Source organism: Mytilus galloprovincialis, chromosome 10 (assembly GCF_965363235.1).
Source record: "Mytilus galloprovincialis chromosome 10, xbMytGall1.hap1.1, whole genome shotgun sequence".
In the NCBI taxonomy this organism is placed as follows: domain Eukaryota; kingdom Metazoa; phylum Mollusca; class Bivalvia; order Mytilida; family Mytilidae; genus Mytilus; species Mytilus galloprovincialis.
In genome coordinates this window covers 33,374,205-33,662,562 of record NC_134847.1, presented here as the reverse complement: position 1 = coordinate 33,662,562, position 288,358 = coordinate 33,374,205, and the positions used below count along the sequence as shown (strand labels likewise).

At 32.0% G+C, this 288,358-nt stretch overlaps 3 protein-coding genes and 1 long non-coding RNA gene across 18 annotated transcripts; 2 read left to right on the top strand and 2 right to left on the bottom strand.

Moving 5' to 3' along the window:
- Nucleotides 1–21,243: 21,243 nt before the first annotated feature.
- On the bottom strand, nucleotides 21,244–57,983 carry LOC143047427 (G-protein coupled receptor 22-like). 4 transcript variants are annotated; one of them, XM_076220486.1, is made up of 3 exons: nucleotides 57,840–57,983; nucleotides 50,055–50,163; nucleotides 21,244–23,176 (listed from the first exon to the last, which is right to left on the bottom strand). In XM_076220486.1, the coding sequence occupies exon 3, from the start codon at nucleotides 22,994–22,996 to the stop codon at nucleotides 21,842–21,844; it is 1,155 nt and encodes a 384-aa protein (XP_076076601.1). In that variant the 5' UTR covers nucleotides 22,997–23,176; nucleotides 50,055–50,163; nucleotides 57,840–57,983; the 3' UTR covers nucleotides 21,244–21,841. The 4 variants fall into 4 exon arrangements, with proteins under 4 accessions (XP_076076601.1, XP_076076600.1, XP_076076602.1 ...); XM_076220485.1 differs by lacking the exons at nucleotides 50,055–50,163; nucleotides 57,840–57,983 and adding an exon at nucleotides 39,325–39,449; XM_076220487.1 differs by lacking the exons at nucleotides 50,055–50,163; nucleotides 57,840–57,983 and adding an exon at nucleotides 34,773–34,866.
- A 58,786-nt stretch (nucleotides 57,984–116,769) lies between these two features.
- On the top strand, nucleotides 116,770–146,972 carry LOC143047421 (uncharacterized). Of its 7 annotated transcripts, none has more exons than XM_076220467.1 (15): nucleotides 116,770–116,888; nucleotides 120,733–121,875; nucleotides 122,930–123,203; nucleotides 123,706–123,918; nucleotides 127,974–128,180; nucleotides 132,189–132,286; nucleotides 133,899–134,065; nucleotides 134,559–134,876; nucleotides 136,281–136,394; nucleotides 137,476–137,598; nucleotides 141,839–141,940; nucleotides 143,225–143,372; nucleotides 144,186–144,260; nucleotides 144,613–144,728; nucleotides 145,425–146,972. In XM_076220467.1, exons 2-15 carry the CDS (start codon nucleotides 120,768–120,770, stop codon nucleotides 145,542–145,544), a joined length of 3,183 nt encoding a protein of 1,060 aa, XP_076076582.1. In that variant the 5' UTR covers nucleotides 116,770–116,888; nucleotides 120,733–120,767; the 3' UTR covers nucleotides 145,545–146,972. The 7 variants fall into 7 exon arrangements, with proteins under 7 accessions (XP_076076582.1, XP_076076581.1, XP_076076583.1 ...); XM_076220466.1 differs by having other exon boundaries at nucleotides 116,770–116,896; XM_076220468.1 differs by lacking the exon at nucleotides 141,839–141,940 and having other exon boundaries at nucleotides 116,770–116,896.
- Nucleotides 146,973–154,006: 7,034 nt separating this feature from the next.
- LOC143047425 (dynein axonemal heavy chain 1-like) lies at nucleotides 154,007–279,129 on the top strand. Of its 6 annotated transcripts, none has more exons than XM_076220478.1 (77): nucleotides 154,007–154,085; nucleotides 156,631–156,801; nucleotides 157,485–157,557; nucleotides 161,063–161,148; nucleotides 161,565–161,653; nucleotides 162,078–162,361; nucleotides 163,118–163,279; nucleotides 163,897–164,149; nucleotides 167,123–167,280; nucleotides 167,716–167,930; nucleotides 169,324–169,491; nucleotides 170,411–170,541; nucleotides 171,092–171,242; nucleotides 171,818–172,011; nucleotides 172,743–172,968; nucleotides 174,344–174,463; nucleotides 175,244–175,326; nucleotides 176,376–176,517; nucleotides 176,947–177,102; nucleotides 180,835–181,033; nucleotides 182,236–182,348; nucleotides 183,845–183,985; nucleotides 185,222–185,434; nucleotides 185,724–185,888; nucleotides 186,510–186,737; nucleotides 187,172–187,351; nucleotides 189,808–190,223; nucleotides 190,784–190,874; nucleotides 191,087–191,184; nucleotides 191,926–192,031; nucleotides 194,200–194,313; nucleotides 195,451–195,600; nucleotides 196,771–196,857; nucleotides 197,326–197,432; nucleotides 197,927–198,006; nucleotides 198,450–198,541; nucleotides 199,074–199,228; nucleotides 199,477–199,654; nucleotides 200,514–200,708; nucleotides 201,353–201,472; nucleotides 204,834–204,890; nucleotides 206,233–206,391; nucleotides 206,934–207,050; nucleotides 207,451–207,591; nucleotides 208,371–208,531; nucleotides 209,243–209,400; nucleotides 210,481–210,654; nucleotides 211,048–211,077; nucleotides 213,052–213,224; nucleotides 213,966–214,913; nucleotides 215,607–215,798; nucleotides 216,518–216,637; nucleotides 217,187–217,312; nucleotides 219,471–219,620; nucleotides 220,027–220,200; nucleotides 220,780–221,058; nucleotides 221,417–221,548; nucleotides 221,719–221,964; nucleotides 223,222–223,371; nucleotides 223,918–224,078; nucleotides 224,916–225,141; nucleotides 225,888–226,083; nucleotides 235,972–236,123; nucleotides 236,548–236,747; nucleotides 237,210–237,513; nucleotides 237,931–238,062; nucleotides 238,653–238,826; nucleotides 239,586–239,765; nucleotides 240,544–240,720; nucleotides 245,909–246,079; nucleotides 249,836–249,966; nucleotides 252,188–252,332; nucleotides 256,372–256,467; nucleotides 260,625–260,735; nucleotides 262,820–262,831; nucleotides 271,511–271,745; nucleotides 278,085–279,129. In XM_076220478.1, exons 2-77 carry the CDS (start codon nucleotides 156,637–156,639, stop codon nucleotides 278,204–278,206), a joined length of 12,696 nt encoding a protein of 4,231 aa, XP_076076593.1. In that variant the 5' UTR covers nucleotides 154,007–154,085; nucleotides 156,631–156,636; the 3' UTR covers nucleotides 278,207–279,129. The 6 variants fall into 6 exon arrangements, with proteins under 6 accessions (XP_076076593.1, XP_076076595.1, XP_076076594.1 ...); XM_076220480.1 differs by lacking the exon at nucleotides 204,834–204,890 and adding an exon at nucleotides 203,556–203,573; XM_076220479.1 differs by lacking the exon at nucleotides 204,834–204,890 and adding an exon at nucleotides 203,019–203,036.
- Nucleotides 231,583–234,639, bottom strand: LOC143047428 (uncharacterized). Its single transcript, XR_012969547.1, has 2 exons — nucleotides 233,791–234,639; nucleotides 231,583–232,151 (listed from the first exon to the last, which is right to left on the bottom strand). It is a non-coding gene; the product is annotated as an uncharacterized LOC143047428 (long non-coding RNA).
- Nucleotides 279,130–288,358: the final 9,229 nt, after the last annotated feature.

Here is a 288,358-nt window from a genome sequence, read left to right as displayed (position 1 = left end):
CACGGGGAAGAGAAGATATATTTGTCTGAAAACTTTTGTATATCACTAAATTCAAACTCTGGTAATACACGCATGTATACACAGGATGTTTAATGTCACCTGGTTGCTTTTGGTTTGCACGTCTACCTGACAATATATTGTTATGTAACATTACAACCCAAGTCAGAGTTCACCTGGTCGTCAAGTGATAGGATTTTGAAGGTATAGAATATTTATCTATTATAATTGTTTGGATTTTTTTCTGTCTGGGGACGTAATATTTTGTGGTTCTAAAAGGAAAGTATAAATATATTTCTGAAAAAAGATAAATTATACAGAAAACAGGAAAAACGTCTTTAAAAAAAAAGCAGAGAAAATTTTCTTGTTTACTATTTTCTGGTAACAGTATATATCTTGGATATCAGGCGGTCAAAATAAAATGTTCCCGTGTCACTCTTAAAATAATATTTTTTATCAAGAAATTTTGAAATCAATCATATCGAAATATCACCAAAGAAAATAACAGAAACATTAGAGATTCAACATAAAAAAAAATAATTTAATCAAGAAAGGTCGTACTATACAAATCCTTGATTTGATGCAACATTTCCATATACATCATCCGCCATTTTGAAAAATCCCGAAATATTCACTTTTTTAGATCAATTTTTGACCGAAATTGCCCAGAAATTAAACTGTTTCAAATAGCATTTTTCGCCAGATATATGTTTGAATATACTAAATAGATTTGCGAAGTTTTATTTTTATCAACGGAATTTCTTTATTTGTTGTACAAGTAGACATGGGTATCGGTAATTTAGCATTGAGTCAACGGAGAAATGACGAGAAAAAGTAATGTTTTTACGATTCTCATTTGACCGAATTTAATAAAAAAATTAAACTGTTAGGACCAACAATTTTTGATAGAAATATGTTTGAATATCAAGGATTGATTTGCAAAAGTTAGAAAACGGGTCAGGTTAATGAGAAAATTAAACTTTATTGAAGCACCTATGCATTTTGTATGGGGCAATATAATACAAAATGGCGGTTAGTATACGTCACAAAAGTCACGTGATGTCCGACTTAGTTGGATATGGTGATAGTGTAATTGGGGCATACGTGTACTATGGACATATTCTTGTTTATCATCCCTCTGTTATCTTTTGAAACGTATTTTTTTTTATGCATAAAGGACAGCTTTAATAAATAATTCTGATACAAAATTATATTACATATCTAAATATTTTTAATTTTATATATGCATATTTCGTTTTTCAATGTTGTCAGTTGCTTTGAATATTCTTTGAGCTTAATTTTCTTGGCGTAGGTCTTTGTGAATAAGTCTTTGCGAGACTGCTGTTTTGCAGAAATCGATTAGACAAACATAAAGGAATTAAAAGACACAGGAAATATGAAAACTGATGATGGATGTTTAGTAGCAGTTCCAGAGACAAAGTGACTGCTATTGTAAAAGTTATAGTTTTATGTGAAATTTTATCTTTCTATGGTTTAGCCATCTCTATTTTTCTTCATGTTACCATGGTATTTTTAGTCTTTCTTTGGATATAATTATATCACCATAGTTACATTTTAATCTTTTACTATTAAGTCTATAAAAGACTCATCAGTGACGCTCGAATCCAAGCATCATAAATGGTTAGAACAAAACATTTGTTGATTCGATAATGTAACGCAAATTTCCAACGTATTAGGTGTAACAAAATCTATATAAACTAGTTTACCGCGTGGTCTTGAACTGCAACAATGTCTATATAAGAGGGGCGAAAGATACCTAAGGGACATTCAAACTCAAAGATTGAAAATATAAAATGACAACACAATGGCTAAAAAATGAAAGACAAACAGATAAATACGATATTCCATAGAAAACTAAAGACTAAGCACACAACCCCCACTAAAAACTGGGGATGATCTCAAGTGATCCCGCATGATAAGCAGATCCTGCTCCATATGTAAAGTAAGATATAGGTTATATCTTGTACTATCATCATTTCCGGCTGACACAAACAACCTTTTTAGCAAGGTTATTCATCTACATGCACATTTTATCATAAACACTGTTATTTAAGTCTTAATTAATATTTGTTTACCAGGTAGTCCACGGCACCGAACAAATCCAGACTAAAGTATTACAATATCGCAAAAAATGTTTTCATATCTCGCTAAATATATGACAACAAAATTTCACAGGAAACTTGTTATTCTTATATTGTTAGGCTAAATATATATTAAAACGTGTACAGGTCAAACCATCTTGCCAACAATGTCAATACTGACCGATACTAAATGAAAAGTCGTTAAAGAAACATGTTTCTGTTAAATAACTTTGTGTTTGGAAAACAACTATATTACAGGCATATTACAGTAAAAATAAGTGACAAATATTACCAACTATTCACTTAGTGAACATCAGTCTACTAAAGTTCCAAGATAATGAAAAAAGTAATATCACAAAAATACTGAACTCAGAGGAAAATCAATTCGGAAAGTCCATAATCACATGGCAAAATCAAATAACAAAACGCATCAAAAACGAATGGACAAGAACTGTCATATTCCTGACTTGGTACAGGCATTTTCAAATGTAGAAAATGGTGGATTGAACCTGGTTTTATAGCTAGCTAAACCTCTCACTTGTATGACAGTCGCATCAAATTCCATTATATAGTCACCGATGCGTGAACAAAACAAACAGACATAATAGGTAAAAATGTCAAAAATAGGGGTACAGCAGTCAACATTGTGTTATCATCTTAATCACTATAAAAACAACAAATGTAACGAAGAAGCACAAAAAGGCATACATCAAATTAACATCCTCATTTTGATTATATTATACGATTATATTTGTCTATGTAAAATGCACCCATCAAGGAAGGAGGGTATGGGTACTGGTGTAAAATTGCGCGTTTGAAATTCGCACAGGTAGACATGAAATAATTTTGTCGTTCAAAGTATGACGGGATGCATAAATACAGTCACGCAAAATAGATATAACAAACATTGACTTAGCAGTTAAAGTAATAATAATAAATATAAAATAATAGTGTGGTTCAAAGTATGACGTGATACATAAGTACAGAGTCACGTAAAATGTATATCACAAAAAAAGTTGGTTAACAGTAAAAGTAATATTAATGAATAAAATAATTTTGTCATTCAAAGTATGACAAGATACATAGGTACAGATTCACATCATAAAATAATTTTGTCATTCAAAGTATGGCAAGATACATAGGTACAGAGTCACATCATAAAATAATTTTGTCGTTCAAAGTATGATGGGATACATAAGCACAGAGTTACGTCAAAAGGATATCTCAAAAAAACAGACAACAGTAAAAGTAATATTAATAAAGACAAAAAAAAGGAATAATATAACACGTAATTAAGATGATAAACAACGTCAGTACGCAAAATCTATACTTCAAGACCATCGTGTATTATTTGTGAAGTTGATACGGAATATATTTATCAACAAGTTCTGGGTACCTTCCGATGAACTTTTTTAGAAAAAGGACGAGACGTTCTTTGACATATCCCTGGTTCATCAACTTTCTGCTCAGACACTGGTGACGTTTTACAAAGTCTGAGTAGGAGCTGCAACGATTGATCAAATAGAAGTAAAGTTTGTTATGTTGTTTTTCATTTATAATGTTATATTTATACATATTTCATTTTTGAATTGATTATAATAAGACAAAAATTGGATAGTTCAAGATTTTCTTCCTATTCCCATGATTTCAGAGGTATGAATGAAAAGCACCGTCTTATTTTAATATGTATAACTCCCAAGACAAAGTTATCACTTTGAAATAGTAAGTAAAAAATATCATTATGTTTGATTTTTATAATGAGTGTCTATGGAGCCTTCAAAATTCTCATTAAGAGGGAAACAGGAAAAGTGGTACAAAACTTCAATTATAAACAAGCAGAACATAATAAAAAATGAAAACTCTTCATTTTGATTTAGTGAAGAAAAAGCACGAAAACACAAAATCCTTCAACAAATAATCACATATAAATAATAATTAGGTCTTTCAACCTTTCAGGTGAAAGACCTATAGGGTTTGTTCTGATTATTATTATTAGGTCTTTCAACCTTTCAGTTGAAAGACCTATAGGGTTTGTTCTGATTATTATTAGGTCTTTCAACCTTTCTGTTGAAAGACCTATTGTATTCGTTCTGATTATTAGGTCTTTCAACCTTTCAGTTGAAAGACCTATAGGGTTTGTTCTGATTATTATTATTATTATTATTATTAGGTCTTTCAACCTTTCAGTTGAAAGACCTATTGTTTTTGTTCTGATTATTATTTTTTTTTTTCTTCCGCCAAATTTTTTTTCCTTCACTGTTTTTTTGTTTCGCAAGATGTCGCTTAGATATATGGTATATGATATCGAACAGTTACTGCGCTTCTGAAACTGACACCGCGTAACAAAAACCTTTACCTTGTAAGAGTTATCTCCCCAAACACTGTTTTTCTTGTGGCCACTACTACTTCGCAACCGTATAAGAAACCGACAAATTTATTTTTCCAAATTGCTCGTTATATCCTTAGGATGTTCTGTTTCATTTCAACGGAAGCTATCCGGAGACTCCATATGAGAGTTATCCCCCCTTTTATATATGATATCAGTGATATGCATTTCTAACTGGTAAACTATAAGTGATAGAGACCTAGGGTCTTTTGATTTAAGAACCTTGGTCCAAAAAAATGAAAATTAGGTCAAGGTCAAAGGTCAAGGTCAAATTCTAAATTTTGATTTCGGCTTGTTTTTCACTTATTCTCATTAACTTTATAAGATTTCGACAAATTCTTTTTACAAAATTGTTAGTTGCGACATGTCGTAACTTAAAATTTTTGATTGGAAGTGTGCGACGACAATAAACGGGAGTTTTCGCCCCTCTTATATTAAGAATTATGCGTAAAGTGATATTACTCATGAACCATACATACTACTGACCTAGGGTCTTTTGATTTGGGATCCTTGGTTTATGACCTTGAAATTGGAGTCAAGGTCATAGGTTAATTGGACGTTCTAGATTTTGACCTTTGCTCGAAATTCATATTTTCATATCATAAAGCCATAGCAACTGACATTTTCAACTGAATCTTAATATTTTCATATCAAAATAGATCCTTATTGGTTGAAAGACCATCAATGGTTCTCTGAACAATTGGTTTTTAATTATTATTATTTTTTTTTTTTTTTCTTCCGCCAACTTTTTTTTCCTTCGCTGTTTTTTTGTTTCACAAGATGTCGCTTAGATATTTGGTATATGATATAGAACAGTTAATGCGCTTCTGAAACTGACACCGCGTAACAAAAACCTTTACCTTGTAAGAGTTATCTCCCCAAACACTGTTTTTCTTGTGGCCACTACTACTTCGCAACCGTATAAGAAACCGACAAATTTATTTTTCCAAATTGCTCCTTATATCCTTAGGATGTTCTGTTTCATTTCAACGGAAGCTATCCGGAGACTCCATATGAGAGTTATCCCCCCTTTTATATATGATATCAGTGATATGCATTTCTAACTGGTAAACTATAAGTGATAGAGACCTAGGGTCTTTTGATTTAAGATCCTTGGTCCAAAAAAATGAAAATTAGGTCAAGGTCAAAGGTCAAGGTCAAATTCTTAATTTTGATTTTGGCTTATTTTCACCTTTTTTCATTAACCTTATAAGATATCGACAATTTTTTTTTACTAAATTGTTAGTTGCGACATGTCGTAACTTATAAATTTTGGTTGCGAGGGTGCGTAAACAATAAAAGGGAGTTTTCGCCCCTCTTATATTAAGAATTATGCGTAAAGTGATTTTACTCATGAACCATACATATTAAGGAACTAGTGTCTTTTTATTTGAGATGTTTAGTCTATGACCTTGAAATTGAGGTCAAGGTCATAGGCTAATTGGACGTTCTAGATTTTGACCTTTGCTTAAAATTCATATTTATACATCATTAAGCCATAGGAACTGACATTTTCAACTGAATTTTAATATTTTCATATCTAAATAGATCCTTATTGGTTGAAAGACCTTCAATTGTTCTTTGAACAATTTGTTTTTAATTTTTATTTTTTTTCTTCCGCCAACTTTTTTTTCCTTCGCTGTTTTTTTGTTTCACAAGATGTCGCTTAGATATTTGGTATATTATATCGAACAGTTAATGCGCTTCTGAAACTGACACCGCGTAACAAAAACCTTTACCTTGTAAGAGTTATCTCCCCGAACACTGTTTTTCTTGTGGCCACTAAGGCTTTGCAACCGTATAAGAAACCGACAAATTTATTTTTCCAAATTGCTCGTTATATCCTCAGGATGTTCTGTTTCATTTTGACCGAAGCTATCCGGAGACTCCATATGAGAGTTATCCCCCCTTTTATATATGATATAAGTGATATGCATTTCTAACTGGTAAACCATAAGTGATAGAGACCTAGGGTCTTTTGATTTTAGATCCTTGGTCCAAAAAAATGAAAATTAGGTCAAGGTCAAAGGTCAAGGTCAAATTTTTGCTTATTTTCACTTATTTTCAATTACTTAGTAAGATTTCGACAAATTGTTTTTACGAAATTGTTAGTTGCGACATGTCGTTACTTATAAATTTTGGTTACAAGGGTGCGTAGACAATAAATGGGAGTTTTCGCCCCTCTTATATTTAGAATTATGCGTAAAGTGATATTACTCATGAACCATACATAATACAGACCTAGGGTCTTTTGATTTGGGATCCTATGTTTATGACCTTGAAATTGAGGTCAAGGTCATAGGTAAATTGGACGTTCTAGATTTTGACCTTTGGTCGAAATTCATTTTTATACATCATAAAGCCATAGGAACTGACATTTTCAACTGATTCTTTATATTTTCATATCAAAATACATCCTTATTGGTTGAAAGACCTTCAATTGTTCTTTGAACAATTGGTTTTTAATTATTATTATTATTATTATTAGGTCTTTCAACCTTTCTGTTGAAAGACCTATTGTATTTGTTCTGATTATTATTAGGTCTTTCAACCTTTCAGGTGAAAGACCTATAGGGTTTGTTCTGATTATTATTAGGTCTTTCAACCTTTCAGGTGAAAGACCTATAGGGTTTGTTCTGATTATTATTATTATTATTATTTTTTTTTTTTTTCTTCCGCCAACTTTTTTTTCCTTCGCTGTTTTTTTGTTTCACAAGATATCGCTTAGATATAAGGTAAATGATATCGAACAGTTAATACGCTTCTGAAACTGACACCGCGTAACAAAAAACTTTACCTTGTAAGAGTTATCTCCCCGAACACTGTTTTTCTTGTGGCCACTACTCCTTCGCGACCGTATAAGAAACCGACAAATTTATTTATCCAAATTGCTCGTTATATCCTTAGGATGTTCTGTTTCATTTCAACCGAAGCTATCCGGAGACTCCATATGAGAGTTCTCCCCCCTTTTATATATGATATCAGTGATATGCATTTCTAACTGGTAAACTATAAGTGATAGAGACCTAGGGTCTTTTGATTTAAGATCCTTGGTCCAAAAAAATAAAAATTAGGTCAAGGTCAAAGGTCAAGGTCAAATTCTAAATTTTGATTTTGGCTTATTTTCACTTATTCTCATTAACTTTATAAGATTTCGACAAATTCTTTTTACTAAATTGTTAGTTGCGACATGTCGTAACTTAAAATTTTTGATTGGAAGGGTGCGTAGACAATAAACGGGAGTTTTTGCCCCTCTTATATTTAGAATTATGCGTAAAGTGATATTACTCATGAACCATACAAACTACTGACCTAGGGTCTTTTGATTTGGGATCCTTGGTTTATGACCTTGAAATTGGGGTCAAGGTCATAGGTTAATTGGACGTTCTAGATTTTGACCTTTGCTCCAAATTCATATTTTCATATCATAAAGCCATAGCAACTGACATTTTCAACTGAATCTTAATATTTTCATATCAAAATAGATCCTTATTGGTTGAAAGACCTTCAATTGTTCTTTGAACAATTGGTTTTTAATTATTATTATTATTATTTTTTTTTTTTTTTTTTTCTTCCGCCAACTTTTTTTTCCTTCGCTGTTTTTTTGTTTCACAAGATGTCGCTTAGATATTTGGTATATGATATCGAACAGTTAATGCGCTTCTGAAACTGACACCGCGTAACAAAAACCTTTACCTTGTAAGAGTTATCTCCCCAAACACTGTTTTTCTTGTGGCCACTACTACTTCGCAACCGTATAAGAAACCGACAAATTTATTTTTCCAAATTGCTCGTTATATCTTTAGGATGTTCTGTTTCATTTCAACGGAAGCTATCCGGAGACTCCATATGAGAGTTATCCCCCCTTTTATATATGATATCAGTGATATGCATTTCTAACTGGTAAACTATAAGTGATAGAGACCTAGGGTCTTTTGATTTAAGATCCTTGGTCCAAAAAAATGAAAATTAGGTCAAGGTCAAAGGTCAAGGTCAAATTCTTAATTTTGATTTTGGCTTATTTTCACCTTTTTTCATTAACCTTATAAGATATCGACAATTTTTTTTTACTAAATTGTTAGTTGCGACATGTCGTAACTTATAAATTTTGGTTGCGAGGGTGCGTAAACAATAAAAGGGAGTTTTCGCCCCTCTTATATTAAGAATTATGCGTAAAGTGATTTTACTCATGAACCATACATATTAAGGAACTAGTGTCTTTTTATTTGAGATGTTTAGTCTATGACCTTGAAATTGAGGTCAAGGTCATAGGTTAATTGGACGTTCTAGATTTTGACCTTTGCTTAAAATTCATATTTATACATCATTAAGCCATAGGAACTGACATTTTCAACTGAATTTTAATATTTTCATATCTAAATAGATCCTTATTGGTTGAAAGACCTTCAATTGTTCTTTGAACAATTGGTATTTAATTTTTTTTTTTTTCTTCCGCCAACTTTTTTTTCCTTCACTGTTTTTTTGTTTCGCAAGATGTTGCTAAGATATATGGTATATGATATCGAACAGTCAATACGCTTCTGAAACTGACACCGCGTAACAAAAACCTTTACCTTGTAAGAGTTATCTCCCCGAACACTGTTTTTCTTGTGGCCACTAAGGCTTCGCAACGGTATAAGAAACCAACAAATTAATTTTTCCAAATTGCTCGTTATATCCTCAGGATGTTCTGTTTCATTTGGACCGAAGCTATCCGGAGACTCCATATGAGAGTTATCCCCCCTTTTATATATGATATAAGTGATTTGCATTTCTAACTGGTAAACCATAAGTGATAGAGACCTAGGGTCTTTTGATTTAAGATCCTTGGTCTAAAAAAATGAAAATTAGGTCAAGGTCAAAGGTCAAGGTCAAATTTTAAATTTTGATTTTGGCTTATTTTCACTTACTTCATTAACTTTATAAGATTTTGACAAATTATTTTTACTAAATTGTTAGTTGCGACATGTCGTAACTCATAAATTTTTATTGGAAGGGTGCGTAGACAATACATGGGAGTTTTTGCCTCTCTTATATTTAGAATTATGCGTAAAGTGATATTACTCATGAACCATACATATTAAGGAACTAGTGTCTTTTGATTCGAGATGTTTAGTCTATGACTTTGAAATTGAGGTCAAGGTCAAAGGTTAATTGGACGTTCTAGATTTTGACCTTTGCTTTAAATTCATATTTATACATCATAAAGCCATAGGAACTGACATTTTTAACTGAATTTTAATATTTTCATATCAAAATAGATCTTTATTAGTTGAAAGACCTTCAATTGTTCTTTGAACAATTGGTTTTTAATTATTATTATTATTATTATTATTTTTTTTTTTTTCTTCCGCCAACTTTTTTTTCCTTCGCTGTTTTTTTGTTTCACAAGATGTCGCTTAGATATTTGGTATATGATATCGAACAGTTAATGCGCTTCTGAAACTGACACCGCGTAACAAAAACCTTTACCTTGTAAGAGTTATCTCCCCAAACACTGTTTTTCTTGTGGCCACTACTACTTCGCAAACGTATAAGAAACCGACAAATTTATTTTTCCAAATTGCTCGTTATATCCTTAGGATGTTCTGTTTCATTCAACGGAAGCTATCCGGAGACTCCATATGAGAGTTATCCCCCCTTTTATATATAATATCAGTGATATGCATTTCTAACTGGTAAACTATAAGTGATAGAGACCTAGGGTCTTTTGATTTAAGATCCTTGGTCCAAAAAAATGAAAATTAGGTCAAGGTCAAAGGTCAAGGTCAAATTCTTAATTTTGATTTTGGCTTTTTTTCACCTTTTTTCATTAACCTTATAAGATATCGACAATTTTTTTTTACTAAAATGTTAGTTGCGACATGTCGTAACTTATAAATTTTGGTTGCGAGGGTGTGTAAACAATAAAAGGGAGTTTTCGCCCCTCTTATATTAAGAATTATGCGTAAAGTGATTTTACTCATGAACCATACATATTAAGGAACTAGTGTCTTTTTATTTGAGATGTTTAGTCTATGACCTTGAAATTGAGGTCAAGGTCATAGGTTAATTGGACGTTCTAGATTTTGACCTTTGCTTAAAATTCATATTTATACATCATTAAGCCATAGGAACTGACATTTTCAACTGAATTTTAATATTTTCATATCTAAATAGATCCTTATTGGTTGAAAGACCTTCAATTGTTCTCTGAACAATTGGTTTTTAATTCTTTTTCTTTTTTTTTCAAATTAAAAATAGTAGATAAAAAGGCTGTGAAATTTTCCATCAAAAACTGGATCATTTTATCTGACTCTTAAATATAGTATTATCGCTTTGTTCTTATCAATATTGTGGTACTCATTATTTTCTCACGCTCTTTTATTCAACATGAACAAAACATTGTCAAGATTTATAAGACTCGTTTGAACCAAATTGGAAGGCAAAATCAAAGTATGGAGCTTTAATCAGAATACAATGGACAGTTATCTGATATGATATACAGTTATTTCGTAGTACTTTCTTCAAAACAATAAATGGAAATTTAAAAAATTCCACCTGCGGTTTCTCAATAATAGTTTAAAAGTGTTGTGTACTACTTTTAGGACAAGTTATATCAAAATTATAGAAAACTTCATCAGCTCTAACTCATAATATGTACAGCTTTATGTTAAGGGGATCTTGAATTCTTTTGACAGCTTTCGATATGCTAATTTTTAACCTTTTTCAGCTGGACCAAATTACTACTTTACAATTAATGAACCAATTTTTTTCAGTGTAGTTTAACATACTGTATACACTTGGGACTATATTTGTTAAATCAAGGGACGATAACTGTGTTCTCGGATTATTTGTATTTCAATGTAGATAATTTATTACTACTCTAAGATATATTAATATACTCCATTGATTACTAGTAGTATGAATATAATTTTTTTCGTATTAACATCACATCTTTACTTTGACAACTGAAATTTTAAATTTATGTCGCTCCTAGACAGGATTCGAACTAAAAATTTTGATACGTAAACAACAGAGTAAAAACAAAAGCAATATGTCCATTTGCTAGGAAAACTCAGCAAACTATACTATGAATATGTAGCAATATCTCAAGTACATATCAATATCACAAACCTTTATCAGATAGAATAGCAAATATCGAATATTAAATATAAGTCTTATAAACACTCTTCGTTCATCTTTTGTTTAGTACTACATGAATCGTCTTTGTTAAATAGGCACCTACGTTTTAATATTGTATTTATATTGTGCCATATATCAAACTTATTTTTTCAGTGTGTGTTTATTTGTTTTTGTTTTAATGTTGTTTTTTTATCGAGCTTTGCTATTTTAATTGATATCTTGAACTGTTACACTACTGTCTCACGTTAGGGAAGGTTCGCGCTTATAAAAACGTGTAAACTTGCTTCATTTTGATGTACCTGTTAAGGTAGGAACCTGTTGTTCAGTAGTTGTTGGTTGGTGTGGTCAGTAGCTCGACAGTAGTGTAACAGTGTTTCTCGTTTCATGTATTTTATATAGAATATACCATTAATATTCCTACATTAATTGTTTTGCACTAGTCATTTTGGGCCCTTTTATAGCTTGTTTTTTGGTGTGAGCAACGGCTCCATGTTGAAGACCATACATTGACTATTTGTTTTTAAACGTTGTGACTTAGATGGAGAGTTGTCTCATTGGCTCTCATACAACATCTTCTCATTTAAATTCAATAGTTACCTATCAAATCGATTTTTCAAATTTTGTTTTAACTGCAAAAAATCGTTTTGTGTTAAGGCTCGCACGTTTTCATTTGAGTTCACCGGTTAATGTTTTCTATATGTAAGTATTAATTTACAAACAAATGATATTCACCTAAAGTACAACTGAGGAGATTGCCTTCAATATAATAAATGTTTTATAAACACACATTACACTGATCAAGAAAACCAACAAAGTCAATCTCTTTCAGAAAACGACAAAACGTATAACCGAGATAAACAATGTAAACTAACAGAAGAGAAACAAACATACTAGTAAACAAACACAACATATGCCAATGATCAGAGAAATGTCACCAGCTTAAATCTGAAAGAGCTGTCAAAAAGGATGAAAAGAAAAGGGAAACCGACTCCTTAAATGACAGACATCAAAACTTGGAGAAACGAAAATAGGTAGTTCGTGTATACAATCAGATTTTTTAATTTTTTTGAATCCTGAAAATAAAACAAATGCAGCTAAGGAAAGATCACCATCTACTCCCAAACGATAAGATGAGAACAAGTTGAGAACAAAAGTACTGAAAAACTAATTGTACTATTCATAGTACATCTAAAAATCAAGAAGTTTTATGAAAAAACAAAATATCAAATAAAAATAAAAACAGAAACTGAAAAACAAATTTATTTACAACATCAACCGAAAACCACTGAATTACAAGTTAGGGACTCGGGCCAGTCACATACTAAATTGATTGAACTAGTTTGTTGGCCCTGAACCCTTACTTGGAATTGTGGTGTAACAGTACAACATCAGAAGAAACTGTTTATTTAAGTTGAAAGGGGCTTAACTCATCAGATAAAAATAAACGAGATTCACTAGAATTTAATTTAAATGATCTTTTATTGATATACATCACGGAAAATTTGAAAACTGAAAATTTAAGCAATCAAAATATGTCGTTCAAAACTTTTGGGAAATCAAAAATAGAATTTTGTTTTAAATAAATTTTGATTTGAAAAAATCAGTTAAAAAGAAATTGTCATAGTCTAAAGAATAGCAGACAAACAGCAAGTTTTGTTTAATATGATTCTCACAATTATAGTATTTGCAATCTACAATGATCTATAAGTCAAATTAATCAACCTGCATAAATCATTTAAAATCACAATTTGGTGAATATATAAAATCATACCATTTAGACAAAAAAAAAGTTTTATTAAAGCAAGGTCTTGTGCCATTTCTTAGTATTTTCTGTGTTTAATACACACATTAGAACATATTAACTCCAAAAATGTAAGAAATATTATTTGAATAATACAGGTAACCCTTGTCAAGGGAAAATAATTGTTCTGTTTTGTGCACTTCTGCAGAATTACAATATTAAAAGTTCTATGTTAAAATTGAAACGTTGTCTGATCAGCGATTATTTAAAAAAAACAAGATCGATTTCAGTTGCAAAATTTTCATATATCATGCATCATTTCAGAAATGTTATATATATCTTAATATAACTTATAAAAACCATCTTGTCCCTTGTCTCCGCGGTGGTATAACGATTTAACGATTTGTTAGTAATGTTCTATTAATATTAAACATGCCGTGCTAGATCATTTTTTAGTACCATTAAAAGATGACGTGTAGAGTGACCCTTTTATGACATGGTACCAAAGTCTCCTAGTGCAATATAAATCATAAATGAATTGAGTGCATGGAATATAACCATTTACTCTATGACAGAGATATATCTTTGCGAATTTGATAGCGCTTAAAAGGGTTTTTATTTCTATAGAACAAAAAGATTGTACATATTTTATGGCTTCAAATGCGTAAAACAACGTTTTAGTGAGTTGAATATTACAAGATAATAATGAAATTCAGAGATAAATCCTTGTAGATATGACATCCGTTAATAGTACTTTTATTTTCAAAATTATCAATTGATGCTATGGGTTTTCGTTCACAAACTGACAATAACAATATCTAAATAAAATTAATAAAACTGAAGATTAATTTGTCACTTTGTCATATAAACAAACAACATCGTAATCAGAAATCAAGAAAATGGCAGGCCACTATGTAGCAAATGTTATAAAAAGTCATGTCACATAACGAACATATGTTGAGTTCCGTTTACTATCTTTCTGTCGTTTTATTCTTTTTTGCCATTGCATTGTCGGCAATTGCATTGCATTGCATTGTCCGTTCGTTTTTGACTTATGAGTTTGAATCCCTTTGGTTAATTTCGCCTCTTTCTTTGTCAAGTTAAATATCTAAATAACTGCTTTCAAATGTTTGATAATGTATTCTGACTAGTATTTTGTAGAGTTAATGCTGTTCTTGTCAGGTGAATAAAGTTCACCGTTGAAAAAGTACTAGCCAGAGAAGAATAAAAATACCAGCTGAAGAAAAACTAGCCGACCTAAAATTCATGATATTTTATCCAACATGTTGGTCATAAGGGAAGGCATATACCAAGTCGGGAATATCACAGTTGTTTTCCATTCGTTTGATGTGTTTGAGTTTTTTATTTGTTAAGAAAACTATTTGTGTCAAAAATATATATTCTCCCTTGATTTGGGCTTTTTCAGCTGACAAGTTTTGCAAACTGAAGCAATAAATGACAAACACATATACCATATTGCAGCCAACGACAATTTCTGATCCAGAAGTTACTAAAATCAGACAAACACATACACAAGGTGACGGGATTAAACACACGTTTGTGTAACGTCAGCCCTTTCCTTACCCAGCACAGTGGTTAAACATATCATATGAACAAACTGCTGAAATCAGTTGGAAAAGGATTGACTCGTCAAACTGTCACACAGCACATTATAAAACAGCGACCAAAAAGGTATTGATCATAAATTAATCAAAGTCATTAAAAACTGTTTGCCAGTGAGAAAAGTTGGAAGTAAAGATTTAGTTGCAGGCCTTGCTGTCCTCTGTTGTATAATTTTCTTTTAGTGAATGTCTTTAATTCAGATGAGGTTAAATACTGATCATTATTTAGTTTAGATGGTGTCCTAAACGTGCGATATAACCATGTTGTGTATGTTTTCTCGGTATCTGCGTAGATATACGCAATTCATTTAAATAGGTGGTAATTGTAATATATTTTCGTTAATTTCACTGCCTATATCATTAACTTGGATATGTTTTAAAACTCGACTCGAAGCTGATTTATAGTTACAAAATACGGTTTTGTGACTCTCTAATTAATTTGAAACTGACATGGTGTTTCTATTTGAGCGTGCTGCTTAGAATTGCCCCATGTGTTGATGATACCATCGGGAAATAACAGACTATCTGAAGCAGATTCTACCCAATGCTATAAAAACTATGCGTCTATAGTTCTTCTTTTTATTGAACCTTAATCAGGAAACCTCAAATCCAAATATATAAAAGCCATGGATTTATAAAGTACCGAAACACGTGCAGTGGTATCGGACCAAAAGAGACGTAAAAATAACCATATCAAACAAGAATGTTTTTATTTACAAATTCCAATTACAGAAACGTTTACGATATTTGAATTTTGTTATAGGTTAATGGGTGTTTTGTAGAACATAGCTTTTCTGCAGTATATGATTTTTTTGTTGCACAACTTTCTAAATCATAAACACTTTTATGAGATATGTTTGTGTTGAGTGTATCGAAGACTAATATGCAATAGCAAATAAACTCATCATAGATACCAGGATTAAATTTTGTATATACGCCAGACGCGCGTTTCGTCTACAAAGGACTCATCAGTGACACTCGAATCCAAAAAAGTTAAAAAGGCCAAATAAAGTACGAAGTTGAAGAGCATTGAGGACCAAAATTACTAAAAGTTTTGCCAAATACAGCTAAGGTAATCTATGCCTGAGGTAGAAAAGCCTTAGTATTTCAAAAAAATTTAAATTTTGTAGACAGGTAATTTATAAATATAACCATATCAATGATAATTCATGTCAGCACAAAAAAGTGCTGATTACTGGGCTGGTGATACCACCGGGGAAATAAATCTCCACCAGCAGTGGCATCGACCCAGTGGTTGTAAATAAACTTATCATAGATACCAGGACTAAATTTTGTATATACGCCAGACGCGAGTTTCGTCTACAAAATACTTATCAGTGACGCTTGAATCCAAAAAAGTTAAAAAGGCCAAATAAAGTACGAAGTTGAAGAGCATTTAGGACCAAAATTACTAAAAGTTTTGCCAAATACAGCTAAGGTTATCTATGCCTGAGGTAGAAAAGCCTTAGTATTTCAAAAATTTTTAAAAATTTGTAGACAGGTAATTTATAAATATAACCATATCAACGATAATTCATGTCAGCACAAAAAAGTGCTGACTACTGGGCTGGTGAAACATTCGGGGAAATAAATCTCCACCAGCAGTGGCATCCACCAAGTGGTTGTAAATAAACTCATCATAGATACCAGGAATAAATTTTGTATATACGCCAGTCGATGGTTAACTATCTGTAGGACATGCCACATGTGGAGCTGATACCACTCCTGGTTTTGGTTAGGTCTTGTTGCTCAGTTTTTGATTTTGTATATTGTGTTCTGTGTCCGATTGTTTATTTTACGCCCTAGTCTATTACCTTCCGATATGGTCACAGACAAAAAAACGTCAATAGCTGTTTCAAACCCAAAAAGGTAAGAAAAAAATGTAGCCAACTTATACACTGTGTTATGCTATACTAAAGATGAATTTTAATGTTGAAGTCTGCTATTTCTAGTGGAGAATGAAATTGTAAAAAAGAGACACTGAAAGATGCTGTTATTGGATATTCCAGGAAACCATAAGCCTTCATAAGATCACCGAAACGTTGTTAAGCTATTTGTTTAATTTTTAAAACATTTAAAGGGGCACTAGCTGTCAAATTCATGGTCACCGATTTGACTCAAATTCTCATAGTTGATTTATAACAATGTAAAACATTTATCCAAACTATCAGAAGTCTAAAATAAACAGTTTACAGAGCATGGGGTAGATAATATATGTGTATTTTAGTCCAGACGCCATCTAATTAACTATCGATTTGACCTCCGATGACCATATAAACGATGTAAACATAAATAAAGATATGAATAGATTAAACCAACACGTGCAATTGGATTTTTATAGGTCTGTTTGATTTTGTTTTATAGATTAAAGATAGATGTTTCTCATTGTTTTTAACCGTATAAGAATGATTTTATGTGCATCGAATTAGTAATCAAATGATTTACCGTAGTTTCACTTTCATTGTTGACCTTCTTTTTCTTTAAATAACCAGTACACGTACAAAGCATGCGTTGTCAATCTCTAGCTAGGGGTTAAATTGAAGTTCACATGAATATGGATTTAAAGAGGTCGACTCATTCACTTGCAAGTGAATAACTAATTATCAATGTTTCTTAGCGTAATTGACAAAATTGAACCTTTTTGACTGCAAAAAGCGAATTGTTATTTCACTATTTCACTTTCATTATTGATTGAACAAAAAAAAATCAAACTTTAGATTTTTTATATTTCTCGTAGCTTGTGCCCCTTTAACGCACGTTGATTTAACCATGTTAACCCAATTTTGATATCACACACCATTATAATGTTTCAATAAGCGATATGTTTCCTTCGGTATGTACGCTGAATTATGTGCGTGTCAGCCTATCTCGTAAACATTCAACGCACAATTAGATTGCAGTCAAAAATAATGTTTTACAGAATTACACACAATTAAAGATGATTCCAATAAATAATCCGCTTAAATGGAATCCAATATTAATGGAAGCTTCAAAGATCTATAAACAACGTCCGATTACGTGACAGTTTAACGCATAAAAGCCATTGATTTTATTGGATCTTTTAAAATAGCAACATTTAGTCAAAGCTGATACAGGTTTTTTCAACCTAATAACTTAGTATATAGAAATTGAATATCATATTCAAATCCTGTGATAGACTGTCTATTCATAATACTTATCACATGAATAGATATCAGTAACCTTACTACTAACTGAGACTTAAGATCAAAACTAGAATTATAATTACCTTCCTGCAATACATTTAATAGAGCAGAGAAAGATACCAAAGAGATATTTTTACTCAATAGTTGAAAACATACCGACAATGACATAGCAAAAAACGAAAAACTATCGAAAGACAAGCAACAATACACAAAAACAAAAGATAGAAATCTAAAGACTACATAACTCGAATCCCACGAAAAACCGGGAATATTTCAAATGCTCTAAAATGGCACAAAATCCTGATCCGCATGTGGTACGCGTCGCTACTTCACCAGTCCAATTACCATGATGAACAAGCGTTTACCATTAGTTTAGTAAACATCTTGTCTTTAGATTTGTATAAATATTAATAACCCCCGTTTTTTTTAGTTGAATTCGTGTTGGTGTTTTCGTTTTTTTCGGTCTTCTTTTTTATGGTATTATCAGGATTGTATTGATTTGTGGTTTTTGATCGTCGTTTCGGTATCTTCTCGTTTTTTAACTGGATATATTGTTCCTTTTTCATTTCTTTTCTGTGTTGTGTCTGTTTGTTACGGTCTAATATATAACTTTGCTTTTTAAATATGATATTATTTAATTCTAACTTATACATGTACCTGCAGTGAGGTATTAGTGCAAGATAATTTGACATTTACTGAGTTTTAATAAACAAAGTTTAGTTAGTTTTAGTTTAAACAATATTTTATTTAAACATGTTAAATAAATTGAATTGGATTGTGCAACAGGCATAGCCTATGTAAGCCTTCTCCACAATAAACAAGGTTATGTCATACCAATAGTTATCCGAAGTGCGGCACATGTCGGACAAGAAGAAAAACTCACAGGGACTCGGTTAGCAGATTAAAATTTTGTAAATCAATGTTTTTAATTTATTTTTTTATTATTTCCTGTCTATCTGCATTACTTTATTAACGTATTTAACGTTGCCACCACTATTTCTTTGTTTTCTGGCAATGTGAAGTTTACTATCCATATCCGTATACTAAAAAAACCTAAAGGGATCTAAGTCGCCATCTTGAATTGCCTTCCCTACTTTAGATAAAAAATAATTAAAAATATTAATAAATTACCATATACCTGACAACAGCCCTCATTTTCTTCCGAAATTATTCTTCTATCAAATGCATATTTTGATTTGTGGATTAACAGAAACCTTACGCAGCGTCAGTTGCATTCGTGTCAGAATATTCAAATTTCCGGCGAAAGCAACGTAACTGGCAAACATGTCGTTTTCAATATGATAGACGAAATGGGAGATAACTTTTGTCATTCGGAAACTTCCGGGTTGATGCGTTTACTACAAATCTGGCAAATCACAATTTATTTCGAAAGACTTCAGTTCCCCCATGGTGTTAGTTTTGGCAAATATTAAAGTTATGTAAATTGTTTGAATACTGTGGTTTTACAGTAACTCTTTTTTTATCAAGTTGTTTTCCGACTGAATACATTTATTTAACTGTTCCCATGTTTTTTTCTAATTTCAAATGACTTTCAACTATGTATGACATATGTAATTAAACTTTATTTATTATTATCATGCTTTTCTGTTTAACTTTTTGAGTTAATTTGTGTTTTCCATACACATCAAGTGCAAGTTATACTTTCATCCTATGACAAGTCTAATCAATTAATCAAGGAGTGAACGTTTTGGTATACTTAACCATGTTCTAGATTATCATAGTTATATCACAGCAACATGTGATCATCACGAGGTTTTCAAAATGAAAGCAATACTTTATAAATTTCATGTGTTCGAAGCTGTTAAGACTATTCAAAACATAACATCAGTTGAATAATTATAGTGATCAAAAAGATCTCTTCAATGATTGCCATGTTCACCTCAGGGACGCTAGTGAATACATATATTCTTTATGGTACAATTGAAAACATTGATAATAATTCCAGGTTATAACTTAATGTGAAACTTATTAATCGACTACAGTAAACTTACGTAAATTTATAAGCCGAAAACACCTGAAAATAGACCATTTTCATATTAACGGCCATTGACTCCAGTTTTTTATAATTTTTCAACAGATGTGTGATAGGACATCCTCCTTCTCGGTCAATTACGAGCAAAATCTAAACATATAATCGGTGCAACTTGGGAGTAAAATTTACTGTTTTCCGATGTATTTTTCATATATAATACGCATTTACAAGTTAACTTTCCCTCAACATTGATTAAAATCTTAAATTTACTTATTCAAGTTGCTCTTGCTTGACCGAGTACCAAGATGTTCTACGACAGAGAAGGTAACCTGTAGAAAAAATATCAATTCCGGAGTCAAGTCGGTTATTTGAAAATTAACTATTGACTTGAGACGAAAGTCCATGTATATGTGTTATATTCGTGCCGATATAGATTATGACTTGATAAAAAAAAATAGAGTCGAATGTATTAAGGATAACAGTTTTGTATATATATTTTCTATTTTCATTCTTATACAAGAAAGTCGAAGGATACAAAGTTGACATTCAAACTTATAAATAGAAAATAAACTGACAACGCCATGACAAAAAAAGAAAAAGACAAACAGACAAACAACAGTACACAAAACAAAATAGCAAACCTAATGAGAATTGGAAACTGGGACTGTGCCTTAAGGGGTAGACCTTGGTTCAGAGAGATAACTCTGTAAATCAGTAAAGCGTTTGTTAAAGACAAGTTCATCAATGGATTTTAAGCATTTACCTGAAACAGATTGAAAATAATCTATGTAACCTAGAAGCTTAGAATATATTTTTGAAAATTGTTGACACAAACGTACTGATGATTTTACGAGTTATTTCCCTTAACCAGGTCTACCTCCTTAAGAGACCAAAGAGATGAAAACAGCTCATGGCTACCAATGAGTCTTCAACACAGCGAGAAAATCCCGCACCCGATAACTGACGTAGGCTGGTCATGAGACTAACAAAGGTCAAAGGCTCTTGACTTTTGACGGGTGCAATTATGCTGCGGGATTGAATATGTTTTGTGAAACCTCAACCTCTCCCTATACATCTATAAGAATCTACAAGAAGTATAAACAAACACACAGATATAATGTATTTTTCATTTTATTTTAAGGTAGCTTCCCCATTGAGGACTACCTCACGTCTCATTTTAATCATATTTGACTTTGATATCGATTCAATTAGAATATATTTTATTCAGTAGAAAACAGTACCACAAATTTCAATTTGCAATGTGTAAAACGAAAGTACTAGTACATTAATATTAAATAAATCAAAAACAAAACTTTCTAATTATTTCTAAATACATAAGTGCAAATATAATTAAGTGTTTCATTTCAATATCTGTATTTATTCTTTTTAGTGAGGAAACAGGAAGTCGTATTGAACTTATATTTTCTTTGATATTATTCCTGATTCAAAGTTTTTACTCAGTGATTGGGAAATTGAGTATGTTGATTTTTTTTCCCTTCTTATCGGTGTTTTATTTGAAAGAGTAAATCTGATAACTCTCTTAGTTAAAATGTATTATTTCACTTTGAATATTTCAACCAACACCAATTTTAAAACAAAACAACGTATCAGCGGGTAAATTCGGAGATAAAGTAAAAATCATTTACCAAAGACGATCATAAAGCTGTAGAATGTTATAAAGAATATTACATTGAACTAATCACAGTTAAAACTATGCTGAGCTGATAAATATTGTGTCTTTTTCACCAATATTGGTTATTTGTGACCGCAATGACGGAATGTGTTCTGTTGGTACTTGCAAATTGTTTTCAAATGTTGTTCGTGGCTTATCTGTGTGATTAGTTGTCGTCGGATTACTTATCATAGAATCAGGTTCTATAGACTCAACCAAAGTCTTTTGTGTTGTAGTAGTTGGACCCACAGCATTGCTTTTAGTAAATGATAGTGAATTTTCTGTAGTATCTCCCCTTCTTTTAAAAATGCGTTTGATATCTCCATGAATAAACCTATAAAGTATAGGATGAATCACGGTGGATAAAAACACGACTGTGAGTGAGACGAGGTGCGCACCATTCACTGCTGTATTGGGCGGGACAAGCATCTCTACCAAACTAACTGTTACAAATAACGACCAACAGAACAAGAAACATCCAACTATGGATACGGTAACTTTGAACGCCCTCTTTTCTTGGTTCTGTTTCGAAACTGATTGCAGCTTTGAAGTGCCTCCATTGTCTCCCTTTAATTTTAAACGCTTTTTAGCAATTCTATAAATGCCAACATAACAAAACACGATACCTGTAAAAGATACACCGAATATTCCAAGTGCATAAATTTCGTAAATGTTATATTCATTATATGATGTTATTAAGTGTTCACAGTCAATGAGACTTTTGTTTTCTTCCGCTTTTATAACAGCTTTGATATCGGTAGTTTTAAAAGCAAGATTGATCCACGGTAGAACAAATCCAACAGTGGCCACAATCCAAATAATCGTGACAAATGCTTTTGGATTTTTTCCTGGTTGAAACACTAATGTTGCTACCGAGCCATATCGTTCTAAACTAATAAATAGTACATTCACACACAATCCACTAGCAGAGAAAGCAATAAGTGATTCATGGAAAAAACACAATATTTCATTGACGTGAGGCGAATGCATTAATACGGCAAATGTTATCGGCATTAAAAATACACAAATTGACAAATCAAAAATATGGAGATTTCTGATCAAGTTGTTGCCGGTTGTCATGTTTTTCGACCATTTTGGCGCCGGCAGAAGAAGAACAGCTATGTTAAAAAAGACTCCTGTGAGGAACTCAATCACAAGAACCAATCCTACGATTATTTTGAATTCCATCAACATTTTTTTGCTAACATATTATTCCAATGAAGATTAAATTTAAAATTAGTATACATTGACTATGCTGGAGTTTTTTAACGGTCACGTGATTTGTTCTTTTGAAAAGTTCTGTAAATTATCCACTGCTTTGAATTTCCTCCGAAATGTGTATCCTAGCAAATTTGATGTTTAACAGTGAAATATCTGAAAAAAAAAAATGCAATACAATTTTAAATTTATTTAACGTAAATGATTATCTATATCAATTACTAATGGTATACTACTATAATGGGATTAAACAAATAGTTTTCCATCCTTCCGTTATTGTGCTTGTACTACGTTATAAGTAAAATCACATGCATTAATTTTCGAAATTATATGGAAGTTGTACTTTTATTATGAAAAGACTTTAATAATTCATGTTTGACAGCTTGGTTATTGTAATAATAATACAAATTCAACTGCACTAGATGCGTTTTCTGACAATTCAAGACATGTTCAGTGATTCTCAGTGCTAAATTGTTTGACATAAGTTATGAACGAATAGCGATGCAGCTTATTCAGATATTCTATAGTACAAATTATAGAACATACGTCTAATCGAACAAGACTGTATTAAGTCTCTTCTCTTGTATTACATCGCATTATAAAAAAAAATACTATAGCGACTACCTTTTTCTGTAGTCTTTATAAACAAAACCAGTCAATGTTATTTGTTAATCGATCACCATCTAATAGCAAGTATTTCATATTGCGTGTATGTTCAGAACTGTACTCCTGATATTCCGACATTGTGGGTCCTCAATGTTTAACAACTTCAATATGGCATAATGAAATTTTGTGCGACCGTAACGAGTGATATTTTCTGCATAAGAAATTGCCCGTACCAAGTCAGGAATATCGCAGTTGTTATCCATTCATTTGATGTGTAAGAACTATTGTTTTTGCGATTTAGTTACGGACTTTCCGTCTTGAATTTTCCTCGTAGTTCAGTTATTTTTTTTATTTTACTGTTTTCATATTTTTTTGGTTAATTTAACTTGTGAATCGAATTCCACTAATGAGTCTTTTGTTGACGCACCCGCACGCCAGGCGTACAAAATTTTAATCTTTGTATCTTTGATTGCATTTTATTTTCATGTGCTTAGCAAACCTATCAGTATCGTCGTTATAAAAATTGAAAACAACACGTTTAATAATTTCTTGCGTCCGACGCGCTTTTCTGGATTTACTTTCATCAGGAACTCTCAAAGCCAAACATTTGAAATCCGAAGATGTATAAGTACCAAAACCGTTGAAGAGCTATATTTCAAAAATACCTTAAAAAGATAGCCAAATTCATGTAAAGCCAACTTTGCCTGAGAGAGTTGAAACCTTAGTTTCTTAATAATTGATAAATTTATAAACGGACAATTTTAGTAACGTTTGTTAAATCATGTCAGTACCGAAATACTGACTACTGAGCTGATGATACCCTCGGGGACTGATAGTCCACCAGCAATTATTTGTAGGTAATTCATTGTATGTATTTTTTATATAAAATCTAATATTTTTGAACAATTAATAATTTTGTACTGTAATTGGTTATAAACACTTCCGGTACAGAATAATGATATGTAAACGTGATGTGAATCACTCACTAACGAATAAGGAATGCAAACTTCTATATATTTTTCACTAAAATTTTGCAATGACTAATATTTGGAACCCAAACGAATTGATCTGTATCTTAAAAACATGGGCTGATCTCGGGTACTTCGGTGGGGTAAGCATATCCTGTTCCACTTGAGGCAAATATATAAACATGTTTACTACCGGCAGAATTTTAAATGTATAAAATAGTAAAACCTTACAAATTTTCGGGAACAAAAGCTACATTGTTATTGCCTTTTTCAGATTGAAAATATTTTCAAAATGATCCTTACCTGAAAGTGCATACATAAAACTATGATTTGAATTGTATCTCTTAGAAAGCTACACAATATCAAAATCAATTTTAATGAGTATAACTTTAAATTTAAAAAAAACACTACTATAATCTTGTCAGACCTTTTCCTTAAAATAATGCTACCATTGTGGTAAAATTATATCAGTGTTTGAAAATGTTTAAAGTAAAGCTGACCAGGAGATTGCGATAATAAATCAAACAAATTTCTTTAAAACCTCAGATCCAGAAAAAAAAATTCTTTTAAACTTTTTATCATATTTTTTTCGGTTATTTTTTTATAAATAAAACACGCCGTGTGTTTACTTGTTTTGATTGTTTTACATTTTTTATTCCGCGAGCTTTTATAATCTGCCGTGCGGTTTGTGTTTTGCTCAATGTTTGAAAGCCATACAGCGACCTACATTTGCTAACCCTTTACGTCATTTTGTTTCCAAAGGAGGATAATCTAATGGATAATCATATCACATCATCATGGTTTCATATCTATACAAATACATTTGCCTCTAACAAGTCTTTGAAACTTAATAGAGAAACAATGTATAAATAAGATGTATTTGTGAACATATTAAATTCATATATAGTTATCAAAAGTACAAGGATTATAATTTAATACGCTAGACGCGCGTTTCGTCTACATAAGATTCATCAGTGACGCTCACATCCAAATAGTTAAAAAGCCAAACAAATATAGTTATATGACGTTGATCATGAATCAAAAATTGATAATTAGACAAGAAAACTAAGATGGAATATGATACAGTCTTTCAAAATTGTTTAACGTATAAAAGGGCAATGACTTTTTAGTATACAAACACCTTTTTATTAACTATACGATCAAATAATCCGGTAGTTCATGCTATTATTGGTAAATATCACTTAAATCCGTCAAACGAAAGATTTTTCTTCATGAGATATATGCATCCGTTGTGGATAAAACTGACAAAATAATGAATATTAATACGTTAACAGTAAAATAAGTACAATACGGAAACGAGAGATATAACCATCATTGTCAAGGCAAATGCTACAATCTAAAAGCAGAAGAAATCAAATAACTCGTAAATTGCATTTTTGCACTAAGATGTCTATATTGTTGATATTTGTAGTTATCTTATTGTAATTTATAGTATTTAGAACGTCAACAAAATATATCATATACAATGTATTAATATAGTATATTGCACTACTTCAAACAAACTGATCTTCAATAACAAAAGATAACAAGCTCAGAGGACACTTAAAAACGGAAAGTCCATATCAAATGACAAACTCTGAGGTCAAATAAAATCAAAACCTCTCACTAGTATGACAGTCGCAACAAATTCCATTACATGACAACAATGTGTGAACGAAACCAACAGACAAAAAAGGTAGCAATGTCAAAAATAGGGGCACTGTGATATAATCTTAACCACTATAAAACAAACAAATATGTCAATATAGTAAAACAACAAGGCATCTAGACAAAACACATCAGCAAAAACAAAAGACAAGAATAAAAAAAAATAGTGAAGTCATCAATTTGAAAAATATGTTTTGCAAACAGTTGTTCACACCTTGCTGTACCATAATGCGGTAGTTGCATGAATGCTGATGAATGTTGTCTCTTGTAGGATATATATTTCTATTTGAAGCTCGTTTTACTTTCACCAATATTCATTCAAATGACCCATGCCAAAAGCAACGAATGTATGTGCTAATTTTGTTGTATAGAAAAAATAATAAGTACGTTGGAAAAAAAACTTACATTTGATTCTAATGTTCAGTATCCTCCAGTAAAAACACATAAATACACGTGTAGCAAAATATATGTTAGAGTCAGAAATTTACATCTACTCCTTATGTTTAGTATCCTCCAGCAAAAAACTCAAATGCACACGTGTAGCAAAATATGTAAGAGGCAGAATTCTATAAAACAATTACATCAATTCCTTATGTTCAGTATCCTGCAGTAAAAAAAGACACATGCACAAGAAACAAGTTTTAAAAGACAAATACACTTAAATTCACCATATCAAATATTCATTCTTTTTGTTATAGCTCTGTACTGATGTAATGGTGTATCGAGATTTGCAACTTTTACGAACGGAACTATACACAATACATCATCTTTTAGGAAAACACACTTTTTATTGTTCTATTAAATATTTAAGTGACATAAAAGCCAATGATATGACGTTATCTATCAAATTTTTAGACATTTCACATATTCTTTTTCATAATACGAGATTAAACGGGTAGGAGTGTAAAACATAATACATTTCACACATCAAACACGCTCACAAATTAAACCCGTCAACTACTGATACCGTACAAAAGTTGATTATTTCGTGATACAATTACGTTCATTGGAGAACTGTTAATGACCTACATTTACGTCATTTACATCTACATGAATCTAAATGTATCTGTCATTGTATGTCCTAAGCCAATGAGAAGGTACTTGCAAATGATCAGCAGCTCTAAAACGGATTTAAAATAAACATATTCATTTCATACAAAAAATACGAGTAGTCAAACGGCAACACGCCTAATCTCGTCTCTTCACTACTGTTAATTCAGATATAGCTAGTTCATAACACCGTTATCTAATAATGATACGTTTTCAAATTAACTTATGTAGTTATATGAAATGATATTAGAGCCACTCTTATATCAGCCAAGATAATTATTTGTCAATATTGAATACTGAATAGATTCTGAAACCCCGTCTTAGTAATTAATATGAACGATCGCAGTAAATTACTGCGCGAGGGCTTTACAGCCAGTCAAGACAGCGTAAGATTAAGTATGACCAGTGTTGAATTTAATTAATTTCTTAAAAACGTTTTACAAAATTCATCATACCGGTTGACCGCCATGAATGGAGTCCGTCTTTCATTTTCCTTTATAGAATCAACGAATACCACTTATCAGAGCCGATTTACTTGTAATGACCAACGTATTGATTATCAATAGTTGATGAGGAAATGCTGAACCACTTTGACGGACAACTCAAATGGCACGCATGGAAACGTGCATTTAAATAAAAGTCAATCGTAAATTCGTTTTGTTTATATTCCTTAAACCTTCAACTATACAACAACGGTTTCTGCTCATTTCAACTTAATGCGACATAAAACTGTTGTTACTAGATATAATAATTAAGGAACAGTTTTTATTTCTAATTTTATAATTAACATCAAACACACAAAGTACTGTTTATCACCCTATTGACCCTCATTAAAGATACACTGAAACAAAACAATAATCGTTCATGCAGAGGGCATTGATATTAGTGCAATGTAACGGCTTCCGATATCGTGACTTTATGGTATTTAATTATCAACTTGTAATTTTATTCACGAGTGTACCTGATGCATGTTTTTCTTAAAAAAACATGTGAACAAATATATTATATCAAATGTTTAAACTACTTTGGTGGTCTCGCAGAAGTTATGCTTATAGTTCTCAGAAAAATAAACGTCCGCCCAATAGCGAGTGTTTCGGTTTTAGCCTTGTATCAATTTTTGCCGCCAAAAGATTAAACTATTTCATTTCCCGTAGGTATGCGGACCCAAAAGTCGTTGACACTAATCATGATATCAATCTTTATAATGATAAAATGTATATTGTTATCGAAACTCATTCATGAATCTAGTTTATTATCTTTCCGTACAATACCCAGAAAATAAATAGTAGAGCTAGATTCCTGACAAACATAATATACAGATTTTTTTTATAGTTTGTCATGCGTTTTTTTAATTTTTAATAACTACCTGTCTATATAAATGAATTCCTTAAGCTTACATTTAAGTGCTCTGTATTTTTAATCGTCATCAATTAACCTTTTCAGAATCTTAATGCATTGTAAAATATTCTTTTTTAAAGCGTTAATAGTAATCAAAGGTACCAGGACTATAATTTATTACGCCAGACGCGCGTTTCGTCTACATAAGACTCATCAGTGACGCTCAGATCAAAATAGTTGTAAAGCCAAACAAGTACAAAGTTGAAGAGCATTGAGGACCCAAAATTCCAAAAAGTTGTGCCAAATACGGCTAAGGTAATCTATTCCTGGGATTAGACAATCCTTAGTTTTTCAAAAAGTTCAAAGTTTTGTTACAGAAAATTTATAAAAAATGATCACATAATAGATATTTATCTTTTTGATTTGCTAAAAGCGTCTCGGGATAGGAAATTTAACTAATGACGTTATTTTAGTTAGAGTTCGGCGTATGAACAATTGAATAACCATATAAATAGCAAATACAGTGTAGCTGTCATTGCAAAAACTTATAAAACATTACATGATTACATATATTTTTATAAGTTATTCCAAATTCATATACCTGTAAATATGGATCTTGATGTTTTTCAGTCATACATTATCCTTATTGACAATCTGTATTTTAAATTCTTAGTTTTTATATGAAAACTATAACGTAAATCCCAACAAGAAAAAAAATATAACATAAATAGACGTTGTAAAAAATGTTTTTATGGAAAATTTATTGTTTCAAATCAGATTAAATGTTAAGTTTACTACTTTAATGTCAAGTGCCTTGTTGATAATTTGTCTCAATTGCCATTTAAGAAATACATAAACACAAATTTTAAGATATTATCGACATTTTTTTTTTGCTTGTGATAACAGTCACGCATGCGATGTAGATCCTATAATAATCCAGTTAATATAACTTAAAATTTTTAATCAATTTACGGAAACTGAAGCGATAGCGTAAATTTGATGCACCACATCTGCACAAAAAAGTTTTAAACATATTGTATATCCCAGGCTAACAAGTTATATAAATCATAAAAAAATCAATTATGGATAGTTTGTTTATCCTCCAAAAACTTAGAGACCTAGATTTTTTATTCAAATTGCATTTATCATGCTTGTTTATCATCATAATTGTGAGAAGTTGACTTTGAAATTACAAATAGAATATTTGTAAGGGTAAATTTAGCATGTGTTGAAAAGCCGATATTGCTATACATTATGCATTTGTGTGATCAAGACTTTACTGTAAACGAACAAATGAGATAAGGTATTAATCATGGCAAAGTACTGTTGTCCCTATTTAACAAAGTTATTCCAAATTTATATGTCGGTATAAACGCATCTTGATGTTTTGTGGTTTTGACACAATACTTATGGACAATTTGTGTTTTAAAATTTTTAGTTTTAATTGCACAATAAAACTGAAACGTAAATCTCCACAAAAAGAAAAAAATGTTACAAAAATCGTTTTTATAAAACTTTGTTTTATAAAACGTTTACTGTTTCAAATTAGATTAAATGTTAAAGTTACGACTCTTAATGAATTGCTTTGTCGATAATTTGTCTCAATAGCAATTAAAGAAATGCATAAACACAAATTTTAAGATACTATCGACAATTTTTTTTCTGCTTGTGATAACAGTCTCATGCGATGTAATTTCTTTAATAATCCGGTCAATATATCTCAGAAGTTTTAATCAATTTATGGAAACTGAAGCGATAGCAAAAATTTTGATGCAGCACATCTGCACAAAAAGGTTTCATACATGTTGCATATCCCAGGCTATTAAGTTATATAAATAAAAAAAAAATCAATTATGTTGAGTTTGTTTATCCTTTAATAACCTAGAGACCTAGATTTTTTTTATTCAAATTGCATTTATCATGTTTGTTTATCATCTTAATTGTGAGAAGTTGACCTTGAAATTAAAGACAAAATGTCTTATTGATAAAGTTATTATGGGTTGAAAAGCCGATATTACTATACATTATGCATCTGTGTGAACAAGACTATACTGTAAACGAACAAATAAGACAAGGTACTTATCACGGCCTGTGAAAATCAAAAGCCACAAAGGCATTACAAATCTATTTTAATACCATCGTGAAGTTTAGTTTAACGGGAATAGAAAATAATGTATTTGAAATTGTGTCCAACTCATTACCTAAATTTTGATTTTGCATTTTAGAAACACAATAAAAAAAAACAAGATTTGATGAGAACACCCTAAATTAAAAACGATATTCTTGCATAAAATAGATAAAACAAAATTATCGATGTTCGTCATTACTTTAAGTTTTTGCTCTAGCTCACAAATAAATTGTCAAATCAAAATCATTCAAAATATTTAAAGAGAGACAAAAGATACCAGAGGGACATTCAAACTCATAAATCGAAAATAAACCAACAACGCCATGGCTAAAAAATAAACAGACAAACAGAAAAATAATAGTACACAAGACACAGTATAAACTAAAGACTTAGCAACACGAACCCTACCAAAAACTTTGGGTTATCTCATATGTAAGTTATATGATAAATCGTTAGTGACAATTTGAACAAAATTTCTGCAAAAAAAAAGATCATACTGTTCCGTCTTACTTGTTCATACATTCAAAATATCATTTTGAATGGACTGAATAACTAAACTATCATAACCGTTTCAAATGCCCAGGGATGACTTTCAACACATTTTCTCCAGAGAAGAAGAGAGGTGAAAGATACCAGAGAACGTTTAAATCAAAGATTATTATAAGGGTTTGAAGAAGTCCCTAAATTCAGGTAGATCTTCATTTTTATCTATTTTTACTAATTTTTGGCCTATTTTTCTTTATTGATTTTTTTCATATTTTCTGTATTCTTTTTTTTTTTTGTCCCTTTAATTTAGCACCAATCCTTTATTATCTATTCTGTAAACCCCATTCAATCCTCTGTTCTGTTTCACAAGATAGATGGTTTTCTTGTATTATTTATCAACTGCATCACTTATGCATCATCAATTCTTCAATTTTACGTTCACCATGACAATTTAACTAAGTGTTTTCTATATCCGTGTCATCGATATTAAACACAGTAGTATTTCCGTTTGTTACAGTTTCAAAATCCTTGCTTATAGGTTACGGATCACAAGATTGCAGAAGTGCACTAAGGTTAACAGCCTAGATTCATCTCGATTTTTTGTGTGTGTAATTCATGTTGCTTTATATCATTGTATCTAACCTAAATTTCCCTTTTTAAACCCCTTCATGTATATTTATTACCATTACACGGAAGATATATATCAGGTCACATTCAATAACATCATTCATCAAAAGTGTGTTTCCATATAAATATTAATGATTCAGTAATCACCCCATCACCCATTCCTCTATAATGTAAGTGGATATCAATAACAATTTTAAGTGTCTAATTCATGTTATGTTTTGCAAAATCACTTAACTGCTTGCAATCACGATTTAGAGAAAAAAAAACGAGTCGTCAGATACAAGGAATATTTTCACGCATGAATTTTTCAAGCCAAATCTAAAAAAAGAAAGTCTACGAAAAGCCAAAAAAGTTCTCAAAGCAGTATAAGGGAAATTATGCATTAAAATTAGCAAAATCTTAAAAAATAAACTGCAGACGAACGTGCATGATGAAGTTTCACTTATAATGTAAATGTTTTCATTTCATCGCCCATTGCGAAATGACGTCCATTGCGAAATAAGATAAGGATAATAAAAAATATATATATTTACACTTAGGCAACAGTAGTTTCCTAAAGCTCAAATTTCTTAAAATCGATTGAGATGATTGAAATGTGGAAAACAAACAAAACTGAGGGATTCACATCAACCTCAAAAGGAGCGAGACATGGAACGCCGTTACGCGTCTCCTGCTATGCAAGCATCATCCACCACGCAAATCCACACTGTCAAATAAATTAATCATATATACCAGAAATGAAATTTGATATTTTGCGCCAGACGCGCGTTTTATCTACAAAAGCACTCATCAGTGACGCTCGAACCCAAAAAAGTTAAGAAGGCCAAATAAAGTACGAAGTTAAAGAGTACTGAGGATCAAATTCCTAAAAAAATAGTCAAATACAGCTAAGGTAATCTATTCCTTAGATAGAAAAGCCTTAGTAATAAATGCGTTGAGACACAAATATATCTTATAGGTCAACAATTTGTTATAATGACGTTTACATATTTATTAACCAGATGACACTGGTGCAAAATTAGAATCTGTAAACTGTTATTCTCCCTTGCGTCATATTTTATAACTCATTCCAATTTCTTTAAAAATAACTGTTTGCACTTTTTTGTCGTTTTGTTGACAGTAATCTTGATAAATAATTTCATTAATGACTTTCGATATCACTTTTTAAAATTATCTTGACGGCATGCAGAAGTTTTATGTTTCAAATTACTCTTCAACCTACCGTGTTGATTTATATTTGCATGTCTCTAGATATCTGCTATCATGTTTATTGCATGAAACGCCTGTATTAATTTCCATCATATTTTTTTTCACGTTTTTTTTTTTTTTTTATATAAGAACAACGAAAGCATTTGGTTTTCGAATATATTTTTTGGCCGTGCCGTTCCTTTTGAAATATTCTTAAATGAATGTAGCTTTTAAAAAGATAATATCATTAAGAATGTATCAATTGTAAATTAGTTTGCAATCAACACATAACTATGAAGGAACCGATGCGATGAATTAATCAAACTATTTATAAACACAAGTCTTGATTGACAAAGTCTGACTTCCCATAAGAAATTGAAAAGAAATATTTAAAGTAACATGACTCTAATTAATATTTGCAAAATTGCTGATATTTTGTCGTATTATCTGCTAAAAATTGTTTTCTCTAATTATAAAAAGTTTATCCCTTAAATTGAGGAATAGTATATTATTAATCAGATACACGAAACATTATCTCGATGTTTGATAGGCATAAGTCTATCATATTTTGGTGGAATTTTGTCTTATATACTTCTCTTAAAATAAATTTACCAAAAAATCTCTAGAAAACATTAAAAAAGGGACCAAATATACTAGAGGGACAGTCAAACTCATCAATCAAAAATAAACTGACAACGCTATGGCTAAAAATGAAAAAGACAAACAGACAAACAATAGTACACATGACACAACATAGAAAACTAAAGAATAAACAACACGAACCCCAAAAAAAACTAGGGATGATCTCAGGTGCTCCGGAAGGGTATGCAGATCCTGCTCCACATATGGCACCCGTCGTGTTGCTTAAGTGATAACAAATCCGGTAAATAGTCTAATTCGGTAGGTCACATTCATGAAAGGGAAGGGATTGTAGTTACGTCGTATGGAACATATCGGATATCAGTTGTGAAACGGTTATTCCATAACGGTCAACCAACTCGTGATGGCGTCCGTAAAATTTATGTAAATGATGTCAAGAAAATATGATTTTTATGGTTCCTTTTGCCTAGAGAGCAACCATTTAACTTCAACGGGAGGATATAGTTTTACTTCGGCTGTTGTTTGCTCTATGGTCGGGTGGTTGTCGCTTTGACATATTCACCATTTCCTTTCTCAATTTTATTAGTCTGAGGCAGAACACATTTTTCGGTTTTCAACGTTATCACATACTTTATTTTTTTCAAAATGCAACACTATAAAAAATTGGGAAAATCTGGATTCAGAATATTTCTATAAAAAATCCATACCCCTCCCTTTTGCATTAATAGGGTCGTTCCCTTCGATCTATGTGTACAAATGGTCATCTTTATACATAAACTCAGCATACATACCAGGATTGAAATTATATGTTTGCGTAAGACGCACACATCGCGTTTTCTTTATGGTTATAACAAGATATTAACGTTATCAAAACGAAAATGTCTGCTGTGATGTATCGATATATAGAATCCTAATCAGTTTTTCAATGTCATTTCTTACATAATCTAGTAATTGCATCTATTCTTAATTTTAAACGATTTTTGCATGAAAAAAAATGGTATAAAATGAACAAAAAAGGCAGGATTCAACACAATATCTAATTGAACAAATTTGATTCTTTCCTTTTAAAAAACACATATTAAAATATACTTACTTTAATCAGTAGCGTTTTTCCACATATGAACAATTAAACTAGTTGAACCTAATGTATTTGAAGTGTCGATATAAACGGAGACAGTGGTATGATGTTAGTTCAAATTTAAGTACCAAAACATTTATTAAATGTAAAATTTTATTTCTTTTTATATAATTATAAAATCTATTTTAAGATCTTGACGTCAAGATAACATGTATAGTTATAAGATCGTCTCAAGATTTTCATGACAGATTTAAGCACACATTTTGAAACCACTTTTGTCAATACAGGATTCAGGATTTACTCTTGCCTTTTTCTATTTTCATAATGTCACGTCATCAGTTCTAAAATGATGTTCTCTACTCAACCACATTTGTACTATTATTTGTCTGTATGTCCTTTTTTAGCCATGGCGTTGTCAGGGTTTTTTTTCGATCTCTGAGTTTGAATGTCCTTCTTGTATCTTTCGCCTCTCTTTTGTATTATACAAGCATTAATTGCATGTATTTCAAAAAAAAACATTTCTCGTTAGTAATTTTAACAACACATACCTGATATAGGACAGCATATATCAAGCAAAATTTTAAAACTTATCTCAAATGTGACAACACAATTTCTTGAGAATCACTATAGCGAAAAGGGCAATGAACCAGATCCCTTACAGCTGATGCGTTTTTCTCGGTTTTAGTTTGTAACCCAGATTTATTCTCTCAACCGATTTTATGACTTTGAACATCGGTATACTACTGTGCCTTTATTTTCTCTCTTTTATAGTAAAAGTATAAAAATGTTAGGTCATTACATAAATCTCACGTTATCATTTTTACAATTAAATATAAATACAATGTATTGTCATCTGCATTCAATCATCCATAAAGACATAAATGAATAAGGTAGTTGAAAGTCTTAGCGTTCAATATAGTGCATCAGTTTTAATTTGCTTTGTTTCAAATGAACTTCCATATGGAATCGTATTTAATCATTGTTTGCTAAATTCAATTGATATTTGCTTTGTTTTGTACATTATACGAATAGACGATTTCCGTAGAATTCTTTATGTATGTTTCAAAATTGATTATCTATATTAAGAATTGTAAATATGACATGACAACTGAGTTTTACAGATACCTACATCTCATTGTTTCATCAATGAAAAGATTTAATGAAAGTCGAGATGCTAGTCTAGAAATAAAGGGATACATTGATTTCTGTTTTTAACGTCATGTACATTTAGTTAAAAGTCTGACATAAAAACATGTTTATTGGTATATTCAAACTATTCAAAAATTTTAGCGTTGCGTATAGGTGATTGGTTCAACTCTTAAATTATGCTCTTATGATAAACACTTTACCAAAATTTTCATTCTCGGAGAGGACATCAATCACTAATTTATCGGTTCGCATACTCAACAACCTGTTTGGATCGTATTATCCACAAATGTATTGATTATATTTGTCTGAAATGGGATATTTTTAGATCCTAGAATGCTATTTTAAAGTACTAAGATTTTCGGAAACATTGATTTTTGGTTTACATCTTTTACTGAGTAGCTTGAACATTAATGATTTCTGCTTTTGCATCTCGTTTTTAGAAATAAGGATTATTGAAATAGTAAGTACCACAAGCTGATCAATTCCAAAAATAAAACAATCTTATCCAACGAGTAAATATATAATTTAGGATGGCGAGCCACTCGTTTTACCCTTCATTAAAGCTTTTATCCATTCGTTTGATGTGTTTGAGCTTTTGATTTTGCCATTTAATTACGGACTTTCCGTTTTGAATTCTCCTCGGAGTTCGGTATTTTGTCATTATACTTTTTTTCTGACGATTACAAGAAATATAATTATTGATAAGATTGGAGACGTATCGAATGGAAAGCAATTTTGATTTATTTTGGAAAGAATCGTGACTCCTTACTTTAATGTTTTGAATCTGATTTACAGCAATATGATTCCTTTTAATAAATAAAAATATATTTTGAGTCTAGAAGTAAATATATATTTATATTAATTCGGTTGAAACTTTATAGTAAAAAACAGTAATGAAGGCCGTACTTACGTGAAGTTTTGGAGTTTTTGTCAGTTGTTCGGACTTATTGGTGTTTTTTCCTACGATACAAGGTACAATATTTTGCATCCATTTATTTTTTCTTATCAGACTAAATAGCTCATAAAAGTTCAATAACCCAAATTTAAGCAGATACTTAATTTTCTTTCTTTTGGTTTGAGACCCAAATTATACCAACGCATTATTGAAGGTAAAAATCCGAGTCAGCCTTTTCCTGTCATTTTTTAAAATCAAATATCTCGAAAAGGAGCTCCGTAACCTTTCAATATTTTTAGCTTGTTTTTAACTAATGCTCTCCCAATTTATAGTATCAATTTAAAAAGAAAATTATATATTCAATTTCTTCAAAGAACATTCTTAAGGAGAAACAGTAGTTTATCGATGGTCAAATCTAGGTAATTCATTTAAAAGATAAAAATCAAAATCAAAAAATGACGGAAATTAAATTAAAGAATGAGATCACGTTTTCAACCAAAATCTGAAGTTGATCACACACACATGAATCTGACTATTGACAAGTAGAAATCCGGTTATGAGCTTAAGTGTAATCTCTTTATTTATAATTATTATACTGTTTTAGACCATAATGCGGGGTTCACACATTGCCGATTATTGCTCCCGTTTGAGATCAGACAGCGATACGACACGAAAAGTGAAAAAGTCGGATTAGTATCCTGAATTATCTGGAATGTCCTATTATTGTCTGAACGCAGTCGTTTTAGTTCGTAACTGATTCCTACTGGTCGGGAAGGGTCCGAATAGTTCGGCAAAGCACCCCGACAGTTAGGTGCGTCCCGTAACATTCGGGGGAACTCAGCCGATTTTGTCTAGTCGGACTACAATCGTGCCTATGTCGTGACAGATTCTGCTGTATCGGATCGAATTCCTAACAATGTTCTGTGTATTCGGAACGGTGTCCTGTGGGACGGGAATGATCTGGAGAAGTCCCGACAATAACAGAATACAATACGACTGAGACCAGACAAAGCCGTTTGCAATACGATAGAGCGGACCGTGATAGGATTACGTTCCGACAGTACCTGATCATCCCGATTATGCCGACAGTTTTCGAACGGATAACTTCCGTCAGCGTCGGTTCACTGTCTTGTCACTATCTGATCTCTGTCGGATTACATTCGGTAGAATCGTGACGCAGTCGTGACAAACTCGGTCGAATTTTACCTGGCGAAAGATACAAATCGAATTTCCATCCACGATTCACAGGATCTTGATCAGACTTTTGACAAATTTTAATCGGGAATGGTCCTGTCAAGGACGGCAGTGAAAATCGTGAATGTGTGACCCCAGCTTAACATGATAACAGGATAGCCATATGATAACTGTAAGAAGTATCATGTCGTATTTTTAGGACAGATAAAAGACTTATTAGATGAAAAGGAAGTGGAATTTACACAATGTGTTTTTAATTGTCAAATCATCATGTTTTATACTATGATTAAACATAAAATATGATACACATTTGTGTGGCGCACAGTTCGTAATTCTATTATGCTGTTTTTGTGTTGTGTTGTAAATTAATTTTAGGTTTTCGTTGTTATTCGGTGGTTAACATGTCGAAATGTACTATTATATTATTTATTCATGAATTTCTCTGACCTTTGTGTTCTTGTATTAATTTGTACTGTATTACTGTCGTGTAATGTTGTAATTTTAGCGTTATATTTAACATATCCATATGGCGCGAGGTTTGGCTAGCCACAAAACAAGGTTCAACCCAGTTTTTTTTTTCTTTTTTCTTAAAATGTAATGTACCAAGTCAGGAATATGGCAGTTGTTATCTACTTGTTCGATTGATGACTTTTGAAAAGTGGAACACTACTGTTGCCTTTTATAATTTAATTTATTTAATATATGAGCTATTTATAAAGAGACAACAATTTAACGATAGAGAGGTTAACCAAAATAATTATTTCCAAACAATAAACATACGTCTATACGACGACCTTAATAAGTTTAAAAAGCAATGCAATTTACTATTTACGTTTAGATATGACGTACGGCAACCACTTACGACGTCGAGTATTATATTATATTACATATGGGTTTTTTTCTAGTTTCTCAATGGTTGTATGAGGTCACGAGTTTCGCATAAAATAGTTTGTATTTTTCACTATTTCGACATATTGACTCGACGATACTATTTTTGAAAATAGTAACATCGGGTCCAATGACATTTCCAAAAATGGAAATATCGAGTCACTGTCATTTTCAACATTTCAAACAATATTTACATATAAGGACTTTCATTCGATCTATACGTTATGCATGGACCTGTTATATTATATTAAACCTCAGATTTCAACCTCGGTCAATATGATATAAACAGGTTATATTTAACGGATTGGCCTCCTCAAAAGTCCATCATTGATTAAATATATATATAAATCTTTATAGATATTAAAAAATAATTTTAAAATATATGTGAAATAATTTCAAAATCCTTTCTATATTAAAACGAGATAATGAAAATGTACTTACTTTATTACAACGAACTTGTTTCCCTTGTGCAGCTAACCATTATTTTAAAATGTGAGGTTGCACATAATTTTATCACCTGAATTGTATATTTCATTTTTACTTTGATCTGCTAAAAATAGCATCTTGCATCCTGTATAATTAAAACAGTATTGGACGTCATGCGATTAAATATGATAATCCTGTATTAGTAATTGAATGTAAACAAAAGAGATATAATTAGTATCTACGATGAGTTCATTTTCTACTTTATTATAATGTGGTTGTTTTTTTTTTCAAAGATCAATTGATTTTTTTTAACTTCTACCGTTCGATCGCAACATGAATTGTTTTAAGATTAAAAGATAAAGCATTAATCGTGACAAAATAGTGGAAATAGTTCTTAAAATCAGAAGGCTGTCTTTCATTCATACTTTAAATGAAATATCTCTTAGTGAATTTTGTGCATCCGAGGCGGTTTTCTAGATTAAAGAGTGAACATTGAAACGAGTTTCAAGTAATGATGTTTTTGGTCGTTTTGATTTTGGTTTAGCAAAATATCTTCTTCTGCTTCATTGTTATCTTTATTATGATCTTATTATAATTATATAAAATTTTATAAACAGTACTATTTACAAGATAGGGACTACGTAATAACCAGTCATTTTGTAGCAAATGTTAAGAATGGAATTCGTACCATTTTCAAATATTTTTTTTTTAATTTTCACTGACGGTTGCAAATCACCATGGCCGAGGCGTTAGTTTTGTTAGAAAGAATGTATAATTATAAAATGCAGTTATAGTTGTAGTAATTGGTGACTTTTGTACTTATATTTGTGCCTTTCACATATAACAATCTTTGTTAAACAATTTCTGAATAGTCGTTGATGTATAAAAACACCCAGTATACATAGATTTGGTGCAACGTAAATCAACAATGTGTATTCACAAAGTCAGTGAAGCAATACGCTGGTTAACTTTTTGATTCCTTTTGGAATATATTTTTTTAATATTTCTTATACTTTTTGAGTTTCTCTTATATAGATATCAGCAACCTTTGAATAAAGATTATAGCGTTAATCTATATAATCGTAATACTTGCCTATAAAAAATATACTTTTTATTTCAATGTTTTGGCAGTATGCATAAAACTACTTTAGTTAAGACTTGTTCCGAACAGAAGGATTTTTTTAAATGTTCTACGAAAATTAAAAATACGATTGGACATTTCACCTTAAGTGGTTTTATGCACATTAGCCCTGACCTCACAAGCATCTTATGCATAACTGATCAACAAGCAGGAAAACAGCTTTCAGTGAAGCGGTACAAGGTATTAAACAATGTCAACGTAACCGGAAATATTAATCCACTTATGCAATGACTTAATAAGTAGTTAAAGGAAATAATGGCTTAGAACGCATTATGGTCATTATTTACGAGAAAAGTTATGAATATTATTTTTTTCTGAAATTGTTTTTCTTATTTTTCATATCTGAAGGGTTGGTGGTTTTACATCAAAAAGTGTGCCCACCTTCGACGATATCGACTTGCCAATAAAAAGATGTGGTATGATTGCCAATCCGACAACACTCCACAAGAGACCAAATGACACAGGAGTTTTCAACAATAGGTCGCCATATGGCCTCCGACAAAGAGAAAATCCCATACCGCTCCCTTGCACATTTTACCTTTAGATTTTACGATAAAGGGTAAATTTGTTATATGGGATTATTTATAGCTTGCATAGTGGTACACTGACTGGCAGTTATTTTGATCCATTTTCTATAAGATTCTATGAGATGAGTGCAAAACACATCCACTTCCGCCGTATTAGTTTATGACGTAACATGATCAATTTCTCTTTGACAGGTTACAAGGAGTAATAAATATAGGAGTAAACATTTTTCTGAATTTAAAAATGTGCAAACTAGGCTAGAAGATCTTAAGCAGAATGAATGTCTGAATAAAACCGGGAAGCAGACGATTGTAAATTCAAAAGATGCAGTCTAACTCTTCCTTATCGAAATCACATCGTAAAATAAATTAAAGTTTACCCGATGTTATAGAACTAAATTTCAATGTATACCACTTTTATTTTCATATTTGTTCGTGAAACTGAGATATTCATGACTTGGTACAGACATTTTCAGAAAAAAATGGTGGATGACACTTGGTTATATAGCTAGCTATACCTCCCGCCTGTACGACAGATGTTAATATAATAAAGTATCACTAGTTTATGATACTCTATATCGAATATGCATCATTTAAAGATCCCCTCGATGTGGCGAACTAAACTGTCCACGCTATTTATACACTCTATATTCCATAGAATACAAAATTTTAATTTGACTTCCCACACTTTCAAAATATGAATCTTTCCATAAAAAGAATACTCGTGTAAACGTTAACGTGCCCTATCAGGTTAACTTAGTGGAATTAATATTTTAATACATGTTATAATTGTGTTTTATCATGCAGTGAGGCAGTACTTAAAACCCCCTTTTTAATATAATTAAAAGACTTGAAATTACAATTAATCATTAGCCTTTAAAAATAGATCATTTCATTGAGAATTTGGATTTTTTTCACAATCATAGACGACGTCATGCTGTTCTTCGAATCGATACGAACGATTACTTAATTTCTTAACAGCGACTTAAAAAACGTGTTTCATTCAAAGGTTTTGTTTATAAATAGTTAATCAAGAAGTAAATTCACATCAGGTTCTTGTATATTTCTTATTTCTGATAAATAAAGATCGTATTGTTTTTATATCCATTCAAATTGAATACTATGATGCATGTCTTAGCATTCTTTTGTCGCAAACGTCACGTGGTAAAGATGAGTAAACTATTATCAGGGGCGGATCCAGCCATTTTAAAAAGGGGGGTTCCCAACCCAGAGTAAAGGGGGGTTCCAGCTATATTCTCCCATTCAAATGCATTAATCGGCAAAAAAAGGGGGTTCCAACCCCCGGAAACCCCCCCCCCCCCCTTTGGATCCGCCAATGATTATAATCATAACAAAGATACTTATTATAACAATAAGTGCGTCATGGATTATCGTGGATCGCAAATAAAAGTATTGAAATACATAGATATTTTATCCCTAATGAATTGAAAGTGTAGATGTTGATGGTTTAGTTATTAAAAATGACATTTAATAAAGAGCTTTGTTTCTTCCTTGCAGTCAAAGTAATGTATTATCAATTTTCATAACAATCAAGCTAAAAAGTTGAAATTGAAACCTAAATAATCAAGAACGGAGTAATTACAAGCTTAATTTCATTTGTTTATTATTTTAGACTGATTAATTGTAGCTTTGTAGCTTGCGTATTGTCCAGAAGTAAATGTTTACTACTGCTTCAGGGTGATACCTACCACTAGAGAAAATGATAATGTTATAAGCCACAATTGAGTATAAACATTTTTTTCTTAGGGCATGCGCTGAATACAGATGGACGTGTGAAAATTCTCTCTTGTGGAATGGGATAATACGATGGATAACTAAAATATAACGGGTCAAAACTGAATACACTAACAACAGAGTGAATCTTGCATGATTTAAACAAACATCTACAGCCAAATTATAAGTATAAAACTGTTAAGGTGGGACCTAAAAATACAGGGAGATAACTCTGTAAAACGTTTTAATCACGTTGTATTGTTAAGGAAATATTAAACTTCTCAATGATCAAAATTGGTGTTTGTCAAAGTGCTATGTATCCAACCATTTTTTTTTTTCGAGAAAGTGATTAGTTCATTTGTTTTGAAATTTTTATATTTCTTTCAAAGGGTCAAAGTAAATATTTTGTCAAAATTTTATGAAAATTAAACGAGCCAAATTAATTTTAGTCAAGGTGTTGAGTACCACCTTAAATCGTGTACTCCCTCCTTGTAACCTGCTGTTTTTCATTAAATGTGTAGATGTACATACCTGTTCTTTTCTATCAGAAAAACATTAAGAATAAATTTTAATCTTGATCCTCCTTTAATCACTGTTCAATTTGAATTTTCCACATACTTTTTTTTTTTAATGTGTACAAAAAGGTTGTTGTGCTTTTATTAAATGGTTGATATCTACCGGTGTGTCGTATCATTTAATACTATAACATTTTCTTGAGAATTAAACTGTTACATATTAGTTACATGCTTATCTAAGACATATCATCAAGCAGATCACGATTTTTTCTCAATATTCAATATGTAGGAACTGTGCTTGAAATTTGAAGATAACGCGTTTTAATGAAAAACGATCTCACGGGTTAAATTGAAAATGCAATAAAACATGCATCTGTGATGTGCAGACAGTTATGCGCAATGCATAAAGATAATTATGTCTAGTTGTTGAAATTTATTAATTTTATCTAAAACCTTTGATGATTTTCAAATCATTTATTCCTTTTTATTTACTTATAAATTATGCATTGAATAAAATTTAACGATAGTGCAATGTTTGTTCCTGTGTCTTCAAATATTTAACGACTAAAATTACTCTAGAAGACTAATCTTATTTTTTACAATTCTCATGTTTTACTATGAAAAAAACAGAATATGCAAAAAAGACAATAATAAAAACAACAACGACGACAAAAAGACAATTAGGAGCCGACTAAACACTCAATAGAAAACTTAAGACAGAACTCAATGAAAAAACGGGAATGATCTAATGTGTTTCGGAAGAGTAATTGAAGTTGGCTCAACATGTTGTACCGTCGATATTTCTTAAATCTGCTATGTTTGGTACAACGGTGTTACATTATTGCAATGTCGTAATAGGAAGCTTTATATGCAATTTAAAAACAAATTCGAAGTCCCTATAACTCTTTGTGTTCCTTGCATAAATGTTTAGGTTTTACAAAACCTTGAGAATACTACTGACGAATTATTGGTTGAAAAATGAAGCATATAGAGCAAAGACTGTCTAAAATTTAAACGTTCAACACGTCAAAGAAAAGAAAATCAGCAAAATAAAAATCCTAGAATAACATAGAGATAACAGTAAGGCCTTCAATGTGAGATAAATCTTTAGAGAAAATATTATTGAGTATCTAAGAACTTTCTTCCAGTAAAGTGACATTAAAATTAAGCAAAACGTTCAAAATACAGCCATGAAAAATACAAGGTTTACATTTTTGTTCACCAATCCCGCGATTGATTTCTAAAAGCTTTATCAGTGACGCTGGCATAAAAATGGTTTAAAAAACAAATAAAATTCGAATTTGAAAAATTTGATGACTTGTTCTGCCTTTTTTGCAGTTTCTGTTTTTTCACTGAAAAACAGTATCGTACATTTAAGAATGAGAGCGTGGCATTTTACGTGTTTCGTGCTTTATTCTAATGGTGCTTTTATATATGTATAATATACTAAATAAAGCCATTATTCCCAATGTGTTAATATTACAGTAGATTAAAGTGATTATAAGTGTAAATAGAACCGATGTTTTGATTGTAATCAACATTTATTTATTATTACAGAGCTGTAAAGTCCTTAATACAAATAAATGGTTAGTATTGTCCTTTTTATAAACTTTGACCTACAACCAAGTGCCTTGACCTCAATATGTATATTCTTCAACTTGCAAACAAATATCGTCAAATAAAAAAATCCAGGATTTTTTAAGGTTCGACTTTTATGAAATGGTTTTAAAATACGTGTAAAAGTATGACAATTCTCTTTGAAAATTGTTGTATTTTATTACAAATTTATCTTGAACATGAAAATTCGAAAATCAGGAGTTTCATTATTATTTTTTTATCAGATTTTTTTTTATAAAATATACGAAGCTTATAAATGTTTGGGTATCACGCGTGTTTTGTGTACAAAATACTTATCAATGACGCTCGAAAAAAATATTAAACGTCAAATGAAATACAAACCTGAAAAACATTTAGAATTTGTACCTAGAGATTACAGGTACCGTTTTGAAATAAACATATGGTATCGTTCACTTAAGAAAGATGCAATGGCATTTCCTTGTTCCAATGCAGATTAAGGGGCCTCCCCTTCACCCTTTTTGTGGGAATAATTGTGTTGTTTATATAGGGAATATCTGACGCATGACTGAAGCAGACATCCCCCTTTTAGGGCAGTCAGTGATCCTCCTTAAGATAATTTCATGATCCGCCACGGCAGTGTGTCAGTACTTTGACTTTTTATCGTTTTTTAATTGATCATTTAACCACGTAACCAATAAAACAACTATTCTTAATGTGTTTATATAACAGTAAAATAAATGTGATTATAAGTGTTCATAGAACCCATGTTTATGTGGTTATCAACATTAGTTTATTATTACACAGCTTTAATGTCCTTAATACAAACAAATGATTGGAATTGTCCTTTTCATAAACTTTAACATACAATCAATTATGTGATGATTCAATATGCATCTATATATTCTTCGAGCGTGCAAACAAATAGCATCAGATAATAAGTTACTGGATTATTAAGGTTGATCTTTTATGAAATGGGTCTAAAATATCCCCCAGTTTATCGTAACGTGTACAAGTATCAAAATTCTCTTTGAAAACTGTTGCATTTTATGACAAACTTATCTTGAATTTAAAAAGACGAAATTAGTTTGTTTTTTATTATTCCTTTTGATGGGATTTTTTATTTCAAATATACTATATTCTGAAAGTGTACGCTACACGCGTGTTTTGTCTACAAAATTCTCATCAGTGACGCTCGAATAAAAATGTGAAAACGCCAAATAAGGTACTAAAATGAAGAGCATGAATGGCATGTGCTTGGAATTGCAGATACCGCGTTTTAAAAAGAAGAGAATAGTACCGTCCATTTTAGATAGAGGGAATAGCATGTTTCCTGTTTCTATACTCTTTTTTATGTTTCTTACGTAGCCAATAAAACAATTATTTCTAATGTGTTTTATTACAGTCAGATTAAATGTGATTATAAGTGTTAATAGAACCGATGTTTTCGTAATCAAGATTCATTAATTATTGCATAACTGCAATGTCCTTGTTGCAAACAAATGGTGGATATTGTCCTTTTCATCAACTTCTTATTACAATCAATTACATCACGTGATGACCTCAACATACATCACCTTGTTAAATATCCGTAATACAAACAAATGATGGATATTGTTATTTTCATCAACTTCTAATTACAATCAATTACATCACGAGATAACCTCAATATACACTACATTCTTAAATGTCCGTTATACAAACAAATTGGTTGATATTGTACTTTTCATCAACTTCTTACTACATTCGATTACATTACGACCTCAATATACATATCTATTGTGCATGCGTATTCTTTTACTACTGTAGAAACAAAAAGCGTCAGGTAAACAATTTCTGGACCCTTATGGTTGTACTTTAATGTACTGATTAAATATCTCCTGGTATACTGCACCGTTTAAGACTATATCATTATTACTTAATTGTTGCATTTTGTTACAAGCTTATCTTGAACATATATAACGGAAATCAGTTTTTTTTTATTCTTCCTTTTTGTCGGATTTTTTACCAAATATCCAAGGCTTATGATTGTGTACTGCAGACACAATCTGTATACAGAAGAAGTACTTTATTACTTTAATAAAAGGATCAGTATCATCCGGGAGATTATATCTTTTGCCTGTAGGAAGTAAGGATTATGACAGTTCTTGTCCAATCGTTTGATGTGTTTTATCATTTGATTTTGTCATTTGATTAGATCTTTCCGTTTTGAATTTTCCTCGGAGTTCAGTATTTTTGTGATTTTTCTTTTTATAATATAGAATGTTATCGAGAACGAACTTGTTGCATTTATACCTGTTTATCTTGGACATATACTTATAGAAATTACTTTTTCATATTTCCTTAAGTGGAAAAACATCAAATATACCAGGTTGATAATTGTGAGTACCACATACTCACCATTGAGACTTGAATAACAAAATTAAAAGTCCAAAATATATTTGAACTTAAAGAGATTTTGGGAAAAGTAATTGGAAATAAAATGTATACTTTACAACAAATATATATATATAAAGACGATGTGGTATGATTGCCAATGAGACAACTCTCCACAAGAGACCAAAATGACACAGAAATTAACAACTTTAGGTCACCTTACGGCCTTTAACAATGAGGAAAGCCCATACCGCCAAGATATTGATTTCAGCACGCAAAGCATTGAAATCTTTCACCCCATATCTTATATTTGTTATATCAGGCCCAGTTAAAAATTTGAAAAAAACATTAATCAAGTTTAAATATTTCTCATTAATAAAGTTATTATAGATCCAGCCCTTATTCCGTTTTACGGTATGATAAAAGAAATCTGATACTTAGTTTTAAGCTTTATCTGGGCATATTAATGGAACATAAATCCGCTTGCTCGCTGCAAAGGTGAAAGTGTTAATAAAGAAAATAGGAAGTTTTAATTAAAAATATTCAAATTTTCTTAAACACATATTTTCTCAAAACATTAATACAAGGATAAGTGTAATAATGCAATTCCGAAGGGAGCATAAATCAATTGGAACTATCTACTATATTTTTGCGATTCCTCCTAAAATGTCATAAAGTATAATACGATTTATCTTAAATGTATACCTAATTAAACCAAAAAGGAGTATAAGATTTTCCAACAAATTGTAAATCTGTTTACCGAAAAGTATGATTTACAAGATATCGTCTCTTTCAATTTTAAATATACGGTTTTTAAATTATAAATATCAGGAAATCTGCACTCATGTGACTTATCTTTAATCATTTCATTTGTGTCTGAGATGTTGTTATAAGTCCATAGACAAATCAATCAAAAGTCATTTAAACATGAATAGAAGAATATTTTTAATAATGAACTCCCACAATAGCATAAATCGATTTTGGTCAATATATTAAGGCCTTGGATTCTTTTCTTCTGTTTTATAGCGATTGTTTGTTACAAGTCACATACAATGGTACGATTTCCCATTAATCTTATTAAACAAAAAAAAAATGGACAAGTAAAACAAACTTGCATAATCCACTTAATAATAACATAGCTTACCAAATTTATCTTATACATTTAAACTTAGAAGATCATATGAGTTCAAAATAATGCGGGCAATCTATGGTTAACAGGACAAGCAAACATTTGTAAAATGTTCCTCAAACGAAACTTATGAATCGTCATTGATTTTTAACCTATACATATAGTTTATACACTAAGAAGTATAATTTTTGGGTAATATTTCTTAAATGTAAATGCCTCTTTATTGAATCATAAACCTTTCAACTTTTGGGTAGGGTCATTTCTAAAAGTTGAAATCCGGATGTTTTATACAAAAATAAACCTATAAAATTGTAATGTTCCATTGGCATTCGATAGTTGAATTAATAGCTTTATGATAAATCAATTTACGTGTAAAAGTTAACCTTAATTGGTTGATTTGAGACATAGACTAGACTAATGGCACTTCAAACTTTGTACCGGGAAAGTTTTATAGTGTCATGTTTCAATTATCTCTTCGTTAATTACTAAACCATATCAAGGACAGCATTTTTCTGTGTTCGTATCACGAGACTTGAATTACTATCAAACGAAAACGACGAAAAACATTAGTTTATTTTTCGAGCAAGATACAAGATGTAATCTTATCAAAAGAGAGACGAAAGATACCAAACTCATAGATCGAAAATAAACTGACAACGCCATGGCTAAAAATAAAAAAAGACAAACAGACAAACAAAAGTACACATGACACAACATATAAAACTAAAGAATAAGCAACACGAACCCCACCAAAAACTGAGGGTGTATAAAAAAAAATCTTTAGTTGATTTCGTTCGACACATGCGTTTCATCTTCTTGGCTCAAATCAAATTAGGTTGCAGGTCAAAAAGTACAATAGAGGGTCTGCTTTGTCAAAATTTTATTTCAAAGTACAAGTTGGTCACTAAATTTAAATTTTCAATACACTTACTTCAACAAATGAGGCAGTAAAGCCTCTTTTTTATCAAGATTATATGGTTAAGGTGGTACCTAACACAACAGGGAGATAACTCTGTAAAATCAGCAGAATGTTTTAATGACGTTGTGTTCATAAGGGAATATCAAGCTTCTCAATGATCAAAATAAGTGTTTGTCAAACTGCTATATAACCAGTGTAATTTTTTTGGATTAAACGGTTGGTTCAAATTTTTTGAAATTTTTATATTTTTGTCAAAGGGTCAAAGTAAATAATTTGTCAAAATATTAAGAAAATTAAACGAGCCAAATTAAATTTAGTTAAAGTGTTAGGTACCACCTTAAAGTCGAGAATTCAATATTCTCAAAATGTTTTCTTACTTTTATATTTTATTGCAGTGCTTTTATTCAATGAAAAAATGGTATTGTATTGATATTGTGACAGTCCTGCTTTTCTAATTGAGTTTTCTTTATTTTTGTTGGTTTGATTGTTCAAATTCTTGCCAATAGATTTTTGTTTGTTTAATATTTTATTGTGTTTAACTTTTCCGACAAAAAAAAAACTTACCAAGCAAAGGGGAACGGTTGTGCGCATATACAACTACTTTAATCCAACCACATGTTGTGGCCTTCTTTTTTTAGCGGATGAATAGAATGTGCCATTTTTACTATCAAGTTTCAAAAATAAATATATCCTAGAAGGAAAAGTTCATTTGCACTACTACTATTTATTTCAAAGGTCAAATTATAAGGCTACGCGGCATATGTTCAACATGAATATACCACAAATATTTAAGAGTTTAAATCAATTATACTAAAATTCTGTAATACCCTACCTTCATTTTGTTATCTCCCTAAGAATTCAAGCAACCGTTAGTTGTGTTTATTCATACATTCCCACGTTATGTCTCTCTGAGGTGAAACTTAGACATCATTCTGGGAATCCTGTACGTTAATAAAAACAAAAAGTATGAATATTATATATATATCCCCAAAAGAGGCGTGGTTTGTGAAACAGTGGTACTAACAAAGTGCAACCTATTGCTATGAAAAAAAATATGTCAGTGTGACATATTCATATTTCAATGTATCAAAATATTGGTATCTAAAGTGATCAAAATTTTCCTCTGTATTTGAAGTGCTAAATTTTTTCATTATCGTCTATATTTTTTTTAAATTGCTAAATCATGTTCATGCGATGGTGCAGTCTGTCAATCTTAGAATAACGTCTTCTACTTTTGTCCACTCTTCAAAAATTCTACTTGAAATTCATTGCCGACTTATATTTTCAAAAAATCACTTTTTTTATTTTTAAGTACTTGGCTTCATTGAAAGTCACCGATCAACTTATTCTTATTCTTAGCTGCATGTTTATAAAACACTTTGAATATTACAAAATATACAAATAGTTCTATACTAAACCAATATTGCATAACATAAAACCAATCTAACGTAAGTTTTACATAATCATCAATGAACATTTATATATAAAATACTTGAACTTATTTTCAAACACAAGGCATTCTATAACTCAACACGCTATCTTATATAATTAAAACAATATGCTATTTCAATGTGAAAAGATAAAGAGGTCAATACCGAAGTGAGGCATGAGAAACGAATAAGATAACAAGCTTTATGATAAATATGATAAGTAATTACATTTTTTTACTATCTCTGAGATCACCCCTAGTTTTTTGGTGGGGTTCCTGTTGTTTATTCTTTAGTTTTCTATGTTGTGTCGTGTGTACTATTGTTTTTCTGTTTGTCTTTTTCATTTTTAGCCATGTCGTTGACAGTTTGTTTTAGATTTATGAGTTTGACTGTCCCTTTGGTATCTTTCGTCCCTCTTTGATAGCTATTTTATGTTCAAGATAGCTTAAAAGTCGACAGAATGAATAAACCAAAAAATATCTGCTTTTTATATTGCTAAAATTCCTAAACTACACTGCTATTTTTCTTTTATTCATTTTCAGTTGTCGGGATTTATGATTTTCTTCAATTAATTTTAACGTTTATTAACTTCACCATGTTCTACATATTAAATTTCCTGTACCAAGTCACGAATATGACAACTGTTGTCCACTCGTTTGATCTGTTTTATTATTTGATTTTGCCATTTGATTAGGGACTTTTCGTTTTGAATTTTCCTCGGAGTTCAGTATTTTTGTAATTTTACTTTTTTTTAATGTACCTTGGTATTTTTGATACTTTTTTATAGAATAAAGAATAACAATATGTTTGCTCGTTCGCATTGTGAACCATATATTTGTTTTCTGTGTTGTGATGTTATGCTATGGTTTCAGAAAAAGGGAGAAGGTTTGGATCCATTAAAACGTTAATCCCGCTGCAAATGTTTGCACCTGTCCTAAGTCAGGAATCTGATGTACAGTAGTTGTCGTTTGTTTATGTAATTTATACGTGTTTCTCGTTTCTCGTTTTTTTTATTTATATAGATTAGACCGTTGGTTTTACACTAGTACTTTTGGGGCCCTTTATAGCTTGTTGTTCGGTGTGAGCCAAGGCTCCGTGTTGAAGACCGTACATTGACCTATAATGGTTTACTTTTTTTAAATTGTTATTTGGATGGAGAGTTGTCTCATTGGCACTCACACCACATCTCCCTATATCTACAGACAAATCAATATATATATATATATTTCTTTGTTTTCATTCTTTTGAAAGAAAAGCAATCAAATCATAGGACATGTAATTAAAGAACGACTTAAAATCATATTTGATCAGTTTGCTTTAATATTAGAATACAATACAGTTAATGGGAATTTAATGGTTAATTCAACAAACAAACAAACTTGAAGTTTTATACACGGATTACAAATGTCAATAGTTCAACAATATATATTTTATAATTAATGATTAGTTTTGCTTGTTCAGTATATGCACTGGAAATCAAATATGTAAACAATCTATATAGATATTAAAAGATGTGTTATGAGCAATCATACCACATCTTCTTTTTTATATTCATAAATATTTTTTTTGTTTTCTATATAGATTAGACCGTTGGTTTTCCCCATTTTAATGGTTTTACACTAGTAATTGTTTAGGACCCTTTATAGCTTGCTGTTTGGTGTAAGCCAAGCCTCTGTGTTGAAGACCAAACTTTGACCTATAATGGTTTACTTATACAAATTATGACTTGGATGGAGAGTTGTCTCATCGACGCTCATACCACATCTTCTTATATCTATTAAAGCTATGAACTGTCTGTAGATATAGAAAGATGTGGTATGAGTGCCAATTAGACAAGTCTCCATCCAAATAACAATTTATAAAAGTAAACTGTTATAGGTCAATGTACGGCCTTCAAAACGGAGCATTGGCTCACACCGAACAATAAGCTATAAAGGGCCCCAAAATTACTAGTGTAAAACCATTCAAACGGGAAAACCAACGGTCTATATAAATACAAAAACGAGAAACGAGAAACACGTATAAATTACATAAACAAACGACAACTACTGTACATCAGATTCCTGACCTACGACAGGTGCAAACAATTGCAGCGGGTTAAGACGTTTTGATAGGTACCAACCTTCATCCTTATCTGAAACAATAGTGTAACATCACAACATCAAATGTGTTTTATTAAATTACAGCGATGCTCTAATTATAAGATATTAGCATAATGTTAAAACTGTTGCAATACTTTTTTTATCTATCATGAAACGTATTAATGTTTTCACGTTAAATTTGTTCTTAGAATTGAATTCAGAAATAACATTTAGTATGAGAATTTTTTTTTTTAATTTTCCTTCTGCTACTAATATATACCTCTGTTCGTCATTAAAAAATGTTCTCCCTTAATGTTTCTAAATAGTAATCAGATAAGTTATTAACAATATTTCATTTTAGAGGGTTACACAGTTAGCTATATAACTAATCTTCCCTAATGGTTTCATCATAGAAAAAAGCATAAACAAAATGCAAACATATATATGATAAAATTGAGAATGGAAATAGGGAATGTGTCAAAAAGACAACAACCCGACCATAGAGCAGACAACAACAGAAGGTCACCAACAGGTCTTCAATGCAGCGAGAAATTCCCGCACCCGGAGGCGTCCTTCAGATGGCCTACATGGAAAATTAAACTGGCTATAGTTGCAAAGTGTTTTAAAAATCTTCTGTCTCTGATAGAAAGTTGTCTTATTGGTAATCATACCACATCTTTTTGTTTTTATAGTGAGTATAAAAGTGCTTGGGAAGGATGATATAACGGATAGAACTGGGAAGAAGCAGTTTTGTTTTTATAGTGATTAAGATTATAACACAATGATGACTGCTGTACCCCAATTTTTTACATTTTTACCTTTTATGTCTGTATGTTTTGTTCACACATCGTTGTCAATATAATGAAATTTTATGCCACTGTCATACAAGTGAGAGGTTAAGCTAGCTATAAAACCAGGTTTAATAAATCATTTTCAACATAAGCTAATTTCTGTACTAATTCAGAAACATGACAGTTGTTATCCATGCGTATGGTGTGTTTGAGCTTTTGAACTTTCCACTTGATTGGCGACTTTCCATTTGAATTTTCCTCGGCGTTCGGGTTTTTTTTTTTTTATTTGTATCTCATTATCATGCATTTACGCCATTGTGACCTATCTATCTACGTAATTGTCATCCATTTGTCGTTTTGTGATCCTAGGGAACGCAAATCCAGAATAGCATTTAGAAGGCACGAAATTTATAAACTTTTTTTACAATCTATATATGTGAAATTAAAAAATAAATGAAAATTAAATTTAAAAGACGTATTCTAATTTGAAGTGTTCTTATAAGAATTTTAATTAAGGAGGTTTGCAAAAACTTTTCAGAAGCATGCAAAATCAATTCATTATCAAATAGAAAGTATATTGCAATTTTTGTCTTACAAACAAAATGAATGCAATACTTATAACTATATCTATTAAATATTTAGTGAGATAATAACAGGTGAATAAAAGACATTCTAATGCAATTATTTTGTATCCATGGTTCTGATTGGATGACAGTAAGCGTAAAATTCTCTATCTCCTTGTCTGTAACTAAGGAAGCCGACATTTTGAATTGCTGAAGGTATTGACATGTAGTTTCTACAATAATAAGCCAAAAAACTCACATGTTGCACCTAAAAATCTTCTTTTTATCAAATTTTATTACATTCTGAAGCGGCACAGAATCCAGAAAACGCCCGGTGTTTATGTTTGACGCCGGAAGCATACCTATGACGTCACCTAGTGTAGGGACCAAAGAAAATAACATCTTTTCGCGGAATTTTCTTTAATGAACGTTTAAGACTGAAATAATAATTGAAATTCAATTATGAACTCGATTTGCATTAGAATAGAGATAACTGTATTGTATTTGAAGCTTTGCGGACGTCCATCGGTAGTTTTACTGTCGCAAATACCCGTTTACCTGTCTCCGCTCCGCGTCGCCAGGTAAACTAAATTTGCGACAGTAAAACTACCGATGGACGTCCTTAAAGCTTCAAATACAATACAGTTATCTCTTAAATATCAATTTATTACAGTATACAATTATTAGTCAATTGAAATGAAAATGAAATTTAAATGACGTATTCTAAAAGGACACTTTTATAAGAATTCAAATTTGGATTTTTTAATAAGAATTTTAATTAAGGAAGTTTGCAATTACGGTTCAGAAACATGCAAAATCAATTCATTATCAAATAGGAAGTATATTGCAATGTGTGTCTTACAAAATAAAATTGAATGCAGTACAAATAACTATCGGTTATTAAATATTTAGTTATATAACAACAGGTGAATAAAAGGTAATATCCATTTATCATAGTATAAAATTATTAGTCAATATCGCCCTCAAAACCTAGACATGTACTACTGTTTCCTTTCATTTTGTATAATATATCTTCAATGCTTGATATAATGCAGTATATTGGCTCAATATCAATTTAATGAATGTTTTACAAGAAAGAAACAGGTAAAAACAACAAACTGAGTGTGATAACATTCCTTGGAAGTAAACAAATATATCACAATGGTTAAAAGCGTCCAATATCCATTTAGTATCATTTTCATAGATTATCTAAAATGTGTGAAAATAGTTCTGTTTTATAGAAACAACATTACACTATCATACTTATTTTCTAAATTTGCAGAATAACAATTGACTATGATTTGGGATAGATCTATCGAGAGTACTTATATTTTTTATTAAATTTTTCCTTAAAAAAAAGGAAAAAATATTTTTGTTCTTTTCCATATACAGTCGGTAGAACCCCTGTCAAAATATAAAAACGTTCCCCAAAATACTTCTTTTTATATAGAGAAGACAGGAAAAATTATTTATATAATACAAGCAATATTCTCTAAAACAAGAAATCAACACGTCATTAATGTCATGCCTCTAAAGCTCTTATCTGGAAATACCTTCATCAGTAATGCTCAAAGCCGAACATTTGAAAACCAATAATTTATAAGAACCAAAGATCGACTGCTGTTGAAGATCGACATGACCCAAAGAACTCAAGTTAAAAATAACCAAATCCATTTCGAGTCAACTTTGCCTGAGGGAGTATGGAAGTTGAGTTATTGTAATTCGTGAAACATAGTTTGACCTCGTCAATTTTCAGTTTAGTTGTCTACGTTTTCTGAAGTTCAATTTTAATTTGGTTTCAATTTTCTCTGCTATGTTTCATGAAACGTACAGCAGTTACATTTGCAGTGGGTCGAGTTACATATCCTTCATGTCTATGCATGGTCTATTGTTTCAATGTTTAATAATAATAATAAGTTGACCTTTAACGAATTTAGATATTTCATTTGTTCTTTTGGTTTCAATATTCTCTAATGTGTTTCAGGAAACGTATTCCAGTAACATTTGCAGTGGGTCGGGTTAAATATCTTTCATTTCTATGTAAAGTCTATTGTTTCAATGTTTAAATGATGATAATAAATACTAGTACTTGAAGGCGTACAATTTGATTAAGACCAATCTTTAAAAAGAGTGAACACTTATAAGTGACATTGAAATTGATTGAAGAAAATTTTCTAAACATGGTAAATGCATACATTTATGAAAATTTAGTTTCAACCTCAAATTTAGTTCTTTATAATCTTGTACCTTTTTTAATTTTGTATTTTGAACCTTCTTGATTCAAGCGTTACTGGTGTGTATTTAGTAAACGAAACACGCGGCTGGAGCTCAAAATTTTAATCAAGGTACCTATGCTGAGTTTATATAGAAGAAACTTGCGTGATTTTTTATAAAGTTATTAGCTTATAAATGAACTTGAAGAATAAATCAATCGCTTATTTTCTTAAAAGGAAAGTAGTTGCAATAATTTTATATTTAGCGATATAATAACAGGTTGAATAAGGGCAATATCCTTTTGACTTAGTATAAAATTAATAATTCATATTGCCCGCAATATGTAAGCATGTAATAACGTTTCGCTCGTTTGATTTGATATGTTTAAGATACAGCATATGGTCCGAGACCACAATTGTCGTCCCTTGATTTTCGTTGTTAATATAGTCCCTAGTGTTGACAGTGGGTTACTTGCCATTAATTTTTATACCCCTTCCAAATTTATTTCTCTATGTTTAATGCCTCAAATTGCAAGTAAAGGGGGGGGGGGGGGGGTGAAATGACACTGTAAATAAATTTGGGTCCAGAATTTTAAAGGAAAGTAGTGATTTGGTCCAGCTGAAAAAGGATTAAAATTAGCACTTTGGAAGCTGTCAAAAGATTTTAAGACGCCCTAAACATAAAATGGTCCATATTTTGAGTTAGAGCCGATTAAAATTTCTATAATTTTAATATAATTTGTCCCAAAAGTAGTAAAACACACTGTAAAAGTTTCTTTGAGAAAGCGCAGGTGGGATTTTTTTTTTTATTTTCATTTATGTTCTAAAAGAAATGCACTACGAAATAATTGTGGTCTCGGACCATATATGCTAATTAATGCTTGATGAATGATGATTGAGTAAAAAAACGGAAAAAGAGAGCCGAGATTTAGCCATTAGACATGCATTCAAACTCAAAGTCGAAAATAAACTGACAACGCCATGGCATAAAAAAGATAAAACAAACATACTAAACACATAGAAACTGGATTTCTCCACACGAACCCCGACAAACATCGTTGTTGATCTATTGTGCCCTGGAAGGTAAACTGACAAATGGTGTGCTCCGGAAGGTAAACTGACAAATGGATTACGAAAAGTGCCTGGGAAGTTAACATACTGACAACAATGATATGAAGCGTCCAATTTCAAAGTCGGATTCTTTTTAAATACCCAAATTGCATTAAAACAATTTAACAGTTTTATTATAAATTATATCAAATGGTTCCGTTCATTTTTTTTTTTTTTTTAATGCAAAATCAGAATTTTCAGAATTGACTCTTGTTTGGCACTGAGTATACTTCGTTGTTGTTTGTCTTAAGAGTATAATCTAATTGTGAAAAGATAGTATATAAAAACAAAAACAATGTAAAATGAAACAAAATAGTTTGTGAATGTCTTCCGACGTATTTTTTGTTTAAAGTACTTATAATAATAAAAAAAAATATTGTATATATATCATTAAAAAATCAAAAAATGTCGTAAAGTAAATTTACCTACCTGTTATTTAGAACTATTCCCGCTAAATATTATTGAAATCAGTTCGTAGCAGACGACATAACACAATTAATGAGATATACCTGTAAAAAGTCGATAACAGAGCAAGAAAGTGTCATCTCTATCTTCGAATAGAGGCGTTATCAATGCAACCCATGGAATAATGTCTTTTCTCTCAAATAAACTCTCTTTATATGTATGTATATGTATATCACCAAAAAATCATGGATTTCAGAGCTGTAATATTATTGGACGTGACTATGTACATAGTTAAGCTAAGTTGTGACACTATAGCATTACCATGGACGTTATCAATTTTCAAGGATTTTAATAAATTAAGGATGTAGCCTATACATTAGTATTCATTGTTTCTGAAAATTGCTAATATCAAATTTTGAAGACAATTTGTTTTTTAACATCACAACAAAAATATTTTTTTTTAATTAAACCCATCGCTTGAGCATAATTGCAGTTTTCAATATAGACAAAATTCGCCGGAAAATTGATCAATGTTAAAAATATCTAAACTTAAAAATATTTTATCGTTTGATATGAAATAATTATGTTAAAGAGCAGCTTGGACAGTTTGTATCGTGGTTCTTAGAAAACAAACCTGTGCGTATACCTATAATTTTATGAAAATAACAAACTCTTAATTTGGCGATTAAGTTGAGAGAGAAAAAACAGACAAGAATACTGACGTTAGGTACGAACGTAAGATTTGACGAAAAAAAAAACGTATCATGGCTTAAAGGTGTTTGACTTTGTATTTTGGTGCTCTTTTTTCAAATTTTAGAAATATGATTGATTGATTGATTGTTGATTGCTTAACGGCCAGTGGCAAATATTTGAGAAATATGTGTTCTTGTCCTATTACTGGTGAACTATCATTATACACAAAACAACTGCTCAAGTGATACCATGATAAAATGTCCTTTGCAAAAACGAAATAAGCTTGATAACAGAAAAAAATTGGAATAAGTCCTAGCATCTACGTCATTTGGTCTCTGGTGGATATTAACCTCTTTGACAATCAAACCACATCATCTTATTTTTATAAAAAGTCATTACTGAAATTTTCCTAATGATACATCATAGCATACAGAAACAAACAAAAACACAATGAAAAGAATCAGGATAACATTTCCTATTCATAATAATGCATAGAATCTGAATAACGATGATGACTTTATCGATATTGCTACTATCTTAGCTTCGTTTGATGTGTTCTGTATATTTGCAAGGTATTAGATACTATATATGTATATAATTTCTCTAAATATTAGAAAAACAATGTTAAATCTGAAAATTAGTCAACGGTCTTTCTTACGAAGGCTTTGGATGTTACGAGTAACGATACATGTATACAAAAAATAAATTATATAAATACCTAAAAATGTGTACAAACAAAACAAATATTGAAAACAAGGAAACAATAAATGTGATTATCTATAAATATATTGGATAACAGATAAAGTTCAGATCAGATATATATGTATATGCCTTAAGACAAATTGTCTTAAAGATAACCAAATCAACGTTTTAAAAGTGACAAATAATAGTTTGCAGGGAAAGAATGATGAAAAATGAGATGAAATTGTGGAATTGATACAGCGATAACCAATAAATTCTGGGATTGATTTCAAGTGCTCAGAAAAATTAGCATACGGTTAGTCTCTAGCGGTATGTCGAGGTCAGCGATTTCAATATTCCTTCGTCTATCATCTACGGACACTTTTACCTTGGTAATAATGGTCTATGATATTTTTTCTGAAATTTTGGTTTTCAGATACCAAACATCTTGGTAACCACCTATATGAATGGGTCTTTGTCAAAACTTACATCGAGTTGAATTGAATTGTTACTCTGATAACAATGTTTTAATTTAGGCAGTGGCTATTCGCCCGGCTAGCAGAATATTGTGGAAGCCGGACAAATATCATTTTTACGTAATTTTTCTATTTGTCCGGCCAAAAATATAACGGTGAAGATATAACATCGTGATTTAAGGTAGCACAACACAAAGATTTTATACCTCCAATTCCCCAGTTTTGAAATGCCTTAACTTTCTTCATAATGCTTGAAAATTTATAGAAGTGGTATTTCTGAATAGCTAACAGATTACTCTATCAAACTAATGCAATGTTAGTATTATACAACAATTATGTAATCAATTATAATGCTAAATGTGTCTACAAAATTTTACAAGAAATTTCCACTTTCAATTGAAATTAGCATCTTCATTGATACCCCAAGAGTGTTGATTTTATTGTATGCTGTTCCTAGAGCCATTACCTACAAAAGGGTGTCTCAGATTTCAGACATAATGTATAGATCAAATTTTACACCCAATCAAACATTAGCTACTTTTATGTGGTAAGGATGTTTACACTTATTACAGATTTATGAGAGAATGGAATACGATAGCATATTTGATTTTGTCATTATCCGAATGCGTTTTGCCACCATGGGGGTAAATCAGCAATTTCAATTCGATGTCAGGCTTTATTCCTCTCAGTTTACATGTGTTGTATATACGCTTTTGTTCTTGAGTCACTAATATATAAAAATTTGTTTTAAAGCAATCATATTCTCTCTAGGTTTCTTTATGACATCTTTAAATATAAATCACGATCTCCAATTCTCAAAACGTCCATTGCATACTCGCGTTTGTTATCTGACACCTCACCCGGGACACTTTCATCGCCACATGACACTTTTATTGATATTAAAGATTTGCATCCGCAAACGGAAGGCCGGACAAATAGAGATGTTCAACTGTTCGTCCGGCTAGTCGAGCATTGAGAATTAATGAGAATTAATGGGATGAAAACAAAACAAAAGTTGTTAATTTTTTTTTTCAAACTTCAGATGATTAACAGTTATTACCTTTCAAGAACACTGAAGATTGAATTATCAACATGGCATAATACTGTTTCATAGAGATGTAATTGATAAAATTGAGAATGGAAATAGAGAATGTGTCAAAGAGACAACTACCCGACCATAGAACAGACAACAGCAGAAGGTCACCAACAGGTCTTCAATGCAGCGAGAAATACCCACACCCGGAGGCGTCTTTCAGCTGGCCCCTAAACAAATATATATATATATATATATATATATATATATATATATATACATGTACTAGTTCAGTGATAATGAACGCCATACTAAACTCCAAATTGTACACAAGAAACTAAGATTAAAAATAATACAAGACAAACAAAGGCCAGAGGATCCTGACATGGGACAGGCTCAAAAATGCAGCAGGGTTAAACATGTTTATGGGATCTCAACCCTCACCCTATACCTCTAGCCAATGTAGAAAAGTAAACGCATAACAATACCGATACGCATTAAAATTCAGTTCAAGAGAAGTCCGAGTCTGATGTCAGAAGCTGTAACCACAGAAAATAAACAAAATGACAATAATACATAAGCATTGATTTTCCTATTTTCGCTAAATTCTAAACTATCAGTTATTGTAATGACGTGTGATTATTTTCTAGCGTACTAAACACTTCAGAGGTCGGATGGGAAATATTCTGCTTTCACCACCGGGTGGTTTTTTTTCACTCATTAAGTTGATGATGTTTACATTATAGGTAATGTTACCAACTATATTCAAATGGACAAATAGTTCTTATATAATTGTTTAAATTAGTCTAAGGCTTATATTTAATAATTGTTCAATAAACGTTTTATAATAATTATTTGCATTTCATTTTTAGCTCACCTGGCCCAAAGGGCCAAGTGAGCTTTTCTCATCACTTGGCGTCCGGCGTCCGTCGTCGTCCTGCGTTAACTTTTACAAAAATCTTCTCCTCTGAAACTACTGGGCCAAATTTAACCAAACTTGGCCACAATCATCATAGGGGTATCTAGTTTACCCGGCCAACCAACCAAGATGGCCGCCATGGCTAAAACCAGAACATAGGGGTAAAATGAAGTTTTTGGCTTATAACTCAAAAACCAAAGCATTTAGAGCAAATCTGACGTGGGGTATTATTGTTCATCAGGTCAAGATCTATCTGCCCTGACATTTTCAGATGAATCGGACATTCCGTTGTTGGGTTGCTGCCCCTGAAATGGTAATTTTAAGGAAATTTTGCTGTTTTTGGTTATTATCTTGAATATTATTATAGATAGAGATAAACTGTAAACAGCATTAATGTTCAGCAAAGTAAGATCTACAAATAAGTCAACATGACCAAAATGGTCAGTTGACAACTTTAGGAGTTATCGCCCTTTATAGTCAATTTTTAACCATTTTTCGTAAATCTTAGTAATCTTTTAGAAAAATCTTCTCCTCTGAAACTACTGGGCCAAATTTAACCAAACTTAGCCATAATCATCATTGGGGTATCTAGTTAAAAAAAATGTGTCCAGTAACTCGGCCAACAAACCAAGATGGCCACCATGGATAAAAATAGAACATGGGGGTAAAATGCAGTTTTTGGCGTAGAACTCAAAAACCAAAGCATTAAGAGCAAATCTGACAGGAAGTAAAATTGTTGATCAGGTCACGATCTATCTGCCCTGGAATTTTCAGATGAATCGGATAATCGGTTGTTAGGTTGCTGCCCCTGAATTGGTAATTTTGAGGAAATTTTGCTGTTTTTTTTGTTATTATCTTGAATATTATTATAGGTAGAGATAAACTGTATACAGCAATAATGTACAGCAAAGTAAGAACTAAAAATAAGTCAGTATGACCAAAATAGTCAATTGACCCCTTAAGGAGTTATTGCCCTTCATAGTCAATTTTTAACAATTTTCTTAAAATTTGAAGATTTTCAATTACATTTTCCACAGAAAGTACTGTTATAGATAGAGATAATTGTAAGCAGCAAGAATGTTTAGTAAAGTAAGATCTACAAACACATCACCATCACCAAAAAACAATTTTGTCATGAATCCATCTGTGTCCATTGTTTAATATTCACATAGACCAAGGTGAGCGACACAGGCTCTTTAGAGCCTCTAGTTAAAAGTATTTGCATTTTTAAAACAATTAAACAAGTATGTTCAACACAACCTAATTTTTTTATGGGCAATAGTTTGGCCCATAAAAGAGCTTTAGATTGGTCTGTCTGTAATTATATATATTAAACATAGTACTGTACAATAAGCAGTTGATATCGATTTTCAAAATTTTAATTGCATCGAAGAAGTGCGTTCAATACCATGGCATGGGAAGTAACACTTTAAGTCTTGCAATAGTTTTGCATGACCAGAAAAAAACATTTTCTTAAGAATTGAATGCTTCTTTTTGTAATTTATTCGAGCGGGTGTAAGCGTTGGCCAAAACAAAATATAAGAAAAAATGAAAAATTAAATCCATAAAATTATATGTATATACTTCAATCCACGAAATTATAAGCTATACTTAGCCTACTATGCACTATCGTTATTTTTTGAGTAAGTACAGCTTGAATCTTTGTGTTAATTTTATTGAAAAGTACATTTTTATTTTGGAGCGCCTCGCGATTATTTTTATTAAATTTTAAGTAGGTATTCTTATGAAACATACATGTGAACTTTGATGGACAGTTTTCTCATTTCCAGTGATACCACATCTTCTTATTTTCATGTAATATAGTTATTTTAAGACGATTATCCGGAGCTCTGGTATATCAGTGGCGGATCCAGGGGGGTTGGAACCCCCTTTTTTGGCAGATCAATGCATTTGAATGGGAGCATATACTTGGACCCCCCTTTTTTCTCTGGGTTTGGAACACCCTCCTCCCCCCTTTAAAATGACTGGATCCGCGCCTGTATATGGTATTTGAATTTTGAAATTGACAGTGGCAACAATAAGAATCGCTAAAAACACGAAACTTGTGAAGACTTTTATTGGAAGATACGCGTTTTTTCATGAGGTCCAGAGCTCCTAAGATCGTCTTGCTTTGTCTTTGATTTTCTATGTTGTGTTCATAGATATAAGAAGATGTGGTATGAGTGCCAATGAGACAACTCTCAATCCAAGTCACAATTTATAATAGACTTCTTATATAGTAACAATTATGGGTCAAACTTCTTATAAATATCAGTTATAGGTCAAAGTACGGTCTTCAACATGGAGTCTTGGCGCACACCGAACAGTAAGCTATAAAGGGTCACAAAAATGTATGTAGTTGTTGTTTATCTTTGGGGTTTTTTTTTTTGGGGGGGGGGGGTGTAATGACATTTTCCGTTTGGTTTCTTTTACATGCAATGATTGATTTGATTTCCTTAAGAAAATGATTGTTTTATATAGATTTGCGGAAATTTACACTCAAGGGGAAATCCTTGAAAGTCATAAGAAACGAGTGACTGGTGAAACATAATGTTTATCCAATTCTTGAACCAATGCATGTGTATATCATAAACGTAGTCCTCTGTGCACGATTTTATCATTTTTTACGCAAATATATCGTATAATCGTCAATTTTTTTTTCTATCTGTCCGTTATGATTTAACAAATATGGCTACTCATTAAATGCCGTGTTTTGAAGCCGAAGTTTATCGATTGTCACCTTTTAGTAAATAATCAACAAAAGCATGGGTATTTAGCACGTGTTTGACATACAATCAGGTAATTGTTAATTTTAACAGGTCGAGAACTCTAGATTTTCTGACGTCAGAATATATTTGCATAGTAATTTCCAAAACACAAGGCCAATATGGCCTTGAAAAACTGACCAATCGACTCAATGAACTACAATGCATTGTGGGCTACTACGAGTAAACTATACTACTTAAAACACGTGGAATTAGTGGGAAAACATTCAATTAATATATTGTCTCGGACTCTCATTACCAAAGTTTTTATTCTGCAAATATATTTAATGTAAAATATATAACGTAATCTTCAATTTGCATGCTCAGATTAAAAAAATATTGTTTATTGGCTTCACGATTCGACTTTCTTTTTCGCCTTGCAAAAGTAGTTGAACCGGTTTTGTGCATTGTTATGAATTGAACCTGCATTAATTTCACGACATGACACAGTGAAATATCCAATGAAGTGACCACTGTCCAGTAAGAAAATCATTTGATCTCTTTTAGACCTGTATAATGTCATTGCAAAATCATTTCTGCCTAGAAAAACACTTCTTTCTGTACTGAATGTGTATTTTTTTTTTATAAGGACCTGAACTAATAGTAAGAACATCATAATATTCAGTATGCTAAAAATAAGTGTTATGAAAGCGGCAGGGGCAGGTCCAGCCATTTTAAAAAGGGGGGTCCTAACCCTGGACAAAAGGGGAGGGGGTTCCAACTACATGTCCCAATCCAAATGCACTGATCGTCCAAAAAAAGGAGGTCCATTCCCTGTAATCCCCGCCCCCTGGATCCGCCACTGAGCGGGTACGGTATATACATTGTAGCTCAATACATTTTTTATAGTTTCATCCATCGATAATATCCGTTTGTTGCTAATTTTATCACAAAATATACCTCAGAGGTTTTTTTATCGTTAGGCTGCTGTCCTGTTGACTTATGTAAATTATCTCCAATATTAAAAGTCTCTGGATCATAGTGGGTGCCATATTACCTATTATTTTATTTTCTAAAACGTGCTTTGTATATAGAAATAAGAAGATGAGGTATGAGTGCCAAATGAGACAGCTTTCAAACAAAGACATAATTTAGTGAAGTAAGCAGTCATAGGTCCAATGCTGAAAAGTAAGCTATTAATGACACAAAAATTACTTGTGTAAAACAATCCAACCAAAAAAAAAAAAAAAAAAAACCGACCCAATTAAATATATAAAAGGACAATAAATCTATCCCATAAAAAAACAAAATATTGTATAGGAGCCTGTATTTCAGTGGTTGTCGTTTGTTTATGTGTTACATACTTGTTTTTCGTTCATTTTTTTTTATATAATTAAGGCCGTTAGTTTTCTCGTTTGAATTGTTTTACATTGTCATATAGGGGCCTTTTATAGCTGACTATGCGGTATGGGCTTTGCTCATTGTTGAAGGCCGTACGGTGATCTATAAATGTTAATTTCTGTGTCATTTTGGTCTCTTGTGGACAGCTGTCTCATTGGCAATCATACCACATCTTCTTTTTTATTATAGATCCAACGCTGCAATTTTCACAAAACATATCAAATTTTCCACCTTGTCGCACATACATATGGATAAAATCATTACAGCTTATTTTCTAATGCATGTGGAGCAAAACTTTGGTTAGCTTGCTTGCTTTGTTTGTATATTGTACAAAATATAAAATATAAAAGTTAAACCATGCCTATATAAAGATGTCAATCTTATTTTCATAGCTTGTATAAACAACTATACAAACAAAGCAAGCAAGCCAACCAAAGTTTTACTTTGCAGGTTTAAGAAATCAGCTGTAATGATTTTATTCAGTTTGGCAAATGTCCGAGCCTGTTAAAAAACGAACAAACTGAAACTACAGTTGCTGACTTCACTACCTTCAAAACAAAGGGAACAGTTTGGAAGTCCCATATACTGAAATGTGACCAAAAAAAATACTAACTTATAGATTTTGTTAACACTGCCATGTATGTAAATATTTCTTCGCTTTTTTTACGAACATAAAATTCAATGATCCCATATTTGCCTTTAATTATCTATACAAACATTGCTGTACTTGTGAATATCAGCACCGGCTGTTATCGACGGCTTACTTTACACCAGTAAGTTTGTCTCATGGGTAATTGTGTTTTTTTCGCTGTTGTTTCGTTGCTTCTGGTGGACAAATACATGAAATCTCTGTGCCATCATCAAACATGTTAATGGCTATATATCGGGTAATTCAAACCCTTTTTTCTTCGCATAGAAACAACTCTTCGTTAATCTGAGCATGGAAGTAATACTTTATATCACAAACTATAAATGAGGATACACAAAATGAAAAACAAAGCGAAATTGTGAATCCCGCTTTGCACGAAAAAATGTGTTGTATTTCAGTAAATAACACGTGTTATTAGTTGATTGTAAACACGTTGTAGTCCATCATGCATTGTGACTCATTTAGTGGATTGGTCAAAAACCTAGGTAAAAATAAACTGCGTCACATGTAAATAAACAGTTACATGTGCGAGAACATAAGTATGCTAATTTATGCATTTCCATATAAGGTAGTGGTCCCGACCTGTTTAATGACAGATTCATGCGTATTGCTATCACCGGATTTTTACGACGAGGATCACGCTTAGGTCACTATGCATACGGAAAATATGTCGGCGAATTGCTTCGTGGCAGCAAGAAATTAAAAATAAGTAAATTTCTTCTAAATGTGGACAAATTAAAGAATTTTCCTAAAAAAAAAAGTATATGTACATAAGTTGTATAATGAAAACTATCCATTTAGTTTAAAAAAAAACATATGCATATTTTTTTTTAATTTGAGGTTTCATATGACTTTAAGATTTCGACAACTTGAAGATAAGTGGAAACGTACAAGATGTCAATTACTAATTAACAAAAAAGTATAACTTCAGAGGCGGATTTAGGGGGGGGCAGGGGGCCCGGGCCCCCCTTTTTGGGAAAAAATTTGGTTGCTTATATAGGGAATCATTGAAGCGTGTCTGGAGCGGGCCCCCTCTTAGGTCAGTCAGTGGGCCCCCACTTATGAAAATTTCTGGATCCGCCACTGAACTTGACAGCTTTACGATGTTTTTGTTGCAAAAGTTATGATCCATCTCATGAAAAGTCACCCTGTAACAACACTCTGTTGTACTATAGTAATGATAGGTTTCACCAATTTGAAGAAAAAATAAATTACAATTTAAGCTTCAAAGTTTAATGACTTTAAGTTAGTATAATACGACAAAAAATATAAAAATGAAATTTTGTGTTTTTATTTCTTATCTTCGTAGCCGTCATTCGTTTTGCAACTACACCTGGACTGTTTATTCCTTTGATGAATTCTCACTTGACTTAGGGAGCTACCATTTGATTTTTATGGGGGGGCTAGGATGAAATTTGAAAAAAATAGGCAGGACAGGAGTTTTGAGTAATAAAAAAAGGCAGGATGTGACACTTGCAAAAAAAAAAGTCAGGACGACAATTTAGGTAAAAAAAAAGTCAGGATAAACTAAAAAAAAAAAAGGCAGGACCGATTAGAGTGAAAAATAAAAAGGCAGGACAGAGATTACAGCTAAAAAAAAATGCAGGACAAAATTTTTCATCCCAGCCCCCCCCCCCCCCATAAAAATCAAATGGTAGCTCCCTTAGACAAGAGACATTTGTCTGTGTGCATGCATAACATAATCGATACCACGATAGGGGCTAGTGGAATAGGTACTGCTCGTCACAAAATTGACTTTTGTGAGACAAAATTCAATTTTGTTAATTTTGTCTCACAAAAGTCAATTTTGTCTCACAATTGCCAATTTTGTCTCACAAAACTCAATTTTGTCCCACAAAACTCAATTTTGTCTCACAAAACTCAATTTTGTCTCACAAAATTGAATTTTGTCTCACACAATTGACTTTTGTGTTTTAATTTCCATATTAGATAACAAAAGTCAATTTTGTATGCAAATAAGTTTATATTTGCATACCTTTTTGACAAAATTGACTCTTGTCATGACAAAAATGAATTTTGTCTACAAAAATGAATTTTGTCATGACAAAACTGAATTTTGTCATCACAAAATTGAAGTTCTCATAAAACAAGTCAGTATCACATAGTTTTGTAAGACAAAAATGATTTTGTTATGACAGAATTGAATTTTGTACAAAACCACAAGAGTCCCATTCGGCGCCCCGTACTGCTGACATCCCCATTCCCCTCTTCTTGAAGTACAAGGGTTGTTTGACTGTTAACAGAAACGCGTTGCCTTCGAGTTTGTATTTAACGGCCTTATTTATGTAAAAAAAATGAACGAAAAACAAATATGTAACACATAAACAAACGACAACCACTGAATTACAGGCTCTTGACTTGGGACAGGCACATACATAAATAATGTGGCGGGGTTAAACATGTTAGCGGGATCCCAACCCTCCCCCTAACCCGGGACAGTGGTATAACAGTACAACATAAGAACGAACTATAAAAATATCATAAAATTGTATGCTTCCACTTGAGATAATGTCTTCCAAAGGTTATTTATTAACAAAAGAGTGTAAATGATTATAGTTCAATATTTACAATACACTGAATTTCCAAACAACATCTGTAATAATGCTTTTTTTTTATTTTGACAATGCCTTTAATCTTCCCAAAGTATGTGTACAGTTTATAATTTGCAACAAAAGTATATCGTAAGATGTCCATCTAAAAATTGATTTCAAATGAAACTTACAATTTTTTTACATGTAAAGTACGAGGAATGCGTTGGTACCTGCGTCATATCCTTACAAAAGACAACTTTTATTTAATTTTATCATCTTGATAGTATTGTCCCGTCTGTGTCCTATGAAACAATTAAGATCGATCTCCAAACATTACTGTCGATTTCGACAAACCAGATGTTCTCGTCACATAGCAGTTTGAAGTAAAAGTTATACAGTTTATAATATTGATACATGATAATTTCATTTAAATGAAATAATTAATGATATTTATCTACCATGCAAGTGTGTGTTTTAGGAACAATACCATGCAAGTATATGTTTTAGGAACAATGCTCTGTAAAAGTACGAATCAAGGTATATGACAGAGAGTAAGAGTACTTATTTACCTTTGCAGCTAACGAAGAAAACCAGAAATCAAACGGATTTTCCTCAAGAAATCACATTTTAGAATTGCACTTTGCGTGATTGAAACATACATACTTCATTACACTAACATTTTGAAATTTTATGAATCCAAAGTTCCTTGTAATTAACCTTCAGCAGAAATGCTCAAGGCAAAAACGAGGATCAGTGGCGGATCTAGGGGGTTCTGGGGGTTGGAACCCCCCTTTTTTTTGGACAATTAATGATTTGAATGGGGACATGAAGTTGGAACCCCCCTTTTGTCCTTGGTTTGGAAACATTGGAAACCCCACCCCCTTGCCTTTTTATAAAATGGCTCGATCCGCCCCTGAGGATGTACATAATAAAATATCCAAATCAATTTTAACCTGAGTAAGTTGACCCTTAGTTTATTGATTATTTATAAATCTATAAACGGATTCCTCTCTTATCATTGCTTCAGTAGTCAGCTTAAGATATACTTACAGTTTATCACTAAGAGCATAAAACATGCTTCAAATTGTTTACTTGCCTAATCATGCTACTCTTGGTAGAGCACTAACTTTATTTCTCCATCTTGTTCTGCATTTTTTATGCCCCATTTATGGGCATTATGTTTTCTGGTCTGTGCGTCCGTCTGATATTTGCATACAGTTGAACATAAGTTAATTTTGAATACTAGTATTCACTATTTATAAGGTATTTAGAATGGAAATAAATCCAGTTATTTACCATAGCAGGACTTTTAATGTGAAATCTAAGAATCATAAAAGATAAAAGACTTAATTACAATGTACAAACAAAACAGATTGAGAATCACATATATTGGAAAATAACGAAAGCACTTTAGAAAATAAAGCAAAATACCATGAAAAAGTGTGAACTCGTATGCAGTTACAGCGGATTTCATTGAGTGTGTAGCCAAAGGAAATATCTTTGGTTAGATTGCTTGTTAACTGAACCGTGAAGTCATTGGTAGGTATGCTCTTCAACTTTGTACTTGTTTGGCTTTATAAATATTTTGATATGAGCGTCACTGATGAGTCTTATGTAGACAAAACGCGCGTCTGGCGTACTTAATTATAATCCTGGTACTTTTGATAACTAATTAGGTATACTACCCTCCTTCCGAAATAGCATAGACGAACAGACAGGTAGATTGGTTTTCTGTCGGACTAGTCTATTCTTTAAGTAGGGTAGTTTACCTAACCTAACAATGAATCACGGTTCAACTAACAAGCAAGCTAACCAAAGATCTTTGGATACACAATTATCAATGAAATCTGCTGTAAATGGTAAACATTTCTTGATAGACTTGTTGCGCTGGTTAAGCTGCCAATGATATTAAATATATGCATTGATCAAGGTCCCAGATAAGCACTAGAACTGTAGTAGTCCTGTGCTTGAGCCTACACGTTCTAGGAATCAATAAGAAACACCCTTTCCCTGTATCATTAAGTAGCAGCCGATACCATATTTATTTTCGTATTCTGTTCGTATATTTTATTTTTTACAGTTCGTAAACCTTTCCCGTTGATTTTGATTTGTATCGTTCTTGAACGTCCCTTCGATATTTTATTTTATTTTTCACCATAATTTTCAAATTGTAGCTGTAATTTTGAATTAAGTAATTTCATAAAAACTAAGATGCTTTTTCAAATAGGCAAAGTCAATAACAGTGATTGTATTTGGGTTCTTGCAGCAATGCGAATGGTATATAAATTATATGACTTTAAGGATGTACTTGGGTGAGGTTTTGAAATTTGTGTCAAATTTTCGGACTCCTTGGTGTTTTTCCAAACAAAACAAGGTAAAATATTTTGCCCCAAAACACCCATTTATTTTTTTCATATAAGACTAAATAGCTCATGAAAGGTCATTTACCAAAATTAAAGACGATTCTTTTAAAATTATCTTTCTTTTGTTTTGGGACCCAAATAATACCAATGTAAACATAAGGTAAAAATCCGAGTCAGCCTTTCACCGCCATATTTTAAATCTCAAATATCTCGAAAAGGAGGGCCATGGCCTATCAATATTTTTAGCTTATTTTTATCCCTAAAGAATGCTCTACCTGTTTATCAGTTTATAGTATCAACTTTATAGATCTTAAATTCTTGATTTATTAATTTTCACCTAACCTCACCTAAGTACATCGTTAAGTATTTTGATCTCGAACTAACTAGAATTTCGTCAACACGAACATAAGCACCATACCTTTATTTAGATATTGTTTGTTCTGTTTCTTCTTGTTATCTTTGATAGTGATTGATGGTGTTTAACCACTTTCAGTACTCTTTGTTATTATATCGTGGCGGCCTGTTTTGATTGGTGGAAAAAGCCAGAATGCACGACCATGGCATTCGTCTCAACTCGGCCGATTCCGTACCCTCAAAGGAAGTAGCGGATTCTACCGAGGATTGCCGAATGCCGACCATGGGTAGGAAAACTAGTCGTTTAAGATCGGTGTCTAACCTTACCACGTACAAGGTTCAAACTCACAACATCAGGCTAGTAATACACTAGGTGAACTACTTACACAATTCAGAGACCAAGGCCTCCATTTTAATTTATAGAACTTTACAACGTTTTCTTTTATTTTGTAAGCAGCAAAATTTGATATGTATTGTTTGGTATGGATAAGTGAAAGGACTTATCTTCAAAATCATGTTTGAAGAGAAGAACTCATTGTTTATTTATAGGATATTTATAGGTTTTGTTTGGCTTTCTAATTTTATTATTTATTTATTTTTTTTTTTTTTTGTTCATTCTTATATTAAATCTATACTTTATAGTCAATTTCATGGATAAGGATGTTTTCTTATATATAAGTGGCAATTAATCGCTAGAAGAAAAAAGAATAATTCTTTTGAACTTTGGTCTAGTGTATCAATCAACTGTCAAATTTTATTTCCTAAAACAAATTAAAAAAAACAATTATATATAAAACCATTTGTGACCTATGTTTAACAGGACAGCGTGAAGTCCAATAATTCGGTTACATTTTTTTGATTTTCGATGTACAAAGATGTATACCAAAGTACAGTAGCGATATGCGTTCTAGTTTTTTTATTAATACTTTTAAGAAAGATCTTTTCTACTTCTGTGAATGAAACATGTAGGTTGAACGAACCCACGACTGTGACGATACAACAACTACCAAATAGTTAAGAACAAATTACAGATAACAAAATTGTTGGTTGCATATTTCATGTATAAAATTGAGAATGGAAATGGGGAATGTGCCAAAGAGACAACAACCCGACCATGTTCAGGACGATAAACAAATAACAATAAATACAATAGTTAGGTCCTGCAATAGAGGTCGTCCCGGATGAAGGTTGGGGAAATTTTGACGGCCACTGGAAAATGACGGTTTATTGGTTAGTGACCAATTAAAGGGTTGTTGCATGGGTTCTTAACGTGCAGAGAGCGTGGTACTCTCATGTTCGCGTCGACATTTTAACCGGACGTGTCTTCGACCTTGTACATTTAGGACAGTCAAACCGACGTCCCATTTTGGCAATGGTTTTACTGCCGTCAGAAAAAGACCAAGAGTACCCATATTTTTTATATCCAGTCATGCTTGGGGTGAAAAAGAAGGTTATCAACAATAGATTATTGTCTTTACAAATAATTCAACCTATAAATTACTCAAATTCATTCTTGAGGGGAACGACATGCTTTGGAATGTGGAATAAGGGGGTAAATAGTTATCAAAAGTACCAGGATTCTAATTTTATACGCCAGACGCGCGTTTCGTCTACCATAAGACTCATCAGTGACGCTCAAATCAAAATAGTTAAAAAGCCAAACAAATACAAAGTTGAAGAGCATTGAGGACCCGAAATTCCAAAAAATTGTGCCAAATACGGCTAAGGTAATCTACTCCTGGGGTAAGAAAATCCTTAGTTTTTCGAAAAATTCAAAGTTTTGTAAACAGAAAATTTATAAAAATGACCATATAATTGACATTCATGTCAACACCGAAGTGCTGACTACTGGGCTGGTGATACCCTCGGGGACGAAACGTCCACCAGCAGTGGCATCGACCCAGTGGTGTAAATAGTTATCAAAAGTACCAGGATTCTAATTTTATACGCCAGACGCGCGTTTCGTCTACCATAAGACTCATCAGTGACGCTCAAATCAAAATAGTTAAAAAGCCAAACAAATACAAAGTTGAAGAGCATTGAGGACCCGAAATTCCAAAAAATTGTGCCAAATACGGCTAAGGTAATCTACTCCTGGGGTAAGAAAATCCTTAGTTTTTCGAAAAATTCAAAGTTTTGTAAACAGAAAATTTATAAAAATGACCATATAATTGACATTCATGTCAACACCGAAGTGCTGACTACTGGGCTGGTGATACCCTCGGGGACGAAACGTCCACCAGCAGTGGCATCGACCCAGTGGTGTAAATAGTTATCAAAAGTACCAGGATTCTAATTTTATACGCCAGACGCGCGTTTCGTCTACCATAAGACTCATCAGTGACGCTCAAATCAAAATAGTTAAAAACCAAACAAATACAAAGTTGAAGAGCATTGAGGACCCGAAATTCCAAAAAAATTGTGCCAAATACGGCTAAGGTAATCTACTCCTGGGGTAAGAAAATCCTTAGTTTTTCGAAAAATTCAAAGTTTTGTAAACAGAAAATTTATAAAAATGACCATATAATTGACATTCATGTCAACACCGAAGTGCTGACTACTGGGCTGATGATACCCTCGGGGACGAAACGTCCACCAGCAGTGGCATCGACCCAGTGGTGTAAATAGTTATCAAAAGTACCAGGATTCTAATTTTATACGCCAGACGCGCGTTTCGTCTACCATAAGACTCATCAGTGACGCTCAAATCAAAATAGTTAAAAAGCCAAACAAATACAAAGTTGAAGAGCATTGAGGACCCGAAATTCCAAAAAAATTGTGCCAAATACGGCTAAGGTAATCTACTCCTGGGGTAAGAAAATCCTTAGTTTTTCGAAAAATTCAAAGTTTTGTAAACAGAAAATTTATAAAAATGACCATATAATTGACATTCATGTCAACACCGAAGTGCTGACTACTGGGCTGGTGATACCCTCGGGGACGAAACGTCCACCAGCAGTGGCATCGACCCAGTGGTGTAAATAGTTATCAAAAGTACCAGGATTCTAATTTTATACGCCAGACGCGCGTTTCGTCTACCATAAGACTCATCAGTGACGCTCAAATCAAAATAGTTAAAAAGCCAAACAAATACAAAGTTGAAGAGCATTGAGGACCCGAAATTCCAAAAAATTGTGCCAAATACGGCTAAGGTAATCTACTCCTGGGGTAAGAAAATCCTTAGTTTTTCGAAAAATTCAAAGTTTTGTAAACAGAAAATTTATAAAAATGACCATATAATTGACATTCATGTCAACACCGAAGTGCTGACTACTGGGCTGGTGATACCCTCGGGGACGAAACGTCCACCAGCAGTGGCATCGACCCAGTGGTGTAAATAGTTATCAAAAGTACCAGGATTCTAATTTTATACGCCAGACGCGCGTTTCGTCTACCATAAGACTCATCAGTGACGCTCAAATCAAAATAGTTAAAAAGCCAAACAAATACAAAGTTGAAGAGCATTGAGGACCCGAAATTCCAAAAAATTGTGCCAAATACGGCTAAGGTAATCTACTCCTGGGGTAAGAAAATCCTTAGTTTTTCGAAAAATTCAAAGTTTTGTAAACAGAAAATTTATAAAAATGACCATATAATTGACATTCATGTCAACACCGAAGTGCTGACTACTGGGCTGGTGATACCCTCGGGGACGAAACGTCCACCAGCAGTGGCATCGACCCAGTGGTGTAAATAGTTATCAAAAGTACCAGGATTCTGATTTTATACGCCAGACGCGCGTTTCGTCTACCATAAGACTCATCAGTGACGCTCAAATCAAAATAGTTAAAAAGCCAAACAAATACAAAGTTGAAGAGCATTGAGGACCCGAAATTCCAAAAAATTGTGCCAAATACGGCTAAGGTAATCTACTCCTGGGGTAAGAAAATCCTTAGTTTTTCGAAAAATTCAAAGTTTTGTAAACAGAAAATTTATAAAAATGACCATATAATTGACATTCATGTCAACACCGAAGTGCTGACTACTGGGCTGGTGATACCCTCGGGGACGAAACGTCCACCAGCAGTGGCATCGACCCAGTGGTGTAAATAGTTATCAAAAGTACCAGGATTCTAATTTTATACGCCAGACGCGCGTTTCGTCTACCATAAGACTCATCAGTGACGCTCAAATCAAAATAGTTAAAAAGCCAAACAAATACAAAGTTGAAGAGCATTGAGGACCCGAAATTCCAAAAAATTGTGCCAAATACGGCTAAGGTAATCTACTCCTGGGGTAAGAAAATCCTTAGTTTTTCGAAAAATTCAAAGTTTTGTAAACAGAAAATTTATAAAAATGACCATATAATTGACATTCATGTCAACACCGAAGTGCTGACTACTGGGCTGGTGATACCCTCGGGGACGAAACGTCCACCAGCAGTGGCATCGACCCAGTGGTGTAAATAGTTATCAAAAGTACCAGGATTCTAATTTTATACGCCAGACGCGCGTTTCGTCTACCATAAGACTCATCAGTGACGCTCAAATCAAAATAGTTAAAAAGCCAAACAAATACAAAGTTGAAGAGCATTGAGGACCCGAAATTCCAAAAAATTGTGCCAAATACGGCTAAGGTAATCTACTCCTGGGGTAAGAAAATCCTTAGTTTTTCGAAAAATTCAAAGTTTTGTAAACAGAAAATTTATAAAAATGACCATATAATTGACATTCATGTCAACACCAAAGTGCTGACTACTGGGCTGGTGATACCCTCGGGGACGAAACGTCCACCAGCAGTGGCATCGACCCAGTGGTGTAAATAGTTATCAAAAGTACCAGGATTCTAATTTTATACGCCAGACGCGCGTTTCGTCTACCATAAGACTCATCAGTGACGCTCAAATCAAAATAGTTAAAAAGCCAAACAAATACAAAGTTGAAGAGCATTGAGGACCCGAAATTCCAAAAAATTGTGCCAAATACGGCTAAGGTAATCTACTCCTGGGGTAAGAAAATCCTTAGTTTTTCGAAAAATTCAAAGTTTTGTAAACAGAAAATTTATAAAAATGACCATATAATTGACATTCATGTCAACACCGAAGTGCTGACTACTGGGCTGGTGATACCCTCGGGGACGAAACGTCCACCAGCAGTGGCATAAAAATAAATACGGTATGTGGGATATATTGCTGTCAAAAAAAGTATGGATATGGGAAGAAAAGCAAAATAGGTAAGAATTGACAACAAAAAATTACAAAAAATTAGGATCTGGCAATTAAGCACTTCTATGGCAACGTCGTATTTATGATCATGACAGAATGAAAACAGACAAGCATACAATTAGCAATCCCTAAAACTAACTACACGGAAAACTAAAGATTGAGAAGGAAACGCGAATCCAAAGAAAAGGGTGATGTTCCTGACTGTACATGCGACTTATTAGTGCTGTAGACTACAAAAGTAATCATAATTATTAATTTTAAACTTAGTCTCTATTAGGATTCAGAGTTAACTTTTACTGATTTACTTCCACATGTAGCTATGTCATGCAATGCCGATTAAGGCTTAGTTGATTTTCTTATAACCAAATTATGTTTAATCATACTAATCTTGGTCATTCTCATGATGAAGTTTTTTTCTTATCTGTTTTCTCTTTCATTTTATTAATTGTGCAGTTAATATTTGGTATTACTTATAAAAAGTAATTACGGATCCCATCTTAGTTTAATTCAAACTTAATTTACTTTGGCCATAAACGGTATTTGTTCTATAATGATTACATTTCAAAGTGGTATTAAGTCAAAACTCACCTTAAACTTACCAGCTTACGATCGTAACAGGAAATGTTTTCTTTATAAATTATTTTTTAAAGATCAAGAAATGGAACAACGCACACCCACAACTGTGTTTATTAATTTGCTACTGCTATCGACTTATAAATCATAGCAATTAGCTTGATGGAATTTATTCTACATCTTTCCATCAAAATTGTCTTTAGAAAATAGGATCACCATAAAAAAGCAATTAAAATCATGACTACGGAAAAACAGTTCCTTTTTAGATTTTCTTGAAATTTTAATTAGAGAATCATAACTTGTACTGGCTCAATTTAAAAAAAAGAAACTGTTTTAACACTCTATTCAAAATATAACTTTTAAAATTGAGAATGTAAATTTGGAATTTGTCATAGAGACAACAACCCGACCAAAGAGCCGATAACAGCCGAAGGCCACCAATGGATATTCAATGCAGCGAGAAAATACCGCACCCGGAGGCGTGCTTCGACTGGCCCCTAAACAAAAATGTACATTAGTTCAGTGATAATGGACGTCATACTTAACTCCGAAAATATATAAAAGAAACTTAAATTGAAAATCATACAAGACTAACAAAGGCCAAAGGCTTATGACCTGGTACAGGCGCAACAATACGGCGGAGTTAAACATGTTTTATTTATATCTCAACCTTCCCCCATACCTACAGCCAATATAGAAAAAACAAACACACGACAATACGCACAGTAAAACTCAGTTTGAAAGAAGTCCGAGTACGATGTCAGAATCGGTAACAAAAAAAACTAAACAAAATGGCAATGATACATAAAGTATCATTAAAGTCTCATCTCTCAACAAGCACAATCAATCTTTATACATTGTAAAAATTGCTACGCCTTTGTAAAATCAAATGCAATATTAGCTTTTCGGTAATTATAGAAAGCGAACGGATATATTAGTGAATCATTGTTTATGTTGCAGTCTACTTGTGGTCCCCGTTAAAATATTGTCGATTTTATTGAAAAGTAACGTCGGTATACGTAGGCATTACGACGGGTGTCTGGTAATTATAATGTTCATGGTTTGGTTTTTTTTACCATTCGATGCATAACTATTTCACTTATTCATCTGCACAAGTTTTATACATTAATTACGAATCCATACAGTAAAATTTGATTCTTTGAATGTGGAGCGAAAACTCTACTTGTAAACTAACTTCAGGGTTTTGGTGGCAAGTAAACCAATGATTACCTATTGTTAAGAATCAACACGGAATCGTGGAACACATGACAAATTAATGAGATGATTGAGCGATATATATTTGTTTTCTTTTATATTTTACTACATGCTTCTCGTTGCTATTCAATGTTAATGTAACAAACTTAACAGCAATTTGACAATAAAGTATTTGAACTGAGTTGAACTGAAATGGTTTAGTAACAAATCAATTTATAAACAATTGGTTGCAAGCGTTGTAAAAACATATTGCATACAATTGGTAATACCGCCTTTATGCTTTGATATAAGAGGCGACCCATGGTTATATGCGTCATCAATCATTGTGTTAAGGAAATCTCCATGCAGCTAATAATAATTGGATTTACGATTGATACATATATATCATTTTATTCTGGTATCACCTAAGTTGGACAAAGGTATGCATTACATTGCATATATGTACATTTGTCGAGGAAGCATTTAATATGATTTTTTTACAACGGTATGATCAGTATAGCCGACAGGTTAACTTCAGAGAGAATCCAGTTTGTCATTTATAATTCTAATAAATTGGCACAATTTTCGAAGTTTAGATTTCTGTTTTTGTTTCATAATAGCATTAAATTTTAAAACATTATGTACAGTTCGTTAAGTATTTATTGGCAATAAGTAGTGTTCTATCTGTCAAGAGACTGCTGCATTCCATTACATAGTGGTATTCGTCACCTATAGCAACTCTGCACAACGGATACGTTCTCTGTTCACGGGGAATGTTTTGCCATCTACCATTTTCAATCGGCAGTTTATGGTTCATTGTCCTAAACCGACATTGTTATTACATCTTTATCATCAAGTACGTTAAGGTAGACTAAGTGTTCGAAATTGTGTGATGTCTTGTATAGGCGATAATTCAGGGTTTTAGGCGAATCGTTTACCTTTCCTGACCATGACTATGTAAACTGATCTTCTAGTCTTTGTTTAATTGTCGATTTAATGTTAGGTGATGTGTTTTGGAATGACCATAAGAAAGAAAATCCACAATTGTCTAGAATACTTTTCATCTTGTCTAACGATCGCGATCGAAATGTTGTTTCTTGTGCCAACTTGAAAAGGTATCTAAACATTACAGCAGCGAGCTTACTTTCTTTACCGGTAATTAACTTTGTCCAATAAGATACAATTCTAATTCTTATATCTATTGCTAGGGGATACCGACCCAGTTCTCCATAAATGAAGTCGTTTTGAGTAGATGGCTTAAGATGTAAAAGTACCTTAAAAAATTTAGTTTGAACTCTTTCTAGTATATCTATGTTTTCGTAACCCAATATTTCGCATCCATATAGCAGAATAGGTTTTACCAGTAAGACAAATAAATCTACGTGGCATTCAATTGTGAATTCTTCCCTTCCATAAAACTTCGTACATTGCACTTATTGCTTTGTCCTTTAGATGTTGTTTGCATTGTTTAAAGCTGTCTGTTTTGCTGAAAATAATTCCTAAGTAGTTAAAGTTTTTTACAGTTTCAATATGATGATTGTTGAATCGGAAAAGTGGAGGGTTTGTCGTTCTTCCTTTTGAAAAAAAATAATATCTTAGTTTTAGCAACATTTACACGCATCTTCCAGGTTTCGCAATACTTTTTAAATTTGTTGAGTGCATGTTGCAGTTGGTCAGGTGATTCTGCCATGATTACAGTGTCATCTGCGTAGAGAATTATGAATAATTTCATTAAAGATCATTAAAGTTCCAAGTTTTTCTTCTATATCTTTACTTATTGTGTTCATACCTAAAAACCTTTTCCGAGATGAGAGTCTTCTGCGTTATTCAAGTATAAAGAAAATAAAATAGGTGATAGATTTTCTCCTTGTCTGACACCGATTTCACAAGCGAACGGTTCACAAATTTGTCCATTATAGCTAAAGCTGGATTTAATATTCTGGTACATGCTAAAAATAGTATTAAACATTTTCCCCTTAATATTGTTGTTCAACATTTTAAACCATAAGAAAGTACGATTAACTGTATTGAAGGCCTTTTCAAAGTCTACAAATGCGCAAAATAGTTTCTTTTTTGAGTGTTGTAAAACTTCAATAAGAGAGTTCAGAAGAAACGCGCAATCAATTTGTGAGCATTTTTCTCGGAAACCATTTTGATTTTCATTAAGAAGAGATGTTTGTTCTGAGAATGTTTTAAGGCGTTCATTTAATACCGCTGTAAAGACTTTTCCGAAACAGCTCACAATAGTTATTGGTCTGTGTCACCTTTTTTCTTGTAGACAGGTTTTATCATTCCTGTGACCCATTGTTTTGGGGATTTTTCCGGAGTCGAAAACTAGGTTGAAAATTTTCACATATATGTCTATAAAAACATGAGCGGATGTTTTTAAATATTCACTAGAACACACCCGTGATATCGCGGGTCCGTGACTGAATTAAAGTATATAACTATGCGCAAGCCTTATCTTAGTATTAGTACTGTCATCTGATAAAGTCATGCCGATTATAAGATACACAATTTTCTCTGCTTTCAAATCTTTCTGTTTGAACCCGTCGAACTGGAACTTATCAATTATTGGTAATATAAAATATTTGGAAAACAAAAGGTCCTGGAATGGAGTATGTTTTAATCAACAGCATTGTCCTATATTAGTTATAGATAAAGTTGAATTCTTTGATTCGCTGTTTTACGTCATGCCCGCTAACAAATTGAAAGTTATTTTTAGTCCAGATTTTTAGTATTCGTATTGTTATCTTAGAAAGTCTTACGGATTAAAATACTACAATAGGTAACAATTTGACAATTTAAAAGTGTCAACCCTGTGATTATGACCCGTTTATATAGCATATTAATCCTGAATACACCGTTTGGTGGTCGCCTGTCAGATGCGGAACGTACAGATAAGGTAATAGGTAACCATAGGCCAGTCAAGAATTTTACCAGATTTAAGAACAATGTTTAACATTTTTACATATATATATCAATTATTTTCTGACATGAATTTTTCAAAAATTCATTTAATATCAAATCTGTACCACTTGATTTTTTTTATTTTTCAATGACTTAATTGCTTTGACTACCTTGTCTACAGTAATGACAGAATTCAGTTCAACATTCAAATTAGTTACAGCATTACAATCAATATCATCTGTAAAATCACCATTCTGGTCATGTTGTACATTACTCAATTTCTTAAAATGATCGTGAAAACATTCAAGTGAAATCTTCTCTAGTACATTTGTCTTAGTATTACTTGATTTGTTAAGTAATGACCAATAAGATTTAGGATCACTTTGACTAAGATTTCTTAACTTCTTAATTAAGTTTTTTCTATATTCATTACACTGTGAATTACAAACTTTTTTATACGCTTTACTACTTCTACTCAAATTGTTCTTGCTCTCTACAGATTTTACCCGCCAATTTTAACTTTTGGCTTGATTATAATCTTTCCTTTTATTATAACAATCATGATTAAACCATGGTTTATTAACCTTACAATTTTTAATATTTCCATTACAATTATTGTTTACAACATTTTTTCTTTCAACATACCACATTCAGAAGCAGCTTGTATAATAATATTATTACATTCTTCAATTAAACTGTTAATTGAGTCTTTATTTACACTTGCAATATCAATGGCATCCAATTTATCATTCAAACATACAATATTTTCATCATTCAAACAATCATTAAAAGACTGAAGATTTTTGCTATCCCAGACTGTTTTTACAATAGTACTTGGTTCACCAGAGTTCATACATTTATCCACATCAATCAATTTACACAATATTCTAACATGCAAGGTATTGTGAACATCACTTATCATTGGGTCAAATGGTAATACTTCAAATTCTGATATATAAGGAAAAAGTTCAGGTGATAAAATACAGTAAACATCAAGAATAGTGGTGTTTTTACAAGTTGAAGTCATAAGAAACGAGTGACCGGTGAAAACTAATGTTCTTCCAATTCTTGAACCAATGCATACAAACATCATAAACTTAGTCTTCTGTGCACGAATTTATCATTTTTTTCGTGTAAATTTCGTATAATCGTTAATTTTTTTTCAATCGGTCAGTGTTTTTGTGAAAATATGGCAGGTAATTAAAGTTCCTGTTTTGAAGCCGAAGTTTAACGATTGTAACCTGTTTGTCAACAATCGACAAAAAATCAACAAAAAGCATGGAAATTGAGCACGTGTTTAACATATAAATTCAGATAATAGTTTATTTAAGGACATCCATGCGTATTATGATCACCGGATTTTTACGAGATGGGTCACACTGAGGTCACTTTGCATACGGAAAATATGTCGGGGGAATTGCTTCTGGAAGGAAGCAATTAAAATAAAGTAAATTTTTCAAAATATGAATAAATTAAAGAATTTTCTTCAGAAAAAAGTATATATACATAAGTTTTATAATGAAAACTATCCATTAAGTTATAAAAAAACGTATGCATTATTTTTTTTTTTTTTTTTTTTTTTTGATTTGAGGTTTCTTAAAGCACCTATACCTTTGTCTTTACCAAGTCTACTATTAGCAATCAGTAATTCAATATTTTGACACAATAGCAATAGTCTGTTTCCATAATTATTAACTGACAAATCTAAACTGTTACGTGATACATCAATACCTAAAGTTTCTAAATTTACAGAGTTAATAACATTTTCTATTTGTACAGAATTAAGAACATAATCATTAATTTCAGTAAAATCAGTCTTAGTTCCTGTATGCGAATTAAAGTCACCAAGCAGGCACACTTTACATCTCGTCTCTGCTGTGTATTTAATTATGTCTCTTTCTAATACATCGGAAATGTCAATATTACTAAAATTCGGGCGGAATATAAACAGCCGAAATAAAGTAGCATAGTCACATACATTATTATCTAGTATGAACCACAAAACATTTTCATTTGCACTATTCAACACTTCAACATTTTCAAATAAATAATCACGAACAAACACAATTATAATACCCCCAGATTTACGTTTTGCATTTTTACGATTTAGAGGCGGCAATGATTTAAAATGCTTGATATTAATCATACCATATTCACGGCCGACACTCGGCTAACCGAGAGTTTGGTCGGTTAATCTATATTGAGTATGCGGCTATATCGGCGGTTGGTCTGTTAATCGGGTTGGTTACACGTCTGTTAAGAGTAATTTAATGTTAAACTCTGTTAAATATACAGATTTTTGCCATATTATGAGAACCACATCAAAAAAAGAAAAGTGTCTGACAAAATGATATCTATCATAGAACATTTTCCACCAGTAAAAAAAATGCATAGCCTGCGCAGTTTTAAGTAAAACGAAAAGGCGTCTCGCAAGTATGTGGTTTTTATGCTTGTACGCATAGCAATATTTTGGATAAAAGGCTAAAAAACATTTTTATATAATGATTTAAAGGACACAAAATAGTACTTTGGTTCTAAAAAAATAATTGTCATTGATGAATATTTCATAATTGTTATATAAGTTGAGTAATACCACATTTTAATGAATATTAGGGGAATACAGTCTGTTAATGGGTTGGACAATTTAAATCGTGTCAGTAAAGAGTTATTTAGCCACGACAATAGTCTTACTACCTTTAGTTTATATTTTCACATTGAAAAAATGAGATGTACTTGTGACGAAAAAATTACAATACGGTGCAACAGTATCTTTATAGAAAGAGAACTTTTATTTTAATTTTATTTCTTTGCATTTCATTGAAGGGTGTGTCACTTCAATATAGCGTTATATGGACTGATTGGCCGCTCAAATTCGCACGAATTTATTATTTACGCCAAGTTATCAATCAGCCTTATTTTTTTTTTGTCTGTTCAAAGTCTGTAACATCTATGAATCTGTCATGTGTTGCAATGTAGCTGGTTAAATTCCATGCGTTTTCTTTGAAATATTAAGGCTTTTCTACCTAAGGAATAGATTACCTTATGCCGGCGTCACACATTGGCGTATAGACCGGCGTGCACCAAACGTACAGAGAAAATTGACAAAGTCGGTATACGTTAGTTGCATGCCATAGGAACGCTTAGCAATAGTTCAAAGCGCGTTGCATAAGTTTTTAGTACGTCGAAATACAAAGGTAAAATTGAGAAAGGAAATGGAGAATGTTTCAAAGCGACAACAACCCGACCATAGAGCAGGCCAAGGCCACCAATGGGTCTTCAATGTAGAGAGAAACTCCCGCACCCGTAGGCATCCTTCAGCTGGTCCCTTAAAAGATATGTAACTAGATCACACAAGACTAACAAAGGCCAGAGGCTCCTGACTTGGGACAGGCGCAAAATTGCGGCGGGGATAAACATGTTTATGAGATATCAACCCTCCCCCTATTCCTCTAGCCAATGAAGGAAAGTAAATACGCTTGATGAACGCTACAATCACAGGAAATGTGTATGCAGCATAAAAAACAAACAACATACGCCAACATACGTTTCTAGTACGCCCAATACACGCTTAAAGCTCGTTTTGCACACGTTACAAATATGATTGACAGGTTAAATGCATCCAAAATTACTAGCGTATTGGCAGCGTAAATGATTTTGAACACGCCAGTGCTATACACTGATGTGTGACGCCGGTATTGTTGTGTTTCCTCAATGCATTTTATTTGGCCTTTTAAACATTTTTTCGTCACTGATGAGTTTTTCGTAGACGAAACGCGTGTCTGGCGTAAATATAAGGCGTAAATATAAAATTTCAATCCTGGTATCTATGAGGAGTTTATTTCCGGTATGTATTGTCTTTTGAAATTAATATTACTTTGATATTACACTTTTTGAAACCATTTCTATCAATTTTCAGATTCCATTGTCTAAACTTATATTTCATTTTTCATGTGTTGTTTCCATATATTCTAGCCACTAATCTTGAGTCTATCCCTTTATTCAGATAACACCCCATATAGCAATTAAATTATGCTTGTAATGTCATTCATAACTCTTAACAGACCAATTAACAGACCGAGTTTTATACATCCGACCCATTAACAGACCACATTTTTATTAAAAATTGATTTATGTCACCAAAATACAGTTTTTCGTGTAGATTTTTTACATATTGATGTTAATATGGTAAACAAACATAATGCCTGTCTTTTTTCGATGTTCAAAATATTGCATGCAAGTAAACTCAACCAAATTGTCATTTTTGTGTACATTTTGTGTGTGTAAAATGTGTATAAATTTACTGATGAGTAACTCGCCTTTTCATTTTATAGATCGTTTATTGAAGCTAGAAAAAAAATAATTACACCACTGGATTCAGTACTCCAAATCGTTTTGTCAGACATGAATATTTTTTATGATATAAATATAATTAAAAAGTTATACAATGAAACATACTGACCTTGCAATGATTTTCTCGATAACACCTGATTAACAGACTTTAGCCAACCCGATTAACAGACCAACCGCCGATATAGCCGCATACTCAATATAGATCAACCGACCAAACTCTCGGTTAGCCGAGTGTCGGCCGTGATATTGATGAAGCTTTGACTCACTGAAACATAGGATATCATAATTATTACACAACACCTCCAATTCAGGAGATTTTAATTTGCTTTTTAGATCACACACATTTAAAGCTAGAACTTTCACAGAATCGTAGCTATTTGATTTCACAGATTCACTTTTGTATTCCGCACACTTGCATCAACAGAATTTTCTCCATTATCACAATTTACAAAACTAGAATGAGTTGTAACAATAACCTGACTATAACACGGTTTGACTTAAACTAATCAACAAATTTGCAAAAATGAAACTTTTGGTGAGAGAGAAATACATTTAGACCATTTGGAGCCAAAATTTACTTGTCTATGAGTTTGCATTAAAAATTGAAGATTAATGCGCTCCACAGTATACTAATTTAAGATTTCCAGAAAACCAGGGGTTATTTTTGGGGTACCTCTTTTTGAGGGTCAGTTTTTTTTCTTAGAAGGCTTTAAATGTATGTAGAAAATTTGCATGCAGACAACTGATACATGTACAATTCAGGATATACCTGGTTTCTATGAAGTTAAACTTATAGTAAGATATTTAAAAAGCTGTGAAACTTTTTGCAAAATTTGGTTGAACAGATAGGGATATTTAATTAGTTATTTGACACTTAAAGACAGTAATTGTATATATTGTTTCATCCATGATGTACTAGTAATTGCAACATGACTGTTCAAGCCAGGCGAGTACTATATTTATAATCCCATTATAACTAACATGGATAAGCATATTGATATGATTAAAATCAATTTTACATGATACATTTAAGAAACAATATACTATCTTATTCCCAGATGCAGGTTAGCAGCTTTGTAATTAACGGATAGATTATGTATCTTCAAAAAAAATTAGTCAAGGCTGTAGAATGCAATGTTTTGTTTTATTATCAACTTGTCTCGTCTCTCAACAAGTACAATCAATCTTTATACATTGTAAAATAACACTAAATAAAATGAGAGACATTCTATACAGAATAACAAGAAACTATTAAAATGCATAGATATAATACACTAAATAATATTAAATGAAATATAATTTACAATATATAAAATTGTTACGCCTTTTTAAAATCAAATGCAATATTAGCTCTTCCGTAATTCGTCATATTATAAAATTGAGAATGGAAATGGGGAAAGTGTTAAAGAGAGAACAATCCGACCATAGAACAGACAACAACAGAAGGTCACCAATAGGTCTTCAATGCAGCGAGAAATTCCCGCTCCTGGAAGCTCGGATGTAAAAAAAAATATCTGCATTTTGTCCTGTAATATTTGTAACTGGTAAAATGTTTAATTTTCTGTGAATATGCATTTCACTAAATACTACTGAAATTGTTTTTGAAGATAGTGTGGCTTACTGAAATTAATGATTATGTTCTTAATTCTGTTTATCAAATTAATTTCATGTTTATTATATTCCATGACTTTTACTTTCATTTTGGCTACTACTATGATTATTTTATTGTATGTTTAATTGATCAGACTTATTGTGTACTATACATATACGGATATCTATTTTTTTTCTCTCTTCTTTGTTGTTGTTTGATTGTTATATTTATATCAACCACACTTGTGATAAAAAAATATTATAGATTCTATGTCTACATATTTTTTAAGAACTTAAATAGTTTTATTCAATATTTTTTTTTTATCTCATTGTTTGTATTGTATTGTGAAAATTATTGATGTTGTTATGTGTATGAATAACAAAAAATTTGTTCCGGCGTGACATTTGTTCCACCGGAACAAATTTCATAGGAAATATGTTCCACCGGAACTTATTTCACAGAAAATATGTTCCAGCACTATAAAATTTGTTCTGGAACTAATTTTTTAACTAAGTGTGAAATAAGTTCCGGAACAAAAATCACAGCACCATGAATTTTGTTCCAATATTAAAATTTAAAAAAAAAGTGAAATAAGTTCTTGTGATATTAGTTTTAAACGAAGGTATTTTATAGAAATCAATGAAAATGTTCTGCTCGAACCTATTTCACAGAAAATAAGTTCTGTGCTTGCATGGGTTAAATTTGCAATTGAAGGAATGACTTTAGGATAAAGATAAGAAATAAAAGCGATGATAATGTATCTATGTTTGATCGTTTATGTGGTATTCAACCTCCTTTTTTCCTGATGATCTGTCATTGGTGTTCTAATCATACATGTACTTAGCTATGGTCATTGCACAGTTGTTAAAGAGCGTGTATTTTGTTTCTTTATGTCTTTTAATATAATTGATCAGCCACTTTGTCCTTTTCAAAAAAGTACAAAATTTAATATTCATCTTCAACTATAATACTTTTTTCGGAATGACTTTTATTATTATTTCTTATTCTACTCTTTCCTGGCTCATAAGCGCCATTTTTAGTATTATTACTTGAGCATGTTATTAAACTTTTTCTTTACTCCACATGATCCAATTGGATGTTTACACTTTTTATTTATTACATTATGCAATATAATACATGTTTTTTATAATGACTTTAAACTCACTGATGACAAGTGCTTAGTATATAAGAAAACTTGTTTAACCAGTGGAACATATTTCACAGACAAGGAACTTATTTCACCAGGTGAGGAACCAATTTCACAAATCCAGAACTCATTCCACCAGGTAAGGAACAAATCTCACAAACATGGAACTTATTTCACTAGGTAAGGAACAAATTTCACCAACTCAGAACTTATTTCACCAAGTAAAGTGTGGAACTTATTTCATAGAGATGGAACAAATTATATAGAAATTGTCTGTGAAAAAAGTTCTCCCAGAACATATTTCCTGTGAAATTAGTTCCAGTGGAACTTTTTTCACAGGAACAAATTTTGGCTCACATATGCCCTTTGGAGCCCATAATTGTTGTTCTTCTTCTTCTACTATAACGTTGAGTCTGCTTACGTTTGTATTTTTTCTCTTTGTTTCCATCTTGTTAAGACAAAGGACCCTTAGATATTTGGTTTTATATAAACTACAATTGTTTCTTTATAATAGGTATTAGCTGTAATTGTAATTTAAAAAAAAAATGTAATTGTAACAACTGTTCAGCTATTTGACCATAAAGTATTTGAACTAAGTTGAACTAAAGTAGATTGATAACAAATCAATATATAAACAATTAGTTATAAAAATATATTTATGATAGTTGTTTATAATTTTGTAAGCGATGCAATGCAAGGACACATATGAAATGCACATTTATACCCCTGGGGGTTGAAGGCATATACAAACAATACAATACAATATACACAATGGAAAAATGAACATATTAAACATCATATATAAATTATAAAACAGTAATATTTATGCAGGCGTTGTGTCCACTCCCCTCAGTGCAAATGACTTTTTAATGAACGGAACAGTAAGCTGCATAATATCAAATGAAGATAGAATTAATTGTAATCTATCTGTTTCAGACAATGTAAAGTATTCTGGACATATATTATTTATATCTTTCAAGCTGATTACGTAAAGATTTATTAATTTTACATTTTAAGAAAAAGTGGGTTTCATCTTCAACCGCATTTATATTACAATATTTACATATTCTATTTTCTCTTTGAATTCTTTTATATCTACCCCTCTCTATTTCCAAGAAATGGTCACTTACTCGCATTTTACATAATAATTTTCTATTTTCAAAACTATTTTTAGAAATGTATTTGTCTATTTCATATTTTGTTTTTATTTTACTGTACAAGAATATTTTACTGGTTTCATTAGTTAATTTTAATTTTTCAAAGAAAATATTTTCAAAGCTATCTTTTAGTTCTTTTTTAATATTTTTTTAGAATGAACTCTTCTCTTGTTTATAGTTTATATCCTGTATTTTATTTATGTCTAATTTATTTACATTGGCTATATTTTCTACATATGAGAACCATGAATAAATACCGTTAGTGCTAAGCCATTTAGATAAACAGAAAGCATCATATAATAAAGGGTTATTTTCATCACTAGAAATTCTTGCTAAGTACTTCAATGATTGTACTTTAATAAAGACATCTATGGGATACTGAGCTAGTTCTGCTCTTGCAGCTATAAAGACAGATTGTTTACTAAGCCCCAGTACATATTTGCAAAATTTTAAATGTGTCTTCTCCACTGTCGCCTTAATGTTTTGAAATGAGAGGCGACCTATGGTGGTATGTGCATCGTCATTCATTGTATTATTTCAGAATATCTTTAGCTAGCAACAATTCGATTTATGATTTATACATGCATGAATGTCTATTACATCAAAAAGGACAGTGAGTGCAAGTAATTTTAATAACAGTTTTACCCTAAATATAAGATGAAAAATAAGTCATGGATGCAACTACCACACTTTCTTCGATTATGACTCCGGCGAATGAAACCGATATAATTGTCTGTTTGCTGGTCAAAGGCAACACTACTGGTGTCTAGTAATTATAATGTTCATTATTTTTTTAACCATTCGATGCATACCTATTTCACTTATTATCTGTACAAGTTTTATACATTAATTACGAATTTAATTCATACAGTGAAATCAACATTAAAATTTGATTCTGTGACTATGGAGCGAAAACTCTACCTGCAAATTTACTTTCGGGTTTTGGTGCCAAGTTAACCAATCATTATACCTATTGATAAACAATCAACACAGAATCATGGAACACGTGAAGAATTAGTGCGATGATTGTGCGATACAAGTATATTTTTTGTTTTGTTCTTATGTTTTGCATGCTTCTCATTGTTATCAAATGTAAATGGTACAAACTGTTTCGCAATTTGACATTACAGTATTTGAACTGAGTTCAATTTAAAAACAATTGGTTGCAAGTGGTGTAAAGACATATTGCATACAATTGGTAATGCCGCCATTATGCTTTGATATAAGAGGCGACCCATGGTTGTATGCGTCATCAATCATTGTGAAATGGAATCTCCAGCTAACAACAATATGATTTACGATTTATACATGAAAGAATGTCTGTAACATCTATAAGGACCGTGAGTGCAAAAAAAAAATAAGGAGATTTTAACCCTAATTATAAAATAAAAAGGGCACATTTGCATATAACCAATAACCTCTCTTGCCCGTATTACGACTACAACTTATGCGACTGGTAATTGCCTGTTTGATAGTCAAATGCAAAACACGAGTCGACGGGTTATTATTAATATAATGGTAAGAAAATTATTGACCCCAAGCATGCATAAAAGAGGGACGAAAGATACTAACCAGAAAGATAGTCAAACTCATAGATCGAAAATTAACTGACAACGCCATGGCTTACAAAAAAAGACAAACAAGCAAATAAAAGTACACAACACACAACACAGAAAACCAAAGACTAAGCAACACGAACCCCACTGAAAACGGGGGTGATCCCAGGTGCTCCGGAAGGGCACGCAGATCCTGCTTCACACGTGGCACCCGTCGTGTTGCTTATGTTATTACAAACCCAGTAAATAGTGTAAATCGGTAGGTCCCGTTCGTGAAAAGGGAAGGGGATTGTAGTTACGACATATTTCCATGCGTTCCCATTTGTTATTAAAAAATTGTCACAGCAGATCATATCAATGGTTTAATCAATTGTTACATTATTCTTTTTTTATTTCATAATCAGATAATACTATCTTATTTCCATGTTTGTTTACCCTTTTCTCTCTTATCGCGGTTTTCCCTCGCATTTGAGCTGTATGGTTGCCAACTCCTTAAGAACGGTGTCATGATTAATAAAGTCACTGCATACGAAAAAGCTGTCGATGAGGTATAGTATAGGGAGACACTAAATCATTCCAGTACATTTCTGAAGATTTTGATAAATTAAAGTATTTCCATTTCATGAATATGAAAGTCTTTATAGGCCAACATGTCTTTATAGTACAATATAGTAATTCAACTTTGTTAAACTTATTTGACTTTTCTGATTAATTTGAAGCATCTTCTAGCTGTCTAAGTAATTATATTTTCCATAATGGTTGTTATATAAAATTATGGTTAAAAGTGAGGCTTCCAAAATCAGTATAATTGTTAAAAATGCCCATCAGTTTGGTTTTAAATTGGCAAAAAATGTCACATGAAGTAATTTTCCTCAATATGCATCTGATAGTAAAATTATTTGAAAATTGTAAAAATACAGTTCAATTGAAAATGGTGTTAAAAAAAAACATTCAAGAATCTTTTAAAAAATCCCAGAAAAAGAGACACATTTAAACGGTATCAAGAAATGGAACGACTGTAAAACAACTGTTATGTTCCTGACTTGGTCCTTAATTAATACAACTGCATTGGGACAGAGGAAACCAAGATCAAAGAATTTGCAGGATTTAAACTTTTAAAATAGCAATTAATATAGGTCAAGAGATCATATATGTAAGGGCTAGATCTGTACAATGATATCTATTATATATTGATGACGTAAATGTATGTTACCATCGGGGATGTTCACATGATTAAGTATTTGTCAACACAAAATCCAAATATTAATATTCAAAATAAAATATTTGTTGAATTTTGTTTTAATTGAGAATTACCGGGCTATGTAAATTTTCAACAATACACCGATAGATGGTATACTTTATTTATATTATAATAGATGTAATTATATCAATTACCAATATAAATTATACCATTTTGCAATAATAGATTGAAAATAATTATGTCTATGGCCATTTAATTTGCTCGTGAGGATTTGATAAAATATATTAATAAACATTCGAATAGTATTCATAGAATTGTCCTTTTTGTGCCATCAGAAATTGAATTCAAAGATTGATCATTTTATTGTTCTCATATTTTTTTTCTAAAAGTAAATATTTAACGTAAACCACGTAACATTTCACAATACACTCTTGTTTTATCAGATGGTGTACGACATATTGGTCCCAGTTAATTACGGAAGCTATATAATTGTACTTTTAAATCGGTCAATTGAATTTATAGAATTTAAACTTTTGTGGTATAGATGTAATACTTCATAGCAATGTGACAAACAGAATGCAGTATATGTTTGCCCTACTTAGATTGGTGGTTTGTTGTTTGCTGAATGTCCAGTGGCAAATGTTTCATGCATGTTCAGGCGGAGAATTGGGATCCCGAAAATTAAATACCTCTATTACACCGAACATTCAAGGGTTATACATCAGTTGCACATGAGATTACCACTCGAACATTTTGTGGTATTCGTGTTGCACAATTTTTAATTTATCTGCAGACATTTTTAACGCGTTTATTTATGATTTATTCTTCCTATTTTTAAAGGGGTTTAGTTCAATATCGTAGCGGCTACGTAGATTTTTACTATTGAACGTGTATTGTTACATAGATATTGATAGCGGCTACGTAGCTGCTACGATATTGAACTCAACCTTGGTCACACTAATCCAGCTTATCAAAATAACTTGGGTTGCGTTCAAAAGATGTATAAAGGTTATGCACCAAAAGCATGATTCAGTTTTCAAAAAGACAAAAAAAATGTCGCTTGTTCTTTTGTTCTTTTTTAGTTTCTGTACGGAAATTCGTTAAAGTTGTTTACCATCTGTGTGAAGTAAGAATTGAATTCTTCTTTTTGTAAATTTATTTGGGATTTAAAAGTGACGCTGACCAAGCACATTTTGTGTGAAGAGCAAGTTCAACGCGTTTAAAACTCTATAAAATTTCTAAAAGAAGCATTCGATACTTATAATTACATTTTTTTTGCTAGGATCTGGAAAACACCATTATTTATAAAGTTTTTCAATTCTAATCTGTGCACTTTATTGTGGAAGCTCGTGTCATCATGAATTTTACATTTTATTTTGAAAGTAGGTTAATTTCAGTATTATAATGAAACATACATGCAATGTAATAATTTCAACTTGAACGAATATCGTTTACTTATTATTATCATAAGCGTTCAAAGTCTATAAATATTTGGTACTTACACATATTTGCTATTTTATCAATTAAAAAAACGAGCAGTTCTAAAGTTAGATACTCTCGTGCTTATAGTTCAAATATTCTCATTACTTTCATCGTTTAGTTAATTAAAATTATTATCATTACCATATTATCCATGCGATTAGCCTTACAAAAAAATAAGCAATCGAGATTTTCTATGAACATGGATTCAAGTTATTGGGTACATACATGCGTTTGCCATTTATAAATCGAACAACGGCAACTTCTGTTATTTCAAGCGTTCAATTAGATTCTATAATCTCTGGTATTTAAAGAATTTTCAATTATACTGCATCTGAACTTGTAAAAGATAATAATTTAAGCATAAAGGTTGTTACAAACTTTCATCCGTCCAATCGGAAACTTTTAAACATCTTTTTCTTCTCTTAAGCAACGGTATAACTAGTTAAATAAAAATGTTAAACCTCTTTCCGTAGTCAATTTATAATTACCATAATTGTTTTGTCCTTGTTGATCAGTTCAGAGAAATTATGCGCAGACGACATCTTGTATAACTATAGAATATTCAGTGATCTTCAGTGCATACATTGCATTTGACATTTATCTATCGAACAACGATATATCGTGTTATTTTAGCATTCAAGCAAAATATGTAAATCATGGTGTCTTTTGATTATTCAGCATTCAGTAATAAAAAAAAAGATCAAACAGATTAAATATTTATAATAATTTATCGACCATATTAAACAATGTCGCTAAATATAGATATAAGATTGCAACGTTAACTACGTCAGGTAATATACATAAAAAAAGAAGATGTGATATGATTGTCGATGCGTCCCTCTCCTCGAGGGACCAAATGACGCAGAACTCAGCAACTTCATATAGCAACTAAATATACATATATATATATATAGTTGACATTAGACGGTTTGGCTGTTCTGTTTTAAGTCTTTTGGTTTTCGTGCTCTATATTTGTTTTTTATGATTTTGGGTTTTCCGATCTTTTGGTATTGATTTAGCATCTAGAGTATCATTTCAGTTATGCATACGATAGTTTAAGCAAACGAGTCGATGCAAAAGAAAGGAGATACATTTTGCTCCGTTGTTCTTCAATTCTCGTACGAGTAATGTCAGAACTCATATGATGCTTGATCACTTTGTATAGCGTGTAGCAGGATCTACTTACTCTTCCAGAGCATCTGCGATCCCCCGGTTTTGGTAGGAGTTCGTGTTGCCCAGTCTTTTGTTTTCTATGATTTTATTTAAATTGCTGTTTGTCTATAATTGGTCGTTTTTAGTTTTTAAAACTTTACATCTCTGTCGTCAAATCCTACCAGTATACTGTTGAAAGTTTGCGTGCAGACCCGAGACAGCTCATATCGTCAAAATCTATTTATTTGATTCTATATGATGCGCACAACACATGCGCATAAGAAACGCGATAGTCTAGTGGTTTGTAAAGCAAAAATGCTTAGTCTTTAGATCGACTTTGCCTAGGAAGTTATAACCTTCATTCAAGCACGTAGATGCGTTTTTTCACATATTTACATTTTAAAAAATCACTTTGTTAGTAAAATTTCAAGATTTCGTAAAAATAGACTCAGTTTGAAATACATCTAGGTGAAACAGGAACTATCTCTTTCTAAGAGAAATCCAAAGAAAAAAGTATTTAATGATGATTTTGTCACAGTGGAAAAATGGACAAAAATTCATTTTGAGACTTTTCGAACATTTTGTAAAATCACTTTTTTTGTTATATTTGCAATATTTCACTAAGGGATTTTGTTATTTTTATTGTGCAAGATTTAAATCAAGTTTAGAAGATTACGCTAAATTAAATGTAATTTCATGTTTTAATTTGTTTTTCAATTAGCGACATTTTACTTCAAAATGATCTATTATTCGTATATGACAACCAAACCTCCATCAATAAGTCTGAATGTTCTATTGGTAATTATTTTCTATGTGTTAATTTTTCTGTAATCCCTTAATTGAATTTTCTTACTCATTTAGAGAAATATTTGTCAAGTCTATTCAAGTAGTTTTTGGTCTGTTATATAAACTATGTTGTTATTTTAATGTGGCAGATTGGATTTAGTATTACACTGAGCAGTTCCAACTCTGTACAATTGTATTCCATGCTGAACTTATTAAATTATACATCGTGCTAGCCATAGTCGTCTTTTGTTACAAGAGCTAGTCCCAGAGTTAGAGTCTGTGCAGACTTGTCGTACTGTTTATTGTGTGTGTGTGGTTCCAGGCCAACACATTTCCCACACGTTACCATATATAATACACTTTAAAGGATTCTTGCAATTCTTGTTTCCAGGTATGCTATTCAGTATAACCTCATTTTTCAAATGACAGTCTAAATTTCCAATCAATCATGCTTTTGACCCACTTTGCAGCATAGGCCTTTTGTCTTTGTTTTTAATTTTTCTATTCCTTAATAGACATGAAGTGTTTGCCACTGGAAATAAGCCTTACAGAAATCAATCACCAAACATTAATTGAAATAAAATTAAAAAACAGTCATATATACCAATCGCAGTTACTGAAAATAGTATGTGATCAGTGGCGGATCCAGAGGGGGGCGTACGCCCCCCCCCCCTTTTTGCTTGGACATTTTTTTTTTTTTTTTTAAAGTTAGTTTAATGATTAATCAGACTAGACGACGTGAACTTTGTCATTTCCGTGTATTTATTTTATGTGACAATTCTTAACTTATAAAGATATTTTTCACTGGTGTATGCTAACTGAAAGTCATGTGATTCACTATGGTGGAGTTGACCAGTGTGTCGAAAAAACGTCACTCAGTCATTTTGAAATTTAATTAAGAATTGAATGCTTCTTTTTGTTAATTTATTGGGGTGTAAAAGCGTTGACCGAAGTACATTTTGTATGAAGCGCGGAAGCGCTTCGTTCTAAAAATGTGCGCACGGTCAACGCTTTTACAACCCTATAAAGTTACAAAAAGAAGTATTTAATACTTATAATTACATTTTTTAGCTATGATCATGAAAACACGAATTTTACATATTTTTTTATTTAATTCACCTGTGCACTTTATTGTTGGACCACGTGTTATCATGAATGAAAAGTTGTATTGAGCCATGCAACTGCTTACGGAATAACACGTGATATACAGTTAGCCAATCAGAATAAAGTATTATAATGAAACATACATCTAATGTAATTATATTACTGTGACAAATTGCTTAGGCTGAGCATGACAATCTTAACACCTTCATGGCGACACAGGATTGAGCAAGAACATATTGACTTCTATTTCATTAATCTACAAAACAGTAATACTCCATATTAGTACACTCTCATGAAAAAAAGCTCCTCAGCAATATTATTTACCTACGAAAACATGTTTAACTCGTAACGCCCCATGATCGGCATCCTATTTTAACAGCTGAATAATGATTCCCAGTCAGTATAAGCTCTATATAGATTGAAATTCTAAGGTACGAACCATTTGATTTGAGGAGGCAGTCTGAGATATTTTTCGACCGCCATTCATATATTCGTTTTCCGATGATTTCAGACTCATTCGTAGCTTTTGGTTGATTTTGGAATCCCTCACATCCCTTAATTTTGTTGGGTGAAACATATCAACCAAACATTTTGATAAATAGTGCTTGTTCGTCTTTTTTAGCTCGTGTCCGTCGTATTGTAAATTTTATCGAATTGTTTACAACAAGAAATCTGTGAAGTTATGATAACTTAACTTACAGCAAACCAGCGAGAATTTTCGATGTCTTTTTTTACTGAAAAGTCCGACATCAAATTTATCAGTAATAAGGAGAATACAGCATCGAATATGTCCAACCCTAACACCTTTCAGGAACTACAAAATATGCATGCACCACGCCAGGAATCGTTTTAAAAGTGCATATTACACTTATTTCATGTTTTTGTAGCCAAAAAAGGTCCCAAAAATTTTTTGCCGCGCTCCGCACGGCGAATTTAAAAACTTCGCCCCCTTTCCAAAATCCTGGATCCGCCCCTGGTGATGATATACAGTGACACCTATTTAAACCGAACCTCTTTCGGACTTAATATTTTGTTTGGTTTTGGTCGATGTTCGGTTTTATCAGGTTCACAACGCATACAATATTATATGACGGTGTTTAGGAACAAGTTTGGTTTATACAGGTTTTCGGTTTAAATAGGATTCGGTTTCACTGTATATGGAACATGATTCAAATGACATTACGCAGAAAACACCGATTAACCGATTTGGGTATAAAAGCCCAGTTGGCAAATTAACTGTTAACAAAATTTTGATTTTTTTTAAATACTAAGGCTTTTCTACCTCAGGCATAGATTACCTTAGCTGTATTTGGCAAAAATTTTAGGAATTTTGGTCTTCTATGCTCTTCAACTTCGTACTTTGTTTGGCCTTTTTAACTTTTTTAGATTCGAGCGTCACTGATGAGTCTTTTGTAGACGAAACGCGCGTCTGACGTATATACAAAATTTAGTCCTGGTATCTAGGATGAGTTTATTGGGAAGACTTTTTTAGTTTAAAGTACGACATTGTTTTCATAATTGTGTGTCTAATCGATCTTTAAGAAAAAAAGGAATTGAAAGAAAAATTCTGTTGTAAATATGTTTTACATTCACATTCATCGTTAAAGAAACCTAACCTTTCCGAGAAAAAAGATTAAGAAATTAATTAAAGAATATATTTCATTCATTTTTTTTTTCTAACCAAATTGAGATACGTGACTTTTCTAGGATAGGGATTAATTTCAAGCAAAATACTTTAGGAATAGCAGTCCTTCCTTTTTATCGAGTACATATGCGTTTTATCTCATTAACACATGACATGGGTAAACTCTCTTTGTTCTTACTGTGCTATAATCTATAATAATGCACAGCAAAGGTGTGCATTAACTATCGCAGATATACTGCACAGTTCAAAAGTACTCTGACCTTTATGGGCGGCATAAAATAAATTATTTAATAATAGCAATGTACATAGTAAATCAGTGTTTCAGTAAAATCGGATAAAAAAAATGTACCTTATGCCATAAAAAAAGATGTATTTTAGAAAAAAACAAATAAATAAAGTCTGATTTGGATTAGTTTTGTATTCACTGATAGAATTAATTACGACTGATTAGATGAGTATGCCTTTTTAGTAACTTGGATCGAATTTGATGAGAATCATATTTAAGGGAGGATAAGCAGCAGATCAATCACACTTATCTTCAAAAATACAGTAGATAACAAAATTTGGAGGGTGAGGGGGGAGTCAAAGATTGAACACAAAAAACATTGTTTTCTTCAGTTTACTTAACATTTTAAATTTAGGTTAATCGCTCCTATGTTCATCTTCCTCTAGGAATATTATTGAGGGGAAAAAAGGAAAGCAATTTATACTCAATAACCCTTTCAGTTTTGATTTTTCTTACACATTTAAAATACACCAAACGAAACTAAAACTGTAAAGGATGTAGATTATGTGTTAATAAAACAGCAATCAAAGGACAAAAACAAATAATGGGCATCTAGAGGGCACAATATATAGTACTAGTATAGTTTTCAACAATAGATATATGTCTGTCACTAATTAATACAAAATTGAGAGTAAATTAAAGAGGAACAAATAAATCTGCCATTAAATCGCAATCCTTCAAATAATATATCAATTTGGAAGAAGCCTGACTATAAAAAGGTTAATATTTTAACACTTACGAATCTTTAACTCATAAAAGCGTATTTCCCCATTTCTTTACCCTACAATAAACTTCCATATAGAAGCCAAGGATTGCGGAATATCATTTGCATATTTCCAAAATGTTCGCGTAAATTGATGGGGTCATGTGTTAAAACAGTTATTAGCTAATCAAATCGGTATATAGGATTTAATCTGCACGCTCTAGATGACCCTTTAACCCGAACTCCTACGTTGTTCGGGTTGATAAGGGTCACCAGAGCCGTGCAGATTAAATCCTATATACCGACTTGCTTGGTCAAGAACCATAACTTAATTTTACGTTTGGTCTGAAAACCAAATATGTTTTTAGACAAAATTGCCGTAAATCGCGATTGCGTTAACGAACGTTGGTCTTTTACTGTAGAATGCATATACTAAACATTAATCATCAGCATTAGAATACCATACATATCTTCGATGTGTTAACTGCGTGCCTATAGTGATTTTGCTAAAACAAAATACAAAGTCAAAGTCAAAACTTGTATTTGTGTCCATCTGATGAGTTAAGCCTTTTTCAACTGATTTTTATAGTTCGTTCTTATTTTGTACTGTTATACCACTGTCCCAGGTAATGGTAGGGTTGGGATTCCGCTAACATGTTTAACCCCGCCAGATTATTTATGTACGTGCCTGTCCCAAGTCAGGAGCCTGTAATTGAGTGGTTATCGTATGTTTACCCAGGTTAGGGGAGGGTCGGGATTCCGCTAACATGTTTAACCCTGCCACATTATGTATGTATGTGCCTGTCCCAAGTCAGGAGCCTTTATTTCAGTTGTTATCGTTTGGTTGTGTGTTACATATTTATTTTTCGTTCATTTTTTTTTTTTTTTTTTTTTTAATTATAAATATAATTAGTTTCCTCTTTTGAATTGTTTTACACTGTCATATCGGGGCCTTTTATAGCTGACTATGCGGTATGGGCTTTGCTCATTGTTGAAGACCGTACGGTGACCTATAGTTGTTATTTTCTGTGTCATTTTGGTCTCTTGTGGACAGTTGTCACATTGGCAATCATACCACATTTTCTTTTTTTATATGAATAACAGAAAAAGCAATAGTAGCGGACAATATATACGCGACTGACAAAAAAGAAAAAGTGTCGGATTAAAAGCAAGACGGACAGAAAGCACCGGGGGAAAAAAAGCATAAGTCTCGTTCTTAAAGCAAAATAATCTGACAAAAAGCAAAACGGACCGAAAGCAAAAGTGTGGGACGGAAAACAAAATTATAGGACAAAAATCAAAACGGACTGAAAGCAACGGACAAAGAGCAAAAGTGTAGGACAAAAAGCATTGTAATGGAATGACGGGCGGGAAACTACCGAGAAATTTTCAGCGTTGTATGTTTTGCTTTTAATTGAATGTCTTGTTGTTCTTGTTGCCGAGAACCAATAATATCATGTTTTTATTTTTTTTTAATGTCTTGGTGCTTTATTCTAGCATTCCATTTTTTGATTATGATATTATATTATTAATTTTTCATTTCGTTATATGTTGTTTGCTCTCAAAATAATAGACTTCATAAAATTCATAAGAATTCTTCATTACAGAATGATATAATCGGACAAATCCGATTTGTAAACGTTTGTTAGAATATTGATTTTAATACGAATCCAGTTAATTGGTATAGGAAAATAATATTATAAATATGATGAGTACTTTGAAATCTCAGGGTTTTATTATTTACATATAGCTGACAAAAACATTTTAATTAGGATCTAAAATGATATATAATTTAAGAGGGGAACCGAGTGCTTTCGATTGAAACAAGTTTGAATTTGTTAACATAAACGAAAACTTCATTAGCAATACTATATAATCCCTTCCAATTGTATATTTAAGTGTTATCCGGAAAAATACAGTTTCTAGTCATATAACTATATATGTAATTATGTGTCTGGAGATTCAATATTGATACACGGTATAAATTATTAAAATAATTATTTTTGTAAATTTATTTTGTATCGAAGTGCTATTTCGGATTATCAGGAAGTTTACCAAGATTCGTTTATTGCAATTTTTAAATTGATTTTAGGCTGTGTGCACTTATTGCAATTTTTAAATTATTTTTAAGCTGTGTGCACTTGAAAAAAAAAGCTTCAATCTTTTTGGAAAAATAATGTCAGTTTTATATTCAGAGCTGCAACCTAGACTTTCGATCAATAACATTAGTCAGGATTCGGAATTCAAAATGTTTGCTTGAAACACCAAATCTCGTTTTTTGATTGGTTGAATTCTGAGTCTGAGTACGGTAATCTTCTTATGTATTAGTATACACCAAGGACGTATATTAGTTAGTTATATGTCCTTGTATACACCTACTTTCTCAGTAAAGCGGGTGGTATCTAGTAAGGAAGGAGTCATTTCGTCCGTTCGTTTGTTCTTCCGTTATTCCGATAGTCCATCCGTCTCTATTTTCACAGAATCGTAATGAATAAGAAAATGTTGTATTTTTACCAATGAGACAACTCTCAACCAAAAGACCAAATGAAATAGAAACTAACAGCTATATGTCATCGAACGACCTTTAAAATGTTCATTTCACCTTTTCGTCTTTCATATTATATCTATACAGGGCAAAAACGCGAAAATGCGTTAGTGAAGTCTTTACACTAAATCCATATGTTGGATATGTATTGATTGATATTTTTGTCTTAGCTGCGTGATTTTTTTTTATATTAATTGCTATTGGCTTTGAACTAGTTGTCAGTAGCTTCGAGTACTCTAAGATCTGTACTCTGTGTTGTTTTATTGATGTGGTGATGTATAATTACCCTGTCACGTCCATATTCTCTTTGTTAAATATATTCCTGCTTTGTTTCGATCTGATGAGTTAAACCCTTTTTATTTGATTTTAATATTTTGTTCTTATATTATACTATTACGCCACTACCTCAGGTTAGAGGAGGGTTGGTGCGCCTTCGAACATGTTAACCCCGCCTCATTCTCTATGTGCCTGTCCCAGGTCAAGTTCCTGGAGTGGTTGTCGTTTGTTGCTGTAAATCTTTTTTTCATTCATTATTAAATTTTCTAGACTAAATCATTACTTTTTCTTGTTTCAATCATAGCACATCTTCTTATTTTGATATTAATAAATTGTTGACACTTTTGTCTCTTAAAATACAACTGGCATGTAAGGATTGTAATATTGCTTTATGGGTAAATTTATTGCTTGGTTTTCAAGAGCTTAATTAACAGCGCGTCACCCATTTTCACTGTAAAAAAAAAACCAGGTGGAGTAATTGGGAGAACATTTTGACAAAGTCGAATCTTGCTGTCTCTTTCTAATTGGTTTACGAGATCTGAAAATCGGTAAACTACTGCAGCATGGGTAGCTTTAATTTACTTCAAGTCCCCGTTGACGCGTTAACCTACTTTTGAGCCACATAACAATTAGTAAAACCGATCTTAACAAAGAGTTAAATTAAAACTATTAACAGAAGAATCTTTGGAGAATAATTAAACATGATGAATTTGCAGGAAGCAATTACGATATAGGTCATTTGAATTACCGTAAAATAATTAGATACTGCATGTTATAAATAAAACACAAGTTTGAACATATGTCAGATACGATAAGCATACAATTAATAAGTTAAACTTTCATAGGTTAAAAAAAGTTTTCTTATTATGAATTCACTTTCTATCATCATGTGAACAATATCTGTTTAAACGTTGACGGCTTTCCAGTTCAAAAGATTTGTTACAGACCCATCATTCATTTTTATTAATTAAAAAACTGTTAATCGGGTAAAAACACACACCACAACGCCCCTCCAAAAAAGACAGTCAAGAGCCTACGATACACTTTGCATATAGCTAAACAAAATAAGCAAAATAATACCGAAGTGTTTATAGGGAAACTAATCTGTTACTGTCCCCCTTGTGGTTACCATCGTATTTTTCATGAGAAGTAAACACAAAGTTAGAATTGTTATCTCTATCTGCACACAATAGCGAAAGAGCTTCGTACTCATATATTTGCTAGACTTTGTCTTTTTATACTTTTGGTTGGTTTGGTTTTTTTTTTTTGTTTTTTTGGGGAAGGGATTATAATGATCAATATTGCTCCTCTCAATTTCATGATATTTGATTGTGTCTTTCAACTTCTTTGCTTCGAGTGTCATTGCCAAGTCCAATGTTGGAGTCGAAACGCGCGGCTTGTGTATTAAAATACCATTAGCCTTGTATCTGGGTCAAAGCCACTGCTGGTGGACGGTTCCTTCCCGAGGTGATACTTGTTCAGAAGTCATCACTTTTGTTTTGACATAAAACATCATTGAAAATTTCTTTTTCTGTAATTTTACTGATATATACTGTTGAATTGAATGATGTAGACGAAGCGGCGGCTCTTTTGGAATACCAAATCGAAGCCAGGTATCGTGGGTAATTTTGTTTCCTTTCCAAAAATTTGTTTTAATCTTTTGTCATGCAGGTTTTTAACTTTCAAATTGGTGTCTGCTTACTTTTTAATAACAAAACAATAATTTAGGATTAATACACATCTATACTATTAAACGAGAAGACCTCACTTTGGGTGTCGCTTCTCTTCCTTCCACAATAAATCAATCATCATGCCTCTGTGTCCTATAGGTAAAATGCATAGTCGCATTTGTCATCCATTCTTATGATTACTCAGATTGAGTTAATTTGAGAAAAACGACAAAAAAGGTGTCATACCACCAATTAAAAGTCCCTATCTGTTCCACCAAATTTTACAATTTTCACAGCTTTCTAAATATTTTACCTTAAGTTTAACTTCATAGAAACCAGGTATATCCTGAATTGTACATGTATCAGCTTTCTACATGCCAATTTTCAACAGGTGTTTAAAATCATATAAAAAAGAAAAGGTCTTCCGAATAGAGGTACCACTAAAAATAACCCCTGGTTTTCTGGAAATCTTAATTAAATTAGTATACTATGGGGTGCATTAATCCTCAATTTTGAATGCAAACTCATAAACAAGTAAATTTTAGCTTAAAATGGTCTTAATATATTTCTCTTTCACCAAAATTTCATTTCTGCCAATTTGTTGGTTAGTTTAAGTAAACAATGACATCAAATGCACAATTTTTTGTCCGAGTAGGCCTACTTTCACATACGTTCTAAATTTAAGGGCGTAATTGGTGGTATGACACCAAAAGAAGTCCGGATATGATTCCTTCATCAGACTGAATTTTAGTCATAGATAAGACTTCCGGTTTGAAACATGCACAAATACAACCAATCGTATGATAGATAGCAAAAATGAAAAATAAATAAGCCAATCAGAGCGTTCTAAATATCATGGTGTTTAGATCCGAAGAACCACAACTATTTTACCTCCTTATAGAGGACAATTATTTTTCGCGTTTATCCAGACCTGCCAACTTTTGAAAATCTCCATGGGGGATTTAGTGCGCGACCAGATTTTTAAGGGACAATTTTTGCGGCGTTTCTGTGTGCACTGTTTTTTACTCTTAAAATAGTCTCATGTCTCTTCTTTTTTCTTTTGGTATACTGATAATGATCTTATAAGCCTTGATTTCTTTTATTTGCATGATTCTTGTACTTATTTTAAAATTGACAAAATAACTTAAGAATAGAGAAAAATGGCATTAAAAAATAAAGGATACTTAGTGAAAACCCCCCTTTTCCCCCTCCAAAAACCTTCTTATCTTTGGACCATGCCTCAAAAGACCTAAACCTATATGTCCTAAAGTTAGAAGGATAAATACAGATTTTGATTAAGTATTAATGAGAAAATGGATAAAAGTTGAGTTATCTTTCTTTGTGTTCGGAGGTGCTCCTACCGGCGGAGGTTTATTCACAGTAGAAGAATACAAAATGGCGTCGATTTTAAATCAACAGACACATGTCTGATTTCAAAAATTAAATGGATTTCAAGATAAACAATGTTTTTTTAATAGTTCAATACAGTTCTCATCTTTAAGTTAATTACGATTTCGTTATGGAACTACGGTTAACGTTGCAAATTGTGCTCGTATGATAAACTGATTAAAAATGAAAGGCCAACTGACCGACCGACTTTCTGTTTACAAATAATAATATTAATTAATTTTGAGGATTGTTATGACCCATCAGGTAATCCGATTACTTGCAACAACAAATTATGACACCTGTTGTGACCGTTGATTAGCGTAGTATTGTAAACTTGTCATAATATGTCCCCAGGTAAAATTATAGATTATCAGAAAAACTTCAAAATCGGAAACTAAAATAATTTTTTCGGGTATATTTTGTGAAAATCGGGATTTTGACTTGTTTTAGAATCCCGATATCGGGATTCGGGTTGAGGGATGAAAATCGGGATGATACCGCGAAAATCGGGATAGTTGGCAGGTCTGGTTTATCTACATGTAAACTCCGATTATACTACTTCAATATATAGAGACTCTCTGTATTCTGTCTACTGTTTTCTTTGAAATGTTAATATTTACTATCTAAGGGGTCATACCAGTTGCATATATATACATATATTAAAATAAGTAAAACATGTGACACAAGTACAACCAATCGTATGATAGATAACAAAAATGAAAAATAAATATGCCATTCAGAGCGTTCTCCATATCATGGTGTTTAGATCTGTTTTCTTTGAAATGTTTACTATTTAAGGGGTCATACCACTTGCATATATATTAATAAGTAAAACATGATCAACTTCATCTAAAACTACCTCGACCAAAAACTTTAACCTGAAGCGGGACAGACGGACGGACGACTGAACGAACGAACGCACGGATGCACAGACTAGAAAACATAATGCCCATAAATGGCGCATAAAAATTTATGGTTGAAAGGGAAAATAGTGATTTGGCAAAAATGAAAGTAAGGTAGAGATTAGAGGGAGACAGGACCTTTTTCGGGGCGTCGGGATCGGGTGTTTTTAAGCTCGGGATTTGGGGATTGATCCTTACGGAATCCGGGAATATATTTTTCGATTTCGGGATTTCGGGATATGAATTTCTTTAAATTCTGCATTTTGGGATTTCATGATTTTAAGCCCGGGATTTCGGGATCAGGACCCCTCCGACCACCCCTCAGTCAAATTAGCCTAAGTCGGTCTTAGTCCTTTATACATGATTCATATCCTACCATTGGTATGTTAATAAGGCTCTCAAAAGAAAAGGCACTGATGAATTGTCCTAGAAGCATATTTTATTAGACTAATAATGGTCTATATATAAGCAGTTACATTTATTTCATGTTTGAAACGGTGCAAATTTTTAATTTGATTTGACTTTTACCAAAAGAAGCATTGTAGCAAAGGAGAAGAATAATCGTGGTCTGAGGAAACAAATATCGGACTTTGGAAAAAGGTAGAGCGCTTTTGATACCTTTAATTTATGAAATTCTCCATACATAATATCTTTTACAAAAAATCATCCTACAACAGTTCACAAGCTGTATATGCCCGCGATTTCACGGATGTGTTCTAGTCATCTTTGAATACAATAAACTTCTTAACCTCGCCAGACCGCCACATCGCATGCTCTTGTTCCACACCCGGAACTTCGTCCGTGGTTCTCTAGATTATGTATTCCATGGGAACAAATTGTGTCCCTCTTCTTGCCGACTTGTTTCTATATAATTATGAGGCTGACTTCATACAGGAACTTCTTAGGAAGAAAGTAAGAAGTAAGCTATATCCTTTAACTCTACTTTCCGCTATATAGATGATGTTCTTTCACTAAATAATTCAAAATTTGGTGACTATGTTGAACGCATCTATTCCATCGAACAAGATATAAATGATACAACAGATACAGTTAAGTCGGCCTCATATCTTGACTTACATCTACAAATTGACAATGAGGGTCGGTTGAAAGCAAAACTTTACAACAAAAGAGATTTTAGCTTTCCAATTGTGAACTTTCCATTTCTAAGTAGCAACATTCCAGCAGCACCTGCATACGGTGTATATATCTCCCAATTGATACAATATTCCCGTGTTTGCATTTCCTATCATTTTCTTGATAGAGAGCTGCTGCTCACAAGGAAGCTATTAAACCAAGAGTTCCAAATTGGGAAGTTGAAATCATCATTTTGTAAATTTTACGGACGCCATCACGATTTGATTGACCGTTAAGCCCTGGTCACAACGACCCTACGCCACATCTATACAGCGCCACGACATGAAATTTGGTTAAATCGCCGGTCATCTGTGGTCGTCGTAAGACAATCGCACGACAATCGCACGATATTTTGAGCATCGTGGCGCTATCGTGTGTCATGGGACGAAAATTGGACATGCACCTTTTTTGCTCTACGATTTTTTATCGTGTCACTGTCTTGTGGCTGTCGTGAAGATGTCTTACAATCGTCTTGCGACTGGCGTGCGATAAACACATTGTCGTGGGTATCAATATAATGCATTTTAATCAAACAATCGTCGCACGACTGTAGCACGACAATCGTACGATGATCGCACAATATTGATTGTCTGTCGTACGACAATGGTACGTTCGTCGTGCAACGTATATTTTCGTTGTATTTAGAAGAGCACAATTCGGTGGGAATGAATGTTTGGAAAATCATAACGTCTTCCATTTAAACAAGACGACGATTATGCACGTCCCTGCTGAATATAGGCGCATTGGCGGACTACAACAAGAGAAAATTATGGTCCTGTTAGAGTTGATTCGAGCCCGTGAACAGTATAGATACCAGCGAAACGCCCGACGTTGGTGGGTTAGGCCACGCATCCCATGACATGAAAACCTGAAAAATAGCCCAAATCAACTCACGATTGTCGTACGATTATCGCACGACTGTCACACGACCGACTTGCGACACACACACTACAGAAGAATTAAATTTTTAGATCACCTTTCCTAAAAGGAAATGTGAGCTTTTGCCATCACTTGGCGTCCGTCGTTGTCCGTCGTCGTCGTCCGTCCGTCGTCGTCGTCGTCGTAAACTATTTCAAAGATCTTCTCCTCTGAAACTACTGAACCAATTCAAACCAAACTTCATCTGATTGATTCCTAGGGTATCTAGAATAAAGTTTGTGTTTTAATTCCCATTTCATCAAAAAACATGGCCGCCATGGCTAAAAATAGAACATAGGTGTAAAATGCAGTTTTTGGCTTATATCTCAAAAACTAAAGCATTTAGAGCAAATCTGACATCAAGTAAAAATGTTCAATAGGTCAAGATCTATCATCCCTGAAATTTTCAGAAGAATCAAACAACCCATTGTTGGGTTGCTGCCACTTAATTGGCAATTTTAAGGAAATTTTGCAGTTTTTGGTCATTATCTTGAATATTATTATAGATAAAGAGAAACTGAAAACAGCAAAAATGTTCAGCAAAGTGAGATCTACAAATAAGTTTATATGACCAAAATTGTCAATTGACCCCTTAAGGAGTTATTGTCCTTTAATGACAATTTTACACAATTTGTTCATCATATTTGCTAACTTTAAAAAATCTTCTCCTCTGAAACTACTGAACCAATTTCCACCAAACTTAAGCTGAATTATCATTAAGGTGTCTAGAATAAAGTTTGTGTTTTATTTTCTGTTTTGTCAAAAAATATGGTTGCCATAGCTAAAAATAGAGCATAGGGGTAAAATGTAGTTTTGGGCTTATATCTCAAAAACTAAAGCTTTTATAGCAAATTTGACAGGTGTGAAAATGTTTAATATGTCAAGATCCATCATCTGACACAGAAATTAACAACTATAGGTTACTGTACAGCCTTCAACAATTAGCAAAGCATAATAACCAATTTGGCTTTTGACCCCTTAGAATATTGGCCTTTTAACTCAACTTTACACAATTAGTTCATCATGTTGTTTAACTTTTAAACTATTCTCCTCTGAAACTTATAAACCAATTTGAGCCAAACTAAGGCTAAAGGATCCATATTGTGTTTAGTATATATCTATTTTTTTTTTAAAAAACATGGCCGCCATGGCTAAGGAGAAAGAATATGCTCACCAAATATTCCACAAATTGATCATACTGTTCGATCAACAGATAATTTTTTTACCCTTGTTTAAAAAAACCTATAGATATATTTTAGAATGTACTTCCATTTTATAAAACATGACCAATTGTTTCTTTATTTCCAAATCATTTTTAAAAAAAATGTCAACTGATCAATTGTTTTTAACAGTAATTGCTTTTGTAGCAGTAAAATCTTAGCAAAATTAATAACTTGATTTCCAAATGTAAACACATGAACAACATGTCATGTATGGTTATCTTTTTGCCAAACTTAAAAAAGCTTATCAACCATAACAACTGTATGGAATGATTGTAAGGTGTACATGTCCAACTGACAGGTGTCATCTGACCTTGACCTCATTTTCATGGTTCAGTGGTCAAAATTAAATTTTTGTGTTTTGTAGATATAGGAAGATGTGGTGTGAGTGCCAATGAGACAACTCTCCATACAAACAACAATTCAAAAAGTAAACCATTATAGGTTAAAGTACGGCCTTCAACACGGAGCCTTAGCTCACACCGAACAACAAGCTATAAAGGGCCCCAAAATTACTAGTGTAAAACCATTCAAACGGGAAAACCAACGGTCTAATCTATATAAACAAAACGAGAAACGAGAAACACGTATATATTACATAAACAAACGACAACTACTGTACATCAGATTCCTGACTTAGGACAGGTGCAAACATTTGCAGCGGGATTAAACGTTTTAATGGATCCAAACCTTCTCCCTTTTTCTGAAACAATAGCATAACATCACAACAAAGAAAAACATACGATAAAATATCAATTGGCAGACTTAACTCAATCAAAAAACGTGTGTTTTGGCCTATTTCTCAGATACTATTAGCATCCAGTCAATTATATTTGGTGTATGGAATGTTTGTAAGGTGTACATGTCTGTCTAGCAATAATCATCTGACCTTGACCTCATTTTTATGCTTCATTGGTCAATGTTAAATCATCAATGATTTGGTCTTTTTATCAGATACTATAGCGATAGTAGAACTATATTTGGTGTAGGGAATAATTGTAAGGTGTGTATGTCTGTTTAGTAGGTGTAAGTTGATCTTGACCTAATTTTCATGGTTCATTGGTCAAAGTTATTTTTTTATGAGGTTATTTCTGAGATACTTTTAGCAATAGGTAAACTCGATTTGTTGTATGGAATGAGTGTATGAACTACATTTATGTCTGAAAGGGTTTATCTCGCCTTCATCTCAAGTACAGTTAATTTAATGTAATGCTTGGGGTATACAATGTTTTTTTATACTTTCATCATAAATTATATTATGAACACGAGACAAACGAGACATTTCAGTGTGTCCACTCTTGTTTTTGCTTTTGAAGAAGCAGATATAACAGAATCGAAGAACCATTTATATAAATTGAAAAACCAAAATAATCATTGATGGAAGATTTAAGCAAAAAATTTAAGGTGAGCGATTCAGGCTCTTGAGAGCCTCTTGTTTTTGTTCTGTCTTGTACCCATCGTGGAACCATCGTGGACATGTCGTAGCTGATGTGACCACTCGAAATATGTTTTTGGAAATTTTGCACGACATCGCCACGACAACTATTTCATAGATCTTCCACGACAAAAAATCGTACGATTTGTTGTGACCAGGGCTTTATGGAATAACCGTTTCACCGTGATATCGGATATGTTCCTTACGGCGTAACTACAATCCCCTTCCCTTTCATGAATGTGACCTACCGAATTAGACTATTTACCGGATTTGTAATCACATAAGCAACATGACGGGTGCCACATGTAGAACAGGATCTGCTTACCCTTCTGGAGCACCTGAGATCACCTAGTTTTTGGTTGGATTCGTGTTGTTTATTCTTTAATTTTCTATGTTGTGTCATGTGTGCTATTGTTTGTCTATTTGTTTATTGTTAGCCATTGTGTTGTCTGTTTATTTTCGATTTATGAGTTTGACTGTCCCTTTGGTATCTTTCGTCCCTCTTTTATGTCATTTGAGTTTTGCTATTAGAATAATGATGATGGCAGATATTGTCTAACTCTATTTTAAGTTTATTTCATCGTGGTATAATTCAGAGCTTTAAATCTCGTATAGGCACTGATATATTGTTGAAGACTACATTTTTCTCTATATATCTTTTTGGTTTTTGTTCGTATCAAAATTGTTTTCTCATTGGCGTATTGATATCTATTCATATCTTTTAAAAACATAAAATAATCTAGACTGCGTAATAACCTTTATTGACATGAACATTTGAGATCAGTTCTATTGACCTATTTATTCATTTTATGTCCCTCTTGTGGTGTTAACCAGTTTCTTACACGTGTATTAATTAAAATATCTTCACTAGGAAAAATCTGTTCTGACTTAAAGTTAACTTATCTATGTCGAACTAACAATCTTGGGAGAATAATAAAACTATATATGAAATAAATGGCTAATGCATAGAAATCCCTGCAGTCTTAACATGGCTTAATTTTTATATAATCCACAATATAAAAAAGATAAACACACTCTTCAATATAGAAAATAGAATACTATTGTGGAAATAATGATTCAAATCATAAGCCATTATTTTATGCTTCTTGGCAATATGTCTTTGGTTATAAAAGGTCATCCAAACAAACAAATCTTCCGTATGTCAAAAACAAGGTCTCTATAAGAAAGTCTGATGGTTAACACTCAAGCTTCAGAAGAATAAAAGTGGATTCATTTAAATACGTTGGAAGCGTAGTGGAAAACAACAAAAAACAAACTTGTGCATTTGATGTCAGTACTGTTTACGTAAACAAGCAAAATTTTTAATGAATTCGTTTTGAACCAAAATTTACTTGCACATGAACTTGCAAAACGATTTTAGATAGTTGTGCGCAATGATATTAGGAATAACGTTTTTGTAGGGAGCCTTCTCGAACATCATGTGTCACTATACGAATTTAAACATGGGTCGAAAATTGGCATGCCGCTTTTTTTTATTAACGTATGTATATTGTGTCAGTCATAGATCAAATTTATTCGTTCGATATATGTTTACTTGTTTTGTTAAGTGTTTTTGATTGAGTTAAGCCATTTCAATTGATATTTTATAGCGTGTCTTTCTATATTGTCATGTAACACCACTACTTCATGTTAGGTGAAGTTTGACGCCTGTTAAAACGTTTAAACCCGCCAATGAGACAACTCTCCCCAAGAGACCAAAATGACACAGAAATTAGCAACTACAGGTTATCGTACGACCTTCAACAATGAACAAAGCCCATACCATATAGTCAGCTATAATAGGCCCCGAAATGACAAATGTAAAACAATCTAACAGCATAATAACTAGTAATCGGGATTTTTTGTTCAATGATTATCGCTTGTTGATGTAGTGCATACGTGTTTCTAAAGAATAGACTGCTGGTTTTCCTGTTTGAATTGTTTTGCACTAGTCATTTTTTAGGTCCCTTTATAGCTTGCTCTTCGTTGTGAGCCATGGCTCTGTGTTAAAGGCCTTACTTTGACATATAATGGTTTACTTTCAACTATAATTGTGACTCGGATGGAGAGTTGTCTCTCTAGTGAGCGACTGTCATACAAGTGAGTGGTTTAGCGCTATAAAACCAGGTTCAATCTACCATTTTCTACATTTGAAAATGCCTGTACCAAGTCAGGAATATGACAGTTGTTGTCCATTCGTTTGATGTGTTTTATTATTTGATTTTGCCATTTTATAAGGGACTTTCCGTTTTGAATTTTCCTCGGAGTTCATTATTTTTGTGAGTTTACTTCGCACTCATACCACTTCGTCTTATGCTAGTATCTATTTAGAAAGTTGATACTTGTATAATTCATGATATACATGGTTCTTATGAAATTTAAAAAAAATATTTAAATGGATGTAAAATGTTTTTCTTAGGCTTTTTGGTGTTACTTGATCATTGGTTTACTTTGTGGGTTTTTTTGTTAGCTTTTATTTTAAATGTTGTTTGTCATTTCGTCGTTTCTGTCGGAAAAAAAATATTAATGTATTTGTACGAGCTTTAGAAACAGGAGAATGGATGATTAGTTGTTGAGCTCGGTTTCGTATCGAGTACCAGGAACTATATTTTAGTTTCCCGACAATGTTCGTATATTGTGTGTATACTGCAACTGCATTGGCTTTTCTTTTTCAAAATATATTGTTTTACTGAAAAATACTGTATTGATTTGCGCGGACCACGATGGTGTCATCTCAAAATGTACTGGTTCCGAAACGTGTCACTGAACGCACACAACACGACAAGTAACCTGCTCCTCAAACTTAAATGAAATGGTTCTTCGTTGTATCACTATCAACGTAAACTTGTCCCGCTTCACAAATATTCCCCTGGAAATTTGTTATGAACAATTGGAACACACATTCTGCATGACTGTGTATCTTTATTCCGTTATGAACAAATACTGTAAATAATATTACTGAATATTTTTTCCATTTGATACCTATATTAAATTATGAATTATATTTCATGACATCAGAACACATCGAAAGACATTTATACTGATTGAGTATAAAAACTCGATGAACAGTTGAAATATTGAGAACTAGTTTATCTCCACCACATTTGCATGTGCTTGTCCAAGGTCAGAAACTTCGTAAGTGCATGGTTGTGTTATGTCATCTCTAATGTTTTATTTTATACCCTGGGCTATTAGGAGCTTGAATTGTTGCATGTATAGATACTGGCATGACTATTGTTGAAGGCTGTATGCTTATCTGAAGTCATTTCGGAGAATCTTTGTAAGAATTACAGATACATCTCATCTCTGTCTCAATAAATCAAACATTAGTAGTGATTGGTGTCCATTTAGATTTGGCGCTCTATATTAGAAATGTATGATTTTCGGACACTCACAGTTGAGGAATGTCTTTTGTTAAATGACTTTCTGTGAATTTGAAATTAAATATGTGTTTGCTGATTTATCTTGTTCCGCATTCAACTGGTGGTCATGATTTTTGCTAAACGATTATGTTCGCTGATTTTAATATTGAATTTGCTTCTTTTTGACGTGTTAACTATCCTTAGCAGCACAATGTTATACACCATCTGGGACTGTTATACAAACAAAATAGTCCCAGACATCATGCTTCTTTAACTTCCTTGTCCCAAGGCCGCGTTTGGCTGTGCGGGATGTACAAATATGCAACCAACGGTCAGGTCTGAAATGGGTTAGATCCGGCCTCGTGTAGGGAGAGTGCCACGCTTGTTGTTTATTGAAAATCCTTACAAGACCTAATTGGAGAGTCTTTATAAACTGTTGCAAGGCAAAATTATTATACAAATCAGAGATCATTTACTAGTGGAAATCAAATTGTCCACTCTTTATCTCAGTCAATTCACTTGGCAGAACCTATTATGGCTTTTGGATTTATTGTTAAATTGATCTCGTCCTGGATATGCATAACATATGCATATGTGGATGTTTAGAAACCAATAAGCAACCAATCAATCAAATAATCATGCTTTTACACCTGCATTAAAGAAAAGATTCCGCCGAAAATGCTTTATGTGTCAAGTTCTCTTTGGTGTATTTTTTTTTCGAATACGCATGTCTTTCAGTATAGATACAAGCAGGAGCAGATGTACTATACCCAGATCATGATGTGATGGTGCTTCTGCGTTTTTTCGTGTTTTTTATATGGTTTTAATATTTTTTTTAACCTTAAATTCATAATAAATGGGTATTTTCATGATTATAATGACTATTCTAATGACGTGCCAAAACTAAGAAATCGTTAATCAAATATTGAAACTTTGGAGTAGAGGCAATAAGGCCCTTATTTGGCCCAAAACTTACTGCAAATTTAAAAGTTATCCTACATATTTTTGAATTACTGTACAATATCTAAGATACAAGGTATTCAGAAAAAACAAAACAGTTTTGGACATTGAACAAGTTACCATGGCAACAAATCATGACTTAATTTGCATATTTTGTAAAATTTCGTGATTTTCTTTGTTTTTCATCAATTTTTTTTAAGTATATTTTAGATTGAAAAATTATGTGCGCACCCAAGAAACAACTTTATATTAAGTGAGATTTTGTCAATAGTTATAATAAAGCTTCTGTTAAATTGTTTTGTTGTTTCTTGGCTGCACACGATGTTTCCACAACAGAATTAAAGATAGAAAACTGCATAAATTCTGTATTTTTCATCATTTTTGTGAAAACAGTACATATTACGTAATTGAGACGTCATCAAATAAAAATCTTAATGTTTTTCATAGATATTTCTTGACCCTTTGCATTTCTTAACTTTATGTGCCAATTTGAGAAAGTTATCAAACATTTTATTTTCTTGGGCCAAAACCAGGCCTTAATGCCCCTACTCCTTTGTTCCTGCTCATGCTATAAAACCATATAGATATATTTTAGCAGAAATTCAGAGTTATAGCTTAAAAAGAATAGTTCGTCACCAGTATTTCAAAATTGTTGCTAGAAACCACAGATATTTCTGTAGTTAAGGATATTCGCTCCTCTATGTTCAATTGATGATTTTTGCAAGATGTTCGGAATCCTCTGTTTTTATCCATGTAGTGCCATTAAAAACTTTTCCCCACAAACATCTACTTTTCTTTTACATGATAATTTTTCACAGTTAAAAAGCCATAATTAAAAATACTGTGAAATCTTTGTTATCTTTTCATATTTTTTTAAGAAAAGGGTGCCAATGTAAAATGTATCATCGGAAAGTCTATAGATAATTATTTCCCGTCAAATCTTCAATGGTTTCAAGTTTTATATTGAAAACAAACACACGGGCCCTTATTTTTTTCTGCTTTTTTGTTTCTTCATCTATATACTATCAATTTATAACAGTCTTTCAAAAAGCTTGTTATCATTGAAATACTGTAGCTCATATCCTTGATTAACGGTAAACGGAAATACTTCATTTAATCTACTCAAGAAATAACTGTGGGATTTGTTTGTAATGAAAATATGAAATCTATTGTAAAATATTCGAGGCGTGAAAGGTTTTTTTTAACTATTATACTTGTAAAATAGTTCCAACCGTATTATTTAAAAGTACGTTGTAGTATCTAATTCATTAGATCGAAGAACGGGAGTAAGACATATCCATATTTATTATCTCCCCTTAGCATCGGCCATGCAAAAAAGAAAAAAAAACAATTATATTTTCAAAGACTTTTATTTAACTGTTAAAATGATTTTTAGTATCACATTGAGCACAATATTCCTTAACATAAAATCCAGGTAAAGCTGTAAGTATATATACACAAGGTGAAGCCGAAAAACAACATTAGAGCGAAGGAGAAAGCCAAACGGCAAACGACAACGCGGGTGAACTTTTAATTTTTTAATTTACAAAGCTTGTTTAATACTTTTGCAACCGTATTAAAATTAATTTCGTACATTTTGCAAGTCATGGTCGTTCATTTTTCATTTATCTCTTCATTTATGTAAGTTTCATCATTTGACATCAATCTGCCACCCTTAAGTTTATTTTCTCATATAAAATTTCATGATACTTGGACAGTTTTCACAACAACCAATCCATTCCAGCATCTTATCTTTTATGTCAAGTACTAGAGAATTTGCGGCCTCAAGACTGAGGTATGCCAGTGTTTATGCTAATTATAAATGCTTATTTAGTTCAGTATTAAACACTTACAAATGTAGTAACCAACCATGAGAACGATATGATCCAGTGGCTGGCACAGGCCCCCCTTTGTGTGAAAAGTTCTGGATATGCCAGAGATCACGCTTGGATATTCAGCTTATTTGCATCATAACAGCATAACTGAACAGGTGTTGGACTTAAAGTATTCATATTGACCAGAAACATATATATCAACAGGACTTATCACTACCTAATTGTAGCCGATTTCATCATCGGTTCATAGTAAACAAACATAAGATTCAGAACCACACCTGTTTAAATGTACTCACTATTATGGTACCCCAAATGACCGAATAACACTGTTATTATCTGAATAACACTTGAAATTTTAATATTAGCACATATTAGTGACTTTAAACATTGATTATTAAATAATAGTATGTTAGGCCTAAATTAAAACATTGTTTGTTTGCCCTTTTCCGACCCTATTTTTTTGAAACAGGGTAGGTAGGTAGGTAAAATATTTTATTTTTCTTTCCCAAAAAATAACTTGGCTCTGTACATTTTTTGTCATGGGTAGGCAGGTAGGTATGATATTTTATTTCATAGATACAAAATCTGCATGATATCATTTTTGTCTGTATTTGCTTTTGTTTAAGTATGATTTAACTGATCTTTACTATTATTAAAGTTTCTGGGACTATTAGTATAATATGAAAAACAAATATCATGTAGAATGTGAAGTTAATTCTTACATGTCTTATGCACTACAACATGTATTTTGTTTTCAAATATCAAAATATAGGGCTGTGCAGCATATTTTCAATGTTCATATGCCTGGAACTTTTAAGAGTTTTAACTTGCACTAATATTCTGTACTACGTACATGTACCTTGTATGCTTAGCTCGACCGAAAGGTTTATTAATATCATATATCTCCCTAGCATTGTTTGTGACACAGCTGTACACTGTCCAATTGTACAATCTATAGTACCGGTATGTTTTATTCCCACATTCTACCAATTTTTTTTAAATTTGAACTTAGATTATCATAGATGATATCTATGAAATAAAAAGAATATTTGACTAGAATATAAACCCAGTGCATTTCCCACCATCATCGTCATGCAACCAGTTAAAAGAGCTAAAACGAAGCGGTGTTATCAATAAAATATAAAAGACTTGAAACTCAATTGTCACATATTTTACATCGCATTTATAAATGGTCTGTACAATAAGGAAAACTTGGCGATTTTACTGCCAATTATTCTCCAATTCACAGGACTTTGGTTCATAACAGATATAAATAAAACGTCAAAGCTGGTTGAAGGCAGTGACATAATCATCCTAATCTATGGATCACCAATGGCCATCCCTACATAGGATACATTGTCTGTTAACAAAATATTATGTACACACGTTGAAAATTTTGTATTGGATGAACTTTTGGAATGAACCCTGCTCTTTATTGTATAAAGATACACATGATACAGGGCAACGTTCGTCATATCATTTCATAATTTTCAACATCGATTTCAATCAAATGCTTTGAATTTCTAAATGCAAGGCTTCATGCCAAGCGCTCACGTGATACCAAATGGACTTAACCTTATAAGAGGAAGATAAAACCCGAGGATTCCGGTAAAAAAGTTTCGAGCGGGAAATACAAATATAAGATTTTCGATAGGAACGAAAGATTAAATAAAAATAAAATATTGCTGGTATATACAAATAAAAGACTTTCAGTCTGAAGGAATTTATAGGGTCGGTCGGTAAAGGGCAAACAAACAATATTTTAATTTAAGCCTTATAAAGGATTTTATAACATCTTAAAAATGATAAAAAATGCAGGTAAGTTCATAAAATGCGTTATAAATTTAGTGTTTACATCCAACATGGCAACCAAGGATAATGCATATATACTATATGACATAGCTGCCATCTTTGGATGTACACACTTATTGACACTATTTTTAAAACGATCTTCATGAACTTACCTGCTAGCTGTAAATCATCTAAGTCATCAAATACACTTATAATATATTATTATTTAATAATTAATGTTTAAAAGTCACCAGTATGTGCTAATATTCAAATTTTAAGTGTTATTTGTCATTTCAAGTGTTATTCGGATAATAGCAGTGTTATTCGGTCATTAGTGTTACCCCTCACTATTATCCTAATAATTCCTGATAGTATCAAAAATTTCATTCAAACTAAGTTTTAAAGTGATGCCAGTGTAAAAAAGTTGTATCGAACTTGTAATCTGTCTCTCCAAAATTTTTAAAATCGTATTCATTTCATGACAGAAGGTTACTGAATGTAAATTTGGTAATAAAAAAAATGAGCCTATGGCATTCCCAAACCATTATAAAACACTTCACATCAGATATTTTGGTTATTTTACAAAATATGTCTCTGACTGTCAGTGTCAATGACAATGTATGGCAGTATTATTCTCCTTTTTCTAAGAGTGCCATCAGGAGTTAACATGTATAAATGGAAGACATTTAACACAGAGTTAGTGTTTGAATTCACACACAGTTCCCCGGCCTGGCAGTGACAGAACTTTTTACCAAAAAGTTACAGAATTTTTTACCAAAAAGTTAACCTTCCCCATAACACTTGAATTAATGCAATGCAATAAAACATACAAAAAGCCCACTCATTCTCAAAATTTATACATATATATAATAAAAGACATCATTTCTTATACAGCAAAAATCCTGCAATCTGGTTGGTTGATTACCCCAATGTTAATAGCACCCAACTCTTCCCCTGGGAGAAATGAAATTTTGCCCAAAATTCTAATACTAGTAGATGAAATATTGCCTACATAAAGAAAAAAACAAAGAATGAATGAATAAATTTGAGGACAATAAATTTTTTTTTTTCTAAATTAATTTTTTTCCCTAAAAGTATCAAAAGAACAGAAAAAGTTTGGACTCTTTGAAAAATGATAAAATAACTGTCTATAATTGCATGTATGACAATTTTATATCTATGAAATAATGAAGACAAGTCTGACAGTATTTTAAGACTACATTGATAAGGCTTACATTGTACTGCTAGTAGTTACATTTATTCCAGTTCTAAATTATACAATTTTTTCATGATGTCTCAAAGCAGGTTTAAATGTTTTTCGAAGAAACATGTTTAAAATTTCTAAAACACAAGGAATTATTCAATTCTGGAATAATTTTGAATTCTGGTAAACTGTTAAGAAAATTTATGATGGAAAACATATGTCTAAATCCAATATTTAGGGAGGTTAGGGTTTGTAAGTTCATACTGAAATATAAATGAAAGTAAATCTAGGTTAGTCTTCAGTTCACATTTGTCATCAATTTTCCAAAATTCAGTTTTAAATTATGCAGGATTCAATTGATTATTTGTTTTAAAAGAAAGCTTTTTTCTGACTTTAATTTGTCTTTTAAAAATTAATACTTAAGCTATAGCTATCAATTTCATTTTCAGATTAGAATGTGGTGGTGATATATTTAAAAGAAAAAATGGATAATTTGAACTCTATTCCTTTACCACCTACAAGTACCATTCCCCTGCCTTTAGATAGTGAACCAAAGCTAGTCATTACATCATCTACAAGTGGGGAGAGGTCTGTCAGTACTGTTTCTGCTGATGCCAAAGCTGTTTCTGGTGACGCAGAAGAAAATGGTGCCAAAAGTTCACACAAAGAGAAGAAAAAACACAAGAAAGAGAAGCATAAACACAAACATAAACACAAAGAAAAATCAAAAGATAAAAAGAAAAGCCATCAATTGATAACTCCTGAAGTTCTTTCCCAGCATGCATCAGCCATAAAGGCGGCCATGTTGAAAGAAGTTCAGAGTGATTCTAAAGATGGTGACTTGTCACAGACCATTGTTGACGATTTATTTAAAGATTTCTTAGCGACAAAAATGAATGAAATTGAATCTGCATATAAACAAGCAGCAGAGAAGAAAGACAGTGAAAATGAAGTTGCAAATTCGGTTGATGAAATGAATAGACTGTTAGATGATGAATTATACAGTATTAACCAAAATACTCCATCACCCGTTAAAAAAAGTGCTCATTCTAAAAGATCTCATGATAAAAAGTCTAGCAAATCTGACAGTCTAGCTTGTGAAGCAAAATCATCTGTGACATCAGTTCAGGCAAATTTGCCTGATAAATTGCCATATACAGAATTGAGTAAAACATTTGACAAACCAATCTCCAACCAAAAGAAATTGTCAATTTTAGAATCAAGTGAACCTTCCGATGATTCACTTTCATCTACTATCAAACAAGTTAAATCTATGCCTGTGGATGTTACTATAACTGAGATTCAAATCAAGGAAAAAGTTCAGGATCATGTTATAAAACTACCTGCTAAAGATCTATCATGTCTATCTCAGGAAAAGAATTCAGTTTTTGATCAGGTAGATTGTTCTGTGATGAAAGAGACTTTAGAAAGAAAAGAAGAGGATCCTTCGTTGGAACCTGGTAAATGTGTTCCAAAGCCAGGCAAATTTCAGCTTGCATTTAAAATTAGTCAAACAAGTGCTGATTTGATATCCTCAGGAGCTAAAAAAGATGAAACACAGCTGGCTTCACTGAAGAAAAATCTTGAAGAAGGTAATTCAAAATCTTTCTTAGAATAAAAGTAGAATTCCTATTTTTAATAAATTTTATACAGGCTGGATTAATTTTGATGACCCAAAAAACGATTATATTGTTGTCAGTGCTTGTTTATGCTCCCATCTGGGAATTGGATTAGTCTTTATTCAACACCAGTAACTCACATGTATCTTTAATGACTTATGGAAGGGAATATTTCAAGTTACAAAAAAATGTATAATACATTGTACCAAGATAACTGTTTGTATTTATTGCTGATTAGAATACTTTTTAATGGACTATTAGTCATGATATTTTAAACATACATATTCTTGTCAATTGATTTAAAGGAAAAATAGGAATATGGTGTATAGATGTACATGTAGGACAAAAAATTTCAATATGAATAAAAATGTGATATGAACTCTCCATCAAAGTCGCAATGTATGAAAAATTGTACAGTTAAAGGTCAAAGTAAGGCCTTTAACACAGAGCCTTGGCTCACAATAAACAGCAAGCTATAAAGGGCCCACAAATGAATATATACATGTATCAATAACAAATCAAACAGAAACAAGAAACACGTATGAATCACATCAGCAGATGACAACCAGTGAACAACAGGCTCCTGAGTCCTGACTACACCGTTTGTGTGACCCAAATCAGTGGAACAACAAATTTTCTCTACCTTGTCTGAAAGTCTCACTGTATGGCAAGCAACACAGAGCAAAGCTCACACATCACTATATTAGGAGAGTTGGGGAAAAGTTGTTTTATGTAAAAGTTTAAGTGTATGGATGTATGAGTAAAAATGTGGTATGAACTCTCCATACATGTACAAGCCACTGTATGAAAAGTTGAAAACCGACCTTTAGGTGACAATGTAAAATAAAATCAAACGGGGGGAAAAAACCAGCTATCTTTGAACTTTAATAAGTATCGCAAGCTTATGTCCAAACTCCAAAGGACCATTGGTTTTTAAGTAGAAATCTTGTGTTTCAACTATTGTTAAAATATGGGATGCATTTATTTATTATGTCATTTATCATGTTTATTTGTGAAATTGTTACAGGGGAGGTAATATCCTCTGGTCATGGTTCTTCATCCGATTCAGACAGTGACGAAAAGGAAGACGTAGAGGATGCAGAAGATGAAGATGCTGATATTTCTGAAACAGGATCGCTCAGTGATTCAGATAAGGAAACAAAAGACAAATCTAAGAAAAAGAAAAAGAAAAAGAAACACAAAAAGAAGAAGAAGAAACACAAAGTTGCCAAAGAGAAAGACAAAGATCTCACTGAAAATAAAAGTAAACGGAAACATTCCTCTCAAAGATCTACATCAAGGTATGCTTTTGTGAATGAATTCAACAGAGGTTACTTATCATGCAATACCAATAACAATAGGCTTGTAATAGTAGCTCATGAAGATTTTCACCGGTCTAGCAAATTTTTTATGTAAATTTTTAACCAACACTTGATATGAATTTGTTTTGGCAAACATTTGAACAACAACATTAGTACCATAAATCTCCTGACCTTGTCGTCTTTAAACTGTTTAAGTATTATTTTTCCTCATTCAGAAATCAAGTATTCAAAATACTGGATTTGTAGTCTGGCACACAATTTTGTACTCCAAGTTCTGAGCAAACTTATATGACCTAAAGCCCTTGTCTCAAAAATATTTGTCGGAAAAGACTTACTTGCTGCAGATAAAGAAATGACATATTTTACCCTCTCTTTCTTACAATATACATGCATGTAGGAAAAGACTGATATTATTGGAAAAATATATATAACATGCGTTTAAAAATGCTTCTAATTTTTATTTCTTTTCTTTTTTTATTAGATCAAAATCACCAAAAAAGCACAAAAAGTCACAAAGTCCTTCAAAGGACGCAGGGAAAAGATCAAGAAGCAGGTCCTTCTCACCAAGACATGGAGTTTGGCGAGACAGGAGTCGTTCTAAAGACAGGAAAAAGAAAGAAAGAAGCAGATCATTTTCACCAAATCATGGAGTATGGCGAACCAATAAACATAGACATGAAAGGGATAGATCGAGGTAAAGTTGAATCATTTTACAGAAAAAGATCATGTAATGACTGAAAAAATTAATTAGGGGAAGGGTTTGGACTACACATTATATCTTTTTATGTGGATATAAGAGATGGTAAAGGATATATAATTAAAGTAGAATTTGGTAAAAGATAAACATTACACTCATAGATCTGGTTAAAAAGTAAACTTTACCCTTATAGATCTCAGTAAAAGATCAAAATAACCATTACATATCTTAGTTGAAGATACACTCTTGGCCAGTGATAAAAATAACACTCAGTTGCTAGTATTTAAAAAAAATGATAAACATGACACTGATAAATCTCTGTAAAAGAATTTTCAGAAAACATTGCAAGGTTTTTATACCATCGCAAAAATTTTTGATTGTATAATGGTATGATGTCGTCGTCATCGTCTGAAGACACTTTTGGTGTCCAGATAATAACTTTAGTTAAAGGGAATGAATCTCTATTAAATTTAGTAAGAAGGTTAAATACCACAAAAGGAAGGTTGGGATTGATTTTGGGGATGATGGTCCCAACTGTTTTGGAATTAGGGGCCCAAAAGGGGCCCAAATCAAGCATTTTTCTACTTTCTGGATATTAACTTGTGTATAAGTATTTCAATTGCTTTGAAATTGTACCACAATGTTTAATACCATAATTAGAAGGTTTGGATTCATTTTGGGGGTTATGGTGCCAACAGTTTAGGTATTAAGGTCCAAAAACTAGCATTTTTGTAGTTCCTGGACAATAACTTGTGTGTAAGTATATGGATCTCTCTAAAATTGTACCACAAGTTTCATATCACAAAAGGAAGCTTGGATTGGGTTTGGGGGTAATTGCCCAATTCATGCGGGAACTAGGGGCAAAAAAAGGGCCAAAAACAAGCATTTTTCTAGTTTCCAGACAATAACAGTAAGTTTGCAGTAGGTTTTTTCAGGTCATACCTAAGTAATAGAATACAGCAAGTAAACATTTGCAATGTTAATTCTGATAAAAAAGATGTGAAATTTGGTGTCCCCCAAGGATCTATACTAGGTCCTCTATTATTTGTCTTATTTATAAATGACCTTCCCCTTTGCATTAAAAATTGTAAAACACACTTGTAAATGTTGTATGCTGATGATACTACTCTTCATAAATCCGGGAAAAGTATAGAAAATTTACATGATGATGTTCAGTAATATTTATACAAAGTTGAAGAATGGTGCAAAATGAATAATATGTTCATCAATACCAAAAAAACTAAATGTTGGTTACTGGAACAAGTCAGAAGTTATCAACCCAAACTTTTCAACCAAATTTAGTAATAAATTCAGAAACACTACAAAATTCATCATGTGAGAAATTATTAGGTGTTAAAATTGACAGCACACTTAGCTGGAAAAATCAAATTGATCAAATTTGTGCTAGTATTTCATCAAGAATATACCTTCTTTCTACATTAAAGGAATTTTTAGATATTAATGCCAGGAAAGCATATTATAATTGGTATTTTCTGCCTCTCATCGATTACTGCTGTATTGTTTGGGGAGAATGTAAAAATGAAGGGATAGTAAGAATATTAAAACTTCAAAAAAGAGCAGCAAGATTAATTCTTGATGCAGACCCATTATCCCCATCAGCCTCCTTATTTAAAGAACTTGGATGGATGACAGTAGAAAACAGAATCAAATACCACAAATATTTATTGCTGTTTAAATGTATGTGGAAAGAAGCACCACAGTACCTATTTCAAAAGTTTCAACTTATATATGTTAATAATCCTTATGCCTTAAGGGGTGTTACTCAAGGTAATTTGATAGTTCCAAAGCCAAAAACTGAACTGTTTAAAAAATCTTTTGCTTATTCTGGATCAGTGTTATGGAACAGACTACCATATGAAATGTGTAAAGTGCAAAACACTTATTCTTTTAAACAAATTATAAAACAATACTTGAGACAGTCCCAATAATCAGTCTGAAATGATTGCAACTATTACTCTTAGAATGTATGATTTTAATGATTTGTATATTATATCTATTTACTACATGCAATCTGTAAGTGTTTTATATCTTTTAATCCTGGTACATGTACATTGAACTATTATGTCTATACAATTATGTTTATATGTTGTATGTTTGCTTTTTATGCCCCACCTACGATAGTAGAGGGGCATTATGTTTTCTGGTCTGTGCCTCCGTTCGTCCGTCCGCTTCAGGTTAAAGTTTTTGGTCAAGGTAGTTTTTGAAGAAGTTGAAGTCCAATCAACTTGAAACTTAGTACACTTGTTCCCCATGATATGATCTTTCTAATTTTAATTCCAAATTAAAGTTTTGACCCCAATTTCACAGTCCACTGAACATAGAAAATGATAGTGCGAGTGGGGCATTCGTGTACTATGGACACATTCTTGTTTCTCTTATTATTATTATTTTTTTTGTTTTATTTTATTTTTTTTACTTGTATTGTATACATGTATATGTGGGCCTCAGGGAAGATTAGTAATTGTAGCTAACTGTGTTTACCCTCTTTAAATAAAGAATTTATTATTAGGGCCCTGCCAAAGGCGGGTCGCCCTATAGTGATCAGTCTGTCCGTCCGTCCGTCCGTAACACTTTAACTTTGTGTCCGCTCCATATCTAGAGAACCATTATGATTTCATACTTTATACTTTACATGTTTATTAACCACCACCAGAGGGCGTGTCATGATGTATGTACAACTTCCTAGGTCAAAGGTCAAGGTCAAAAAACTTTGGATTCAGTTGACAACCCTGTGTCCTGTGGTGAAGATCGTGTCCGCTCTATATCTTGAGAACCGTTATGATTTCAAAGTTTATACTTGACATGTATATGAACCAACACCAGAGGGTGTGTCATAATTTATGAACGACTGCCTAGGGCAAAGTTCAAGGTCAAAAACTTTGGTTTCAGTTGACAACCCCATGTCCTATGGTAAAGATTGTGTCCGCTCTATATCTTGAGAACCGTTATCATTTCAAAGTTTATACTTGACATGTATATAAACCAACACCAAAGGGTGTGTCATAATTTATGTGCAACTTCCTAGGTCAAAGGTCAAGGTCAATAACTTTGGTTTCAGTTGACAAACCCATGTCCTATGGTAAAGATCGTGTCCGCTCTATATCTTGAGAACCGTTATCATTTCAAAGTTTATACTCGACATGTTTATAAACCAACACCAAAGGGTGTGCCATAATTTATTTACAACTTCCTAGGTCAAAGGTCAAGGTCAAAAACTTTGATTTCAGTTGACAAACCCATGTCCTATGGTAAAGATACAATTTTTAATGCACATTATTCACAGCGGGGCCCACAGAGATGGCTCCCATCTCAATGATATCTAGTTATTATTATTATTATATTATTAACTCGTGTTTAAGAATATGGATATCTCTGAAATCAAACTACAAGGTTCCATACTACAGAGGAAAGGCTGGGTTTGATTGTGGGGGTAATTGCTCCAATGGGGGATTAAAAAAATTTGGGGAAATCCAATTTTTTTAAGGGGTTCAAATTTTTCAAATTTAAAGTTTTTTTAAATTTTCAAGAAGAATCTTTAATTGCACAGTATTGTGCAATAGATTTGTAAAGATCTTGACATTTATTTTGTGTCAGAAACCTATACTAAGTCAAAATTTGATGGCAATCCAAATTCAGACAGAAGCAAGCTTGAATATTGTGTCCAAATTTGCCACAACTGTTCAAGGTTCAACCTCTGCGGTCGTATCAGGCTGTGCTCAGCGAAGCATTTTATTTTAAATGGAAATTATGCAAGTGCATGTGTAACTCAATGAAAAGACCACACATTTTGATATCTGATGCACATATGTGTATGCAGTATTATTAATCTCAGCTTTTGTTCGTTATTTAAAATTGCAATAATTTCTGAATTTACAGTGAACATGAATCATTGTACATTATAGGAAAAAATAAACATCACAATCAGAGGTCTTTGAAAGATCAACATGACCCTTGGTTTTTAGCCTATTGAAATGTTTATTCCTTTGTTAAAAATTTACAAAATTGAAATGGTTATTTTCATCGTTTTGTAGAGAACGAGAAACCGATAAAAAATATGATCGTCATCATGAAAGAGAAAGACACAGAAGTCGAGATCGAGAAAATGAGAAAAGGGATTCTGAAAGACGGTATGGTAAATGGAGATCCAGAAGTCGATCAAAAGAAAGAAAGGGAGACAAATCCAAAAATGATGATCTGCGGTTGAAGATTGATAAAGCCAAACTTAGGGAAATTGCAATGTAAGTCAATATTCATATTTTGCTGATAACATGCTATAAGTTTGTTCCAAACAATATGGGTATTTAGAGCTATTTTAGTATTCAACATTGATCAAAGGTTAAAATACCTTGCTTGCAAGCTTTGTTTGGTTGTTCTGTCAAACATTGCGCCTAATGGGAGTGTGAAACGAAAAAGTGCTAAGAAAATCTGTGTTAATTTGATTGCCTTATCTTGTATCACAAGACGATATTACGGTGTTTCAATTGGCTATTCATTAGGTCATTGATGACTCTCAAAGGTTAAGACGATGAACATTTCGCCCATGGCAACTGACTTATGTGATTCCTTCAATAATATGCAAAACACTTACACATTTCAACTGACAATCTTCTCTTTTTGTCTAATTTTATTAAATTCTGAAGCTTACATAAAGTCTTAAAATGTCTGATATTAAAGTTTGACACCGGAAAAGGACATATGACATCATACAGGAATGTACAAAAGACTAGATCAACATTTTGCAGAATTTTTAATTTACACATTGAGAGTGTTGACCATTTGAGAATTAGTTTTAACAACTTGTATTAAAATTTAGCTAGAAGTCAACTCATGTTATTTAATTTACAGCAGATTCCAACGAGTATGAAGCTACAGGTAGATTCTTTGATTAGCTTCCTTGCTAGCTCAACCATGAAATGATTATTACCTTAAAATTGGGAGGAGCATAGCACTAATTCGTCATCCAATGAAAACACTCATATCAATGGCCTGTTTATAATAATAATGTATGATTCATACAAACAGATTTACCTACACAACTTTGCAAATTAAATTTTATTTCTTAGTCTTTGATTGAATTAAAAAATTCTTTGTATTACAATAAATTAGAAGTGGAGTTACGGTTTATGTTTTGTTTAAAGATGATAATATTTAGTGTTGATTCAATGCTAAACAAATAGAAATTTTATAGAAAATCCACATCATTTCCACTTGTACTCTCATAGTTGGCAATTTGGTACTTGATAGATGGAGGATTATTGCAAGCAGTGCTAGCAATGATTTCCTAAAAAACAAGTTTAGAAATTTAGATATTGGTTTAAACAAATATACATAAATATGGACCAATTCAAGTACACCTTCTAGGGTGCGCTTGACTTTTGTGACTTAGCACAATTTTTTTTAATTTAAAGGTTGTAATAGGACTTTTTGTAAACTTTAAACGCTAGCACATCATAGAAAATCAAGAGAGTAATCTATGCTTAAAATTTTATAACAAAAATATCTGTGGATTGAAATAAAATTGGCAATTCAAATACACCTACAACATGCTTGTGAATCAATACATTTTAAATTTAGATTGAAAACTTATTTTTAAACTGACTTGTAAAACTAGTTTTACAATGTTTATATTCTGTCACTAGTTTTGATTGGTTCTCTGTTTAACTATTGACTCCACCCACAGGCTTGTGTACCTTACCTAATAATGATTTCATGGTTGAGCTAGCAAGGAAGCTAACCAAAGAATCTACATATAGCTTCATACTCATTGGAATCTGCTGTAAATAGTAATAATGAAACTTGCAGAAGGCTCTTTTATTATTGTATTGAAATTAGATAACTTGAGTTGATACCAAGCGATATCCCATTCTCGCTCATTATGAAATCTATACCGTAAAGCGGGTTATTTTCGCGGGTGTAAAATTTTGTGATTTCCTTTGAATAAGGTAAATGAAATATGTTGGCGGTTATTATTTTGGCAGATTCAATGTTTTTATCAATACCTTTGCATGTGTACTTTTAAATTATTGGAATTTATTTTGGCGATTTGTTGCAAAAATAAGAGAAAATTTACACCCCACGAAAATAACCCCCTATACTGTAATTATCTTTCAAGTGTCTGACTGAAAACAATATGATAGTATGCATTGTGCAATCAAATTTTTCAAAAAAAAAGTTTGATATTTGAGGAAACATCCAAACAAAGAACTTGAGGTATACAACCAAATATTAAAACTTTTGATTGGCATGGAATATTACAATGTATGTGTTTTTTTTTATGCCCCATTTGTTTTCTGATCTGTGCATCCATTTGTCTCTTTCTTCCTTCGTTCGTCTGTCTATCCCGCTTCAGGTTAAAGTTTTTGGTTGAGGTAGTTTTTGATGAAGTTGAAGTCCAATCAACCTGAAACTTAGTATCCATGTTCTTTATGATATGATCTTTTTAATTTTAATGCCAAATAAGAGTTTTTACCCCATTTTCACAGGCCACTGAACATAGAAATTGATAATGCAGATGGGACATCCATGTTCTAGGGACACATTTTTGTTCATCCCTGTACCTCTATTTCTTCTTGTTCAAATAATTACCATAAACACAAATTTGTCCCCTAAGGATAAGTTTTCTGGTTGTAAAATCATAACAAAATATTATTAGGGCCCCGCCGACGGCGGGTCGCCCTATAGTGATCAGTCTGTCCGTCCGTCTGTCCGTCTGTCCGTCCGTCCGTCCGTCTGTCTGTCCGTCCGTCCGTCCGTCCGTCCGTCCGTAACACTTTCGTGTCCGCTCCATATCTAGAGAACCGTTATGATTTCATACTTAATACTTAACTTGATTATTAACCAACACCAGAGGGTGTGTCATGTTGTATGTACAACTTCCTAGGTCAAAGGTCAAGGTCAAAAACTTTGGTTTCAGTTGACAACCCCGTGTCCTGTGGTGAAGATCGTGTCCGCTCCATATCTAGATAACCATTATGATTTCAAAGTTTATACTTGACATCCATTTTAACAACCACCAGAGGGTGTGTCATGATGTATGTACAACTTCCTAGGTCAAAGGTCAAGGTCAAAAACTTTGGTTTCGAGTTGACAATCCTGTGTCCTGTGGTGAAGATCGTGTCCGCTCCATATCTAGATAATCGTTATGATTTCAAAGTATATACTTGTCATACATTTTAACCACCACCAGAGGGCGTGTCATGATGTATGTACAACTTCCTAGGTCAAAGGTCAACGTCAAAAAAACTTTGGTTTCAGTTGACAACCCTGTGTCCTGTGGTGAAGATTGTGTCCGCTCTATATCTTGAAAACCGTTATGATTTCAAATATTATACTTGACATCTATTTTAACCAACACCAGAGGGTGTGTCATGATATATGTACCACTTCCTAGGTCAAAGGTCTGTCTGTCTGTTGGTCTGTCCATCGCTAACAAATTTGATCCACATTATATTTTGAGAGGACAGCTGTTATTATTTCATACTTTATACCTGACAAACATTTTCAACTTAACATATATATTAACCAACACAAGAGAATGTGTCATAATGTATGCATCCTAGGTCTAAGATCAGTCTGTCGGTCTGTCCATCTGTTCGTTGTTCTTAACAAATTGTGTCCGCTCTACCTCTCAAGAACCATTAATATTTCATACTTTATACTTGGTGGGTCATAATATATTGAAGGCATAATTCTAAAAATATGTGACAAATATCAATTGGGCAGCACCTTTAAACATATTGTTCAAACATCAATCCATATATCCAGAAGTCACCTTAGAGTAGTAATCAATGAGTTCACATCATGCAGTCATATCACTATTATACTATGAAAGTAAGATGAGAATATTTATCAGTTTTAACTTAAAATCTTAGATCAAAATCACACATGAGACTATGTAATAACTTCAAGTAATGCTTCATATCAGATTATCCATACAACTTATTTACCCCACGTTATTGACAGCGGGGCCCACAGAGATGGCTCCCATCTCAATGATATCTAGTTTAATCAAACTTAAGCAAGTACTTGTAAATTATGAATAGATTTTTATCTTCTTTAAAATATAATATCCATAAAATTTAGATTGGAAATGGGGAATGTGTCAAAGAGACAACAACCCCATCAAACAGCGTAAAACAGCCTAAGTCCAGCAGTTTACTTTTATAATACAGCAAGCTGAGAGTGTTCAATTACGTTTTGGTAAGACTGTTTATTTTTATGTGTATATCTTTTTTTGGCTTTTCCAGGAAAAATGCCTTAGCAATGGCCAAAGCTGGGTCAACGGTAGCTGGTGTAGATTTTGCTTCAATTAAGGCAGGTGGCAAATCTATTGATGAGCTGACAGGTTAGATTTATATTATTAGTTGAGACCCCAATTATTCTTGGTTATTTTATACTAAACTGACAGTCTAAATATCATAATTTTTAATGAGAGGGGTCATAATTTCTGGTTGTATCAGGTGGTTAAGAAATTACTGTATTATATTATACCCCATTCAAGAAGTAAGGGCTATATTGCAATCACTTTTTCTGTCAATTGTCTTTTCTTTCAACCAAAAAATATTTTCATTACTCTTTTCCAATAAACCAATGAATAGAAATGCTGAATATTTGGTCATCAGCTATGTATAGATTACTGTAGATTCAGAAATTATTGTGAGGTTTTTATTATGAGGAAAAATGTGACAGAGTTGTAAACGCAATAATTTCGTTCCTCTGTTTGTTCGTTCGTTTGTCCATCTGTCCCACTTCAGGCTAAAGTTTTTGGTCGAGGTAATTTTTGATGAAGTTGAAGTCCAATCAACTTGAAACTAAGTACACATGTTCCTTATGACATAATCTTTCTAATTTTAATGCCAAATTAGAGTTTCTACCCTATTTTCACGGTCCACTGAACATAGAAAATGATTATGCGGATGGGGCATCCTCGTACTAGGGACACATACTTGTTTATGTTGCCTTATGTCATTGATTGATTTTACTATCCTGAATTGTTTTAAAAGAACAATTTAGCATTCTGCAGAGCAGATATTTGTAAATGTAAGATTGTCGTCTGCAATATTAAAAGAAATTATGGTATTTCTATTTCAAAGCATTTGCCATATTTTTCAAATTGATTTAATTATACCCCACGCAACGGGTTGCGGAGGGTATAATGTTTTTGACCCGTCCGTCCGTCCGTCAGTCCGTCCGTCCGTCAGTCCGTCCGTCAGTCCTGTATCTTGTCATCGCAACTCCTCTCAAACCACACAACAGAATTTCACAAAACCTTTTCAGATAATAAGGACATACTATGTAGTTGTGCATATCGACGGGAAATTGCAATTCAATTTTTTTTCTAGGAGTTACGCCCCTTTGAACTTATTTGCCTCACTATACTGTTGACTCCTCTCGCTTGGAATTTATGTACTACTGCAACACTTTGTCATCGCAACTCCTCTGAAACCACACAACAGAATTTCATGAAACTTTGTAGATGATAAGGACATACTATGTAGATGTGCATATTGACAGGAAATTATGATTCAATTTTTTTTTCTTATACAGTTTCCTTTTCTTACACTTATTTAATTTCTCCAATGACAATGTGGGGACGTGGGGTATGTGAGCGCGCTCACTAAGGTTCTTTAATTGAAAAAAAAAAAAAGATGCATAATTGATAATTGATAGTAATAGCATTATTGCTCAAACGTATGATGTCTCATCAAAATAGCATACAATTTATATATAGAATAGAAATTTAAATATATTCATGATATTCAGGAAGTGATTTGAAATCTTTTAGCAAGGGGTATGCAAATTTATCCTGATGGAATCCAATGAAAATTATTTTTGATAGGTTGCTTGTAATTTCCAACCGTAATTTTTATTCTTTACCTTTTAGCAACAAGTAAATTAGTGTTATATATGTAATTTTGTATCATTAAAGCATTGATATGATATGTTTTTATTTGCAGAGTTTTGTGCAAGAATTGCATCTAAGGAAAAATTGAAACATCGACCAGCTGGGTTGACTAGTTCTTCATCATCTGATGAGGGTGGGAAGAAAAGTGACGATGATGAGGACTCACTGATTCATCATCCATTTAAAGTCAATGAAAAATCTATTACATTGAATATCAGGGTAATTATTATTGTGAACCCAATCATACTTTACCACAGATTCACCTAATAGTTACCTGTCCATTTAAACTTTTGGCAGTTCTACTTTCAATAAAGTTATGAGAAAAACAAATACTGTATAGTCCGCTTTAAAAGGCCTCAACATGCAAAATGTGAAACAATTAAAACCAGAAGACTAATTACTTTATAAGAAAACAATTTACAAAAAAAAACTTATATGACAAACATAAATCAACAATAATCACTGAATCAGAGGCTCCTGAGTAGTTTCAAGCACATAAAGAATGTGGCTGGGTAAAGCATGTTTGTGAGCACTCAATTCTCCACTTTCACCTGGGACAAGGTTGAAACAGCACAACATAAGAATAGCATTGTTTATAAAATAGTAATAAAAACACCACATAAAGCGAAAATAAACTCTTCAGGATATTCCAAAACTATTTATTTATTTACTTAAAAATGTTAACATGTATATTTTCTATGTTTCTTGCCAGAATGCTGTTCCTTTACCAATCCTTAATGCTCAAGAGAAGATAACTCAACAAGCAACATTACGCCTGCAGTTCCCTGTTGATAGTGGTAATGTGCACAGAACAAAGGAGTTAGAGTGGGTACCAGTTCAGAAAACAGAAACAGTGAAAACCTCTGTGGTTGCTGTGACTACAAATGCTGTTGCCTTGCCATCAACAACTCCTTCAGGGGGGACAACTACGACAACAGTTACGGCTGTTGTACCAACGGTGTCAACAGAGGTCAAGTTGATGCCTGTGAAAGACGAGGATAGAGTTTTTGTTGAAACACAAGTACAAGAGGTAATTTTTGTGCCCCATTATTTATTTTTTTGCTTTGATTGTTCGTTGGTTCCTCCCTCTGTCTGTCCCGCTTCAGGTTAAAGTTTTTGGTCAAGGTAGTTTTTGATGAAGTTGAAGTCCAATCAACTTAACTTAGTATACATGTTCTGTATGATATGATCTTTTTAATTTTAATGCCAAATTAGAGTTTGGGACCCAATTTTAAACATAGAAAAGGAAAGTGTGATTAGGGCATCCATGTACTATGGACACATTCTTGTTAACATGTGATCCAGATACAATTTATACATAAGTTCTGTCTTTTGTGAAAATATTGAGGACTCAGAAATATGTGTATCCAGTTGGAACTAGATTTGTCTGAACTATATATCATAAGATTCCTATTTACAAAAATTTGTTTGATGCCATGGTGTTACTAATAATTTGGCCATGAATTTTCCATCTATCAGTGATATTTAAGGGTATAATTTCAGTAGTTGTCTTCTCTACACAAACACAAGATCTGTTGAGACTAAAGCATATTTTTTTGTAAACATTTACATAATAAAAACCTCTAATGATCAAGATTAGAGTAGTTTCTTAAATTGTTAAAAATTCACAGCTCCAGTTTGATATATATCTATCGTAAATCCAGAAATTATTGTGTTCATTTATTATTTCCATTTTTAAAGAATGAACAAAATGTGTGATTCATTATTGCGATTTTAGCAAAATCTGCATACAGATATATGTATCTATATAAAAATGTGAGTTCTTATTATTGCGATACTCTCCAAATAGCATTATTTGCATTATAAAAAACATTGAATTTAAAAAAATAATGTTGTTTTATTTCAGACAAGGAGACAACTTTTCTCTAGCTTTATCAAAATTCAAATGTGATTTAAGTGAAGCTGGTCATTATTTCATAGAAAAATCTTACCTAGGTTTGTTGGAGATATTGTAGTCTTTGCTCATTTTTGAAGGCATTACAGTGGCCTATAGTTGTTAACTCGTGTGTCATTTGATGTCTGCTGGAGATTTGTCTCATTGGCAATTATACCACATCTTTTTATTATGCCCCATTTAAGGGCATTATGTTTTCTGGTCTGTGTGCCCATCCGTTCGTCTGTCCCACGTCAGGTTAAAATTTTTGGTCGAGGTAGTTTTTGATGAAGTTGAAGTCTAATCAGCTTCAAACTTAGTACACATGTTCCCTATGATATGATCTTTCTAATTTTAATGCCAAATTAGAGATTTCCCCCAGTTTTCACGGTCCACTGAAAATAGAAAATGATAGTGCTGATGGGGCATCCATGTACTGGGGACACATTCTTGTTTTTATTCTGTTCTGTTTATGTATGTTTCTTGATCTGATTGACCCATAATTTATGGTTATTTTAAATATTTTGTTTATATTTTCAGAAACCTGTTGACATAAGATCCATTATATCAGAAAGAATCAAGGCTGCCAGACAGTTAGCAGAAAATCCAAAAGATTTGGCTGCAATGTCAGCAATGCAGAAAGCACAACATAATGTACGTCATCATTTAGTCTGAAATATGGTCATTCATTTCTGTAAATTCAGAAAATATTGCGTGCATTTATTATTGCCATTTTTGAAGAATGAACAAAAACGAGAGATTAATTATTGTGATTTCAAGAAGATGTGCATAAAGACATTTGTGCCAGATATTGAAATGCAAGTTATCATTATTGCGATTCTCACCCAGTCGCATTATTCGCAATAATAAAAACCTCGCAATAATTTCTGAATTTACAGTACTGTGGATTAGTTTATTTCTGTGGGTACCAATTTTCGTGGATAACGGCAAACTTGCATATTTGTGGATATTTAATTTCATGGTTTTGGCAAAGTCTGCATATATTCTTTACAAAATTGTAATTTGTTGGATATTTAAATTCGTGGTTCCTTTGTTTCTCATGAAATCCACAAAAATTGGTATCCAACTAATAATAATGAATCCACAGTACTTTAATAAACCTAAGACTGTGGATTCATTATAATTCGTTTCAATTATTCATGGTTTTATTTAGATACAGGTGAACCATGATTTTAAATTTTCTATTATGTTGTATGCAAACTTGGGCAAAACCGCCAAATGACATATCCATGAAAAGACAAATTTTTTCTGCAATCCACAATTTGGTACCCATGAGAATAAATAAATCTGCAGTATAGTGCCCAGGGAGCTTAAAAATGTCTTCTTGTGATTATTTTAAAGTTTGAATAACAAAATTTTCATTCAGCATTATAATGTTTTGATTGATCGCATAGAAGGTGTCATAAATTTTGAAGAAGGTCTAGACATATCTTTTCTTGATTTTTTTGGGGAAACAAGAAAACATCTGAAAATATAAACAGTTTATTGTAGTAATTCCAATGTATGATGGAGAGTTGTCTCATTGGCACTCATACCAAATCTTCTTATATCTTTATCTAAATGTTTACCAAATTTTGAAAGTTGATACTTTACCTAATTATTATACTCATAATTTCTCCTAAAACAAACAAATTCTTCAGTTTATTGCATTGATGTATTTAAGATTTATAAAATGATATGAACATTTCTTATCAGTTACATTCTTTGATTTTAGGCAAGTTTATGGGCAAGTTCAAAGAATTTACCTGGAAAATTCATCGGCAGTACTGGTGCACAGATTTTATCTCAGGAAGAATTAATGGGTCCTGATAAAAAACGTCAGGCTTGGGCAAAAAAGGTAGGTTTTATCATTAATGGTACACAACATACAAGTGTTCAGATATGGTTGTTTTATTCTCATAAATGTCATCATAAAATTTTAAATTAGTAATTTTGTCCAAATTTTATTGGTAGATATGTTTAAAGTCTGGTATTTTGATAACCTTTCCCTAGAAGAATACAATTTTTTCCGACTTAATAATTGCTGAGGTTTTTTTTCATATTTAAACAAATTTACTTAAAAAGGGTAAGTTATTTTACATGTTTCCAAGAAATTGAATAAACTGAAGTGCTCCAGTATTTGATTTCAAGAAATAAACGAAGTGAAGAACGGAGGAATATATGAAAGATATAAATATGTAAAGTTATAAAACAAGTGTAATCTTTTCTTTAATTGTTATAAATTTGTCATATTTTATATGTGTGGAAAACAGATATATAATTTTAATTTTAAAATATCAAAACAAAACAGAAAAGTCTTCGATTTTGTAAGTAATTTAAGATGGGTAAACCATGAATGTATTGCTAAGCATGGTTGATATAGAAAATAGCTTGTCAAATAAGTTCTAAGTCCATCCTTTTGTTTCACATTCCATGACTTGATCAGTTGGCTGTGACATGTGTATCACTTAAAAATAAGTTATACGCTTAAAGGTTTAGCTGAGTTCATGGTCCACCTTACTAACAAGGAAACTTGATTCATTTTACTTCGTACATGCTAATGCTCTGTTGTAAATTTTAATCGAAAACATATTTAATACAAATCTTGTATAAATTAACTAATTTGATGGTACATGTTTAATAATGCAACATGCCGTAACACTTTTGTTGACATTTGGAATTTAAAGCTAAGTAAAACAAAATTTCAATGAACAGTAAAATAAAATTAGGTAATATGACTAAAATTGTATAAATTAATTATTAAAATCCCTATTTCATCAATGATAAAGGCAGGATTTAAGATTTGTTTAAAAGAAGTTATAGTCCAGAGAGAAAAAGACATTTGAGAAAAACAACCATTCCTGAATTCTAATTGTTAGTCTATTTGCAGGTACTAGAAATGCAGCTATTATTGGGTATGGCCAATCTAGTGCTTTACAGCATACCAAAGCTGGTAGATCAACAACTAAGCACTTTTTTGGCCATACCTCATCAAACGAACAAAACTTACCTTTTCATATGTTCTTAGTTTTCTTCGTCAAAGCTTTCCATGATTTTGCTCAATTTTATTCCAATCTTTGAACATATCTCAAGGTTTGAAGCAATATAATTCTAAACTGACTCATCTGAATTTTAATACAATGATGCAATTTAGACTTATAGCTTTTATGCAAAAAAAAAAGCGAATGAAACAGTTATACAGCTTTATATTTTGGTTTCAAGTAAAGAAAGTAATTTTACTTTGTTTTATTGTTTGGAAATTTTATCAGCCTAATAAGGGCTCTCAACATACTTACTATCTTGCTTAAGGAAACAGGTATAAATAGGATATTCCTTGCAATATATACATTTGAAAAAGAAACTGAAGTATTCATAGCAGGAAGTGCCTTATTTTTAGCTCACCTGGCCCGAAGGGCCAAGTGAGCTTTTCCCATCACTTGGCGTCCGGCGTCGTCGTCGTCCGTCGTCGTCCGGCGTCCGTCGTCGTTAACTTTTACAAAAATCTTCTCCTCTGAAACTACTGGTCCAAATTAAACCAAACTTGGCCACAATCATCATTGGGGTATCTAGTTTAAAAAATGTGTGGCGTGACCCGGCCAACCAACCAAGATGGCCACCATGGCTAAAAATAGAACATAGGGGTAAAATGCAGTTTTTGGCTTATAACTCAAAAACCAAAGCATTTAGAGCAAATCTGACATGAAGTAAAATTGTTTATCAGGTCAAGATCTATCTGCCCTCAAATTTTCAGATGAATCCGACAATCTGTTGTTGGGTTGCTGCCCCTGGATAGGTAATTTTAAGGAAATTTTGCTGTTTTTGGTTATTATCTTGAATATTATTATAGATAGAGATAAACGGTAAACAGCAATAATGTTCAGCAAAGTAAGATTTACAAATAAGTCAGCATGACCAAAATGTTCAGTTGACCCCTGAAGGAGTTATTGCCCTTTATAGTCAATTTTTAACCATTTTTTGGTAAATCTTAGTAATCTTTTACAAAAATCTTCTTCTCTGAAACTACTGGGCCAAATTAAACTAAGCTTTGCCACAATCATCATTGGGGTGATTTGTTTAAAAAATGTGTGGCATGACCTGGCCAATCAACCAAAAAGTGCTACGGCTAATAATAGAACATAGGGGTAAAATGCAGTTTTTGGCTTATAACTCAAAAACCGAAGCATTAAGAGAAAATCTGACAGGGTTTAATTGTTTATCAGGTCAAGATCTATCTGCCCTGATGTTTTCACATGGATCGGACAACCCGTTGTTAGGTTACTGTCCTGAATTGGTAATTTTAAGGAAATTTTGCCGTTTTTTGTCATTATCTTGAATATTATTATAGATAGAGATAAGCTGTATACAGCAATAACGTTCAGCAAAATAAGATCTACAAATAAGTTTACCAAAATAGTCAATTGACCCCTTAAGGAGTTATTGCCCTTTATAGCTAATTTTTAACATTTGTCATAAATTTTTGTAAATTTGTAGAAAATATTTTCCACTGTAATTACTGGGCCAAGTTCATTATAGACAGAGATATTTGTAGCAACAAGAATGTTCAGTAAAGTAAGATCTACAAACACATCACTATCACCAAAACACAATTATGTCATGAATTTATCCGTGTCCATTATTTAATATGCACAAGACCAAGGTGAGCGACACAGGCTCTTTAGAGCCTTTAGTTATTATTTTTAGGGACCAGAAATCACTACAATGTTGTTTCAATCCTTCTCTTTGTTTTTTGATTCGAAGGGATTAGCTTTTTTTCAAGTTTGCACATTTTCAAAGCTGAGAAATCAGTTTTCAATAGTTACCATATGGGCTTTTTTGCTTGACAATTTGTTTTTAATATATAAAAACCATGATGAAAGAACTTGAAATCAAGAACAAGCTGTGCTTCTGTTTCATTACACATGTCACTATAGATAAATTTTACAACAGCTACTGTTTACTTGTGGTGTAACCATGGAAACCAGATTGATGACACATGAGCCTTGATCAGTTGTTGACATGTGTCAACTAAATGTTGGTGAGTATGTAAAATATGGATGCAGAATGAAGATTACAAGTGTATGTTGGTATTAATGTGCATGACATTTTAGAATTCAATGTTTAACAAAACAAAAAACAACTAAGACCAAACAAACAAACAAATGAAACAATAGATATTTATATACTAAAGGTCATCAGTAATAATTTTCAGATTTGTTTATTCTGAAAAAAGCATAATACTGTGGATTCATTAATATTCCTTGAATACCAATTTTGGTAGATTTCGTGGGTACAGGAGAACCAAGAATTTAAATGTTCAAGGAATTACAAATTTTGCATTTCTATAGGAATGAGTGCAGACTTTGCCAAAAACCACGAAATCAAATATCCACTAATATGTAAGTTTTCCTCAAACCACGAAAATTGATACCCACGGTATAAATGAATCTACAGTAGTTTGTTTTTATTTGTATTTTACAAAATAATGTTGCCAAATTCATTTTGAAATAATGTTGTAATTATTTACAATTACAAATCAGTTCAGGTAAGAAGTGGAAGTTTTTACAAGTGTTGAATAATTTAATGTAATATTACATGCTCATTGTTTTCTTCAGCCATTTTACATCGAGGTAAATGCACCTTTTCAGCTCCCCTGAGCTGTAGGGTCAAGTGAGCAAGTCTCATCGCTTGACATAAATATGCATTGAAATTTAACTTTTTACAAAAATCTTCTCCTCTGAAATTACTGGGCCAGTCAGAACCAAGTTTGACGCACTTATCATTGGGGTATTGAGTTTTAAAAAATGGGCCTAATGTTCTAACCAACATAGCTGATATAACTAAACATAGAACATAGGAGTAAATGCAAGTTTTTCTAATATCTTGAAAACTACTATTATAGACAACAAACAAACATTAATACAATCAAAACGGTACAAACAGTATTTTTTTGGATGAACACTGAAATGAAACAACAGACTTCATTGTACTTTGGCAAGCAACTTTTATGTAGTAGTAACATCTTAAAAATAAAGGTGTTTTACTAAATAGGAAGATTTGCCAGAGTTTGGCAAAAATGTCAGAAACGAGATTTATTACAGGCCATAGCAGATGTAACAAGATATAGGAGGTACCGAAAGAAATTTGCAACCCATGTTGTCAAAAAGCTGATCTTAAAGAGTTTATCTATTATAGAGATGAAGGTATGAAGTCAAGCACAACTTAGGAATTCTAATGGCTTTCTAAAAGTTTTTAACTTATTGGAATTAGTGAAAGATTTATACATGTTTTCTTGAAAATTTCAAAAGATTGATTTGGAGGAAAATACTGATGGCTTTGTCAGGCTTAAATGAGAAATATTCAAACATGATATGTTAAGAAGAAAATAGGACACATTAACTAGTCAACAAATTTTTCAGTGTCCCAATTTACCAGTTTTATTTTCATGTGGTGTTAATTTAATAAAAGGTTCCAATAACATTTTATAAAGAAAATGAAAAAGCCATTGTAATTCCTTCAGTGCTTGATATTCATTCCTTGAGCTATATTGTGGTTTATTTTCAGGTTCAAAGATTGCTGACTTGAGATTTTCATTTTGATTTGTGTCTGTAAATGTCTATTACGTGTATTAATAATGTATATATCAATATGTTTTCAATGCTTTAAGATCACAGGAAGTGATTTTCCATATAATATAATTGTTTGTTATCATGTGTCCATAAGTATAAATAAAAGATAAAAATCGGATTCAATCTTAAATATTCCGTTTTATTCATAAGAAAAAAGACGATTTTATACCCATTTGAATTGCCCGTGTATTTTTTACTCCTGGGTGATCTCCCTTTACATACTACGTCATACGTGCTATCGGTGACTTTCATTTTACCTGAAATACTGACATAAGATGAAACAAGTTAGACATGTTTATTAAAGTTTATATTTGAATTGCTATTTAAAAAACTCAGAATAAAGATATAGTAGAACAAACACCTCACTCCTCCCACAAAAACAAGTCTAAAATATTCTATTTATTATTGCAAAAATTGTGGCAGGATAGGTTTCGCAAAAACAAAAAGCTGCTATCTTTATTGTAATAGCAGTACTTATACGCATCATTTTCTGAAAAATGCAATTTTTTAAACTCACATTTTTGTAAATTGTTCAACATTCACGCGATTATTTCTGATTTTACAGTATATAAGCAAAAATTAAATGTTATGGTTTTGAATGTAGGGTCAAAACTAAACTTCAGATTTTAAAACTGAAAATGACACCCGACTTGTAGTTGGATGGACTTTTAGTCAAGTATCAAAGGTATTTGATGAAAATAATATTGGAGGTTCATTGACTTTCCCAAATTAGACAATATTCTGACCTGTTTTAGGATAAATAAGTTATATCAATATTTAGTGTTTTAGAATATTCGCACCTATGCTGTTTATACCTCTATAGTTGAGATATGGTAGTAAACTGTTATGTTCTTGCAGGACCAGTTCCACAGGGCTGCTCCAGTAAAAGGAGGTATTGGCATGGCTCTGCTTCAAAAGATGGGATGGCAACAAGGCACAGGACTGGGCAAAAATAATGAGGGTGGTCTGGAACCTCTAGCTCTGGATTTTAAGATGGATCGTAAAGGTAAGAAATCAACCTGTAATCAGAGAGAGCTGTGGTGTAGTGGTTAGCGCATCAGACCACTAACACAAAGGTTCCTGGTTCGATCCCCGTTCGGTGAAAAAATTTAAGAGACTTAATTTTCCACTCTTCCTTGATACCATTTTCGAGTATGGTCTTGAAAAGCGATGATATTCCGTTGGAAGGGGACGATAAATGGCTGACCTGTGTTAAGAGAGAGCAATATCTCTTGTACATAAAAGACACCCTTGTAGATTTCGAAAAAAGAGCAGGCTAATGCTGCTACAAGGCAGCGCCCGCTCCTGCAAAGTGGAAAGGGATCGATATAAGTTTTAATAACTTGTTTCCCAATCAACTATAAAAATAATTATGTTTTGACTAAACTAACCTGTAGTCAAATCATTGTTAAACGGCACAAAAAGTGGGGCGAAAGATACCAGACGGACATACAAACTCAAATGTTGAAAATTAATAGGCAACGCCATGGCTAAAAAAGAAGAAGACCAATAGATGAACAATAGTACACAAAACTCAACATTGAAAATTAAAGAATGAGCAACAAGAACCCCACCAAAAACCAGGGGATGCCAGCGAAAATCCAGCTAACTACACGTATCCTTCTTAAAAGAACGTTGTTTTTTTTTTTTTGTAAATTGACTAATTTGATTCACAAATTAGAACCCTCTAATATACAATTCAGTACAAAAACTTTAATTTGAATGAAACTTCATATCTAAGAAAAACAACTCCTGAATCTAATAATTTCGTAATATATTTTGTGATTTACATCAAAACCATATCATGTTTTTGTTGTAGGTTTGCAATCGCAAGATGAATACCGCCCAAGTAAAAAGGTTTATCTGAATGCTCCTGTCAAGAAGGACTTGTCAGGTAAGTCACATAAAAACATAATCAATAATCCGGCCTCACCCCCTATGGATTTTACTAACCCTCTATGGATCTGTATGGGGTCAGTAGCGAACCATATAACTTATAATATTTTCCTTTAATGTTACTGACTGATAATTTCCTTTCTCAGCACAGTAGAGTGATATGAAAAATTATTGCTAGAAACTCAGGGTGCATGTGCTGTTGTCAATGGATTAACGTCATAGCGATGAACAGATTATCATAAGTCATCTCAACTCAATTTTTTTTCTCACTTGTGCTGTCCCGGCAACTAGTTGAATAGTGCAACTGAATACTTATTTCAGATAATAGTGCAATTTAATTATTTTTACAGGTAAACATCCAGTATCAGCCCTTGTTGAATTGTGTAACAAGAGAAGATGGGGATCACCAGACTTTCAAATGGTACATGAAGGTGGACCTGATCATAAAAAGAACTTTCTGTTTAAGGTAAGCCCCATAAAGTATACCATTAAAAAGTTTATGTATAGGTGTAATATCACCAAATCATGCATGGTACGTAACATCTTGTTGAATAAGAAAGTAGGTTTAAAAAAAATATTCCCTTGAATTTGACAGTTACTGTAGGATTAATTACCTACAATTGTTGTAGGTAATTAATCCTACATTTTATTGCAATAAAATATTTCAGTGTCATAAACATATCTCTTGAGTATTTATTTGGGGTTTCTATAGAATATTTTGTAAATTTTAAGTTACTTGGTTACTAAAACTTGTACTCAGATTAAATAAGGGGAGAAATTTGATTGGTTAACTTCCAGTGAAAAACATTTGTAAATGATTCTAGAATACTTCAATAGTGTAGCAATAAGCAAAAATCATCCCAAAAAAAACCTGGAAAAACAGGAGAAATTTGAAATAATTCATTGAGTTTTAATTTGGATCCGGTAAATTATAAATGTAAAAAGAAATAAGGGCGCTTTGTACAATGTCAAGAAAGAGCAAAGCTGAATGTAAACAAAAAAATCCTGAAATCAAGGTTTTATCTATTTCTTGCTTGCAGTACTCTGTCCTAAACCTCTGTTTAGCAATTTGAATTTTGAAGTAAATAAAACAGATTATGCATGGCAGAGTACAGTATAAATAATATCATGGTTAGTTTTTATAGTCTACATTTCTTTTCAGGTTATTGTGAATGGAACAGAATATCAGCCTTCTGTTGCCAGTCAAAATAAAAAGTTTGCCAAAGCTGCAGCTGCTACAGCAGTTCTACAGGAAATGGGACTGGTACCCAGGGACTCATAATTCATTTAATTTTCCAGTTCGAAGAAATACCAAGCTGCAGCTGCTACAGCTGTTCTACAGTAAATGGGACTGGTTCCCAGGGACTCTTAATTCATATTGTTTACCAGTTCAAATAAATACCAAGCTGCAGCTGCTACAGGAAACAGGACTGGTACCAAGGGACACATTATTCATATCATTCACCAGTTTATATATATATACTCCATCCATTTGTTTGGATTTATATCATTATGAAATGCGAAATAGGGCATTTTTATTATTTGAATATGTACAACAACTTTCATTAATTTTGTGCTGCTTGTTAATAATGTGAATGTAAAAATCTTGGTTTATTTTTACCATGTAAAGTAAAACAACATGGTGTAAATTTGAAAAAAAAAACATGGTTTATTTTTACCATGTAAAGTAAAAAAAAAAGGTTTATTTTAACCATGTAATTGGTAAAAAAAATATTTGAATATGTTACTACATTTAAGTCTGCATAAACCTAGTCTATCATTTAACATTTGTTCAGATATCTGTTGTTTAGGTATATCAAGGATTTTTTACACACTGTTAAGATTTGTAGCAGTAAGCTACTTTTTCAGATCAATATTTTTCACTTCAGCCATTATTGATCTAGCTCCATATTTCCTCCATGATTGAAGTTTCTTAAATTTGTATGCTGTGTAAGGTATCATTAGTGAAAGTTAGCACTGTTTGAATGTTTAATTTTCTTGCTTATTCATTCTATAAAATGTGAAACTTTGTGTAAAAGGTGAGACAATTTTTTGGATGTCGTCTGCGGTTGTATCAGGCTGTGCTCAGCAAAGCATTTTATTTAGGATTTCTTGTTTGCTTGTACAGTAAAATGTGAGATCATTTATTTTTCTGTGTACCAATTTTTGTTGATTAAGGAAAAATTGTCTTTTCATGGATATTTGATTCTGTGGTTTTACAAAAGTGTACATACATAAGCCGATATAAAACGTGTACATTTAAATTCATGGTTCACCTCTACCAATGAAAGCCACAAAATTTGGTATCCAACTTAAATTAATGAAACCTAAGTCTTTCGGAAATTATCATTCTATAAAGATTTGATAAAAAATAAAATTTTCTTTAAATGAAAATGTTTTTGTCACAGTTTCTGCAGAAAGACATGTTTCAGGCTCATGAAGTAGCTGTTCATTGATATTTTTTAGATTGATTTATTTTTTTACATCATTAAATATCACTGCCATTATGTTGTTTTTATAGAAAAATACTATTTTGTTAAAGATGAATTGTATGTTTGTTTTAAGTAATCAAATTAAAATTAAGTAATAGATATCTATGGATTGTGGAATATTTTTTTTCTACATTTGTCTCTGATGTGTTTGTTCATTTTTATTGAGAACTTGTGAAGTACTTTGATAAAAACTTCAGACAATAAAAATGTTAAATATATATATTTTTTTGTGAATTTACTTTGGCAGGTTTTAAGATAACGTTGGTAGTTGTGTTATGGACTGAAAACTTTGCTTCTTTGTTTGTTATTTTTTTTTTTAGGGTTTAACACCACTTTTACCATCCTTGGATATATAAGGCTGCCATTTTAAGAAGGAAGACAAGTAGAACCCTTTGAAGGGAAATTCTATTGTGTGCTGTTGTTTGTCTGTTGGTCTTTTTCTTTTTAGCTCACCTGGCCTGAAGGGCCAAGTGAGCTTTTCTCATTACTTGGCGTCCGGCGTCCAGCGTCCGTCGTCGTCCGTCGTCGTGAACTTTTACAAAAATCTTCTCCTCTGAAACTACTGGGCCAAATTAAACCAAACTTGGCCACAATCATCATTGGGGTATCTAGTTTAAAAAATGTGTGGCGTGACCTGGTCAACCAACCAAGATGGCCGCCATGGCTAAAAATAGAACATAGGGGTAAAATGCAGTTTTTGGCTTATAACTCAAAAACCAAAGCATTTAGAGCAAATCTGACATGGGGGTTAAATTGTTTATCAGGTCAAGATCTATCTGCCCTGAAATTTTCAGATAAATCGGACAACCCGTTGTTGGGTTCCTGCCCCTGAATTGGTTATTTTAAGGAAATTTTACTGTTTTTGGTTATTATCTTGAAAATTATTATAGATAGAAATAAACTGTAAACAGCAATAATGTTCAGCAAAGTAAGATTTACAAATAAGTCAACATGACCGAAATGGTCAGTTGACCCATATAGGAGTTATTGCCCTTTATAGTCAATTTTTAGCTCACCTGGCCTAAAAGGCCAAGTGAGCTTTTCTCATCACTTGGCGTCCGGCGTCCGTCGTCCGTCGTCGTCGTTAACTTTTACAAAAATCTTCTTCTCTGAAACTACTGGGCCAAATTAAACCAAACTTGGCCACAATCATCATTGGGGTATCTAGTTTAAAAAATGTGTCCGGTGACCCGGCCAACCATCCAAGATGGCCGCCATGGCTAAAAATAGAACATAGGGGTAAAATGCAGTTTTTGGCTCATAACTCAAAAACCAAAGCATTTAGAGCAAATCTGACATGGGGTAGAATTGTTAAACAGGTGAAGATCTATCTGCCCTGAAATTTTCAGATGAATCGGATAACCCGTTGTTGGGTTGCTGCCCCTGAATTAGTAATTTTAAGGAAATTTTGCTGTTTTTGGTTATTATCTTGAATATTATTATAGATAGAGATAAACAGTAAACAGCAATAATGTTCAGCAAAGTAAGATTTACAAATAAGTCAACATGACTGAAATGGTCAGTTGACCCCTTTAGGAGTTATTGCCCTTTATAGTCAATTTTTAACCATTTTTCGTAAATCTTAGTAATATTTTACAAAAATCTTCTCCTCTGAAACTACTGGGCCAAATTAATCCAAACTTGGCCACAATCATCTTTTGGGTTAGTAGTTTGAAAAATGTGTCCGGTGACCCGGCCATCCAAACAAAATGGCCGCCATGGCTAAAAATAGAACATGGGGTAAAATGCAGTTTTTGGCTTATAACTCAAAACCCAAAGAGCATTTAGAGCAAATCTGACAGGGATAAAATTGTTTATCAGGTCAACATTTATCTGCTCTGAAATTCTTAGATGAATCGGACAACCCGTTGTTGGGTTGCTGACCCTGAATTGTTAGTTTTAAGGAAATTTTGCTGTTTTTGGTCATTATCTTGAATATTATTATTGATAGAGATAAACTGTAAACAACAATAATGTTCAGCAAAGTAAGATTTACAAATAAGTCAACATGACCGAAATGGTCAATTGACCCCCTTAGGAGTTATTGTTCTTTATAGTCAATTTTTAACAATTTTCATAAAATTTGTAAATTTTTACTAACATTTTCCACTGAAACTAATGGGCCAAGTTCATTATAGATAGAGATAATTTTAAGCAGCAAGAATGTTCAGTAAAGTAAGATGTACAAACACATCACCATCACCAAAACACAATTTTGTCATGAATCCATCTGCTTCCTTTAATATTCACCTAGACCAAGGTGAGCGACACAGGCTCTTTAGAGCCTCTAGTTAACCATTTTTCGTAAATCTTAGTAATCTTTTACAAAAATCTTCTCCTCTGAAACTACTGGGCCAAATTAATCCAAACTTATCCACAATCATCTTTGGGGTATCTAGTTTAAAAAATGTGTCCGATGACCCGGCCATCCAACCAAGATGGCCACCATGGCTAAAAATAGAACATAGGGGTAAAATGCAGTTTTTGGCTTATAACTCAAAAACCAAAGCGTTTAGAGCAAATCTGACATGGGGTTAAATTGTTTATCAGGTCAAGATCTATCTGTTCCGAAATTTTCAGATGAATCGGACAACCCGTTGTTGGGTTGCTGCCCCTGAATTGGTAATTTTAAGGAAATTTTGCTCTTTTTGGTTATTGTCTTGAATATTATTATAGATAGAGATAAACTGTAAACAGCATTAATGTTCAGCAAAGTAAGATTTACAAATAAGTCAACATGACCGAAATGGTCAATTGACCCCCCTAAGGAGTTATTGTCCTTTATAGTCAATTTTCAACAATTTTTATGAAATTTGTAAATTTTTAATAACATTTTCCACTGAAACTACTGGGCCAAGTTCATTATAGATAGAGATAATTGTAAACAGCAAGGATGTTCAGTAAAGTAAGATGTACAAACACATCACCATCACCAAAATACAATTTTGTCATGAATCCATCTGCTTCCTTTGTTTAATAGTCACATAGACCAAGGTGAGCGACACAGGCTCTTTAGAGCCTCTTGTTTAGCCATGGCGTTGTCAGTTTTTTATGTCCCTCTGGTATTTTTTGCCTCTCCTTGACAGTTCTAGTCTATTTAGATCTAATTCTTAACACCCCTTGCAACAAGCAATGGTCCATCTTCAAATTCACAACCTCAGGGTTGTAGGGCTAGGTTCACTGTAGATGGAGAACTGACCACAGGACAATGAAGCAAGGCTTCTAAAACATGTGTGCTGTCTGAAGATGTCCTTGAAATTATATTCTTGTCCAGTTGTGCCTAGCTTGAACTTAACATGTAACATGGGTTTGTTATTTTAACATATTTCAGAGAGAGAAAATTTATGCCATCTTTTTGACCTGACAATTTACGAAGGTGCTTTTCTTTGAGTAGGATCATCTGTTGAATATGAATAGAAAGATATGAAGAATATATTTCAGTGATATTTAGAAAAAAATATGTGGAGTTACTGCCAATGAAATAGAAACTGAACTAACAAAAATCCGAAAGATATTTAGATTTCAACATATAGTAAGAGTCTATAGAAAATGTAACCATAAAAATTGTTGAGAGTACACAATATTTTGAAATTTAACATACATAGTCTAATGAAATTCTTTTTTTCCCCCTTAAATGACAAAAAAATAACTATATAACTGGTCTACAGACAATCTCTGACTTCTAACTTTGGACAGACAGACAGACGAACTGTATCTTGACACTTCATGCGCAGATCAAGGACAACAGTTTTCAACATTTATAGATGCAAAAAGATTGCTTTTGGTCCTTAACAATTAGTGGGAAATATTTTATAGTTATAAGAAGATGTGGTATGAGTGCTAATGAGACAACTCTCCATCCAAGTCACAATTGGTAAAAAATAGAAACCATCATAGGTCAAAGTACGGTCTTAAAACTAGCCTCAGCTCACACTGAACGGCAAGCTATAAAGGGCCCAAAAAATTACAAGTGTAAAACCATTCAAACAGGAAAACCAACAGTAATCTATATATATCAAGCATTTTCAGGAGTCAGGACTAGAACACTTAAATTTTAACAACATTCAAGCCTACTCATGATTTCCATCTTCAGATCTTGTGTGTCAAGTCGTTTTCTCTCTATATTTTATTTTTGCACAATTAATTTCCAACTCACTTGCAGAAAGTCCTTCCATATGGAAAATCCAGATTTGTGGAACTTTTTTCATGAAATATTGTTAAATTTTTCAATTCTAATTACTGGTATATATTGCGTTTATGAGTGAAATGATTCATCAGCCTTGTAGTTTCTATAAAAAATCCATGAAGAAAAATCAACAGGTGTGAATCAAGCCATTTAAAAAAATGGGGAGAGTCCAACTATATGTCTCCATTTCAATGCATTGATCGTCCCCAAAAAAAGGGGGGATACAATTATGCATAAGCTGTTTAATGAAGTGAATTAAGATATTGAGTAGCAGAGTAAAATATTGCAAATACAATAAGGGGTAACACCAGGGAGCATAAAAAAAAACCAGAAATATAAGAAAAACAGACAACACCATAACCAAAAGAAAAAATATGGGAAATGGTCAACCAATTATCAACAAAATACACAAAAAAGATTATTCAGCACCACAAACCACTCCAAAAAACTGGGGCTCAAGCAGATCGATGTATTGGTAGCTAGAGTAGGCAGTTTGCGCTCCACTAGTGGAACCCATCTTGCTCAAGGTAATAACAGAATTAAAATATGGTAATAAGGATAATTTGTATCTGCTGAAAAATTGGAAAAGAAGACCGGATTGTGGCTATTTAAACATTCTAGGGAATAAAAAGTAAGTGATAAAATCATGAAAGCATTACTGGTAGTAAAACACGACTTCAAACAAGGAATTATTTGAATCTGGAATCATTTTGTATTCTGTAAAATCGACCAGAAATGTATGATGAAAACTAACCTACTATTAAGGAAGGTTAGCTATGAATGGGGGTAAGTTAATAGTTCCTACTGAAATATTGGTGAAAGTAAAATGAACCTTATAGCCATGTGCATGGCTAACCATATTAAATTGGATTATTTTTATCATTAATTTCTAAGTAATTTTCCAGAATTTAAAAGTATTCCAGATTCAAATAATTCCTTGTTTTTAACATTAATTTAATAACCCTTGTTTGATTAGAGTAATTAAAAGTATGTTTAAACAAAAACATGTAAACACATTTTAACAAATAATATATAAACAATATCATTAACAAACAGTGGCGGATCCAGCCATTTTAAAAAGGGGGTTCCCAACCCAGAGTAAAGGGGGAGTTCCAACTATATGCTCCCATTCAAATGCATTGATCGTCCAAAAAAAGGGGGTTCCAACCCCCGGAACCCCCCCCCCTTGAATCCGCCACTGTTAACAAAACATTAAGTCTTTTGGAAGCCACTTTGACCAATAGAAAATATGTTTTCTTTTATATCAATTTATAGAAAGGCCTATGGGAGACAACTCCTGATGGATTATTTATTTTTAAAATTTTTTCTTAGACAAGATTGATATTTTCTGGCAGCTTTTTTGTTCTTTCTTTAAAAGTTGGGTACACTTACTTATATAAGTTGAAGAATTTATTTGAAGTTTGACTGGTTTACAAATAGATAGTCAAAATATAAGAATTAAATTATACATATAATATTTCCTAGCCAAGATTTCTGGTTTAATAGCTTGTTCATAAACTGGAAAAGATTTACTGCCTAGGACATAGGATAACATTTAAAGGTTCAATTTTTTTCATAAGATGAATCAAATATTTTATCATATTCGTAATAAGTTATATGATAAAAAAAATAGTGTAGGAGTGAACCTAGTTTCCCTATACATCCCATATTTAAAGTTTTCATGTTTAAGGGCATAAGATACAGTTACAGGGGAGGTAATGACGTTGCTAACGTAAACTGTTATTTTTGCAACGTCAAACTATGACATATTGGGAAAAGATGCATTTTTCAACTGATTTTTATCATTCAAACTGATTTAATTTGAAAACGAGTGCATGGACCCCTATTTTTTAAAACGGCAATTTGTTTCATTTTGCAAGAAGATTATGTGACCCAAATTTTATAAAACTGTAAATAGAGGATTTTTAAAAATTTTGATAAACATGCAGCAAAAAATGACGTTTGTTCCTCTTATCATGAACATTTGATAAATATGAGTTATTTCTGAATAAAAATTGCATAATTTTTAATGATACTTATAAAATACAGAAATTACCGATAATTGAACAAAAAACCATTTGTGTTTATCTTTTAAAACAAAAAAGTTATGTCTTTCTTTCGAAAAAGAAAATACGGACACAAATCTGAATTTTGAGCAAATATACAAAATTTCGACCTCATTTTACTCAAAAAGTAGCACATGAAGGTATATTTTTTATTACATATTTGATTTAATCAGGTAAAAAATAGCCTATATGCAAATTTTCATCAACTTGTAAATACAGGTTCAAAACTGTATCGTATGCCCTTAAGCATGACCCACAGACTGATCTAAGAGGGTGGGGGCACTGACTTACCTTAATAGGGGGGCCAGCTCCAGTCATGCTTCAGTGTTTCCCTAAATAATCAACCAAAGTTTCCCCACAAAAGGGGGCTGGCCCCACAGAACCCCCTGGATCTGCCTATGTTGTTTCCTCCTTATATTTTAATATTTGCATGCCGTCCTGAAATGTCAAAAAACGGCATACAATACAATTTTATTCCAGTGATTTGTCAGGCCTCAAACAGTCATTTTCATCTTGTATGAAATTTTACAGTGATTAGTCGAAATACCCTTATCAGAATTCGTCAGAGGTCTCAAATAATTATCGTTAGTGTCATTTTTGGAAAAAAAATTAAAGTGATGCATCAAAATCTGTTGATTTTCTTATTGTTTAAAGGAAAGTGTATATTTTATTGTCATGCTGTCATCAACTGTCATTTTAAAATCCTCAGTAAATTCAAATATTTTATTTATAATAACACATGAATTCATAAAAAGTTATTATATTTCCCGCGCTTTTTAAATAGAAAACGGCTAAAACCATGACAAAGAAATAGACATCTTTAAAATTTATGGCATTGATTGAACCATATCATCATCACCTAAATTGTGCCGAATTTGATAGAAATAATTAAGAAAAAAAATTGAAAACAATTTTTATTTTCACATTGGTATCAAAGAGGTTAGTCTGCAGTATCAGTTACTACCGGGACGTAATTTTTCATTTAGCAGATTCTGTTGCCAAGACCAAACACGCCATTTGTAAACGAAAAAGAACCTGTCATTTCTGAAACAATATTTACTGGATGTATTTCTAAGAAGGTAATTTGTAATAATGTCAAACAGTTTTATTCCAATTAAAAACATTGTTTTGTTTTTGGTATCCACCCTGCGGAGTTGAAGCAAACACATTTTAACGGACATAACTTGAAAATGTCCAGTTTTGTTTTCAGTAAAGTCAGTGACTGTGCCAGTGGTGACCGTAGAACTGTGAATATGGAATATTGCATCGGGCAGTGCAATAGTCGAATTGAAAACATTGTTTACCATAGCAGTTAACTTTGTATTCCCAATTTTGTTCAGATACGCACATAGTTTTTTTTTATTAGAATTAAGACTCTAATGACTCAAGTTGTTTTCAGAAAGAGGCCTATAGAGGGATGAAAGATACTAGAGGGAGAGTCAAAATCATAGATAGAAAATAAACTGACAATGCCATGGTTAAAAATAAAAATACAAACAGACAAATAATAGTAAAGACACAACATAGAAAACTATTAAAGACTAAGCAACACAAACCCCACCAAAAACTGGGGGTGATCTCAGATGCTCAGGAAGGGTAAGCAGATCCTGCTCCACATGTGGCACCCGTCGTGTTGCTTATGTTATTACAAATCCGGTAAAGAGTCTCATTTGGTAGGTCACATTCGTGAAAAGGGAAAGGGTATTGTAGTTAAGACACAAGGAACATATCCGATATCATCTGTGAAACGGTTATTCCATAACGATCAAACAACTCGTGATGGCATCCGTAAAATTTATGAAGGGATGATTTCAACTTATATGGGTTTATCCTCATCTTTCTGTGTGTAACAATATGTTGTCATTTAATTATAGTTAAAACATAATAATAAAAATATAAACATGACGAAAAATAAATGTTTTAATGTCAGAAGACAAAATGAGAATCATAACCCTTTCACGACTTAGATAACTTGATATAGAATGTGCATTCCATTTCATTCCATTCTTTTCAGTTTACATATTTATCCAAGACTATCAGCATAAGACTTTTAAGGGGTAGTCTTTTCACCACTGAATACTCAAAAAGGCCACTAACCCTTAATAAAAACAGAAATGTTAAACAGTAAAACAATAAAAATCGATCAAATTACATAAATTCAATTCTATTCTCATTTTTGATTTACACAAAGTTGAGAATCAAAATAAAATTAAAAAAAACTTCCAGATCGAGCAATATTTTTTCTGAATTTACATCTCTTTGTAAATTATCTTATGGTCTTTACTTTTCAAATTTTAGCAATAATTTTTTCAAATAAGTTTAAACATTTTATTCAATGTGAAATTATCACAATAATTATATTAAAAAAATGTTAGACTTGAAAGTGTATCTGCAAATTAACTGTTCTTTTTGGTTTTCTTGCCATCATTTCCTATTAAATTGTGTGTATTATATATATATACATGTATGAATAAACATATTCATCCTCGTTCAGAAGGTACAATGTAAGTCAAATATATAAATAAAGATGAAAACAATATTTAGGTGTGTTGGGTGGTATTTTAATGTGTTCAGTTGTGTTCGCGATATGCGGTGGTGTTTGGTGGTTGAAAGACCTACCAATACCATACTTTTAATGATTTCATCAAATAAAGATGGCTTGAATCCAATTTTTCTTTATTTCACCTCCTGAGATCAAAAACTACTGATTGAAATCAATTAACTGAAATTTGGACCACTGACATGAAAATCAGCAGGCTGAGTATTTTTTGTTTACTCTTAAAAGGTCACTTTGACTGACACTTTGGTTAAGTCCAAATGACAAAAAGAGCAAGGCAATGATGTTAAGTTAATGTCAATTTTAATCTTTTGGGTTAAAATATTTTTTGTGCACAGTTGAGCCAACATTTAACAAGCTTGATGCATCTTAAATTTGGAATCACCAGCTATGAAAATGAGTACATGCAGCAGATTTTCATGTGCCATGATTATCAATGATTATCTCCCATCAGCTTTCAAAAAGTTCAATGTTGATTCTAAAAAAAGATAATGCACAATTAAGGTAATTTTTCATGTTTGTAAAGATTTAAATTTAAAAATTAAAATAGTTTTTTTATTTTATTTATATATTTCCTTTTAATGTTGAGATATAATTATACCAAACAATAGAAATATTTGTTATTCTATTTGGATCAGCTGGCTGTTGAAAAAGTACATGTACATAATTGCAGTCAAGATAGGTGTTTTTGTATGACTTTCAATTTGTTTAAAGAAATGTTTTCATAAAGGTGTTTGTCATTTATTTGTTAAATCTTTCATTCATAAGCCCAATGTCGTTCAAACACATTTTTTAGTTATCAAATTATCAGATTATTTTGTACAATGTATTTAATAATTATCATTGCTTAAAATAAAACATATCCATTTAATAAATAATCATTTGTCTGAGGAAAATTTGGCAAGAATGAATATCTGCAATCTGTATGACCCATGCATTGTTTATCTGAAATTGTGCCAACTAGAGATCAAAAGGCAGAGGTAATTGTTAAAAAACAAATATTGAAGGATAGTCGATAGATTTATGTTTCAAACAAACTAACTTTTAGTAATTTCTTGTAATTACAGGACATAATGTCATCCAGAGCGAGTAGAAGTGGTGGAAAGCCATTTTCTGCAAATCGTACACGTGTTGATAGTGCTAATAAAACATCTGGTGGACAGGCTTACCCAGAAATCAAACAGAGAGGATATTACTCCGATATTATAGGGACTGACGGGAGTGATGGACAATTAGATGTAAGTTACATTTATTTTTAAAATGTATTTGTTGGTTTATCTTCAAAAATCTTGGAAAAGTAAATGCAGTATAAATGTGGAATCATTTATTTTCGTGCATGGGTACCCATTTTCGTGGAGTGAGGAAATCTTGCATATTCATGGATATTTAAATTTGTGGTTTTGGCAAAGTCTGCATACATTTCTTTAGATAAATGTATTTCAAATAACAGTTAAATTCGTGATTCCCTTTGCAACAACGAAATCCATGAAAATTGGTATCAAATGAATATTCATGAATCCACAGTATACTATATCTTTCGTTTAAGGTGGTAACTAACACTACAGGGAGATAACTCTCTAAAGTCAGCTTAATGTTTTAGTTACGTTGTGTTGTAAAGGGAATATTTAAAGCTTCTCAGTGATCAAAATATATATATAACCAGTGTAATTTTTCTCATAAAATGGTTGGTTCAAAATTTTTGAAATTTTTATAGTTTTGTTAGAGGGTCAAAGTAAATACTTTGTCAAAATTTTAGGAAAATTAAACGAGCCAAATTAATTTTAGTGAAAGTGTTGGGTACCACATTAAAATTGTTAGACATATTTGATTATTTTATAACAAAAAAATAATTTTTTTTTACAATATTTAATTTTCGTTGGCACCAGAACAAATAAGATTATAAAATGTTTTTAATTTGCAGTATGTATTAAATGGACCAACAACTGCACAAGACACACTGTGGAATGTTGCCAAAGAAAAACACACACCAAAAGGTAATTAAATCATTATATTGATTATTGACACGTTTCAATGTATAAGGGGGTTCCCCTTATTTTTCTAAATAGGGATTCAAAGCTATTATTTCATATGTTCTTACTGTTATAAGCTTTATTTTAAATTTATTTATTTCTTGCTTTCAGATTTGGCATTTGCGCAAATCGCATTACAAAATACATGTACTCAAAAATGTTAATTCTAGTATTCAAACGTGTGAGGAGTTTATCAAATAAAAAAAGAAAATCATTAAAAATTATATTTTTCTCATTGTCATTACAAACTAATAATTACATTAGATGTATGTTTCATTTTAATACGTTATTCTGATTGGCTACACTGCAATCTCGAGTTATTCCTTAAACAATTGCATTACACAATAAAATTTATCATTCAGGATGATACGAGGTCCCACAATTAAGCGCACAGGTAAATTAAATAAAAACTTGATAAAAATAGTGTTTTCATGATCATAGCTAAAAATGTAATTATAAGTATTGAATGCTTCTATTTGTAACTTCATAGGTTTGTAAAAGCATTGACTGTGCACACACTTCCGCGCTTCATTCAAAATGTACTCAGATCAACGCTTTTACACCCAAATGACGTTACAAAAAGAAGCATTCAATTCTTAAATGTTACTTCTGATAAAATATAAATTAAGTAAAGTGGAATCATGGTAGTAGAATTGCAAATTGTATTCTTTGTTTATGATTGATTTTATTTCACCTCTATATCTCTATACATGTATGTTTAGGGTAATTAATGAAAGCGGTTTGTTTATGGCAATTTTTTGTCCATCAGTTTCATCCATTAATCTGCAAATTAAGTTACCTTGACCAAACTGTTTGTAATAGGAAATTATATTAGAACCATTTAAGGGCATACGATACAGTTTTGATCCCGTATTTACAGTTTAATGAAAATTTCTATATAGGCTAATTTTTGCCTGATTAAATCAAATATGTAATAAAAAATATACCTTCATGTGCTACTTTTTGAGTTAAATGAGGTCGAAATTTTGTATATTTGCTAAAAATTCGGATTTCTGGCCGCATTTTCCCTTTCGAAAGAGATCCATAACTTTTTTGTTTTAAAAGATAAACACAAATTGTTTTTTGTTAAATAATTTGTAATTTCTGTATTTTATAAGTATCCTAAAAATTTATGTCTTTTTTTACTAAAAAATAAGTCATATTTATCAAATTGTCATGAATTGAGAAAAAAACGTAATTTTTTGCCGTATATTTATCAAAATTAAAAAAATTGCACTATTTACAGTTTTATAAAATTTGGTCCACATAATCTCCCTGCAAAATGAAACAAAATGTCTTTTAAAAAAAGAGGGGTCCATGAACTCGTTTTCAAGTAAAATCAGTATGAATGATAAAAATCAGTCGAAAACTGCATCTTTTCCCGATAAGTCACCGTTTGCAGGGTTTCCGCTGGCGGTCGCCATTTTCGCAATTTGCGAAAAAATAATAATTGTGGCGATAAAAATTCGCCATTTGCGAAAGAATTTGGCGAAAGAAATGGATAGAACGATTTATTTTCCTCCATCTTGTTTATTTACTTTTTTCGAGTTTCTCGGACTTTACCTATCAGACAATACTCGGAATTCACCTTGACATCATTAAGATTTGGACAGAAAATCAATACTCAGCTGATTGCATTTTATAGCTATCGACAACAAAGGACTAATTAATAAAGGTGTTGATTGAATTGTTTGACAAAATGATATGGTTAAATGGCTTCCGCTAAATGTCACATACAGAATTTATTTACCACTTTGCGACGCACGTGTTTGAAGCAAACTTTTGACGTCTCTTCTCTTTTTAAAGATAGTTTAGAAAAGAAAGCTGTTGTTGTGACGAAAAATTTTCAAAAACAAGAAAAATCTCCGATTTAAAACTTTAATTATCCTTTGACTTTAATATAGGTATTTGATAAGGGAGACTACTTTAAAGTCGTTTGAGTTACACGTGTGTTTCAAGCATAGTTTTACGTCTCAACTTTTTCATTTACGATGGTCAAGAAATGAAACCTGTCGTTATGAAGAAATCTATCCAAAAGGTTGGGAACAACCCCTTGAATGAGAGTAGCCCTTCAATGTTATGACTACACATGAAATGAGGGATCAAAATATCATGTGATAAAAGCTTTTGTTTTGTTGTAAAAACCACTTCTTAGTACAAAAGGGCACATCAATATTTTTCTTTTAAAGAAACTTTCCCTATGAACTATACTGGTATTATATAATCAAAACCTGTCCATTAATTTTGTTGTATTCCAGGACTTATATCTTCTTTATTAATAAAAGTATAGTGGCCCCCTCATTTAGAAAAGTTGTTTAAAATACAATGAATATTTTTCCTTTTTATGTTAAAAACAAAAAATATAGTTATCTTACTTGGCGAAAAAAATAATAAAGTGGCGAAAAATATATTGTTTTGGCGAAAGAGGTGGCGAAAAAAATAATTGACCCAGGGGAAACCCTGCGTTTGACGTCGCGAAAATAACATTTTACGTTAGCAACGTCATTACCTTCCCTGTCACTGTATCGTATGCCCTTAAGCCAATTCAACCATGACTTATTTTATATGATTGTCATTCCCTAGTTAGGCCACACTTGAAAATATTTTAATTTGCCCAAACCCTACCCAAAGGTTGAGCTCTTCATCTTTTATATAAGCTTTGGATTTCAAATATTTTGGCCACGAGCATCACTGAAGAGACATGTATTGTCGAAATGTGCATCTGGTGCAAGAAAATTGGTACCGTTAATTTTATTGAGACAGTGGGTAGGTCATTGTAGGTAGGTAGGCATTTTATTTTATTTTTCCACAAAAAAGAAATTTAAGTATCAGATGTTTATTAGTCTTCATGCCTATCTGAATAAAATAAACCTTCAAATTAGGACAATAAAAGATTTTGAGTAGGTAGCTTTTTTCTGGGTAGGTAGGATAGGGCAAACAACCCTATTCTTTTTTACGGCCTTTTGCTTCTGGATTATTTTGGGAAATGTCAAATTTGAGGTTTCTATTTTGACAAATTCATTTGAAAATCAGAAATTTTGATATGTCATATAACACATATCCTTCTTGCATTGGATATAACCTTTTGCAGTCTTCACAATGAACTATTAAATCTACAGGCCCGGAGCTCAGTTTTCAATATTTTTTAGTTAGATTTTGTTGGCCTGTAGATATGATTTTTTTTACAGGCCCAAGAGCAATTTTACTAGCCTGGGCTGCCACTCAGCGTGAAGACTGCTCTTGATGACAAAGGCAGTAAGAAGTGTCTACATTTGAGCCATATTTTTTTCAACATTTAAAAGTATTTTTTTACTGAACCTAGTTATCTATTTGGAGGCTAAGGCATCTGTATCACAAAGAGACATTTTTGTTTTATCACAATGGGTAATCTTTCATCACTCTTTTAAATGTTAAAATGTTGTATTTATTTATACTATTGTATAATAATATCCTGAAATTTCAATTACAGTCACAGCATTTGAAGAAAAAGGAAATGTTATTGAACAGATCAAAGGCCAGTCACATGGACCCTCAACAGAAATTACAGCAATATCAGTATGTTATCAAGTTATCATAGGATATTTATGACAAATATTCTTGTTGGGTTTTTTTTTTCATTGGAACATCTTTTTTTTTTAATTTGACCCAAAGTGGAGTGTATTACTGTCTTTAATGATAATTTTTACAAAAATATAACGCCTGTACATTATAAGTTTAATGATTTTGATAGCACATGTACTGTGGACCCTTTAATATTCATGGAATACCATTTGTCATGTCCATTGATCACATTGGAAGGGTATATATTTTGATGGGAGTAAAGGAAAGACCCATAAAACAGGAATATATTCTCCAACTCAAACATAAATATCTGCTTAAACTTGGAACATCTTAATTTACTTTTTGTCTGTTCTCACTATAGTAAAACTTTCCGATATTTTGAATTTAAATCTTTTTATATTTTCTTTTAGGATTTTTCAAAAAGTTCAAGTGAACCAAAGGTCCAGTTGCCATTTTACACAAAACCTGGAGATTGTCCGAGGAAAATTGAAGTAGAAAGGTTTGTTTAGTTTGTGTTCATTTCAAAACAGTGGAACTCTTATGACTCTGATGCTAAATATTATGATTTAAAGCTTGGATTAAGCATTTTAAAAAAATGAGCAGGTGCAAAGAGAAACTAAAATATTGTGCAACCTGAGCCCTAGAATAAGTTTTTCCAACTTAATATATATCTTCTGTTAAAATTTTAATACATGTAATACTATTTTTTTTTAAATATATGTTATGGGGTTAAGAATAATCCTAAATATGCTATAACTATTATCAGTCATTTTCCTATTAGAATATACTATTTGCTTTTTATTTTACATTGATATTTAAACATTTATTTCTCTTTTGAAGGAGTTTTTTTTTCTTGAATGAATATCATCATTTTTCTTAATTATTATTTTGAATTTTAAACAATTATGTATTTCTTTTTGTAGGAGAAGAAGATTATATTCTACACTTGAATTGAAGAATCTCTTGAAAGATCAGGGAATAAAAACTGATCAGTTGATGCCAAAACAGACCAGTATGCCAGTCCAAATCAACATGGATCCCAATGATCCCGCCCCATTCCCTGCATATCTGCCTTTACATTTATTTGACAATGAGGAACATGACTGTCGTCTGCCAACTGAGTGGCTTAAGATGGGACAAGATAATGGAACCAGGAAACCAGTTCCTGCTCTTGCTCTGTTACCCAGTAAAGATACTGACAAAGAATGTAAATATTCATTAGATCTCTGCTAAGGTGGTACCAAACATTGAGAAGCTTAATATTTCCTTAAAAATACAATGTATTTAAAACATTCAGCTGATTTTACAGAGTTATCTCCCAAAAGTGTTATGTACCACCTTAAAATATATGTAGACGTAATTATGTTGTTTGATTAGTAGTTTGATAACACAAATATTTTCTAGGTTTTGATTAAAAACAAAAGCTTTTTAAAAGTTTAAAATGAAAAGACCTAAAATTTAGATCAAAAAGTTGTGTGAATTCATTCTACCATAAATTGTCATGATATTATCTTGGGGAATTCTTTAGAAGAATTCAGTAATTGTTTTGGTTACTGTGGATTCATTAATATTCCTTGGATACCAATTTTCGTGGATTTCGTTGGTTCAGTGGAATACTTGTAAACGGTCCAGATCCCCACCCCTAAACCATAATTATTCTTGAATTTGATGATAAAACAAATCAATTAAAATTAAAGGGAAGTCACCCCACCCCGTTCAATTTAAGAATGTGCTATTTGAACGAAATACAATTGTTCTAAAGAAATGTATGCAGACTTTATCATTCTAAAAAAATTTGTATCTAATATAAAAAAGGATATTCACGAGAATATGTGACTGGAATGTCATTGATGAAAATATTTGTTTTTGCAATGCATTAATACTTAAACTGATGATTTTTTTTTGATTGAAAATAAGATCAGAATGTAAACATAGTTCATTTTGTATTTACTTTCATTTACAGTGGATCCAACTGACCCAAAGATCAAATATGAATGGACTGATGTAGGTATTCTAGATTATGACCCTAAACAGCAGTTATTCTTTGTACAGAAGTGTAATTCCTCAGGCAGGATTGTAGATGAGTCTGGTAAAGCTGTAGTAAATGGAGGATTCCAATCAGATGGTTAGTTTATATTGAACTACAGTGAAACCTGGCTAAACCAAATCATTTTTAAATCGAAAACCTGTATAAACCAAACATGTTCTTAAGCACGTCATATCAATTTTAATGTGCTGTGAACTTGATAAAACTGAACATAGCCAATACAGAACAAAATTTTTAGTCCCGAAGAGGTTTGGTTTAAACAGGTTTCACAGTATAATAGAGCAAACATAATATATATAGCAAAACTTTTATCTAATGTGGATTCATTTGTTTTCATGGGTACCAATTTTTCGTGGAAATTTAATTTCATGGTATTGATAAAGTCTGCATACATTCCTTTAGAAAACTTGTAATTCATTGAGCATTTACATTCCTGGCTCCCCTGTTCTCATGAAATCCAGGAAAATTGGTATCCAACGAATATTAGTAAATCCAGAGTATTCGCACCTCAAATGATTTCCAGCCATTTTAAAAAAAAGAGGGGGGAGGGGGGTTTGTCCCAACCTAGGACAAATACAAAGGGGGGTTCCAACTATATGTCCCCATTCAAATGCATTGATCGGCCAAAAAAAAGGGGGTTTCTGACCCCCCGGATACGCCACTGATAAGTAATAGAATAAAAATTGTTTTTATAGGCTCTAGAATGGACTTAAAGAACCAGTATTGGGTACACAGAGTTAGATTAATGTTAAAAGCTGAAGATCCAAGGATCTTTGCCCAGCGAGTAGCCGAGGCATTTAGACTACGTAAAGAAACTGAAGCCATTCTGAGATATAACCTGTATGTTGACTGTATGCCTATGGACGGTGTTGGAGAATTAGATCAAGCTTCACTCAGACGGATGGTCGAATGTGCTAAAAATAGTCCTGGAATAGGAAGAGACAAAAAGTAAGAGTTCCTCGAAACATTTTTTAAAACAGTGATAAAATGCCAAATAAGAAATTTTTAGAGCGTTTTGAAATTTATAATATGCTCAATAATAATTTAAAAAAAAAGATCTGCAGAATGTGCTAAAAATAGTCCTGGAATAGGAAGAGACAAAAAGTAAGAGTTCTTCTAACGTTTTTAAAACAATGATAAAACTAAATTGACAAAATTAGTCCTAGCATAGGTAGAGACAAAAAGTAAGAGTTCTTCTTACAGTTTTTAAACTATGTCAAATAAGAAATTAATCGAGTGTTGGATAGTGTTGTTCCGATGATCGGAATAAGTCGGAAATCAGTTGGTTGGGCCTGGCGATGTCGATAATCGATTGGGATTTTGTTCAATCGATTGTCGTTAAAGTTTCCGGACTTTTAGCTTGTCAACTTCCGGTCCGTTTACGGTTTGCATTTTACATGCGCAGTCAAACAAATAACAACAAAAATACCAGTCGATGACAATAACAATGTCAAACATCCTATAATTACCAATAACCAATTTCCTTCTCTATAAACGTGACAAAAGCATTAACTATACATATTTGCAGATTGAAGGAATGTTATTTAAGATTAATAACTTTGAATGAAATACTTTCTTTCAATACTGGTTCTTGTTACTTGAGAGCGTACAAATCATTCTGATTTTAGACAAAATAATTTCTTTGCTTCATTAAAACGTATTGCAAATTGCCTTTTATTAATGTTTTATCCATTTGTAGCATAAAAAACGTCATATTCCTTTCCATATTGCTTGCCAAACATCGTTTATTTTTGTAAATTTTCCGAAATTTGTCCGCCATTAATAAATATAAGAATCACGAATCGGATACGGTTTAACTATGTTTTAATTCCGCATTCTTGCAATAATAAGTTCAGACGCACAAATGACACAATTGACAGAAAATAATGATCACAAAAATAAAAAAAAAGCATTCTACACGAATTAACAGACTTTGGCTTAATCCCTTTTGTTTACTGTAAATATTATAATGCAAATGCATTGTTTTATTTTTTTCTGTTAATTTTAAATTTTTTAAAGTTAAAAACTTAATATATCTTTTCCTAATTAGAAGCATTCAAATGTTTATACAGCTATGTTATTGAAATTTTATTGACACCATTGAAATTTAGAAATGTTAGTGTCACTGTTAGTAATTAATGTTGTAATTATGAGATAAAATATCTTTAATATGAATCTTGATTCTTATTAATTCATTGTTTTAACTGCTAAATAAATAATTATCAAAGGTACCAGGATTATAATTTAGTACGCCAGAATATGAAAGGGAAATAAAAGATCATAAATATGAATATATAAACTCTGCAATGATATGGAATATACACATTAGACATGTACAATGAGACTAAATGCATGATTTCATTTAAAAAACAAAAGGGCAAGGTATTATGAAGCGATTATAACCGATAGTCAGTTGGTTGCTGTCATCCGATTGTAATAGATAATCGGTTGGTATTTTCAACCGATTATCCAACACTAGTGTTGGACCAATAAATCAATTATCATAGAAAGAAAAAAAGAGTATCTTTAACAGTTTTTAAAACTATGCCAATGACAAATAAGGAATTTATGGAGTGTTCCGAAATTTATAACACATACTGTGGATTAATTATTATTCGTTGGATACCAATTTTCGTGGATTTCGTGGGCACAGTCAAACCACGAAAATAAATATTCAACAAATGATAATTTTTCTATAGGTTTGTATGCAGACTTCAGCAAAACCATGAAATTAAATATCCACGAATATGAAAGTTTTTCTTAATCCACGAAAATTGGTACCCACGAAAATAAATGAATCCACAGTATATCATAAAATGAAGACCTGTGAAATAGAAAATTTTGAGAAACTATTGCCATGTTTTTATATAAAGTGCAAAAATATGAGAAAATATAAAAAAGAAGATGTCGTATAATTGCCAATGAGACAACTATCCACAAAAGACCAAAATGACACAGACATTAACAACTATAGGTCACTGTACGGCCTTCAACAATGAGCAAAGCCAGACAGTTATTGACTACCATTTTGATTTCCTATCATAGTAGTGCTCAATTACATCATTGTGATATATTTCATTGATTAATCTTACCTTTCAGGATGTTTTTCAATTAAAATAATGTTAGTTTATCATATGCTCAATGAAAAAATAGATCTTTAGAATTAAGATCCGAAAATTTGTTTTTCCAGAATTTAATTTTCAAGCCAGTGAAAAAGTTATTCATGATACTGATAATTTGTTTCTGGAATGGTCCATTTGCCAACTATGGATTTGATTCTGTTATTACACACTTTTAAACAAATTACTTCCCTTTGTCAATCGTAGACTGGTTCCATATTGGACAAAATTGGATTTTGCTAATGCAAAGCATGATGAATTGAAAGTGATGTATCGGCAGTTTAACTAATTTTTCATGAAAAAAGTATTTAGCGTAACAACAAATTAATGTGGTTAAAAGATTTGAAAACCTTAAAGATAACTCACATTACCCACAGGTAAATTTGCTCTTTCTGCTAGCTCTCCATTGTAAATAAAAATTAATGTCCCTCATAAGGGAGACAACTAAAAAAGAGATCACTAATTACAGGGTCAATTACGGGAATTGGCAAATAGCCTATTGCTATAGTGTTGGGGTGTTGCTGTCATATTGGCATTTACCTCTTATTTTCTCCTTTACTGGCATAGTAATCTCTAATGTTGCCATAAACGTACAATAGATATAGGAAGATGTGGTATGAGAGCCATTGAGACAACTCTCCATCCAAATAACAATTTATAATAGTAAACCATTATAGGTCAAGGTACAGCCTTAAACACGGAGCCTTGGCTCACACCGAACAGCAAGCTATAAAAGGTCCCAGTTTAGAAATAATTCAAAATGATGTATTAGCAATTTCCATCTTTTATTATTATTTTACAGTTTGGAAGATTATATTCAAGTGTTGGAGAAGGAAGTGAATATTGACTTTTGTTGGTCTATGAACAGAATTATATTTGACAAAACAGTAGATGAAGATCCTGTCACTTTTGCCTTTGTTACCAAACCTGAAAAGAAGGAAGAACTTGTACCTGTTAAAGGTTAATATTATTTAAAATTCTTGTTTAAGGATTTCTAGATTTTCTAGATGCTCTCCCTTACCCTAAAAAAAAGGAATTTACAATTCAAAGTTTGAATCTGCAGATGTTATTTAACAATTAAACATGGATTGATCATTGTACAGAGTTCTTCCAAGTATTTTAATATAGCACCATGAGATTTTAAAATTATTTCCCTAAAACATGAAATGATACAAGAAAATTTAACTATAAAAATTTGTCCTCTTATTTTAATGAAACATTTTATATTGAAATGTATTAGATGTGTGTTTGTTTGTGTGGTTTTTTTTTTTGGCGGGAAGGGGGGGGGGTCAGGTTTCTATAATTTAAACTTGAAGCAGCGCCTTATTGTAATCTCAAAGCTTATTTCAAGTAAAAAGAATCACACCTGTAAATTTCCGATTACTTTTATTCCAGGCTGTGTCCTTGATGTACCAGAATACCCATATGATCAGAACTATGACCAGTTTGCCTTCCATTCTCTGTTGACACGTAAAGAGAGTATTGAAGCAACTGGGAAAGTCAGAACAGAGTGTAACAAAGTCTGTGGAATGTCACTCTTTCACATCCCCACCACTAAACCAATGAGATTAGAAGAATTTGAACAGACACAATCACAAGCTACATCACAGGTGAGAATATTATATTTCATTACACCTCTTTTCATAATGCAAGAAAGTTAAAGGTTTGGATTGCTTGTTTGTTTTGTTTGTATTAAAGTTTGCTCAAACATTGTAATTAAGATTGACATCTGCAAAGAATATAAAAAGGCGGATTTAAATTTGTATACATTATATTTAAATTTGATTATACATTATCAAATAATCAAATTTACCCTTACACAGGTTTAACTCTGCCTTTTTATATTTTTTGCAGATGTCAATTTTGATAACAATGCTTGAGCAAACAACTTTACAAAAAAATCAAGCAAGTCAAACAATCCTTTGTCTTGCTAGCAAAGGATTGTCTTGCTAGCATTATGAAAAGAGCTATAACTGTAATTATTATCTTAAAATGCATGTAATACTTACCAGTGGGTGCAAAACTTCAACAATCAATCACTTGTTATTTGTAAAACCATAACACATAATACTATTGGGGTATTGAAATCAGTACTGCTTAGTTTAAACAGTCTTGATTCAATGAAATTTCCGTAAATTTTACCATCATTTATCAGCAACTGACTGCTCTTAACAGAACTAAAATAGATCGCACTGCATTTTCAGACAAGTTCAGAAATTAAAATTTCAGGTATCAGTTAACTTTAAGAAAAACAGAAATATTCATTTTACAGATTTGTTTATTTGCAATTTAAAAGCAAAGTCATCCTGGTTTGTAAAAAAACTAGAAGAAACTTTTTTTTCATTTTAATTGTCTGTGCCATATAAAAAAATCATTTTCCTAGTTGCTATGAAATACATATCTAATACATGATGTAAATTATCATGCTTGGGCTGCATGAAAAAAAGTAGATCTAATACATGATGTAAATTATCATGCTTGGGCTGCATGAAAAAAAGTAGAAGAGACCAATGGGACAATAAAAATCCATATATTCTAAAATAATTTAATTTTGGATGTAACACGTCTTCTGATTGGCTGACGTTATTTTGTTATGAGCCCATAGACATAATTTAGTCATGTGGCTGTGAAGTCATCAACGTTTTTTCATGGTTTTCTACGGTTTAAAATGGAATTTAGAATTAAATTATAAGAAATGACTGTAATATTTTTTCTGTTTATTAGAAATAACATAAAAAATGTGATGCACACTGTTAAATAACCCGCTACGCGCATTATTCAGTGTGCACCACATTTTTTATGTTATTTCTTCATAGACAGAAAAAATTTTACAATCATTCCTTAAATAAATTTATAATGCCATATAAAAAAAGATGTGGTATGATTGCCAAGAAGACAACTCTCCACAAGAGACCAAATGACACAGAAATTAACAATTATAGGTCAAAGTTCAACCTTCAACAATGAGTAAAACACATATATATATATATACTAATATTTCAGGTATCCCTCTTCCTCAAAGACAGCTGGATCACAGTATTGAGGACTCATATCCGTACTTCACTTAGAGATGTTGGCAAAGGATGGTTCAACATACACGAGACAAACTGGGAGGTCTACCAAATCTCTAAACTCAAAGCATTCATGGAAATGGTTAAATTTATTATGCAGGTAATAAGAAGCAATCTTTATACCATGTGTTAGGGTGGATCTTTTTAATCTTAAATCTCTAATTTTGTAGACCATTGTTCTGTATTCTTTATCTTTTATGTCAACTCACTATATTTTTATGCCCCACCTACGATAGCAGAGGAACATTATGTTTTCTGGTCTGTGGTTCCGTTCTTTCATCCTTCTGTCCGTCTGTCCTTCCGTCCGTTCATCCTGCTTCAGGTTAAAGTTTTTGATGAAGTTGGAAGTCCAATCAACTTAATACTCAGTACAGATGTGCCCTATGATATGATCTTTCTAATTTAATGCCAAATTAGTGTTTTGACCCCAATTTCATGGTTCACTGAACATGGAAAATGATAGTGCGAGTGTGGCATCCGTGTACTATGGACACATTCTTGTTTTCTCTTTTTTTTTGTGGTTTGGAGGGGGGGTCCTTTATTATGCACTTTTTTCTCATTATTTTCTATCCTGTTAACCCCATCCAGACCCCTATATATCAATTATTCATTTTTATAGACACAGTTATAAAATTTAAGTGAATTGTAACTGGAAATTGTGACTCAAACTATCCATATAATAATTTTGAAAGCAATCAACTTTATGTGAGGGAATATACTGTAAATTCAGAAATTATTGCGAGGTTTTTATTATTGTGAAAAATGCGACAGAGTTGTAAACGCAATAATTTAAACTAGCATTTTAAAATATTTCAAATGAATTAAACAGGATTTTTCTCAAATTTGTAAAAATTAAAATCGCATTTAAGTCTAAACTGAGAAAATCCCAATAATAAATGCACGAACTAATTTCTGAATTTACAGTATTTAGGAATTTTTATCTAAATTGAAATTACAAAATATGAACCCCTAATGAGAGATTTCCCTCTTAATATTTGAAAACATTTTTTGTATTATAGGATTCCATGAGATATTTGATTCAAGAATCACTACTGAGCTTTACACAGATGGTTATTGATGCTTGCCACTCAGCTCTCACTCTTGAGGAGGAATTTGTTTGGGGAGGTGACTTCATCATGAGTCCTTTTAAGTACGTAGAATATATGTAGTCATTATAATCAAGAACTCATTCTTTAGTGGTTGCAACTAAAATCATTCATGTGTTAACCCATTTACTAAGATTTGGTCAATCTTCCTTAATTTTATCAAGAGAAATACGAAGATGTGGTATAAGTGCCAATGAGACAACTCTCCATCCAAATCACAATGTGTAAAAAGTTAACAATTATAGGTCAAAGTACTGTCTTCAACACAGAGCCTTAGCTCACACATGACAGCAGTTATTATGGACCCCAAAATGACTATTGTCATACAATTCTAACAGGGAAACCAACATTATAATTTATATCAGAAATGAGAAACCAGAAACCCCTATGAACCATACCAACAAACAACAACTACTGAGCAACAGGCTCCTGACTTAGGACAGATGCATAAAAAAAGAGTTTGAAACAAAAATTTTTTCTGTCAGAATGGGCTTACATGAATTAATCTAAAAAGGAAATTGTGTTTGTATTGTTTTGAATTTTTTTTTTAAGCAGAACTATATCTTTATTATTTAAATGTTTTTGTCATTGCAGACCAAAGAGAAATGCGTTGTTTCTTGTTGATCTGATGTTAGATAACCAGGGTGCTCACTATAGTACCAATCTGAACAGCTTTGAGAGCATGTTGGTTGGTCTGTTTGACAAAGGGATACAATCAACACAGCACATCCCTCAGTTAGAAAAGGTAATGTATTAAGTTTATTTCTAAAATGATTGCTGTTTAATATTGACAAAATAGAAGAAAAAATCATTTTAAAGGTCAAATATGTATCTGAGTCACACATAAATATATATGCATTTTGCAAAGATCATTAGAAGTTATATCAGTTTAATGAAGAGATACAACCAACACAGCTTATCCCTCAGTTGTATAAATGAAAAATATGGATATGTGGTATGATTGCCAATGAAACATTTTTTTTTTTAAAGATTTCAATTGATGTAGATGTAAGCAGCTATAGGATATTCTACAACCTTTAACAATGAGCATTGCGCATATTATATGGTCCTATCATATAGTCAGCTATGAAAGATCTTAACATGACAAAAGCTGATTTTAGAAATATTGTTTCTGTTTGGCAATGAATAAATGTAAAAATAAAGTTTGGAATGTACATTTGAAAAATGCATATTATTAAAAGTGATTTAGACAAAGACACTCTGCATTGAGAGTTTAGTAGGAGAAATATTGGCAGGTCTGAAATTTCAAACATTAACAATGTAACATTTGTTTAACAGAAATTTTCCATTGTTTTGTAGTATATTCTTGAGGATATCACCTGGTCTGGCACACCACTCCTGGAATCTGTAGGAGAACATGAGCCTTTTGTGGAAGAACTTAGAGACAATATTTGTAACTCAATAAGGAAGGCTGTGATTCCAATGAAAGCATATGCTAAAGAGTATGAGAAACATTTAGAGCTGATGAATACAGATATCAACAAATATGTAGAGTAAGATATCTGATTGATATTATTACTTCCAATCTCCCATGTATTTAAATCTGGAATAGCCCTAACAATTGAACTGCTACATAAAAAAAATTCCTTTTGTAGTGAACTCTTTGTTATGTATAAATAGAGGTAGATGTGACAACAATTATACAATAGCTAGCTCAGTTTTACCTATTATTTTAGTGGTCATAATATTTTTTTCAACAAAAAATAAACAAGCACCTGCACCATATGACACGCCCTTAAGGCTTAACCCAGAGAAAGTGTGAATTACAAAAACAACCCAAGAGGACTGAAAACCAAATTCTAAATCATCAAAATTAAATTAAGGGATTGAAACAAATGACTGATAATGCAAAAGACCCAAAATAAAAGCTATATAAAAAACCAAGTCAGTAAGAAAAATTTGTCTCGTTTCAGTTTTCCATATATGGTGTTGACCTTGGGTTCACTTTTTCATATATGGCGTTTATCTTGGGTTCACTTTTTTCCATATATGACGTTGATCTTGGGTTCACTTTTCCATATATGGCGTTGACCTTGGGTTCACTTTTTTCCATATATGGCGTTAACCTTGGGTTCACTTTTCCATAGGACATGGTACTGAATTCTATAAGAATGGGGATAGTTACTGAAAGCAAGCTTACATACTTCATCTGTTGATAAAGATGTATTGCTGTAATACGCTCTTACTTATTAGACATATAGTTATATGACTTATTGCATTACAGGGAATATGATGCTCAGGAACACACAGCACAGGAGGTCAAGGATGAAGTAGAACTTCATTTGAAAGAAAGAGAAATTTTAGAGAATGCCTTACCCACCAATGTAGTAATTGGACCATTCTGGGTCAACACTGACCAGGTCAAGCAGAAACTGTGTAAGAAGAGGAAAGAACTCAGTCTGGCTGTACTGGAACTACTGGCCAAGAAACTTAGGAAACAGGCTGATGATGTAAGCACTCACTTATCATGTTAATCTGTATTTCTTTCTGTAAATTTAGAAATTAATGAGAACATTTATGAATGCGATTTAGACACAACCAAACAAAATGTGGGATTATTTAATGCAATTTCAGGAAAACAGTTAGCTATATAATAAATCTTCTCTGAGGCCATCATCATAGATATTTGTATCGATATAAGAATGCAAGTTTTTAATGTTACGATTACCCACTCATGTTATTTGCACTGATAAGAACCTTGCAATATTTTCTAGATTTACAATATTTGCAATGTTATGTTGATTTCATGTTTCTAGTGGTGACTGTAGTGACTGTGACTGCTTGTTTAGTGATCTTTTTCTTGATTAGGGACAGTTCATCAATGATGATTTTTATTGCAGAAGGTCAGATTGACAGCAGGGCTGCGTTCAATATCGTAGCGGCTATGTAGTGCTACATAGATTTATGACTTATTGAACAAGTAGCTAGCATAGCTCCTATCAATATCTACGTAGCAACTAGTATAGGCTAGCTACACGCTCAATAGTCATAAATCTATGTAGCCCTATGTAGCTACTACAATAATGAACGCAACCTTGATGATTCAGTGCTAAGTGCTTACTTAGTTTGAACATAATTCCATGCATATTAAATTCTGACATGACAGAGCAGTTTGTATTTTTACAGGAAAACTACTATCAGAACTTAAAAGAATAGAGAAGATAAGCATTATTAAAGAAATCGATTTGAAAGCCACAAAGATTTTAATGAATTGCAACTTTCGTAAATGCTGTATCCGTTTTAACAATTAAACCTGTGTTTGGTGATTAAATGTGTGTTAAATGATAATTGACATGTGTTTAATGATTTTGTAAGAAATGCATCAGTTTAATGGTCACAATATACATATGTTTTATGATTTTACACATTTTCAATGGTTACACACATGTTTAATGGTTGTACATTTGTTCAATGGTCACACACATGTTTAACGATTGTACATATGTTCAATGGTTACACACATGTTTAACGGTTGTACATATTATCAATGGTCACACACATGTTTAATAGTTGTACATATGTTCAATGGTCAGACACACATGTTTAACGGTTGTACATATGTTCAATGGTCACACACATGTTTAATAGTTGTACATATGTTCAATGGTCAGACACACATGTTTAATAGTTGAACATATGTTCAATGGTTACACACATGTTTAATGGTTGTACATATGTTCAATGGTTACACACATGTTTAACAGTTGTACATATGTTCAATGGTCACACACATGTTTAATAGTTAAACATATGTTCAATGGTCACACTCATGTTTAATAGTTGTACATGCTCTACTGGTTAAACATGTTTTTAATAATTTTGTAGGCATGTGAATCGTTTAAAGATATAAGCAGGAAGTTGTATGACAAATGTAATTGTATTGAAGAGCTGTCAGACATGAGAGAATGGATGAAAGGAATTCCAGAGAAAATCAAGGAACATCAGGTAGGAATAGTTAAATAATGTGATCAAACATTCACATTAAGGATATTCGCTTGTCATGTTTTGGAATTTTTGTCAGATTTTCGGAATCCTCTGGTTTTATCCATTTGAGTGCATTCAAATATTTTGTTCATTGACCCCTATTTTTCTTTTTATAAATCTTTTACATGTATTATTATAAGCCATCTATAAAAGTTTTATTAAATCTTTGTTATTTTTTAATAGTTTTTGAGAACTTAAAATTGTCAATGATAAAGCTATGAGCTCAAGAGAGATCATTTTCCCGCCAAAATTTCAATGGCTAATATCTCGAAAACAAGCGCATTGACCTATAAATTTTTTTTGCTCATTTGGTTCCTCTATTAATCCCCTATTAATATATACTAGTGTTATCAAAAGCTTGTTATTTTGAAACTGAGTAGAGAACTCCCTTAAATGATTTATAGCAATGTAGTTATTTTACAAATATAGATAAAATACCATCACAACGGTGTGAACTTATTGTTTTGCTATCTTTTGTGAATTTTTAAGTGCTAAATCCAAAACTGCTTTGACAGAACATATGATAAATTTGAGGATATGTGAGTTTAAATGATTTAAATATTATTAAGTTTTATTTAATACTATTGATAAATTTTAATTGAAATGAGCTTTTAAAATTGAAAAATTGGTTAACAGATGAATGTTTTTTTCTTTAAGAAAATATATCATGTTAAGATATTTTGAAAAAAATGACAAAGTTTGTAGGACTATGAAATTATAAAATATTTTTTGCAATTTTAGGAACAAATTGACAAAGCTATGGAAGATTATGAACTGATAGAAGAATTTTACTACAATCTGTCACAAGATGATTTCAATGCAAAGTGAGTAAATGATTATAGTATATAATATATACATTGATATAAGATGTCAATGAAAGAAGTAGGTTAAGGAAGGCTTATATTTGGCCTAAAAATTGGACTTACTATTATAATTGATAACAAAATCTACAAGATTAAAAAATGATGTTAATATTTTGGGTGGTTTTTTTTTGTGCAAATATTTTTTTGAGTACATGCTGTTTCTCTTAGATGCCATTAAGGTAGATAGGGTGTCTTCCTCCATCTTGGATTTTGAAATACCAGAAAACAATCAGTCTAGATCTTTAATAAAATCTGCAAAGGAGAAGGTTGACAAAGGGTTAAAATTGGCCCTGATTTTTTTTATGTTTTTTGAATTGGGGCAAAAAATTACAAATGTCACATAGAAATACTTGTGATAATACTACTAAGACAAAAATATTTTTTCTGGCACTTTCCTTTACTATTTATGGAGCAATGACCCCTTAAATGAGCATAATTTGTATTAAAAGGTCAATTTTGGTACTTTTTGTCCATAATTTTAATAGTTTTTGGCATAATTAACCTTGGCCTCCATCTACGATCCAAACAGTTTTTATATTGATGAAATATATATCAAAATTGGAATCTTTTGGTTACAACACATTCTGGATCGTAGGTGGCGGCCAAGGTGTTTCAAAAGCTTTTAGGTCTGAAAAATGCACAAAATCATCATATTTTGACAAAATGTCCAAAATGGGCTAACTTTGGCGAATATCTTGTAGTCTTATGAAAAGAACTGATATATTTAGCATTTATACTTTTGGAATAGACCCTTTTACGAACCAAATTGAGACCTTTTTGGTGTTTTATGATAAAGTTGATATTTTAGGCCATTTTGTGCCATTAGTGAACCTTGTCCTTTTGTTAGTAGTAGGTAATTCATGTGTAAGAATTTTCCTTTAAATATAGAAAATGACATAAAAGAGGCATAATATAAATTACATTTTGGCAAATTATTAAAAAGTTCTATGGATTATAATTTAGACACCCCATCTTCCTTAATTTATCATTATTTTTTTTCTAAAATTAAGGTGGACTGCTATTGCATGGCCCCATAAGATAGAGAGACAAATGGAGGCGACCTATACACAGTTAGAGGAGGATGAAGAGAGGTTCCGTAAACTACAGACATCTGACCAGGCTAACTTCAATGACCGTTTGGACACACTACAAGTAAGTGCAAATGTCTCTCATATCTATATTTTGTTAATTGTTTTGTCATGTATCAGGTCCTTGGTTTAAGCGTTTGAATTGTCTCACATTTTGCCATGACTTTTTACAATTGATTATACCATATGGGTTTTTACCTTGCTTACATCCCTATCGTTTAACATTCGTGGATAGTTGTCTCATCGTAAATCATACTATTTCCCTCTTTTTATTCTTTTAAAGACAAGCAAGTAAATAAAATGTGATTTTGTATGCTCTCCATACATGTATTCATAATTTTGAAGTATGGCAAATTTTTTTACCAATTGCAATAACAGTTTGTGAAAAGATTTTTCAGCTGTTATCTCTAGAATGACACTGTGGAACCATTCATTAAGTATCAAATTTCATGGTTTGAGGAAACAAAATTTCACTTTTTTGGTCTATTTTTAGATGGTAGTAGCTGGTATGGCTGCTCACACAGACATTAGTAGAGCACAAGAAATAGCAAATGAGGTTAGGAGGATCAACAAACAACTGAAAGAGGCACAAACTTTGGCCCAGACATACAACAACAGAGAAAGGTTGTTTGGTCAACCAGTAACAAATGTAAGTAGGGCAACAATAAAGGTATATTATCATTTGTTGACTGGTACTCTGTTTACTGGTATTCTATTTACAATGCAGTAAAGGTTGCCAAGTCAATGTTCTCTGAATAACACAAATATCTTTGAAAAACTCTCTGAATAACAATAATGTCTTTAAAAACACTCTCTGAATAACAACAATGTCTGAAAAATGTTTTGAATAACAACAATGTCTGAAAAACTCTGAATAACAACAATGTCTGAAAAACTCTGAATAATAACAATGTCTTTAGAAACACTCTCTGAATAACAACAATGTCTGAAAAACGTTCTGAATGACAACAATGTCTGAAAAACATTCTGAATGACAACAATGTCTTTGAAAAGTGTTCTGAATAACAACAATGTCTTTGAAAAACTCTGAATATTAACAACAATATCTTTAAAAACTCTGAATAACAACAATGCCTTTGAAAAACTCTGAATAACAACAATGCCTTTGAATACTCATTCAATTCTAGATTTTTTCCCTTGTCAGCTTCCCTTAAGGCAAAGTACTTGCTGTAAATAGTTAGACCCCTTTCTTCCTTTTTCCAATACTTTAAATAGATATTATTCTATGGACTTTTCCTACATATATTATGCCTTTGATATAACCAATTTTTCTTCCTTATCTAACCGTGTGGGAAGTTTTGTATTTTTCAGATTTTTCCTAGCCATGTCCTTAATATGTTTCCCTGATTTATTTCTGCTGTAAAAACAGACCAGGAAAGACTAGCGCTTTAGAGCAGTGCATAAGATTATTGTGTTGTGAGAATGAGAAAAAAAAATCCTTCTGTATTTGTCCGTCATCTTGATATATCATGTTGTTGAGTTACTGAACTTTCAATTTGATTCAGTGATTTTAAAAAAAATGAAAAAATTTAAATGAAAATAAAATGATCATTTTTAGAGCATGACTAAATGAAATTATTGAAAGTGCTCCCCATTGCTATATTGAGATTTCTTAGATTTTGTTTTTTATAAATTGATTTCCAAGGAAATAAAACCGTTCCCCAGAAACTGTTTTTGTTAACTAGGCTATTTGAAATTTTTGCAAGCTGAACTCTACCATTGAATATATATATATATACTAGCTTTTGCTCTGTTTGAAGTTCCTTCAATGGAAACTTCGAATATCTCTTTGAAAAACCAATCATTCATTCATTGATTTTCCTGTACAAAAAGATAAACTCAAAGGGATGAAAATACATTTAAGAAACTTGTATGACAAAAAATGAATGCAATTCGGATCAGAACATCAACAACATGATTTACAAAAGATTAAGTCTAATCCAGAAGGCTTTCAGTCATATTTACAGCACAATAATTTTTCCTTTAGCTTTTACCTGATTGTGAACACAGCTTTCAATATAAGATTTATTTCTTAGCTTTTTCTTAGTTTTCTTATCAATAGCTTTCCTTACTCATATTTCACTTACCCATAATGCACTTGTTTTCCTGTTATTATATATTTTTAACTGTGACAGTCATCTTTCAGACTTTTATTTAGATAGCATAGCATTTCTGTAACAAGCAAATATACTTGTAGTAATTCCTTGACCTTGAAGATGGGTAAAACATGAGACGGCAACATAACACAAAAAAGACATCAAGAGATATCTTCATCTGAAAGTTCATATAATTATTAGAAACCTTTTATCTTAAACCTTCCCATGCTTATTTGTTCTAAAAAATTATTCTGATGCATATTGATTGCATTAAATCTAAGATAGGGGATCACAGGGTAGGGTGGGCAGGAAGAGGGAGGAGTATTTCTCTTGTAGTGAACCATTTAAAACGTCCATTTCTTTATTATTCTAATTCATTTTAACTTCTAGAGAAATAGGGCCAGACTATCTTCAAAATTTGAAAATAAGGATAATGTGGTTTAATTATTATCATTCGTTGGATACCAATATTCGTTTGTTTTGTGGGTACTAGTGAACCATGAAATTACAGTCTTCACGCCGAGTGGCAGCCCCGGCAGCCCAGGCTGGTAAAATTGCTCTCGGCCCTGTAAAAATCAGACCTACAGGCTAACAGAATCTAACTAAAATTTTTAGCAGTTCAGCGTGAAGACTGATAATGAATTTAAATGTTCAACAAAAAATGTATTTCTATAAAGTTTTGTTCAGAATTTGGCAGAACCGCGAAATCACTTATCCATGAAAATGCAAGTTTTCCTCAATCCATGAAAATTGGTATCCATGAAAATAATAATTCCACAGTATCTTTTATCATGAAAGAAATTCTATATCTCTGACCTTGAAGTTTAACTTTGCTCACTGAAGAAAGCTGAATTTCTTACACCCCAGGAAAATATTGAAGATATTTAATATGGATTTGTGTGAGGCCCAATCTTTCTCTAAGTAAATGAAACAATAGACTTCTTTCACTTAATGCAGTGTTGTATTATAAATAGATGTTTTATTTTTTCAGTTGAATACACATAGCTTTTTATTTTATGATGACAATTTTTCAATAGGAAAGTAGTTGTCTGTTGCTTAATTGTATTTTTTTTTTACAGTAGATTGCATTGAGTGTGTAGGTAAAGGTAATATCTTTGGTTAGCTTGCTTGCTAGATGAGCCGTGTCATTATTAGCTTAGGTAAACTACCATCCTGTGATCTGTCGGACTAGTACTCTCGAAGGAGGGTAGTTTACCTAACCTAATAATGACTTCACAGTTCAGCTAACAAGAAAGCTAACCAAGTATTCAACCTCTCCCTACACACTGGATGCAATCGGCTGTAAAGTGTATGTCTATGTGTATATTTAAATATGGGACACATAATTCACTCAATATTTATTTACCATAGACATCTGCTTGATATATATATGCATGTATTTTGTATAATATATGTCAAGTAGGAAAAGAGATATTATTTATATTTGTGTGACACTATTATTATTTATTAATTTCAATGTTAGGCCTTAATAATAAAGATAAATCTATAGAAGTAAAAAATTAAACATTTGATGATTTTAACGGAAATTTATGAGCGTTTTTCATTGATTTCATCTGCTTCCTATACTAATGGAAAATTCAATCCGTAATATTTCAGAAAATAAAAGTGATAAAGGATTTTTTTTTTTCGATTTTCAGATATAATTCAGCAATCCAAAGTTATTTGCAAATTTTTACCAAAATCTGTGACATAGCCCATTAACTGTTTTTGACCTTAATAAAAAAAAATGACTTAACTGAAGATCTTGAAATTGGAAATACTTTATTTCCTATTAATCGATGGGTAAAAACCTTTTGAGTTATGGAACATTGGTTGAAATCAGGTCATCAGTGCAGATAAAAAAAAAATTACCAGACATATGCAAAATTGAATTATCCTCCTTTGCTGGGGATCTTTAAAAGGGATAACTTTATTTCCTGTTTAATAAGGGGGAAAAAATTAGTAAAGGAACATGGGTTTATAGGAATTTGGTCATTATAGCATGTTAAACAATTATTTCAATTCATGTGCAAAATTTAATTAACCTCCTTTGCTTGAGATCTGAAAAGGGTGGTAACTCTATATTTCCTATTCATTGATGGGGAAAAAGTTTTTTAGAGATCTTTAAGCATGGATAAATGTAAAATTCTTCATTACTAAGGCCTATTGTATTTATTTTTCATAGATGTGATTGTATAGACTGTATATTTGTTGTAAGCTTAATGTGCATGTGACCTGAGTTAGTTATGTGTTTGTTATTATAGTACGACAAATTAGGCAAGCTTGTTAAGGATTTTGAACCGTTCCGTAACTTGTGGCTGACCGTTTCTGATTGGTTAAGATGGCATGAGAGCTGGATGAACGACCCATTGGAGGCCATTAATGCTGAAGAAGTGGAGAAAAATGTCAATGATTCTTACAAAACAATGCATAAATCTAATAAGGTGTTTGCAGAGATGCCAGGTTTGTTGAATTATTAGATAATAATTTGTATAATTGGGAATTCTTTATTATGATTGGTTTCATTCTCTTCAGGTAAAATTTTTTATTGCAGATATATTTTTGTAGACCGTGTTTAAAAAATTATTTTTATGCCCCATTTATGGGCATTATGTTTTCTGGTCTGTGCATTTGTTCGTCTGATCATTCCTATGTCCGTTCATCTGTTTGTTCATCTGTCTGTCTGTCCCGCTTCTGGTTAATATTTTTGGTCAATGTAATTTTTGATGAAGTTGAAGTTTAATCAACTTGAAACTTAGTACACATGTTCCCTCTTGTATGATCTTTCTAATTTTAATGCCAAATTAGAGTTTTGCCCCCAATTTCACGGTCCACTGAACATAGAAAATGATAGTGCGATTGGGGCATCCATGTACTATGGACACATTCTTGTTTAAATGCGATGGTCTGAATTTAATTGTTACACATAAAAAAAGTGTAAACATTTTCATTTATGATTGAATTGGATAAAACATAAATAAAACTCCCCAAATAATTAGTTTTATCCTGAAGTTGTTATGAGTAGTACAAAAATTTAGTGAAACGTGATTGCTTCAGTAACATATGATTCTCTCGTAGTGCAAAAACATGAATCATAAAAATGTAACTTAAATAGAAAACAAGCAAGAGAAATACATTTTTACTGAACTGCAATTAATGTTTAGTTACTTAGAAAATGATACTAAAATATAATGGAGAAGTAATGAACTTGTTTTTATAGATTATCGTTAATTGATTTTTTCACTTGAGCCGATACTGCAAAAGTGAGAAAAGTAATCGAGTCAAGATGACCAATGATAATCTGTTTATTGCTATTTTACCTATGACGATGTTGTTAATTTCATTGACAACTGACGTGCTCCCTTAGTTTCTAGCAATAATTGTTCATATCACTTGACTCAGCTGAGAAAGGATATTACAAACAAGATAAAAGGAAAATTTCGTAAAATAGCGATAAAAATATTAATCAAGGGGTATGTTTGGAACTGTAAACTCAGAAATTGATGTGAAGATGCTTGAATGGAATATGTTTAGCAGTATGAAAATTTGCATTTCTAATACATGTATAGACAACATTATGTCTAAGTAACGTCTTTAGTCATTGTTCAGCAATGGCATTAGTCTGTGGTATGAAACTGTTTTACCATGCAAATTATTGTCATTAGGTGTACAACAAGTAGCAGCTGAGATAAAGGCAAACATTGAGGATTTCAAACCATTTATTCCACTGATCCAAGGTCTACGTAATCCTGGTATGAGGAACAGACATTGGGAGCAGGTAAATATGTTCATAAACCTTAACGTTGAGTGAGATATAGACAAAATTCCTCATAAATTGTTGAGTGTTCTCAAAGTTGTAAAGCACTCCAGCTTCCTTCGCCATTAAAAACTGGCTACCACAAATAGACCAAAAACAGGGCTTAAAAATAGCCATAAAACACCAAAAATCTAATCAAATCAAATCAAATTTGTATAATTTGGTAAAAAATGTCTGAACTTCTTCATAGCTGACTTGGTTTACTTTAAACAATTGATGATTATAAATTGAGATCATTTTTCAAGTTTAAGAGACATTCTTTGGAAATATACAAATAACTTATTTTTTTGCAGGATGGCACCAATTAATTGTCTTGAAATATTTTTTCTATACAGATTTTTATACGCCGTCAAAATTTTGACGGGACATATTATGGTATACAAATGTCCGGTGTCCGTCCGTCTGTCTGTCTGTCCGTCCGTCTGTCCGGCATAAACATGTCGCACCGTAACTAGAGAACGACTTATCCAAATTTCATGAAACTTTATATAGTTGTTTCTTACAATAGTCAAATGATCTGTATACTTTTTGGTGAAAATAAGATTTAAACTTTTTGAGTTACAGCACTTTATAACTAAAACAGGGGTGTGTTTTTTTCACATGTCGCACAGTATCTCAAAAACGATTCTTGATTATGACTTAAAACTTTAAACACTTCTTAGTTATATTAATCTCAATATCTGTATACTTTTTGGTGATGATTCAAAATTTCATTTTTGAGTTATTGAGTATTTTGTAAAAAAGGGGGAGGTTTTTTTTACATGTTGTGCCGTATCTCAAAAACGATTTATGATTATTGCTTAAAACTTTACACACTTCTTTGTTCTATTAATCTAAAGATCTGTATACTTTTTGGTGATTATTCAAAATTTATTTTTGAGTTATTGAGTATTTTGTAAAACAGGGGAGGGTTTTTTACATGACGTGCCGTATCTCAAAAATAATTTATGATTATTGCTTAAAACTTTACACACTTCTTTGTTATATTAATCTAAAGATCTGTATACTTTTTGATTTTGATTCAAAATTTTATTTTGGTAATATTTAGTTTTTTGTAAAAAAAAAAACAGGGTGAGGGGTTTCACATGTCCCGCCGTGTCTCTAAAACAATATATGGTTATTGCTTAAAACTTTCTCAGAAACTATTTATGATTATTGCATAAGACTTCCACATAAGATGTCGGGCATATCATGCGCTCATGGTGCAGCTGTTTATTTTATTTACATAGAAATTTAGAAATATGAGGGAATTATGAGAACTTTGAACATTAGAAATTTATTGGGGTGAAAAAACTTGTTGGTCTTTAGAAAAGTGATATGCAAGACTTAATTCTTTCAACAAGAATGTTAACTTGAAAGGGATAGGATTTATTTCGCCCAAACGAAAATTAAAAAATTAGTAAAATCTTTTTCATAATTGATATCATATTTGCATAATTATATTTATATATTTGTAGTTGTCAGCAGACATTGGCATGGCAGTTCGTCCAAAGAAGAATTTGACATTCTCCAAGTGTTTGGAGATGGGACTAGATAAACATATGGCTACAATCACCAAAGTTGCTGAAGTGGCTGGAAAAGAATACTCCATTGAACAGGTAAAGTTACCACTGACAATTTTCAATAAAAAATGTAAGATTGCGCTCAAATTTCAAAGTATTGAAAAAGATGGAAGTTACAAATAGGATATTCAAATTAATAAGTCATTGACATACTAACCTTGCCATGTGACAAAATAAAAAAAACAAACAAATTGCAAACACCTTTATACAAAATACTCCATAGAAAGCTAAAAGCTAAAATCACCAAAGTAGCTGGAAAAGAATACTCCATTGAACAGGTAAAGTTACAGCTGACAATTTTCAATAAAAAATGTAAGATTGCGCTCAAATTTGGATGTTATTAATAATCAATTTGTCATGATAAATAAATCACCACAATTTCAAAGTATTGAAAAATATGGAAGTTACTAATGGGATATTCAAATTAATAAGTCATTGACATACTAACCTTGCCATGTGACAAAATAAAAAAAACAAACAAATTGCAAACATCATTATACAAAATACTCCATAGAAAGCTAAAGACTGAGAAACACATACTTCACTAATTTAATTTAAATGTATTTATTTATAGTGGATTGTGAAACAAGTTTTGCAACTTATATTAATCCCTTTCCACTTTACAAGTGCGAGTGCTGCCTTGTAGCGGCATTAGCCTGCTCTTTTTCAAAATCTAAAAGGGTGTCTGTATTGTGCTAGAGATATGACTCTCTCTCTTAACACTGATCAGCCATTTGTTGTCCCCTTCCGACGGACTATCATCGTTTCCTCAAGACCATACTCGCAAATGGTGTCAAGGGAGAGCCGAAAATTCAGTCCTTGAAATTTTCATCCTGGAACAGGAATCAAACCAGGAACCTTTGTGTTAGTAGTCCGATGCAATAACCACTACAAATACTTCACTGAAAACTTAAGATATTCTATTTTAGTTTTATTATACCAAAAGTCATAATATGGGTGCTATGAAAGTTATTTTGACAAATTATTTTTTTGTCTACTGGTAAACTCTTAATTTTTAAATTGCATTAATATTTACAGGCCTTAGATAAGATAGAGAAGGAATGGGAACCAGTCTATTTTACAATGTTAACATGCCTTATTTTATTATATTAACAGGCCTTAGATAAGATGGAGAAGGAATGGGAACCAGTCTATTTTACAATGTTAACATGTCTTATTTTATTATATTAACAGGCCTTAGATCAGCTGGAGAAGGAATGGGAACCAGTCTATTTTAAAATGTTAACATGTCTTATTTTATTATATTAACAGGCCTTAGATAAGATGGAGAAGGAATGGGAACCAGTGTATTTTGAGATTAAAGACTATAAGAGTACAGGAACATACATCCTAAAGGCATCTGAAGAAACATCACAGTTGTTAGACGATCATATCGTCATGACTCAGAGTATGTCATTCTCACCATACAAGAAGCCTTTTGAGGATCGTATTAGCAACTGGGAAAATAAGCTCAAAACAACACAGGTTTGTACAAATAATGATTTTTTTTAAAAAGACAACATTTTTTTAAAAATTTATATATTTGTGTTTTTTATTAAACATTTTTGCTGTGTTTTCCATTGTAATCTTATGGGTATTATCAAAGCAGACACCTGAAGGATTTTCAGTTAGGTTTAAAAAAAAAATGAATCTAAAAATAACACATGCTGTGATTATCAAACAGTCAATTAATTAATTTTGTTGTTTATAATGGTAAAACTTACAGCAAATTGTTTTTATATTACTTCAAATTTTTTATTATTTATGATTTCAGGATGTATTAGATGAATGGTTAGCTTGTCAGAGATCGTGGCTGTACTTGGAACCTATTTTTAGCTCTGATGACATTCAGAGACAGCTTCCAGTCGAGAGTAAGAGGTACCAAACCATGGACAGAATCTGGAGAAAAATCATGAAAACTGCTAGAGATAACCCACAGGTAAGTGAATCTTGAAGGAAATACTCGGGTAAATATTGGAGTAACAAATTTTGCATGGACCTTTTGACAAAATAATCTAGAAAGCAGTTAGATAAATTCTTCATACATTTAAAAAAAGTATCAATACCAGATTTTTTTAGAAAAATATCCTCATTCTACTAAATGAACTAAGACAGGTGCCATGGGTAGTAAAGAGAATTATATTCAATGTCATATAAAATTGTGGTTTTTACAACATCTAAAAGAAAAAGCAAGATTCTAGTAAATGAATGAAGACTGGTGACATGCAATTGCAGTGGACTGCCTTCTCTTCAAAACTTATAGTAATGAAGTAGGAGTTGATTGAGTTGTCATAGGAGGATCCAGGGGTGGGGGGCCTTGGGGACCCTGTCCCCTCTTTCGTGGGAAAAAATTAGTTGATTATATAGAAAATCACTGAAGCATGACTGGAGCAGCCCCCTTAGGTCAGTCAGTGGGCCCCCCTTATGAAAAGTTCTGGATCCGCCACTGGTTGTAAACTGAGGTTTTTATTCAAAAATCAACTAGTTATCATTGTAGGTTATTTTATTGTGTCCAGATAAATTCTTCTTCAGTTGAAGTTGATCATTTGTTATTTTTCAGGTCATTTCACTTTGTCCAGATAATCGTCTCTTGGACAATCTCCGTGAAAGCAACAAACTTTTGGAACAGGTACAGAAAGGTCTGAGTGAGTACCTGGAGACAAAGAGAAATGCTTTCCCCAGATTCTACTTCCTGTCTGATGATGAATTGTTGGAAATTCTCTCCCAGACTAAAGATCCTAAAGCTGTACAGCCTCATCTCAAGAAATGTTTTGAGAATATTGCTAAGGTGAGTAAAACACCTGTATAAACTGTATATAGTTGATACAATTGATTGTCAGGTTTTATAGACCTTCCTCTTTTTGAAATTACCACAGAGTTTGGTAAGTTTGTAAAAATTTTTTTTAGTACTTTATCAATTAAGATATAAAAAAGAAAATGTGGTATGATTGCCAATGAGACAACTCTCAACAAGAGACCATAATGACAGAGAAATTGACAACTATAGGTCACTGCATGGCCTTCAACAATGAGCAAAGCCCATACCGCATAGTCAATACAATGTCCTTGAGAAATTTTATACAAACTATGTCAGATCAGAAAGGTTTATAATATTTTTATTTTCATACTTTTAGTCTGCTCGTGAAAAATATGCGGACTTTACATAACCAAATACGGTAAGGAGTGTATGATTGATCAGCTGTAGTTATGATTTTATTTCAGTTGCAATTTGAGGATGATTTGAAGATAACAAAGATGTTCTCAGGTGAAGGAGAAGAAGTAGACTTTATTAGGACAATGTACCCCACTGGAAATGTGGAAGAATGGATGTTAGAAATTGAAAATTGTATGAAGGAGAGTATGAGACTCATTATCAAAGCTGCTCTTGAAGATTATAAAGTTGTAAGTTCTATGTTTAGAAATATTCTGTTTATTCAGAAACTATTGTATAGATGTAAGAAGATGTGTTATAAGTGCCAATGAGACAAGTCTCCATCCAAGTGACAATTTGTAAAAGAAAAACAGTAATAGGCCAAAATATGGTCTCCAACACAGAGCCTTGGCAAGCTACATTTATTATTGTAATTTTTGAGAAAATGCAAGAATAATTATCTTTATTTTAGAAAACATTTTCTTTTAAGAATTGAATGTTTCTTTTTGTTAATTTATTGTGGTGTAAAAGCGTTGACCAAAGTACATTTTGTATGAAGCATGTGCCATTATCATTATAAATGTTACATTTCAGTTTGAAATGACAGTTAATTTCAGAATGATAGGAAATTGCTGTAAGCCAATCAAAATAAACATATCATAACGAAACATACATGTAATGTTATTATTACAATATATGTCAGATATCAGAATGCAAGAACAGTGTAAACAGCTGAGACAAGTTTAAACAAATGTTTTTTGCTTTTTACTGTAGTAATTTGACAAAATTTATCAAGTTTCCTATAAGCCATTTAGAATAGATTTTAGCTGTTCAGCAAATTCCAATGAGTGTGTAGGTAAATTTAATATCTTTGGTTAGCATGCTTGCTAGCTGAACCAGGAAGTCAGGACTCAGTATTAGGTAAGGGCTATTCCAGAAAAAAATGTATGGGGGGGGGGGGGGGGTTGGAAGGCACATTATATTGATAATACATGGGTGATGGGTATCAGAGCAACTTTTCACACTATAATGCACTATAATTCTCAATTACAATTGTCTGGGTGGCGGGTGCTGACAAAAACTGCCGTCCAACCCCCTATACATTTTTTTCTGGAATAGCCCTAAGGTAAATTACTCTTTTTTAGAAGTAGTCTAGTCCTACAGACAGATAGATTGGTTATCTGTCAGACTAGTCTATTCTTAAAGGAGGGTAGTTTAACTGACCTAATACCAACTTCATGGTTCAGCTAGAAAGCAAGCAAACCAAAGATATTACTTTTCCTTACACACCCACTGGAATTGGCTGTATAAAAAATATATTGCTTTATCTAAAAGTTGCTTGCAGTGATAGTTATACTGGTCAATTACTGATGTTTTTCAGGGACGTATCCAACCATTTTAAAAAGGGGGAGGGGGCTCCCAACCAAGGATAAAGAGGGGCTTACAACTATATGTCCACTTTCAATTGCATTGATCGTCAAAAAAAAGGGGGTTTTGGGGTTAAGGGGGGTTCTAACCCCAGAACCGCCCTCTGAATCCACCACTGCTTTTGTCTCGCCTTGACGGAGTCAAAAAGCGAGACATAGGTATGCTGTTTCCGGCGGCGGCGATGGTGTCAACAATGTATTAGTTTGGGATTAGGTCTAGTTTATGGTGAATTAAAACTGGTGGGTCAAGCATTGGCACATCTCATTTCCATGGAGATTATTTGGTCCTGCCCCCTCAGTCACGGTCTATTGACTTCAAAACTTTTGCTTATTTTACATGTATAAGTTTGTGATTAGGTCAGTTTATGGGGAACCACATGTGGTTAATGATATTTGGTATGAAGTTGCATAAGCATTGGCATATCTCATTTCCATGAAGATAATTTGGCTCCGCCCCCTTAGTCATGGTCTATTGATTTTAAAATTTTTTCTTAATTATCATGTATTAGTTTGTGATTAGGTCAGTTCAAGGGGAATGATTAGTGATAGGCCAATGTTAATTGGTATTCAGTTGTATAAGCATTGGCACATCTCATTTCCATGGAGAATATTCGGCCTCGTCCCTCAGTCACAGTCTAATGACTTTGAAACTTATCTTAGTTTACATGTATTAGTTTGTGATTAGATCTCTAAGTTTAAGATGAACTGCTAATGTTAAGTCAATGATATTTGGTATGCAAATTTATTGGCATTTGCAAGTATCGTTTCCATGGAGATTATATAGCCCCACCCCCTCTTCATGGTTCATTGACTTTGAAACTTTTACATAGTTTGCAAGTTAATGTTTTTATTTAGGTTTGGGAACTATAATGAGTCAATGGTATTTGTATACAGTTGTATACAGTTGTATTAGCATTGGCACATCTCATTTACATGGATATTGTTTAGCCATGTAACTCAGTCATGGTTCATTGACTTTAAATATTTGTATAACTTGTGTAAGATGTTGAAGTACATTGCTATTTTGATTGCAACATTTGCATAATCAAAATTACAAAAAAGGCCAGACATATAAGCATTGGCATATCTCATTTCCATGGATATAATTTAGCTCCGCCCCCTTAGTCATGGTCTATTGACTTTGAAAATCTGTGATAACAGTTTATTGAATATGAGCAATTATTGGTTTGTACGTATCATTGATTTCTAGATAGTTATAGATATAATAGATAACCAAATTTTGTAAACCTAACATTGTAGTTTTCAATTTCTATTTTTAGAAAGCCAGAACTCAATGGGTACTGGACTGGCCAGGACAAGTGGTCATCTGTGGTTGCCAGACGTACTGGACAGAAGAAGTGTCCCAAGCCTTGGCCGAGGGAAATCTGAAGGAATTATTTGATGTTCTTCTGTCACAATTAGACGATTTACGAAATTTAGTGAGAACTGATATATCTAGGATTGGACGTATGACCATGTCTGCTTTGATCGTAGTAGAAGTGCACGCTAGAGATGTTATTATTAAGATGTTAGAGGAAGGCGTGGCCAATCAGAATGACTTTGAATGGGTCAGCCAAATTCGATATTATTGGCATGACGAAAACATGTGGTTACAAGCTGTCAATGCTGAATTTGCTTATGGTTATGAATATCTGGGTAACACATTACGTCTTGTCATCACTCCTCTTACTGACAGGTCAGTTCAATACAGATTCATATAGTATAAAAAAGAAGATGTGGTATGATTACCAATGAGACAACTATCCACAAAAGACCAAAATGACACAGAAATTAACAACTATAGGTTACCGTACAGCCTTCAACAATGAGCAAAGCCCATACCGCATAGTCAGCTATAAAAGGCCCCAATATTAGGATATAGGTTCTATTTCTGTAAATATCAACAATGCAATTTCCCATATGTACTAGTTTACATATTTGTTTAGGAGCCAGCTGAAGGACTCCTCTTAGTGAGTGAGATTCTCACTGCATTGAAGACCCATGTAAATCAAAAACAGCTAATAAGACCTGACAAGAAAATATATTATAATATTTTTTAAACATTTTTGTATACTATATTGGGAATTGGTCGGACTTTGACAATGCTTAACCAAAATGCAGGACTTGCTAACTGTGCTTTACCAAAAAATGTCCATAAAATGTGTTAAGAAAAATTAGGATAGGTAGGGTACAGGAAACACAAATATGCTTTATTTTGCCCTTAAGTAAAAAGTTAAAACAAACTTGATATTGTAGATGTTATCTGACTTTGACTGGAGCTCTCCATCTTAAGTTTGGTGGTGCTCCTGCAGGACCAGCTGGTACTGGAAAAACAGAAACCACAAAGGTACATAACTTTTATTCATGTTGTAATTTTTTGTCTCCCTTTGATGGAATCAAATTTGCTGTTTCTATTTAATTATTGTATTCATTTATTATTTTTTTATACTTTTCTTAATAATGAAAATAAGTACAAATGAAAGAAATACATAAACACTAATTCAAAGATTATTATTTATTTTATTCTAACTGTATAAACAAATCTTTCTGTCTTTTTAGGATCTTGCCAAAGCTATGGCCAATCAGTGTGTTGTATTTAACTGCTCTGACCAGCTGGATTACATGGCTATGGGTAAATTCTTCAAAGGATTAGCTAGGTAAAACTTATTTATTTCTAGGAATAGATGCCAGAGTAAAATGTTTATTCTGTCAAATTTTGGAATCAAGTGCATTCAAATTGAGAATAAGTCATAACTCATGAGGCGACATTGGGAAATTTGAATTACTGAAATTCAAAGGGGCATGAACTTAGCCTTGAAGTTTCTATAGAATGAATTCAGAAATCCTTAGTCTTCAATATATCTCACTTTGTCTCGTGTGGTGACCCCTTACTTTACAACATTCTCTTTAGGATTAACTAGGATAAATTTCGGTTACGTCCATAAAATATTACAATTTTTAATAGAGGTATTAACTTAGAACAGGTCTCAAATTTACACCATAAACACATACTTTTACAAGTTATCTTGTAGGTTGCAACCAATCTGTTCTACTTTAATTTTATTCAGATTTAAATGAAGCTATGTTAAGCTATGTTTGTGTTGACCATTAAAAAAAAATATGTATGCTTTTCAATTCTGTTTTACGTGAGTGTTTAAAGAAGCGTTGGTTACTTTACCTATTTACAAAAAAATTACTGATATGATGTTATGTGTTATGCTATGTGTGTGTCAACCATTGAAAAAGAATGTATATGCTTTTCAATTCTGTTTCACATGAATGTTTCAAAAAGCATTGGTTACTCTACCTATTTAAAAACGCATTACTGATTATAATAGTTATCTCCCTTACTCTACGAGTTATCTCCCTTACTCTAACCATAAACTGACTTATTTCAGTGCTGGAGCATGGGCTTGTTTTGATGAGTTCAATCGTATAGACATTGAAGTATTATCTGTTGTGGCTCAACAGATTACAACTATACAGAAAGCCCAGGCACAAAGGGTAGGAAGGACTTTTTGTGTGAATTGCTATTACTTATAGTGTCCCCTGTAAATCATCTTCATTGAACACCTTGTTCCTTTAATAGAAAATGGTAGCTTTCTAACACCATGAAAAATGTCTGTTTAGTGTTAACCATAAAATGTATAATAATTATATAGAAATTTTAACACAATAAAAATGAAAATAAAATTAGATTTTGATTTGCAATCACATGCATTTCCAAGTTTGCACTTTTTTCGGACCATTCTGACCTTTTTTTTACAGTGTTTGTCAAAGAATATTTCAATTATTTTATTTATGATATTCATGTTAACAGACCATTCAAATTATTTATCTTAGCATCATGGAACTCTAAACAGACAAATACTATTTCTTAACCTTAACTCTTCTTCATACACTCAATTAGATATGTCACCATCTACAGATTTTTTTTTACAGCTAATTTCCTAATGCATGTAGGGTAAGACTTAGGTTAGCTTGCTTGCTTGCTTTGTTTGTATATTGTACAATTGTAATTAGGAGAACATCCAATCAAATTTGAAAATAATATATATACAGGTTTAACAATGCCTATATATATATATTGTTTGAAGATGTCAATCTTAATAACAAATATTGAGGAAACCTTTATACAAACAAAGCAAGCAGGCCAATCAAAGTTTTACTTTACAAGCATTAGGAAATCAGCTCTAACAGCTTTGACGTCATTAGTACTTATAATCCTCCTGCACTTAATATTATATTTATTACATAAGCACTGGAGCCTGGGCATGCTTTGATGAGTTTAATCGTATAAACGTAGAAGTATTGTCAGTAGTTGCCATGCAAATTATGGTTATTCATCATGCTATGTGTGAAAAGGTATTATACATTAACACTGGACCTCAGAATTTAGCGCTGATTGGCTAATTCAAATGCAGTGTTAATTTTGACTGGTTAATTTGGATAATCTCGAAAAGCAATTAGTAAACGAGATTTCACATGCAGCAGCAACTGGGAAACTCCCAAACTGATTGGACCAAATAGCAGACAGGAATTCCCAATTAAAATTATATGTACCGGCATTGCACAAAAACGTATTGTGTATTAATAATCTATTTATACAAAATAGTTCCCATAACAAGGTTTCAAAGATAAAACTTTATTTAAGATAATTTCAATGGATATATACACCTTTGTGTTGACAATGATGCAAAAATAAGCGACCATTTTCAAAAAAAAATTTATGATTGAATTGATCGAAAGTTACAATGAAGTGTGTATGACTTTAACTCTGAAGATTTTTTGTGAAAAAATTAGCTGGGTTTTACTAAGTTCTGCATAAAAAAAATATTTAAAAAATAGGGATTTTTCAACAAGAAAAGTGAACTCCTGAAGTCCAGTGTTATAAATTTTGTTACAATTGTTTAACCAGTGTAGTGTATGAATTTGTCATTTCAAAATCTAAAGCATTTTGAATTAATTTTGTTTAAAGTAAAGCAAAGCTTTTTGATTGGTTAGAAGAGTTCTTATAAAAAAAGTTTCATGTAATGATGTGACGTTATTTTCCTTTTTGGGATACAAACAATGAAATAGTCCATTAGATTCTGTAATGACAAATTCTTGCAGGAATTTTTGTTTTGTTATAAAATGTTTTATTTCACTTTGTTGAGTTAAGTGTTTTCTTTTGTTATGCATCAACATAAGATACTGTTTCTATGACTTTCAATTTTGCCTCAAATATTTAAAATTGTTGGTTAATTTTAAACCACTCACTTTGAATACTTCAATGTTCTTAAGAAAGGTTTTAAGAAAAGTATTCCTGTTTCGGTGTTTATTAAATATTTTTCTTTAAATTAATTCTTGTTCAATATTTAATGTTACAGTTAAAATCAGTTTAAGTAATGAAGGCGAACAAATCTTTTACCTATCTAATGTTGAAAGTCTCTTTTTACAGGGGTAAAAATTAAATGAACAAACATCTTTAAAAAGTTTCTTTTTGATTTGTACTGAATACTATATTATGTCTTAACACTAAATTATGCATTATTTAGAGTACATTTAAATGCATTACCCTGCCAGTCAGGGGAAAAGATTAACATTTTCATGTAGCTCAGTCTACTGAATTTTGGACTGGGCACCTAAATTTATATAAAAAAATCTGACACACGTAATGTTATAATTTGTAGGTAGACAGATTTATATTTGAGGGTGTAGAGCTGTCATTGAAAGCATCATGTGCTGTTTTTATCACCATGAACCCTGGATATGCTGGAAGAACAGAACTGCCAGACAATTTGAAAGTAAGGGAGATAACTAGCATTAATTTGGTCTTCTATTAGAAATAATTGTTTGTCTACAATCTATACTGAGTAAAAAAGATTAGCAGCATTTATTTTGATTAAAAACACTTGAAATAAAAATTTGTAAGGGTTCCGCAGAACCCAGTGTCTCGCCTACTTTTGCTGTTAATCGCAGACTCAACAAAAATGAGGAAAAACATCAATATAAATTTCCCTCTCAATACTGTCTTTTGATTGAAAGAAGCTCCCAAGTTTGGTAAAAATCCACGATAGTTTGGGAATCTGATAAATGTTTTATAAACTTTAACTGCAGACTGTATGTAATGTTACCTGGAAGAAAAGTCCATTTATAAGTAAAATGTGGAAAAAGTGGATTTTTTTTTTTTTTACAAAATTTACTTCTGAATGATATCTTATGATCAGAAACAAGCCTTTGTCAAAGTTTGGTAGAAATCCAGGATAGTTTAAGAACATTACTAATTAGAAAAATTTTTAAAACTTAAACCACAGAGTGAATGTTTTGTTTCTGGCAAAAAAACTAAGTCCATTTATAAGTAAAATACGGAAAAGTGGAAATTTATTTTTACAAAATTTTCTTCTTGATACTATCTTATGATCATAAACAAGCTTCTGTCCAAGTTTGGTACAAATCAAGGATAGTTTTTGAAAGTTATTAAAATTTTAAAAACTGTAACCACAGAGTGAATGTAATGTTTCCTCACAAAAAACTAGTCCATTTATAAGTAAAATACAGAAAAAATGGAATTATATTTTTACAAAATTTACTTCTGGATACTTTTTTATGATCATAAACAAGCTTCTGTCCAGTATAGTTTAAGAAAATTATTAAAATTTCAAAAACTTTAACCTCAGAGTGAATATTTGTGGATGCCGCAATGACAGAATGTAGGATCGCTTAGTCTCGCTTTTTCGACTAAAGTCGAAGGCTCAACAAAAATAGTATGTATTTTCAAAGTTTTCGCAAGGAAAATAAAATATCACCTTGAGTTTTTTTTTCCATGATATAGGCCACAGACAACATGAGTGCTAATAAATATTTTTTATCAGCCATATGGCATTTTTCATCATTTTGACAGTTTAAAGAATATATTGATGCATGTATTTTGTATTTTACAGGCTTTGTTTAGACCAGTGGCTATGATGGTACCAGATTATGCTCTGATTGCTGAAATCAGTTTATTCTCATTTGGTTTCTCAGATGCAAAACATCTGGCTAAGAAAATTGTCACCACTTTCAAATTGTCATCAGAACAGCTTAGTTCCCAGGTAAAGCCTTGGTCACACCTTACCGAGTAGCATGAACGGACGCCTAACAGATAAAAATAAAAGTTGTCCGTTGACAAAATTGTTATCCATTGGGAGTCCGTTGATGTACTGACCGAATAAAGCAGACGTGTAACGGATGCATAACGGACACACACCGGATATGCAACGTACGAGAAAGGGACACATACCAGACAGAACGGATGTCGAACGTACATACAACGGACGAGTACACATAAAACGGACACCTAACGGAAGTGTACCGGATAAAACGGATGAACAAGATATACAGAAAAATTAAAGAAGACAATAATAATACCTGTAAATTGCATATATATTCAAAATGTTTCTGTGTAACTGGTTTTGGTTTATTCTTCAAAATTTCGCCAAAGTACAGTGTCTGGCCTGAATAAGAACTGCTTGTTTATGAAGATGTACCTATACTCTAAGATAGATTATGAATAATAAGAATTCATGAACCTTAAGAAATCTGTCATACCAATAATTGGCATTTCTGACACAAAATTTTCAATTGGCATTTATCCGTTTCAGATCCGTTCATCATCCGTTTTATCGGTTATACGTCTGGTAGAAGTCTGTTTCTCATCCGTTTTATCCGTTTAACGTCGGGTAGAACTCCGTTGGTGAATTTATCTTCCAGACCTCCAATGGATGTATAAGGGACACGTAGCGGATACAAAACGGAAACGAAACGGACGAGTACCGTACAAAATGGACGCCTAACGGACGTTCAATGGACGCTTTATCCGTTGGACATCTGTTCAAACTTTTGAACATGCTCAAAATTTTCCACCTGACAGAAAGGACGCAGACGGATAAAACAGATGCTTAACGGACATGCAACGGATATGGACGGACGTCTAATGGATAAGAATGGACGTCTAAAGGACATGAATGAATTGAAAAAAAGTTAGGCGTCCTTTCGAGCTATCCGGTAAGGTGTGACCTAGGCTTAAGGATTATTTGTCACAGTACATGTTTAATTGTCAAATTAAAACTTATTATGAAACAGCTATACAATACTTATTCAATATTCAATCTTCCTTTTTTAGACATTCTTTTAAAAACTAAGTTATGAAGTATTATGAAGCTTTATGAATAAATAATTTTCAATGTTATCAATTGTAAAAACGTTTTTGTTTTGTGTTTAAGGATCATTATGATTTCGGTATGAGAGCTGTGAAATCTGTAATATCTGCTGCTGGTAACTTGAAGAGACAGTACCAAGACATGAATGAGGTATTTATGATATTATTGTCAAGTTCGAATGTATTCTGATTACGCATAATAATGTTGGTAAAGTGATCAGATTCTCTCATATTTATAACATGGAAATGAAAAAATTACCAGACTTCAGCCATATGTTCAAAGAATGACCAGATTTACTTTTACTTCCACCATATGCAATTTTAAATGTTGCAGATATTCTAAAAAACAGTTCATATAGATTAAAACTGTATCACAAAACTATTTAAAAGGATTACTTTTTGAAATCCAAACATCGGTTGGAACAGCATAAGTCATGTGATTCAGCCTTAGATTTACTGTATTTCTACTCAACAAATTTGTCTTTATGAGCAATGAATTTATTGAGATAACCTTTAAATTAACTCTTATATAATATTGTTAAGCCGCATATTTCATACAGCAGTGAATATGTGTATGAAAACCAGAATATTTATTTATTTAACATCACTTTTTTCACAGGAATTGATCTGTTTGAGAGCTATTAGAGATGTCAATGTGCCAAAATTCTTGGTAGAAGATCTGAAACTCTTTGGTGGTATTGTGTCTGACTTGTTCCCTAACATCAAGTAAGTTATCTTTCTTTTTAAGGTGGTACCTAATACCTTGATTAAATTTATTTGGTTCGTTTAATTTTCATAAAGTTTTGACAAAATATTTACTTTGACCCTTTGACAAAAATATGAAGATTTCAAAAAATTTGAAGCAACCAATTTATCCGAAAAATTACACTGGTTATATTGCAATTTCACAAACACTAATTTTGATCATTGAGAAGCTTAATATTCCCTTAACGACACAATGTAATTAAAACGTTTAGCTGATTTTACAGAATTATCTCCCTGTAGTGTTAGGTACCACCTTAAAAAATGGTTTTGAAAAGAAAGCAAGACAAGACAATTCAAATCTGTAAAAGTGTAAGATATTTCTATATACATTTAGAACACTTCATCATCTTTTGAGTAATGAAAACAAATCTCATCTACATGAACAAAATAAGAAAACTTTCGGTGTATTATCTTTGAAGAGAAGAGTCAACTAATTTTACATTCCTTAATTTCAGAGAAGAACCAATTGATTATGGATCCCTTGAAACATCCCTGAGAAAGAATTGCACCAAGAGTGGGATTAAGGATGTTGATGGTCAGTATTGGTTTTTATATGAGGCAGGCATTACCTGTAGATGGGGACGAAGTCTGTATGAATTATTTTTTGTAACTTAAAAATTTGTTAAAAAAAAAGAAACGGAAATACCGTAACGTTTCTGATTTTGGTTATGTTGTTAGGGATTTTAGTTGTGACGTTATTTAAGTTATGAAGTCATATGCAATGTAAACAAAGAAACGCTATCATCAGATAACGTTTTTTCATATCGAGGAATTATTAAAAATGAAATTGGTATTGCATTTCTTCCTATTTTATACAAGACTGATAAACATATATTTTACTCAAAGATTCAAAGATTCAAACGAGACCGGAACACGGAAGTACATTGTAGATTTCTGCACCATTTTGTGCAAACTATATTATCTTTATATGGAGTTTAAAAGCTATTACTAATTGGTGCTATGTTGTATTTGTTACAGGATTTATCAACAAGTGTATTCAGTTGTTTGAGACTACAGTGGTTAGACACGGTCTTATGTTGGTAGGACCTACAGGATCTGGCAAAACTAAGGTATGTACAAAGTCAGATGCTGAATTGGGAAAATATATTTGATGTAAGAATTTTTACTTTAAATTTATAAAAATGGCATCTACCTAATTTAGATCATACTATCATATCACAACTATTAGAAAATGGCTGAATTTCAATCTTTTTTCTGTAGTGTAAAATGGCCTTGTCCATTTTCTATCAGCATTAAATTTTAAATCTCTATGGCTTCCCAACACATACACACACACACAAAAAAAATATTCAAAAATACTGTAATATATTACAAATTTTGTAAAAGATATAAAAAAAAGGAGACTGCCAGTGAATTATAACTATCCTGTCCCAAATCAGGAGCCTCTAGCCTTTGTTATTCTTGTATTATTTTTATTTTTAGTTTCTTGTGTACAATTTTGAGTTTAGTATGGCGTTCATTATTACTGAACTAGTATATATAAACTCTTACATTAAATAAAGTTTGGGAAACACTTTAAATCAGATTTTAAAATGTATGATATTTATCAATATTTATAGTTTTTATATTTTTCATCTATAGTGTTATGAAGTCCTAAAGAATGCCTGCACAGCTTTGCAAGGAGAAATGTCACCAGCTGGCTTTATATTTGATCCAGTAATGACCTATATATTGAACCCCAAATCCATCACTATGGGACAGTTGTATGGTGAATTTGATGCCATGACTCATGAATGGTAAGTTTTTGCAGAAGTAATTTTTTAGCCGAGCTTATAATGTCAAAGTATAATTTATAAGCTGTAAATTCAGAAACTATTGCATGCATTTATTATTATGATTTTGTCATTTTAGAAAAATCCTGTTTAATTTATATAAAAAATTTAGAAATGCTAGTTTTAATTATTGCGATTATAACCCTGTTGCGTTCCGTATGTCTTGATAGAACAAAGTAAGTGCTGATGGATGTTTCATGATTTTTTTCCAGGACTGATGGTATCTTATCAACTTTAATCAGAGTTGGTAGTTCTTCAACCGACACACTAAAACGTTGGTATGTTTTTGATGGCCCAGTAGATGCTGTATGGATTGAGAGCATGAACACAGTATTGGATGACAACAAGAAACTTTGTCTCAGCAGTGGTGAAATTATAAAGTTAACAGATGTATGTATTGTATAAGTTTCTATAATTCTGCTTTCATTTGAGGAGGTAGACCCAGTTTAAGGTAAATAACTCTTAAAATCATCAGTACGTTTGTGTCAGCCATTTTCATGAATATATTCTAAGCTTCTAGGCTACATAGATTATTTCCAATCTCTTTTAGGTAAGTGCTTAAAATACATTGATGAAACTTTGCTGTAAAAAAACGCATAACTGATTTAGAGGGTTAATTCCCTGAACCAAGGTCTATCCTCTTATGTGCACACTTATAGCATATTTGTTAGATTTAGCAAAGGCAGGGTTTTTTTTTTAACATGAAAGTCTGAATTTTTGTGTTCAAACAAAAAAGAAATCTGTCAGATTATGCCAGTATTTTGAGCTAAAACTTAGTATAATTATATTCATGTTGATATACTATGTAGTAGAACTTCTTTCTTGGAAAAGGAAAAAAAACATGCATATCATTCTTAATAAACCAATCAATTTAAGTCTTCATATGTGTTTGGGCAAAATTTTAACCTGGTTTAACCCTTCTATATTTTAGAATATTGATATTGTTTTGCAGAAGATTCACCTTGTGGTGGGGATCTAAAGGGATAAGCCATTTTATGATGATCAAAAAAATAAAAAATAGCTTCTACATTGGTTTTTTTATCATTTTGCATGAAAACATGCAAAATAAAAATTGCAACAATTACTTGACCACCAACAAACATAGTGTTATCCAAATGTTGCAATTGTTCAATGCTGGTTTTGTGAAATCAGCTTGGTTGACTGATTATCTGGACAAGTTCAAATTTACTGATTGGTCCTTGCATTTTATATAATGAAATAATAACCAATAAAATTGCTTTATTTGCAGCACATGACTATGATGTTTGAAGTATCAGATTTAGCTGTGGCCTCCCCAGCAACAGTCAGTAGATGTGGTATGGTCTACTTAGAGCCTAGTTACATTGGACTTCCACCATTTGTAGAATGTTGGCTGAGAAAATTACCAGAACCAATAGAACCATATCATGATCAACTGAAAGAACTCTTTGATGGTTTTCTACAGGTATGTAGATATGGAGACAAAAAATATTTAAAAAAATTAAACCATTGTCACAACATCATTTTCCAGATTCATGGTTTCCTTTGAGAATTGACGCTTATCCATTGTATCTATATTACCTAATTGAATTAGCAATCAAATAATGAATTAGATTGGGTCTGTCAGAGTGAAAATTTAAATGGACTGAATTCTATATTTCGGGTCTATTATAAGTAGAAACTTATATGGTCCGTATCAAAGGTAAATAAGAAACTTGCATGGTCTATATTTATAGCAGATTTAGAAGTCCAAGGTCGATATCAATTTTGAGGGCTGTCGTAAAATTTGGAATGAAAATGGGGAATGTGTCAATGATAAAGCAACCCAATAGACCAGAACAGCCTAAGGTCACCAAATGGGTCTTCAGCACAGCAAGAAAATCTTGTTCCTGGAGTTGTTTACATGTAGGCCTATTTATTTGATATAGAAATGGTCCATATTACAGGAAATGGTAAATAGAAAAGTCTGTGGTCAACATCAATTTTGGGGCTATCATATACATGTATACTTTTTTATAGGCCTATGTATCTGATAGAGAAAAGTGTTGTTTAAGTTCATTACAAGTACTGTAATTTAATAGTATTGAATTTAAAAATTTGTTTTTGTAGCCTGTTGTGAAATTTGTCAGAAAGAACATACGAGAGGTTGTTGACACTGTGGACTGTAACCTTGTGTTCAGTTGGCTGAAGTTATTGGAATGTTTCTTCACACCATTTGTCCCTCAGGAGGTAAGAACTATATTTGTGTATTCAAAATTTTTAAAAAATGGACTTACACTTGGAAGGTTGTAATCAGGAAATGTCTGCAATTCTAAAAATCTTAGAATTTAAAAAAAAAAAAAAAAAATTTAATAATCAAAAATTATCTTTGGTTTCTTACATGGAGCTGCTTTAATGTCATGCTAAGAAAATAAAAACAAATATTCTGTTTTAAAAAGAAGTTGCAGATGTTTAAGTTCTGGTTGACAACCATCTCTGATGAAATTTTTTTTTAAATTGTCAATACTGTGGATTTATTTTTGTTGGTACCAATTTTTGTGGAATGGATAAAATTTGTGTTTGTGGATATGTGATTTTTGTGGGTTTGCCAAAATCTGCATTCAAACCTTAGAAAATTGATACTTCATTTGAACGTATAAATTTTTGGCTTTCCTTTATCAATGAAAACTGGTACCTTACTAATAATAATGAATCATCAGTGCCTCTATACTTAACATATATAACATTTGTTTTTTTGTTTTTATAATTTTTGCATATGCTTAAATTATAAGAATTTTAACTTTTGTTTTGCTTTGTGTTCCTTTAAAATTATTTTTACTACATTTTAAGACGATTTGCTTCTTACAGTCCAAACGCTTATTTTTAAAAGTAACGTTGTAATTTTAATTTCCTTTTCTGAATTTATGGAATTCTGGGTAATTTCTATCTTCATTCACCATAATAAAATTGACACAATACTGTTGACTAAATTATCCTTTGCTTACATTGTTGTTAACCAACCATTACATTTTAGTGTGTGAGGTTTGAAACGCTACTGACCCCATACGGATCCATAGAGGGTTAGTAAAATCCATAGGGGGTGAGGCCTGAGGCCGAGTCCCGTATGAATTTTATTCACCCTCTATGTATCCGTAGGGGGTCAGTAGTTAACCGTATAACGAATTTATCGGACGCTGGACTTTTTCTGCAGCGTTTTGTGGAAAAATAAACAATGAAACACAACAACATTAATAGATGACGTCGCCATTAACGAGTCATGAACCCCATATGAAACTTACTAACCCCATACGGTCTCATAGGGGGTCACCACGTGACGGCATTTAACCAATCACAACGTGATAATTCATCTGTGGTCCGATAATACATTTTAGTGTGTGAGGTTTGAAATATTACCTATAATTCTTACTGATTCATAAAAGGGAAATTACATCATTAAGTTACATTGCTTTTTGAGCTTAGTTAGGACATACACATTTTTAAATGTAAATTTTAGATAAATAAAAAGAATTACCAGCATTTGAAAATTACCATGCTTGATTTTAAAAAAAAAAGGTTTTGTCATTGCTGTAGTTATAATGTACCAAGCTTCTATAAAGCTTCTTTAGTTTTATCAAATTGTTTAGAATGAATAAGTAAAAAGATATACTCTTTTATTTACCTAATGTTCTAATAAAGATATATATATTATTTTTGTTGTGTGCAGACCCATATATATGTATACTATATTTTTAATTTGTGTGATTTAATTTAACATTAAAACTATATACAAACACAGGCCAGTCGGCTACGTGTGGTAAGGTTTTAGAACAGTACACAATACTATGCATGAACACATATATAATATTTAGCTAAATAATGTGTAATTTTATATATGGCTTAAACTATATGTCCAGGCTAGGAATAGAGAATATGTAAGCATGATGAATATGTTATACGTTTTGCTGTATAGCTGATATATAGCATGATGGATATGCGATATCCTTGGCGGGTTGCTTTGGTCATCTGCCAGATTGTAATTTTTACAACCATTTACATTTATATACATGTTCTAGCAAACTAACCATTTCATATTCATATTTCTTATACTATTTGGTTGCCTATAAGAAAGTTGAAGGGCTAGAATTCTATATACATGTCTTTTTAAGTATTTTGGGTTGTTTTTTTGACAATGTATAGGCAGTTGAATCTTTACATAAAATTGAAAATTAATGTAACCTCCATGAATAAAAACTGGCAGCCAAGAGTGCTTAAAGTGGCATTCAACAACAATCAATCAATCAATCAATATTCTAAATTGTTATTTTGTACATAGAGAGTAAAATTCCCAGGTGTAAGTATCAAATCAGTCCAGATATTTTGGGTGTAATGATGAAGCATTGAAAATGCACATGGTCTAGTTGGTTATAAATTTTAATATAACTATACACATAGTATGACCCAATGTACTGTAAAAGTATCAGTTTTAATAGTTTTATTTATCTGAAACTTATTTTCATATATTGATTTAACTTCGTGTGAACACTATGTTTCAAGAGGACTATATGAGGGGCTTTTATATTTATCAATAAACACACAGATATAATACTTTTACAGTATATATAGGTCATTGTAGATTGATTACTGTATTTACTATTATAAAATGTATACTAGATATTTATTATGGTGATGGAAGAAGTAGTTTTGTAAAGTTAAATTATTGGGGATTTTGTACAAATATTATTGTTACTTGCAGCAAAAACTATTTTTGTGAAGCTTTAAAAAAATGCCTAAAGTTGAAGTCAATATCAGTTCAAATGATTTATATGACTGCCTTTTTGGATTTCCACAAGTTCCATCTGATCAATATGGGTTTCAAATACTGATATTTTTTTTAATACTTATCATTAAAAGTAAAATATATTTGGGCCTTTCCGAAGAAAACAGGTTTTTATGCCCCACCTACCATAGTAGAGGGGCATTATGTTTTTTATGCCCCACCTACAATAGTAACCTACGATAGTAGAGGGGCATTATGTTTTCTGGTTTATGTCTTCATTCGTCCGTTTGTTCGTCTGTCCGTTCTTTCGTCTGTTCGTCCCACTTTAGGTTAAAGTTTTTGGTTAAGGTAGTTTTTGATGAAGTTAAAGTTACATCAAATTGAAACTTAGTACACATGTTCCCTATGATATGATCTTTCTAATTTTAATTCCAAATTCAAGTTTTGACCCTAATTTCACGATCCACTGAACATGGTTTTTATTTATAGTGCAAGTGGGGCATCCGTGTACTATGGACACATTCTTGTTATAACTTATTGTGCAAAAGAAATATGGATGCTATATCTAAATATTATTATGTTGGGTTTCAAGTGTTGGTGTTCAAATTTGCAGGGTTCTAGACAAAACAAAGGGTCTGTTTATGAAAAATAAAAAAGAAGTCCTGTCAAAAACAAGTTTTTCTTGATCAGTAAAATATTATGCATATCTCATATTAATAGTAAACTAATTAAACAATTGAGCAATCCTTAAATAAAAAGATATGTAAAGGTAGAAAAATCATATATATGAATGAGTTTTCCTAGTCATATTAAATTTTTTGAGTAAACTCTTAGGAATTATTTCTGAGTGCCCCTAAAGAAGGAGAGGGAGAGGAACATCAGGAGGAAGTAGTAAGTCTGTATCCTGGTTCAATCTGAGCAATGGGTACCAGTTTGTGTATTTTCTGTTGGTTATTTGTTGATGTTCAGTTTTGTCTTTGCGTGTGAAACAAGTGATGAGGCATTGGTTATTTGTATTGATTATACTTGTACAGCTCATTCCTTTTTTCAAATAGACTCAAATATAAGTTGAAGCAGTTGATAAAAATGGTGTTGAGAGCTATAGGTTACTGAACTGCCTTCCACAATGAGCAAAACCGATATTGTATTGTAAGCTTTGTAGGCAGAAGCATAACCATATGTGAAGCAATTTAAAAGAGAAAAACCACTTTCCGAATTTATTCTAAAAAATACAGAAGACAAATAGCAGTATATTCAACGGGCATCAAACAAAAACCACCATTTCATCTCATTTTCATACCTGATTACCTAGGTTGAAACTTTTATATGAGATCTTTTTATGGCAGGGGCATTATGTTTTTCCGTCTGTGTGTTTGTTCGTTTTTCTGTCCCAGTTCAGGTTAAAGTTTTTGGTCAAAGTAGATTTTGATGAAGTTGAAGTCCAGTCAACTTAAAACTTAGTACACATGTTCCCTATGATTTGATTTTTCTAATTTTAATGCCAAAGTAGAGTGTTGACCCCAATTTCAAGGTCCACTGAACATAGAAAATAATAGTGAGAGTTGGGCATCCCTGTTCTATGTAACACATTCTTGTTTTGAATTATATGTCTGTTTCTGATGACATGACAAAAGACTTTGCTATTTGAATTTTGTATTTTGAGTATATGCGTGCCTGACAGGCAAAACTAAATTTGATAGTCACAAGCCTTTGATAAATTTTATATTATGTGCATGTTCATTTTTCAATTATTTTATTAGTTATGTTGGATTTGAAATATTCCTGTCAGTGGACAAGATTATTGAATGTGTCAATTCTTAGTATTAATTTTTATCATTTTTGCATGAATATTTTCAATTGATATTTTCTTCATACAATCATGAATAAAGTCACTTTTTCCTCTCTTTGCTTGCTTCAAAACCCTTTTTCTATAACTTGAAAAGAATGCTTGCAATATTTAAAGATGACATTGAAATAAGTGAAACAATACTAGATGCCATAAACATACATGAAAAAATATATTATTTCAAAGTATGATAAATTATGTATGATCTTTACAAACCACCTGCTATTATCTCATCATGTTTTTTTTTCATCAGTGACATGTTCCCTGAAATATTTTATTAATATTAAAAACCATTTAACACACTCTATAATTTGGATAGCTACAATTTTTAAAAATGGTGCACATGGCAATGAAAGATGTATTAACATTTACTGGTATTTTAAAAAGGGAGATAAACCTATACCTCAGGAACGACTGGATAGAGTAAAAGAGCTGATAGAGCCATGGTTTATCTTTTCCATGATCTGGTCTATAGGCTGTACAGGGGATAACGACAGCTGGACTAAATTCTCTAATTGGGTCCGAGAAAAAATGACTGAAATGAAGGTAGGTACTTCTATTAAGTGTTTTGATGTAATGCAATTTCAACGATCTACTTAAACCTTGAATCTGTATTATATAGGAAATGGTTCCTTATTTCAGCCATTTCAGATTTAAGTTGCAGATCTATAAATAGGAAATCTCCTTTTTGATGGTGTCCAATTTTATTATTATAATTGTAGCAATGAACCTATTTTCAGGTGAATTTGTAATTCAGCAAAGGCATGATAGTAATGTTTTGCATTTGCCATACATAATCAGTCTCAAAGAAAAAAAAAACCTTTTGAATGAATGTTTTTTATACAGTTTTTTTTGTTTTTTTTCCCCCATTATAATCTGAATACAATAGATCAGCCTCAAGAAATAATGTTTTTTTTTGTAATGTTGTACATTATGAAAGGAATTGATTACCAGGTACCTCATAAGTATAGAATGATATTAAGCTTTTGATATTTTTAGTTAGGTTTGTGAATTGCAAAATTACTACAATAATAAAATTAAAAATGCAAAATTGTCAATTGTACAATCATTTTAATTTTTGGTTTTAGTTCCAACTATTATTTCCTGGAGAAGGACTAATCTATGACTATAGACTTGATGATGCTGGGATCAGTAGCAGTAAGGCAGATGAGTTAATGGAAGAAGAGGTCCCTGAGAAAAAAGAGGTAAGATTTCAAAGTACCAATTTTTATCCTTTTTGCAGTCTGTGTTGTATATCTGAAAATGTTGGATTTGTTTATTCCAAAACAGTTTGATTTTAACCATTATCCATTTGGTTGTTACTTGTTTTTGGTCTCTTTGGGTACATGCTACTGATAATAAAGGATGTAACTTGAAAGCTCTTGGTTTTTTTTATTTCTTTTGTACCTTGGTATTTTATATGGTGGAGGACCCTAATATGTATTTAAAAGACACATAATGTGAGCAAAATATCCCTATAAAAATGGGAAAATGTAGAAACTTTTGTCTGATGTAATAGCAAGAACTTATGTCAGGGAAGATGTAGAATTTAAGGTATATTTGTATGAAACTGCATACTTATGAATATTTGTATTTTTTTTCCAGGTCTGTTGGAAGAACTGGTTAATCGGATGTCCAGAGTTTACCATCACTCCAGACACTAAGTTTTCAGACATCATCGTACCAACTATTGACAATATCAGAAGTTCTTGCATTCTTGAAATGTTGCTGACCAACAAAAAATCTGTAAGTTTCATAATATTTTATTCTATTTTTAGGCATCTAGTAGACAACACATAAACTGTAATTCCACTCGTGCAATAACAGTTTACGCAATATCCACAAATTTCTTCTTGCTTGCAAATATTCATTAAATCGGCAGTTATTACAACTGAAGTAGCCAAGACTCTTATTGAAAGCCACAACTCCATTTTCACTGATCTAATGTGCTGCTCAAAGCAAGCGTTGCTTCCAGAATAATTAGGCGCTTGTGCCTAAAACAAAAGCCCTGCTAATTAGACACTGGTTAATTCTAATCCATTTTGAATGTTGGATTGGTTAATTAATATGATCTTGAAAAATAAATGTCTCTAAAGATTCTTGAAAAGGGATGTTCCCATTGTTTTAACAACAATAATTTGCCAAGTACCAACACAATTTTGAAATTTTGCAATAGAAATTATAGTGAGGACCAGCAGATTTCTTCAAGTACCACAAGAAAAAATAGATTTAGTGAGAAAGTCTGATGTTACATTTCTTGCTTGAGGTAATGGGGGTCTCATTGGGGGGTTCCTATCCCGGATCCCACTTACTGTTTTGTCAGATTCCCATATCCCCCTTACACAATTTATGTAGGCAATTCTCATTTTTTTGTCATTTCCTGGGTCCCGCAAGACCTCATTTCCCGTATTCACGACACAATAATTTGACTTTCACTTGTCACGCTTACAAAAAAATTGGCAATCCCGCGTCACGCTTACACCCCAATGAGACCCATGGTAATGACGGCTACATTTTTGTTTTAGGTTATGTCTGTGGGTCCAACAGGTACTGGAAAAACACTGACTATTGCTGACAAACTTGGTACAAAAATGCCAAAGGAATATATTCCAGAATTCATGGTCTTCTCTGCTAAAACTAGTGCCAACCAGACACAGGATCTCATTGATGGAAAACTTGACAAGAGGTGTGTATATGATGGTGTAGAAATTTAATTAGACAGCAAAAATTGCAGTGTAATTTTTAGGAGAATAAATAGTCTCATATTTGCTCTTCTAGAGCCAGTAGAACCAAAAGCCTAACGTTACTTATATAAATAGAAAGAAATTTTAAATATATTCCTTCCAGTAATTTGAATAGTTTGAGGTTGGAGAAATGTTGTATTTGTCAAGGAGCCGTCATATAATTTGTTTCTTGGATTACATTTGATGAGTAAACAATTATTTTTTTTATGTTTTTTTCTGGATAAAAAATGTGGCATCTTCTGGCATGAACATCTTTTTCATGTCATCATTATGTCAAACTAATGAAACAAGTTTGAAATCAGTTTTTCATATTTGAATATTGATGGGTAAAACTGAAAACAAGAAAACCCCATATTGATCATAAAAACAATCTATTTGCTAGAATGTAAAACAGCTAAGATTTAGAGAGTTGTATATTGCTATAATTCATTAGTATTTCTACTTGTATATAAAAAGGAAGATGTGGTATGATTGCCAATGAGACAACTCTTCACAAGAGACCAAAAGACAGAAATCAACAACTATAGGTCAAAATATGGCCTTCACCAATAAGCAAAGCCCATACCGCAAAGTCGACTATAATATGCATAATTTGAGACTATTGTTATGTTTAAACCTGTTATGCAATCAAAATTGTCCTTTTTATATTACAGACGTAAAGGGGTATTTGGACCACCCCTTGGCAAATATTTTATCTTCTTTATTGATGATTTGAACATGCCAGCATTAGAGGAATATGGTGCCCAGCCTCCAATAGAGTTGATCAGACAATGGATGGACTTCAAAGGATGGTACGACAGGAAACAGATTGGTAAGTTTCAAAGAAAAAAATACTGCCTTATGGGAAAAATGCACCCTCCTAAAGGTAGGGAGGTCATTGTTCAATAACTTTTGCACATGAAAACGAGTTGTTTATGCCTCACCTAGGGGCATTATGTTTTTCGTTCTGTGTGTGTTCCTTCATCAGTCCGTCTGTCCTGCTTCTGGTTAAGTTTGTTGGTCAAGGTATTTTGTGATGAAGTTGAAGTCCTATCAACTTGAAACTTAGTACACATGTTCCCCATGATATGATCTTTCTAATTTAAATGACTAAATAAGAGTTTTGAACACAATTTCACACTCTAAGGAACATAGAAAATGATAGTGTGAGTTGGGCATCCTTGTACTATGGACACATTCTTGTTTTTCTTTTCCTGCTTACAAGTATTGAAAGTTTGAAAATGATAGTGTCGAGTAAATGACCATGTTGATATTTATATGAATAACATATATGAGGCATACATCAATGAGACACCATACAAACAATACAAGAAAACCTTAAGACATCTAGAGGTCATCATTTGATCTTCAACAAATCATAGGCATTAGGTTTTCCCGCTTTAAAGTTATTTTCACAGTATTTTAGGTTTTCCTGCTTTAAAGTTATTTTCACAGTATTTTATTGCCCATATAATCATTCAGGACGAACACCGTCAATCTGAACAGTTGAATTTTCTTGGTAAACTTTATTTCCGGTTAAAAGTTTATTCAGCTATTTGAAGAGTTTTTTTGTTTGATACTGATGTTTGAATTATATATTATATGTGTATATATATGAATGATTATGAATAATGTTTATTTCATATTAAATATAGAGCATCAGCATTGTCATGCAACTATCCACTGTACAAAGTCTTTGGTATTTATTATAGCCTTTTATGGCATGTATATATTCAGAGTGTTTATATATATTTGGATATTTGGTACAAGTATTGGTTATACTTGGATATTTGTTACAAGTATTGGTTATACTTGGAGATTTGGTACAAGTATTGGTTTTATGTCTACATTGATGGGTTGTTTATACAAGAAGAATGCATCATTTTAAATTGTTTTTAAAATTTATTTACAGGTGACTTCCGTAACTTAGTAGATGTCAACTTCTGTTGCGCCATGGGGCCACCTGGTGGAGGCAGGAATCCAATCTCTGCCAGATTGTTACGTCATTTCAACTTTATCGCCTTCACTGAAATGGAAGATTCTAGTAAACGCAAGATTTTTGGTAGCATATTCAAGTCCTGGGTCGGTAAGTTGAGTGAAAAGTTAGGAAAAACACTGGGAATTTTAATGATGTTATATTTAGCTTCAAATTGTAATCATCGAAAAAAGAATATAGGTATTTGTGTTTTCCATATATGCAATAATGAAATTTTGACAATCTATATAAAAAATTTATTATAATTTATGATTATGATTTCTTGTATAAAAATGGTTTAATTGTAAAGAAAATATTGTGAAATTTGCAATTTGATTCCTGTATGTAAAAAACAGAAGAATATTCTCTCAGGAAAGTTGGTTTAAATGGTAAAATGAAGATGAAACATAAGATATTTGTATGCAACTGACTGATAATATATATGTGTATATGTTATATAAAGATGTAGCTTTGGGTAAGAGGTTGTTGTTGATTTTGTTTTAGATACCGAGTTAATGGGTTTGTTAAATGAAGGTTTGTTGAAAGTAAAACTACAGTAGATTGTAGCAATGTTAAAGTCTATCTCTTATAAAGTAGTTTATCAGCTCTTTGTCTTTATATTCTATGCATTAAAATACTATCAAAGCTGAAAATTATTTATATTCTATTATTCTATTTTACTTGTTAGAACTTAAAGGAGCTCTTGTAGTACATGTATTGATAGCTTGTCATTCTAATACCATTTCAGAAAGAAGAAAAAAATGCTAGATGAAATTTAGCTTATCTGGCAAAATAATGATTTTTTTCTCAATTAGAGATTAACATAAATAATATCAAATTAGAAAATAAAATCATTCATGATTGAACAAAGGAAGAAAAATATCTTCATATGTTTTTAGTTTTATTTATTACAATTCTTTTGATACATAACTCATAACTGAAATTGATAAAGTTCTGAAATGGTATTTCAACTTTCTTCGTAGATCTGAAACCTTTAGATATCAAACTGTTCTTCTTTTTGTTTATATTTGTTGTTTATATTTCCTTAGATTTTAAAGTCTACTTTCAAACTTTACAACTTTATAGTACATCTGAGCCTTTATATAATAAATTAATTTAGAGGAGCAAAAAGCCTTCTACGTTTAAAAAAAAATGCAATTTGTAAATTATTTTTGAATGATTTTATTAGATAGTCAACAATCGGCTTATTGAAAGTTTCGGTAGATATGAATATTTATTAAAGCTATTTATATAGTCTAGAATCCTACATATTGTAAAAGCAGAAATTTTCGTGGAGCATTTAATTTTGTTTATTTCGTGGCATGAATATATCCATAGAATTAAAAAAAAACACGAAAATTTAACCTACATATAACATCACTTCCATTTACTGGAAATTTGATTTTGTAAATTTTGTGGTATGAATAAATCCACGAAATTTAAAAAAAACATGAAAATTTAACCTACATATAACATCACTTCCATTTACTGGAAACCACGAAATTAAATCCCCATGAAATCTTATATAGAGACAAAATTACAAAATTTTGAACCCACAAAAAATTAATGTTTCTACAGTATATAGAGTCTACAGATCTATTCTTGCATTTCAGAATTTTCATTTTCTTGTAAATGTACAACGATTTTAATCTAGCTCAATGCAGGATTTGCTGCACTTTGTCATTGCACCAAAATGTTTTTGAAATATTTTTCCAGCATGTTTACTGATCATTGTATCTTCTGTTCATTTTATCTCAATCATTTCAACATACTTGTTCAAAAATTGAAAACTTTACCAAGAATTTATGACTCAAAATTATAATAGAAATCAGGATTTTTCTCTTTATATATTATTTATATAGTAACCATGGTAACTAAGACAGTACTATATAAATTTTACAGGCAGTATTTGTATTTGTAGAAAATATCATGATTAGCTAAATATGTAGGGGTATTTTGCAAAAGTCCTTAGTAATAGGAAATTAGGGTATGATACATTGATTACGTTTTAATGTTAAGAGTTACTATTTGTGGTTTTTAAGTATACTGTGAATTATATACACATTGATTTATTTTATGTTATCCAACTTAGAGGCTGATTCAAGCAAATTGATTAATCTAAGGTATAAAGTAAAAATCACAAAATTTCATATGAAGAACCTATTTTTACCTGAAAGATACAATTGAAGGTTTTATTTGATAAAGTAAAATGCAATTTCTGTAGTCCCTTCTAGTAATGCAAATGTACCTATTAAATATAAAGGATGATACCTAATTTAAATATATGAAGATGGTATGCTAAGGGGAAAAATGCATGTTGGACAACATATTTTTTTATACCCATAATTTTTTTTTCCATTTGAAACAGAACTGTATTTACTTTCAGTCCTATTGCCTACAGAAAAATATATATGCTGTTTATTTCTTCCATACATTTTCCCAGGATTAACCTCTATCGCATACAGCAATATATTTACTATCATAATTTATGATTTTTTTCATTCACAGTTCCTGCTATGCAGCAACATGTAGACCAAATGGTAACCACATGTATTTCTGTCTACAACACCATCACCACACAGCTTCTGCCCACGCCCACCAAATCTCATTATACCTTCAACTTGAGAGATTTGTCCAAAGTTTTCCAGGGAATGTTGATGGTTGATCCTACCAAAATTGATGTAAGTAATCACCCCTTAAAATGGTAACAACGTGTATGTATTTTTGTCTTCAACACGATCACCACACAGCTCCTGCCCACGCCCACTCAATCTCATTATACCTTCAACTTGAGAGATTTGTTGAAAAATTTCCAGGGAATGTTGATGGTTGATCTTACAAAAATTGATGTAAGTAATCTCCCCTTAAAGCTAGTTATCTGCCCATGGTTTGTTCTTTTTGATTAGTGTCATTTAAACCTAAACAAATATCCTTCAAGAAAAAATGAGATGATGATGGTTGATCTTACAAAAAGTGATGACAGTTATCTCCCTTCAAAACTTGTTATCTGCCCATTGTTTGTTCTCTTTGATCTCTGTCATTTAACCATGACAAACGAATCTCCTTCGAGATAAATGAGGTTTTGTCTGGATAAGAACATTTTTGTTTCATGAATAGAGGATTTCGTCACTCTTTTGAGTTAAATTAGTAATTAGTCATTAGTAAATTCAATGGAAATGCTCAGAATATTTTGAGATACTGGGTCTATAAAATTCTAATATACCAGAGTTTAGAAATCATTTTAATTCACAAGTTAATGGAGAAAACAAATCTTATTCTGATAAATGGATTAGTTCTTTTAGTTGAAAAAAAATCTTTATTTACTTACAGGTTTGACCACATCCTTTAAAGTCAAATTGATTGAATGAAATCTCATAAGCATTAGTTTAATGAAATTAATAATAACTGTTTTGTTTTTTAAGGGATTGCCAAGCTTATTGAGACTCTGGTATCATGAAAGTTGTCGTGTTTTCCAAGACCGTCTCGTCAATGATGAAGATCGTAACTGGTTTGGTAGCTTGATAAAAGAAAAAATGAAAACTGACTTCAAGATTGAGTTTGAGGAAGTTGTTCCAAAGGAACCAGTTATTTATGGAGATTTCATGTCTGGTGTAGGAGATAACAAGCCATACATTGAGATAGAAGATCACGTAAAAATGGTCAAAGTCTTAGACGAATCATTAGATGATTACAATCAAATCAACACAGCCCAGATGAAACTTGTATTGTTTATGGATGCAGTCAAGCATATCAGCAGAATCAGCCGTGTCATTAGACAGCCGCTAGGAAATGCTCTGTTGCTTGGTATGGGAGGTAGTGGTAGACAAAGTTTAACAAGGTTGTCAGCCCATATTGCTGAATTCGACTGTTTCCAGATTGAATTGGCTAAAAACTATGGTATTAATGAATGGAAAGAGGATTTGAAAAAAGTTATGATGAAAGCAGGTTTAGAAAGCAAACCTGTGGTGTTTTTGTTCAGTGATACACAAATTAAGAGTGAATCATTCCTTGAAGACATTAATAACATTTTGAATGCTGGTGACGTACCCAATATTTACGCTTTTGATGACCAAGAACAGATTTTTACCGCTATGAAGCCGTACGTTCAAGATTTAGGTCTTCCACCAACTAAAACTAACTTGTTTTCTGCCTATACAAAGAGAGTTAAAAGTAACCTTCACACTGTAATCACTATGAGCCCTCTTGGTGAGATCTTCAGAGCCAGACTCAGACAGTTCCCAGCTTTGGTCAATTGTTGTACAATTGATTGGTTCAGTGAGTGGCCAGCCGATGCCCTGAGATCTGTTGCAATGAGGTTCCTTAATGACATCCCAGAATTAGATTGTACCGATCATGTTATGGAAGGCTTGGTAAGTTTGAATATTTGGACCTTTTAAGAAAATTTGTATTACAGTGTAACCTGTGTTATCCGACACACTGGGTAACAAGAAATAAATATCGCATTAAGTACGGAGTCTAAATTCTGAGTTTTTTTCTGCAATGATAGGCATATTTTGGAACCATGAAAATGTGTCGGTTAAAGAAGGATGTTGGAATATTCAGGTGTCGGATTAGGCAGGTTACACTGTATATTATAAACTAATCAGATTTGTTCTATAGCAGGTGGTCATTAGTAAAAATAAGTGTTCTCAGATACTCTTTTCACAAAAAAATATCTTACAACAAAATGGATTGTAAGAAATACTGAAATGTTCACTACTTACAAGTATTCGTTTTCATAATTTTTTTTAGTGAAATAAAACAGGGCTTTTGCAAAGGTTGATTGTTATAGTGATATTGAGTTGATCTATATGTGAAAAATTCTCTAGAAATATTAGGGGGTTAGGGAGAACCATAATGAGAACCATAATGAGGATCATAATTACTGTTAAGGCTGGTGTAGATTTCATGGTTAAAAGTTTACCACAAATTTAAGAAATCAACCGTAAGAATATTTTTTTTTAGGTTTTTGCATTGATAAAGAAGCATATATTCCTGTTTCTTTGAAGAAAAAACTTATATAAATCAGCTTAATTTCATCATATTTTTATTTATTTATTTAGGTTACAATGTGTCAAGAAATCCAGGTGTCAGTATTTAATTATACACAAAAATTCTTGGCCGAATTAAATCGTCACAACTATGTCACACCTACCAGTTACCTAGAATTGTTAGGAATATTCTCTCGTCTCGTTGGATTGAAGAAAACAGAACTGAATAGATCTAGAAACAGACTGAAAACTGGTTTAGATAAGGTATAGTATAGTTCTCATACAAAGAGTGACGAAAGATACCAAAGGGAAATTTAAACTCATCAGTGGAAAACAAACTAACCTGCCATGGCAAAAAGACTAACAACAGTACATAACACTGGCATATCCAGAAATTTTCATAAGTGGGGGCCTACTGACTGCCTAAGCGGGGGCCCGCTCCAGTCACGCTTCAGTGATTCCCTATATAAACAACCAAATTTTTTCCCAAAAAGGGCCCCCCCCTCTAAATCCGCCTCTGCATAAAACACAACAGAAAACTAAAGACGAAGCAAAACCAGGGAATAATATGTTGTCTGATTTTCTTGCAACTGGTCAGTTTGATTTGTGAATTTTGCTTAGAGCTATTTAAGAATAGCCATTTCTGAAAAACAGACCGAGTCTATTATGAAGATGATGCATGGTGAAAAATAAAGCAGAGATTTTATTTTCATTAAATCTTTCTGGTACAACTGAAATAAAATAAAAACTAGTTATTGTAAAAAAAAAAAATGTGTGCAAAATATTTGTCAAAAAATTTAAATATAAATTCTATTGTTAAGTCAAGAGTTATCTCCCTTTTTCATGATGCATTCTAAATGATTAATATCCCTTATAACCTATTGAAAAGTGTAAAGAGAAATGTGACCTTTGAAAATATCTAATTGTATATGTAAACATATATTGAATTAAAATTTGAACAAAAGATTATGTATTTAATATAGTTGTTGAAAACAGCAGAAGAAGTAGACAAGTTACAAGATGAATTAGCTTCCATGAAACCTTTACTTGAAGAGGCGGTCAAAGAGTCAGTATCTACTATGGAACAAATCTCTAAAGATACAGTAAGTTATATATATAAATTAGTTAATAAACCTGAGAGGGATTGAAGGATCTTTTCTCGGCATCAGGATCTTGCCTTTTTTTTTTTATTTTGGATATACACTTATCAGAACTCCGGAACTAATGGTAAATCGCTCGAGTTCCTGGAAAGAATGCTTTACTTTTAACAGAATTCAGGATTCAGGATTTTTTTTTTCATTCTACAGTATATTATCTATTTAAAAGAAAAATGAAGTATAGGATTAATAAGCAACACAAGAATGAAAAGAATATTTTTAAAATTGAAAAAAAAGAAGAAAATTCAATTTTGTCATTTTAAACTTAAATGCGATTTTAATTTTTACGATTTTGAGAAAAGTCATGCTTAATTCAGTTAAAATATTACAAAATGCGAGTTTTAGTTATTGCATTTACAACTCTGTCGCATTTTTCGCAATAGTAAAAACCTTGCAATAATTTCTGAATTTACAGTAATAATTCTGTTATTACACTTTTTATGAATTAAAAAAATAGTTTAATTTAATACACCTTTTCATTGACTTGGTTTTCAGGTTGTTGCCAATGAAACAAAAGCAGTGGTACAAAAAGAGGAGGCATCAGCTACAATTAAGGCTAAAGAAACACAGGCCATTGCTGATGATGCTCAACGAGATCTTAATGAAGCCTTGCCTGCCTTAGTAAGTTTTCAGCAGTTTATCTCAAACATTTTTTAAGGGCTAAGGTGGCCAAGTGGTCTAAGTAGTTCTACTACTATAATCACTAGCCAGTCAACACCGAAATGTGTTCGAACTAGGCACTTGCGGTTGCACTTAACTCTAATCTTAATTGACTAGGATAGGAAGTTTTCCTATTGAAGGTCATGGTTTTCTCCTGGCACTCCTGCTTCCACCACTGATAAAAATACTGACCGCCAAGAAATAGCTGAAATATGATGCTTTAAAGTGACGCTAAAGCAACAACAATCAATCAATCATACACCTTTTTATCAAGTACTGTGGATTCATTTATTTTCATTGGTACCAATTTTTGTCGAGCCTGCAACTTTTGTTGCAGAAAGCTCGACATAGGGATAGTGATCCGGCGGCGGCGGCTACGGCGGCGGCGTTAGCTCACTTCTTAAAAGCTTTATATTTTAGAAGGTGGAAGACCTGGATGCTTCATACTTTGTATATAGATGCTTCATGTTACGAAGTTTCCGTCAGTCAAATGTCCAATGTCCTTGACCTCATTTTCATGGTTCAGTGACCACTTGAAAAAAAAGTTCAAATATTTTGTAATGTTGAATTCTCTCTTATTATAAGTAATAGGATAACTATATTTGATATGTGCGTACCTTGCAAGGTCCTCGTGTCTGTCAGACAGTTTTCACTTGACCTCGACCTCATTTCATGGATCAGTGAACAAGGTTAAGTTTTGGTGGTCAAGTCCATATCTCAGATACTATAAGCAATAGGGCTAGTATATTCGGTGTATGGAAGGACTGTAAGGTGTACATGTCCAACAGGCAGGTGTCATCTGACCTTGACCTCATTTTCATGGTTCAGTGGTTATAGTTAAATTTTTGTGTTTTGGTCTGTTTTTCTCATACCATATGCAATAGGTCTACTATATTTGTTGTATGGAATGATTGTTAAGTGTACATGTCTAGCGGGCAGATGTCATGTGACCTTGACCTCATTTTCATGGTTCAGTGGTCAAAGTTAAGTTTTTGAGTTTTGGTCTTTTTATCTAATGCTATATGCCATAGGTCAACTATATTTGGTGTATGGAGATATTTTATAATCTTTATGTCAGTCGAGCAGGTTTTATTTAACCGTGACCTCATTTTCACGGTTCATTGCACAGTGTTAAGTTTTTGTGTTTTGGTCTATTTTTCTTAAACTATAAGTAATGTGTCAACTATATATGTTGTATAGAAGCATTGTTAGCTGTACCTGTCTGCCTGGCATGGTTCATCTGACCTGGACCTCTTTTTCAAGGTTCATTGGTCTTTGTTTAGTTATCTTGGTTAATGTTAAGTTTATGTGACAGTTGTAATAAAGCTTAGCTTTATACTTAGGACTATCAACATAATATCAATGATTAGTATAGAAGGCGAGACATTTCAGCGTGTGCACTCTTGTTATAAATTGAGGAAACTTGCATTTTCGTGGATATTTAAATTCAGGGTTTTGTTAAATTTTCTATATATTCCTTTAAAAATTTGTATTTCGTTGAATTTAAATTTTTGGTTCCCCTGTACCCACGAAATCTTCGAAAATTGATATCCAACAAAAAATAAGGAATCCACTGAGGAAGATAACATAGAAGCATAACACGTTAAATTTGAAGTACCGGTACATTTGTTCAGTCAAACCTGTAAATAACTGTCACGCTGAAGACCAAAGAAAGCTGACGTTAGCTTTAAATTGAGGTTCAAAATGCCATAGAACTACAACAAGGAGATAAAAAGATTTTCCCTTAATAGCAGTGACCTTTATAGCTGGTTCAACTGTATATGTTCACTTGCTTGAGTTTTAAAATAATAACTTAGAATCAATGATCCCTTTATATTTTACTTCACATTGTGGATTCATTATTATTCATTGGATACCAATTTTCGTGGGTACAGGTGATCCACAAATTCAAATATTCAACAAATATAATATTTTCAATACGCTTTTTATACAGAGATTTGCAAAACCACGAAATCAAATATCCACAAATATGCAAGTTCTCAGCAATCCACGAAAATTGATACCCATGAAAAAATGAATAAATTCATAGTAGCTCCATAGTAGCTCAAATATAAAACTATTACTGGGTAATTATTCAGTCAAATGTTATATTTTATAGGATGCAGCTGTAGCCAGTTTGAAGTCATTGTCTAAGACTGATGTCGTGGAAGTCAAGTCCCTTAACAATCCACCACAGGGAGTTAGAATGGTCATAGAGGCTGTTTGTATAATGAAGGGTATCAAACCAAAGAGAGTTGCTGGAGATAAGGTAGTTATCACACTGGGGCTCTCCACAGGGAGTCGGAATGATATGAAATACGGTATAGCAAGAGAGTTATTGTTACTACACATAAAAACACTATATGTTAAATGTTATTTCAGTACACTAAAGAATGTTATGTGTAATTACTTAATAATAAAATGCATATTACACTTAAGACTATTCAACCCTATTAAAAAAAATGTTTATTTCAACGCATAAACTAAAAAGAATATTTTATAACCTAAGCTGCTCTAAATGTGGTAACTTATTTGAAATATTTCCCACTGGCTAATCACTCAAACATCATCAATTATAAAATTTGTGATTATCAACTCCAGAACAGGGTGATAACAAAAATCCTCAAATTTGATTGGTCCAAAAAATTAATAGTCTTTCAAATGTTTCATTTCAGCCAGGACAAAAGGTGGATGATTACTGGGATGTAGGCAAAGCACAGCTGAGTGACCCTGGTAAATTCCTTGAAAGTTTGTTCAAGTATGACAAAGATAACATCCCTGATGATTGTATTAAAAGAATCCAGCCATACATTGATGATGAAGCATTCACACCAGCTGCTATCGCCAAGGTATTTAATTATTTCCTGTTTCTCATGTGCAAGGCACTGTAAATTCGAAAATTATTGCGTGCATTTATAATTGCGATTTTTTTGTCATTTTAGAAATTTTTTGCGATATTGAGAAAAATCCTGTTTAATTCATATAAAAAATTTCAAAATGCGAGTTTAAATTATTGTGATTATAAACCTTTCGCATTTTTCTCAATAATCAAAACATCGCAATAATATCTGAATTTACAGCAATGAAATGTGTTCCTTTTCATCCTTTGACTGGTAACATGTTACTGATAACTTTTGGTACTAAGTTTTTGACTGATTACTTTGGTACTTACCATTTGACTGATAACTGTTGGCTTCTGCTATCCGAGAGAAAGAAATTATGGCATTTACATTTTTTTTTTTTTTATTTGAAAATAGAAAATCTGATTTTCAGACAAAATTGAACAAACTATTTAAAAAAAAAATCAGTTTCCAATGTTTTCCACACTATTTAGATAAATAACTTATCATATATGATTATTTTTTAAATTAACTGCTTTTAAAATTGTGTACTGAAATAGATATTCACCCATTCAATGTGTATTGTAGGTATCTAAGGCCTGTACATCAATCTGCATGTGGGCAAGAGCTATGCACAAATATCACTTTGTTGCAAGAGGTGTAGCCCCAAAGAGAGAAAAGCTTCGTCAAGCGTCAGAAGAATTAGCTGAAACTCAGCGTATATTGGATGCTGCTAGACAGAGGCTAAATGAAGTAACAGAAGGTATTGCTACACTTCAGGAGAAATACGAAGATGTCGTCCGAAAGAAGGACGAACTGGAAAACAAGTGCAAGGAATGTGAGGAAAGACTCATCAGAGCAGATAAGGTATATTTGGGTTTCTTAAGCTATACAGTTGTTGGTATGTTGTCTCATTCATGTTTATTCTGAAATAAAGGTCACGCTTACAATATATATAGATATACATAAATTTTTGAAAATTCTAATGTTTTATATTCTGAGGGGGGGGTTGTGATGTAACCTTGTAATTCAATTAAGAATTAGATATGTCCCAAGAGTTTTGTATATTTTGAAAGTTATTTGCACATTGATAATTAAAATATACAATGGTAGAATTAAATACTAATATCATTCCAATTTTTACTATCCTAAAAGTAGCTTATTCCTAAATTGTTTATCAATAATTGTATATCAGATGTAATATTTACTTTGATTTCTTGTACAGCTGATTGGTGGTTTGGCAGATGAAAAGGAAAGATGGAAGGAATCAGTAGAAACATTGGAAAAAGTCATTGATAACTATGTGGGAGATGTGTTAATATCGTCTGCTTATATAGCTTATCTTGGTCCATTCACTGTAAGTTTTTACATAAAGACCATTAATTTACATTTTTTGATTGAGTTTATCCTTCCAATTGATAATTTATTGTGTGTTTCTCTATGTTGTGATGTTATACAATTGTTTCAGAAAAAGGGAGAAGGTTTGGTACCATTAAAATGTTTAATCCCGCTGCAAATGTTTTTCAGGGAGATTTCAGACAAAGGATGTTTGACGATTGGGTAAAAGAACTAGACAAATTAAAAGTCCCCAGAACAGATGATCCATCCTTGATCTCTACCATGAGTGACCCAGTCAAAGTTCGTAGCTGGCAGATTGCAGGTTTACCTAAGGATAACCTGTCAGTGGAGAATGGTGTCATTGTACAGTATTCTAGGAGATGGCCTCTGTTTATTGACCCTCAAGGACAAGCTAATAAATGGGTTAAAAATCTGGTATGTAATATAATTACATTTTATTAGTTAAGAAAAGAGGAGAAAAACAGTAATTGTCTTCAGACAGTTTATTAAAAGTGTGATTTACAGTTAGACTGAAATTATATATATTCTATGATACTACAAAGTTCATGGCCTAATTACTTTCGATGATAAAATCAGTACTTTCCAGCATTCATAGCCATTTTTTCTCAAATTTTAAATCAAGTAACAGTCGTTTCATGTGTAAACAATACCTTATGTCCTAGAAAATTGGAACACACCTCTAATTGCATATAAGAGCACACTGGTTAGATTGTGATCCCAGTCATTAAGCTTTTGTAAGGGCCCCGCCTTTAGGCGGGTCGCCCTATAGTGATCAGTCTGTCCGTCCGTCCGTCCGTCCGTAACACTTTAACTTTGTGTCCGCTCCATATCTAGAGAACCATTATGATTTCATACTTTATACTTTACATGTTTATTAACCACCACCAGAGGGCGTGTCATGATGTATGTACAACTTCCTAGGTCAAAGGTCAAGGTAAAAAAACTTTGGTTTCAGTTGACAACCCTGTGTCCTGTGGTGAAGATCGTGTCTGCTCTATATCTTGAGAACCGTTATGATTTCAAAGTTTATACTTGACATGTATATGAACCAACACTAGAGGGTGTGTCATAATTTATGAACGACTGCCTAGGGCAAAGTTCAAGGTCAAAAACTTTGGTTTCAGTTGACAACCCCATGTCCTATGGTAAAGATTGTGTCCGCTCTATATCATGAGAACCGTTATCATTTTAAAGTTTATACCTGAAATGTATATAAACCAATATCAAAGGGTATGTCATAATTTATGTACAACTTCCTAGGTCAAAGGTCAAGGTCAAAAACTTTGGTTTCAGTTGACAACCCCATGTCCTATGGTAAAGATCGTGTCCGCTCTATATCTTGAGAACAGTTATCATTTCAAAGTTTATACTTGACATGTTTATTAACCAACACCAAAGGGTGTGTCATAATTTATTTACAACTTCCTAGGTCAAAGGTCAAGGTCAAAAACTTTGATTTTAGTTGACAAACCCATGTCCTATGGTAAAGATATAATTTTTTAATGCACATTATTCACAGCGGGGCCCACAGAGATGGCTCCCATCTCAATGATATCTAGTTTCATACTAAAATTACATAAATATTTTACATATTATGAAAGTTACGGCTATTCTTAGGAACTTTTTGTGTATAATATGTATTTATTTCATAATTTTCTCTTAATTTTGCAGGAAAGAGATGCTGGCTTAGATGTGATCAAGTTGTCTGATAAAGATTTCCTCAGATCATTGGAGAATGCTGTAAGATTTGGTAAACCATGTCTACTAGAGAATATTGGTGTTGAACTTGATCCTGCCTTAGAACCTATACTTCTAAAACAGGTATGTCAGCCTATTTCTAGAATTCTATGGCAACACAAAGCTGCAAAATTAATAATAAGTGATTTTGTTGAACAAGAAGTATTGTTCTTACAATGGTTTTTCTCCCTTGTCAATTTTGGTATCCACATTTTGATAACTTGCTTAAAAAGTTTTAATTTTCTTTGATGCTTTTGCATACACATTAGTGACCTTGAAAGGGATGCATAATTTCAAAACTCCTATGGTTGCAGAAATCGGGTTGCATTTCTACTTCCAAACATTACATTGCACAATATCTACTAAGATAAAAATTTAGATGCCTATTTTATTGGATGTCTAGACATACATATCTTTCCATTGCAATACAGTGGCGAAATAAAATGTTAGACTGTGCAGCAGTTAAATTTTTATTTTTTTTATTTTTGTTTTATAATATTAACATCTTTGATTTTATATCACCTGGATTACATGCACAAGTCTTAAGAAATATTGATTTTTAAAGTGAGCTATAACTTAAACTTAGGTTTTGTGTTTAGTAATGATATATTATTGTAACTTGTTTTTCAGACATTCAAACAACAAGGAAGCTTGGTAATCAAACTGGGAGATGCTATTATCCCCTATCATCAAGACTTCAAATTCTACATCACAACAAAAATGCCTAATCCACATTACACACCTGAAGTCTCAACTAAAGTCACCTTGGTCAATTTTACACTGTCACCAAGGTAAGTGAAAATGTCAACTTTATATACTGATAATTCAGAAATTATACTGACCGTGCAAGACCCTCATGGGTATTCAAGGTCGTTTAAAAAAAAAAAAACATCGTTGTCGCAATGTTTTTATTGATGTGAAAAATGTGACCGTATCAGGGGTTGCAATTATAAAAATTCACATTTATAATTCAGTAGCAATTTTCCATCTATATATTACATCTGGAATCAACTAAGTTATCATTCTACCTTGAAAACTGGAAAAAGCCGGGAATTTTATTTCAGTTATTAAAAGCCCTCGAAATTGTGGAAAACTCTAATGTTTGGCGGCATGTTTTTAAAATTGTAGTATTTCTGTTCCCTTAGCCATGTCTTATTCAAAATTATTCCTGGCCTCACAGTCATAAAACTTTCGAGCATGATTTTTGTACTCAGACTCGAAAATCAACCAATCAAATTGCTGGATTTCATGTTACGAGCACGATTTTTGTGCTCCAAGCACTGAGCAAAGTTTTATGCCTTCAAGGCCAGTAGTCTTTGAAAAGTTTTTAAGAGGCTAATCAATTAAGCACATAGGTTACTGACCATGACAAAGGTCTTTGCAGTGTACTTAAGGAAGGTGATTTGTTCATAAGAGGTCCGAATATTAATTTTTTACAGTCAAAATTAACTTATGGTTTCTGTATCTATTTCTTCTAATACTTCCTTAAAATTTGATAAATGTATTTTAAAAAAAAAAAAAAAAACTGGAATTTTTGTTGCAAAGAAAAGTTTGTATCTTGTAATCAGTTAATCAAAATTTCAAAATGTTATTATAATAAAACATATAATTACTTCTTTGTGTTCCAGTGGATTGGAAGATCAGATGTTGGGTATTGTGGTGGCAGAGGAACGTCCAGATCTTGAGGAAGCTAAGAATCAACTTATTGTAAGCAATGCTAAGATGAAACAGGAATTAAAGGAAATTGAAGACAGAATTCTAGAGAGACTGAGTTCATCAGAAGGAAGCCCTGTAGACGATATAGATCTCATCAATACTCTTGATGCTTCAAAAGTTAAATCTATGGAAATTCAGGTATGATATTTTGTTACCTTATTCCTTGGTGAAATATCGCAGTTTCATACTTTATTTTATGCATATTTGGAAATTTCCTGCAAGAGTTAATTTATCTTATTTTGCATTAACATTGAATGTAAAAAAATATCCCTCTTACAAATCAATGATATTGATGTTTAAAAGGCCTCAGTTATTATTTTATGTGCAAATTTACGAAGAAAAAAAATTGCATTAATATTGCAAGGCAATCATCACATTTACAGTACTTTGTGGTTGATAAAAAGACACGGTATTAAATTTACCATACAAATTTTATAATTAAGCATCAGCTGTTATTTGAAGATATTGTATTAAATAAGGACATTTCGGTTGAATATCTTGGGTTCTTTGCTATTATGTGAAAAGAAATCATTTTGACATTACAGTGTTTATTACTTCTATGCCTATATATTTATATATAGATAAGAGAGGGTGATTAATTACAAAATTTAGTTTATTACCCCCGGTAGGTATACTCAGAACTCCTTTAAAAGGAGACTATTTTAAGAGGGAGATTTCTTTTTTTTTATAAAAATAACAAGGTTTCCAAAGTCTTTACACTTCACATAAAAATAGCATATACCAAAAACTGGCATATACCAAAAACTGCCTTTCAAAAAATAGACCTATGCCACAGGTACTTCATTCTTACCTTGTTAAATTTTAGAGGATTCTTAAACAAGGAGACTTATGATAGAAAATAATACTTTGGTTTTTTTTGGTAGGCTAAAGTGTTGGTAGCTGAGCAGACTGAGAAAGACATTGATCAGACCAGGAGTCAGTACATTCCTGTGGCAGTTAATACTCAGATCCTGTTCTTCTGTGTGTCAGATATGGGCAACATTGATCCTATGTACCAGTATTCTCTGGAATGGTTTGTTACCATATTCCTTGGTGGAATATCACAGGCAGAACGAGCAGGTGAGTTAACCCCCTTGTTTAATCTTTTATGTAAAGATCATGAATGGTTTGTTACCATATTGGCCACAGACCACAATTAATTCCTCTATCAGTTCTTTATAACCTTTTGCATCATTAAAAAAATTGCACCATGCACTTTTGTCCAATTTTTTGTGTGTGTAATGTATTGTCCTAGTCCAAATATATATCCGAAATTCAGAAAGATTGAAGCAATCACTTTTACAAATTTAGCCAATACACATCCATACCCCTATTGACAAGTCAAGAGATGTTCCGAAAACTGTAAATATCACCTTTTTGCACTTGACCTAATCACTCATTCCATATCAAAATCAGTTAAAATACAACCTCCAAAAATTTATTTGACCTCTCTTCTTTCATTTCCACCCAAAAAGATTTAAGGAATGAGTGAGGAAAGGAAAGAAAAAAAATTAAGGAAAAATACACTCTAATTAAAAGGAACTATATTCGTGGACAACGAAAAGCGGGGTCATTAATTGTGGTCTTGGGCCTATTAGGGGCCTAAAACTTGACCAATTCTAATAAAACTTGGCATGATTCAAGCTTAGTATATTATAAAACAGGTTACAAAGTTTCAAAGCCATATGATACCAAATAAAAAAAATGTAGCATATTTTATATCTGAATTTTGGATGCTGAATTGTGGCGTTGAATTAGAACAATTAAAACTATCAAATTTGAGCTTCTAAAAACCAAAAGATACCAAAACTAACACTTTTTAATGTCTCTATGTATAAGTTAACATCTATTTAAAGCAACAGAAAGCATATTTCATGTATCAGACTTATGCAAAATGGCCAGAAGTTAATTTTATATGAGCCTGTGCCAAAAAATAGAGGTTTTCAATTAGGATGAGGCCTTATATCAAATGTAATATTTTTCACTTACCACAATTTTCTGAAGTTGTTAAGTTATCAAACAAACTTTAACAGGTTATAAATGTACTTTTGATGGAAATATAAGTTTCAAATAGCATAACGCATGTGGATAAAATGGTCTTTAGCAATGTTATGCTTAAAAAAACAGATTGCCAGTTTAGGCCGTTCCCCACATTTGCATATTTAAAAGCATATAAATGATATGGGAGATGGAGATAAACTTCTTTTTGCTAAAATCTGTGCTCAGATATGATAAAACATGGAGCCTGGATGTAACAAGACTGTCACTTTCAACTATATATGCAGACAGTATGGTCTGATGCAAAGTTTATTAACTTTACTGTTTAAAAACTGAATGAAATGTCAGCCTCAAAAGGCCAATATTTATACCACTAGCTATCCAACAGAAGAAAGTAAAGGTAGTCTGTGAAACAGAAATGGTTAAGCAACCAGTAATAAGTGTTTTTGATGTAGGTTCAGTGCAATCTGTTTTGGAATACAACTTTTAAGTGCATAGAACTTCACATTTCACCTGCTGCGTACACTGACCGTTAGACTTAGACTATTAAAACAGCACATTTTGCACTCTTTTTATGTTTTTATCTACTTTTTTTTGTGTTCAGAGTTCACAAATAAGTTAAACAACTGAAATAAATACCACAAACACAAATAGATGTCAGAAAAAAACTGTCAGAGAGAAATTAAGGTGGCTCGGCCCTTTAACAGTGCGCATATTTCAACGCATGTTTCTTACGACGAGTGCCTTGGGAACGGTCGCTTTTAGGGGTCTTCTCAAAAATAGCTTTGACGACCTTGGAACGCGGGCGTGTATGAAAGCACCCTTGACGATGTAAACAAATGTCGAAATGATGCAAAACGTTCTTCAAAACAGGAAATATGTTCGATCAGAAATTCAGAGTGCTTTCTTCATTTTTCGCATAAAAGTTAAAAAGGACAGAAATATACATGAATATAACATTAAAAAAAAAAAAAAGAATATATAAATACTGACAAAGTCACGGCACATGTATGACGTCGACGGTATTTGGTGCCGCTTCGCAAAGCCCAAAACGCATTCTCATCTTACACGGTCGCCTCTTGGGTCCGTTCGTACCATATTTTAAATTCACTTAAATACCGGTTGAATTAAATGATGTCTTGGAGATTTATTTTTGAAAATGTTTTGCCAATGACGCAATGATTAACTGTAAACAAATGTTAGCGATGTAAACAACTTCATGTCATCGTACAGCTTTCAAAAACAGGTAAACTTGCATAGGCGGATACGGGGGGGGGGGGGTTGCTGGGGCCCCCCTTTCGTGGGAAAAATTCGATTATATAGGGAATCATTGAAGCATGACTAGAGCGCCCCCCCCCCCCCTTTTAGGAAAAGTTCTGGATCCGCCACTGACTTGTGACCCGTATCAGAGACATATATGTGTATATATGTCTCTGCCCGTATAGTATGCTTTAAAAGCATCGGGGCGGGTTTATTTTCAAGCTATTATAATCCGTTTGGTGTTTTATAACAGTTTGTTTCTGTCATAAATCTATTTAAAACTTGAAATATCTTTATTTCCAAGTATTTTTTGGAGTTTATTCCCGAGTATGCGACATATTTTTCCACAGCAAAATTTTGATAATTATAGAATATTTTTTATTTTCCCAAAAACAAATTTGAACATGCCAATTTTCTAACAGACTTAATACTTGACAGGCACACCTAACATTTAAAAGATTTGTTTACCTGCACGAAAATCATTTGAATTTTTTTCTCGTATCACAATTCCATGATTTCCGGAACACTAGACTAAGTCTTATAATCTAAGACCTCGGGGCCAATGTTTTCTATCTACATAATACTTCTTAACTTCAATATGTTGAAGATTACAAGAAGGCACATACTAGGGAAACAAATTAACTAAACATATTTACATTAATTTCAAAAAGCATTTTTTTTTTTTTTTTAATTTTTTTGTATATAGATAAAAACATGGTTTGGTTTAGCAGTACATATGTGGTTTTGCACCAGACTTAAAAGCTTCTAAGTCTGGGCTGCAGGCTACTTGGTATGGTAGGGAATTCCACAACCTTATTGTTCTAGGAAAAAATGAATATAAATGATAGTTTGTGGGAGAGAATGGCTGTATAAATTTATGTTTTCTATTGTTATGATACTTTTCTTCTATTACTTATTTTGCTGAATTGTTATTTTGTTGATTTGCAATTTTCTGTTGTATCTATCAATATGTCAACCGAGTTCATATTAAAAAAAAAAGAGAAATATCAGCATTAAAACTAAAATAATTGAATCAGAGCACTGAGTGTTATTAAAATAGACTAATGGATCCAGCAACTTATTTCACTAAAATGATTATTTGTTTTCCTGAAGAAATAAAACGACACTTCAATAATTTGCTGTTTTCCGCCTTTTCATGAAGATGAAAATTGGTCAATCGGGGTGGATCCAGCCATTTTAAAAGGGGGTTTCCAACCCAGGACAACAAGAGGGTGTTCCAACTATATTTCCCCATATCGTATATAAATAATGTTAAAACAGTATAGTTTATTAAAAAAAAAGTTATAATAACCATCTATAAGTATCAAAATAATTCATATATAACATCTAAAAAAAAAACAAAAAAAAAACCATGGACGATACGTCTTTACAAAGTATGGCCGTTTTTGTACTATGGCCGTTTCATCTTTTCAGGGTATGGCCGTTTCATCCTATGGACGTCATGGCAGTATGGCCGTTACGTCCTGCATCGATCATCGATCTATGCGTTATGATAAAAGGAGATAATGTTTTTTTTTATTTATAATATTGAATTTTGTGGATAGTTGTTTCAATCATACCACATCTGCTTATTTTCATATCGTGTGGTTAACATAGAAATATGACTAATCTGACAGATGATCCCTTGATTATACAGGGTGTTCAAACAGCTGGATATATACATACGAAGCCTCGTAGGGTAAAAAGCGGGAATTTTGAATTGCCTATACATGCACCAAGCATAATTGTCCATTCATTTTCTTATGGCAGTCCATATATCTAGCTCCTCTTACTTTGCATAACTTTCATAATTGATACTTATCTGCATGTTCTCATCCGTATTATGCTTGAAATATTTGCCAGTGATCATTCAGTATGCAAATTAAATTTTCATTATGTGCAATCATATAAGAAAACGTAATTTCTGGGACTTTTATTTGTTTGACTATGTGGTATATCAGTTTATAGTAATTGTTGAAGTCCCTACGGGAACATAATTGTTATCTTCTCTGTAAATTGGTCTCTGGTGAAGAGTTGCCTCATAAACAATGATACCCCATCTTCCTATTTTTATACCCTATGCAACGAAGTTGCGCAGGGTATAACGTTTTTGACCCGTCCGTCCGTCCGTCCATCAGCCAGTCTATCTGTCCTGTTTCTTTTCATCACAACTCCTCTCAAACCGACCAACAAAATTTCATGAAAACTTTTTAGATAATAAGGACATACTATGCAGATGTGCATATCGACAGGAAATTACGAGTCAAATTTGTTCTAGGAGTTATGCCCCTTTGAACTTATTTGCTTCAATATACTACTGCATGTTTGTCCTTGCAACTCCTCTCAAACCGCACAATAGAATTTTATGAAACCTTTTTAGATAAGGACATACTATTTTGATGTACACATTTTTTTTTTCTAGGAGTAAGGCCCCTTTGAACTTATTTGCTTCAATATACTACTGCAACAGTTTGTCATTGCAACTCCTCTCAAACCGCAAAACAGAATTTCATGAAACCTTTTTAGATAATAAGGACATACTATGTAGATGTGCATATCGACAGGAAATTATCGTGATTCAATTTTTTTTTCTTATACCATTTTTTTTCTTAGTTATTTTATATCTCCAGTGGCAATGTGGGGACTGACTGCCAAAGCGGGCCGGCTTCAGTTATTCACAATATAATCAACCAATGAGCCTGCACCCTATGTCGGACTCTGTAACAATCACCCCATCAACCAAATATTTTGAAACATATTTAGAATTCAATAAACAGACAAGTCCATGAAAATGAGGTTAAGTTCAGATAAACCCTGCAAGACAGACATATTTGTTTTTCATTCATTATTTTTTACATAAATCACCCATTAGTTTTCTCATTTGAAATGTTTTAAATTGTTCATTTGTCATTTCGAAGCCTTTAAAACCAACTATGCAGAACAGGTTTTACTCATTGTTGAAGTCCATATGGTGACCTACATGTATAGTTATTTCTGTGTTATTTGGTCTCTTAGCTTGTGTCTCATTTACAATCATATCACATCCTCTTATTTGATATTTTAATTTGTTATAATACATTTAATAATCTTTTCATACACCAAATATACATGAAGATGACCTATTTATTTCACAATATAGCATATTAAAAGAGGATTGCTAGACAGAATTGTAAATTATTACACGCAATAGTTTATCTACTACATGTACCTTTTAGTATTTATTATTTTTGAGTATATGTCCGACATGTTGACGACGGACAGCCAATGGTATACCATAATATGTCCCGAAAACGGGCGTAAAAAAAAGCCTCAACTAAATCAAATTTTTGAAACGTGATTGATTTTATTCCTCTAATATCTATGAGATCAAATTTATAAAAAATTTATTAATATAATTAATTTCAATGTACTAGTATACATGTAAGAATTGTTGCCATTTATACATCATGTACATGTACAATCATTTGCTGATCACTCAGCTCTATATTTTCATGATTTTTATTCTCCTTCACTGTTTTTTTTATAAGACTCATATATATGATCTGTATTCATCATTGGGACAGGTAGCAATATATATAGGTGAAGTAGGTCCTTTTGATTGGATTTTTTTAAAGGATTTTGACAGCACTAAAGCATATACATGTAGTTCCAATTTTTAGTTGATCTTAGCTCCTTAAGTGGATTGTGGCAACACATATTGCATATATACATGTAGAATGTTGTTCTTAAGTTTCAGCACTTTACGCATAGTTTCCGGTTGCAAGACTAGAATATGATACTGGCTTCTCATGAAATTCTGTCAGAACTTTGCCAATAGTTTCCAAGTAAAGTTGAACATTCCAAGATCACTCCTTCCATTTGCAATGTACATGTACAAATGTACTTGCAGCCTGAAATTAAATATCAGAGTAATTCTGTCAGAAAATCAACAATTATTGACATTCAAAAGCATATAGATGTAGACTAGTTCATTATGGGTAATGTGTCCAAGGGACACAGATGAGCAACCGCTTGCATATAAAGAATGAAAAGAGTGACACCACCCAAATTTGTATTTGATCTGAGTGTTGCAGTAAGCATGCATATAAGTTTCAGAACATTTGGATGAAGCAAACTTGTGTTAAAGAAAGGAACAAAAATTCAGCATTTTTTTAATTTTGTAAAGAGGCATATCTCTAGAACAGTAAAAGCGACCCCACCAAAAATTCAAACTTCATGTTTGTTTGTTTGTAGTATCATATATATATATGCATTAATTGTGTATTAGTTTCATAACATTGGTAGAGGCAAACTGAATTTGGAGAACAGAATCCAAATTTGGGAGGTACATGCAAGTTTGATAAGACTGACAATGCAAGGGTAACCTTAAAAGAAGTAGAATGGTATAAATAATTATGTGTTTATTTGATAAGTTCCGTTTTCATGTGTTTTTGTTTTCCCTTGAGAACACATAAAATATTTTTTTATAATTTAATTTGGTTGAATATATATCGAATTTCTGAACCGAAAATAATGAAAATGAGACATAAAAAAATATAGCCAAAAAATAAACCTGTGATAATTGGTACCAGGATGCTAAAAATCAATCCAAAATATTTAAAAAAAAAAAATCTAGTTTTATATACAATATACATGAACAGCTAAAAATCTCAAGTGACAAATACTTATGGCCACACTCTGTACATGTTTAACCCTGATACTTCTATTACTTGACCTAAAGACATTTTTGTATACCTAACAGAATTAGGGGGGGGGGGGGGGGGGGGTTAATGGTAAACAAATTGTGATTGATCAAGACGAATCCTTCAATAAGGTGTAGGGTTTATCATTTACAAATTAGGCCAATTATTTCATATTCTCAAGAAAATAAACAAATCAATCAAACCCCTTGAGGACCTTAATTGAAGGGTGGACAGGGGTAAGGAGACAGGGGAATGAGGGATCAGAGAAAAGGGGGTATCTTGGAAATATATTTTGTCATTTTTATTTTGTCTTGGAGCAAGGAGATGGAAGTATTGAAGTAAAAAAAAGGGGGGAGGGGATTTTAGGGTAGAAAGGGAAGGGAAATATAGTTAAGGAGTAGAAACTGTTCCGAGGGAAGTTATGGGGTACCCCACATACATATGACCCTGACTTGGCTACGAAATTAGATATTACAAATGATGATTTAAAAAGACTAATTCATTGACACTAACGGTAGCGTAATAATGACAGTTCAATTGTAGTGCTTCATATCTAGATGTCATCCCTTCCTCTTCGGCCGTTTGCACACGGATATTTTTCAAAACTGGCCAGACATGTTTACAACTTGTAAAGGGTAAAATAAACACATAAATAAGATACCAGCTATAACGATCTATAACATTAAACATGGAACAGAAATTGAGCCGGTGCAAGGTTTCAGCCGCAGTGATTTTCAACAGTAGCGAGTATTTTGAGACAACCCCCAAGTTTGTATTTTTCGTTATACTGATAACATTTGACTGCCTAATATATCGAAATCTATGTTTTCTTGTGTAATAACTCTACCTTCATCGTTGTATATTCGCCACAATGTCTGTTATGCATGTACATGGTCGTATTCATCAATATAGTATGCTGCTCGGCAATGGCGACCTTGAAATTCCTCTGGTCCGATAATGGCGCCAAATTAGAGGGAAGCAACTCGCGCCAGACAAAATTACCGTATTTCACCAAAATAATCAAAATTTCGCTTTTTGATAACAAACAGTAATACGATAACCACATTTATATTCAGTCATCGTTCATTGATATAATTACAAACATTATTTTATTAAAGCCATCAATAAAGAATTCACAATTAAGTAATTAATGGAGTCCATTGAAATCAGACCTTATGGGGTAGAGGGGTTAAACAAAAGCTCGTAACTTTTTTAAAAGCCTGGTGACCCCCATTTTATTTTATCTAAAAATGTTCGAAAAGTTCATAGCTTTGACATATCTGTTTTTAAAAAAAATCTACCGGGGAAATTTTACGAAAAATCGATTAAACCAATATTTTTTGCCTTAAACTGAAATTAGAAAATGCAAAATTTAGACATTAATCTGAAAATAAAAGGATTTTTAAGTCAAAAACAACCAAGGCAAAGGTTTACATTTCAAATTCTAATGTTTTTTCACATAAAAATCATACTGACTTGGTTTTAAAAGTCTTTGAATTTGATGTAACCGTTATTGTTGAAAGGGTGGGCATGTTTGGAAATAGGGTCAAAATCGCACATTTCGCTTCAATTTGAGGGGAAAACGAGCCTGGTGACCCCCTTTTTTCTTTGCATTTTTGGATTCAGCATAAAAAGATCTACAAAATATGTGAAAATAAAAAAATTCTACCGGGGGTCCTTATTGGGGTGAGCCACCTTAAGCATGCTGTTTTTGAAAAAATAGTGAAAAAAGTGAAAAAGCTACATTTTAGGCATTTAACCTGAAAAGTGACTTTTTCACAAAATTTCTATCAAATGAAAGTGAAAATCATTTCTTCTCATATAGTTTGACAAATCAATACCAATAGATCATTCAGAAAAGATGCCAAAGTAAAAATTCTAAATTTGCTGAAATGCACCTCTTAGGCCACAGACCACAATTAATTCCTCTATCAGTTCTTTATAACCTTTTGCATCATTAAAAAAATTGCACCATGCACTTTTGTCCAATTTTTTGTGTGTGTAATGTATTGTCCTAGTCCAAATATATATCCGAAATTCAGAAAGATTGAAGCAATCACTTTTACAAATTTAGCCAATACACATCCATACCCCTATTGACAAGTCAAGAGATGTTCCGAAAACTGTAAATATCACCTTTTTGCACTTGACCTAATCACTCATTCCATATCAAAATCAGTTAAAATACAACCTCCAAAAATTTATTTGACCTCTCTTCTTTCATTTCCACCCAAAAAGATTTAAGGAATGAGTGAGGAAAGGAAAGAAAAAAAATTAAGGAAAAATACACTCTAATTAAAAGGAACTATATTCGTGGACAACGAAAAGCGGGGTCATTAATTGTGGTCTTGGGCCTATTCCTTGGTGAAATATCACATGCAGAACAATCAGGTGAGTCATCTCCCTTGTTCAATCTTTTATGTATTGGTCAGGAATGCATTTATAGCACAGAGATGATTCTATTCCACTATTGTTACTATGATATGGATTTGCCTTTGACAGAGTTTTATAAGATATACTGTGGATTGGTTTATTTCCATAGTTACCAATTTTCATGAATTGGCGTTGATATTTGATTTTTCATGGTTTTTGCCAAAGTCAGCGTACAAGCCTTAAAAGAAAATTAGTACTTTATTGATCATATAGATTGGGGGTCTGTCTTTATCCACAAAGTACATGTCCCACTTAGGGGCATTATGTTTTTCAATATTTGTGTCCGTTCGTCTGTCGGTCTGTCCTGCCTCAGGTTAAAGTTTTTGGTGAAGGTTGTTTTTGATAAAGTTTACCCCAATTTCACTGTCCACTGAACATAGAAAATGATAGGGCATCTGTGTACTATGGACTCATTCTTGTTGTTATCATCTTTTATTACAAAAAAAATCTCTGACATAAGCTGGAGGTTTAAGTTTGCTGGATAATTAATTGATTGCAAAAGAATAAAGGGGGTGGCAAAAAATATGTTTTCTTTCTTTCAACAATTAAGTTTTGATGCAAGTAACATTTTACATATTTTATTTTCCTTTTTCAGATAACCTTCAACAGCGTGTGTTAAACATCAACAACTATTTCACATTCAGTCTGTATTCCAATGTCTGCAGATCTTTGTTTGAGAAGGACAAACTTCTCTTTGCTTTCTTGTTATGTACCAGAATGAAAATGTATCGAGCAGAAATAAATATGGTAAGAATTTCAAACTATCAAAAAAACAACTTAAAAAAGACATATTTATATTTTCAGTAAAGTACCAATCTAAGAGTATTCACAGTTACTCACAGTTACAATTACAACTAATAGATAAGTCTTATGCTCCTATACTAAAAAAATGACTAGTTCTGAAGAATGTTAAATTTGTACATCTACTAGCATGAAAACTCTTTATGACTTATAAACTTGTCTATATATACAATGAAAAGTTGCTGAAACCATTTGCTTTTAGCTGGAACCAAACTTTATGCCTTGACTTAAGTTGCACATCAACTTTATTGTTTTAAATATATAAGATATAAAGTTGGAAAAAAAAATCATTCAGTATTTAGTTTATGTGGAACACCAAAATTACCAGATTTTCTTAAAATTGGATAAAACTTGACTATTTTCTTCGCAGGATGAGTGGCGTTTTATGTTAGCTGGAGGCACACATGTTATGAAAGAAACACCTAATCCTGCCCCAGAGTGGATATCAGGAAGATCATGGATAGATATTACCACCACACAGGTCCTTGACAAATTTGCCAAGTTTTCTGAAGATTTTAAAAACAATTTGGATGGATACAAGAGAATCTTTGACAGTACAATACCACACAAGTAATTGTTTTGTAGTATATTTATTTTAGGACACATCAAATTTATTGATAGTTTATTTTAAGATTTAACTCACCAAATTTTTGCAGATGGACTAATAATTTCAAAAAATTATGACAAAACAGAATAATTTTACTATCTTTTAAGAAATTGTATCAAGGTACCCAAGCTACCTTGAAATTTGGGAAGAGTAAAGAATTCTATTCTATTTGCCTGGAAACTAATTTTCAGGAGAATGATTTGAAATCAAGTTCTTTCCATTACACAATTTACATGATATAGACTTTCATTTAAAAACTAGGATGTATTAAAAAAACATAAAAAAATAAATAAATTTAAAGATGAAATTTTCAGAAAAATAACTGTATGATGCTATACACTGATTCAACATTAGGCAATGACCAATAAATATACATGTATAATGCAAAAAGTCTCATTAACTAAATTCCATCTTACTTCTTTCAGGGAAGAGCTGCCAGGTACTTGGAAAGATGACTTTGATGATTTCCAGAAAATGATAGTTTTGAAGTGTTTGAGACCTGACAAAATAACTGATGCTATGCAGGACTATGTCACCAAATATCTTGGACAAAGATTTATTGAGCCTCAGGCAGCTGATTTAGACCTTGTCTTTAAAGATTCCGCTCCAACAATTCCACTGATTTTTGTCTTGTCTGCTGGAACAGATCCTGCTGCAGATCTTTATAAATTTGCTGACAAGTTGAGATTCTCTAAGAAATTGAATGCCATTTCCTTAGGTCAAGGTCAGGTGAGTAGTTAGCTTCAGACCTGAAAATTACAGTATTTTAAGTTTTATTTTCATAGAAATAGTACGATGTAAAATGGTTCAACATTGAGCTCAATATATTGTATACACACTTGACTTTTGTTGAACATTGTATGCTAACCTCTAGATATAATCTGGTTTTATGTGTAGTTGTGATGCTGTATAATTCTTTATACCAAACTTTTTCTTTTAGTCTTACATAAACTTGAAATTTTCAGAATAATTGTATGTATTTAAAGTAGACTTTAGTATTGAACTGTATTTGATAAGACAAAATTTCAGAAACTACCACCAGCCTCTAAATTTTAACTAAGATGCCTTCTGAACTCCCCCCTCCCCCCTTTACACAATAATATGAACCCCCAAATTAAAATTTTCATATGTGATATTAAATTACAGGGACCCAGAGCAGAAGCTATGATGAGAAGTGCCATGGAGAGAGGGAAATGGGTATTTTTCCAGAATTGTCACTTGGCACCAAGCTTTATGCCAACGATGGAAAGACTGGTTGAACAGATTGATCCTGATAAGGTTAGCTAAGTCTGATCATTTTTATGCCCCACCTACTATAGTAGAGGGGCATTATGTTTTCTGGTCTGTGGGTCTGTTCGTCCGTCCATCTGTTCGTCCCGCTTCAGGTTAAAGCTTTTGGTCAAGGTAGTTTTTAATGAAGTCCAATCAACTTGAAACTTAGTACACATGTTCCCTATGATATGATCTTTTTAATTTTAATGCCAAATTAGAGTTGTTACCCCAATTTCACAGTCCACTGAACATAGAAAATGTTAGTGCAAGTGGGGCATCCGTGGCATACTTGGGACACATTCTTGGTTTTTTTTTTTCGTTGATGAAGATATTTCCCCCATTTTGCTTTCTTCACAAATAGAGTTAAAGAAGATGTTTAGCATCTTTTAAAGAATAGATAAGGCCAGCAAGTAAGCATGCTTGTGGAGATTTTATTATGTTTAATTTTGTATCTATTCATGTATTTGGGAATTTGAACAGTTAAATATATTTCCATTATTTAAGATAACATTGATTTTGCACACTCAATTTAATTTTCCTTCTTTAGTCTTAACTTTTGATTTATAATTTCCAATAATTTTTGCTGTCAATTTTAGGTACACAGAGATTTCCGTTTATGGTTGACCAGTATGCCTAGCAAGGTATTCCCTGTCTTCATCCTTCAGAATGGATCTAAGATGACAGTAGAGCCACCGAGAGGAATTAAAGCCAACTTGCTGAAATCTTATACAAGCTTCACTGATGATTTCCTCAACTCGTGTGAAAACAGGGTAAAAAAATCTTTTTTTTTAAAAACTAAGATTTTTGAAATACGAAGACTTCTTTTTTGATCTGACATATTAACAAGTGAATTATTGCATGAAACTTACCGATCTGAAAACAGAAATTGAACATAGTCAGGTTAGAAATAAAAGATTTGAAACATTTTGACAATTTTTAGCATTGTAAATTTAGAAATTTGTGCTTGCATTTCTTTTAGTTGTTGAACAATGGACAAAAATGTGAGATTAATTATTATTGTTGTGATTTCTGGATATGCATTCTACAAACGATATTATCAAGTTATAATTTAATTTTGGATGTAACGCGTCTTCTGATTGGCTGAAGTTATTTTATTATCAGCCCATAGACATAATTTAGTCATGTGACCGTAACTTCATCAACATTTTTTCATGGTTTTCTACGGTTTAAAATGGAATTTAGAATTAAATTATAAGAAATGACTGTAATATTTTTTCTGTCTATTCGAAATAACATAAAAAATGTGTGCACACTGTTAAATATTCCGATACGTGCGTTATTCAGTGTGTACCAAATTTTTAATGTCATTTCTTCATAGACAGAAAAAATATTACAGTCATTCCTTAAATAATTTTAGCAATAATAAAAATCATCACAAATATTCTGAAATTACAGTACCATATTTGATTTTGGAGAATCCAAAAACATCTGCATGAAGAACATTTAAAAAAATAAAATTGTTTGCAATACATGCTTCACTCTCAAACAGCAATATTTTCATTTTTCAGCATGCTGAATTTAAAACCCTGTTATTGTCCCTCTGTCTTTTCCATGGAGTACTAATAGAAAGAAGAAAGTTTGGTGCTTTGGGATTCAACATTCCGTATGAGTTTACTGATGGTGATCTACGTATTTGTGTCAGTCAGTTGAAAATGTTCTTACAAGAATACAAGGACATACCACTTAAGGTAGGTGTCTCGCTGTGTTGAAGACCTACAAGAATACAAGGACATACCACTTAAGGTAGGTGTCTCGCTGTGTTGAAGAGCTGTTTGTAGCTTCTGCTCAATCAATTGAAAATGTTCTTACAAGAATACAAGGACATACCACTTAAGGTAGGTGTCTCGCTGTGTTGAAGACCTGTTGGTAGCTTCTGGACTTTGGTCGGGTAGTTATATCTGTGACACATTTCCTATTTCCATTTTCAATATTGTTCATAAAATGTAACAAATCTCCATACATAAATGTGTCAGTTGTGTAATGTTATGTTTAGCATACATTAACTTTTATGGTTTGGATGCCTTCAATATTCTACTGAAATCAGAAGGAAAAGGTAACTAAAGTAAAATAATCTTCAAGTTCAGAGATTGTCGTTGGTTCGTGTCTGTCAGTTTTTTTTTTGAAATTGTTTTGAGATAAATTATGCTGTTAGTTTTCTCAATTTAATTGTTTCGTTTTTTTCATGTCAGGGCATTTGATAGCCGACCATAAGGTACAGATTTTTCTCATTTTTGAAGGCTGTAAGATTGCCTATAATTGCTAACATCCACTCATTTAAATTTTGGTGGATAGTTGTCTCATTGGCAATCATATAAAATAGAAGAACATGTAGTTTGAGTGCCAAAAAGACAACTCTATATCCAAGTCATAATTTGTAAAAGTAAACCATTAAAGGTAAAAGTACTGTCTTCATATTTTTATATTGAAGCAAACTTTATCTGAGGTCAATATTTTTTTTCTCTCCAGGTATTGAGATATACAGGAGGACACATCAATTATGGAGGCAGAGTAACTGACGACTGGGACAGACGATGCATGATGAGTGTCTTAGCCGATTTCTACTGCATGGAAGTGATCAACGAGGACCATAAGTATTCTGAGTCAGGAGTTTATCACCAGATCCCCACGACCAATGACCATAATGTAATTATGTGATGCATGAAATGTACACAGTAGATGTACTAAACTTCGGTACACTGTACCGGGGTTGTACATAAGTAGCTGTACTCATTCTTACTTCTAGTAGCCATGTATCACGGTTATCTTATGGACATGGGTGTGAGAGAGATCAACCATTGCGTTGATGTTGTGTGTTGTGTTGCTTTATGTTTTGCTACGCTAAAATTTCGTTAATGGAGATTCCAGCTTTTAATAGAAGAAACTTATTTCTTGTCAATAATTAGACTTAAATTAGTTAATAGTAAAAGTTCCTGTTCTTCTTTAAAGTCAACTAATTTTAGTGTGAAGTCAGAAGACCAATACAGTTTTTTAATTTTACAAGTTTAAATTTTACATCAAACTTTTCAGCAGAAGCTTTAGAATTCAAATGAAAAGAAACTGCAAAAGTTTATCTTAGAAATATGCAGCAAATCTTGTTGGATTATATAATTTTTTTTTTACATTTAAAAAACGATATTTTGTACTCTGTTTTGATTTAAGTAAGGAATTTGTTTATAATTTAAAACAAAAAGCGATTCTTTAGAGAAATGTTTGTGTGTAGATGTGTGTCTGCTTTTATTTAATTTCTTGATGTTGGTCAGTTTCAACAGATAAATATATTTCATATTTGAAGGGAGATAACTCTGTAGGGCTAAATCAATGAAGAATTTTTTATCATTTTTTTTTAGGGGGGGGGGGAAGACTTGTGGGAATTAAGCTGTGAAATTTTTAAATTTGTAATTGAAATAAAAAAAAAAACATAGATTGTTTGCATGTTTTTGCTTGTTAACTTTTTAGAAAAAGTTATGATCTACGAAATTTACCAACATCAATATTGCTATTGCTGTCTGCTGTATACTAACATTTTCAGATTTCATTTACTTTTAAACTGTCTTCAGACTTTTAGCATTAGAAATTATATAGAATACTGTACTATAGACTATAGCCTTCTGATAAATAACGCTTATTAGATATCTATATTCACTCTATATTATACAGACATAGAGATTGTAAAGAAAGTTCTTAAATGCATTTCACTATCATTCACTTTAGAATGTATCCGTATCTATGGAAATCACTAGGTGTTTTCTTCAAGATAGAATATTGTTTCTATACAATATTGATTTTGATTAGTTGTTAGATTGACATATATTATAATAAGCTAGTGTAGTTATAATGGTAGTTTTCAGAATCGAAAAAAAGAAAGACTTCTTTCTGTAAATATTAGTTTAATACCAAGCAAATTTTCTGTTTCTAAAAAGGCCTTGTTTTTTTCTAGTGGTCTTATGAAGTTCATCTATAGTAGTAAGTTACTAGTCTGTCATTAAATCCAACTACCGATGACCTAATTGAATAGAATTGCCAAGGGGGATGGTTCTCTGTGGGCACTCTGTCTATCACCACCATAAAAAGTTTGCGGCATATAGAAAAGTGTGCCTGTAAGAGGTTTAAACACTGACAGTCATTTGATCATTCTATTCTGCAACTCACTTTGAAATCTGACAAATATTCAATTTGACAGAGAAAAAAATTATTGGAAATTGGTGAACAGTAAAGTGTAACTTACAATGGAAAGGGGGGTTCGCAACCACCTTTTTAGCTCACCTGGCCCAAAGGGCCAAGTGAGCTTTTCTCATCACTTGGCGTCCGGCGTCCGTCGTTAGCTTTTACAAAAATCTTCTCCTCTGAAACTACTGGGCCAATTTTTACCAAACTTGGCCACAATCATTATTAGGGTATCTAGTTTAAAAATTGTGTCCGGTGACCCTGCCAACCAACCAAGATGGCCGCCATGGCTAAAAATAGAACATAGGGGTAAAATGCAGTTTTTGGCTTATAACTCAAAAACCAAAGCATTTAGAGCAAATCTGACATGGGGGTAATATTGTTCATCAGGTCAAGATCTATCTGCCCTGAAATTTTCAGATAAATCGGACATTCCCTTGTTGGGTTACTTCCCCTGAAATGGTAATTTTAAGGAAATTTTGCTGTTTTTGGTTATTATCTTGAATATTATCATAGATAGAGGTAAGCTGTAAACAGCAAAAATGTTCAGTAAAGTAAGATCTACAAATAAGTCAACAGGACCAAAATGGTCTGTTGACCCCTTTAGGAGTAATTGCCCTTTATAGTCAATTTTTAACCATTTTTCGTAAATCTTGGTCATCTTTTACAAAAATCTTCTCCTCTGAAACTACTGGGCCAAATTAAACCAAACTTGACCACAATCATCATTGGGGTATGTAGTTAAAAAAATGTGTCCGGTGAACTGGCCAGCCAACCAAGATGGCCGCCATGGCTAAAAATAGAACATAGGGGTAAAATGCAGTTTTTGGCTTATCACTCAAAAACCAAAGCATTTAGAGCAAATCTGTCATCAGGTAAAATTGTTTATCAGGTCAAGATCTATCTGCCCTGAAATTTTGAGATGAATTGGACAACCCATTGATAGGTTGCTGCCCCTGAATTGGTAATTTTAAGGACATTTTGCTGTTTTTGGTTTTTATCTTGAATATTATTATAGATAGAGATAAACTGTAAACAGCAAAAATGTTCAGCAAAGTAAGATCTACAAATAAGTCAACAGGACCAAAATGGTCTGTTGATTTCTTTAGGAGTTATTGCCCTTTATAGTCAATTTTTAACCATTTTGTAAATCTTAGTTATCTTTTACAAAAACCTTCTCCTCTGAAACTACTGGGTCAAATTAAAACAAACTTGGCCACAATCATCATTGGGGTAATTAGTTTAAAAATTGTGTCCCGTGACCTGGCCAACCAACCAAGATGGCGGCCATGGCTAAAAATAGAACATAGGGGTGAAATGTAGATTTTGGCTTATAACTCTGAAACCGCAGCCTTTAGAGCAAATTTGACAGGGATAAAATTGTTTATCAGGTCAAGATCTATCTGCCCTGAAATTTTCAGATGAATCTGACAACCTGTTGTTGGGTTGCTGCCCCTGAATTGGTAATTTTAAGGAAATTTTGCTGTTTTTGGTTATTATCTTGAATATTATTATAGATAGATTAAACTGTAAACATCAATAATGTTAAGCAAAGTAAGATTTACAAATAAGTCAACATGACGGAAATGGTCAATTGACCCCTAAGGAGTTATTGTCCTTTATAGTCAATTTTTAACAATTTTCATAAAATTTGTAAATTTTAACTAACATTTTCCACTGAAACTACTGGGCCAAGTTCATTATAGATAGAGATAATTGTAAGTAGCAAGAATGTTCAGTAAAGTAAGATGTACAAACACATCACCATCACCAAACACAATTTGTCATGAATCTATCTGCTTCCTTTGTTTAATATTCACATAGACCAAGGTGAGCGACACAGGCTCTTTAGAGCCTCTAGTTTGGAAGACCAATTCATTTGAATGGGGACATATTGCTGGAATTCCCCCTTTTTCCTGTGTTGGGAACACCCCCCCCCCCTTTTTTTTTAAATGGCTGGATCCGCCCCTGCAGGAGGTTACCTTTTATCAGTATTCAGGAGGATATTGTATTTTTTGTATTTTTGGGAAATGTATTTTAAGCCAACTTTGTACTGGTTTGGCATACTAAATCAATTTTTCCATACTGATAGAATTGTATTGCACTGATATGACATAGTTCAGCAATCAATCAATTTTTCCTGATTTTAATGTACTTGTTAACAAGGTAACAGTTGCCAGGAAGGTTATTCAACCTGAATTCATTGTTCTAACTCTTGAGCTGATAACTTTTTTATCTTCTTCAATCTAAATGCCATAAATGGCATATGTTTAGCAGAAAGTGCTGCAAAAGTCTATGGCTATTACCAGTTTGGGAACAAACCAAAGACCACAGAGGTGATAACTACTAAATTATTAATTAGTTTGCTTAACACTACTGAGTATGAAGGTGTTTCGCTGGCCAAGTGGTCTAAGTAGTTACTACTGTAATCAGCAGCCAGTCAACACTGAGGTGGTTATTTCGATACCTGCTCATGCGGGTGCACTTGACTCCAATCTGATTTGACTAGATTTGACAGTCCTATCAAGGGTCTGGTTTTCTCCTGGCACTCTGACTTCCAACACCCTTAAAAACTGAACACCACGAAATAGCCCAAAAGGCTAAAATTCCAGTTTGGGGACAAACCAAAGACCACACAGGGGAATATCTATAAATAGAATGTTTGATGCATTATTGATGAGTTTGTTTGACACTACTGAGTATGAAATATTTTTTTAAGAAGCGATTAAGGAAAGGGCTGACAACTTTAGTTTCAAAATAAAATGCTGAAGGAATCAAGTTGAATGCAGTATTATATGAAGTTTCTGTGCCCAAAAGTCTTTGAAATTTTGCACAGTTTATCAGGAAATGATTTCAATTTATTTCAAATTTTCTAAATTTTTTATCTCATGCTTTTTAATTTTGTTTCTTGCTATATTTATTATGTGTTACACTTTTTATTGTACCTGTTGCAGTAAATTGACATTATTCTCGGGATTAATAAGCCCTTTAAGTATAATGCACAACCATTTACATAAAGGATATCTTGTATTCTATTCTTCTGGTTCTTTTATACTTGATTTTAGCTATTAGGGGAATGTTCTTTATATAGCCATCTAAAGAAATATGGCACTTTATGATAGAATAACCTTTATAACTTTTTTTGATTAATAAAACTAAAATACTTGTACTGTGAAATTTAAGTTTAAAAGCTTCTGTTTTATTAATCACATTTGAAGCAGTATGGTAAAAGTATGTCAAAAGAAAGATCGAGAAAGAGTACCTGTGTATATGTCTGTGAAAAACTTTAAGAATTTTATTTTAGGTCCAATTGTTACAGCTACAAAACTTTCATAACTTTAATCAATTCAAATGATACATTATGATATTCAATTAAATTCTGGACAATAAAAATGTTTTGAAAAGAAAGTTAGATTAGTATTAGATTTCAAAAGTAATTTGTTTGTACATGCTCTTTTAGAATATATTGTATGTATTTCAGTTTTCAGCATTGATTGCACTGCATTATGAAAGATTTAAGATTTTAAATGGAAAATTTATTTTGAAAAATGTGAAAATTTTATTCCAACTTTAGAAAAAAAGATGGGAAATGTTTGGGAATCATACATGAAGATAATGTATTCATAATATTTTTACGTACATGTACTAATTCTAAATTGGTTAACAGGGATATATGGCATACATTCGTTCCTTGCCTATTAATGACACACCAGAAGTGTTTGGTCTCCATGAAAACGCCAACATCACATTTGCTCAGAATGAGACATATTCCTTGTTGAAATCTTTACTGAAATTACAACCCAAATCAGCAGCTGGCGCAGGAAAATCTAGAGAGGAGGTGAGTATATTGAAAAGTATACAGTGAAACCTGTCTAAACCAAACCTCATTTGAACTTTTAAGATTTTGTTGGGTTCCTGGCAGATGTTTGGGTTAATCAGGTTCACAAAAACAAAAAAAATTATGATTTGAATAAAGAAGAAGTTTGGTTTAGACAGGATTTCGGTCTATGCAAGATTTGGTTTAGACAGGTTTATATGTAATTTTTAAAATTTATAGGCCAAAAATTGGGGATCATGTTTGAGAACTGGTCAAGAGCATGTGTAAAATATAACATGGTGTCCTATTGACACATATTCTTGATTTAAATTTGTACTGTATTTTTTTCCATGAAAACATGCATTGAAATTAAAAATGCAAAATAAACCTCATTGTGAGAGCTTGTGATAAGTATTAAGATATGGTCAGTGCCAAATCTATTAGTATGTTTTGATGTAAGACATCAGCTGGTTTATATATAATTTTACCAAAACCCCTAGTTAAGGCGAAGTGTACGTAATTGCACGCCTCTAGCGGAATACGGGATTAAAAACGTTCGTCGTTAGTTACGCAAGTTATCTCCCTTACTCCAAGAAAGGACACACAAAAGAGAAACTACTTTCTGCGGTCTATAATGAATCCAACAAGCACTCCTAAGCTGTCTTAAACCTCATAGAAATTATCTAAATAACTCCAATTACAAATCATTCTGTACGTTGTTCTGTGTGCAGCTTGACTTATTTAAAAACACTGTTTTTTTTTTTGTTTTAGACGCGTAGGAGAAGGCATTTCGTGTTTATGATATCAACAGAAAAAAAAAACGCCTCACAACAAAATTATAAACAATAAACAAATAAACATGTAACAATTTTCTTCTATTGATATCAAATTAATTATAATGAACCTGAATTGACCCAACAATTTCGTTTTAAAAAGCCGTAGTCTTGAACGGAAAACACAGTAGGCTACTCAACGTAAAGCTTTTATAATAGGTTACAAATAATTAATGAAAGACGTGTGTATTTAATTGTTTAATTTAAAAGACGTTGAAATGTTCGTATTTTGTGCAATTGAAAATTTAAGGACATGATTTATATTCATACAAGAAATCAGACGATACCAAGAGAATAATTTGACTACTAGTGCAACACTTACTGGTCGGAAGAACAAATACGGAAAACAAACAAAAAATAAACAAATTAGGCCCCAAAAATTATTCAGTAACTTAAAAGTTGTCTCACTCTAACATTTATCTTAAAAGTAAGTAAAAATTATGTCTTTCAACTCCCAGTTTTCAACTTTTTCTACATGTGCAGAAAGTAAACAGGTGTCTTCTATTCCGTCCGCAATTTATGGGAAAACTAAATCTAAATTAAGAACCATATTGAAATTGAAAGTACACATGTAAGATAAAATATAACATGCCATTTCTTCTTTCACAAATTCCAATTTCGAAGAGATATATAGCGAAATCTGTTTTCTTTTATTGTGTCTAGCTGTGTGCATCATTCAAAATTAGAGAATGTAATTTTGAAGTATCAAGTCTCAATTCAAGATTTTGAATGAATAGAATATAGAATTACGGGGGGAAGGAAGGGGGGGGGGGGGGTAGGACCTTTATCGGAACTCCGGGATCGGGTGTTTTTAAGCTCGGGATTTCGGGATTGACCCTTTTGGGATCCGGGAATTCTATTTCCGAATTTCGGGTAGTCGGGATTTAATTTTTTTTAATTCAGAACCTCGGGATGTCGTGTTTTTAAGCCCGGGATTACGGAATCTGGATCCCTCCGCCCCCTTTCCCTCTATTATGGTTAAAGAAAAGAGGTCAGGGAAGTTTTGTAATACTTGTAACTGCAATTTGATATTTAGTGGAATGAGAGGTGAAATGTGTTCAGACTATTACATTTCGATTTTTTTTAAAATTTAAGCCAAGTTTACGGCAAGGTGTGTTTAACGACCTCGATGATTATCCATGAGGATCTCGCACTCGGTCAGCTATAGGTTTTCACCTAGTTCATGATCATACAAGAATTGAGAAGCCTGTGGTTTACTAGTCTTATAATATGAGACTTTGGAGTTCATATAATTTACATTCAACGTTTTTTATCGAATATTTCAAGGCTTTTTGACTATCAATGTTGACCCCCCCCCCCAAAAAAAAAAAATTGATTGGATAAAATGAATGGATTTCCGCCCCTATTTCAAACTAAAGTCCTATAAACTGACTAGTATTCGAATTTGTTAAAAGAAAAAATTGGTATCTCTCATATTGATTCAATGCCGTAATGCCGAAAAACAATCATTTGTTTCCGCGAATTCCGAACAGCTAGAAATATATTCCCGAGTTTCAATTTGAGTAGCTCGAATAATTCAAGCCCTTTCCATGTCCGATTTTCTCCCACACGAGAAATGGAGTATTCGTACATTAGCTGAATAATACGGCTGAATTATTCGGGTTACAATTTGTGTAAATCCCGAATGCACATAAAAGTAAAGGTCCAGCCCTACTTTCGGGAAAGGACTGTTGTAGATTTCAGATTGATTTCCAGAAATAAAAATCATACAAAAATGTTTCACGCAAATATTCGTCTTCAGACGTGTAAAGTTATACAACGGTTACTAGCCGGTCTGGATTGTGATAAAAAGAAGCGCATGCCATGCATAAAATATATAATGTCGTGGCTCAGCGATGTGTTGAATTATAGAGATGCTTATGCGGCACAAAGATAAGATTAATTTACCCAAATGTACTAAGAATTACCACACAACTTAAATTTGCTTAAATATTGATTTGTTATCCTGTGCCAGACAGTTTTCTAGCTTGGCGATCTCCGCACGCACCCGAATATAAAAGACAAATACAATACAATAGTACACAAGACGTAACATAAAGAACTAAAGACCGAGCAACACAAACTCCAACAAAACGGTATATATTTCATACAAGTATAGAACTATATGAAGCGTCGTAACTGTTGCGGCGACGTCAATAACGTTGTCGTTGTTTTTTGTTTTTTTACACTCAAGATTCAACTTTAACAGGTTATAGCTTGAAAAGTAGCACGGTTGCTAAGGACTTTCTTTGCACCAATCGATTCCTCAGACATTTCAGAATCGTCTCATAAATTTAAAAAAAAATCGATTGTCTAATATAATAGAAAATCTTGAAAATGTAACAATTCCTGCCGAATTTCACGATTTTCCCTATATATCCTTTGTAATTTTGGTGTATGATGCTGTTAACTTCAACAGCTCGTATCTCAAAAACGAAAACGGTTACCCCCTTTTTTTATTTTATTTTCTGATTTATTTTTACAAGCAGAATCTACATGTAAAATTTAAAAAAAATCCATTGTGTAGTTTAATTACGTACACTTCGCCTTAAAGGATAATTTTGTGTCAATTCATGTGTCAATTTTAGAAATGTTTCAAAATTTTTAATATTGATTGTGTGACATGCAGTGACATCTTTCTATGTGATAGTGACGACACAACTTTGTAACTCTTTCTAAATAATGCAGCAGGTTCCTACATGTACATACCAGAACTTGCAATCATAAAACTTTTGATAACAATTGGTATTCAGACTCAGAAATCAACCTATCTAAAAACTGGATTGCATGCATGAGCACACATTTAGTAAAGTAAACTCTATGCAGATGGTCCTATATACATGCACATTGTCAAAAACACACTTACATTAGTCTTGTGATAAAGTTGTTAAGGGTAACCCAGATTCTAGGGGAGACAATTGATGACATGTGATTTTCTATCTAGGTAATGGAAGATAGTGCTAAAGACATCTTAGGAAGAGTTCCAAAACCAATTGACATCAATGATGTTGTGGAAAAATATCCAGTTTTGTATGAACAGTCCATGAATACAGTATTAACACAGGAAGTCATTAGGTAAGTTTGAGTCTTATTCTGACAGTTAGAAAGGTTTGGATAGTTAATGACATTATCCATAAACAGAAGGGATCAGGTAAGTTGTGGTCTTTTTGGCTGATATGTTTTGTTGAGTCTATCATTTGACCTTTTGGAAAATGACAATGTGTGCTTTATTAGGAATTTGATATTTATTACATGCGTTTCCAAAAGCTTAAGGTGGAACACTACAGGGAGATAACTCTGTAAATTTAGCTAAAAGTTTTAATTACGTTGTGTTGTTAAGGGAATATTAAGCTTCTAAATGATCAAAATTAGTATTTGTAAAACTGCTATAAAACCAGTGTAATTTTCCTGAAAAAAATAGTTGGTTCAAATTTTTTGAAATTTTTATATTTTTGTCAAAGGGACAAAGTATATACTTTGTCAAAATTTTATGAAATTTAAATGAGCCAAATTAATTTTAGTGAAAGTGTTGGGTACCACCTTTAGTTGAAAGCAGGTTTAGTAACCCCAGTCTACTGCATTTGTCGGAAAGACATTGGGAAAAAAACAAATTTCATCACGTTTTCTTTGTTTTCTATGAAAGGGAAGGATTTAAAATTTGGTCTGCAGAAAGCAATTTTTACAGTTCCATTCTTTAAAATTGGGTATGTGACTATATAGGTGATATTCTTAATGATGTTCAAAATAAACAATAATGTGTTTATCTAAATTGCTAATGTTAGTATTTCAATTCTGTGTATTTTTCATTGTGTCAAAATCATTTTCCACATAATTGCTTTTTTCAATGACATTCATTATAGGAAATAAGATGATATCAACTAATTTGGTGATTTCAATATAGATATAAATTGAAAGTTGAAGGTCACAGAAAACTGGGGAGAAATCTAATACATGTATATTCATGTTATAGTCATGATAATACTGTTTTAACTTTAAAATTGTATATATGTAATCTGTCTACATTTTTCTATACATCTTTATAAATTGCTGTAGCTAATGAGATTTTTTTTTAATTTCTAATGTCGTAGAGTTGTCACTGGTTCAGATGTACTAATTATATTTATAATTTATATATATATATTAGAAATTAAAAAAAAAATCTCATTAGCTACATCAATTTATAAAGAGGTAGAAAAATGAAGACAGATCACATATCAAATACAATTTTATATACATTATATAAACTAAAAAAAAAAAAAAATCTCATATATATTTTTTCGAACATATTCATTAATTTCATAAGAAATTTGTATTAATATTTTTTATTTATTAGCTGTCTTCATTTTCACTATGTACTTATTAATTTCAACCCCAAAAAATGACAAAAGATTCATAGATAGAGTTAACACTAATGTAGATAGTTTTTGATTTATAACATAATTTGTATAATTATTATTTCCTGTTTAACATTTCAAAAGAAAAACATCTTTATTAGTACATTGAAGTCACTTAAAGTGTCAATGGGACTAGATATCACACTTAGTAGACAGTTGTAGTAACATAAAATTTCTAACAACTTACAGAATAAAAAGCTGTGTTACACTCAGTGATTCAGAATAAAAAACTATGTTACACTCAGTGATACGGATATTGTATTTAATGCAAATTGGTATGACCTTTTAGTGTAATGTTGCAAGTAGTATTTTTCACCTACATCTTTTTGCTATATATTTCATAACAATAAAATTATGTAAAATGGAACCTGCTACCAAAAGAAGCAGAATTGCTACAAGTTTATTTTGTTAAATATCTTGTAACCTTCTCATTTCCTGATGATATATATAAACACAAGCATTTTTTTTTTAAATTAATTTGTGAAAAGATATTTTTAAAATAAGAATGGAAATGGGGAATATGTAAGAGACAGCATACAGATAAAAGCCAAAGGCCCACAATGAATCTGCAGCAGTGGGAGAAAACCCACACACAGAGGTGGGCCTCAGCTCATATATACATGTTCCCTTCAGGAGAAATAAAAAACAAATGAAAATAGAATTATAACCTAACTAAACTTATACAGTTCATACAAATTTGTGTCTTTCAACACATGGTTTATAAAAAATCCAACCACAGATTCCAAAACATATCTTTTTATTGTGAATTATATAGAAAAATTATAAAGGTGATGAATACTAATTGTATAACTTTGTATGGCCATAGCTTAAGGTATTTTGATACAAATAAACAAGAAAATTGTATACATATTAGCTATACCTTGCTTAATTTTTTTTTACAGATACAACAGGCTTTTAGAAGCTATACACGGCAGTTTACAGAATCTGCTTAAAGCCCTGAAAGGATTGGTGGTCTTGTCTCAGGAATTAGAAATGATGGCTAATAGCCTATATGACAACAGTGTGCCTAACATGTGGGCTAAAAAGGTAGGAATATTTCCAGTGCCGTGATTCTTGGGTAAAAAAGTAATCAGTCTTAATTTCAGTTACTGTATAAGTTAAGCTAAGGCTGTATGGTGATCTATACTTGCTTCTACTTAATTTGATATGTCTAGTGGATAATTGTCTCAGTGGCAATCATGCCACATTTATTTTTTATTATAATAATATTTTGTTAAAATTTTAAAATCTTATATGGTAAATATACATAAGAAAAAAAGTGTTCATGATATAAGTACCGGTACAGTAATATTTTTTATACCCCATTTATGGGCATTATGTTTTCTGGTCTGTGCCTCTGTTCCTTCGTCTGTTCGTCTGTCGTACCGTCTGTTCGTCCATCCCGCTTCAGGTTAAAGTTTTTGGGCAAGGTTATTTTTTGATGAAGTTGATGTCCAATCAACTTGAAATTTAGTACACATGTTCCCTATGATATGATCTTTCTAATTTTAATGCCAGACGAGAGTTTTCACCCTAATTTCATGGTCCACTGAACATAGAAAATGATAATGCCATTGGGGCATCTGTGTACTATGGACATATTCTTGTTATCACTTAAAATTCAATGAACCAATATAGAAATTGGATGTATTATGGAAATATACTATTTTTGAATGACACTGATTGGTCAAGATGTCAAATGTTAGAGCTGAAGGTTTCTTTTTATGCCCTATACAGTATGCCCCATTTAGGGGAATTAATGTTTTCTGGTCTGCCTGTCCGTTCTTTATTCCGTCTGTCCTGCTTCAGGTTAAAGTTTTTCGTCCAAGTAGTTATTGATAAAGTTGAAGTCCAATCAACTTGAAACTTAGTAAACATGTTCCCTATGATATGATCTTTCTAGTCTTAATGCCAAATTGGAGATTTTATCCCTTTTTCACGGTCCACTGAACATAGAAAATGATAGTGTGGATGGGGCATTCATGTACTTGCAGGGTTTCCCCTGCGTCAATTATATTTTTCGCCACCTCTTTCGCCAAAATAATATATTTTTCGCCACTTTATTATTTTTTTCGCCAAGTAACAAAACTATATTTTTCATTTAGAAATTAACTTTTTTCACCCCCCCCCCCCCCCCCCCCCTTCCTTAAATAAGATGATTTTGCCCCATTGTGTCTATGATCATTCTCTCAAACTTATTTTAGAGTGAACATTTTAATGAATAAACGCTAAACATTTACTTGAAAACAACAATTTTTTTTTAACTTAAAACTTTTCTAAATGTTGGGGCCACTATACTTTTAATAATAAAGAAGATATTACTGTAAATTCAGAAATTAATGCGAGGTTTTTATTATTGCGAAAAATGCGACTGAGTTGCAAACGCAATAATTTAAACTCGCATTTTGAAATATTTTTATGAATTTAACAGGTTTTTGTCGAGCCTGCAACTTTTGTTGCAGAAAGCTCGACATAGGGATAGTGATCCGGCGGCGGCGGTGTTAGCTAACTTCTTAAAAGCTTTATATTTTAGAAGGTGGAAGACCTGGATGCTTCATACTTTGTGTATAGATGCCTCATGTTACGAAGTTTCCGTCAGTCACATGTCCAATGTCCTTGACCTCATTTTCATGGTTCAGTGACCACTTGAAAAAAAAGTTCAGATTTTTTGTAATGTTGAATTCTCTCTTATTATAAGTAATAGGATAACTATATTTGATATGTGCGTACCTTGCAAGGTCCTCATGTCTGTCAGACAGTTTTCACTTGACCTCGACCTCATTTCATGGATCAGTGAACAAGGTTAAGTTTTGGTGGTCAAGTCCGTATATCAGATACTATAAGCAATAGGGCTTGTATATTCTGTGTATGGAAGGACTGTAAGGTGTACATGTCCAACTGGCAGGTGTCATCTGACCTTGACCTCATTTTCATGGTTCAGTGGTTATAGTTAAATTTTTGTGTTTTGGTCTGTTTTTTTCATACTATATGCAATAGGTCTACTGTATTTGTTGTATGGAATGATTGTAAGGTGTACATGTCTAGCGGGCAGATGTCATGTGACCTTGACCTCATTTTCATGGTTCAGTGGTTATAGTTAAATTTTTTTGTTTTGGTCTGTTTTTTTTCATACTATATGCAATAGGTCTACTATATTTGTTGTATGGAATGATTGTAAGGTGTACATGTCTAGCGGGCAGATGTCATGTGACCTTGACCTCATTTTCATGGTTCAGTGGTCAAAGTTAAGTTTTTGAGTTTTGGTCTATTTATCTAATACTATATGCCATAGGTCAACTATATTTGGTGTATGGAAATATTTTATGATCTTTATGTCAGTAGCGCAGGTTTCTTTTGACCATGACCTCATTTTCACGGTTCATTGCACAGTGTTAATTTTTTGTGTTTTGTTATATTTTTCTTAAACTATAAGTAATAGGTCAACTATATATATTGTATAGAAGCATTGTTAGCTGTACATGTCTGCCTGGCATGGTTCATCTGACCTTGACCTCATTTTCATGGTTCATTGGTCTTTGTTTAGTTATCTTGGTTAATGTTAAGTTTATGAGACAGTTGTAATAAAGCTTTATACTTAGGGCTATCAACATAATATCAATGATTAGTAAAGAAGGCGAGACATTTCAGCGTGTGCACTCTTGTTCCTCAAAATCGTAAAAATTAAAATCGCATTTAAGTCTAAAATGACAAAATCGCAATAATAAATGCACGCAATAATTTCTGAATTTACAGTAGTCCTGGAATATAACAAAATTAATAGATATGTTTTGATTATATAATACCAGTATAGTTCGTAGGGAAAGTTTCTTTAAAAGAAAAATACTACAGGATGTGCCCTTTTGTACTAAGAAGTGGTTTGTACAACAAGACAAAAGCTTTTATCACATGAAATTGATCCCTCATTTCATGTGAAGTCATTACATTGAAGGGTTACTCTCATTCGAGGGGTTGTTCACAACCTTTTGGATAGATTTTTTCATAACGACTGTTTTCTTTTCTTGACCATCGTAAATGAAAAGGATGAGACGTAAAACTATGCTTGAAACACGTGTGTCAACTACTCAATTACCTATATTAAAGTCAAAGGATAATTATAGTTTTAAATCGGAGATAAATTCTGATTTTGAACATTTTTCGTCACAGCAACAGCTTTCTTTTTTAAACTATCTTTAAAAGGAGAGGAGACGTCAAAAGTTTGCTCCAAACAAGTGTGTCGCAAAGTGGTAAAACAATTCTGTATGTGACATTTAGCGGAAGCCATTTAACCATATCATTTTGTCAAACAATTCAATCAACACCTTTATTAATTAGTCCTTTGTTGTCTATAGCTATAAATGCAATCAGCTGATTATTGATTTTCTGTCCAAATCTTAATGAGGTCAAGGTGAATTCCGAGTATTGTCTGATCGGGTAAAGTCCGAGAAACTCGAAAAAAAGTAAATAAACAAGATGGAGGAAAATAAATCGTTATATATTTCTTTCGCCAAATTCTTTCGCAAATGACGAATTTTTATCGCCACAATTACTATTTTTTCGCAAATTGCGAAAATGGCGACCGCCAACGGAAATCCTGTGTACTTGGGACACATTCTTGTTTTTCCTGAATTAGTCATTCTTTTTAAACTATCTAGCTAAAAAAATGACAATGAAAGTAACACAATACAGTTTCATGTCAAAGTATTAAGATTTAATAGAATAATGTAGCAAATTTATGTGTTACCTCATGTTTATAGGAACTAGTTGAAAAAAACAATTTAATTGGAAATAAGAAGATATGGTATGAGTACCAATGAGACAACTCTCCATCCAAGTCACAATTTGTAAAAGTAAACCATTATTTGTCAAAGTACAGCCTTCCTCGCAGAGCCTTGGCTTACATAGAAGACTGCTTTATTGCATTTTATGTCTTTATTGGTAAAAGTACTGCCTTTCACACAGAGCCTTGGCTCACACAGAAGACTGTTTTATTGCATTTTATGTCTTTATTGGTCAAAAAACGGCCTTTCACACGGAGCCTTGGCTCACACAGAAGACTGTTTTATTGCATTTTATGTCTTTATTTCAGGCGTATCCTTCACTGAAACCTTTAGCACAGTGGGTAACAGATCTGGAACAGAGGATGGTTTTCATTCAGAGTTGGATTGATAATGGGAATCCAACGGTAAGTTTTAGTCTTGTTTGAGACATAGTAACTTTTGTATGGTATTGATAATGGGAATCCAACAGTAAGTTTTAGTCTCATTTGAGATATATCAACTTTTGTATGGTATTGATAATGGGAATCCAACAGTAAGTTTAAGTCTCATTTGAGATATATCAACTTTTGTATGGTATTGATAATGGAAATCCAACAGTAAGTTTAAGTCTCATTTGAGATATATCAACTTTTGTATGGTATTGATAATGGGAATCCAACGGTAAGTTTTAGTCTTGTTTGAGACATAGTAACTTTTGTATGGTATTGATAATGGGAATCCAACAGTAAGTTTTAGTCTCATTTGAGATATATCAACTTTTGTATGGTATTGATAATGGGAATCCAACAGTAAGTTTAAGTCTCATTTGAGATATATCAACTTTTGTATGGTATTGATAATGGAAATCCAACAGTAAGTTTAAGTCTCATTTGAGATATATCAACTTTTGTATGGTATTAATAATGGGAATCCAACAGTAAGTTTAAGTCTCATTTGAGATATATCAACTTTTGTATGGTATTGATAATGGGAATCCAACAGTAAGTTTAAGTCTCATTTGAGATATATCAATTTTTGTATGGTATTGATAATGGGAATCCAACAGTAAGTTTAAGTCTCGTTTGAGATATATCAACTTTTGTATGGTATTGATAATGGAAATCCAACAGTAAGTTTAAGTCTCGTTTGAGATATATCAACTTTTGTATGGTATTGATAATGGAAATCCAATGGTAAGTTTAAGTCTCATTTGAGATATATCAACTTTTGTATGGAAATCCAACAGTAAGTTTAAGTCTCATTTGAGATATATCAACTTCTGTATGGTATTGATAATGGAAATCCAACAGTAAGTTTAAGTCTCATTTGAGATATATCAACTTTTGTATGGTATTGATAATGGGAATCCAACGGTAAGTTTTAGTCTTGTTTGAGACATAGTAACTTTTGTATGGTATTGATAATGGGAATCCAACAGTAAGTTTTAGTCTCATTTGAGATATATCAACTTTTGTATGGTATTGATAATGGGAATCCAACGGTAAGTTTTAGTCTTGTTTGAGACATAGTAACTTTTGTATGGTATTGATAATGGGAATCCAACAGTAAGTTTAAGTCTCATTTGAGATATATCAACTTTTGTATGGTATTGATAATGGGAATCCAACAGTAAGTTTAAGTCTCATTTGAGATATATCAATTTTTGTATGGTATTGATAATGGGAATCAAACAGTAAGTTTAAGTCTCATTTGAGATATATCAACTTTTGTATGGTATTGATAATGGAAATCCAACAGTAAGTTTAAGTCTCCTTTGAGATATATCAACATTTGTATGGTATTGATAATGGAAATCCAACAGTAAGTTTAAGTCTCCTTTGAGATATATCAACTTTTGTATGGTATTGATAAGTTTAAGTCTCGTTTGAGATATATCAACTTTTGTATGGTATTGATAATGGAAATCCAATGGTAAGTTTAAGTCTCATTTGAGATATATCAACTTTTGTATGGAAATCCAACAGTAAGTTTATGTCTCATTTGAGATATATCAACTTCTGTATGGTATTGATAATGGAAATCCAACAGTAAGTTTTAGTCTCATTTGAGATATATCAACTTTTGTATGGTATTGATAATGGAAATCCAACAGTAAGTTTAAGTCTCATTTGAGATATATCAACTTTTGTATGGTATTGATAATGGGAATCCAACGGTAAGTTTTAGTCTTGTTTGAGACATAGTAACTTTTGTATGGTATTGATAATGGGAATCCAACAGTAAGTTTTAGTCTCATTTGAGATATATCAACTTTTGTATGGTATTGATAATGGAAATCCAACAGTAAGTTTAAGTCTCATTTGAGATATATCAGCTTTTGTATGGTATTGATAATGGGAATCCAACGGTAAGTTTTAGTCTTGTTTGAGACATAGTAACTTTTGTATGGTATTGATAATGGGATTCCAACAGTAAGTTTAAGTCTCATTTGAGATATATCAACTTTTGTATGGTATTGATAATGGAAATCCAACAGTAAGTTTAAGTCTCATTTGAGATATATCAGCTTTTGTATGGTATTGATAATGGGAATCCAACGGTAAGTTTTAGTCTTGTTTGAGATATATCAACTTTTGTATGGTATTGATAATGGAAATCCAACAGTAAGTTTAAGTCTCGTTTGAGATATATCAACATTTGTATGGTATTGATAATGGAAATCCAACAGTAAGTTTAAGTCTCCTTTGAGATATATCAACTTTTGTATGGTATTGATAAGTTTAAGTCTCGTTTGAGATATATCAACTTTTGTATGGTATTGATAATGGAAATCCAATGGTAAGTTTAAGTCTCATTTGAGATATATCAACTTTTGTATGGAAATCCAACAGTAAGTTTAAGTCTCATTTGAGATATATCAACTTCTGTATGGTATTGATAATGGAAATCCAACAGTAAGTTTTAGTCTCATTTGAGATATATCAACTTTTGTATGGTATTGATAATGGAAATCCAACAGTAAGTTTAAGTCTCATTTGAGATATATCAACTTTTGTATGGTATTGATAATGGAAATCCAACAGTAAGTTTAAGTCTCATTTGAGATATATCAGCTTTTGTATGGTATTGATAATGGGAATCCAACGGTAAGTTTTAGTCTTGTTTGAGACATAGTAACTTTTGTATGGTATTGATAATGGGATTCCAACAGTAAGTTTAAGTCTCATTTGAGATATATCAACTTTTGTATGGTATTGATAATGGAAATCCAACAGTAAGTTTAAGTCTCATTTGAGATATATCAGCTTTTGTATGGTATTGATAATGGGAATCCAAAGGTAAGTTTTAGTCTTGTTTGAGATATATCAACTTTTGTATGGTATTGATAATGGAAATCCAACAGTAAGTTTAAGTCTCGTTTGAGATATATCAACATTTGTATGGTATTGATAATGGAAATCCAACAGTAAGTTTAAGTCTCCTTTGAGATATATCAACTTTTGTATGGTATTGATAAGTTTAAGTCTCGTTTGAGATATATCAACTTTAGTATGGTATTGATAATGGAAATCCAATGGTAAGTTTAAGTCTCATTTGAGATATATCAACTTTTGTATGGAAATCCAACAGTAAGTTTAAGTCTCATTTGAGATATATCAACTTCTGTATGGTATTGATAATGGGAATCCAACAGTAAGTTTAAGTCTCATTTGAGATATATCAATTTTTGTATGGTATTGATAATGGAAATCCAACAGTAAGTTTAAGTCTCATTTGAGATATATCAACTTTTGTATGGTATTGATAATGGGAATCCAACAGTAAGTTTAAGTCTCATTTGAGATATATCAATTTTTGTATGGTATTGATAATGGAAATCCAACAGTAAGTTTAAGTCTCGTTTGAGATATATCAACTGTTGTATGGTATTGATAATGGAAATCCAACAGTAAGTTTAAGTCTCGTTTGAGATATATCAACTTTTGTATGGTATTTTTACAAAAAAAAGGAAAATTTTACATTCATACTTTTTCACGTTCTTGTGCTATTTGTTTAACCTAATTCAAGTTAAGGTGGTACCCAGCACTTTTACTAAAATAAATTTGGCTCGTTTAATTTTCATAAAATTTGGTCAAAGTATTTACTTTGACACTTAAACAAAAATAGAAAAATTTTGAAAAATTTGAACCAACCGTTTTGTCAGAAAAAATACACTGGTTATATAGCAATTTGACAAACACCAATTTTGATCATTGAGAAGCTTCATATTCCTTGTACAACACAACATAATTAAAACGTTAAGCTGACTTTACAGAGTTATCTCCCTGTAGTGTTAGGTACCACCTCAAATAAAAAATGTATGCAAGGTATCTGCCACAGAAGAAAAATTGACTATCAATACTTTGTAACTTGCAGTGTGCAAATCTATAGTTGGTATCCACGTTAGGTAAATGTTCTAGACAGACTTTATAAGAAATAGTATTATTGACTGATAAATATTACATTTTATGGTGCATGATTACCAAATTTATTGTTTTGTTTTTTAACTAACTACTTATATGGTAAGATTTCTACTACTAGTTATTATAAAAATTCATTATGTCAACCATTTTGTTTTCAGTGTTACTGGATATCTGGTTTCTTTTTCCCACAAGCCTTCTTGACTGGTACCCTTCAGAATTACGCTAGAAGGAAGATTATCTCCATTGATACTATCTCATTTGGATTCAAGGTAAAGACTTCATTTGTATGCAAAAAAAATGGGATTATGGGTAATTTAAACAGATTTTGAAAATGTTTTCAAAAATTTTTCATTTGCTTATTTTCCAAAGGGTGCAATTTTTGAAATAGATGTGAAATTTGCATTTGTGTTCTTTTTGCATTTTGTATTTTGATAGTGAAGTACTGGGAAAGGATTTGTAGAAGTGAGTCATTTCGGAAAACATTAAAAATATCATTCATTTATACAAATTTTCTTAATTTTATTCAAAATCAAACAACTAATTTTGATCGAAAGAGGATTAGGGAACGAGATCATCTCAAAGTTTTGTTTTGTCCCGTGTATATTAGTGTACTATGACATATAAGATCCACTATCCATCACACTATGTATCATGAGCAGCTATTACTCAAACCTTCCCTTCATTCATTGATCTAACAATCAAAAACCAATCAAATTCGAACATAACCATACCCTTATGTAATGCATGTTTTTCATATTTTGCTTCCTTAAATTCCAATATTCAAATAAGCGCTATTATGTGATTCTCATGAGGTCTTGAATTTCCAATACAAAATAAAAGGCTAATTGGGGATTTATAACAGATCCTGAATTTTCAATAAGCAAATAAGGGCTATTACATTGTTCACAGGAGGTCCTGAATGGAAAATTACAAAAATAAGGGCTATTGCACATTTGTTGCCGGATTCACAAGATGTCCTGAATTTCCAATATAAAAAAAGGACCATTGCGTGTTTCACCAGAGGTTTTAACTTTCCATATCCAAATAAGAGATATTGCAAGTCTCACAGGAGCATCCTCACTTTATAATATCCATTTATGGTTTCATTATAGGCATACAAGTCTTTGTTTCGATCTTCATTTGCTGCTCTGGATTCTGTTAAGGTGGTACCCAACACCTTCACTAAAATTAATTTGGCTCATTTAATTTTCATAAAATTTTGGCGAAGTATTTACTTTGACCCTTTGACAAAAATATAAAAATTTCAAAAAATTTGAACCAACCAATTTATCAGAAAAATTACACTGGTTATATAGCAGTTTGACAAAGACTAATTTTGATCATTGAGAAGCTTAATATTCCCTTAACAACGCAAGGTAATTAAAATGTTTAGCTTATTTTACAAAGTTATCTCCCTGTAGTGTTAGGTACCACCTTAAGGAAGCAAAATGCCACTGTAATACTGGTAATCAATTTCCAGTTCTGGGACTTTACTATAACTTCCCCTAATTTTGCCACAGTGTTACCTTATCATGGCTTATGGCATTTGCTAACAGTCACTTTTTTCTGTCACATCAATTAATGATTGTTATAGGAAAATGGTTTATTTCCTACTATGGGACCTGCGACCTTGGGGGTTTGGCAGACAACCTTGCAACTTGAAGTCTCATTTAAGAGGACCTGGTACTCTTTAGAATATCTTTAAGCAGGAATTGAATTATTTTAGAACTGTATAGTTTGCTTAAAAGTTACCAGGTGCAATTTGTAAATGTAACCTTGTAACCTAAGGGGGATAACCTACAGGAGCCCAATATGTCTAATCCAGCAACATTTACATATTTTATCCGTACTTCCTAATTAATTTTTCATTTGTCATTTGTGACACTTATGTGTGCCATTCAGTGAATAGTAACGGCTGTCGACACACATCTCCATAGCAGAATTACAACTGTTTGTAAACAATAGATCAAGGTCATGTATATGTATGGTCATGGTACACACAAAACTATCAGTCAGATCTACAGTAGTTAATAAAAAAAAAACTGTCGATAGACTTAAAACCCTCCTTCCCAACCCAAAGCTTCAATTTACCAAGGGGTCATATAAATTAAGTGAAATTTTTATGCCCCACCTACAATAGTGTTTAAGACAATACAAGATCATATAATCAAGTGACTTAACTATAATTATGAAACAAAAGATTTATCAGGTTCAGCTATTAAGATTGATGTAGCTGTTTACTTGTACACTCTGAGGTAAACAGTACCTCAGTTGTTTGACATGCAGTTAATTTTAAAGATTATTCTGTTAATTAATTATAACAATTTACTTATTATTAAAATGTCAATTTTAGATTTTACCAAAGGTAAAAACTAGCATGATAGAACAATATATGACATTAAGAGGTCAAAATACTATTTATAGAAAAACTTTATGCTTGGGATTTTCTTGGTCATATATTCATATATAATCAGACTTTCACTCTGCTAAGTGGATTATATAATCAGACTTTCACTCTGTCAAGTGAATTATATAATCAGACTTTCACTCTGCTGAGTGGATTATAGTATTTTTATTATATTTAGAACACTTTGCATGAAAGGAGTTTGTTTTCTATGTTATATTCAGTTAGCATTTATTTATTAGTTTTTAGATGTAGATTTTTATATTTTGCATATACAGTAGAAATTAGTTTAGCGTAAAATAATAATAAAACATTTATACATAGCAGTATATTATAAAATTGTTACAATTTGAATTTGAATTAAAATGGTTATACAATATTTGTACAATAGAGTATATTATAACATTTTTACTATTTGGTATATTATGATAGATTTCTTTTGAAATTAATTGAATGACTGTTGATCAAGAGTATTTGATCAGAGTTTAATTAAAAGCATGCACTCATTTTCTCTGAAGCTGGAATGTTTAATAAATCTTAAGTTAAAAAAGAACAACAAAAAAACAAAAAAGATTTTGGTCTAATTTTACAAAACGTGAGGACAGAAAGTTATGTTTCAATAGGTCTTAGTACATCTGTCAATGAACACAGGATTACAAAGTTTTCAATCAATATTTGGCTAAAAGTATTTGAATATTTTATCATCATGTACAATTTGAACCAATTTGAAATTTTGCTTAGCGTGTTATTAAAAATATGTTGTGTATTACACTCATTTCACTGATCCAAAATAACATCGGACATTTTTTTAGAAAATATCATGCACATAATTTGATATAAGAAATTCTTAATTGAACTCTAGCATATCATTTAAATATAGTCTAGTTTAAATGATAAGTATTAAAAGTATTCTGAGAAAAATATTTCTAATAATACCATGTACTGTATGTGAGGCGAGGTGGCAGTCAGATACAGTTAACAAGATTGATTATAAGAGGAAAAAGTTTCCGGAAGGTATCATGCTACAGTTATTTCCCCTGAACTCATACTCAGGAAGTTAACGATTCCTTGTTTCCTGCTTTTATTGATACATACTTTTCCGTCAATTTTAACTATTTCCTGTAACAGTATGCTTCTGAAGTGCTTATCTTTTAGCTTTTTTAAAGATTAAATGGCTGTTGAAGAAGTAGTAGTTTACAATACTGTCTGACAGGAGCGTATATTAGAGATTTTAATTACTCTAAATTCAGAAATTAATGAGAGGTTTTTATTATTGCGATTAATACGACAGAGTCTTAAACACAATAATTTAAACTTTTGAAATATTTTATATGAATTAAACAGGATTTTTTCTCAAAATCGTAAAAATTAGAATCACATTTAAAAGTCTAAAATGACAAAATCGCAATAATAAATGCACGCAATAATGTCTGAATTTACAGTATTAGAGCTTGGAAGAGACATTGACTTTTGACTTTTTTATAATTTTTAGATAAGGTGCAATTATATTTTAGAGGGTACCAATTTTCATAGAATGAGGGGGGAAAAATCAATTTCATCAATATTTGATTTCATGGTTTTGTTAAAGTACTCTGCTTACAAGCCTATTTGACCTAATGAAATTAGTTGAACATTTATATTTGTGATTCACCCTATCTTTTGAGACTGATCCCCCAAAACAATGATGAATTCACAGCAGGCAAGCAGTCACAGATGATGCAATACTTCCAGACTATTGTCAAACACCTGAGGCGACCAGAGGCCATATTATTTGTAATTGTAATCTGATCTCTATCTTCCATACAATTCAAACATTTAATAGCTTATTCATGTTGAATCAAAGGATAATGATAAATAAAATACATACATGTTTGTGACTTGCAGAACACCTATGGGGGAGGTCAGGTGCAAATTCAATAAAATCTGGGGGAATTCCCTTTTTGTTGTCTGGAACAATTTTGCTATGGGAGGGAAAAATTCAAAGATGCAGATCTAGCTAAATATAACTTGTATACAGTTTCATCTCAGTACTATAAAACCACAAAAATTGTGTTCCCACAGAAAAATGTTATGGAATAAGTATCATTTCAGAGTTAAATTTATTACATGTGTATTATAAATACATGTTGACATGATTACTTACTAAAGGAATAAAGATAAACTTTCACATGAAATTATGCAACTAAAATTTTATGCATTTTACTTTGACTTTAGGTTTACATTTTGAAGATTTTTTTTTTGGTAATGTGCATATTTGTTGTCCATGTATAATGTTATATAGTAATTCTATGATTTTTATGCCCCGTTTATTATGCTCCATTTATGGGCATTATGTTTTACTGGTCTGTGCGTCCATCTGTTTATTCGTCTGTCAGTCCTGCTGCTAGTTAAAATTTTTGGTTGAGGTAGTTTTTGATGAAGTTGAAGTTCAATTAACCTTAAACTTAGTACAAATGCGCCCTATGATATGATCTTTTTTTTTTGTTTTTACTCCATTTTCAAGGTCCCCTGAACATATAAAATGATAGTGCTGATGGGGTATCTGTACTATGGACACATTCTTGTTAACAGACATTAATTTTCCCATTATAAGGCCACAATTCTGTTTTCCCTTTGTCTTTATCATGGTTTTATAGCTGACCAAGAGTATGCTCTCTGGTACTTCTCAGATAGTACAACTTTACATTGGTCCGTAATATTGTGCAAAATATCTTGCAATTACAGTTTACTTGTGACATTCAAATATTCACTAAGAATTTCCTACATCCTTAGGTCAAATTTAGTTAACAAGGAAATCTTAGGTTTTTGTGTAGTTTTATACAAGGTCAAGGTTAGCAATTCATCAGGACATGTTTTAAGAAGTTGTACAGGATCTCCTTATAATTTGATTACCCGTCTTCATGGTCTTATTTCATTATTATGCACCATTTATGGGCATTATGTTTTCTGGTCTGTGTGTCCTTCTGTTCCTTCATCTGTTCGTTCGTTCGTTGTCTATTTGTTCGTCCATCTTTCCCTCTTCAGGTTAAAGTTTTTGGTCGAAGTAGTTTTTGATGAAGTTGAAGTCCAATCAACTTGAAACTTATAATTATTAGTACACATGTTCCCTATGATATGATCTTTCTAATTTTAATGCCAAATTAGAGTTTTTATCCCATTTTTATGGTCCACCGAACATAGAAAATGATAGTGCGGATGGGGCATCCGTGTTCTTGGGACACATTCTTATTTTTATTTTGTGTTCAACTACACTGATTTTACTTCATTCAAAGTACAGAGCTAGGGATTTTAATAAAAGTAAATACGGTTTTAGATGATAGTTGATATAGAGTTCTCAATGCCTGATTAATTATTTCTAGATTAATTTTATTAATTTTTGAAAGAAGGTACATACGTGGATGTTTTGAATCATTATTATTCTTTAAGAAATAATAGAAATAATACGTCTGGGAATCTATTTATTAATTTTTTCTCATCACTTTATATTGAACACAACTCTCAACATTCCCAAATTGTCATGATTTACAATAAAAAGAAAATATTGTCCTCCACACACATGCCAATGAAAAACACTGAGAGATAAATTTTAATTCAGTTGAATTCTCAGTTGAATTAATTATTAACATAAAAAAAAGTTTTAAGCCTAAGGTTGACGTATACATATTGACTTTTTTTTTTAAAAGCAACAGGTTTCATAGTTATTATCATAAAAACATGTCAACATAATTACTAAAGGAATCAAGACAAACTTTCACATGAAATTATGCAACTAAAATTTTATGCACAAAGTGCATTTTACATAATAAATAATAAATCACATATTATAACTATACATATTTCAAAGGAAGATTGTGACATGAAATTATTAGATATAATCTTGTTTGTCAAACTGTTATTTTCACTTATCATTAATAACACTTTGACTTCAGATTTACATTTTTGAAGAAATTTGTTTTGGCAAACATTATCATGCAAATACAGTTTACTTATGACATTTAGATATACACTAAGAATTTACTACGGTACAACATATAAAGGTCATATAATATTAACAAGGAAATCTGAAGTTTTTTGTGTAGATTTTTACAAGGTCAAGGTTATCAAGTTATTCACCATGTTTCAGGACATGTTCTTAGAAGTTGTACAGGATCTTCCCATAATTTTATCACTAGTCTTTTATAGTCTTATTTTCTTTCCTTTTTTTTTGACTACGATATTTTAACATCATTCAATGCACAGCTAGGGCAAGGGATTTTAATAAAGTAAATACAGTTAAAAAATAAACCCTATGGATAAGTTGATAGTTCTAAGGAAGTATCACAGCAAAGACTATAGTTCTTCTATCGTAGCATTTTTATTTATCAACTTTTAAAACTACTGTACTGAACATTTCATTGCAAATTTGGAGCAGCAAGCATTAAATTTACAACAATAGAAAAACGAAGAATATCTACTAATGACACAAAACAAGCAAACAATCACACAAAAAGCAACGGAACAGTGCTTTTATTGCTGTTCTTCATCTCATCACACAAAAAGCAAAGGAACATTGCTTTTATTGCTGTTCTTCATCTCATCACACAAAAAGCAAAGGAACATTGCTTTTATTGCTGTTCTTCATTTCAAAGTCAAGGTGAGACTTTTACTGGAACAAATTTATGTCAAAGTCTACTTGAGACATTCAAGTATATCCATAGAATATATTTATACATTTATGTTATAATGTATCTAAATTAACCTAAGGACATAATAACAAGAAAATCTGAGGTTTTATACTACTTAATATAACAAGGTCAAGGTTAAACTGTTTCAGGACATGTTCTAAGAAGTTATATACAGGATTTTCCCATCTTTTTATTACTAATAAACTCATCATAGATACCAGGACTAAATTTTGTATATACGCCAGACGCGTGTTTCGTCTACAAAAGACTCATCAGTGATGCTCGAATCCAAAAAAGTTAAAAAAGCCAAATAAAGTACGAAGTTACAAGTGTCTTACAAAAAAAATATTGTATACTTTTGTCTGCATAGATGGTTTTGTATCATCAAAAAAGCATAAAAACAAACATATCATATTTAATTCATATCTTAAGAATTAAGAAAATAAAGCCATAAAATTTAATTATATTTACAAAGTAAACAACAGCCTCAACGCCTTTGACACCCGTGGGAGACATGTTTAATCTGAAATTGAATCTTTTTAATAAAATTTGTCACGATTGATCTTGTTGATTTAATATATTGGGTATATGACGTTATTTAAAATGAATTAATACTATTAATGGAATAGTCTTTTTATAGATTAATTCAATAAGATGTTTATGAATTTGTCATGAAGTTTAAGTAAGAAGAGCATTATTTGATTTGGATTAATTATGTTGTAGTATATGTGCATTATTGATGATTTTGTAAACTTTGTTATTTTGTGTCCATGACACGCAACATGAAAAAGAAGATGTGGTATGATTACCAATGAGCCAACTCTTCAACAGAGACCAAATTACGTAGAATTTTGCAAGTTGACCTTTTAAAAATACTCTTGAGTAAAAATAATGGGATATTTGATTACCGTTTTTATATAGAAATGACCTTTAGACTTTTTAAAGAAAATAATGAGAAAATAACAAAGCTTTAATGGTTCATTAGATTTTGATTGCCAAATGTGTACTTGGCAGGGCATAGACCTTTCCATTCATTTTTGTTCAAGATTTCATCAAATTTATAGTTATTTCCAGTTTACGTCAGTTTTATGAAATAATGATGTGTTTTTTCTGTTGTCATCAACATATATTATCTATACTAAATCACTTTTCTACTTATATTAAAATTTCTTTGGATTTGATTTTACCAGCAAATGTATTTTTCTCTCTTTCGCTAAAGTAATAAAAATTTATCTACTTTTAATGCATTTATATCTAGATATATTCATTTTATTATCTTTTCTTCATTTTGAATAGATTACCATAAAAGTGCATCTAGCACTAACCTAATCCTACTAGTTGAGAGGGGCAAAACTATTAAACTAGCAACTTTTATCAGAGTTTAAACTTAAGAAAGTTTACTTTCTAAACAGGAGAGTTATTCCAGGGTTTATCTGGCATGAAAAAAATCTTTGTTTTACTGGCCACTTGCACTAGTAGGATAATTTGAATTTTGACTAATGTTCAACTTTTTTTCGTGTAAATATGTCAAAAGTGTTCTGTTAAGCATATTGTAAGATAATCTGAAAAATATTACAAAGATCTTTCACCTTTATAGTAGAAAGAATAGCTTAAAATTTATAATGAAAGATGCATGCAGTTGTTGCTTTTCTTTCGGCACTGAGTATATTATTATTTAATTCAAATAAAGTACATACAATTTCCATTTGAGTGTTATTATTGCATAATACACAACACTATTGACATGCCATTAAGTTTTATACATGTGCTTGAAATTTCGGTCAATAACTGAGTTTGCATCACCAAACCAAATTTATTTATTTTTTGAAAATCTGTTATTGTTATTTATTAAAAAATATTAGTTATCTGATATTATTTTCGAGGACATATGTGTCATTAAGTTGTTACTAAAGGGAGGTAATATGATACAAAATGAGATTTGAAACTTTATAAATATCCATATTACAATGTACTTTTGAAACTTATGAATTTTCCAAAATAATGAGTTTTCAAACTTTAAAACTATTTCCATACAGATCTGTTACCAGCTTCTGATACTAGAGGGGGCAGAAGGACCTTTTTTAGGGTGTCAGATTGGGCCTTTAATGCTTTATTTTACAGGAATTCATGATTTACACTTCAGAGGATTTGTGAATTTATTTAGTGATCAATTTTTAAGGATCACTTAAAGAATGCATTATTCGTTAAGAGTTTGTGATAATCAGGTTTTTTTTCTGGGAATTCGGGATGACATCTCCTCTACCCTCTTTAGGAGACTGATAAGTTTCTTCCCATTAAAAATTAATTCAAATGTAGGGAAACATGCTTTAATTCAATTCTTATACATGAAATACTGGTTATTAGACACTTACACATAAGGAGATTGTCTTACAATAGCTTGGACTTAAAGTGATTTTTCTCAGAAGCAAGTTCACTTGATTAAAGTGTTACTAAGGAGACTTTTTACTCTAGTACATGTAATTAAAAGACTTCTGTTACAAATTATATGTTTGATACATTATTTTTAGGTTACAACTAATAATTATTTAGTTTTTAAAATGTGCTGTCTTCATTTTTGTTTGGCAGTTAAAGTATGTCATAACAAAGTTTAAGGCATTGAGCAGATAAAATCGATTTAGCGGAAGGGGGGTTCTAGAGAAATATAATTTTACAGTTTTAGAAATTTTATTGCTGAGTATGAGTAATTTGAATATTGCAATATATGCCAAACTTTTTTCTGGATTTTCAGATTTCTGTATAATGGCACCTTTTCTCAAAAATCCAAGACTAAAAATAAGAATGACATGACATGAGGTTTTTTATGCAATAAAAGATGCAATTTAAATTTTTATACCAGCTCTATGGCTTATTTCATATTTATATGTGTAAAATTAAGAATTAGGTTTACTCCTTCCAAAAATTGCATTCCATGTTTTCTTCAACATGCTCTTACTTAATTTTTTTTCCCTTTATAAATTAAAGTTTGAGATTTATTTTCATTAAATCAATAATTTAAAATAAATTTTATTAACTTCTCTGCCTATGGTGTCACAGCTGATAGACTGATTTATATCTTATAGATGCAGTAATCAATTTATTCATTGCTCATAAAAAAGAAAAAAGATCTGTCTTTGTAATTGGATGAAATCTATGAATTTTTATCTCAAATGTCCTATGGTGGGATATTTGTTGACAAAAATTGATTAAATAACAAATTTACGATGAAATGAACCTTTAACAATCCTCCTAACTTAGAAAGCTGTTACCATAGTTATTGATCAGTACTTTTGTATATATCTTGTACCACCGATAAATCATTAAGATTTATGTCCAATGTAGGGATGAAAATAATTTCATCACTTTTATTTTACAGTTATGTTATTATGATGCTATTTTAATTTATGAACAAGTCCACTTTTGTTCATCAAGTTTAACCAATTAGTTAAAGCTTTTGTTGAATACTTTAAAAAAAGGTCTGAAATCCTTTCCAGTATTGTCTTAATTTTAAATTTCTTTTATGTAGGCTTTGATACTTGAACTTAGTCTTACTGATTTTAACATTTTTTTTAAATCACATTAAAACGTTCATTAGACAAATAAGTAAAAGATCCTTTGTTTGTTCATCTTTTTCTAACATTAAGATCCAAGATAATACAACTTCAGAATATTGGCTTTAATTTTATTGAAAACAAAGTCTTTTTTTAATGTTTAAATCATAAACAGAAAAAAGTGGAATATACCATATTATTTTTTTCTCTTTATTTAAAAAGATGGCAATTACATTCTTCAGTAGTTCTAAACTATAATTTTATATATATACATATATATATATATATACATATATATATATAAGTTAGATATACCAGAATGAACAATTTTTACAACAACAGTATCAGATCCACCATCTTAAATGCACATGTGATAAACTGTCTGAATATGACACGGTCTTCATCAGTTCTTACTTCTGATTCAATAGGTACAGAGAGAAGCCAGGGAAGAATTGAAAGAAAGCCCAGCAGACGGATGCTATATCTATGGATTGTATGCTGAAGGTTGTCGCTGGGATTTTGCTCGCCATATGTTAGGAGAGTCCCGTCCAAAGGAGCTTTACACTGAAATGCCAGTACTTTGGCTGCAACCTGAATCCAATAGGAAAACTCCAACTGAAGGCGTCTACGACTGTCCTGCATATAAAACACTTACAAGAGCTGGTATGTATTTACAGATCATGGAAGGGAAAGTTATATAGATTCATAAAACCATTAAAAACCCTGCACCTGGCCCCATTATATATGTATATACAATTTTAAGGGTAAAGATGATGAAGAGTAAGAAATGGAAATTAATAATGGGTAGATGGGAAAAACAAAAGTTTTTTATAAGCCTTCTCAGTTCTCACCCTTTCTGAACTCATATAAATAAAATTGAGAATTATAACAAGGAGAATGTGTCAAAGAGACAACATTCTGACCAAAGAGCAAAAGTCAGCCAGAGGCCACCAAAGGGTCCTCAACACAGGGAGAAAATCCTGCATATATAGGTAGGCTTCAGCTAGCCCCACAACAAATATGACTAGTTAAACAAAAAAAGACATCATATTAAACTCTAAAATATAAAATTGAACCAAAAATAAAATGATACAAGACTAACAAAGGCAAGAGGCTCCTGACTGGGGACTTAAACAGGGTTAAACATGTTTTGTAAGATCTCTTCCCTCCCCCTATACCTCTAGTTAATGAAGAATAAACAAACACACAACACCCCATATAAACAACTCAAAATAAAAGAAATATCACACTAACAGCAATTAAATAAACAACAAGATAATAAAGACACCTGCTGCACATAGCCTTTTGCGCTGACACAGCATAAAGCAATCATCAATCAATAAAAGACACCTTCACAACATTTATTTTAGTTTTACATGTGACAAAATTAAATATCGTTAATACAGATATAGACAGTAAAGGATATTGTACTTATAGACAAATCTTAAAATGACAATAGCAAATTTAAGAATATTGCACAGTGAATACTGACTAAACCGAATCCTACATAAACCGAAAACCTGTATAAATCAAACATGTTCTTAAGCACCGTCATATCAAATTGTCAGCGTTGTGAACCTGATAAAACCGAATATCAGCCAAAATCGAACACAATCTTAAGTCCAGAAGATGTTCGGTTAAAACAGGTTTCACTGTAGTAAGATCAGCTGTTTGATATGCAATCAGATGTGAGATGTATCTGATTACCATTTAACTTGTTAGTTTGCGTTCACCGGCATGTAAGTTTGAAATTGACGATCCAATTATGATTGAGACGAACTGAGTTATATATAAATATGAAAAAATAAGGAGATGTGGTATGAATTGTTAGTGAGACAGCTATCCACTAGAGACCAAAGAATAGGGATATAAACAACTATATGTCATTATACAGCCTACCAATTGTCACGTCATGCAAGGGTTTACAGGCCATTCATTAGGAGGCGGTACCCGGTACTTTTACCCTCCTATGCTATTGACAAGTACCGCCTAAATGTAGGAATTTTTATATAAGATATTCATGGAATAAATTGAAAAGTGCCACTTAAAAACGTGGAAAGTACCAGTCAAAATGAAAGATAATGAAACCCCTGGGTTTATGTACTTAAAATAACTGACTGCAGCCGTTTCAGAATCTAAAGCATCATGGGTAATTTCATTGTTTGTACCCCAAAATGAAAATAACGTCACATCATTGGTTTAATTTTAATTGTTTATGACACTTTTAACCAATCAGGATGTTTTGGTGTACACTTTGAAAATTTTACCTAGGATGCATTAGATTCTGAAACGGGAATTAAGGTGCTGCATGAACATAAAGTTTCGTTACACCTCGACAAACAAGCAACTATGGGGGGTTATCAGTACTATATTTAAAACTAGAGGCTTAATATAGAAGTTAGTATTTAGGGAATAGTTCTTTGAGAAGTTATTGAAACTCATTAAGCCCCTTTTAAGATGAAGAATGGCAATAAAAGTAGCCTCTTTTAAGATGAAGAAATGCAATAAAAGTAGCCTCTTTTAAGATGAAGAAATGCAATAAAAGTAGCCTCTTTTAGGATAAAGAAATGCAATAAAAGTAGCCTCTTTCAAGATGAAGAACTGCAATAAAAGTAACCTCTTTTAAGATGAAGAACTGCACTAAAAGTAACCTCTTTTAAGATGAAGAAATGCAATAAAAGTAAAATCTTTTGAGATGAAGAAATGCATTAGAAGTAGCCTCTTTTAAGATGAAGAACTGCATTAAAAGTAGCCTCTTTTAAGATGAAGAAATGCATTAAAAGTAGTCTCTTTTAAGATGAAGAAATGCAATAAAAGAAGCCTCTTTTAAGATGAAGATGTGCAATAAAAGTAACCTCTTTTAAGATGAAGAACTGCAATAAAAGTAACCTCTTTTAAGATGAAGAAATGCAATAAAAGTAGCCTCTTTTAGGATTAAGAAATGCAATAAAAGAAGCCTCTTTTAAGATGAAGAACTGCAATAAAAGTAACCTCTTTTAAGATGAAGAACTGCAATAAAAGTAACCTCTTTTAAGATGAAGAAATGCAATAAAAGTAAAATCTTTTGAGATGAAGAAATGCATTAAAAGTAGCCTCTTTTAAGATGAAGAACTGCATTAAAAGTAGCCTCTTTTAAGATGAAGAAAAGCATTAAAAGTAGTCTCTTTTAAGATGAAGAAATGCAATAAAAGTTGCCTCTTTTAAGATGAAGAACTGCAATAAAAGTAACCTCTTTTAAGATGAAGAACTGCAATAAAAATAACCTCTTTTAAGATGAAGAAATGCAATAAAAGTAACCTCTTTTAAGATGAAGAACTGCAATAAAAATAACCTCTTTTAAGATGAAGAAATGCAATAAAAATAAAATCTTTTGAGATGAAGAAATGCATTAAAAGTAGCCTCTTTTAAGATGAAGAACTGCATTAAAAGTAGCCTCTTTTAAGATGAAGAAATGCATTAAAAGTAGTCTCTTTTAAGATGAAGAAATGCAATAAAAGTAGCCTCTTTTAAGATGAAGAACTGCATTAAAAGTAGCCTCTTTTAAGATGAAGAAATGCAATAAAAGTAGCCTCTTTTAAGATGAAGAACTGCATTAAAAGTAACCTCTTTTAAGATGAAGAACTGCAATAAAAATAACCTCTTTTAAGATGAAGAAATGCAATAAAAGTAACCTCTTTTAAGATGAAGAACTGCAATAAAAGTAACCTCTTTTAAGATGAAGAAATGCAATAAAAATAAAATCTTTTGAGATGAAGAAATGCATTAAAAGTAGCCTCTTTTAAGATGAAGAACTGCATTAAAAGTAGCCTCTTTTAAGATGAAGAAATGCATTAAAAGTAGTCTCTTTTAAGATGAAGAAATGCAATAAAAGTAGCCTCTTTTAAGATGAAGAACTGCATTAAAAGTAGTCTCTTTTAAGATGAAGAAATGCATTAAAAGTAGTCTCTTTTAAGATGAAGAACTGCAATAAAAGAAGCCTCTTTTAAGATGAAGAACTGCAATAAAAGTAACCTCTTTTAAGATGAAGAACTGCAATAAAAGTAACCTCTTTTAAGATGAAGAAATGCAATAAAAGAAGCCTCTTTTAAGATGAAGAACTGCATTAAAAGTAGCCTCTTTTAAGATGAAGAACTGCATTAAAAGTAGCCTCTTTTAAGATAAAGAAATGCAATAAAAGCAGCCTCTTTTAAGGTGAAGAACTGCAATCAAAGTAACATCTTTTAAGATAATGAACTACAATTAAAGTAACAACTTTTTAGATGAAGAACTGCAATAAAAGTAATGACTTTCATTGACAGTTTCCATCTTTAAACCTCTTCTATCCATTAGTTCATTATAGTGGATGTTTAAAAAATATTGCTTGTTGAAAAGTATTTTTTAGGCAATCATAAAATTTTAACAAAATATTATTTAAGACCTGAGAGATAAAAGTTTACCGAAAAACTTTCTATTTGTGTTAAGTTTCACTGAGATCCATCAAAATTCTAGATTGCATAGATGCTATTCACAAAATCACCTGAAAATGCAATGTATCAAAATTAACCACAGTCATTTATTGTTGAATTGGATTTAAGTTGAAAGTATGATTTCATACATTTCACAGAAAGCCATAACAAACTTTTCCTGAAATAAGAAGCACACTAAATACATAGAATTACATATTGATTTGTATGTTTACTAGGATCTATATGTTTACCCTGCTGTCGCGCTGTAATATTGACATGAAGATGAGACATATAATTTATGGTTACCAATTTGTAATGGCTATAATCCATAATGTATAAATAAAAACTTTAGAATTATAAAAAAAAGTTGATATGTTAATGATTTATATTTATATCCCATTATGATTTGCACATGATCATCAATTGATAAGCTTTTGGGGAGGGAATTTGAACTTCTCTATCTGGGGTGATGATTTTTTCATGGGCTCAGAATAGTTATCTTTGATCAATTTTGATTCATATAAATTCCAAAACAAAGCAATTATAGACAAGCAAACTATTACAGTAGAAACAAAGTACATACTGTAAAAGGATACATTTTCGTGGAGGATTTAAATTACTTGTTTGGTGGATAGAATATATCCAACAAATTTTAACCCCCTCAAAAATATACCCTTCAAATAATATCACTTTCATGTAATCGAAACCACGAAATTAAATCCCCATGAAATCTTATATAGAGTCAAAATAACGAAATTTTAACCACACAGAAATTAATGCTTCTACAGTATGTGGATTTGCCTACAAGTAGAGCAGGAGGTTGCGAGTTCATTCTCAATTCAAGTCAAATTCAAAGACTTGTAAAAAGTAATTTACATCTTCTCTGCATAGCATTTGGTTCGATTCCTGTTCCAGGGTGAAAATTTCAGGGACTAAATTTTTGGCCCTCCCTTGACACCATTTGCGAGTATGATCTTGAGGAAACGATGATAGTCCATCGGAAGGGGACGATAAATGGCTGACATGTGTTAAGAGAGAACCATATCTCTTGCACATTAAAGACACCCTTGTAGATTTCGAAAAACAGCAGGCCGCTACAAGGCATCACTTGCACCCGCAAAGTGGAAAGGGATTAATATTAGTTACAAAACTTGTTTCCCAATCCACTATAAATAAATATGTTTAAATTAATAGCATTTAGCATTTAGGAGTAAAAGCAAATTCTGGTTGGATTGGAGTCAAATAATATGTCTGGGTATAGTGACATGTCTTCCTGCGAACTGTTACCGTTTGATCTAGCATGTAAAAAAAATTGTGCAGTTATTCATATGACATTGATATTTTCTCAAAACGATACGCATAATATTATTTTTGCCACTGGACCTAAAATCACAGTTAAGTGTCATTGTCATATATAAAAATTTAATAGAAAATTAATTATTGTACCCATGAAAATAATAAAAAAAAACAAAAGTATGTGATTATGTATGCAGAAAAATTATTTGAAGCTATAAATATTTTAGGGGAACATTATATAAATGGAATTGACAGTGCAAGACCCAGTAGACAATGTTGTTAAAAACTACCCCTCATTATCAGAAATCAGAAAGTTCCTAAATATAAGAATAAGGACTTGAAGGAGATGTGTTGTGATTGCCAATAAGATACTATCCAACAAAGTTTAAATGAAGTAGATGTAAAGATCATTTAAATACATTTGTTATCCCCAGTTTTTCACCCAGGGAAAAAATCACGATATAAGTTTAATTTAAAACCCCACTGAGTTAAGTACACCTAAACTTCACACGTTATAGACCTTTACTGTTAAAAATTACAATAAGATTTTGTCAGCTCATCAAATAATGACCATTCTATTTTATGGCTTTTATTCCTCGATTAAACATTTTCTATTATATTTATGTATACTTTTAAACTGCGTACGACCCACTGCATTTTAAAGGATCTATCCTGGGGGAAAATTTGTTCATTCTGTTTTCTATTATATTGGTGGGGAAAATTTTTTACTAGTGATCAATCCTTTTTATATTGTAACACAAGCTTATTTTGAATATTATTTCATAGTTGATATAAAATCAAAATTACTGGAATTCAAGCAATTCAATTTTCATGGATAATATTTTTTTCTTGAATTATCTGTACAATTTGAATAGCTGACCTATAAATGTAAAACTAATTGCAGTGGCAGATCCAGAAATTTTCACAAGAGGGGGCCCACTGACTGCCTAAGAGGAGGCCGCTCCAGTCATGTTTCAGTGATTCCCTATATAATCAACCAAATTTTTCTCAAAATGGGGAGCCTGGGCCATTAAAAAACACTCTTAATCCGTCCCTGAATGGTAAAATGGACCTGCATAATAGAAATCCAGCTTACAGTACTGTATATTGCTAATTCGGTTGCTGGAATGCTTAAATCATTGAACATTGAAATTTGAACATCAATATACGGTGCACTGCTTTAATACTGTATTTTTGTGTTTTTGAAATCATCGATAAGAAACAAATCAATAAATTTATTCATGTTTTTTTTTTCTTTCAGGAACTCTGTCAACCACTGGTCATTCCACCAACTTCGTATTTTCCGTTGAACTTCCGACAGATAAAGAACAGAAGCACTGGATAAAACGTGGAGTTGCAATGTTATGTGCACTCAACTACTAAACTTTACAAAACATTTAAATCGGAAAAAAGATTGTCTTTTAACTTGAGCGAATTCATATGTATTGAACCAGTGTGATTAGTTTCAAAGTACATAGATCAGCTTGAACTATAATTAGCAAAAGACTTACAAAACTGAAAAGTTAATTGAAAAAATTGGATTTTACTTATGAAAAATCCTGATTAGTCTTGAAATATGATAAGAACGAACGATTTAAAAGTTTGGTTTTTTTTAATAATTTCTGACAATTTGAAGACTTAAGTCATGCATGTTAAGTACAAGATAAGAACAATGTTGTGCCTTGTACATGTTGTTTCTTTCTGCTGTGATATTTTACAATCTTACTATGAAGTTTTATTTACTTGTTTTATTTTGTTTTATATACTTATTTGGTACGTTAGCATTCCAATTTTCGATGGTATAGAAAATTCGATATATCTGAATCTGTATGAAATTTACTTTTGGTTTATTCAAATAAAATTAAAAACTTTAGAAATTTAATTGATAGAATTTTATTGATGCTATATGATACATAAAAACATTGAATACATAAAAAAACATTTAATGTTTTCAAAGTAAATGTTCTCTCTTTAAAAAAATTTCTTTGTTTATTTGAATGTCATGCTTTCAAAACTTTCTAAACAATAAATATTTGTTACTTTAAAGACTGAAAAGTTTGTTTTTCATTTAGCAAACATGTTTTCTGTATAATTGAGAAATATTTGATGTATTTATATTTTTATTTATACTGCTGAATTATCAGTTTAATTTAAATCCGTCCAAGCATTGCATTAGATTTATACTTATTTATACACTTGTTATTGTTGAAGTCCATTTCAAATATCAATTTCAATAATCAATTATATATTTCTACAAAGATTTGTAAGATTTTTACTTGTTGAAAAATAAAAGTTTGGCTCCCTTACTGCTGTTTTGTTTGATAAACTTGATATAATTGTAGAAACCCAATTAAGGTGGTACCCAACACTTTAACTAAAATTAATTTGGCTCGTTTAATTTTCTTGAAATTTTGACAAAGTACTTACTTTGACCCTGTGACAAAAATATAAAAAAATTTTAAAATTTGAACCAACGGTTTTATCAGAAAAATTACACTGGTTATATAGCAGTTTGACAAACACTCATTTTGATCATTGAGAAGCTTAATATTCCCTTAACAACACAACGTAATTAAAACCTTTAGCTGATATTACAGAGTTATCTCCCTGTAGTGTTAGGTACCACCTTAAAGATGTATGCAAATCATAAAAAAAAAAAAAAACTACAAAAAATATAATCAACATGGAATGTTATTGTTTAGGAACTCCAAAAGGTCACTTTACACTGAAATAAATGTATCTGAGGACAGAAGCTTTGCAGTTTTTCAAGTTAAAAGGAGGCACAATTCTAGAACTGTAAATGAATCACAAACCAAATTCAAAAACTCTGTGGTGTTGTTCTTATCAATCTGTATGACTTGCATAAAATTTGCATGTCAGAGGCAAACTAAAGCTAGAGTACAGAAACTAAAATGGGACAGATAGAAGGACTGATGGGAAGAAAGGATGGACAGACAGACAGTCAAGTATAACACGTAATGCCCCAATGCCTATGGCGACTGCATAAAAAGAAATACAAAACACACAAAAATGACTCCAGTCATGCTTCAGTGATTTCCTATATAATCAACCAAATTTTTCCAACGAAAGGGGCCACCCCTGGATCCGTCTATGAATTTTTAGAAATGGGAAACAATAGAAACCACTGAACTTAAGACTTCTGACTTGGACAGCGGGCTCACTTTAACCTACTTTATTGTCAAACAGAAATTTCTGGTATACAAAGTGTTATCCAACTTCTATATATGCTATATTACATATGATTGAGCTTTGTTGAACAGCTGTTAAAAGCAGGGCATTCGGTAAATAAAGATATTGATTCAAATTGTATTGAAGTTATATTCATTTATTTTGGATTATTTACACTGTAGGCAATAACCAATGGTAAAAAAAAATCTGTAAGACTTTTATGCCTTATAGTTTATATCAATGTACACTTTCAGGATTACATGGGCAAAATAGTGTGGTGTTATTCCTGAAAATGTTTAGAAGATTCTGTGCCAACAAATTATATTTTTCCCTATCAAAAGATTCATCCTCTTCCCCAAGTCTGCCACTGCATTCTAAAATTGCCATCTTCATTTCTGCCCTGATAATATTTTGATACTTCTGTCTTTGATTACGGGCTTTGCCATAGAGAATAATACATGGCAAAATCCGTATCATATGTCGTATCATCCCGAGACATCAATATCAGCCCAAGGGCCTTTAGGCCCGAGGGATGATATTGGTCGAGGGTGATACGGCATGATACGGATTTTGCCATGTATTATACACTTTATCATATATTTCAACAGAAGAGTATTATATTATATGAACTGTTTTCTGATCCATAGCACTGGGTTACCTTCAGTTCTACTTTTGTCTTGTTTCAAATGCCTTAAAAGAACTGCTCAATTACTTATCCGAAGCACCTGGGTTACCTTACAAATTGCATGCTGTCGTTTTAAAAATATTTTGTTTATTATTGTATTAATTTGTGTGTTTTGTATTTTTCATAGTTGCATTTAGTGTGCCAAAAAATATGAAACTTGACGTTCGTGACGTCACATACAATATGAAAACTCGACGTTCGTGACGTCACATACCAAACAATGACGTCATTCAAAAAATTTACCTATTTTGAGAAAAAAATTTGATATGGATTAAACAGCAGGCTATTTATCACATATGCAAAACTACTGTATTTACTACTAAACATATGATAAAAAAGTTTGATATCATAAAAAAGGGACAATCTTAGTGCAGATGTTGACAATGACATTTAAAACAGTTGATATTTGTCGTCTGATATGGAGCTAACATATATTACAGGCAAACCTGTATACAAGGTCATCCTCAGAACAAAATGAATTTGATCTTAAAAAAAGGTAACCTGGCCTTGTGGTCTCAGACTAAGGATTCAGCCAATCAAAATACTGGATTTGTTGTTCCAAGCACAAATTTTGCACTGAGAAAAGATTTATGACCGAGAGCTCCAAAGAGACTGGTTTTTTGGTTCAAAGAGTCGACCTTTAGGGAGCTACCATTTGATTTTTATGGGGAGGCTAGGATGAAATTTGAAAAAAAAGGCAGGACAGGATTTCGAGTAAAAAAAAAGGCAGGATGACAATTGTTGTAAAAAAGTCAGGATAAGCTAAGAACAAAAAAGGCAGGACAGAGATTACAACTAAAAAAAAGGCAGGACACAATTTTTCATCCTAGCCCCCCCCCCCCTAAAAAACAAATGGTAGCTCCCGTATAGCAAGTTGAACTGTATAATAAAACCCACTATGTACTGCACATCAGCATACAATTAATAGTTATAGTGTGTGTCTAAAAAAAATGGATTCAAGTTCTTTGAAAATAAAAATATGAAAATGACAAGAAATGCAAAGACACATTCGTTGTGAGCAAAAGAAACTGTCTTAACCTCTAATAGGTTTTTGTCCAATGGTCTCAAACAGACCTAATAATAAACATAGTTTATCATCAATCAAACAGACCTATAAAAAATAAACAAAAGTAGTCAACAACGAAACAGACCTATTATATAAAGAAAGATCAAGGACGAACATTGTTGGTGTTAAACTGAAGTCAAGTTAGTTAATCAAGAAATATAGACTAGTAGTTATTTGCTCAACGTTCACAGGCAAATGTTTCATACATATAACGACTTGAACAAGTTCTCAATGAATCATTGGCCTTGTTTACTATGTCCCGATGTTCTGGCTTTTTTGCCTTGCAAGATGTGTAAAAACATAGCCAAGCTGGGGAGAAGAAATTGTATGGCTCATGTGTGAGGTGAATATACGCCTTCTGCACGTTGGGAACGATTGAAAGAACCCTCTACAAGAGTTTGGAACCATTAAAAACAACCTCCAACAGGTTGTGGAAAGATTCCAACAACCTTATTATTGCTTAGAAACTATTAAAAACAACCGTATCACAGGTTGTGGAAACATTGCAACAATACTATAAAAGATTTGGAACCACTGAAAACTACCCTCTAAAAGGTTGGGAAACATTGCAATAACAATATAAGAGATTGGAAACCATTGAAAATGACATTATAAGGGGTTGGTTAACATTGCAGCAACACTAAGAGGTCGGAGAAACATTGCAAAAACACCATTAGAAACTAGAAACCATTGACAAAAACCCTCTTAGAGGTTGGGAAAACATTGCAGCAACACTATAAGAGGTCAGGGAAACATTACAATAACACTATAAGAGATCGGAATCTATTGAAATAACCCTCTATATACGAGTTTATGGTACATTGCAACAACCATCTACGAGATTTGGAACCATTGGACAAAAACCTATTAGAGGTTAAGGAAACATTGCAACAACAATATAAAAGATTGGAAACCATTGAAAACAACCCTCTAAGAGGTTGGGGAAACATTGCAAAAACACTATCAGAAATTGTGTACCATTGAAAACAACCATCTAAGGAACATTGCAAGAACACTATAAGTGTTTGGGTAACATTGAGACAACCCTCTATATTAGAGGTTAGGGTATATTGCAACAACCCTATAAGAGATTTGAAACCATTGCAAACAATCATCTTAGAGGTCGGGGAAACATTGCAACAACACTATAAGGTGTTAAAAATCATTGAAAACGACCCTGTAAGAGGTTGGAGAACATTGTAACAACACTGTACAAGTTTGGAGAAACCATAAAAGATATTGGAAACCATTGAAACAACCCTCTAAGCGGACAGTTGGTGGGCTGTTGCAGTGCAAATTTTCCGTCACTACCCAACAAACATTTGGCCTATTTTTCCGGTGGCAGTCAAATTTTTCGCCCTTCATTCCTATTGAATTGCCTTGCATGCAGTATTGATTTTCAACTTTGTTTTTGTCCCAAACAAGCATGAAATATTTGCCACTGTACATTAAGTCAGCAAAAGAATCACTCAATCAATATAAAGTATCATTACATCAACACTATAAGAGATTGAAAATCATTAAGACAACACTATAAAAGTTCGGGATAAATATTAATCGTATATAATAAAAAAAAATCATTGTGCATATCTATTTTTTCAACTCAATTCAGTTTTGATAAATGCACATCCGCCGCGCGAATCAGCGATTTGTATATTAATTGTATAACACTTCATATAGAGTCAACAGAATCTCTGTTTTCTAAGTACATGTATGTAATTCTTACACCCTCAGTGTTTATTTTTGTTAGTACTTAACGTTGGGATTAACAGGTGCTAGACAATACACATGTATAATCAATTAATCTCTTATCTAACGTTTTGAAAAGGGTTTACCGGACATAAGCCCTCTGGTGTCCACCATTGACTTTTATTATTTCAGTGTACCAGTGTATGTTACAAGAACAAATTCAGTTTTTTTTTTAAACTAGGATTTCCTAAAGGAGGAATTATGGAAACGAATATGCTACTAGCCTTGTTATATTACAAGGATTTATATCATATGCGACGAACATCGTTGCAGTATGATGTGCATATCGGAATGTTCCTTTCGCAGTATAATTGTCCTTAAACACAATCAACACCCCTCATAGAATCAAACTTGGCTTTAATCTATCAAGCTATGTAATCCTCTTTACGACATTTTCATTTGCAATCAAATATTTAGAAAAGAGGGGCGAAAGATACCAGAGGGACAGTCAGCGGCAAATGCTAAAAAGAAAAGACAAACAGATAAATAATTGTACACAAGACACAACACGAACCCCACCAAAAACTGGGGGTGAACTCATGTTCTCCGGAAGAGTAAGCAGATCCTGCTCCACATGTGACACTCGTCGTGTTATTACAAAACCGGTAAATACTAAATAGTATAATTCGGTAGATTACATTTGTAAAATGGGAACGATATTGTAGGGATAATTCCAACTTCACCATTTGGAACCTGTTACATTGCAAGACCACGCCTCTGGTAAGACTAACGTATCTATATTGATGAACATTTGTCTTTTTCTGTTGACTTGAAAAGTTGTACCAAAATAATTATTAATTACAAACGAAAGTGAACCAACGCCTGGTGAGTCTGAAGTACGGTAGAGTCCATAAAGTGGATACCCGAGGGTATGCAAGGTCGTTATGATAAAAAACATAAAATGTAGAGAGTCTTATAACAACAACACTTTAGGGACTGCTGCAGAAATTTATTGATCGACATGTTTCTGCAGCAGTCCCTAAAGTGTTGTTGTTATAAGACTCTCTACAAAATAATTATTAGTAACAATCCTGCATGGAGTAACACAGTTCTATTTTTCTTGATATGTAAAGCCTCCGATTTTCAAAGAACTAAATCTAACTAATTTACAGCTATAGATCCTGTGTCAATACTTACAATCCCCCCCGAAGAATTCAAATGTGATCATGTGTTTCCTTCAATTCCCACAAACGACATGAATAAAACCTTTAAAGACCATGCTGCTTTTATGATATTTGTCTGTCGGGATTTAAGTAATCCAAATCTGATGATCCGGATACAGCAGACTTTATTGTCTTTAGTGTATACATGTGCTATTGTAATGTATTTTATCGTCTCAAAAACTAAGAAATGTTACAATAACATCCGCTTAAAAATAATGATTAATAATAGACACCAATTATTCCCAGCAACCGGATTGTACTGAAATTTTATGTCTTTTCTATGGCAAAAAAAAAAGCTAAAGATAGAAAAGCACCAGTTATGTCCGCTCTTACGTCATTGATAAATTATATCAGTATTCTAAAAGATGTCAGTTTTGGATTTGAAATTGTCACATGATAATGAACTTCTACATCTGAAACCAAAAAAAATAATTAATTTAAAGATGAAGTACGAGTATTCATAATCCAGATTCAGATTTGCAAAGCAATTTCGGGCAAAGATTTTAGTATATTATAGCAGAGACATATAATACAAGAGATATTGTATTATATGTCGGTGTCTTCTCATTTATCCAACTTTTTAAAATAAGGTATTCTCATTTAGCCAACTTTTTATTTTTGTTAATTATTGGATTGTTTGTTTAGTAATACTAAGGTGTCTTTCTAAAATTTGACCGTAAATTTGTTCCTGTATGTTTTTTATATAATTTAAAATAGATATATAAAATAGGCAATAGTAAACTTGTTACATTTTAAAATTTAGTATATTTTAAATAATAAATAAATGTTTCATCATTTATACAGAAGAAACCCACAAATCAGTAATATTTTTATATTAACATCTATTGAAAGTATATGACTGTCTTTATTACTTTACTTTCTTAAATTGTACGTGAAAGTTATAACAATCCAATAAATGTACTATTCTACTGAACATTCCTTTAGTGTGTGCTATGCATATTTTAAACCATTGTGCTTGCATTACAATTAAAAAAATGTATGATGTGTGTATCTGCTGAACATTTCTTTAGTTCCATTGTATGTTGTGTGAATCTAAGTCTGAAACGTCGCATGATACAAGTGTCACCTAACGTTACACATTTGAAGACATTAGCCAAAATAAAAAAACTTTAGAATGCAAGTTTTTCAGATGGCTTTCCAAATTAAATTTTGACGCATTTTATGAGAGAAATTTATTTTCTTAGATAATATACTAAGCTTTTAATTTACAAATAAAAAAAATACAAAATACAAATTGAATTGAAACTTTTTGTTTAATATACATTTTAATTACAAAAGCAATTGAAATTTTTCAATACATTACGCACTGCTTATGTACTAATTTATACACTGCAGAATGTCAAGGCGAATGGACTATGGTATATCTTGCATGACAGTGTCTTTAAGTTCTGCACAAATATATACAACGAAATCAGGGGGTACATCATAGTAGTTTTCTATGATTTTGTATTGTAGCGGATCTGCCTGTCGATCATAATAAAGTCCGGAAAACACTTCAGTTCCGCGAGGAAATATTGCCCCCTCCCATGAATGTTGTTAAAATCTCTGATTATTGCATGAGGCGAAAGTGTGAGCTTTGTACAAAATACTAGTATAATAAATTTTTTTTTTTTGCTTTCGACATGGGGATTGCTCTGGTATTCCCTTTTTTGTGGACACTTTAGAAAATTAAAGGCAATTTTTCGTGCATGGGACACATAATTTGTATCATCTAGATCGTTTTCTCTAAAAAATTCTGTCTTTTGGAAGAAAAAACCAATATTACATCATCGACCAATTATGATTTGCTTGTTCTAGACAGACTTTCATATCGTTTGGTGGAATTTTTCATATGCCTTATACAATCATGATTCCGAATTTCCTAAAACTCTAAAAAGTGTAACGCGAGACACAGAAATAATATTACAAAATGAAGGTTAACAATAACCACAAAAAACCTATTACTCGTATCAAACATAAACTAAAAGAACTAGCCAAGAAATTTGTTTTTGTCCCGCACCAATTCACCAACATTCCAACTGACTCCATTTTCAGAAAACGACATCTGTAACAAACATAAACTTTTAGCTACCGCTTTACAAGCAGAGCCAAATACAATGAAAGTCCCAACTATGTACTGGCTTCCGAAGCTACACAAAACACCTTACAAATATAGATTTATTTCGTCTTCAAGCCATTGTTCCACTACTAAATTGTCTATTCTTCTTACCAGCACACTTGGTACAATTAAAAACCTGATAATAAATTGTTCAAATAAGGCCTTCGAAAATAGTGGAATTAATTACTTTTGGAGTGTCAAGAACTCGTTGGAAGTACTTGATAAATTGCATGCTTATATTGGTGATTTTAAATCTGTTCAAAGTTTTGATTTTTCTACCCTGTATACCACATTGCCTCACATTCTCATTAAGAAAAAAATTACACACCTAATTAAATGGGCATTTAAAAAGTCAGAATGTGAATATATATGTTCAAACTCTTTTAGGTAATTTTTTAGTAGCAATAAACAAAAAAAACAATGTCAATTGGACATGCTTTGATACTATATATGCCCTTGAATTTTTACTAGATAACATTTTTGTTCGCTTTGGGGATTCCGTATATCGTCAGATTATCGGAATTCCAATGGGGACTAACTGTGCACCACTTATTGCGGACCTGTTTTTGTATTGCTATGAGTTACAATTTATGACAAAAATAAGCAAAGACCCATCGAAACAACATCTGATATACAAATTTAATAATACTTTTAGATATTTGGATGATATTTTGGCTCTCAATAATGACGACTTCAGTATGTATATTAAAGAAATTTATCCTGTTGAACTTACTTTAAATAAAGCTAATACTAACAATGACCACTGTTCTTTCCTCGATCTTGATATCTATATCACTAACGGAAAGCTGAATGACTCGTCTCTGAAATACTTCTATGCGATATGAATGATCGGATATGCTTTTCGTTCTGTATATTATTGTTATTTTCCGGTATTGCATATCAAATTTATTCGTTCATAGTGTGTTAATTTACTTTTTTTGATTGAGTTAAGCCTTCCAATTGATATTTTATCGTGTGGTTTTCTATGTTGTGATGTTATGCTATTGTTTCAGAAAAAGGGAGAAGGTTTGGTACCATTAAAACGTTTACTCCCGCTGCAAATGTTTGCACCTGCCCTAAGTCAGGAATCTGATGTGTGTAGTAGTTGTCGTTTGTTTATGTAATTTTTCCTTTTTTTTTTTTGTTTCTCGTTTTTTATATAGATTAGACCGTTGGTTTTCGCGTTTGAATGGTATTACACTAGTAATTTTGGGGCCCTTTATAGCTTTTTGTTCGGTGTGAGCCAAGGCTCCGTGTTGAAGACCGTACATTGACCTATAATGGTTTACTTTTATAAATTGTTATTTGGATGGAGAGTTGTCTCATTGGCACTCACACCACATCTTCCTATATCTATTGAAAGAGAAAGAAATCACATTGAATAGAAAAATTATTAAAAAAGAGGAGGTTGACGATCTTCTAAGCAATTGGACTATACATGTGTTTATATCTTTAAGGCATCTTTAATCTCTCCTATCAAATGTATGCACACTGGCCCCCCTTTCCCCGCTTTAAGTCTTCTTATATACCGCCAATTGTATATCCTCTAATACAGTTATACCCA

Excerpts from the sequence above, each read along its gene's own strand:
- LOC143047427 (XM_076220486.1), bottom strand. The coding sequence starts at position 22,996 with ATGTTGATGGAATTCAAAATAATCGTAGGATTGGTTCTTGTGATTGAG.
- LOC143047421 (XM_076220467.1), top strand. The coding sequence starts at position 120,768 with ATGGATAATTTGAACTCTATTCCTTTACCACCTACAAGTACCATTCCC. Across the intron at positions 121,876-122,929 it reads GAAGAAAAATCTTGAAGAAG|GGGAGGTAATATCCTCTGGT; the intron begins GTAATTCAAAAT and ends AAATTGTTACAG. Across the intron at positions 123,919-127,973 it reads CATGAAAGGGATAGATCGAG|AGAACGAGAAACCGATAAAA; the intron begins GTAAAGTTGAAT and ends ATCGTTTTGTAG.
- LOC143047425 (XM_076220478.1), top strand. The coding sequence starts at position 156,637 with ATGTCATCCAGAGCGAGTAGAAGTGGTGGAAAGCCATTTTCTGCAAAT. Across the intron at positions 215,799-216,517 it reads TGAAAACTGGTTTAGATAAG|TTGTTGAAAACAGCAGAAGA; the intron begins GTATAGTATAGT and ends TATTTAATATAG. Across the intron at positions 238,827-239,585 it reads TCAACTCGTGTGAAAACAGG|CATGCTGAATTTAAAACCCT; the intron begins GTAAAAAAATCT and ends TTCATTTTTCAG.